This window comes from Pseudonaja textilis, chromosome 2, assembly GCF_049901715.1.
Source record: "Pseudonaja textilis isolate UNSWEBS1 chromosome 2, rPseTex1.2, whole genome shotgun sequence".
Classification (NCBI taxonomy): Eukaryota; Metazoa; Chordata; class Lepidosauria; order Squamata; family Elapidae; genus Pseudonaja; species Pseudonaja textilis.
Genome location: NC_141991.1, coordinates 204,926,280 through 205,147,892, shown reverse-complemented (window position 1 = coordinate 205,147,892; position 221,613 = coordinate 204,926,280). Strand labels below are relative to the sequence as shown.

Below are 221,613 nucleotides of genomic sequence, written 5' to 3'. Positions count from 1 at the left end.
TCATTCAATCTCATTTGCTGACCAATAACTATTACCACCACTTTTGCTTTTCTTTTAGCCTGATATTTAAAATGAAGAATTACTCAGATGATGACATGTTTCTCCACCCTTCTATGTTTTTTCTTTGTACATGGGAACTGTAGTGCTATGATACCATAAATAAAAATATTTCCATTAATTTTCTTGAAAAATATTCAGAAAAGAATAAAGGATATATATATATAAACCTTGTCTTATTGAATTCATCTCTCTGAAAAAGAGTGTTTATTTGGCTTCTAATTCTTTCCAGTTATATTTTTTACAGGAAAAAAAATAGAAAAGAAAAGTTAGAATGGGAGTAGGGAAAATATATTGGTATTATTCTGGATTTAGGTGTACTAAGCCCAATATGTCCCAACTGCGTTATGCAGCTGCAAATAAGACCAATGGCATCCTGAGGAGCACTGAGAGGCATATACAGTCCAGGTCTTAGGAAGTAATTATCCCTTTCTACTCTGCCCTGTTCAGGAAGCACTTGGGATATTGTGTTCAGTTCTGCACACCCCAATTGCCAGTTTAAAAATACATTGATGACCTGGAGCAATCCAGGGAAGGGTTACCAACAGTGGTGGGATTCAAAAAATTTTTATTACTAGTTCTGTGGGCGTGGCTTGGTGGGTGTGGCAGGTGAAGGATACTGTAAAATCTCCAGTCAGGGGTGGTATTTGCCAATTCTCAGAATTACTCAAAATTTCCGCTACTGGTTCTCCAAAACTGGTCAGAATCTGCTGAATACCATCTCTGGTTACCAAGATGTGAAAGGACTGGAAACCTGGTTAAAAGACCTAGGTATATTTAACTTACATTGGATAAGGTTGAGAGGGAAGTTGATAGCTGTCTTCAAACATCTGAAGGGTTGCCACATTGTAGAGGGTTCGGACTTATTCTCAGGTAAGGCTAGAATTAATGGGATTAAAACTTTAAGGATATTGATATGGATTAGACATTAGGAAGAACCTGTTGCTAATAAAAGCTGCCACTTTCTGGAATTGCAGCATAGAGTGGTTTCTTATCCTTCATTGAAGGTTTTCCAATAGATAGTCGTTTATAGTAGATGGAAGATCTGCAATATTTAGGGGGTTTGATGACCTCTTAAGTCCCTTCCAATTCTTCTATGATTCTAGATCAGAACAAATGTTAGCCCCTAAGTGGTTATAAATCACATACAATTAAACTTAGGTTCCCCCCCATCACTCTAATCTCTCCATAGCTATTCATTTTTCTTTAATTTCCCATTTGACTTTCACACATCTCAGTCATGATCTCACTGTTCTACACAGTATCCCTCCTCATTTAGTTACATCAAGTGAATTTTCTAAGAACTCTCTTTTGTTTGCATTGGCACAGGATATCAGTGGAATACATTTTCTTTCCATAATTTAGGCATTCCTGGCTATGACTCATATTATAACACTCAACTAAAACCTGAACTCAGGCCTTTTAAAAAAAATTAGGAGCTCAGTATGATTTGGCCACCTTAGGTTAGCAAAGTGATGGTGCTGTCATGCAGAATCTATTTAAGAGTGTCCTTCTCTTTAGAAATGGAAATTATTTGTAGTGTGGATTTTGGGTCCCCTCCCTTTTTGGTGTGTGGTTTGAAAAAAAAATCAATAGTGAAACTGCTCAAAAGGCAGGAAATTCAAAATTAATGTCCCACTTAGAGTGCATAATGAAAAGCATGGGAACACATAGCTATAGTTATTAAGCAACCTTTGCTGTGGCATTTATCCACCTTCTATATTATATTTCCAACATTCATGTTTTAGATGTGAAATAACATAACTTCGCTAAAATTAATACAAACCATCAGCTTAAATTTGCTGGTCCTTACTCTGTAGTCACCTTTCCTAAACACATATCCTCCAGATATGCAATCCTCAGCCAGCATGGCCAATCTTCAAGGCATAAAGATGAGAAATAGTTCTAAAACACTTGTATTGTCTTAAATAAAACATGAATTAACAACAGTCTCACAGCAGCTGTTGCTTGGAGACAGAAAGATGGATAGACAGACAAACAAACAGACACATGATAATTGTTCACAATTTTTTAATGACCAGAAGAATTTCTTTGGAAGGTCTGCTTCCTCTTAAAGGTTTGCAAAGTTACTTTTTGGTCCAACACCCGTATCCTCTGTCCACATTTCTTACATCTATATTCTTAAGCCCTTGTTCCTCTTTTTTCCCCAGTCAAGCTAAACTCCCTTAGTGGTTGAAGGTTCCCTGGGCTACTGGTAAATACATTAACCAATTAATTTGTTTCAGATTATTAAATCCTTATTTTCAGCCATGTTTATAGGAAAACCTACATTTTCTTTTAAAATAGTATTTAATGGTGTGTGCATGTCTGCATTTATTTTTATATAGTATCTAAGATAGTTAGATTTGTCTTATATTTTTTCCTGATTTAAGTCTTTGCAGACGTGACTGAAATGCTAATAAACTTTCTAATATTTCCAGAAACAAAATTAGGGCTGTGCTAGTAGCCCACTTAACTTTGGATGATTCAGCGGTACAAGTCTGAATGTCAATTCAGAAAATTCAAATTCTTCTATTTCCTGTCACCTTAGTGATAAAAATGGCCATAACTTATTCTTGTGGATGGAGTTGAGTACATTTGCAGATATAATAGCCACATTCCAGATGATAGATGCAACAGTTTTTATATTTGTCAATAATTTAATATTTCTTGAAGAAATTATATGAAATTTATTTGCAAAACATCACAACTGTCCCATTCCATACAAATAGCATGAGCTTGCAGGTTTTAAAAATGTGTTTATTAGTATTATTCAATTATTATATAATTGGTATATTGCAGAGTTACTGTTCTATTACAGAATCCTGCAACATTTCAGAAATTTAAATACAATGATATTGAGGAAAAGGATTTTTTGGGAGAGAAGAATAATAGATGTTGTAAAGTCAAGACAAGAATATGCTTAATGTCAGAAGATTAAGTGCAAGGACAAGTTAATTAAAGAAACAATGAAAAACAGCATGACAAAATATCCTATTTTCTTTCAATATACTGATTCAGCAATCCAAGATTTCTAAAGCTTTGTCAAAGGACAGAGACATCCTATTCTTTCAACTATTATCAGAGCAAGCATGAGTTTGGTACATGATGCTCAATTTGGACTTAGGTCGGGGGCCAACATTTTCCAAACAGGATGTCAGAGTACCACCTTCTTGGTTCCCACAGCTTCCACTAAAATTTTCCCATGCTACTTCAGAAGTAAGTCTTTCTCCAGTTTGGAGGAAGAGTCAATGTATCTCAAAACATTGTGTCATATCCCTGTTAGTCACACCTTTATGGTCTTCAGTGCCTGTAGGCATAAATCTATTGGAAGAGTTCATAAGTCATTTAAAAAAAGAAGTTGTGATGTACACTGATGGGATCCATACCTAATTCAACAAACAGATTACTTAAAATAATAGCCTGTTAGCAATGATTGTAGTTCAGCATTATGGAAACTGTGTTAGGTTTTCCTGAAAATATGTGTGCCCATATTCTTGTGTGAATAGCTCCAAGTCCTGAAGGCCCCCAGCATAAGCTGTTGAATGGGGGGAATTGAAATTCTTCTTTCTAAAACTGAAAAAGAGTTATCCCTAATATATACTGTGCAGCTTCTAAAGTTTAATATTGTACTGTAATTATAAAATATTAGCTAGTTCTATACCTAAACAGACCTTTTTCTTTGATAAAATTGCCAGTGATCACCTTTTTAAAAAAAGATGAATGATTCTGCTAAGTCTTCTCAAACCAATTTCTGAAAGGAACTGATAGCCAAAAACAGTACAAATAAATTATACTTTTGAGAACAAGTCTAACAGTACTGGGCCATACATAAATACTTTGGAATGTAAACTATTGTCTGGGTTTTTTCCCACTTTTATCTTAGGCAGTTAACAAATGCTTGCCAATGGGGGAGTCACAAATGTTATTTGAAGATAGGTTGGTCATGATTTATTTTCTTGAGCATGGTAGTGATGAAAGATTTTTACAGTAATTGTGAACTGCAAATATTTACTTATGCTGTTTAACTACCAAATATTGTTTTAGGCATAGCCAAATTAAGTAAGTCTATTAAATTAAGGTCTATTAAATGGTAAAAACAAGGATAAGAACTTATTTCAATTATTCCTTGGCTCAGAAAAAATTATAAATTATAAATGCATCTTCTCTATTTTTTTCTCATTTGGAATAACATCACTGAAAAGGATAACACCTGACATTTGTATTTTAGATCCTAATTACCCTGAGATATAAATCAGAGTTATTGGCTGTATACAGATCTGAATCTAATTTTTTGTTGGAAAGCTTGGAAATTCTGTATCTAAATTTTGTCAACAAACTATTGAGAAATAGTAATGCAATGGGCACTGGTTTTCATCTCCAGGATTTAGCCTGTTATTTGGCTTAACAAACTCAACTCCTCTTTCCTACAAAACCAAGCCCTAAACATTCAATCTTCTTAGTGATATCACTAAGTCATCATCATTATCTCTTCAGACCTTAACTGCACCCAATGCTATCTGCCACTGAACAGAGGTGGTATTCAGCAGGTTCTGACCAGTTCTGGAGAACCGGTAGCAGAAATTTTGAGTAGTTCTGAGAACTGACAAATCCCTTCTCTGACTGGAGATTTTACAGTATCCTTCCCTGCCACACCCACCAAGCCACGCCCACAGAACCAGTAGTAAAAAAAAGTTGAATCCCACCATTGCCACTGAACTAGAAGAATATAAGGAAAGATAACATTAAAATGTCTGGAGTTTAAGTTGGTGGTATGATGTACAAAACTTAAAATGATTTGGTCCAAGATACTCCTCTCATACCAACATTCTCATAATATTTCATTATCAATACAAAGTGATGGAATTTTGTATTAGGTGCCTAATAACTATTGTGAATGCTGAACATTTTATACCTCTTCAGTTCAATAAAATAGTTCCCTAATTTTTATTCAATTTTTTTTATTTCTGTATCTTTTGGTGCATGTGCGCATTTGTGTGTGTGTATGCATGGTTTGTTTGGTTAATGATGAGATGTAACATTTTATTTTACACTGATTACTTGTATTTATAGTAAATAGTATTTCTCTTGATTTCTCTCTCTCTCTCTTACACACACGCACACTGTATGTGTATGTCCACACACACATACACACACACATATATATAAATGTATATATATGTGTGTGTGTGTGTGTGTGTGTATATATACATATACACACGCACACATACATACAGTGTGTGTGTGTGTATATACACAATATAGTATATTTGTGCATATATATGTATGAATGTGGCGTAGTATCACTAAAAATATGATTCCCTGATTATTTTTTTCTAAACCAAAGTCAGTAGCAAAATCTAAATAGACAATAGTCCGGGACTGTCTGTGTGGCAGCAATTCTTCATTTAGTTTCTTAGTCATAAATTCTACTAAAATCAAAGCTGACAGAAAGGCTATACTATAAGAGTGCTTGACAGGGGAAATTGTTGATAACAAAATGGATTTCCCATCCCATTCTCCAGTGCGACTTTCTTAGAACTGCAATATAATACAGAAAATTCTGAGCATCTTACTAGACAAATATCTCTTCCTCAGAACTTGTTACAGAGCAATTTACTCGTATAAACAAGCAAAGAAACATCCCAAACTTTATTGTTTTATGTGCTATCTAGCTTTATAGTGTTGATTAAAAGACTCACCCAAGAGGTGAAGTTGCAAAACAGCACAGAATTCCTTGACCTACAGAATTTAAAGTCAGCAGGTCAGTTCTGGTGACTGTGATTTATTGATCAATAAACACAGCCTCTCTTTTTCTTGTCACACCAGTCTTATTTCTGCAAGCATCATCCTCTTCTTCAAAGGATATGTGAATTGAACTTTAAAAGAATGTCCAGCTATACTGTTAAAATAACCAATAGTAAGGTCTAATACCTTAAATCCTAATTATAATGAACAGTTACATCTATAGCATTCACAGTAAAGGAACTGATATAAAAGCAGATAAATCAGTTAAATAAGAAGCATCCCAATGTAACCATATATAATGGAATCTACAGGAATCTAGAATATTTCACTTTCATTATATAATGTTTGATTTTGAACATAGCCTCGGGGCATCTGATAGTTACATACTGAAATAAAATACTTATATTTTAAAGTAAACGAATTTAATTATAAAACATTTTAATTTTGAGCCAATGAAGTTCTTAATTTGAAACAATTAATTTACATCTTATCATTTAAACAAATGTACTGTTCCAGTTCCAAAATGATTATCATGTACATATACAGAATTACTATTTATATGTCTCTTGGACTATATGAAATGATTTTGGGAGAATATCTGTGGCTGTCTTCTGATTTTTTTTAAAAAAATAGCCTCAGTTAATGATCTTAAAATATCCAGCTTCTTGCAATTTCATCTTAATTCTTGTGAAAATAAAATGCTTGATACCTGATGTCTTTAAAGTAATGGCCACCATCACTTCATCTGAAACTGTCTTGATGTGATATGAAGTCATTTACGATTAGTTCAAATTGAGATATATGTTATAATCTCACTCATTTTGTTTGAGTTCACAGTGTATTATTAGTTTATCAAAATACAAATAAAAATATTGGGAATTTTATATGACATGTCAGGAATTAGACAAAATAGTACAAGGAGGTGAAAAAAAGATGATTACTAAAATATATAATTACCTATTGGAATTCAAAATGGAAGAGGAGACAGTCAAAGAGTATATGATAACGTGGGCCAAAAATGTTGGCTACAGTATTGCATTGGACCAAGGGGAATGAATATGGCAAATAAACTACAAACTAATGTTGGTCTCTTATAAGGAGAATATTTATAAAATGTTCTATCGGTGGCACCTCCCACCAGCGAGACTAGCCAGAATGTTCCCCAACTTGTCAGCGAAATGTTGGAAGTGCAATCACAGCCAAGGAATGTATTTTCACATGTGGTGGACATGTCCCCAAGTACAAAAGTACTGACTCAAAATTCAAGCATTGGTTAGAGGAGTTAACAAAGCAAAAGATCAAGTTTAAACCAGAGATCTTTCTGCTAGGTGTGTTAGAACCAACATGGGATAAGAAACACCAACACTTAATATTACATATTATAACCGCTGCAATAATTTCTCTTGCTCAAAACTGAAATCTGACCACGACACCCACAGATCTAGCAATAATTAATAAGATATATCAATGCGCAGAAGTGATTAGACTAACAATGTTATTAACAAACAGGGAAGAAGAAGAATATTTTACAATATGGAACATATGATATAAATGGTTAAAAAAAGGAGTAAAGATGACTAAAGTAATCTCAAAGAAGAATAGGATATATACCTTATGTGTATATATGTAAAGTAATGTAGATAAATAAGTATTGTAAATAAGTAAGTATTGTAACAGTAAATAAGTAAGTATTGTAAACAGATAAATAAGTATTGTAACAGTAAAATAGTAAGTAAATTAGCTACAGATATACCTAGGGTAAATGAACCTAATTGTTACTAATGGACATACACACCACTATGATATCGCTGTAAAATGTCATAACTTGTTTATCTTTTTTAAATTTTTGAAACTTTGAATAAATAAATTTATTTTAAAAAATATTGGGAAAGTAGGGAAGGGAAAGGGAAAGAGGAAAAACTGTAAGGGAAAGGGGGGGAAGAAAGAAAAGCATTTTTAAGCACATTGAATACGATAATAACATACATCAACTTTTTACCTTTACATAATACTATATAATAACTATTTCTATAACAAACCCATATAATCAGCCAACATTTCATTTTCTTCTGTTTCGAGCACAAAGTACAGAAGTGGTTTCCAAGCAGAAACAAAGTTAGCTGTATTTTCTTTGATTAAGTTTACAATTTATTCATCTCTGTTAATTCCATCAGTTTTTCAATTTTTTTTACTACCGGTTCTGTGGGCATGGCTCAGTGAGCATGGCAGGGGAAGAATACTGTAAAATCTCCAGTAAGAGATGGTATTTGCCAGTTCTCCGAACTACTCAAAATTTCTGCTACCGGTTCTCCAGAACTGATCAGAACCTGCTGAGTACCACCTCTGCATCCATCCATCCATTGTGGAAAGTAAAGTATCTTTCCATTTTTGTGCATAGAGTATTCTTGCTGCTTTCAGCATATATTTTTAAAAAATGCAGATTTGTTTTCAAATTCTTTGCACATTAAACCTAAAAGAAAACTTTCTGATTTTATCCTTATATTCACTTAAGGATCTTCTGTATTAAGATATGAATCCTACTCCAATATTTTTTGTTTTATTGCAAGTCCACCAGAGATGATAATACATTTGCATTTCCAACATACATTTGAAAGTCCTTAATACTTTTTTGACATTTATCAGGTGTTAAATACCAGTAGTACACCATTTTATTAAAAAAAAATCTTTCAAGTTATAAGTTAATGTAAATTTCAAGCCCTTCATCCATATATTTTCACATTGTTCAAGCAATATATTATACCCAAAGTTGCTTGCCCATTGGATCATATTATATTTCATATAGTCATTCTCTATATTCAATTTGAATAACAGTTTATAAAACTTAGCAGTAATATGTTTATCGTTACCATAGTTTCCAATTCATTTTTTGAAAAGTCAGATCCATAACTTTTAAAATATAATTTGAACCATTCTTTCAATTGTAAATATGTAAATCAATGACAGGCACATTCTTCTGATTCCAACTCTTCTTTGGATTTTTGGATAGGTTCACCTTGATTAAAAAGCACTTTTGTCCATAAGTCCACCAGTAAAGTTTCACTCGTTTTCTTGATTTAGTTGCAACTTGTAACTGCTCAATCAATAACTATTTTGACAGAATTCAGAGCAAACAAATCAAACAAATATACAAAACAGCTTTAAGAGTTCTGCCCACATCTTCTTTCTGACTGTATGAGCCCACACAATGAGAATCACAAGACTATTTGATGACACTACAACATCTGGTTACATTAATTAGTATCAATTTCAAAGAATATATGAGATGAAACATGCAGTCATTTAAATTTAATTATGTCATGATGTCACAAAATCAGTTCAGAGTAAAGGCAGAAAGTAAAATTACTTTCCTCTTTAATCAACCTTTTTTTAGAATAATAACTGAAGTTTTAATTTTTTTTGCTTTAAATTTTGCTGAGCTTTATTTCTGTTCTTGCTTTGCATTGAAGTTTTATTAATTGCTCTTAGGTTTAGTTTTAAATGAACTGATATTGATTATTATAAGTTGTCATGAAAATGTTACTGTGGCAATCTAGAATGCCTATTTATAAAATTAAGCATCCAAGCAATATCTGATCAAAAATCTTCATTCCACATTTGAGATATAACCTTTGAAAATATCAGAATCATTCATTTGAGACTGATAGTTTCAAATCATCAAATCTAGTCTGATAATTTATAAATGTATGTGGCATTATTTATATGAAGAATCTTTTAATTTTATACTTTGTTTGGACCGAAGATGGATGATATATCTATTTTCTGTTTATAATATCCTCTTGCCAAAATAAACCATATAAAAATAGCCATGTATAGTTAAAACAATAATGAAGGGAGTCAGATATGGCTACAAATGTGACTTCTACAACAATAAAAAAGCAAAGGTTCCAACTGGCAACTATGGCTTTCATATCTCAAAACTCTTTTTTTATAATTATATTAAAGTCTGATAGCAAGAGGAGCTGGCATAATGCTACCAACATCACAATAAGAAAGTAGAGAGAAAACACAGCTAACCTTTACTAGCCAAAGTCCATACCAATGACATAAATTACCCCTTCATATTCTAGCTAGGTACTCTCAAGTCTTTAAATGATCCAAGCATCATGAGTAAATTATTTCTTTCCATTATGGCTCATATTGCCAGAAGGCAGGAGAAATTTAAACATAACTAAGATCAACATTCAGAGTTTACTTGGCCTCCACATCTAGCAGTGCTGCCATAAATTCTTGAACTTTTCATTTGGGAATTTAAGAAGGCCTCATAGACTTGGCAATTTTTTATTTTAAAAAAGTATTCTATTATAAAGATATTAAATTCTGGAATGGTGTGATTGTGTCTTGGTATCATATTCTGTCCCCAGCTTGCTATGCCATCTTGCCACTTTGTAGAGAAAACTGCTGCCAAGGAACATAACACTCTAATTCAGCAAATCTCTGTTTTGGTTCCAGATGTGTTTTTTATTTCAGTTCTGAACAGAATCTGGTTACAGCAATCAAAAGAAAATTAGATTAGAACAAGTGTTTAAAGTCAATGATAGCTTAAATGATAGCTTTGGAGTCCTTGTATTCTCAGAGTTTGGTTATTTGCATGTCTAGTGAGGACTGTAAATACAAGATAACCACAACAACTTTCCCAACCTGATGTCCAGTAAATTCATTGAAAGTACAACTCCTCAAACGTTTAACAGCAGGATATTAACCACTGTTGGGTGGGAATTCTGGGAGATGAAGTTTTAACCCAACCCAAAAGAATGAAGTATTGTCTCTCCTGAAGCATTCAATTATCATTTTATATTTTACTTCTGCTTTGTGAATTCAGGATCACTCACCAATTCATCCCAGACATGGGCAGCCTTTTTATAACTAGAGTACTATACTGCATATATACATAAGCCACATAAATATTGACTTAAAGGGACTAATGCTTAAAATAATAATATTAAATCTACTTAACCTCTTGTTTGATATTATTATACATGGACACAAAGATTCTTCACTTCCAAAAAAAAAAAAAAATCTTGAACTGATTGTTTTGCATTTAATGAGCAAGTTGATAATATAATTGATAAAGCTCTGGGTGCACAGTATGATAGGCAAATTTCTAAACTGGTCCTTTATTGCTCCTTTATCCTTTCTTCTTCTCATTCATTCTCTTAATTTCACCCTCCTTTTTTAAAAACTGAATTGCTAACAGTACTCAATGCACTTCAAGCCAGAACCCAATCATCATGCCATCATTGAAGTAGCAACATTGAGTGTTGTGGCCCACCAACAGAGCTGGTGGCAGTCTCGGACAGTGAGGAGGTTGAGGAGGAGCATGGGCCAATTCTTGAGTCTGGGGAAGGCTCTGATGAGTGCTCTGAGTTGGAGGCAGAGATGGGGCCAGTGCCATCTGACAGTTATCAGCTACCTTCAGAGACAGAGATCAGTGGGGCAGAAGAACAGCTGGAGCCTGTTCCCAATGTGCACATGCACAGAGCTGCCAGGAGAAGGGAACAGTTAAGGAACAAGGGTTGACTGGGATTAAAGGCACAGGTGGAGGTTGAATGGCTCCTCCCATAGGGAATAAAGAGAAGCGAAAGGGGAGTGGTGTTTGCAAGAGATAATTCATTCATTTAATTAGGGTGAAGATTTGTTCCTGACTCCTTGCAAGTATTTTCTGCTGCAGCATTGCACTTGGAAGCTATTGGCCTGGCAACTCTCCAAGCCTGATAAGGTCTGTGATTGTAAATCACTCTTGAAAGACTGTTTGCTGGGACTTTGCTGGATGTGAATGAGAGGAATTCACATTAGCCTAAATAAAAGGGATTTTGTCAGGATGAGGAGTCTGCTTTGTGATTTTGTGAAGCCTAGGTCAGACTCAGATCATTGAGAAATATACATATGTAGATGGATATGTCTACCTGCTTAGAGGTTGAATGGATACAATGTTTTTGTGATGGGGGAAAAATTAAAAAGTACAACTGTACTGTATTTGAGGGTACAGCAGTCTATGTTGGTGTTTCTCAACCTTAGCAACTTTAAGATGTGGGGATTTCAGTTTGCTGGCTGGGAAATTCTGAGAGTTGAAGTCCAGACTTCTTAAAGTTGGTGAGGTTGAGAAATAATGATCTATGCATTACTAGTTTGTGAGTTTGTCCTCATTAATTCTAGGATCCCAATACCTTACTCTCTAACTTCACATGTCACAAAAAGGTACACATATAACCCAGAACAGAAAGTAAAAGATTCAGGGAGATCAGATTTACATTCATAAAAGTAAGCTACAATCCTACAGCCACTTAATGCTTCTTCAACAAGTACATTTAAACTTTTAAAAAAAAAACTGCAGTAAAGCTGAGACTTAAAATATAAATAAACAGATCTGACTAAGGATCAGTTAATAGAATTATTTGCTTTCCCTGATTGTCCTTTCCAGCAAATTGGCAATGAAAATAACCAAGTTTTGGACACTTTGCTACAAACATTAAATCACTCAGCCATGAAACCCAGAATGGGCTGCATGGATCCCAACTGTGCACTTTATCTCTGTCAGCGACATTGTTTTCCAATAAGAAAGCTCCCAGTGAAGGTTATTCTAATGTTATTCTTAAAATTCAGGAAAAGAAAGGAAACCGTTAGTAATATTTGGTAAGAACCAACAGCCTAATTTATATTGGACATGAAATTGGTATTAATAATTGTTATTATTCAACCATTCAGAACTTATAAAAACAAGCGCAAGGTTTTCCCTCCCCCAGATTTAAAACAATAAATAAACACAAACTTTTTCTTTAAACTTGAGTTCACACTTCTAAATCACAGAATTCAGTGTTGTATATTTATGTGTACTAATCATAATCAGAAAAAGGTTAAATAGCATAGAAAAATTCGAATAATTGGCTTTCAAAGGACTGAGATGAAACACAAAAGAATTTCCAGAACATCTAAAATAAAAGACAGTTTCAACAGGTGAGCAGAGGTTATTCAATTTCTGTTATTTACCTATTTTTAAAGTATAATAGAAATTCTCCTTTTTCTACATTAGCCTATTTGGTTGTTCCATTTTTAAGGTCCAATTTCTTTTCTTCCCCTGACAGAACTATAATAGATGGGGAAAATGTCACCCCATATCAGGGTCTTTTTTACCTGTGAAACTCAAATTTTGGAATATTGATGGGAAGAAGTTCAGAGCTGACTATTTATCTTATTGTTGTGATTCTTGAGAATTTGTTACACTACTTTAAAATAATCAACAACATTTTTAAATTAAAAACATTTTTTCTTGGTTGTTAGAATCACTAACAAATGTACTTTTAATTAGATATGCTTAATTTGATTCTTTAGAAAAGTAAATGATTCTGCTATATATAAGTTTAACTGGTACCAGATGTGGAACAAAAATTAATTCTAACTACCATTGACATTTTTATATTATTTCCTTTCAAGCTAGCCATAAACAGATAACTGTTAGAATATGCTAGAGAAATCGCTAATCTCAGTTGGGGAAGTCTAAAAATTTAGAATGTATATACAAAGTTTTATTGTTTAATTTTCCTGTTTTTCTTTAGTTAAATAAACTAAAATTTTGCTCTAATAACAAAACAGATAATAGAAAGATATGATGAGTTCATGTGTTCAGAAATTGCACACAAATAGCTATTTGGGGATGACTTTTTAACTGAATGTCAGTATTTGACCATTGGCTGGTCAATTAGAGGTCATTGCATTGAGCAATTCAAACACCGTATTCTGTTTGGTTCTGCAAAAGAAAAAAGAAAAGAAAATCATTTCTATGAATGTTCTTGAGAATCTAGATATAGAATCCAAATTCCTCTTGAACTGACTTGTTAAGTCACTTCCAATTCAATGGCTTAATCCTAAGTAGAATCCTTTTTCTTCTCTATGTAATTTTGGGGCAAAGAAGTATAAATATCAACTTTCCATTCTTTATATTATAGAAACGTGTCCCCAAACTGCAGAATTTAGGGGTCACCCTTTCATCCATCTTGTTGAGTCACCTATCTCTCTTTCCCAGGGTCTTCTTGGCTCCTCTTCCTACATTGCTTCACCTACTGTCACTCCCCTGATTGTTAATGCTCATAACCGATTTTTTTTTTTGCATCAGCTGCTATTTTTCAGGTTTATATCTATTTCAAGACCCTGAAAATTAATAAAGGTTAAGTATGTGTCCTTTGTTATTAACTCCACCTACTGACTTCACAGAGACATTAATTGGCCACAGTTTGAAATATGTTTTTGATTTCTAGTTTAGCCTTCAGTTGAGGTATTTCATAGCAGTCTCCTGCCAAATACTAACCAAGCCAGGGCCTGCTTAGCTTCTAAACCCTGACAAGGTCAGCAGTGCGCTGTCACCTGCTGAAGCTTTAATAGAAGGGGAGCCACTAATTTAGGATGATCTAGACCTGGGATGTGAAACAAACCAAGTATTTTATTTGGCTTCATTTAGATGACAGGTTATTTGTCTAGCCAAAGCAGACCAAAGCTGGACTATTCATTTATGTGATTATACAGCTGCCCGTCTCATGTAAGTGACTCTGGGCAGCTTAGAATAAAATGAAGGTAGTCCTGAAGTTACAACCCTAATGGACACTGCCCATTGAGGTCACACATTGTGATGGTCAGTAAGAGAGATCAACTTACTTAATGACCCCCCCTCCCTTGCTTTTCCTGATGCAGTCATTAAATCCCTCCCCAACACTCAGTCATCCAAGGGAGCCTAAAGCTGGTAGAAGAAACCAGCCAGGGACTTGCTGGTCTGCTCCTCAGTCAGCTCCAGAATACAGCAGCACCCAATTTACCTTTCTGTTTCTGTATTTGTTTTGTTTTGTTTTGTTTTTTGCAGAGAGATGCCCAGCTGATGCAATGTGAGGCCTAGTTTTCCTACAGAGGCTTCCATGTGGCAACCACATGCTATTCCGGAGCCTCCTTAAACAGGGACCTTTTACAGGTTTGCGAAAATAGCACGTGCTTGCAGAATAGCATGCATCACATTGCACTAAGTCACAACGACAGCTTGGGTGGCTTTAAGCTTACTTGGATGGCTGGGTGGGAAGTAGCCCTTGGCCTGCAAACTGTATCACTCCTGCACATGCTGGTAGCTTCTGCTGCTTTAAGCTACCTTCGGTGGCTGAATGGCTGGGTTGGGAGCAGGTCAAAGGCCTGAGGGGACCTAGTGGGATAGGTAGAGAGAGACGTGTAGGGTTAGTGGGGACCTTGGTTTAATATGGTCTTTGGCCTAATCTCAAAAATCCTAATGACTGAAAACTCCCCAAACTCTCTGAAAAAAATCCCCCAATGGTCTTGGATATGCAGAGAAGGAAAAATAAAAAGAAGAGAGATGAGAAAAGTATGTCAGGGAAACCACTTGCTGCTCCCTCTCCACCAGTAGTTTATGATGTAATCCCTGCCTCAGTTACACCTTGGGAATGGAGCATTGAAATAGAAAAAGATATCTGGCAAACTTTCCCTTTTTTGGGCACTCTTACGCATTATTTTATAACTCACAGTATATTTCTATTTATGTTATTGTACTATAAATTGCAATGTGTTTTTTTTTTTGAGAGAGAGAATTAATGTAGATAGAAATAGCCACATTCTTCCTGTGTATAGATCAGTCTGAGAATGAAAGCCAAAACACAACTGCTCTGAGAATTCCATAAAATTGATTTTCATGTTTTTCTTTAGGCAGTCTGCTTCTTCTTATCCCATTCTATTGTGGCTGCCAACACTCCTGCTGAAATTAGTAATCAATTGCACAAAACCAAATGTTTAACATTTGGCAGCTTAAATTCTGCAGTTGTTCTTTGAAAGAGAGAATGGCATGAAACTTCACTACGACTTACTGCAACAGAGAACATATTTTGGAACTATGGGACAGGTGGAGATCTAGAATTCTATGCTATTAGGGTTCAATTATGTGATCAGAATAAATTATGTAAAGCAAGCATATTTTTTTTGCTAAATATATTTAACATGCATAATTCAATGTTTAAAGTTAAGAAGGCTTTAGTTAGAACTATGGACCAGAATTGAAAATAGAAATATCTGGAGCATGAGAAGGATATTAGTTGTGAAAAGAGAGTAGCAATAAATTAAGAAAAAAGAATCCAGGGGAATAGAAAGCTAAGAAAAGTAAGCAGACATGGTTTGTTTGTGTATGTGTGTGCACACACTTAAGTTTTATATAACTCTGAACTCATTTAATAAGAATTCTATTTTGCAAAACACCTGAGGATAAACTAGGAAACACCAGGTTCCATTTCCTTGCTTGTTTTTTTTTATTTTGCTGAATTTTATTATTTTACTTACGTGGAGAGAGGAGCATGTTCCAACTGAAACCTTCCTATGTTTTCTTCCTATGTCAGAGCAAGAAGGGGATGTGGAGGCCAGACTTCCTTCATCACTATCTGCCCACCTCCACCATTAGGATTTCTCTGCAGAAAACCTTGGGCAAATTAGCCTAGAAATTAAAATTTTACTTCTCTGTAAAGTTGCAAATAAAGCAATATAACCTGCCTATTTATTTCTCTGGCCCTAGGGCCTAACTCCACTTTTAGTAGTCATGCTCTTGCATCCCTAGTCTTTGTGAGCTACACCAACCCCTTATTCCTGCAGTCATTTGTCCTCACCCCTTCTCTTTTAGATCCCAACTCTCCAAGCTGTCAACAAAAAAAAGGAAAGAAAAAAAAGAGAAATCTACTATTTTATTTGGGGAAGAAGAAATACAGTATTTACAACATTCAATTTTAAGAGTATTTAAATGTTGTCTGTGAAAATATTTATCTTTACCTTTTTTAAAAAAACCTTTGATATGGTATTTCCACCTATCTTCATTGCAGTGCTTGTAAAATAATAGAGAATGTTGAACTGGACTATTGTTGCACATTTTCCAATCTCCATAGGTTTTGATCACACTCTTTCCCTTTAAGAAACAGGTTTGATGGTCAAGCTTCTAATGAGTTTAAATTATCATTTTTTGCAGGATAGAATTGTCTACACAATTATGTCACAAACTGTTTTCCTCCTCTCTCAGACTATTTTTGTTTCAGCATATTCCCTATTTTTCTTTATTTTATATATAATTATTGCTTGGAAGATGCTCAAATAGACATGAGAGGAAGGGTAGTCAGACCAACTAAGAGAATCCTAGAGTTGGACCCTCCCCATTCATGCTTCAGGGCCTTCACTGGTTGGAAATGTATTAAAATGGTTACCCAAAGGAGAAGACTAGTGTGGTCATGGCAAATCGTTGATGCCAAAATCATAGTTCAAAATCAAACTATGATGTAATTATACAGAGGCTGATATTACATATTTGCATTAGGATGTAATTGCGCTCAGTAGTATTGGAATATCAAATAAAAGTACATGAGTTGTGACATTTTTATGATTCATCATTATTCAGGTGGTATCATTTGTCCCCACACTGGTGATATAGAAAATCAGTGTTCTTTTAATGATGAACCCTCACAATTAGGACACCATTCAGCAGGGTTTTGGAACAGAGAAAGAAGTGCCATAAGGACTGGAAATGGAAAAAGCAAATATAATGCTGGCATTATTTTGTGTCAGCCCAGAATTGGGTGAAAAGTGCTTTGGGAATGTACATATGATTTTTTTTTTAAAGAAATACACTTTATTTTCACACTACTTTTGTGGATCAGGAGCCCAGCCAAATACTGATAACTTCGACTTCAAGTAATGAATTATGGTAATGCACTTACACAGAATTGTCACTGGCATGAATTTGTGTGGTCTTGGTCTGAAATAAATACTCATTTGTTCACACAAACCTATTTCCAGACTGATCAAGTTTACCTACTGCCTTGTCCTAATATATTTCACATGTCATATTTATTTGCTCTGTATTCATGATGTAAAAATCCATTTGGTGTAGAACAAATATAGTTGTGAAGCAATTTTTGTTTTTTGTTTCCTCCAAATTATGATCTGTCAGTGATTGTTTCAGGTGAGATCAAAGATAATTTCATCTGTGAATGTAACTTTTTGTTCAGACTATGTTTTGGCAAAATCTGTCTTGAAGCCTGATGGGCACTTTGCCTGAATAAAGACTGGAAACTCTAGGACATGACCCATGTGGCATAAAACCTAAAGTGAACAAAACCTGCTTAGATGAAATAAAGAAAAACCAATTATAACACCCAAAAACTTAACTAAACAAATAGTATTGAGATGATTCACTCTTGATTTAATATCATTGGCAATCTTCACAAGACAAGTACTAATGATGACATTCGTCCATCATGTGCAAAGAAACACCTTGACATCTAACAGGTTGTGGACTGTCTACGGTATGTCTGCAGGTGGCTGGTAAGGCTTATATGGGAACGGAATGTTCTGCCACATCAGGCAGACATGTGTGGGCACCGCTGTTGCAGCATTTGCAGCTCTGGCTTTGCAGAGTGTCCACTTCTCTTGTGCTATGATTGTTCTTCTGTCTTCAAATATCTGGCAGCCTTGGTGGATCAACATGCACCATGTCAATCGATCTTGTACCAGGGTTTCCCATGAGGTGGTTTCGATGTCCAGGGAATTGAAGGAGGCTTTCAACGTGTCTTTGTATCACTTCCTTTGTCCTCCATGCAATCACTTTCCTTGAGACGACTCACCATAGAGGGGCTGTTTAGGGATGCAATGGTCTGGCATCCTTGCAAAATGGCCAGCTCAGCATGTCTGACCTTTCATCAGCAGAGTGTGAACTGATGGCGGGCCTGCTCTGGAGAGGACTTCTGTGTCTGGTACCTTGTCCTGCCACCAGATCCTCAGACGTCTGCAGAGTGGTTCAATTGCCTAGTGTGCCTCTGGTATATAGTCCAAGTCTCACTGGCATAATCAAGGTAGTTAGCACTACTGCTTGGTAGACTTTGAGCTTTGTAGCAAGGCTTATTCCATGGCAGCCCCACATGTTGGTTAGTAGTCTGCCACATGCAGAGCTTGCCTTGGCGATTCTGGAGTTGACCTCAATGTCAATTGTCACTGCACGGGAGACGATGCTGCCAAGGTATGTAAATTGGTCCACTGCTTGCAGCTTTTGTCCCTTCCCTGTGATGGTGGGCTCTTGGTGTTGGACTCTTGGAGCTGGCTGGTGCATAATTTTGGTCTTCTTTGTGTTAATGGAGAGGCCGAAGTCACATGCTGCTGCAAATTCGTCCACACTGGCTTGCATTTCCTGCTCTGATCCAGCATTCAGGGCACAGTCATCAGCAAAAAGCAGGACTCGTAGCACAGTCTCCTTTATCTTGGTGACAGCTAAAGTCTTTGCAGGTTGAACAGTTTTCCATTGATCCTGAATCTCAGGCTAACTCCCAAGGAACTGTTCTGGAAGGCATCTGATGGCATCACTGAAAACATTATGCTGAACAGGTCAGTGCCAATATGCACCCTTGCTTGATGCTGTTTGTAATGGGAAAGACCTCTGAAGTTTCTCCACCATCCAGAACACGAGCCATCATGCCATCGTGGAACTGACATACCATCAGGATGAATTGTGAAGCACCATAGACCTTCATGATTGACAGTGTCAAAAGCTTTGGTGATATCCATGAAGGTGGTGTACAATTTATGATTCTGCTCTTGACACTCCTCTTAAAGCTTCAGGCTGTGAAGATCATGTCCACATTGCCACTCTCTTTGAGGAAACTGCACTGTGTCTCAGGTAATAGACCCTGTTCTAGGTGCTCAGTCAGGCAATTCAGCAAACTCGTGCAAGGATCTTGTCTGCGATGGAAAGCAGTGATATTCCTCTGTGATTATTACAGATTGTTGATTCCCTTTCCTCTTGTAGAGGTGTAGGATTGGTGCATCGTTCAGTTCCTGAGGAAAGGATCCTTGTTTCCAGAAAGATTGGAACAGCTGAGTGAGTTTGTTGACTAGCACTGCATCATCATTCTTAAAGACTTCTGCTGAAATTGCATCAGATCCTGGGGCCTTGCCACTGGACATCTGGCTGATGGCCTGTAGGGTTTCAGTCTTTGATGGTGGGGCATCCAGGTTATGGTTGATATCCACCTGAGGCATTCTGTTGATCACCTTGTTATTGATGGAAAATGGGTGGTTCAGGATGGATTGGAAGTGCTCAGCACAATGCTGTAGAATCAGAGTCTTCTCAGTAATGAGAGTTGTACCATCTGAGTCCAATAGAGAGGAGCTCTGTGAGGGCTTATGTCCGTACAAGGATCTGAGGGCTTCATAGATGAAATAAGATGCTTAGATGAAATAACTAAGAAAAACCAATTCTAACACCCCAAAGCTTAACTAAACAAATAGTATTGAGATGAGGCAATCATACACTCTTGATTTAATATCATTGGCAAGTCTAGTAGTGGTGAAATGAGCATCAGAAGCATCTCTTAGTATTCATTTACTTAGTTACAGTGTTTATGCAGCTGCCTACTTCAATAATGATTCTAGGCAGCCCGTAACAATCCACTGAAACATAGCTAAAATCAAAAGTATCCTTCCTCCCAGGTGCCAAATAGAACTACAACTCAACTCCTGTCCTAGCTGAACACTTGGGGAAAGACTCTTCATGGGCCTCCAGAAGGCTAAAAGGGTGGGATCTCTCAGATCTCATATGGGAAGCTGTTCCAAAGGGCTGAGGTGACCACCAAAAAGGCACATCTTGGAGGTCTCATCAGGTGGCAGCACCACCCTTTCTAGCCTAGCAGTATGGGCAGATACTCTTGGGGAGAAGCGATCCTGCAAGTGCCTCTAGGTCTTTCAAGGTGACAATCCCTGTGCCTCTAGGTCTTTAAAGGTGATAATCAGCACCTTGAAATGCACCAAGAAAGCAACTGGGAGCCAGTGCAATTCATGCAGCAGTAATGTTGTTTGGGTGAACCACAAGCTACTGAAAACTGTGGGCTGCTGTATATTGAACCAGATGCAGCTTCTGGATGGTGTAGTAAAGCAGACAGCAGAAGTCCAAGTAGGAGGTGAGCAAAGCCAGGACTGTGAACAAAACAATGTATCCCAGAAAAGGGTATAATTGGCATACAGGATGGGTTTATGTAAAGGCTCCCCTTGCCATGGCTGCCACCTACTTTTTCATCTAAAGCTGCAAGTCCAAGAGATCTGTCTGGGAGAGTGTTACTCTGCCCAGGAGCAGAGATTCAATTCCCCTGATCATGGGGGTAGGTGGGGGTGGAGAGGTGGAGTAAAACCCCACAAACACTCTGTCTTGCTACAGTTGAATTGCAGCTCAGTTTCTCCTCATCCCGGCCCTTATTTGTGAAAGTGTAATATTTAATAATGTAGGAGTTACTCACACTAATATCTTGAATATCTGTAGAAATTGAAGAATTAGGCTGAAAGTTGTTTAAGTTCAATCTCTAAATTGCTAATAATATTGCATCTATATATGTTTAAACAACCTGGAGATATAAGAGAATTGGGAATCATCTTTATAAATAGGTTCAACAATAGCAGAGTAATGTACCTGTTTTTAAATAACACAAATTACACCTTTTTCTTACTATTATGATCTGGGAACAGCTTTTCTGCTTGTAGAAAATGCTGTGGACAAAACTGCAGATCTATGACTGTTTGGGTATATTCAGTTTTCTGACATGTTAGATTTATTTTATTGAGTTACCAAAGAAAACATGTGCTTCAGAGAAATGATATAGCTTTATATATGTTTCACATCTTTTCATTCTTTGCAATTTTTACATATTATCCCAAACATAACAAGCTTATATTTTTTACTTCTTGAACACCAGTGTGGTTTGTATGACATAGTTCAGATCCTATTTTTATGAGTTAATTTACTGAAAAAGTTATTATTATTTTAGAGTGTAATGAATTCCTTGATTCCTGATTTTTTTTAAAAATAAAATAAAATAATAGTACAATCTTTCAGATAATTCAGTTTTCAAAGGCAAGTTGTACCTGTTATACATTAAAATTGTCAGCTGCCAAAGCACTACAGTGTATTTTAATGTGTTTCTTCAAAACACTTAAAGGCACTTTTGATAATATATGAACCACTAAATATAAAAAGAGAGAACGTAATCTTCAACACACACTGATTAATGCAAAATTGACTCGAATAAATGCAGTTCATGGCCCTATTCCAATGGGCTCTCTCAGGGCTACAGACTCCCATACAATAGTTTTCCATTTTCAAAATTCCATCAATTTTTACTTACAACATTTTTTGAAAACAGGTACAGCAACTTCCAATCAGCCATCCAGCTATAATTTAAGGTTCCATTTCCATTACGATATAAACATTTGAATTATGGGCAGAGGACAATACTGTTCAGGGTTGATCATTTTCCTGTCATCGTTACTCTCGATGGACATTGAGAGGAACTGTATTGGCTGTATTGCATATTCATTGCAAATAAATTATCAGATTAATTTGGCTCACATATTTTTTACAAACCAATATTAAACTCCACTTAATGTATTTTATTTAAACAAAGCCCACTAATAAATTATGCAGAAGCATTATTTCAACTACAGATATTTCTGAAGATAAATTATTTGTTAAGACATGAACGCCCCTTGATTCAAGACAACTGAAGACTTATAGTAAATACATTTAGATCAGATTTTAAATTAATGATACAATGGACAGATTTTGAATTACATCTATGTTCTAATACTGGATCATGACACTATATTAAGGGAGCATGCTTTGTGTCTCATGATGGATTTCTCCAAAAGAAATAACTTTGTATTTCATATTAATGTTCTCATTTCAAAATATTTTCTTTGAAATTACATCCCTTTGATTCTAAAAAGGCTGCCTTTTAAGTAAATACGCAGCCTTATTTTAAATTCCAATTTATGAATCAGTTACAATTTCCATTGCTAATGAAACCATGTTTTTTCTGATTAACTCATACATAATAAGTGAAAACCTGCTTCGTTCTGGATCATTTATGAAAAGAAGGAATTCGTAATAGGACTCCATAGCTTTTTGACAAAAGTTATTTTTCCCTCCCTTGTCCCACTTGATGATGAGTGTGAGACAGCAACAACAACAACAACAAAATAAGTTACTGAGAGAACATGCTTATATCTAAGCATGGCCACCTGAAAAAAAAATAGGTTGGTCCTTTCACCTCCTGGTATGTCAATCCCACTAGATTATCTATGAGCGTATTTGTATTAACAGAGACTGGATAATCCAAAAGGTGGCAAGAAGCAATTGAAGTAAATAAAATAAATAAAGAACTGCCAGAAAAAGGATTTGCCACTTTTCTGCAAAGTAGGAAAAATAAATGAACGTGCCCCAAACTCTCCTTGTCATGCCTCTTTGGCTGTAGCAATCTACAGCAGGAGTCTCCAACTTTGGCAACTTTAAGACTTGTGGACTTCAATTCCTAGAATTCTGGGAGTTGATGTCTATCTGTCTTAAAGTTGCCAAGGTTGGACACCCCTGATTTACAATACATGTGCTATGAATACTTAGACTCCATGAATATTATGGGTGAGAGTCTCACCCATAATATTCCTCAAGCTCTCAAAACTGGCATGACAAGTTTTTAGGTTGCATGATTGCTATTTTATTTTTCAATGTTTACAATGCATCATTTTATCATAAATTGAAACTCTTGCCATTAGTAACGAGTAGGGTGAAGATAAAAAGAAAAGACAGACAAAGTTTAAGTATCACTTACATAATGACGATGCCTTATTAACCACATAATCTTCATATGTGCCTTGTATGAACATGAAAATGGAACAATAGGTTGAGAGAGACAGAGTAGATCTTCACAAATGCAATTGCAGAGAGATAAAGACGTACTAATGTAACTTCTAGTTGTTCTGGCTCAGGACAATTTGTTCTGCTGGCAGTTACCAGTCCTCACTTCTGGTCTCTTCATCTATAGGTGTACACACTATCTGCAGCTTTTGTACAAGTTCCATTGCAATAGGTATTCACCTGCTGTCCTTAATGGGCTGTTTGCTCCCTCTGCAGTGACAGGGCTGAGAAAGTTCCCTTAATATTTTTTCCTTTGGGCATAACTTCAAAAACATTGTGGGGGGTCATGGCATAACTTGCACAATATAATATTTAAGTTTTGTGTCCTAGATTGTGCAGCACCAACAGTAATATGAAGAGATACAGAATTCTCCAGGAACAGTGGAGCTATTAAGCAAAGATTCTTTAGGGGTTTGCATTTATTATAGTTTTTAAGATTTCTCTTCCTGCTTGGCTTCTCTTAATATGATGTCTTCTTCTTAACATCTCAATTTTCGGTTTTTTGAAACAACAAAAAATTTGACCAAATACAAAAGTATTATTTTTTCTGTTTCTTTTCCTTCCTGCCAAACCTTAAATTCTTTGGCCTTGCTCAAACTTCCTACTGCTTTGTGTGAGAATTCAGGAGTATCAAGCTATGGGAACAATTGTTAGGTCAAATATGTTAACACAGCCAAGACTTTACATACTTTTTCCAACATATACATCAAGTAAAAACATTCCTTCTTCATGATCTCCTGGAGAATTTTTGATTTTCCAAGTTCTAATATTGAGAATGCCTGTGTGGGGTCATGGCATACAATTCTCAAAACCACCAAGCTCTGAATGGTTGGCATTTGCAGGAATTAAAATACCCATAGCAGCAGCAGTTGCACAAATTTAGAACAGCATCTAAAGTAAATGCTATTTAAAAACTGGAATAAAATATATCAACTTAATTGATATTAATAAAACTAGATTATTGTGAACTTTCCATAGGTATCTAGTTAACCAGTTAAATAATCACTGTAGAGCAGTGGTTCCCAAACTTTTTCAGTCCACTGCCCCCTTGGTGCTACAATCTCATCCTCAATGCCCCGCACCCAGGGGTGGGATTCATATTTCTGTAGGCATGGCCTAATTTGAGGGTGTGATTTGCTGGTCACGTGACTGGGTGGGCGTGGCTTGCTGGTCACATGACTGAGTGGGCATGGTTTGGTGACAGCCAAACCAAATACAAGTGGTCATCACTTAATGACCGGTTGCTTAGCAAGTGTTCTAATTTATGACTAGCCTCCCCAGAACTACTTGACCTGTTTTTGGAGTTTTGACACCCATGCACACAAACACACACATATACACACACTCCCTTCTAACCCTGCTGGAGCAGGTCATTGGACTAGAATTGGCAAAGCATCTCTGATTAGATTCCAGAACTGAATAGATTCTAATCAGAGATGCTTTTCCGATTCTTGTTGATTTGTTTTATTTGTATTTCTTTATTTTATGTTGCTGAATTGCATTGACATGTGTGTCCCTTCTTGTGCACAGCAGCCCAGAAGCTTTTGTGATTCTTTGCAGCAAAAATTACTGACCTCTGGCTTTGCTCTACTTTTCAAATGTGCCTACGCTGCCGCATTCTAGGTGCCGGCCCCGCAGGTCCACCCCATTGAGTCTGCTGCACTGGAGGGACCTGCCCAAGCAAGTCCAAGCGGAGTAGTGCACCAAATCAATGGGGTGAACCTGGCAGAGGGAAAGAGAGAGAGAGAAAAGAAAGAGAGAAAGAGAGAAGGAAGAAAAGAAAGAGAAAAGGGAAAGAAAGAAAAAGGGACAAAGAAAGAGGGGGGATGGAGGGGGAGGGGGAGAGAGGGAGAGAGAGAGAAAGAGAGAGAGAGAGATCTGATGCATCAGATTGAAATGAGGCCTACTTTAGAGGCCCCTTTCCACATTGAAACATCTTTGCTAGCATCTTTGCCAGCACATTGAAACATCTTTAGCTTCTATAAATAAAAAGTTTTGTGGACGAAACATGGCCAAGATTATCAGGAAGCTCTCATATTTTGTTGAGGCTTTAAACAGGATCCATTGGACCAGACCTCCACCCTAAAAAATTACTTTTCCCCAATGTGCCAATTCAAAACCAAAATGTACTGGTAAATTACAAGGAGAACACACACAAACGCACACACTCCCCTCTAACCCTGCTGGAGCAGGTGATTGAACTAAAATAGATATCTCATTATATTTCTCTTCCCTCCCTCCCTCCCTCTCTCTTTATTTCTTTTTCTTTCTGTCCCTTCCTTCCATTTCCCCCTTTCTTTGTCTGTCCCATTTTCTTTCTGTCCCTTTTCTCTATATCTTCTTCCTTCTCTCTTTCTTTCTTCCTCTCTTTCCTCTCTCTTTCCCTCTCTCAGACTCACCCCAATGACTTTGTGCACTGCTTTGTTTGGACTTGCTTGGGCAGGTGCCTCCAGTGCAAGGGGCTCAATGGGATGATCCTGTGGGACCTCAACCTGAACGCAGCATTGGGAAACAGCATTCCACCGTGGAATGTTTGAAAAAGAGAACAAAGCCTCTCTGGTTTGCTTTCCTTGCACCGGAGCATGCAAGTAAATGGGGTGATCCTGCAGGGCCTCACCCCAAACGTGAGGGTGGTGGTGGGATGTTTGAAAAGGAGAGCAAAGCCACTCTGGTTTACTCTCCTTTCCCAATGCTGCATTCAGGGCAAGGCCCTGCAGGATCACCCCATTGAGCCCCTTGCACCAGAGCATGCAAGTCAATGGGGTGATCCTGCAGGGCCTTGCTTCGAACACAATGGTGGCAGTGGGGGGATTTTTCTCACCCCTGAATTGTGCCCTGCGAAGGCCCCATCTCCAGCAGCCCCCTGCCACCTCTTAGCGCCCCCCTGCTGGCCACCTTGCCTTTTGCCACCCCCTAAGGCATCCCACTGCCCCCCAGGGGGCGGTAACATCCACTTTGGGAACCACTACTGTAGAGAATGGGATAATGGAGTATCTTTAGCCTAATTCAGCAGGGCTCTTTCTATGAACATATTATACTAAATACAAACCCTATGGAGATGGTCATCTTTTTCTCTGCTCATTGGGATCCATTTTAAATTTAATTTAACAAAATATCATAAAGTATATGCAAAGTGCTTTCATTTAATCTAGTACTATGTGAATCCATGTGAGGATTTCCACTAAAAAAAGCCATTTTCTTAGCAGAATGAACCTAAAACAGCTTCACTGGAAAATATGTGGTCCTCCAAATGTCAAACACTTCTGACAATTGATCATGCCACTTGGAATTCAACAGTACTTGAAGAGGTATTGTTCATCTAAATTGGGAAAAGAAAAAAAAGATTCTATCCATCGGATTATAGAAACCCAATTCAGGTTTTAACAATCCAGGGTGATCACAGCGAGACAATATGTTGGCTTTCTTGTAAGCAGAACTCAGTCCTGACTCATGTAGAAATCAGTGTGGCTTCTGTCCTGCAGACATTAATGTTAAATATGTAAATGCCTGCCCCTGTTGGAAAGCTGACATGAGAGCTACTTGCAACAAGAGGTTATCTGGAGCAGGGCATGATATGTGTTCTAGTTGACTAACACCTTTGCTTCTTTTAGATTAGTGATAGGGAAAGCAATGACCTTGAATGGGTGTGCTTACTGACACACCAAGAATTCATCTCAATAGTTAACTACTAGGAGACAGCTCTTATACATTAAGTATAGGTCAATGACTGGATAATGTGGATGCTTTGCAAATATTTTTCCCTATATTCAATGCTTTGTAGTTTGGTATTTGGGGCTACTTGTTGCAGACCTGGTTAACGAGGCCAGAAAACATGACATTGAAGAAAATATATAACGCTGTGTGATTGCCACAGCATGGATGAGAAGAGAAGGCAAGTATCTAAACTTTATAGAAGAAAGTCTGCAGTGCAATATAAATAAGCATGAGGACATTGTATAGGTTATTATTAACAAATAACAAGCAACCAGGATGCTACTGCAGTATTTGAAACTCCAAAAGTGGGGCTGTGGTACATTCCTCTGTGATAGTTGGAGGTTGCAGCAGCGGTGGCTGAAGTGAGAAAGGGAAGAGAAGAGAGGAATTGGGGGCAGGTATGTCACAGTTGAATATTGGGCAAGGCACCACCTGCATCAGCTGAGGAATATGGAAGGGAAGAGTTGTGCAGATGGGGTAAATCAGAGGGGCCCCTACTTGCCCTAGAAGTCTTTTGAGAGTCTTCTGTTTTTGTTTCACTGAAACCTGGAATAAGGGAAACATTAAAGCTTTAGTTTCCACATATCATTCAAAATACATTGATAAAACTTTTGGACCATGATGTTCCATATTCCATCTTATATCCATTGAACTCATATTTTATTCCATACCATTTAGGCCAGAAAACTAATATTGTTCTTTTAATATAATATTTAAGTATTATGATAGTAGAAAAACTGTACACCAACCATATGATGTTAATATAGGACTCCCTCTGTTTATCACACTTTTAGAAATATTGGTACCTAAAATCAAGAACTGCCTAGTTCAAGAAGTCTTTATTCTTGAGGGAGCTTTGGGAAAGAATGCACTTGCTGAAGTAAGGGGGTTGTGGGAGGGCGTAACAATTTATTAACTTTCTGCAAGACCACAGTAGAAATTTCCCTCTATTACATCTGAAAGAAATCCGATCAATTCTGAGTGTGTATCTAAAGCAACATGTTAACTTGTGTTGAGTAATGCTTTGGAAACAGGGTTTGTTTCTGGTGATGAAATTAAAATCTGCAAAGGGGAAAAGGGAGAGCTACTTATGGTGAATATTTGCTCTTGTTCACCTTTTCTAGTAGCCAATACCAGCTCTATTTCATGTGCTTATATTATACAAACATGATTAATAAAATATCCATGCAGCTGGTAAAGGCCAGATCACAAGGACTATTATACTACTGTACGGCCATAAAAAAGAATGGTAAAACAGTATATTTTAAGCTCCAGGAAAGAAGTGACTGTTCAAAACCACCTCTAATGCTTATAACTGCAGAATACATGGTATTTTTGGCAAACATTTCAACATAGAAATAACAGCATAGGGACTATCTCTCTCTCTCATTCTCTCTCTCTCACACACAAACACACACACACACACATACATAAACAAAGAGAGGGGAGGGAGTGGGGGGGAGATCAAGCGAGCAAGAAACTATTAATTTTCACTTTGCCTGACTTTGTGCAAGTTTGCTTTCTATAATTATAACACTAGAGGTCATTGCAATGGAATTACTAGTCTTCAAATTGTACAAGACAATTCTTCTCAAGGGAGTTGGACAAATTTGTAAAACAAATACAGTTGAAATTTCAGACATTAATCTCTTTTGTACGTGGTCTGGGAAAAAGAGAGCCCTGAAATGAAATTTTACCCTAAGGCTCACAAAATGACATATCAATTTTTTTTAAGAACAAGGTTTTATATTAGACAGTACAACATTAAACTTTCAAAAACATTGCTTTTCATGGCCTTTACTGCTGAAAAAGAGCTGTAAGGTTGGAAAAACTTCAGCAACTCAGCAACAAGCTGTATGTGTAATCTTGCATCAGAACTGATGTTCCTGAATTTAGATCATGACTTGAGCTGGAGAAGCCCTTGACCTGAGCTGGAAATCCAAATTCCAAGGACTTCAGAATAGATGGGACTAAGCCTGATGTGTTAAGCTACCACTTTTCCACCCCACTAATGTCTTAGACTACCACCTCCTATCATGATGGCAATTGCAGTCCCAATAGAGCTACAGAATACCTGATTGGGAAGATCAAGAGCAGGGGTGTCAAACTCAATTTCATTGAGGATCATATCAGGGTTGTGTTTGACCTTGGGTGCAAGGGTGGGCGTGGCCAGGGTGGGCGTGGCCAGATTGACATCACTTGTGTCAGGGCACCGGTGGTGGCCTGAGCGCTCTGCCAGCGAAAAAGGGCTCCCAAGCTCCATTTTCTGCTGTGACGGCCTCCTGCAACCCTCTGCCAGGAAAAACGGCACTCGGGAAGGCCATGTGTGGATCTAAGCATTCTGTAGGTTGGATCCGCCCCCCTAAATCCACCCGTGATCTAGAGCTTTTTTTTATATTCAAAATACTAGTTCATTTAGCTATCATGTACAGGTTTTAACATCATGATTGGAGTCCCAAGGGTGTTAATTAAAACAAACAAATGTGAAGTTGTACCAAAGGGATGTCTTTAAGCCTAGATTAAGTAGCCTAAAGGAATCATCGCTTCCTGACATTGTATTTGTAATCCTTGAGACAGATTAGTGCATGCATACACACATTTACTTATGCTTGGGAAAATACAAAGTGTTTATTTTGATTCTCATTGCCTACATATAAGATTTTTCTCCCCATCACCCTATGATAAATAATGTGTCTGAAAATATACAGATCTCAGTTAACTTACATAACATGCTCTTATGGAAAGTTTCCAGAGTTCCCTATTAGAGAGCCCACAACCATCTATTAAACATTTCAGGATTTAGAAAGAAAATCCAATGTCTCCAGATTTCTGATATGCAGATTGTAATTTTGGCTCAAATCTTTCCCCAATTTTTATTTCCTGATACAGTTTGGATGGGCCTGCCTACTGTTCTTTTCTTTAGACAAAACCCGTGGAATCCTTTTTTCTTCTCCTTGCTACATACTCAATTAAACTCAAAATACTATTTTAATCCAGTTTGTGGATTATAATCTGGTTATATATTTCAGAAATTATAGGTCTCTTCAGATTGACTACCAAGATGCTGCCTTTTTTTCTCTCTCTCTTTTTTCTTCGGTTACAATTATTCACAAAGAGAAAAACATTTTCATTCTTTTGGCCTTGCTCCTAATTGCTGAGTAAAAGATTGAAATTAAGGTGGAAACATTATGGTGGCAATCATACCAGTTGAAAAGAAAAACTGCATCACCCCATGTTGTCCTGGCTGGGTGGGTGAGACCCAACATACAGCACAGTTATATGCTGGCTGACTATACAGGCAATTGTTCTTGTCATTTCCTTATACTCTTTTTTTAGCTGAAAAAAACCCCACTACATGCTTAACTTTCCACTTAGTTAAATGTCTTAAAAGCACAAAACTCCCTTTACCACATTAAATCAATTTATATGCAGTTTTTTTTCTTCCCCCACTTCTGCAGTGGGACAGAAAATTCAGTCCTGTTAGTCCAAAGTCTTTCTATCCCACTGAAATGATGATGTACTTACAATTTTAGATATATATATATACATACATGTGTACATACATACATACATACATACATACATATATATATAAGGTAGTTTGTCATTATTTCCCTGCCATGTATCCATATCTTGTGGCATTATCGTTATTGTAATTGCACCATTTGAGTATGGCAATCTTGAACACTAATAATCATTTCAAAGATAAATAACAGGTACTGCTGGGTATTGGAAGCATCAATCCATTATTTAATCACAAGCTCAAAAAAGAATCATAAAGAAGCCACCTTAATACTGAGTTAGACCACTGGTACAACTGACATAATGTTGCTCATACTGACTGGCAATATGATAATAGAAGTCCACAATAGAAGTCCAGGAAAGAATATTTCTAGCTCCACTTACATAGCCTGGGACCTTCTGAGAACAAAGTAGGTATAGGTCTATAGTTACTGAACTGTAAAAGTGGTTGCATTTTCTGCCTGGAGTTTCACTGAGGATGCAGCTAGAATGGGTTACACAGCATGTGGTAGTATAAATTGGTATAAATCTTCTCTAGCATCTACTTCTATTCCTGTCATTCATGACATTTGCTGTCAACAGCTAACTAAATAGTCTCATTAGATAGAGTCTGCAAAAATATTTTGGTTTACCTTCTGACTTTCACTGATTAAACAAGAATGTCTCTAAAATGGAAGCTGACAAATTAATGAGAAACGCAAACATGCCCTGCGTGTAAAATTGCTGAGCAACAAAGTAATGGTTGCTTGTCTGGTGGGTGAGGATGATCAACTGACAGTGACCACACATTAAACTCCCTGGGCAGTAGTTGTGATAACAGTGGCTGAAATGTCAGTTATCTTTTCTTCTTCCCAGTCTCCCATGTTTTTAAGGTGTGGATTTTTTCCCCAGAGAAACTGTGTGTCCTTAAACTGACATTAATTGGTATTGCATGGGTCAGGAGAAAGGTAAAACAGGATGTGACAGAAAATATAAACAGAGTTTGTTACCAGTTTTTCCCCCTTCTCTTAAAAAACATAAATAAACTGAACAATCCTTTATTATTACATTCTTGGCCTGGGCTGTGTTACAGACCTTTTAATTTTATGTGCTAAGGTTTGATCGTTCACCCATAAAGTATAATAAAGTTACACTTTAAATATTTACTTGAGAATGAATTACAAGAACAAAACACTGAAATAATATACTGTTACATACTTAACACCAAAGATGTATATTGAAATAACTTGGAGACAAATTGAAACATGACTTATGGGATTATTTTGTCACAGCTACCACATCTGGGCTGAAAAAAAATCCCCACTATTACTACTTGATGAAGCTGTACTTTGTAAATGTCTGTATTACTGTGGAGCATCACCATTAATATAGGGGGAAAAACATATAAAAACATGTACTGTACTGTAATGGTTGAAAAAGTTGAGCTCCCTTCTAGTACTGATGTTGTTACCTAGTTTGGTAATGAAGCATTTGCAAGAAAACCACCAAGTTCAGAAAGCATCAACCTTCAAATTCAACCCTGCAAATGTTATTTTCTAACAATGGGCTGAATAGGTTTGTGGGTACACATTTAACATGATTCTTTATTGTTATAGATTTATTTTAATTGGATAAGCATTAATTGTTTAAAAAAGTATTCCTCTGCACTAGTCTTTCTTTACTTCTTCCTTTTAATGGTCACTCTGTTTTCAGGAGGCTGTTTTCAGGATGGCAGGATATCCAAATTAGTTGTGATTAGTGATTAGAAGATGTACCAGGACCCACAAAAATGGCTTTGGGAACAATATGGAGCCCTGATGCCACAGTTAACTTAACTCTTCTTGTTTATCATCCTTTTATCAATTTTCGTGCAAGGCCCTGTAGTTGATAAATAAGAAGAGCCCTTACACAGAAAATGTGTAATCCATCCAATTTCTACACTCCACATGGGAATACTGGAAAGAGGATATTTAAGTGTAACTTTACATTCAGGAAGTGAAAGTCTTGAGCTGGGAGAAATTGGAGGTTAGCAGCCTCAATATTGTAGCTCAAATTTTGTATCAATTCAGAACCCAACAAAAGAGCTTAGAACAAATCAATATGAAGGAAGATACTAAATATATGGGGCTTCCTAATGTGTTTTCTTCATTGCAAAGTAACATCATTATGTAAATGGGCAGCCTACAATGCAAAAAAAGATAAACAATACAAGATGGTATCTGTACCTTAGAGTTGAACTATGGAGTGCTTGGAGCTTTCTGAGCTTAATTGTGTGCTTGCAGTGTTTTGTTACCCAACTAGGTAATATAATCAGTGCAAACAAAGTAGGGAAGGAAGAAACTGGAAATGTTGAATGTTTTAACCTGAAAGTGCCTTTCGGTTTTACTTATTTTCTTATGGAACATAACCATACTGAGCATCCAATGTAAATTCCTTTATATAATATATAAATACAATGGGGGAAAATTGTTCATTTGTTTTCTATCTACATATAAAGGGATTTTGTTTCTGGGTGGTCTCAGCTATTCGGACTCTCCACCTAATTTTTAAGCCATTTCACTGGTTTGCTACTGCTTGAGGATCCTATCTTAGTATCTAATACTACTCAGAAAGCCAATGGTCTCCCAGATGCTACTGAATTATGATTCCCACCATCTCTTCTCATTGATCATGTTAGTTATGATTCTTAGGAATTATAATTCAGTAATGACTGAAGGATCAACAATTCTAAACCTCTGTCTAGTGGATATCAATAACATACATACATACATACATACATACATACATACATGTGTGTGTGTATGAGAGAGAGAGAGAGACAGATACAGAGACAGAGAGACAGAGACAGAGAGATGAGAGACAGAGACAGAAATAAAGAGACAAGAGAGACACAGCAGCAGCAAAAGCAGTTGGATGATTCTTAAGTGAATGTTTTCTAGAGAATAATAGAAAATTTATAATGGATTTGTCCTGTTAGTGAACATTCACCAGTCTGAGCAAGTCAGTCAGCAGCCAAACAGAGACACTTAAAAAAAAATGCAGATGTTTCTAATAAGGTACTCTGTCTGATGGGTGTGCATGGGGTGGCGGGGGATTGGTGGCGGGTTAAAAAAAAAAGTCCAGGTAGCAACCATGGTTGTATGATTGCGGCCACAATCTTGACTTTTTTGACACCCTTTGTCTCTGGGTTCTGAGCTACATATCAACAAAAAAGGAGCTCAGTTAATAGAACTATACATGGGGCAACTTTCTCCTTTGAGACTTAGATTCAAACTCTGAATTCAATTCAAATTATAAAACTCTGTATGGAATTTACAGATCAAAAATGATAAAATAGTATTCATTTTGCCTCTATTTTTGCCCTGATATTTTTATTAAAGATTTGGCTCTTTATCTAGGTTTTTGGAGAGGAAGAGTGAAACCTCCTGCTTCATTCTATCTTGTCTGTTGGGCTTACCATCTTTAGATTTTTTAATCTTTTATTAATTTTATTATAATTTCCCTGTTTGTTATGAGCACCCAGGGTCATTGAGAGCCAGGGGACATACAAATATGAGAAATAGTAAAGCAATAAATAAATTGTTGTTGCTGGTATCTATTTTTACAGGGTCTGCATGACCTTCTTTCTCTATTGCATAAAACAGCTTGGTGATTTTTATAGGACGTAGATTAGAATTTCCTTCCTAAGAAGTTTGTGTGTAGGCAGAGATCTTTTCACATCACTACAGAAGTCACAAAATACAGGCAGGAAAGGATATGGAGATAAATAAATTAAACCAGTGTATTAATTGCTTAGAGTATTTTTTTTTTAAAGTGTCTTCAAGTCAGTGTTGATTCCTATCAACTGCTTTAATAGGTCCCTGCAAAAAAATTTTTGGCAAGTTTTCAGAAATGGTTTGTCATTACTGCTTTCCAAGGGCTGAGAGAAAGGGACTAGCCCAGGGTCACCCAGCTGGCTTTGTACTTAGATGGGACTAGAATTAACTCTCTCCAAGTGTGTAGCCTGGTGCCTTAACCACTTGACCAACCACTTGGCTGTCTGTAGCACAAGAACCTTCTTCATAATCAACTTTTTAAGGAACATAGAATTATCAATAAGTTATAATGACTATCCTATTCCAAAATAAAAAAGAACAACATTCCTTGTCACTGAGTCCCAATCATTTTGTGCCTAGAAGTAAGGCTTTATAGTGTTTCTTTTTTTAAAGGTAAACAGTTGCTTTGGAACATGAAGGAGCATGCATGTAGCATTTTCTCCAAATCCTTAAGCTAAGAATATCTGCAGATGTACTATAGCTATACAACCACAAGAAGAATTACAGCTGCTTTAAAAAGTTGTGGATCAATGCTATTTGAACACCCTCACAAGTTTTAAAGAACATTTTAGTCTCTGTATCGGAAGTGCCGTGCAGCTTCACTTGAAATATATCCATCAGCAGCCATTTAAAGAGAATCCAAGTGCTTCTTTTCACAATTAAAACAGGCAACAGGGCTAAATACATTCTATGTAGGGGGCTTTGAAGACTGTAAACTTAAAACAGCATTGTACAATATCAACAGGAAATATTTAATCAATCCATTAATTGTGTACATCTCCAAGACTAATGCAAGAAACTCTCTCAGCTATAGAGCAGCAAAGTTGGAGAAGACTATGGTGAATAACGAATCTAATAGGACCATTCTCCATTAGCATACACTGCAGGCTTGTAGGTAGAGGGCAACTCTGACAGGAAATTCTCAATAAAACTGGCAGGCCTTTAGATCTGATCCTTCAGGACTTTTTTTTTTAGATATCTAGGATGGATCATTGGTTTGAGGAGCTTTGTACTTTGCTAAATCCAGTCATTTTAATTTTTACATTGATGTTGCACTGTTATGGACCAAATTTCCAATAACTGATGCAACTATTGCAATTATACCTTGTATTGTGCAGTAGTTGAAGTATTGGACAGATACTGGACACACTGAGTTTCAAATCCCCACTTGACTATGAAACTCATTGGGTGATATAGGGTCTTCTTGTTTCATCAAAGCTTGTCACACATCACATGAAGCTATAAACTACACTTGAGAAACAGGATGACTAGGTCCACATAAACAAACCAATTTCTTTTAGCTTAATGAGATGTTGAAACCCTGTCTATCTCTTGTGCTTTCAAAGTTGTAGCAACATTTCGGCAGAATCTCATCTGCCATCATCAGGCTTCTGACAGACGAACACATTACAGAAGCCTGATCATGGCAGATGAGATTCTGCCGAAACGTTGCTACAACTTTAAAAGCACAACTATAATGACGTGGGAAAATACCCGAACAAAGCTGAATACCATATATATATATATATATTTTCCCATGTCATTATAGTTGTGCTTTTAAAGTTGGAAAATACCCGAACAAAGCTGAATACCATACATGTAAGTACCCATGAAAACTTAAGAAAACAAATATATATATATATATATATATATATATATATATATATATATATATATGTGTGTGTGTGTGTGTGTGTGTGTGTGTGTGTGTGTGTGTGTGTGTGTGTGTAGATAGATAGATAGATAGATAGATAGAGAGAGAGAGAGAGAGAGAGAGAGAGAGAGAGAGAGAGAGAGAGAAGAATGGAAGTTGTGTAGAAGATACTGAGAAAATAAAATCATGGGTGAAAGCAATTGTCCCATTAGTTTTAAGCAGAATGCTTAGAGATAGCTTTCAAAAGCTTGTGACTCCTCTGTGAATACTGATCTAGTAAACTGCAAGAATGGAATCTATAAAGGTAATTAGGAAACAGAAATATGTCTGTATTTCTACCTGTCATTCATTTAGGGGTTAAATTGCTTTAAAGGTTAAAGGAGCCATGGACACTTGCTTTTTAAAAGAGCCCCAAGGCACCCTATGAATCTAATTTATTTTAGATGCTGCTTTCCTGCCTGGTGTTGCATATTATGAATATATTAGTCTGATGTCATCTTGATTTAACATGCATGAATTGCTTGCTGTCCCCTTAGATTTTCTGCAGTGTGAACTTCACATTGTGAGGTGAGCAAACGGAAGGAACAAATTGGCAAAAAGAGTTCATTTTCCAGATTATCCATTAATATTTCCTACACATAGAATTATGGATGCCCAAAGGAATGTAGATTTATCCTAATCTGAGATTCTGAAATGCTTTTCTTCAAAGAAGTGTGCTTTGCATATTTGGGGTTGAAAGATGAGGGCCAGAAAAAATACTTTTCCCAGGTAGATAGCCAACATAATTAAAGACTACAGAATTTGACAGAATATATACATAGATTATTTCAGTGTTCTATAATTAATACTAGCTACATTTAATTTAGCACATAGTTTAAAAAAAAACTGTGCTTAAACTCTCAATCTTGGTTATTTTTCTTTAAAGTCAAAGCTTCAGCTTTCATTTGTTCCATTTTAGTTTGCTTAAGTTGTTCAAGGCTTTGGAAAATGTGAGAAGACGCTGGCTCACCAAATGTATCTTTTAACACAGCAGAAACCACAATAACCCTCTAGTTGTGATAAAGCATCTTATATTGTTGGACACTGGAAAAAAAGACTGCACTCTTAACAAGTCCCACATAAAATTATATAACAGGCCACATGGAGGGTCTACATCAAAAGCTTAATGGTTAAACTATTTAAGAAAAGAGAAATAGACAAATAGACCTTTTCACAGTTAGGTCAGTCTGATTAAGACAATCCAGTCTAATGATTTGCAGAACAAGTTATGTTTGTGGCAGTCCAGGTTTATCCCAGCTCCCCATAACTCTGGCCTTGTTTCATTTCCAGACCACGATTTACACACTCTTGCCCATCTCTTTCCCATTTTGCAAAACACTTGGCAGATACAAAACATAGCCCAATGAAAGACGCTGAGACAGGCAGCATATATATTTAATAGATAAAAAAGAAAGCCAGGACAACACATATTTATGTTAGCAGCTCTATGTTGCCCACAACAAAGGCTGGGTTTTTCTAAGACTTATTGGTGAAGAAAAACTATAAGCAGGAATTGGGTGTACCTGTTCTGAAAAGAAGAAAATAGATGTATCAGTGATTATTGGCCCAATATAACCATGCCATTTTAATACACAATACTGTATAATACATCTACTGACTTTTTTGGGGGGGGTGATGGGAAGTTTGAATCTTTACCACACTAGCCTGCTTAAATTTCTTCCACATTGTGGAACCTGTGGAGCTAAGTCCCAGAGTCATTCCTTGCACTCTTGGCCTGAGCCTATGCTTTGTTTTGCCCACTGCTCTGGTAGGCAGAAGCCCTCCACAAGGTGAGGATAGGCAAAGGAGGGGAACCACCTGTTCAATTTTAGTGAGCTAGATGGCCTTTCTACTTGCGGGAATAATACCCTCTGATATTTTGTCTAACTCCTATTGCCGCTATTGCCAGTGGGGGATACATTTGCTCAGAATTCCACTGAGTTTGGAATTCTGCATGGATGGAACTATGACTTGGGAAACAATGACAGTTAACAGTATTTAAAGAGCTGCAGTGATGCAGTAGTTAGAATAAAGTATTTCAGGCTAATTCTATTGCCTGACGACTGCCAGAAGTTTGGCAGTTCAAGTATCACTGACTCAAGGTTGACTCAGCTCAGCCTTCTATCTTTTAAATTGAGGACCCAGATTGTTGGGGGCAATATGCTGACTCTGTAAACTGCTTAAAGCAGGCTGCAAAGTGGTATGTAAGTCTAAGTGGTATTGCAATTGCTTTTAATGCAGTAGGACTTTGAGGATGATATACCTAGCATTGAATTTCATCTCAATCACCTGCCTTGTTTTACAGAACTTTTCATGAATGTGTACAGTCTGACAATTAAACTGTTCCATTAATAACAGGCATGGAAGCCAATACATCTTAGTAGTTTTAAGCAGGAAACCTTAATCTGAAAGTATGTGGTTGATCTCAGGGGACCGGGTAGACGTGGCCGACTGGGTGGTGTGGCCAACTGGGTAGGCATGGCCAACTGGGTGGGCATGACTAGTTTAATGCCACTCCCCAAACTGCTGGCATGTATTTTGTTTGCATTGGGTAGACTGGGCCGAAGCCAGGCTGGCCAGATCTTTCCCCTTTGCATTGGGTAGACCAGAACGGCCCCGCAGATCTGACTATATTGCAGGCTGGATCTGGCCTGTGGGCCTTGAGTTTGACACCCTGCTGTAGACACTTAAAACCATATCAGTTGATATAAAACTAACCCACCTAAGTGAAACAATATTCACAAAATAAAGTTCACAATAAATTTATATTCCAAAGTACTAATAATAGCAATAACAATAACACCAGCACTTCAATACCACTTCATAGTGCTTTACAGGCCTCTCTAAGTGACTTATAGAGTCAGCATATTTTCCCCAACAAGCTGGGCCCTCATTTTACCAACCTTGAGAGGATGGAAGGCTAAGTCAACCTTGAGCTGGTCAGGATTGAACTCATGGCAGTGAGCAATGAGTTAGCCTGCAATTCTGCATTCTAGCCACTGAGCCATCATGACTATTGAGAAAGCATTTTCATTAATCTGGGATATAGTTGGACAATCTTGTAGAGAGCTGAATACCTTCATCTGGGAAATTCTTTTATGTTCTTAATTATTCCTCTTCAGTAGCCTTTGACTTCTTTTTTTTTTTTTAATGTAAGATTTCCTGATATAGGAGTGTAGTGATTTTTAAGTTGGATGATAAGTGTGAATAGCAAAGGAAAATCAAATGATCAAGGTAGGAATTGGTGCGGCTTCATCCCATTGGAATTTGCTCATTTATTATTATTATTTTATTATTAACTGAATTGCTAAATGATGTGAAAAGTTGTTGAGGAGGAATGGGATTTTTTCAGTGATGGAAGGTCTGCTTCGGAGAGGTTCCTGGGTGCTTACTATACAAGCTGATATTGGGGAACTTTTCATATTTCTGTAAGTATATAAAGATCCGAAGATATATGAGAAGACACTAAGATCTGATTCTGTTGTGAAATCCAATTGTATCAGTTTTATTTATATTAACTCTCCTGCCATTTGTTTTTAGAACTATATTTATATGTTTATCAACTTAAAGTTCAATTCTGATTTATTGATTGATTTAACCTGCCTAGATGGTTCTGATGATGAGAATAGCCAGTAGATTAATTTGAGGATAAAGTGTAACACTGTTTCCATTCTGTGCAGTTCAGAGAACCCCCAAATCCCACTCCTGGCTGGCCCCGCCCACCCCACCCTTACCCTTCCAGGAGTCCCCACGCAGCCCGTTTTGGATGCAGGTAAGTGCAGGGCACACACGGAGGCTCGGGGAGGGTGAAAAACAGGCCCCCTGGAAGTTCAGGAAGGCCAGAAATGGGCCAGTTTCTGGCTACCAGAGTGCCTCTGGAGCCTGGGGAGGCTGTTTTTGCTCTCCCAAAGGCTCAAGAAAAACCTCCAGAGCCCAGGGAGGGGAAAAACACACCCTGCCATGGTGCAGGAGGCTGACTAGTCCACACCCACCCAGCAATTTGCTAAAATTTTTGAAGCCCACCCCCGAGTTTAAAGTATACCTTCTTTTGAATTTGCATGGAGATGAAAACTGGTGCAGAAGATCCAGAGAACAGAAAGAAACTACCCAGAGATGAAAAATGGGGAACATTTACATAGGAATGTTTATATCACAAAGTTTTGCAAGTATCCAGTAAATTAAAGACAGTAATAACCAGAGCACAACTGTATTTTAGTGCCACTGCTCAAATAGAAATATTTCCCTGACTCAACAGTATTTTTTAAAAATGGAAATAAAACACTGTTGCAAAATCACATATTCTGCTACCCACACTGAATTAATGCAGTACCTCCAGCGTTAAAACTCTGCTTCATTTTAACCATAAAGCCAATCAGTTGTCTTTTACTTTATGCAGGAAATTCAGTATATTTACCTGTATTCTACAGTTTTTAATTGATTTTTTCCCCTTAAAGGTATTTTTCATCCTCTCACTTTTTTTTCTTTCAGTCTGATTAACAATCATAGCATGATCTCATCAGGTTTGGACAGGTATTGATGGGCTTCAGTATCATGAGGCTAATAAAGAGTGTTACCCAGTATTTCCAAGTGACACATAATAACTCCCTTATGAAAGATACAGAAGACAGAGTATAATATACAGTAAATGCCCTTCTAGTAACTCTGGCATTACTGAACTCACAGCCAAACATGAGTGCTTGCATTAATGCATTTAAAGGGGGCTAAAAGTTTTTGTAAAGGAGGAAGGGCTTAGAAGAAAGGGAGAATTTGTTGTGGCTTAGCTAAGTCTTCATTATAGCATTTGGCTTCTCCCCCACACTCCCCTCCCAAAAATGTTGCTATGGAGGTTCTGGAACATCTAATTGGAAATTAAACTGAAATTTAATACAGTTCTTGCTCTTAGTTATGTTATTTCTCTTCCTTGTATATAGTTCATTTGAACAAAGAGTCTGAGCCAATATGCAAAGACTGTACTTATATCAGTCAAAAGGCTATGAACATCTAACGGGACATCCTTAAAGGACCATGATGGATTTTGTTTAGTGTAAATAATTGTGGCCCCTGTGACAAGTGAAAAGAGGTGGCATTACCAAACATTTCAATTGCTACTATCTACCCCAACTTAGGAGGATGGTTTGTTTTAGAGAAATGTTACTTGTTTCTTGATGGAATATGTGGCAATTGTGTTACAGGGCTACTTGGATGGGGTGTATGTGTACATATAGGAATGTGTTATTATAGTAGAGGCATCTGGGACCACCTCATTATATGTAATCTGGGAGATCAATAGTAGAAACAATGGTAATTGTAGCCCAACAGTCTTTTTAAAAAAAATTAAGTATCTATGTAAGTGGCATTGAGTAGTAGATATTTGATGGCAAAAGTGGAATAAATCATACCCTTTATTCTAAATCTAGTTGCTTATGACAGTGGTTGCCAATCAGTGGGTGAGGGATCACTGGTGGTCTGCAAGAAAATTTTGGTGGTCCACACTGAAATGTCATCCCAAAGCAATTAATCCAGGCTGTGTGGGAACACAAGGATGCGCCGCCCACATGGCCCGCAAGAACACAAGACTTGCATTGCTTGCATTGCAAACAACACGAGGTAGCGAGGGGAGGGGAGAAGGGCGGAGGGGGGAATTTGCCTGGCCACCGGGCTGCTTCTTTACGCTTCTTTCTCCTTCTGCTTTTGGCTGCACACAAGGAAAGCAGCAAAAATCTTTCTTTCTCTCCCCCAAACTCCACCAGAAATGAGTCTTTGGGACCCTGCAATGCATCCTGATCCAAGAGGCTGTGCTGGCGTGACAAGCCTCACAAAGACTCATTTCTGGTGGAGTTTGGGGGAGAGAAAGAAAGACTTCTGCTGCTTTTGCTGCTTTCCTTGCATGAAGCCCAAAGTCTCTCTCTCTCCCCTCCCCCCAGAGAACGGAGCTGGAGACAGTATCCTGCAATCCCAAATAAAGAATGATGAATCGGTAGGAAAACAGAGTGGGGAATTTTCCTGCAGATTTTTTGGGGAATTTTCCCAGGGTCTCTGGTCCATGGAATTTAAAATTATGAGTTTGGTGGTCCCTGAGGTCCAAAAGGTTGGCGACCCTTGGCTTATAACATTGGTATCCGGTGAAAATATGCTGTTGCCCATACAGTAAAAATATTTTTCCTTAGCCTGTTATAGATCCTAATGATTCATAAAGCAACCCATAGAGGAACATACATCTTTACAGATGTGGGATAAACATAAGATCCTGTAAAATGGCTTCCCATGATGTATCAGAAAATTGAAAACTTTTTTCCCATAGGTTTTGACAGCAGTGAAATACTTACATGGGAAATCCATTTGTAGGTTACCAATGCATATTGCAGTTGTCAAAAAATGTTTGGTCACATTGGCCACACTTGTATGATTGGGCCTACTCCATTAATCTAAGACAAACATGAATTCCAGACGTAGACAATCAGAACATGCTGTAATACTTACTATGAAATCTATTCTTCTCATTATTGTTAATGGCAGAAGTGAGAAATTGAAATAAAGGATCTAATGTAAATCTTATGAACTTCCTATCTTCAGTGGGGAAAAAGCATCCAATTCTTGATTCATTCATCTGATCTAATCCATAATAACTCTTTTCCTGGGAATCTTCAGAATATGAAGTTCTTTCTCTCACGCACATACTTTTCAGATCGTAAAAATCAAATTTTTTTCCTAGAGTGTTTTTCTGTGATATATAAAGCATGATGAATTTATCCAAGCTCTGGGGCAAAATAGTACATTTATTTAGGTTGCAACCAATGCATGCTCGCTGGCTTTCATGATGAAACCAAAGGCATTCCAGCATTTGTATACATTAGAAACAAAGCTGCCTGTGATGAGCTGTCCTCTTTCTAGCCAAACATTTCAGTGCCTATCACAAATACTTCTTAAGCGATTAACTTGAGGGAGTGTATGTTGTTTGTCATTTGAATTGTACTGGATGCACTGTGCAAAATTTCAACAGAATATAATTGCTGATCTTGGTCACGTACCAGAAAGCACTGCAAATGCAAGGATAGAAGAAAAATTTGAGTCAACAGGCCCCATTTCCAATTTCCTGCTGGCATTATTCTGTTCTATTGGGATAATTATCCATACCTCTTCCTTCTTTAGATTTCTTGGACCTTCACTTAAATCACTAAAGTCGTTACTTTTAAATAAACATATCTTGTTCTTTGAGATGATATCAAAAGCTTCCACAGTTCATTACAGTCTTTTGTACAGTCAGGGTCGCATTCATCATGGTATTTTTAAACACACTAATTTAATGAAATAATAGGACAGGGTTTTTTTTTTAAATTGAGTGCTTGATCCTGGCTCTTTACCTGATGCAATTTGGCAAACTCAGATATTTGGTCATAGAAAGATGTTTGACGGAGGGAGGGAATGATTGCAGAAATTCATTGAAAATAAGAATGGAAGGAGGAAGGCAAGAAATCTGAACTCTTCCTATGCAAATAGTGCTTTGGATGAAACAAAGCCTTCACTTAAGTGCTGGCATTATCTAAGATATGATATAAATTAAGGTCACTGTAGGAACAGCCTGTGTTAATTTAAGGACTGCTTTAACCCATTTGAACCTTTCTAATCTTCAGGGTTGAAGCTTTTCTTTTGGCTCATCTTTATCTAAGAGTTAGTTACAGCATTAGCAACAAATGGTGTTTTTTTTAGTGCATAGTTAATTGTTGTTAAGCTTAATGGAGGCTTCATCTGCAATTGTTTTGTTAGGCCAGCTAAATAAATATATTAAAGAAATATATTTGGTAGAGCTAGTGGTAGCCCACGATGCTATCAGTTGCAGATTTTACACTTCAGCTTGGCTGAAAGTATTTTACTAAATGCTATACTTGGAAAGCCCATTTTCCCTTGAGAAGAAAACAAAAAACAATCCAACAAGAAACAGACCACCCTAGCATCAGAACTACTAATAAATCCTCTTCTAAACATCTAGCTAAACATGGAGACTGTTGAGGTGTAACAGAATTATTTCTTCACAACAACAAAGTAAGACACCTTGCTCAGAATGTTAGGTTTTTCTTCTCCTCCCGAGTTTCAATGAGATTATATAGTTGGGCATTTAAAGGAAGGAACATTAGGGATGTTCACAAAATGGATGTAAACAGTTCTCCTATCTCACCAACCTCTTTTATTGCTATTCCTTAAAAGAAAAACCTGAATTGAGATTAGCATCCTCTGAAGCTTTCCAGACACCATTCTTAAGTCTACTGATAGCTACGTGTGTGCTATTCCTGCCTTCTCCAGCACACACATTGCTCAGTTATTTTTTACTTCCTCTTTGAAAATGTGGTTTCTCAACCAGGTAGTATTTAAAATCGAGCTGCATTTGGTAAAAAAGAAAAAAAATGTCAAGAATTTACCATACTTGGTAGGAGTGAACCAAGCTAAGATTTAATAAAGGGCAGCTAATGTTTGTGTGAGAAGAGATTTCTGGTCAAAATGGGATTGGAAGGAAAGCTGAACTTCAGGTTCAGGCTTGGTGTGTGACCTTATCTGTGTTCCAGTTGTAACTCTAAAAGCATTAGTACAGAGACAAATGTTATCTACATGGTTTGTGCAAATCAAGCACTGAACAAATGGACAGAGGCTTTCAGCATAGACTTTAAGGACAGCATAACTTTTATCAAATAAATATTGACTAGTCGTACATGTTACTCCCCCCAAAAAAAGCCCACTTCCATGATTTATTCAATGAAACTGCCAACAGAGGTTTTTTGTTTGTTTGTTTCATATTATTTTTCATTTAAACTATTAAAATATAGGTGAAACAGAAATATTTTCATTGGCAACATGGAAACTTCCAGGAGTGGGATGTTATTTTTCAGAAGTCTTTGAGTCATATTCCTAAGAGCAACATTTTTGGTAAGAAAATACATGATGAGATTTTAATCCAAAAGCAACTTCATAAGGGAGAAATGTATTTTAGATCCTCATCTATTTATGACATTATAGAAGACTATTGGCACCTAAATTTGGTTTGCCAATCAGTGCAATTGACATGCCTAATATATAACAAGGCCTGAAAAAATAAGACTACCTTTAATGTAATGGTGAAAAGCAGTGCAAGTCAATGCTGAAATGAGTTTCAGTTGCTAGCCAAACCAAAGTCTGCATATCAAAACAGGACAGTTCTCTTTTTCTTTTTCTTCCCCTCAGGTTGGAAAGTGTCTTGAGCTAATCCTGCAGGGTTCCAGGGACCAATCTGGTGGTTGCATTTTCATCAGTACAATTGAGAGGTATCCAAATTTGATGTTGTGTAATATTGCCTTCCTGCCACAGCAATTCATAAGTAGTAGAAATACTATTCACTTGCTTGCCATCACTTTTGACAAGGCAATACTTGTAAGTCTGATTTCAAATCAAGTCTGTTGTTGAAATGGGAACCACTGCAGGAGAATGGTTAATGTGCTGAAATAGAACCAGTAAGAGTGTGCTTAGCTCTATATATCATGACATCTATTATTTAAAAAGTTATGTAGATAAATGTCTGCTATGTTGCTGAAAGTTGGTGAAATGGTATAATGTATTTTGTCTCATAAATTTGCTTATCTGTTATGACTATTGCAGTATATAATGATATATTATTTGGACAGTAAAGTTATTGCTGTTATGTAGTAAGCTTAATTATTATAATTCTGCCCAAGTCATCTCAGTGGAAGAATGAGAGCTTCTAAAAAAGAAAACAGTGTAAACAAGAAAATATAAATAACAACATTAGATTTAGTATTACCCATTTTAAATTATTTTAGGGTTGCTAATTCAAAAAATAAATTAAAGAAGTCTTTTAAAGTCAACATTTCAGTTTTAGAAAACATCATTATACTCCTTGTGTTTTCAGCATATAGTACAGCTTCTTTAGACTTCAGACCAATGAAATTGTGATATTCAAAAGGAACTTTAAGTTTGCTTAAATCTTTTAAGTTTGTTATTACTGAATTATTGCACTGCTTGATGCTTTGGATCAAGCTATGTTGAATCCATTTAAATGATTTCATTTCTCATAAGCTAATTTTATTACAGTAAAATGATTTGCATTAGGCCCTACTTGCTTCACTGTAGCAGAGTATTTTTTGAAACTCAACAATAGCCAGATAAATGATAGTATGGAGATTTAAATAAACATACATTCATGTTATGTTGCTTGGCCAGAATGATTTATAGTCATTTTCTACTTTGTGTTCTGAGCTCTGGACATAAAAGAACAGGGCCTTCTGCTGTTTATCCAAGCCAAATCCCCTGTTTGTTCTGCCTAAGCGGTTTTTGATTCTGTAATATATTGCAGGCTTTAGTTTCAGAGTTTATTCCCTCCAGGAATGGTGGAATTAGATACATTAACTGACAAAGATAAGGCATGAATGTTGTAGCCTAATAGCCATTACAATAGTTATTATGATAGCAAAAATGGAATGTAAGAAAATCAGTTCAGATCGTTTCCTTAAAATATATTGATGAGAATAAATGATTATGGAATACAGAATCCTTTTTAATCTCACCGTATCAAATACTCTAAGAAGCTGTAAAGGAGGAAAAAAGGTCACAACACTTTTTGACACTACATGATGGGTAGTAGCTCCTTTATTCCAAATCTACGCAGACTGTTCTGTAATGGAACATTTTAATAAATTGTTACACAATCAGTTCAAAGTTTACCTCACTGTTTATCATTAGGATTCGTGACATTGGCAGGAGTTAAAGACAGGAACCTCTTGGTAAAGGACAATTACTTGAATTTTCACCCGCGTTTCTGGTTTTAAAAGAGTAAGTATATATCTTTCATTGACATATCTGTGTAATACTGTGGTTGGTTAAAAGCTTTGTTCTTTTTTCATATGGTAATGTGGTATTATATTGTGCATAGTTTGGAAATCCTTTGCAGTCTTCATTAATGATAGTATCTATTAAAATGGTCCACCCTCCAACATGGAGATGTAACTCATGTAAATACTATAAGTGTAGCAATAGCAATAGCACTTAGACTTATATACCACTTTACAGTGCTTTATAGCCCTCTCTAAGTGGTTTACAGAGTCAGCCTATTGACCCCAACAATCTGGGTCCTCATTTTACCCATCTCAGAAGGATGGAAGGCTGAGTCAACCTTGAGCTTGGTGAGATTTGAACTGCCAAATTGCAGTCAGCCAGCAGGCAGCCGAAATACTCAGTCAGCAGTGCACTCTAACCACTGCACCACCACAGCTCATATGTAAAATAACATCTGTATTTCTTTGCGATGTCCCTGGGATCAGCAGGATGTGCTCTCCTTGTTCACCATTTCTTCGGGACGGTTTAGGTCCAGCTGGACCGTCCAGCTGCGGGGATATTGGCGTTGGTCCCGGAGCCCTGATATCCTTCATCTGTATCAGTTCCTGCAACCACTAAGCATCAGGACCTTAATTGATCCTAAAGCTAATTCACTGTATATAGTCATCCAAAGTGCAAATGTCAATAAATTCAGTTCCTGATAAATGCTTGAAGCCCAGAGTAGTATCTGGTTACCCATGCCTGATAAAGTCCCAAACAGGGCAAAACTGTCTCCTGATGGTCAACTACTACTAATCGTGATGATGGTGATAGTGATCATTATCCTTTTCCTCATGATTTGCATTATCCATTTGTTGGGATTTTTGTTAAGAATGAACAATGGTACATATATTACTGAACTTGTTGCTTCATTGGCTTATTGGTGAGGCAGGAGGTTGCACACATTTGAGACAATTGGAAGGAGAACAACTTGCCTCCAGAAGTTGTAAATACTCCAACACTGAAAGTTTTAAAGAAGATATTGGATAATAATTTATCTGAAATGGTATAGGGTTTCCTGCCTAAGCAGGGGGTTGGACTAGAAGACCTCCAAGGTCCCTTCCAACTCTGTTATTCTAAATAGAGATGGCCCTGTGAATTCATTTCTCTCTCTTGGAACATGGATCGTGCATGGGGTATGAAAGCTATTTGGATGGTTTTAGGGGCATGTTCTAGAATGGCAGAAATTAAAATGGACATGCCATTCAAAATGTTACAACTATTTTACCAACCTGACTTTGGAAATTGTAAAATGTGGCTTCTATTATCTGCTAATAACAAAATGAGAAACAGGTAAGATAAACACCTTCAATATTTATTATTTTTGCCTGTGTAAAAAATATGTAGTAAATATGTAGTTATATGTATACTTTTTAGTGTAGTTGTGGTGATTATTTTGGTTTTTTAACATTAAGTTGTCTCAGGCATTACTACTTAACAGAGCTGCTTTCACTCCACTCACAATAACTGCCTATTCTTCCATAGCAATTGCAAATTTGTATATATTGGTTTGCTTTATCAGGTCAGAAACATCTTTCAGACTAAAACTAAATACCGACCATTGTGTCATTTGTTAAATATCTAGGCCAGGGAAAGGCAACTTTCCCAGGATTGGGGGCAGAAACTCACTTTTCTGATCACACTTGACATCACTGGGTGGAGATGAGCCTGGGATAGGTCAGAGGTCAACTTGCTTCTATTCCCACCTTGAAAAAGTCCCAACAGCCTGGAATTGTTCACCAACATTCAGATCATGGGTTGTATGACTATGAATTAAACTTGGATATTTGCTCCAGAAGCCTCCGGCTTCCCTGTCTTCTTTCACAACACAAGTCAAACCAAAGTTGTATAACCCCAATTCAGTAGTTTTATCACTGTATTTTAGCGACACAATTTTGGGTTGTAAATGAGTTAAATACAGCCAATAGGTTGCCCCACCCCCCATGCGAAAAACAATATTGGTCCTTCAAAACATCCAATGTCCTCAGTATTTTGGAATAATTCCTTCTCAGAATATTTAGAAAAAAAATAAATCTACATTTCAGTACAAAACAAAGCTCTGCAACATCTATGGATAGTGCATTTGTTTAGAAATTGTAACTATCTCCATAAAATAATTTGATTGGAATGAAAAACCTATATACCATTTTCTTCCATTTGGAATTAGTTAGTTATACCAGTGGCCCCCAACCTTTTTTGTGCCACGGCCCGGTACCAGCATCACAAAATGATCTGTGGTCCAGGACCGGCATCAGCACGCATGACAAGGCAAGGCGAGCTGAGCGACCGGCCAGCCAGCTGTCCCCTGCTTCTCCCCGCCACCTTCAACTCCTCCTTTGTACCTTTGTCAATGGGCTTTGCTTTGGGATGGCTTCAGGACGGTCGCTCGGCTCGCCTTGCCTTGGGTGCTAAAAGAATCCTCGCTCCTTAGTTTCATTCGAAGTCCCCCCCCTTCGATGAAACTAAGGCGCGAGGATTCCTTCAGGACCCAAACACCGCTTTCCAACCGGAAAAGCTCACCCGGAAGCACTTTCTCGTCAAACAAGATGGCGGCGCCCAGCAAACCAGCGGCCTGGTAGGAAATGTTCCACGGACTGGTACCGGTCCGTGGCCCGGTGGTTGGGGACCCCTGAGTTATACAATGAAAAACAGAAACATGAAAGAACACTGGGAATCATTTTTCTCTTACATTTATCACAATAATTTCCTGCTAAAATGACCAGTATTACTTCAGTAAGAAAAAGCTGGTGAAGCTTTAAAAATAAATAAAGCTACCCCACACATTTTTGACCATTTTCCCAAATAAATTTCCCTTTATTTGGTTCTGTTCAGAAGATAAAAGCTTCATTTTTCCCACACAGAAATGTCAGGAGTCAGTGAATGTGAAGAGGATGGAAGAGTACTAACTTGTAAATTCAGTGAGATAATCTGTGGCCTAAGTCAGAATTATGAAAAATTTTCATGTAGATGAAGAGGAAAACATGCACTTGTTCCAAATTTATGTGGCATGAAAATGTGATATATATATATATATATATATATATATATAATAATTTCAAAGCCTTTTTTCAAATTTAACTGGACTCAACCATTTACAATTTCTAGAATCAAAATTCTTTTTTTGTTTTAGTTCTTAAGCTTGTAATTAAATTTTTCTTTCATTAAGGTTTGAAGGCAGACTCACCTGGTGCTTGCTGACTGATGACTATTTCCTTGTCCCCCATGTTTAAAATCTACTGCAAACTGTTGTTTTTGCAGTTATTTCATGAGAAGCAACTGCCTGGAGCACTTGTGGGCAATCTCCCATCACCTCTTTGTCTGGAGAAGTTTGAAAAGCCAGCCTACCATTGTCTTTGTTCTCTACAGCAATTGTCAGCTTCGCTTTTCATGGAACTGTTTTCAGTCCACCATTTCTTCCTCCAGAAGCCCAATCACATATTTTCTCAGTGGAAGTAAGGAGTACTGAATTTAGACTGATCTGAATTCAATGTGACCCTGCTTTATAGAGAGGAGTACACCTAACAGACAGATAGTTGCATATTCACTCTTGCCTTCACAGTTCAGTGTGGCTCAGTGTGGTTGTATTCTCAGCAGAAACAAACTGGGATGATCTATTCCTCAACTGTAGATCAATATAATGTGATCTGGATGTTCCTAGCTGAAGATCTGGACACAAACATATTAAACAATCCTTGTACAACCCAAGGTCCAAATTAGCAAAAATAGGGAATAAAACTATAATCATGCTTCTGTTTATTGTACATAGTTAAGACACGAGAATTCCATGGCTGCTGGTAGACTATGTTGAAAATTGTTTTAGCAGAAGTCAATAGCAAGTCACTTCCATAAAAGTACAATGACAATGGCCTGGATATGTTTTTAAGAGTTATATTTAACTCGTTTTTATTATTTTAAGCAATAAATTCAGTTTCTGTTGGCTAGCAGAAGAGACCCTGTTGGTATATAGATTCCATCTTCTCATCTCTGAAACTTGCCCTAATTACAAATTGGCTCCAGAGAGTTGGAAAGCTGATGGTAAGTTAGTATGTTCACACAATATTGGGTATCACTAATAGTTTTGGAATCTGAAATTGTAAACATTATTCTATCCAAAGGAAATGTAGGTTTTCTGCTTCAGTTAGAAATAAGACAAGTGAAATTTGAATAATAGATGTCATCACTTCATAGAATACACAAAAGAAGTCAAAATCCTCCTGCGCAAAGCCTTTCAAAATAAGTTTTTTTTTTTTGCTGGAGCTCAAATTAGTCTGAATGCCATCACTGTTTGAGATGTTTGTCCCAGTTTGATTATTCAGTAAAATTAAACATTGCCACAAAAAGGGTATTTTCCTCGATGTGTATCCTGGGTTTCAAGTATTTGACATACATCAACATTGTCCCACTGGTAACATAGGTCAAAGCACTACACATTATTGTATGTATGTATGTATGTATGTATGTACATATGTATGTAGTTGTGCTTTTAAAGTTGTAGCAATGTTTTGGCAGAATCTCATCTGCCATCATCAGGCTTCTGTATAGTATTTGTCTGTGACGAACACTATACAGAAGCCTGATGATGGCAGATGAGATTCTGCCAAAATGTTGCTACAACTTTAAAAGCACAACTATAATGACGTGGGAAAATACCCGAACAAAGCTAAATACCATACACACACACACACATATAGTCAGATTAATATAATTATTCAATTGAAAAAGAAAATAATATAAATTAGTGGGCACAACTTTTCCAGAAGAGTTATTTATGGCTGCTTTTTTAGTCCTTTATCATGATGAATGATATATTTCGTTCTAAAAGACTAATTGCAAACATTTCTGTATTAGCTCAAATTCAATTACTCAGTTTTAAAGCCTCTGTAGAGCTGTTATACATTTATACATCATAAAGACAGTAAATTATTTCTCTCTATATTAGGCTTTCAGAGCTGATTTCTTTTCTTTTTTGTTCTAGATGCCAAATATCCGACCACCTCTCCACCAGAGAGTTCATATCTGGAGAGCCAACATCTGTAAAAACATTTCTAATGAAAACAGAAATGCAATCCTCCAGAGAAGTAAATGAAATAAGATCTAAGCATATGGAGCCATCATTTTCTAGGTTTTCCTTGAACAATAGCATGTTTGGTACTTCCCATTCTAAAGATAGGTCATGATTATTCTGAAATAGCAGTAGCAAAATAAAATGAAGTATAAATTATTTTGCCTGCAATGTCTTCTGCTAGGGAATGGACATTATTTGATACAATGCGTATAATATAATAATTATACTTTAAGCAGAGATTTGTTATTTGACTACACCAGAATACATTTTTTTCTAAAAATAGATTCTATTGCCTCTATTTATACAGCTTAATTTTAGTTACTCTTTATCTATGTGTGCAGCTGTTAACAATGAAGGTGGGAAAAAATGAATTAGACAATGCGAATGAATTAAGTGCTGTTTTGCTGTTTAGAATGAAAATCAAGTCAATAAAGGACATAAAGTAATTTTATAAATAGTAAGAACATATTCATAAATACTTATTGTTTCGTTACAGATTATTTGCTTCCTTCTGTTTAATTGTGTCCCATTCTCAGGAGACTACCTGGACAGGTCCATGCAGTTTTAGCAAGGCTTTTCAGAAGTGATTTGCCCTTGCCTTCTTACTCGGACTGAAAGAAAGTGACTAGACCAAAGTCAACCAATTGGCTTTGTACCTAAGGTGGAACTAGAACTCATGGTCTCCTGGTTTTGGTCATGATGCCTTAACCACTACACCAAACTGGCTTTTCTACAGACTATTAGGAAGTGTCAAAACCTTCCAACGTAGAACTGGAATGTTGCAAGTGTTAAATAATGTTCCATCCTTCACAGATAGAGATCTCTTCTAGACCAAAGAAAAATTAATAATGGAACCAAATATAACCATATTCATCACTTGATTCGTGGAGAAAAATTGGAAACCAATAGACACTAGTCCACTTTCTCCTCTGTGATAACTGACACTGTTAAACTTGATTTGCTATCCGATTCCTTGTGAAAAGCCATCTTTGGAGCTGCAAAGAATCAAGTGCTTTACAGATATGCTTAAGGAGATACTTAGAAAGTGTTATTTTTGTATTTGTGTATTTTTGTCCTTTTATGTATTTTTATCTTTAAAGGAATGTATGTGAAATTGTGTTTAATGGTATTTTAAAAGGAGTTAAATAACAGGTTTCAAGGTTTGTGTTGAATTCATGCTCAACAAACTTTAAAATACATTTTAGACTGAAAAAAATGGCCTTTATTTAATGTTAAGGCCCCCTCTAGTGTTTGAGAATTAGTTGCAAACTCAATATTTGATTTACATTTTAGACCTATACAATTTAACTGCACGAAACATAAAGGAATATTTCAGGTTTATTGGCATTTTCTTTTATGACATGTTAGCGATGCAATAAATTAAATTATTTACAAATTATAATTGCTCACTGTTGCATTATTTAAATTCTAGGATAATAATTATGAATGTGATTTATTGCAAATATATCACATAATGCAGTAAACTGTCAACATTACAAATCTTTAAATTCAAATGGTAAGTTAATTAAAATTAACTGAATACAAAATATTTTCCCATTTCAGTCCTTTAAAAGAATAATCAGCATAAATGTGGTTACTTACAATGACTTACAATGTGAATAAATTTACAATGTAAATACATCTTTTAAATATTTTTTAAAATCCTGTGATATAAGCAAAGTCACAAACAACATAAAATATATGGTTTTCAGTGTAGAAGTGAGATTTGAAGTATAATGAAAATATTCTAACAGAATGTGTGGAAAATACAAATGTGGGTATTTTGTCTCAAAATGCTGAAAAATTGAGTTCATTTCATCAGCAGCATGTAGTAGATGATTTTTTTTGAACTAAAAATCCATTTTAAGACCTATTTTTTGAAGTAAACTTTCACGTTACTTTCATATATTCAATATTGAATATAAACATATTTTAAGTTTACAGAAAAAAAATAAATTTGTCATCAGAAAAAAAAAACACCACAGGGTTTATATTACGGCATTTAAAGTCACAAATCTTTAAATTATTTTGAGTTCCTCATTAGATAAGAAACTGGAAAAGGAAAGGGGTCTATTATTGAAGACACACTGCCCAGCATTAAGGTCATAGTGGTATTTTCCCATTTTCTTTCTTTCTATCATCACGTTCGGAATTCTATCACTTCTGGCATCATCCTGATTAAGGCTACACTGTAGCCTCGGTTATTTTAAACTATAGATGTAAAATAAAAGATAACTAAGTTCCTTATTCATCCATGAGAGGAAAAATGCCTAGTGAATGTTTTCAGCTGTATGCACAAAGAAATGTTCAGGGCAGGCAACATTCAGACTAGTATCTATGAAAATATTAAGATGCAGATTCCCAACCAAACCACAGAATAAAACAATCCCATATTTCACATGCACACTAGACACTCCATCTATAACAAGCATACACTGAACATATTGCTGAGAATTATGCATCATCAAAGTTGATATGGCTATCTCAGGCAGAAACAAATGGCATGATATGATTTTGAGTCCAAAATCAATTGTGTTGAAATTTTCTTCCATTGTTACTTTTTGCTTGATGGTAAATATAATATTAAATTTGTATGTTGCCCAACTTTCAATCACTCTGGGCGTCGCACAATCAAGCAGGAAAATTAATAAAACAATATAAATAAAAGATGGCAAGCACGATAAAGTGAGAATTAGGATTAGCGTACGTATGTGTGTGTATATTACATATCACATAGGAGATAAATATTATTATTTGAGAATAGCCCAAGTTACCAACATCTTTTAAAATATATTTTAAAGAGATGGATATTTAATCATTAAAGTTAATTAAATAATTAATCCAACAGATGAATAATTACACTGCTGAATTAACCATTTTATTTTCCAATTTTAAGCATGGAGCCATAGCTTGCTGTGTTGGATTATTTATATCACAAAATCTGTCTTGAATAATCCTACACATGTAAAATCACTGGGTAATGAGATGCATGCATAGTAATATCCAACAACTGTCCTTTGGTTTGTGTTGGATTGGACAACTGATATAGGCAGTAACTTCCAGATATACAGATAACCCCACACTAATTCCATATAAATTTTAATATATGGATGAAAATAATATTGGTATAAGGAAAACATTAATCTATCCTGACAACTATTTGATATGCAAAGTGTTTATAAATTGGATATAATATTAAGTAAACCATCTCCTTTTACAGATCAGAGGAATGCACTTAAAAACTTGGCCATCTACTACCAAATTTTCCAAATACTCTTCCACCATTTACTTCACTGGCCCAGATAAATCAGGTGCCATTTCTTGATGAATTTTAACTGAATTGTGATTATTACAGAAAACTGAGATCAACATAAATTGTTTAGGTAGTCAGCTACTTGTCAGTAAGAGTAGTGCTTTTCAACCTAAATAAGAGCCTATTTGTACAACGTATTGTTAAACAGTCATAAGTATGTATAAATAAGTATACTAATTTGTTTAAAGCAAAATCTGTCATATGAGGAAAAGTATTAAAAGTCAAGGTGTGATATATCTCAATTATGCTTAAAAGTTACTACAAATGACTATAGGACATTTTCCTAAATGCAGTTTTATTGAAATGGCATTTTATTATAAATATAAATGTATTTAATAAGCAGGTTTGTAATAAAATAAGCAAGCAAAAAATTCTGACAAGAAATACTTCCACTGTGTAAATAAAAGCTTTTGCAATACTGACCAATTGACATAAATAAATAGGTTAAAAATAATAAAACAATTGAAGTAGTCAATGCTTCATCTCATTTCTCAAAAGTGGTACAGTGATGTTCTGATACAGCAGTAAGTCTTGGGAGACAGAAAATCCACAAATCCATCAAAATTTAATTCAATCTACCATTTGCTAAAATCTGAATCTTGGAAGTAAAAAATGTACACACACACACACACGAACAAATTCTCTGAGTCCTGCTACTTGCTTCTATTTCTTTTTATAAGCACTTCACTGATTTGACGATCAAGCTCACTTACGATATGATCTTCATGATTATATACACCTGTTCTCAACAAGGTATCCCTCTCCTCTATTAGACGTGCAAGGTAGTCATCCAAAGCCTCATCTCCTTTTCCAGTGTGAGCATTTTGCAGTTGGACTCCCAATAACTCTTGGCCATCTTGTGACTTTTTCTTATCTTCTTCTTGTTTCAATCTAAAAGGAAAAATTACACTGAATTGTACTCTACATCCTGCTCTTTTGTTTTTCAAAGCCAGCTTTCTATTGAAATTAGTTGAAATGAAAAGAAACAGACACTATTATTTAATTAGAAGAGTCTCAATACTAATTTTATTGCATAAGCCCTCTGCTGGAAGACAAAAGTGCTATTCTCAAGTGTATAAATTTGAGCGATCTTCATTAAGAATTAAACAGTTTGAAACATTCAAAAATATATACTTTAAAGGTATTGGAAGTTCTATTTAAAATAGAAAGTACGTTCACAAGAGATGTGAGAACTATTAATATGTCTTTTTATGCAGCAAAAAGGTTTGCTTAGCACAGGAGGTTAAAAAAAATCTTGTTGTATTATTTTCTACAGTCAAGATAAAAAACTAGGTCTGGTGGCCTTTGGCATAGATTTCCTATAAAACAAGGTTGCTACATTTTATAAATGGGAAAATATTACCTAAGGGACAGAAAGCTGTGTTCTTTTACAGGACTGACAGCCAATTAAATTTGACTTAGCTGAACCTTCACCTATTCAGCAGCAGAAGTAAAAAATCCAGCAAATGATACAATACCTGTTCAGTTCATTTCTGATATCCTCTAGCTCTTGCCGTTGTGTCTTTCCTAATTCTTTCTCTTCTGCTGCAAGGTACCGAAGTCTCATGTGTTCAAGTTCTTGTTGCTGCTTTTTAAGACGAGCCATAGCATTCTCTTGCTCACGCTAAGGAAAAGCCAACTACATTTAATTTTACAGAAATACTTCCACCGTACATTTGACAGCTTATCTTATTTAATTAGGGACTGTAGATTTTGTTTATGCATATGCAAGTGAGATAGGAAATAAGGGAATTCTTTGCAAGCATCATGAAAGCTACGATCTACATTTGTATTTAAAAGGTGTTGAAACCATTTACATGAGTTACATACAGAAATAGGGATACTATAAAAAGAGACTTAAAATCCATGTAATTGTACATTTCTCCTTTTTAACCATTTATTTAAAAGTTTAAATAAATGACAATTTAATTTCTAGGACCACCCACTAGTAGTTCTAGTTTCACTTAATAACAACCATTATTTAATGACCAAATTGCTATTTCCAATTGCAGTTGCTACCTGAGGACTACTTGCAATGGAATAAAAATTGTATTAAAATTTCTATAATCTACTAAAATTCTCGTGTCTGTAACTTTTAACTCATGCATCATATGACAAAACATTTTCTACCAAGATACCTTGAAATGAGCTATCTTACAAATGTGTCCAAAACCTAGGGCCCATGACTCCTGTGGAATTGAAACATGGCAAATTTTAATTTAAAAAAAATCATGATATAAAATTATTATAAAGCATTCTATGACATAAAATAAAGTGTCATAAAATGTTCCCATAGCTCATCCTGATGTTTGAAGATGCTATAATGTTCAACATATACTAGTTTCAAGGCAGATACATCTCTGAAGATCCCTCTTTTTAAAAAAATTTAAAAGAATTTTTAAATAACTCTTTCAAGTACATTAGAAAACCTATCACTGTTGAAGACACTGTGGAATCTGGTAAGGAAATGTTTCTGAAATAATGATAACAACAAGTCACGGGTTGTCTAATATACCACACACACGTTGGCTAGACTTATGGATACATTAATGGGAGCAAACTCAATTGAACTCAATAGGGTTTAGTGCTGAATAGTTTTGCATTGCTGAAACCATTACAGAGTATCTGGTTTTGGATTAAAAACATGTGTTGCTGGTCTTCTTTCTTTCAATAATCCAAACAAAATTTTGTTTTTTGTATCTGAGATATTATGTCTGCTCAAAGCTTGAATAAGCCAAATACAAACTGTCTGCCCTGTAAGGCCTTATAAGGACTAAAATAATTTTCTTAGAAAGCATGTGATACATGATATTAGGCACATGCTATATTCTTGTTAAAACAGCAAAAGTAATTAGCCAGCTTTCAACTTTAAAGTTCTACATGTCTGATAGGACTGTAGGATCCAAATCATTCTAAACTTCCCAGACTATGTCTGAAGTAGATGATTTATGATGATTAGAGTAGAGGTTTATAAAAAGAATGAACTGTCTGTAAGAAAGATTTTTGGTTGAAAAGATTTTTTATCCATGTTTGGTACTGAAATGAGAACGTTACAGCAGAGATTTTTTTCCGGGTACCTTTGTTTCACACAATGTACTACAGAAAACAAACACCCCATATTTGTTTTAATGACTATTTATATCACTGAAAACTGCCCCTAATCAAACTCAGTGATTCCAGGCTGCCTTTGCATGCTGTACAACTTTCCTTTCTTTCTTTTGCTCTCCTTCCAGGCATTCTTAGAAGTTTGTAGCCACACTAGCCAAGTGTCTTAATTATATGGACAACAAATCAAAGGGACTTGAACTGCACTTCAAATTTGCTGTAAACAGCAACATACATATTTTCATAATAAGATTATACAATAATGAAGGTCTTAACAAACTAACTGTGGATATGGTTTATTTTTTCCACATATTTATGGTAAGGATGTGCAAAGCACTCAAAGTATAGAAAGGCTATTTTATTTCTTGGACAAAACATTATGTCCTTGTCTTCTCTCTTGGGACAAAAGCAGGCTAATTTGTTGCCATTTCAATTGTTTTGATATCTTGCAATTAGCTTTTTAAAAAATTAAGTCAGAGATTTAGAATGTGCACCCAAGCAATATTAGTTGAGGCAGACTCCTCAAGGGAATGTGAGTTAAGCAAAAAGTTCATTAGTAAACATTGAGCAACCACTACAGCACCCCTGGATATATATTTTAAAGCATTCCTACAGCATAACTACAGCATTCCTGCTTTTAAAGTTCTTGTATGGGGAATAGACTTCATTGGTTATTATATAATATTATTGGCATTTCATGTATGCTAAGCTTTTGTTTCCATTGTTAAATGCAATGTTAAATATTCAACTTTCTAACTGCACAGTATAAAAGTAATGTTGCTTTGTCTGTTAATCTGGCAAGGAGGCTTCCCAATATAAAAAATGTCAATTGTGCAGGAATAAACCTCAAATCAACAGTCAATCAAGTATATTTTTCTGCTAAGTTGTTCAAGGTTTTCTTGAAGTGAAGCCATGCCTATCGTTTCTTTGCTGGGTTCAGTTTCTTGGTCCAGGCAAATGGAACAATGCATTTTTAATCTCTTCCCAGTGTTTGCAAATGGGAGTATAAATATTAAAATATTTCATATTTGACGTTTTATTATTTTTTAAGTTGTTCTTTGGGCCAATTTTCTGTAGAGGGAATGACAGATATGGGCCATCACCCCATCTGTTTTGAAAATCTAAGAAAAAAAGGAAGAATCTTGTGGCAAATTGCCACTGTACCCTATGCCAGAATGGTGGAATATTCCAAATGGAGTTATTTTGTTTTGAACATGAACCAAAGAAGCAAAGGATTTCCCTTCTTCATTTTAAATAGGTTTTTATATGTGCAGTATATTATACACACATTAGTGCTCAAACTAATGACTTCTGGAAAGCCATTTCAATGATCTCATGAGAGCCAATTTGCTTTGCTCTAGTGGTTAAGGCACCAGGCTCAAAACCAGGAGATTATGAGTTCTACTTTCACCTTAGTCATGAATACCAGCTGACTGGCTTTGAGCTAATCAGTCTCTCACAGCCAACCTACCTCACAGGGTTGTTGTGAGTAAAATAAAAGGAAGAAGTAGTATTGGGTATGTTTATTGCCTTGAATTATAAAAATAATAAAGGCATGATAAAAATTAATGAATACTGTATGGTATTTTTAAAATTGTATTTTTATCACATATTGATAGAAAATAGTTATTGACTATGCTAATTTTCTAAAACTTGTTCTGTTTCAATAACATTTTAGAGTTGTTTGCAAGCATGAAAAGCTATCAAATCTGATCTAGCATCTTTCCAGAGATATCTTGCCCTTCACTGAGAACCTTGCTGTACTGCCCACCTAATCTTCCACTAATATTTATCACCCACAGAGCTATAAGTATCTATGATTCTTCTGAAATTCTTAAAAGACTAAAAAAAGAAATTATTTCCATTTTCATTACTTGAAGAATGGAAATAATTGTTGATACAAGACTGTTGAGTGACATTATCAACATATGTCTGTAGAAACACCAGATAAATTCTTTGGTTGCAGAATCATGGTGTTGTACATATTAAAACACAGACTTCTCATTCTAGCAACTTGTATCACCTGATAGAAAACATTACAGAAGGCACTCTCAATAATGGCACATGTCAGTTGCAAAAGGACTGAACAAAAAAAGGAAGCTTTGTAATCAGACAAGTTTCCTTTGAATATATAAACAACACAGACTCTCCCTCTCTCCCTTCCCATTATTTCCTATATATTTTAGCCTACATGTTAGAATAAAATAAAATCTGAAGGCAAGTAAACAGTACACTAACAAGATACTGGTTTTTTATTTCTGTAGAAAGAAGCAGAGTAATATTTTTAGTTACACTTCTTTTATATTTCTAATGTTTTCTCTATTTAACTAGCAGTAAATGCACAAAACTACAAATTAAGATATTTTATGTTGTCTGAACTGTGTCTCATTTGGACCTTTAGACCCTATGTCAACAACAACAAATCAAACATATAATAAAATTACTAATATTTAAACAAACAGTCTAGAAAACATCCTTGCATGCTACCAGGTGCCATAGTTAAGAAATGCTTCAATCAATTGAGAATGATCTTTATTTTTTCATAGCAGCTTATAAATCCAGAGAGAAGATGTAAACATGCATACACTAGACTAAACAATGGCTAAATAGCAGCGACTATTCTCTCTCCCACTTGCACATACCAAAAAAAAAAAAATCTCTGGGAAAAAAAACGTACAAATAAGTTGCAGCAACTCAACTCAAGTTTTCTGAAAATAACCTAAAGCTGACAAGTTAGTAGGAGGGTCTGGATGGTTTCAAGACACAGTTTTTAACTCAGAGTTGGACTTCTAACTGTTTTTTTAAGGAAAGATTTACATCCTTTTCTTGGCTAAATTACTTGTAAATTAATCACATTAATTACTTTGAGAGGATAAGCAGGAGGCTGGACAAGATAGAGACAGTGTCAGCCAATAAAGTCTGTGTTTGGTAAAACAAATGTGCTGGTTTTCCTGCAGACAAATCCCCCATATAGTACAAAAATGGTAAGACTTAAACTCTTTAATAACCACTTATCTCAAATGTACATACTTTGAGTTTTTACAGAAACATTCAAAATCCAGACAGATCCTTCTGTAATCACCAAGTTGGATTGCAACATTCTTTCTAGCTATAACTTCAAAAGCAATATGCTGTAAGTTTTCTAATTTAAAGTTTCTTATAGCAATAAAAATAACTTTTTTGACAAAAGCTCAAACTGGAATATTAATATATTTTGGTTATGTCAATTCTGTAATAAATTTAATTTTACATATTGACGTACATGCTTTGATTAAAAAGGATTTCTTTTTATGTTCCAAGTGGAAGTCCCCTTTTTTATGCACGAATTCAAATGCATTATACATACAGGAACATCATGTAATTAAAAACAGTAATTTCTGCAACTGCTGTAAAGAGTACAGATTCAAAATGCAAACCAAATCACCTTGCTTCAATGTTAACATACAAATTTTGAAACGAGAGGTCTGCCATTTTCTCTAGAATATATCTGGCACAGTTGTCTTAAATAGCAACTTTTCTGCAAGATCTTTTTGTATTCTCCAGCCTTACTTTTCTGGCCAACTGCTGTTGATTTATTATCTTATAATTTCCCCCAAAATTGTTCCAGGACAGACTGTAGTTCTTAAATAAGAACCATGTCACTTGCCCACTATATTATATGAATACTCTATTATAACTGCGAGGATCAACCAGGATACACCAGGAGATTGCAAGCCCTAGGTAGATCAGAACCCCAAGGTCCACCATATTCCATATCCTTTAAAACTCTGCATAAGCCTATACAAACTCCAATCCCCATTCCCAGATCATGTAAGCCATGCCAATTTGTGAGAGCAATTTCATGAAACATCTAGGCCTTTTCCAACTTGTGTTGTCTAATGTTGGTTGAGAATTCTAAGAATTGCCACCACAATGCATCTAGAAGGCTTCAATTTGAGAAAACAAATATAGGAACTATATCACTAGCGGTACAGTAGCTGCGGTTCTCTAGCAATCTATCAGAAGTCTAGTGGCTCCCTTTTCAACTTTTTTTTAAAAATTAAAAGACAGAAACTTTCATGAGTTTCAGGTCATTTCATCAAATCCATTATAATAAGCTGTACCTCTCAAAAGATTACAGAGTTTAATAACATTTGTTAGTTGGAAAAGATGCTATAAATTAACTCTACTCGCATAGCAGCGATCTATGAGTCTTCCACCCAGAAAATGTAGACTTACCTGTATACCTGTTACCTCTGACTCATAAATATTTTTTTTTTGGCTTGTTGAATAAATCAGGGTTTAAAATCTTGTCTCAGTATTATAGATGACTATAGTTATTTAATTGACGGCAACTTTTAAAGCCAGTTGCTGTAATTCTGCTTAAATTAATACTAGCATGATGTTACATATTTCTGGAGTAGAAATATGTAATTTTTTATGTTTATATTTTAATAACTCCATTAGAAAGGACTGCTATTGCCCTTAGCAGAGAAAACTGGGAGTAGAAGCTAGTAATTAAATAGAAGGATATTATGCAAAATACTTGCATATTTTACATGATATCCTATAAGTCATATTTTTATTATGCATTTCATTTTTTATTAGAAATATTTCTAAACAGTTCTTTGGCAGTGGCCACAAAGCATTTTATCTCCTTTCAAAAATCTTGTCAGTTAGGTTTTATCATTAACATTTATTAACAACTCAAGATACTGTTTTCTGTGTCTAATTCTCACTATACAAATGTTTTGTGCAGATCTCCAGTGAATTCAGGAGTGATACGATTTTGGCAAAAATTGCTGGCTATTCATGGGAATCAATATAAAATTAATGATATTAACCCAAATTAAACACAAACAGACACAAATAATAAAACTTTAAGCAGGCTTAATATTCCTTAAGATTCACAAAATTTGAATTTCAATAATAGAAGAATCTTTAAGCTTAACTTTAGCATAAGCTCAAAAGAAAAAAAAGGTATGCTCAGAAGTTAAAAAAATATTTTAATTGGATAAGCATACAAATATTTATATATTTCTGCACTTCCCCTTGCATGTTAAAATTACATCAAATAGGTTAACTACAATTGTGCTAGGCAGTGGCCACCAGCCTTTCTGCCACCAAGGATCGGTTATGGAAGAAAAATTGTTTTCCATGGACAGGGAAGGGGAAAGGGATGGTTTCGCACATAACCTACATCCTGCACATGTGCAAGTGGAGCTTTGCTTGTTCTCTCGCTGATTGCACGGCCCAGTTCCTAACAGGCCACGGATCGGTACCGGTTTGCAGCACTGGGGTTGACAGCCTTGGTTAGGCATACTACTAGGTCCAGAAAAATATACTTTAAGTATAACAGCTCATGCAATGCAATTTTCAGGAACTGATGGCTGAAATAAAGCTAACAAGCTTACTTGAACCGGAAAAGTTATCTGTACACATTATTGTAGAGAAAACACTAACAAATACACAGTAACTCACTTGATCTATGTGTATTATAATCCCTTAAGTAACTAAGAGAGCCAGTAACTCAAAACCTCATTTTCTAAACTGCAGTAGTTTAAATATCTAAGTACTATATCCAGTTTGTATTTCACAAATACACCCAATTAAAAATGAGGTAGTGTTGGAATATTTCTAACAAGTGGCCTTCATTATTTGCAGTTCTAGTACCAACTGTTTTGAAATCCATCAAATCTGATACTCAATGCATTTTGACATGAAAATTTTGTCCCAATGGTCATCATTTGTTTGGTACTCAAAGCATAAGCTACGACTTGTTGGTTTCAGCTGTCTTGTGACTCACTACATTATTCTTTATGGGAAATTTTGTTTGGTATTCATTGTTTTTGGTATTCAGTGTGCCTCCCGGAATCAATTAACAATGAGTACTGAAGTACTACTGTGTATGCAAAACTCAGTTCACTATTTTGCCTATCTATAAAATAACATCCAAAATAGTAAATACATTTACTACAGATAATAAAGTCTGTTTTAAGAAGTGCAGATACACAAAATTGCAGGTAACAAAGTTCATTTGCACATCAGAATTATATTATCAAATTACTATTTCAAGTCAGGATAATAACATAGGATTCTTCAATTGGTTCGAACTGCAATTTCCATATATCCTGGCCCTGGGCATAACAATTGAGTTTAATTTGAAGCGTAACCAAAACATCTCAAGAGTGACACAATGTTCCAGATTAGTTTGCCTCATAAAAATACACCATTCTATGTTGAGTTCTGGCACAGACAGGATGTCAGTAGGCACTGCTATTCTCTCCAACCATAAAATATATTGCAATACTTTAAACATTATTTTGCTAGTACCTCCAATAGGTTGTTCAATAAAGTAATTTTGTGGAGTGGTAGCTTTGGTTCCACCAATATGAAGGAAAGCATGTTCTTCCCACTGTTGTGTTATCAAGACTTCTGCCTAAAATTTTTCTTTAAAGTTTAGAATTTTATGTTTTGAAAGGCACAACTATATCTGTTCTTGAATAAATTTGTCACAAATCTAATTAATAAAAATGGCAAGCCATTTTTTTTTAGGCCTCACTTTTTACATCCTACTACTTATAATTTCTTTACAGTAGAAATTAGAAGGAATTGGATACAACAGAGGAGTATAATAAAATGTGCAATTTCAGTGAAGTAGACTTAATAAAACTTTTCATTTCAAACGCTGATGAAAAGAATAATCAAGAATGCTTGACTAGATCAATTATTAGATTTATCCAGCAATTCCTACCTCCCATATGGAGAAATTCCTTGTGCATTCATTTACTTTATTTTTATTACACACCTGTTTTAGCCTTGCTAGTTCCTTCAAAGCTCGGGCCCATTGTTGCTTATAATGTAGCTTTGCTTTAGTAGCCGATTCCAACTTTCTTTCAAGATCCCCCTAGTAAAAAATATCTTATCAATATACAGTACAGTAAAAAACAAACAAACCCTGAAATAATCTTTACACAATCAGATAGACAGAATTTGGATTCCAAAAGCTGCTTAGTACAATATACACCATTGAACTATTATGCAACTTGATATAAATATTGTGACATAAAAATAATATTCTATTTGTTTAAGCAAGGACCTTATTTTTATTGTCAAACAAAGCAAAACTAGATTAATTACATTCCAAGACAGTTTGTATAAACAGTTTTTAAACATTTCAAAAGGGTTAGATAACATTTATTTTTGCAAAATAAACACTAGCTATTCATTTTTTAGCTTAATTGAGTATGAAATGTCTTTGTATGTATTATTAGTGAATCGCAGTTAATGTTTGTTTTCTATTGTAAGGTTAAATCCTCAATGTGAAAGATCACATTTTTGTAATAAATGACTACCTGCCTTCAAAATTAGCAGAAAATGCTAATTTTCTAAAATGCTGTTTGATTTGTTTCTTATAGTAATACTGCCATTTGGACAGTCCATTCTTAGTCCATTCTTAAACATCTGCTTTAGCTATGAAAAACTGAATTATACTATTGATAGCTTCTAGACCCTTATGTTGTTAATATTAGGTTAATAAACTAATGTACTAAGTCATCAAAACAAAGCTTTGGCCTCAAATGAATCATGATTTTGGAGTTATCAGTAATAAAATAATTTGAAAACTACACCAATAAATTAATAAATAAATCACAGCTTACAGAGGGATGCTATCACTGGCTGTTTCTCTGTACAGTATTACTTTGCTTTGTCCACATTTTGGGTGCTGTTAAATTTAAAATTGATTTCCTGCTTTTCTTAAGCGAGTTTTAATGCGATAAATGCATGATGTGCTTTCAGAATGAATACAATTGAAAAGTAGGTGGGATTAGAAGTTGACAGTTGTACCTTCTCTAAAGTTAGAATGCCTATTTCTGATTGCAGTCGGATTTCCGGTCTGTTACTCTGTTGCTCCTTATATTGCTGAAATTCTTTCTCCAGAGCCTTATGCTTATTTTCTGCTTCATGTAGCTGTTTTCAAAAACAAATAACCTGAATGTATTTAACATTTGGATAACACAGAGCTGAGAGGAACATTTTTTTGGCCAACACAACAGATACTACATTTATAATATATGCTTATAGACCCCAAAACTTCTCCAGAGCTTATGAAGTCCTCCAGAAGAACAGATTTAGAGGGAAAACAGAAAGTGAAAACTATAGTTCATCAAACACAGCCCTCTGGTAACTTGGATTTAGCTCTGTGATTTGCTCATCACTGGGGGGAATAAAACCATTCTTGGGAACAATACATACACCTTGCTTAGGAAAGTTACTTAACTGCAGGTTAAACTCAACAGAATCTAGAGATTTTGTCAGTGGTTGATGTGTATACATGTTGTTGTACTTTCAGGCACAAAACAACACGGAGGATAATTAAATACAAAATTATAAATCTTAGTTCTGATTAATTTACAAGGTTATAGTTTCATTTCTGCACTAGTAGTAATGCTTCTTACTTTCATATAAAGCATATATTTTGTCTCAAAATGCACTAAAAGACACTAGTTCATGATATAACTTAGAAAATATATATATATAGTGTTTCCCCAAAATTACAACCTACCTAGAAAGAAGTCTTAGCTGGATTGTTTGCATATGCACCCAATATAAGGCCTACCCCCCCAAATAAGCCCTAATTAAGACTCTGCCCACTCCAGGGTGCACAGGTCAAAATTAAGCTAGGGTGGGGATGGGGGGGCCTGGACAGTTGCAGCCAGGTCTTGTGCACTCTGAAACCTGCCTTGCTGGCCATTTCTTTTGCAGCCGGCTTTTGCTGCCAATAACAGAGCTCCAGATAAATCTGGAGCTGTTATTGGCTACAGAGGCCTTCAGGAAACACTTGCCGACCACAGAAAAAGATCCTGAAGGCCTCTGACAGTGAAAAGGAGGTTGGAGGCGATGCACACAAGTGAGGTGAGTCAATGGATGACATCCCCCTGAAAATAAGACCTGGTGCCTTTTTTTGGGAGGAAAAAAATATATAAAGACAGGGTCTTATTTTGGGGAAAACACAGTGTGTGTGTGTGTGTGTATGTGTGTGTGTGTGTATATATATATATATATATATATATATATATATGTGTGTGTGTGTGTGTGTGTGTGTGTGTGTGTGTGTGTATATGTGTGTATGTGTGGTATTCAGCTTTGTTTGGGTATTTTCCCACATCATTATAGTTGTGCTTTTAAAGTTGTAGCAACGTTTTGGCAGAATCTCATCTGCCATCATCAGGCTTCTGTATAGTGTTCGTAAAGTATGATCTGAGCTGCTGTCTCTCTATAAATACTGGTGGGGAGGTATTTATAGAGAGACGGCAGCTCAGATCATGCTTTGCTCGCATAAGCATGAAGCCGAAAGCACCAACCTGAAGATGGCGAGTGGGACCTCGTTGAAACGTCTTCAAGATACTCTCAATCTTATACGGGAAAAGACCCGATAAAAATGTTATGGTGAGAATGTGGGAGTTAGCTTAATGTTTCTATTATGGACAATACAGTTAGATGTTCGGATTGACCATTAAAACCACTTTTTACTTTGTCTTTGTGTGGAAGTACTTTCTTAGAAAATATGCAGGATTTCTGCTCTTGTTTCAAGTGAGGAAAGAGAACATGTACTGCTTTTTGCTTGGTTTTATTTTTTCGTGTTACCAACAGCTGACATATGTGTTATTCTTACATTTTATATTAAAAATTTAATTACTGAATATGAACAGAATGTATGGTTTTAATTATGAATGGCTGCAATAAAGTTTAAAACAACATATGACTAGGAAGAAATAATTCCTACAAGGCTATCCCCAATATACACGTGCATATGCACACATACAGATGGAAAAGCTATAGGAAATGAAAAATCCACATGACCAAAACAAACAAATATGTAATAGATACAAAAATGCTGTTCTGTGAGGTTTTTAATGTCAAATCCCCACAAAGTTTGATGCTGAACAATTGAGAAGCCACTGATAAATATATAGTTGATCTTCAGAATTAAAGAAAGGGATGCTTCAGTTAGCAATGCCATTCTTAGACAATTTAGATATGTATTAGTCAAACTGATAGCAATAATACACTTACTTTTAAATTTTACATCTATTTCTAGTATTAATAATTTAGCTATGTTGGAAAATATGAACAACTCCTACTTGTTCTTGTGCATGGATCTTGTCTTCTTCAAATTGCCTAATTCTTGTCCTTTCCAGTTCAATCTGGTGTGCACATTCTTGTCTGACTCGCCGTATTGTATCTTGAACTTCCTGCTGATTTCGTTCATGTTCTGCTTGGAGTTCCTTCTTTAACCGCTGGAGCTTAAAATGAGGTTTTATAAAAGCAGTTTAAAAGCATGCATTCACCTCTGAACAACTTAACATTTGGCAATACTTTATAAATGTGTCCATTTGTTGGTTTGTACTCTCAAAATCACTGCATAAAGCTAATTTTAACTTTTTAATAAAGCACAACATCACTTTATCCAGCTATCTTCATCTAGAGAGCTTGAAATAGGTTTTATAATGTTTAATAAAAGTATACAAAGATATACCTTGTCAATAAGCAAAACTTACACATAGAAAATAAAATGTTGTATTTTATGCCAATTTTCAAACGATCTGCAAAGAAAAAAACCCCAAATCCATATTGCTGGCAAAAATTATAGTACAAAAATAACTTAAATGACTGGAAATCGCGGTGATGAAAATATTGTTTTTTTTTTAATGTACTGTACAATGGATAGCATAGTTTGGCATCCATTTACCTCAGTTTCAGCACTGACCAGCTGTTTTTCACGTTTTTCTAAATCAGTTAAAGTTTTCTGAAGTTTTTCTTCCAAAACTGTATACTCTGCAACCTAGCATATGTAAAAGAAAGTAAAATAGACAAAATGGGAAATCTGAAGTATTTTTAAAAATGTAACCAACATATTGCCCTATTAGTAGAATGTCTCAAGTTTTGATACTCTAATTAACGCTGGATTTTGAAGAAGCAGTACAGAAAGAGGATTTATGCTTTTGAACTTTGTTGAGGAAAACTAATAGTATCACAGAGCCAATTATGCAAAGATGCACAATTAGGCTCTTCCATACCTAATGAATTCTGAAGTATCAATATAGATTATCTGTTTTTCTAACAGTGTACTGCCTTAATTTTTGTGTCAAAAAATATCAAAGGATCCTAGACTATAACTCTGTGTATGATTTATTTAAGTCTTTCAGACTTGGTGAACCCTTTGCATTTGTATAAAATGAATGAATAAATCATCCTGTTGTTACAATGAGAATAATGCTTCATTGAAGCGTATATTGCCATAGCATCAATTTGTTATATTCTAGGAAGACATCCTCACATATGAGTTTGATTTTGAGACACGTTTTAATATTCAATATTAAAATATTTTAATATTGAATATTAAATTTATTAAATATTTATTATTTGAATGTTATATCTGATACCTACTACAAAGAAATGGATGACTGGACAACAGAAATGGATTCCCTCCATCTCTATTATGGTTTAGAGAAAATAGACATGTTGGCTGTCCTTTTTATGCACTTAAGAGGAATAAAGAATAATGCAGCTTAACATGTGAACAGTAATACATTCTGTTGTTTCCAAAAAGAGCTACCTATAGTATTTTTATGCAATTTATCAGTTATAGAAAATTCTTGACAGTTCTTCTCTTTAACGTTTATTATGGTAAATGGTCTCAAAAGACAATGACATATGAGAATTCTAAAGTGAAAGTACTTACTTTTTTCTTTACCAAGGCTTCTCTTTCTCTATCCCTTTTTTTCCACTCTTCTGCCAGTGCCTGCATATGAGCCAACTCCTTCTTCTTCAACTACAAGAAGTTTTATTTTTATTTTTATTTTTTTTGGGGGGGGAAGACAACTTACACAATCCTATCATTAATCTATTGATCTTTGTTTCCACTTATGATATCATGTACAGTCAAAGTTATCAGATATAGCACAGAATACTTAAATTTGAAGACCTATTACCAATAGATAGTTCCTCTAGGTGAAAAACTAAATTTAATGAGATCATTACTAACAAGTACATGTGCACATACACTGTATAATTTGTATTTATCTGGATTTCATCCTGGTACTTGGTTTAATATGTATATTATTTCACAATAAGAAAGCCCATGAATAGGAGATTCTGCATAGTTAGATCAAAACATTAATATTCTGGACTTTCAATGTAATATTATTGTTAATGTACATTATATCATAATGAAAATCTATGATCTGTAAGAGAAATTGCCTGTCTAACTCCCACTCCAGTTAAACAATTCATGAGAATAGCTTAAATTAGATAATTTAAAATCTGAAGGTCGAATCCTGAAGCAATAGCAAGTAAAGATTTCTTGGATGTCTATCATGGTCATTTTGTTTTATGTATTTTGCCTGTTTATCTCTTGGAAGAATAGCTTCTGTAATTTTATCCCACATTAATCAAATGACCAGTGAACTCGAAAGCTCTTATTTGTATCCTAGAATTCAATCATGGAGCTCTTTGTTTTAGCACACTTTGGTTATGTCTAAGTTCATTTAACCGTTAGATTTGTATCCTGCTTTACATCTAAAGATATATTCATGGCATGCATGAATATCTTCTATTTTCCCACAACAAATCCTGAAGGTCACTGAAAGTGACAGTGACTGGAAGTGAGATCTGCAGATTCTACTGTTTTTTTCAGTATGAAAACAATCTGCTGCTTTTGTGGGTGGATGTGTGGTATATCACCCAGTGAATTACAATGCTGACGAAGGCCTTAAACCTCTCTCTCCCAGGTCCTAATCCAATACTTTAACCCAAAACCACACTGGCTCTCCTCTGTATTTTTTATCTTTACTTTGTAATTACTCTACATTTAAATATTGTCAGCCTTTGGGAACAATCTGATGTGTCTGATCTTTCTTTATAGGTATACTGCATTAAGAGCCTTTTGCTTCTAGACTTGCCTTCTGCATTGGGGGTTGTCACAACTAATATTTTTTCCTCTCTGTGCTACTTTGCTATCTTTTATGTATCTGGCTGTGGTTTTTTGTTTTTAATATTAAAGCATTTCAAACCACAAGAAGTATTCATTCATTGTGCTTGCCCAATGTTATAGCAAAATCAGTAACTAAAGGACTGAAGGTTCTTATTTCTTTCATTTGTCTAAGTAGGCCCACAGTTTAGCAAAAAATTATGAAATAACCTGATTCTCAAAAAGATCTTCTTGTAGTTCCTTCCACATTTCTAATTCAAGTGCTGCTTTATATTCCAGAGTTTCTCTTGGTTCAGTTTGGACTTCAGGATGTACTTTAGGAACGCCTAGTAACTCATCAGCACCTAAACACTAAACATGGGATAAAATTAATACTTTCAAATGATTTTTGATTAAATGCTTTCTCTCTTAACTTGAAATGATACATATCCATTTACCCGAGGAGAATCAGACACCAGAACTTCATGCATTTTCACAAGTCCAAAATCTTCTAGAGTCACTATATAGGAGAGATCTGCAATCTTATTGCTTGGCCTATAAAGCAATAACACATTTCTTTTTTCATTCAGCTGTAAAAGAAGTTCTTGCACAAACAATAAAGAGAGAGAGAGAGAGAGAGAAACATTTTTCAATGATAAAACTACATAGCTATAATATTTTGACATTAAACAGGATTTCCCTCTTAATATAGAAGTATATTGTTTTTTAATTTCATTCTTCTATATTGTTTTTCTTAAGGATTGCCCAGAGTCTTCTAAAAGCTCAGGTTCTTACATCTTGACCTGGTTTTTCAAAAAATTGAGATAACTTGGTACATGCTGAAAGACCATTTGCAAGATGTGTTACATTTAAACAAAAAGCAGAGAATTATTTTGCATCAGATTTGCTGGTCCATGCTCCAGATGAGATGATGACTATTAATCCTATGTATTAATATTTTAATAATGTATCAAATGTCCTCAAATTCTATTAATATTTCTTTATCTTAGATACATCTACATATATTTCAATTGTATATAGCCACACATGCTAATTTAATCAGTCCGTATAAGAGTGCTAATGTTTTAAGAACAAACGCTTTAGCGTTGTAAGATACTCTTTCTCTTCCTGCACAATTAGGAAAACCAGTTTAAAAATCCAAATATAAATAGGATATCTAAAATAGTCCAACCTAAGCAGAGAACCCTAGCTACTTCATTACATTAGAAAATTGAAGAAAATAATTATTTACCTGCATCAGTGGCTAAAGCTAATTAGATCTGAAGCAGTACCATCTAGTGGCTGTTATATTCAGCTACATTGCAATTCATGATTTATCTTAACTAGCAATATTGGAATATCAAATCTGAATAATCAACTACAATTTGGAATACAAATATGTTCTCCTAAAATGAAAAAGGTGTACAAAGTATTAATGCAGTATATTAAATTATTAAATGAGGATTAAATAATGAAATTATTGAATAAATATTACATCATTAAAAACAGATTTGTAAGCTTGAAAAACAAAAAAGTAAAAGCTTCAGTCTAATCATGCATAAAACTAAACACTGAATTTTAATTACAGCTAGTCCTTGCTTAATAACCACAACTGGCACCAATTCCATTGCTAAGCACTACAGTCATTAAGTGACACATCATGTGACAGTAATGGGATTACACTTCTGTGATGCTTAAGGAAATCACCCGCAGTTGTCAAGGGAGTCATAAATGAGAGTGACTTATTATTTTACTGCTGGCTTCTGCTTGACACTTCTCGTCAGAAGCCAGTTGTGAAAGCACACAAATAGCAATCATTCAAGTGGGGGGATGCTTTGACAGCTATAAATGCCTTGCAATTGCGAACTGCTCAAATCTCGATCACATGGCCTGAGGAAGGTTGTGTGATTAGTCATAAAGTTATTTTTCAGCACCATCAAAACTGAAGCAGCTGCTAAGCAAGAAAGATTGTTAAGCAAGCAGTACCTGTATAATGTAGAATGTGTCGATGGCAATATTTCTCAACCTTAGCAACTTGAAGATGTATGGAGTTCGGTTCCCAAAATTCCTCCAACCAACATGAGAACTGAAGTCTATATGTCGTATTTGTTGAGGTTGAGAAACATTGATTCGTGGTATTAAGAAGAATTGGTTTTACTGCAGGAACCCCAATTTTTCAAAATATTTACCCTTGTGCTGCTGTAAAAGGAATAGTTTCACTGAAGGTCTGACGCCAACACTGCTCGCCATTTCCTCCTAGAAAACGTGTTTTTTCCATGGACAAAACTTTTGAAAGTTGGAGTCTTGCAACTCCTAGAAGCAAGTCTTTAGTTGTTTTATCTTTATGCCACAGTTCCACCAGCAATGGTAACCTGAAGTACAGGAAGAAAATAGGTAATTTGTAAGATACTTTTTCGTCTATCTTCCCCTACTTTTCTCAGTGGTAGTATGCATCTTTTATTTCTCAAGTGCCACTTTGCATGGAATTAAAGTGAAAACTATACTGTAAGTACTATAACCCAGTTACACAAAAAAGGAAACGAAGAATGCAGTAAATTTTTCCACAAATTAAAGTATTTTAATTAGATTGTTTAGCTTTCAATATAAACAAATAAATGCAAAAACGCTTTAAATGTACAACACTTGAAATTTAAAGATACTCATATTTGTGACTTATTCATATTTGATGAATTGCTATGGCAATTCATCCTAAAAGAAATCAAAGTACTGCAATATGTTTTTAGACTTCATCTGCCATCTTTTGTTTTATGATTCTAAAAACAGGAGGCAATTCTAGATTGGAACTTCAATGCAGTTGTTATTTTAATTTTTCCATTCCTAAATGTTTAGCTATTGACATTTGAAAGTTCATTGTAACATATTTGCATTGTCACAACAGCTGTCAGGATTCATACTCTGATATATTTACTTTTTCAATTAACAAGTATTATTTCCTAAAAGTACATTCAGTTTAAAGTAAGCATTGCTAGTTTTATAGGATTCAGTTGTTTAACCTGAATCACTACATGATAAAATACAGAATCCTTTTCATGACAGAAGCAGGCAAAGACTGAAATACTGGACATATAATGAAATCCTTTTTTCCACCATGAATTTCCTTAGCTGGTATTCTTCTCCCAAGAATAATTTCTTTTTTAAATGTGCCTGTTGGCATCTATAAATAAGAATGATCTTTTAACCAATTAAGGGGCTGATAAACAATATTAGTAACAGAAACCAAAGAATAGAACAGTAGCACTGATATATCAATAAACAAAACCTCCTCCTTCCAAGATTAGAAGTACAAATTCAAATGTCCATTAAACTGTTGAAGCAGGAGAAAAAAATTAAATTGACATGGCTACAAGGGTCTCCATGTTGTGTTAACAGAGAAGCATTGTTTAAAATGGCGTGTTCCACCATACAGTACAGATTTTTTTTTATTTACCTGAACTGGATGGTACGCCCAGGAAGCTTCTGTTACAGAGCACAAAAGTCTGTGTAAGAATCTCTTGATGAGTGGACGTGTTTAGGTTAGTCTTAATGTTATTCTTAAATACCTCTGTGCAGATAGGAATAGTAACTTGAATCACCAAGCTTGCTTTTAAAAAGTCATTATTTGAAAAATGGCAATGACAATGGACAAAAAGTACAACAAAAAGTGTGCTTAATGATTTTGAAAATCCAGACAACTGGACTATGTACAAGAGGCTAAAAGAGTTTGAATGGGGGCTGCATTGCAATCTAAGGTCCACAGTGTTTGTAATCGACCTACAGCCTAACTACTAAAACCAAACTTGATCTAGATGGAACAGTATCCCTGATTGAGAAGGTCCAGACTGATGTGGAGAGTCCATGCACAGCTGCTGTAACTAAATATAAAAATCTTCTGAGCCACTTGGAAGTCACCAGGATTATTTCTATCTTCTCCAGATATTGTAGAAAAGAGAGTGATGAGAAGATATTTTGATAATTTGTTTCAAGAGCATCCTAGGCTAATATGTCTTCTACGAAGAATCAGGAAATGAATTGGAACAACTTGCAGCTGACTAGCAATGCAAAGAGGTCTATTTAAAGTTTGACAAATCTCATGGTGATCTCAGTAGCATTGGAGGATCTGCTTTCCAAGATTCATGTTGAATAGACTGAGCCACTGTTCAATCAGTACCGCTTCCAGGGAAAAAGAAGGAATTGCCTTTCAGATCCCTGGGGAAAGAATACTGGGATCAGAGAGAGATTCAGTGAAGATTACTTGTCTGATCTAGCAACAGAAATCCAGATGGAGTGGCCCCACCAATTTCATGGTGAGGGAAATATTTTCCACAATGCTGCTTCCATTCATCTGGTTTCAAAATAGGATCAACCAACATCATAGCCAAAGGTAATAGCTCCTGCCTCCTCCTATCCAACTGACAAAAATACTTCTTGGTATGAGTAGGAGGAATAGATTTCCCAATAAGGCTGTGCTTGAAGAACTTAACTGAAATAGCAACTCTAGCCATTTAAGACTCTTCTGATATGATCAGAAATTCAGGGATTTTCTGGATTGTCAGAGATCCAGAGAAATTGAGATTTAAAATATGGATGTAGAAAAATAAGAAAGTGTAAATTTAATGAAGAGTAAAAACGGGGTGGGACATTGCTCTCTAACTGATACAAAAGAAAACTATTTGATCTTGCTTACTGGAGCAATGGTAAAATATGTGTACAAAGGATACTTTTCAATCAGAAATAACGACGGTTTTATTATAATGGTGACTCTGGACAGAGTCACTTAGGTTAGATGGGTGGTGCATAAATAATAAAACTATTAAATTCAATACTTTCTCTGCATTTTCATTGTTACAAAACTAACAACCTCTATTAGTTCCTGCAATGGCGTACAAATTCTCATCTTTGAAAACAATACCACAAATTTCTGTGAGGCAATTAGGGCCCCAGTCTCTTTATCTGCCACCTGGCTGAATCTATGATGACAATTTGTTCTATTTTTTTCTGTTCATTAATCTATGATTGGCATAGGTCAATTCAAAGTTATAAATTCTGTTCTTCATAAAAAGGTAGGATCACATATTTTTAAAACAATCATAATTTCTTTTTAAAAACACATTGCACAAACATAGGAACAAGATACATATGCTATCTGAACAAACAAGTGATTTAGAACAAATTTTAAATAGTAAACATTTTAGTACAGAAAACTTAGTTTGCTTAAAAGTGAAGATATTAATGTATCTATTATTAAAAGAATATCTCAGTATAAGTTACCTGCAAAAGGTATCTTGAAGCTGATGAGGCATAGTAGCAAAATCAAAAGCACAGTATGATTGTGGAAGAAATACTTCCATGTTTTTTCTTACTTCCACAGGAGGATTTGTCATAATGGGTGCAGCACTGCCAAAAAATGGGTATGAATACCTATGGAGGAAGACAAAATTAATATCAAATCAATCTGACAATTTTAAGCAAATTTCAGGAAATATATTCTAGATCTATATCTTAAGATTTTACATTGTTTTATATATCAAAAATAAATCATGCCTTCCCAAAGAACTACAGTGTAAAACGTTCATACCTTAACATACAATTAACAGGAAATCCAGCATCCAGATTATGGACAGCTCTTAAATCTACCGAAAAACAAAAATGATGGGATGATGCAGGAACAGCAATTTTTTGTCCTGTAGTGGATTCAGAAGTACTGGGATGTTGAGTCTGAGAAGCAGGCATTTTAGTTTTCAAAGCTGCAAATATAAACACAAAATATAAACACCAAAATATAAACACCTTTATTGTTCCAATAAAGACTTCTCAATCTCTGATATTGGCCGCCTGCAGTTTGGCAGTGCAAATCCCACTTGGCTCAAGGTTGACTCAGCCTTCCATCCTTCTGAGGTGGGTAAAATGAGGACCAATATTGTTGGGGCAATATGCTAACTCTGTAAAACCGCTAGAGAGGGCTGTAAAGTATTATAAATCTAAGTGTTATTGCTATTGCTATACTGTTGCAACAGTTTTAAATAGGTGTAAGTTACTATTACTCTAAGGTGTGATGGCTCAGCAGTTACAGAGGCTGAACTTGTCAGCTGGAAAGCTGACAGTCTGGGTTCGAGACCTGATGAGCTCCTGTTACTTGCCCCAGCTCCTGCCAACCTAGAGTAAGAAAGAATGCAAATGCAAGTAGATAAATAGGTATCATTCAGCTGGGAAAGTTAATAGCATTCTGTGCACCTCAGTGTATATGACATGACCATGGAACTGTCTTTGGACAATGCTGGTTCCCTTGGCTAAGAAAGGAGATGAGCACCACCCCCTAGAGTCTGATTTGAGTGGACAATGGAAACCTTTACCCTTATTACTCTAGTTTTATTTGTTAAAAACACAATTCTCAACCAGATATATATCTACTATTATAGGTTCATAAAAAATATTTCATGTGGCATCTTAAAGATAATTCATGTGATTAAGGCTATATTTCTGTAAGACTAGCATTTACAAAATATATTTCCAGATTTCAAGAGGTTTCCATGTAAGGGCAAAATCATATAAAGCACCCATAAGTTACTATATGCTGTTTACACAGAAAAAAACTGATGTTTTTATACTAACAATTTACTTTAAAATGAAACATGAAACCTACAACCATGAGCAGATGATGCTGTCAAACTAAATATAAAGGATTCCATAGGTAGATTGTAATCACCTGCTGACTCTTTCCATCTACTCAGACCTTTTACAATGCTTTAAATTAGATTAAATCATTATGCAGAGTAACATTTTTTTTTCTATGAGGCTGCTACAAAACAAGATACAAGGCAAGAATAACTTTGGGTTAAGATAATAATAAAGTTATGAGAAATAGGATTGTACAATTATTACCTTTTTTCTTTAATTTTGGATTTTTGTCATACTGAATACTTTCTACTTCACTTTCTGTAGCATCCTCTTTAATGGGAGGAGAATGTTGTGTCTGAAGTAGGATATCTTGAGAGCCATTTTCAGGTCTCCCTTCTTTATCATGTGTTGGAGACAAATCTTTTTTCACATTTTCAGTCTCAGCCTTTGCAGCTGGTTGGATTATAGGCTGAACAAACCCAAAGCAAGATTTATGATTAGCATTAATTTCATTTTCATGTAACAGTGATCATCAGTATATTTTTATTGTATTTTACCTACACTTTAAACATTAACAGAAAGTAACAAAAAATGAGCTGCACCTGACAAACTCTGCCATCCTTTTGAAGTGATACCGATACCCCAACAGTGGGTGCCATATCCAAAGGCAGGGGTGGCAGTTTTTGCCGAGCTCTGTTAGGTGGAACAAGAATAAATGCTCCTTCTATAGCTACTGGATGCTGGCAAATTTCGACACTTCCTTTCTTTAATAAGCTAGTTAAAAGAATTTCAGTACTTCCAAGAGATTGGTCTCCACAGCACAGATGAATCTAAAATTCAAGAGTATTATGAAGAAAAAAAGTAAACAGATCATACTGATTAGTCATATTTAAAGAAGTTACACAATCACCTCCAAATGCAAACACTATTCTTTAAAGAGGATGCACAAGTATTTGTAATGAATCTTAGATTAACTTCTTATGAAAGCAAAGATTCCCCAGAATCTGGGTTTTCTCAGATTGTTTTATTTCCCAAAATCCCTAATGCTTCAAGTCACTGTTTAGCAATAATCACGTTATAGGACATGAGTCACAATTCACAACCCCTACAAGGACAGCAAAACTGATCCAGAGAAATGATACTATTAAACCAGGTAGACATTTAATCATTACATGTAGATGTTGGATCATTTCTACTTAAACACCCCACAAGCAGAGGGAAAGTATAACAAGAACGTTAAAGAATGTCTCCAATTCTGCTGAGGCATGAGCCTATTGAATTATGTTGCTTTTCTGCAGGGCCAAAACTATTGCATGTATGCCAGACTGCATTGTGATTCATCCACAGGATTATTGCCAATGTTAGAAGAAACTTAACTTAGAAGAGGCTTAAATTGTCACAAAAAATGTAAAATTGCTTACCTGCAACTTTGAGTGAGCAAAAAAATAAGCTCTCAGAAATTCAATGCTGCTGCGTATTCTAACAGATGCTCTTTCTGGTTCAAAGTTTGGATTCATCAGGTCAGTAAATGGTTCATTGGTAACATCATTACCAAGTAGTGAATAGTAAAAGAAGAATTCAGGCTGTCGCTCTGGAATTTTCACTGTGGTAGGTATTAACTATTGTGAAGGGAAACACAAAATAGACTATGTGTTCTCAGACTGATCATTTGGAACTATGAGCATTCATCTGCACTTCCACTATAAAGATTCTTTACATTCTACTAAATTTATTTAGGCATTTAAATATTTAGCAAATATAAAATCAGAGGACTCAAAAGATAAGAGTAGCTATTATTAGCTCCTGCTCATAATTTTTTTAGCTATTCCCATCAGACAGAATATAGTTGTTTTAGATTTTTAACACAAGAAAGAGAGACAGTCAGATACTAGGACCATGCCTACTGCAAATATGATTTTAATTTGTATAATCCAGTTCCTCGTTAATACTTATTAAAGCAACTTGTCTAATTCCAGGCTGATGTGACCCCATTGAAAGAAGCAATTACAGTTAATGGAACACAAAGCAGTCACAACTTTTCTTCAAAGTTATATGGATAGCTGAAAAAAAAATGGGCAGCGTTAATGAGCAGATGCTCATAAAAGGTCCAAAATATTTCTTTCTAATAATTTTAAAGACTATATGAAATGCTACGTTTGATAATATTACAAGGTCATCATGCACTGTGAAGATCATGCTTTATAAAATCATCTACATGGTAACCAAATAAGAATTTGCATTCACTGCAACAGCCTATTTAAAAAGATGAATCAATATTATTACCTGTTCTAACTGTGTTGCAAATGCAATAGTAACTGAAAAAACAAAATAATCACGACAATATTCTGCTGGTCCAATTTGATGATATCCTTCCTCTTCATTTAGAACAGGTATAAGATTTTTGGGGTCCAATCCAGGAAACTGAAAAGATACTTTAAACAAGAAGAAATTTGACTTGGACATTCTAAAAAAATTGATCTGAAAGTTGTATAGATAACAGAAGCGTTAATAGATTTTTATGCTATGAACACATCCAATGCCAACTTGGTCACTGCATTTTACAAAAGGTCTGCCTCAAGGAATCTAAAACATTTCCTAGTAGTTATAAAAAAACTATAAATTTATCACACGTTTGTGTGCATATATATTATATATTGTTTGATAGGTAGGTAGACAAATAGATAATTTAAAAATATACATATACACATACTTACATACACACTTAACATTTTTAAACCTTGCCTTTTAATAAATTTGTATTCATAATTGGTCAGTTCTTTACCAACTTGGAATAATTTAGCATAATTTGGTGTTAAAAATATTTCCTAAAAATCACAGTTTTTATACTGTAAAGCATTTCTATATATTCATTCCCATGTACTACCAAGTAGAACTGCAATAAAGTATTATACCAGTTTAACTGAAGATCATGAGTGCAGTTATAGCACTGTTCAGAGACAGTGGACACAATGCCTGGATTTTATAAACTGGGTTTACTAGGTTACACAAACAGACTATAAATCAAACAATTTAATACAAAGAGCACAAGAAAATGTTATAAAGCATATGGATGAAAAGAAATTCCACCATATGAAATACAGTACATATTAAAATTATACTTTGCTAAAAGTTACAACGGAATATAAAAAATATTTAGGACAGAGAATAATATAAAAGTATGAAGAGTAAAACTATTGAATAAAGTTTAAATAGGGTAACTGTACACATGCTAAAAATGATTTTAAAAATAGCAGAAAAAATGATTAGAAAAACAAGAAATATTATAAAATGTAATAAAGACAAAAAATTAAAATCCAACACAGAAAAATATAGTAATATGCGATCCAGTTTATAATTCTAACATCTTAATTTTTAAAGTAAATTAGCCCTAATATGGTATTGACATATAGAGTTAGAGTTAAGAGACAATCAGAACTACCATTAAAAGAGATAGAAAGGAATCTGTTCTTTAAGCAAACATTATTAAAAATGAAATGAATTCACAAGATAAATATATCAGTTTAACATATTTTGCAAAGACATATAACTCTATATCAACTTTTAAATAAAAATTATTAACCAGGAATGCTTCATTTTCCAGATATATAATACTGTACACTTATAAACAGTCAGAACTAAGGTCTCAAACTTTTCCAATAGGATTGAGCAGGCTTTTGACTTAACAGGTCTACTTAATCTGGATATCTATCACCTGAATTTAAGTAAAATCAAATAAATAATAAAATTGGACAGACATATATTTAAAATTAGTAAACCAGTATACTAGTTTATTAAGCTGACAAATTCATTTTAGGCACAAAATAACATATGCAATAGAAATAATAACAAATAGAAAGAAGCTGATGAGACATTTGTATGGCAAATTTGCCAACCATTACTGGATCTCGAGTATTCATAGATTTATCACAATTCACAGAATTTCTGCTGTTTTTGATGAAAAAAGGCATTTATTTTACAACTAACCTGCCATTTCTCTGGGAGGTGCTTCTCTTGCTTTAAAACCATCGATGGATGCTTTGGTGTCAGTTTCTAACATCAGATTTAGTTGCAATTCAGGCTTAAATTTTGTGTATTTGTTGCTGAGTAAAGGATACCATTTTGGTGGCTGTAGCAATTTTATTGAAAAAGAGATAAATAATATGCTTACAATAAAGAAGCAATAATGAAGAGCCAACAAAATAATATATTTGCAGTGCAGCAAGATAAATTAAACAGTTAAGCAGGAATATATTATAAGAATTCAAAAATAAAATTAACAAATAATTCTAAGTGGTCATAACCTTTTCATTACAATAATTACGTAACAAAAACATCAGATATGTAGTATACAGGCAGAAATTAATCTATTCTATGTGCTATCAGTTTTTAGTTCAATTTTCCAAAACCAAAAAAATTAAGCAACATGAATATATTATTATGGTCTTAGAGATCTATGAAATTGGAAATAATGTTTTCCCATATTGGTATGATTACCAAGGAATGCTATGAATCAATTGAATTTATCAGTGGAAAGATCTAAAAATGTTTTACTATAGTTTACCCCATTTTTGCATAAGCTTAATAATGTTTCATCAGCTTTTATTTCCATTAACACTGAAAATTTTTCTAAGAAGAGATCGTATCTTCCAAAATAGCACCCAGTGTGATGAGCCAGAGCGTGGCACAAAACTAACGAAGTCACCAAAGTAGATAATTTCCCTTTAATGCCTCCAACCTGGCCCCAATGTCCAATTATCCTCGGCAGGAGATCAAACTCTTCCAAAAACAGTCTAGAAAGGGAAGAAATGCAGTCCAAACCCAAAATACAGATAAAGTAGAAATAAAAAAACCAACACAAACCACGCTGAAGTAATTAACACAACCGACCAGGATAATAACTTGCAGACTTCCAAAAGATAATGAGGCACACAGTTGGGAGAACTGCCAAAACTCAGATAAGCCTCGACAAAAATAATGCAACATAGCAGACTATGGGCTTCAATAAACTCTGGTTAAATCACTATATAGCATCACTGTGTCTCAATGTGCATATTGTGTAATTTAGTTAATCTAAAGCCCAGTTTCACTGAAGAATAAAGCAATATCTTTCCTATACTGCTTTATAACTCCAGGTGGAATCCCAAACTTCTGCACGGAGAAAGTTTCTACCAAAAAAGCTAAATGACAGAAAGTCAAATCACATTTTTTCCTGTGTCTACATGATTTTTTTTTCCTTAATGGAGGATTATCAATTATTTGAAAGCTCACCAGTAATCTGAAATGGTGTAATCCAAACATACATTCAACTCTGTGCAAAGTTAGATCTGGTAATACATTATTATTTAATCTAAATTTTTTAAAAAACTTAATCTGGAATACCAGAAATCATGAGATAGATACAGAATTACAAATACCTGCTTTTTCTCTTGAGCAGTTCTTAAATCTAGCACAATATAACCTATTGTCTCTTTAACTGCAGATAGAGAATCCAAAGCAAAGCACTGCAACTTGACAGGTGTACGCTGTAATCTGTACAAAACATGAATCCCATGTAAGAATTGTTAGCATACATATTAGATTTTGATTTTTTCTTTTGTGAGTTTGACTGCAATTATCTTAATATTTTACATATCTCGGAAATTATAATAATTAAAAGTATTCTCTCACAAAGAGAACAAAGAAAGTTTACTACCATTTTTATTCACAAGAAATACAACCTTTTAAAACTTTTAAAAATAATCATTCCCCAAAGGATGGATAGAAGAAAACTGATCTATTAGTTTGTTCTAGGCAAATAAGATGACAATCTTCCCATTAAAATAAAAATAAAACTGGGAGCATAAAATATTTATCTTTATTTTAGATAAATATAATATTTGACAATCACATATTCCATTACTAGATTTATCTCTTCTATTGAAAAGACATTTGAAAAAATAACAACTGTGGGAAACAACTGATTTTTATCTCCTGTGTCTCTGAATTTTATAGCATTGGCACAGATCAATTTACTATAATTATTATCCATATTATTCCAGGAACCTAAAGAAGGTCAGTGTAATTAAACCATTCACAACTTTTTGAGAAATAACCTGTGTTGGTGAAGTGCTTTCCTGTCAAGTTCCCAAGCTAACTCCGTGGCAAATTCTGGTTGATCAGTATGTTCTACAGGATCTGTAGCTAAATGTTCGCCATCAAACTTTGCTTCTACCACCAGCATACGCTTTGGACGTTTTGGGAAATAACGTCCTAGAACAAAAGAAAAAAGAAAGTAAAATACATTTAAGAAGCTCTGAAATCGAAAAATTGTTATTGTGAAATCTGATTCAAATATGCAAAAACTATTCTTTAACCACTGCATGACTATATGTTCAATGGACTGGTTTCAAATAAATTAGAAACAGCTTATCCCAATTACAGCAAGATTTGATTGTGTCTGCAACTGACAGTAATTCAGATAGATGATTGCTTCAAAAATGTAATGTTGTGTTTACATATTCTGCTAAACCAAATTCTAGTTTAGAGGGATAGCGTATAGCATAAATAATCCATTTTTCTGTTACGTTGAGTTAACATAGAAACTTATGTATTTTTTTAGCATAAAATGTTGACAGGAAATGCTGCCTCATTTGTTTCATCAAATAAAAGGAGTTCCTGGTTTTCATCTTTCCAGTTTGTGTATATTATTACAAACCACAAAGCTTCCATTTCTTTACTTATGCTAGCAGAAGTGGGAGAGATTAAATTTATTCACAGTAAACCAGAATTCTAATTAAGAATGAAGTACAAATACAATTAGGGGCCAGGTTTATAGTAGTCACATATTTAAATGCTCAAGATTATACTCTTCCAAGAGAAATGGCCAATACAATGTTAAGGAAAACATTGACAGAATTTACAGTACGGACTGTTTCACAAAACATACTGAAACTAATGCATGTATGTGGCTGTAATCCCAATCTCTCAGCTAGACTAGCCCACGCTCATATTCTACAGAAGACATGTGCCAAAGGTGATATGCCGTAATGTTTTGGTGATGTGTCAGTGTTCACCAACACGAAACAACTATTCATGAAAACACACCCATTTTCATGCAATTTTTGAAGGATACAGGAACGGGGTGTGTTCTTGCAAAACACACCTGAAAATTGAACAAGAACAATTGTTACAGTTTTAGGAAGCTGCAGAGACCCTAGAACAGCATTCTCCAAAGCTGCTTCAAGAAAGAAGACCTCATGCAACCCAGATCAGTCTGAGGTAGGAGAGTGAAGGCCCGTCAACAGAAAGAGAATACTGCCTGAGGGTATGTGGTACACAGCTCATGAGCCACAGGAAAGGGCATGATGTGGCTTGAGAAGCAGCAGTGGCATTAGGGTTGAAGTCAAAGCCATCTACTTCAGGCCTAGCATCAGGTGCCTCGTTTCAGGGTGATATAAATGGTGGGGGAGAGAGAGAAAATGGTTCCTCTTTTGTTTGGGAATTGGGTGTGACATGTCGCAGAATCAAGTTAGGCCTTTCCAAATGTTTTCATATTCTGAATCCAAAAAGCTCACTATCATTGTCCTATAGTGTCTTAAAGGTTCCTGCAGGACAAAAGCATCAATGTATTTTTGCTTACTCTGGAATATAAGTCTTGCCTGACAACACACTCTAGGACCATGAGGGCGAACCTATGGCATGTGTGCCACAGGTGGCATGCAGACCCATTTGTGCTGACATGTGAGCCGCAGGCAAACTTACCTCACTGCCCATGGGCATGCCTCCGAGCTGATTTTTGGCCTGTTTGAGGACTTTTTTGGCCTCCCAGGCTTGAGGAAAGCCTCTGCAGCCTGAAAAATAGGCCCACTTTGTCACTTCCTGTCCTGAAGTGATGAAACGGGCCTATTTTATAAGCTGCAGAGGCTTTCCTCAAGCCTGGGAGGCCAAAAAAAGTCCTCAACAGGCTGAAAATCAGTTGGGAGGCGCAGTGCAGGTAAGGGGGCGGGAGATTGCGTGAGCATGCGCAGGGGGCATGGGGGGCATGCGTATTGCCTTCTGGGTGCTGGCACGCAAGCACACAAGCACAAGCGCCCACACAATTTTTGGCACAGGAGCCCAAAAAGGTTAGCCACAACAACAGAACTATAAGAACAACCAACATGGTATTCTATCTATTTGGTATGGGGCTTCCAATATGTCAATCAAGAAAATGGTTAACATTTCTTTCCTGTTTTATCAACTGACACCTGAAGCTAGGAAGCAAGACAGCACATCTTCAGGCTCCACAAAAATCAAGCAGATAATCTATGGAGCAGAGGGAAGAGGAACTTTCTTTTGCTACAGCTATTCTATTCATCAGCTCTCATTCTGTGGAGCACAAGTACAAATACATATCAGATGGATTCTTCTAGCATTCCCTCAAGCAAAAATGCAAACCATCTGCCATGACAAGTTTTATAATCTATGAAATTTTGAAATGATATGATCACATAAACATATTGCGGCAGAAATTGTATGTACAGTTAGGACTACTTTAAATACTACTGCAATGTTAAGTCAAATTCAGCTCTACTGTACTGTAAATAAGTGCACTATAGATCAACCCACCAACAAAATTTGAGTAATATATAATCAAAAAATAATTTGTTGTTACAAAAACTACCATGTGAAGCATGAGTTTACCACATTGTGGAAGCCCATAATGCAACAAAAATTCCTGATGCTTAACTTTACCACAGTAACTAAACTAAAAATGACAAATCAATATCTGCCTAAAAATTTAAATAATGTGACTTCAGACCATGCTTATTTACCAATTTATAGTGACAAGAATCAATGTATTGTTTTGAGTAATGTTTGTTCCAAAATACTCCCATAAATTGGAGACATCAATTATATCAGCTCTGAAATAGGAAAGTCTGAATTATAGTGTGAACAATGTAACCAACCACTATTCTTTCTACCATAGACTGAATAATCTGAAAACAACACCTATATGTATTTTTTCTTCCTTATCTATCGTGTTTTCCAAGACAGCCTACCCTGGGTTTATTTTGATAATACAAGTTATTTTGGCCATTAACCAGAAATCTGCCATAATCAGGAAAGATGTGAGTACAATTTTAACCATTGGAAACCATTTAACAATATCCAGATCAAATATGAGACAGGAAAGATTATTGCTTATAAATGTAGGAAATTATTTTATTATATATACAAGACGGTCCAACCCTGTAATGACTCTGGGTAAAATAATTATTTCCTCAGTGTTCCCTCTCATTACCTCACAAAGCACATATTTCAGGAAAATACCAAGCTGAAGAATTCATTCTTTAGAATGTGCTTGGTTTATTCAGAGGAGGTACCCGTAAGGTCTTATCATCTGTGCAAAAAATATGGAATATTTGCAGTTGGTACAGATGCTTCCTCAAAGTATTTCATTGCACTGGAAGACTTCTATACACTTCAGAAAAGAAAAATCTAATTATTTACTGCCACACTGCAGCAAGCAGCACCAAGTGTTTTTTTTTTCCTGCTACTATCCTCAGGGCAGTTTTAATACCTGAACGTTACCCAAACCCAAGATTGTCCATCATTGCTTTCAAAAGTCTTCTCCAACCGCAGGAGCCTCTAAGAACTCAAAATTTGGAAACGACCAGGTTGATTTTGGCGGTATTCGCAGGCAGAAGGGGATCGATCGCTTTTCCCACCGATTCCTCTCCAGACACGCACTCGGTGAGGCGATAATACTCGGGGAGAACTGCTTTAAACATTACCTTCCAAGATCGAGACCACAATGAGGAGCTGGTCAGGCTTAGCGCCCATTTTCATTCGGGGCAGCGGCTACCGAGCCAAAAACGCCAGGTTCAAGGCGTTATCCGCTCCAGAAGAAGCAAGCACAGCTGATAACGTCTGAAGCCGGCTTCCTATTTAGGACGCCAAAGAGCCACACCAGTAGGCAGGTTTTTCTCCTCCCAGTCCCGCCGGCCCGCAGCTCTTTCGCGCCTCTGACTCGTTTTCAATTCAGCCGCCGCTTAGCAACCGGGAGGCGTAAGAAGACATGCCGGAACGCAAGAACCAGCAGTCGAAGGGAAGGAGAGCAGCATTTGCCTCCAGCCTGTGGCTTCACTTCCGTCTCTCGGTCGCCGTTTTCGGAGTGAAGGGGCCACAGCGCCCCTTCCTGGAGTGGCGGGAAAGTTCCTGAAAGGGAGCCCTGCCCTAAAAACATCAGCAGAGAAAGCGCGGTGCGATTCGCTCTCCGCACAGGGAGGGATAAGTTTCAATTTTGAACAGCTGTGGGTGTCCTCGGCTTACATGCGAATTAGCAACCGGACTCCCCGCACAGCTAACGAAAGTGAACAAAGGAGCTGCACGGCCATCCGAAACCAGATGGCCCAAACGGCCACTGGGGTAGGGAGGGGAGGTTTTAAACAAAAAAGATTAATCAGGCAAGTGAGTTTCCCGTCATTGCGTTCTATTAAAGTCTGTCTCACCCTCGCAGACGGAGATGTGCAAATAACGATTTCCATTGCGAGTGGGCGGTGTGAGGGTGTTTCCCCAGGCTTTCTTGAAATGCCTTAAGGGGATCTGCTTACTTTCTGCAGAAGGTCCCTTGGTCATCCGTACTAGCTGTAATCGGATCCATTCTTCCTCCAAATTTTTACTTAATTGACGGAACATCCGCCTTGGTTTGGACTCTCTCAGATAAGTCATCTGTTTTTCACGAACATACCATATGTACAGATGCCACTGTCAGTCTCTGAAAGTTTTTTTCTTCCTTTTTTCAGTTGTGATCTCATCTCAAACAAATCACATTACATCACCCTATACAATTCTTGAGCGGGTTTCTTGGTTTTCGATCTTCGTTTTGCTTTATGAAGATTACCGAGAAGCTAATTTTAGCTTCAGTGATCTTCAGAAGTGGAGCCAAATGCCTCGCTCAGTCTCCGATACGTTTACATTATCTTTCTATCTAGCGTTATAGATCTACCGTGGCGTTATTGCAGAGAAACCCTTGTTGGGATGAGCTATCTGTATTTTTAAACTTATAAATTAAACCAGAATTTGCACTGAAATATATTGGGCAATTTTGAAATGGATAGAAGTGTCTTCTGGGCAATCTGAAATCCATCTATATCTGTATTATTTGCCTCTTCCTATTAATTACAGTATGTGACATGACCTTAGTATGGAAAAACAAACTACTGAATAATTCAGAGCTTCAGTTTCAATTCTAGCCTATTTTCAACAACTTAATGATAGATAGATATGTAACCTTAAGCTTTCCTTATATTTCCTGCTGGGAAAACTTTTCATGTGGACCTCTGGGACAGCTGAAATTTGGAAAGGTCTGCTGGTTGATTACAATAGTTATAACCAATCACAATATGATTCCTACCAACATTTCCATGTTTTTCAGAATAATTTGTCCTACTTTCAGCATACTTATTATTACCATATAACATTTTTCTATAATTATATTTTACTCAAATCTGCTGCCTAGCTTTCCGTGAATATACATCCAAACTTGGGGTGCATTTATACCACATAATGGGTTAATCTTGGTTGAGAAGTTTATGGTTCACTGTTGCCAAAAAGATATTGCTTCATATTGTTTTGTTTTTGGAGTTTTTATGGGGAGGGGGGGGTATACACTTCCAAAAGTAGTACTGGAGTACAGATACTCATCATTTTACCCCCATAGAAGAGTGCTTTAATGATGCAGAAAGCTGGCATTTTGCTTTGAAGCATGCCAGTATTTCACTTTTAAAATGTAACATTATCTATCTGGTTAAACGGTCAGAGAAAGCATAGAGCCAAGAAAGATTTCTGCATGCCAGTTGAATTCTATAACATTGTAATGGTGCAGGTGCACAAGGACACCCTCAATATAACCGGTCCTGAAGAAAAGTTAGCATTGTCTCAGTATGACAAAAGCTGGAAAACAGTGAAAGAATGATACAATGCCAACGAAGGGAACAAAAAAAATATTATTTGCTTAACTTTCCCACCATTTTTGATATAGTATCAGCATTAGCAGCACCAACCTTAAGAAATAAATTCCTTGCAATTTTTTCAATACCTTATGTGTTTGTTATGATAAAATGCCCATTATAGAGGACTATTTTGTCTGTTGTTTCCTATTTCATGATTTAGTATTTTAGATGCCACAGTGAAATTTTAAAAATCGAATTGCAAAATATCTTCATATTGTTTTAATTCATGCAGTCAAGGGAATCAAAGTCAACTCAATGATGTCTACCTTTAAAAAAATTGCCTCAAGAGCTAACTTGGTTGTTTCTATATATTTGTGGCTATTATAGCCACAATTATATTATTCCTAGTTTTCTTTCCATTAGAGTTATTCCCAGAGTAAAGTGTATTGATGTTGAAGAAAAGAAGCCGATTTAAGTTCCAATATTTTATGTACCAGCCACCCCAAACTCCTTTTCATCACATAATTTGAGATGCCTATTCAAAGCCGTATATTTGTGCATTCTTTTATTGAAGTTGTTCTAATTTTTTTTCTTAGTGGAAACAGGACTCAAATACAAGCCCTGCATTATCATTCTGTGGCATGTCATCCAAGACTTTGTAAAATGTCAGCTACATATACTTAAGTAACATTGGGATAATTGCCCATTGGTTTAAATATTTAGATATTATAGATGTTAATGCTTTTAGGGGAAAAAATTATCTAGGTGAGGCCAATTTATTGCCCACAACAAAACTACTTTATTTCATTTTACAAGGAAACAAAACTGCATTTTCATCAGGTTGTTTCAGGGTCCAATTACTGTAATACAGATTGAGTAATAAGGCTCTTAGTTTATTTATAGTAGACATTTTGTCTTCTTTGGTGACAATTCAGCTTTTTCTTGTTCCGTGTACTTTTGTGTGTGAGGAAAAGCAGCCCTTGAGTTCTCCCTCCAGAGGAATTTGCTGTTTTAGTCGAGGAAGCTTCTCTGTAGGGCTTCTGAAAAACAGTAGGCAAGTAGACACAGAATGTGCTATTTGGGGAGTAGGAACACCCGACACTCAACGTTCAATGTGAAAATTGAGGTCATAAAAATGTTGAATCAGCAAGTAGCTTTGGACTCAGTGGAAATTGACCCAGACCAGGAACCACTATCTCCTCTTCCCAGTCCTCGGGACCATCACACTGAAGAGAAGGCATTAAAAGGTGGCACAGGATTGTTTAGACTTTAAGCAAACCTGGCAAGGCTCCATTGCAGTAAGTTGCTGATGGGAGCTAGGTTTGAGCCTGCTATGATCAGGCAGGAGACAAAGCAATTATTTAGAAAACAACCTGGAATCAGCAATGGTGTTCTACAAAAACTTTACTGATTCCTGTCTCAGAATTCCTAGATACTATTTCCCTCATTTATTTTCCCTTGCTCCTCCTTCAAATTTATTCTATCTGGTGACCCTGATAGGTGTGCCTGAAATGTGGACTGAATTTATGATGTTGAGATAGGCCCGATTGATTTACTGCTGCTTTAAACCTGTTAAATCACAACTATTTACTGTATGGGCAGCATCATTTCACCTTCCCATGTTAAAGATGAATCCTACACACTGTACTGTTGCTCTTGAGATGTTCAGCACTGTTTTGTCGGTGTTAATACTTGTGTGAGCAGCATGGTGGCCTAGAAGTGAAGCTCTCACCTCACAATCAGGAGGCTGTGAGTTTGATCCTAGGTAGTGGCAGATATTTCTCTCTGGGTGCAATGAGTAATTGTCTGCTGTAAACTCTGCATAGGTGTCATTCGGTCAGCAAATGCTCAGCTCCACTCAGTCACTCCAATTTTGTCCTGATATAAGGGGTTATAGGATTGTTAAAAAGAAAAAAAAAATGATGCTTGTTATGTGAAACCATAAGAGAAACAAGCAATTCATTTTTAAACATGGTTTAGTGAATAAACCAGAATAGCTAGTTTGGCTGTAAAACCCTGTACGCTTGGTTTATAAATATGAATGTGTGTGTGTGTGTGTGTGTGTGTGTGTGTGTGTATATATATATATACACACACATACATACACACATACATATATACACACATATATATTGTGTATGTATGTCACCTGTGTGTATGTATATTTTATTTAGTTGTTGTATACAGTAGTACAAAAACAATGAAAAAATATATACTGGCATCCTTTGTTTTATTGCATTTCCTTTGATGTACTTTAATTTTTAACTTTAATTTTTCTCAAGATCCTCTATCAGCAAAAAGATTATGACTTGGTTAAGGCTGAGATTATGATTGCCATTTTTAGCCATAAAATATTTTTAATTATGGTGTGTACATTTTTAAAGCACAATGCTATTGCATGCTTCGTAGTCTATAGCAGGGCTGCCAAATTTGTGGCCCACAGGCCGGATGTGTCACATGTTGGCCACGTCCACACCTGGTTTTGCAAAGGGGGAAAAAGTCATGATATGTCACATGACATTGCCATGACAACATGAATTTGACACTCCTCGTCTATAGTATTGTGTAAGAATAACTTTTATATACACTGGAAACCAAAGAAAAATGTATCATCCACTTTATTGCAATCTGCCTTACTGTAGAGGTCTGAAAATGAACACACAGTATGTTTGAGATATGCCCATAATAGCAATACAAATAGAATAAAATAGAATAAAAATAGAAGCCCCAAAAGGGAAAAAATGATAAAAACTATTGTTTACATATCATATTGGCCAAGGTAAGGTAAAAATCAATCAAACTGGATATGAAATGTTTCTAAAGACTTTTATTGATGTACCATGTTTCTCATGTATGATCTCTTATAAACTATTTCAGCTTCAGAAGATCTTGATAAGAAAATAATCATTTGGAAAGAATCTTCTCTGGTGCTGCAACTTTATTGTCTTAGCTGCTATTTCATTTTTCCCAGTACCTCTTTATATAAGAATTTGCTGGTATTTTGATCTCTCATCATCATCAAAAGGTTTGGTTAGACCAGTTCCTTATGCACGATGATTAACTTTAGATTTCATTTGCATAATAAAGCCCAGGAGCATAATTTTATCACAACTGAAATGTTATTATTTCTTTATAAATAAATGTTGGAGTTTTAACTATTTTCACATAAAGGGGAAGATAGCCTTTGGACTGAGTGGCTATCATGATCCATTAACGGGTCATAAAATATATGTAGGATATTTTGCAAATCAGTCACATTACTAGAATAATTAATGTTGTTTGTTTTGTAGCTGCTGTTAGAAAAATGAACAGTGAATCAATTTCTATATGATTCTTTTCCTTCAAAAAATCATTATGCCTACAAGACAACATAAAAATCCTGTTGCTTCTTTTGTGTTTATGCTGCACAAATGAATACTAAGATAGACATTTAGTATTCATTTATTATGTAAAAATCAAATTGGTCAGTCAGCAGCATATAAAATTTACAACTTGTGCTCCAAGCCTCATTTCCCCTTAATTTGTCAAGGAGGCTGAAAAAGGAAAGCAGAGGCTTAGTATTTTCACATGTTACAAATTTATCAGTTGCAGAATAAGAATAAATTTAATAGCAAACATTAAATGAAATATTTAACATTTGTTCTGAGTGAAGCATACAGCATGTGTTTCTTTGGGGAATTAATTATTCCATAAACCCATATAATCACAAAAGATATGTTATTAAAGACTTTAATTCACTGAATACTCTGTTTTTCTCCTGACACAATAACCAGTCATTAGGAATTCTTTATTAACTTAGTTGCTTGACCCATTTTCCTGGTGACGTCTATCATAAATCTTGCATGTATGTCTAAACCATTTCCTGGAGAAGATGCAGAGAATAGAAGAATGTATAGCTCCAATACTTTCACTGGACTGCTGCTGATCCTTTCTTATGATTCTTCATGGTTTAATCATTCCCCCAGAGATCTTATATCATCCTGTCTTACGTCTCACTTGCAAAAGCCTCTACCAGGCTTCTTCAGCTACCTGGGACATCTGTAAAGTTATTATAAGGTTTTGATTACCCACGCAATCCATAACATTGCAGCATCACTAAAAACCTTTACCTGTTGTTTGAAAAGAGGTAACAGGTGATTCACTATGGCATAGGTTAGGAACCAGAGAGACTCAGGCCCAAGTCAAGCCTCAGACCCTGAAGTTCACCAGGTGACTTCAGGCCAGTTTTCTGTCTTGTGAAATAAAATATAATTTCAGCAAGCTGTCCTGATTGTTTAAATAATCAGAACAGGCTTCTTTTCTTTACTTAGTTTATTTCACTCATAATCAATGGTCGGTAACAACTTGTCATTCTTGCCAACAAACAAGTACTGTTTCTAATTGGTATTTCTGCTGGCCAGTAATTAGTACATCATTCTGCCTCCTCAGTTTCACACTATAAAGGAAAAAAAATCTCCCCCTTTCTGGAAATACATGGTAAAAATAAGTATATCATTGGCTTTTTTGCTTGCTGGTTTCAAAACTGGCACAATCTTTCTGCTGTCAAATATTTTGTTCTATTTATCAATTCTGAGCCACATCAATGCTGAAAAAAATCTCCACCAAACACAGCTGCTTTTAAAATTGGACTTTGCTGCCTTCAAGAATTACCTTTGTCTTTCAAATGCAGATGGACTGCTGAAACTTGTTCTGATGGGTTTGATCTCCTATGTTGTGCCATGCGCTTGTGAAGTTGTTTTGTTTCACCGATGTACAGATCTGCACATCTTTCACTCCGTTGTATTGCATATATCACATTGCTCGGTTTGTGTCTGGGTGTTTTATCCTTGGGGAGGACAAACGTCTGCCTTAGTATATTCTTGGGTTTAAAGTATGCACAAGAATACATTAAGGCAGCAGCTTGTTCACTTCAAGGATAAAACCAACACAACACACATCTACACTTTAAATCCAAGAATGCACTAAGGCAGAAAGTCACTCTTTTGAAGACAGTAAAGACCACATTTTGGATAGAGAGGACCATTGATTTAAAAGAGGGGTAAAAGAATCGATCTATGCAGGGGTGGGATCCAACCGGTGTAACCACCAGTTCGGTGATTTTATGTTTTGCGTGGGTGCATGTATATGGTCGTCAACTAGCTGCCTGGACAGCTGAGCAGCGCTGCACGTGGATGCGCAGTGGTTGAAAAAGCACTTTTTCCCTGCTTTTTCAACTGCAGCTGTGTTGCGCAAAGCAGCTGCGGTTGAAAAAGCAGGAAATAAAGGGCGGGTAAGAGCCTGAGCAGGCGGGTGGGCCAAAGCAGCAGCAGAGCAGTTCTATGTATGCTCTCTGTCTGCTGCTCTTCAGAGCTACCGGTTCTACAGAGGTGGACAGAACTGGTAGAATCCCACCCCTGGATCTATGTTAGAATTGAACACTCCTCCCTCAACATGGGGGGGGGGGGGAGGAATAAGACACCACTTATCTGCAGTTTACAACCTATCCCTTGCATTATTTCCAAGAAGATTTTACAACCAATTGTACCCTGATTCTGGTGAACCTGAGAGGACAGATAAACTCCCAAGCAATCTCAACTGCTCTCAGAGAATGGTAATGACCAGATGATAGCAAAGAAATACAATCCTTCCATCCTATCAAAACCCATCCTTCCATCCTCCCTCCATTCAGTCTCAATGATCCATCAGAACTGATGAAACTTCTTGGATGAGAAGCAAAACATTTTCTTCTTCTTCCTCAAGGAAAAGAGTCCAGTTTGAAGGAAAAAAAGCACTTTTTATACGCAACCTCCCTTTTTAATATTAGTTGCTATGGGCAGGATGGGAAAGTGTTCTTACTCTCACGTCTCGCTTGTAGCCTTTAGTCTATAAGCAAGACATAAGAGTGAGACCACTTTAGTCTTTGGTAAATCCTCCTCTTTAGCTGCATTGCTTCAGGAGAATTATCACTGAATAAGGAAAAAAAAAAACTGGTCAGCTGTGGAGATGCGCTTCTGTCATCATAGTCCTGCTAATGCCATGATTATACTGCTCTGTGGCTTTGATCTTTAGTGAAATTCACCTTCTCTAAGTACCATCTAAGAAATAGACTTTGATACAGCATTCCAAAAGGTTACATTTCAGCATTTTAGTAATAACATTACAGTATGTGCTCATTCTGGAACTGATCTAATACTTACTGAAGTTAATAGTTGCTAGAGTATTTTTCAGTCTTCAGGCAATCTCTCTTTGCCATTTTTCCACTGTGCACAGAAATAAGGAGTGAATTATAAAGCTATATCATACCGTACCAGCTGAGGTAGTTACACAACCATAAAACCAATTTCTCCCAGATGGTATACAGTTATCTAATCAAAGCAGAAAGGTAGATACCAGTATGACAAGTTGTTCTACAGCCATATTGCAGACTAATCTAAATTATATATTTGCCATACTCATTACAAAATTTCACAAACAGAATAACGAATAGATTTTAAAAAATACTGTATGTCAGGAAAAAAAAAAAGAAAACTTGGAGTTATGCAAGATAAAATGGCAAATGTTAGAAACAGCTGGAAAAACTCAAGATGGACCGTGCTATTTCTTAATTGGAGAATTTTGCTTTGTCTAACACATTTGTCTAAAACTGCTGGTGGAAAAGTTATGATTCATTCCTGGGTCATATTCAGTATGAGCTGAGTCACACAGCAGAATTCACTTATTGTGGGAAATTTTATAGAAGAAATAGGACAATGAAATGAAACAAAAAGAACAAGCGTCATATAGTTAAAAAAAGAAATGAGCACATTTCATACTGCAGTCTGACATTAAAGATAAATCCCAAAAACTTAAAAGTTATTGGTCTAAACACAAAATATGGTTCAAAAGTCAAAAGAGGTAAGAGAATGAAAAAATTAGTCATGTTCTGCTAAAAGCGAGTAGTGAACAATGCAGGCGAATGAACTGCAGGAATTCAGGTTCAGAAGGGATGAAAATCTCTATGGTAGGATATTTATTTCAGTTTTATTCCAGGATTTGAACTTTGCTGTGTGTGATATCAAACATGAGGCCACTTGGCAGAACCCTATTCCCTTTCACAATGTTCAAATACTTGAACTGGGCTTTTAGAAACTACAAGAACACATTAGGTTTATATATCATATATTTGTTTAAATCATGTTTTGTTGATTAAGGCACAAAGTTAATTCAAATAACATGTTAAATCATAAAGCAAATAACTTTGAGCCATAACGTGGCACGCGAACCTAGACTGCAGGTGTAATAAAAGGAAGAGAATCCAAAGATAAATAATGCAGCCTTTTCGAGAACCCATTTTCATGTATCAGAATACACTCAAAAGGATCTTTTTCTTGGCGACATGGCTGGGCAAAAACGAAACAGAATGTAGTAGAGAAAATTAAATGAAATTGGGTTCTCTTCCAATTTAAAAGTACAAAAAATATTCTTCCACCAATGAACATATATTGTTGCTACTTTCATGTCAGAAGCACCAAGGTGCTTCCAGAGTGAAAGGATTAACTGTTGATACTACCGTTGCACAGGGGATGCCCAGTTAGGGGCTCCTTTTATGTCCCTGTTAATGTGCCCATTGAAGTGGTACCTATCTACTGTGTCTACTCGTGATTATTCACTTTTGAACTGCTAGGTCAGCAAGAGCTGGAGCGAATGACACTTGGGTCTCAAACGCAGGCTTAGTGATTGTCAACCCAGCGTCCTAACCCTGTGAGTCATGCTCCTCATGAGCATATATTTAACTATTATGTGGATTATTGTAAGTGATTATTTTTACCTGAATTATTGTCCTCATACCTGAAATATGGTAAAGAAAGCCCAGCAACTGGCTTTGGTTGTTTATGATAAGAAATAAGAGCTTCTTCAGTTGTTGCTATGAATAAGTCAGGGATTTTAATTTACTTGCCAAGAATTCCTAGGAGGCATATTCTGTCAGTAGATGGAAGTGTATTGCTCTGACTTTCCCATCTTGCAGAACCAGTGTTGCTTTTTCCTGGCTCTTTGCCCAACAGCATTCTCTCTCAAAAGATTTCGAGTTGTATGTGAAGTGGTATCTGACAACAGATGTTTATTCTTAACCAGAATTAGCAAGAGGATTTGCTTGAAAAATATTATAGGTTAAATCTATGATTACGCTACTGTGTATTTGTCACACAGTTTAAGCTTACTGCTTTCAAAAAACAAGAGAATATAAATTGCTTGCAAAAAGTCATTGTGTTAGAGCTCATGTCCTGGGACATAACGATTGATTTTATATTGCATTTTGATTAATCGTGCATGTCACATGAAGCATTTTTAGTTTTACTTGTTTATTCATCTGAAGCTACATATGACAAATTACAGTACTGTATGTCTTAAGTATTATGTGAGCTTCAGCACCATATGGAAATAGTCCCTACAGAAGGCTTTTCCAGTCACTCATGGAATTAGCTCAGCAACTGACCTAATTCTGTGATTACACACCTATCATTGTGGATAAACAGAAGGTTTGAGACCTGGAGAAAACTGGTTTTAAAGGGACAGTTATTCAAAAGACATACAGTTCATTTGTTTTCTATCTTTGTTATTGTTATAAAACCAGATATAGCAGGAAGTTCTAAAATGCTCTTAAAGAGGTTTAATCTGTCCAATGCAGTGAGCCACAAACTATAGTATATTTTACATTAATCTTATATGAACCCATCCCCTGTGACTATTTTGTTCAATGTATTATATGAACCTAAATAATCAGATAAATCATGATTCAATTAACAATGGACAAGCCTGTTATGTGAACACAGACATTGAGAGAAGCAAAGTCATTTAAAAAACATGATAAATACTGAGAGGGTCCTTGGTGCTCTCCAAGCTTGGCTGTTTTCTTGCAAATGTTTCATTACCCAAACTAGGTAACATTATCACTGCTAATAAGAAGTATGTTTACTCTCTATTTATATTCTAGTGCCTTGTCCTGTCACTATTGGTGCAAATATTTACTGTTAGCTTGTTTGGCAGTTCCTTGATTAGGGTATTGTTTACTTCTTGATTGTTGGTGGGAAGGTGTTTTGGTTTTTTTGTTTCCTTTTTGGCTTCTTGATTGTCTCTTTTGTACAATATGTAGATGTTACTGATGTCTATGTGTTTATTGATGGCCAATTTGTCAGATTGCCAGAAATTCTCTAGTGGTTTTGGACTTGGCTTGGTCTAGATTGGTCAGTTTTCCATTTGAAACTATGGCCTCTCATATGCTGTGAAATTAAAGAGTTTTCATCATGTCTTCTAACTACTAGTTGGTATTCATAGATATGTTCTGCTAGTCTTTTGCCTGTTTGTCCTATGTAGTGGCTTTGCACGCTATGTTGTAGATGACCCCTGGTTTTTCTTCTGAGCCGCTGGGTGTTTTGGTTTACTTAGAATGTTATGGAGAAGCTTAGTTGATTTGCGTGCTGTGTTAATTCCACGTGGTTATAATAGTTTGTTGGTGGTTTCAGAGACATTTATGATGCATGGCAGTATATCCTTTTTATAGATGGTGTTAGTTGTGCCATGTTGGGTTTACAAAGAGGAACTTACTTTGTGATGGAATGACTCTTCTTTTGTCATTTGTTGAAAGCCTTGAACTGTCAATCCATTTAGTCATGGCATAAGCTGACAGAACAGATTGTGGAAACAAACAACTGACTACTTTGATCTTGTTGCCAAGATGGATTTTAGTTTCTCAACCATGGAGGGAACTAAGAAAGAGGTCTTTTAAGTATGTGGCTCGGGGGAAAAAGGAGACTATATTAAAGTGAAATGGTTGTACCGGAATGACTAATTATTCCTTTAATAAACTTCATTTAGTACAAAAATCTACTATAAAAATTGAATTTGAAAAAAAAGCAGAGATTTTTTCAGAATAGGGAAGACAATGAAACAAACAAACATGTCCTCATTCCTGTAAAATAATTATTAAAATTATTTAAATAGCAGGAGTGAAAAAAGATAACTGCAATTAAACTTGGGGTGAAATTACTAATAGTTTCAGCTAGGCAGATAACACTTTAACATAAAGACATCTTAATTAAATTCACTATATAGGTAAAATTGTCACCTTGCATACTAATTATTCTTTATAATCAAAGGTAAATTATTTTATTGGGCTTCTAATAGTTAAATGCTGTACTGGGGAGGTGATGTCAGCAATCAAAACTAACATAAACTGATTATTAAGTTTCAACTAAATATCCTGAAAAATGCAAAATCCATTGATTACTCCTGAACAATCCAGTCGTATTAATTAAAAAATTTCATGGGTGGCATCTGTGGATGGTACATTTTTCACTATAATTTGGTTAAACAACTTATTTGGCTTATCTTCAGTTATGTTTTCCTCGGTGACACAGCAAATGATCCATAGGTATTCCAGTGATAAGGAAGTAAAGCAGTAATTTCTGAAGTTTACTGTAGCTTAAAATTCCTGGTAATGTTTCATTCCAATGGTAGAAGTTCCAATATAATCAATATATGGAAATGCCAGCAATTCTGTGAAAAATTCAGCTGGGAAATTATTAAGGACAGCAAACATGAAGTAATTACTTCTCTGATTATAACATTCAGAAATTATTTGGCTGGTATGGAAACACTGGTCAGAGAAAATCATGTTTCTTTTACAATAGACAAAAGAGTGTAGCTCTTCTTTTTAATAAATACAGACCCTGGTTATATGAATATTATTGTACATGTAGGTCATGTGAATCTGATTTAGTTTCTGCTATACCGCAAGATCCATATCCATAAGAAGTGTGAGTAAATTGTTACATTGTTTGGACTTAACATTTGATCAGAGATAGATTTTCAAAAGCATGGCCTGGGGAATCCTTCTAATGCAAGCTCTTTCATATTCTCTGTGACAAGGGAGTCTGTTTTTCTTTTAGACATTGCCATAAAGGAAACAAAAAGATTGTCAACCACCAAAACTAAATAGGAGACGTGTATGCATCTTGTTGATGAGTGTAATTGCTCTTAATTCCAAATTTTTGCACTTGAAATATATGTTAAAGAAGACCGAAGACTACCATGAAAGATTAGTATGATGTAAAACCTCAGTTTTGTGGGGTTCTTTGATGCTTTCTGAGCTTGGATGTTTCCTTGCAGACATCAAAGTTCTAAGGAAACGTTGCTTTACCAAACCTGGTAATGTCATCACAGAAGGCAGTGAGTGGGATTTGCTCTCATTTTATATGCTAGTGAAGTGATGACTAACCTTTCTGTCATTGCATGTAATATCACACTTGCGTGCCTGCATCCATAATGCAATGCATCCATAATGCAATGCATCTATAATGCATGTGTGACTGCCCTGTGCCCCCCCCCCCATGCATGTGTGTGACCCATCCCATCCAGTTTGGGGGCTAGCAGGCCTCCCTGCAGCCTCATGGGAGCAAAAACAGGGCACGTCTCCCGCATGTGCCCCGCAGCCCGCACATGCATGGCAGAGACCTGAAAATCAGCTGGCCAGTGGGAGGTGCACACCCATATGCAGTGGAGCTGAGCTGAGGGCTCTGCGTGCCACCTGTGGTTCCACCATAGGTTCACCATCACAGTACTAGTGGTTTGCCCTGTCAGTGCTGGTGGGAGTGGTCTTGGTAGTCCCATGATTAGGCTGTTTATTACTAGCTTGTTTATCTGAGTTTGCAGTTCCTTGATAGGTGTATAAATTAAACATCTGATGATACTCTTGAATATCTTTTTGATTTCGCATCATTTAGAAACATTAAATCATTTTTTGCCTTGATTCCCGAAATAATCCTTGCAATTGTTTTTAATGAAATGGAGGCCTAAAATGGCTTTGTCAGAGAATATACTTCCTTTTCAGAATGATATAAATCATTCTCAAGAATTGATATGATATGGATTTCTAAAAACCTCACAAATAAAATTTAGAAGTTAATATTTTGCCTAATTTTTTTCATATCATAATCCAGTTCTTTGATAGTCAGAAAAAATATTTTGAATTGCAGATTGAGATTAAGTGAATCTATTTTACAATAGGAATCAATTATAAAATATTAAATGAATATTTTGGCAATATTTTGGACAAAGGAACAAACCTAATAATTGTTTGGGATGCTAATAAAGCGATCACAAAAGATTATACAATATAACCATTTAGAGAACAAGAAATCCCAGAAAATCTGCAAAAAATACTGGATGAAATTAGAAATAAAGAAATCAAACTGCAAAAGATACCAATGGATTCTAAAATCTTACATCAAATTAAATTGTTCTACCAACAACTATCTAAACAGCCTAAGAAAGAGAAACTAAACTGAATTATGTGAAACTGAAGCATTTTTAATTTGCAATTAATCAGGAAGATGGCTGGCATATAAATTGAGAAAAGAAATAGAAAAGAAAGTGATAGAGAAAAACCAAAAAGTGACATGGTAATAGAAATGACTTCATTAAAAAATCTTTATAACTTCCCCCCCAATCTTTATAAGAAACAGGAACTAGACACACAAAAAATAGATGATTATCTATAAAGACAACATTTACCTACTCTCTTATAAGCTTGACAATTTATGAACGAACCAGTAAACCACCTTTGAAATACAACTAGTCCTCAACTTACCTCAACTGAAATTTCTTTTGCTAAGACATCTGCTGTGAGTTTTGCCCCATTTATGACCTTTCTTGACACATTTGTTAAGTGAATCACTGCCGATTTTAAGTTAGTAAATGGCTGTTAAGTGAATCTGACTTCTCCATTGACTTTGCTTGTCACGAGGTCGTAAAAGGAGAGCACATGACCCTGGGGCACCGCAATAGTCATAAATATCAGGTGCCAAGAGTCTGAATTTTGATCACATGACCATGGCGATGCTGCAATCATTGTAGGTCATTTCTTTCAGTGCTGTTAACTTTGAACCATGACTAATCAAATTGTTGTACGTCAAGGATTACCTGTATCAGATACTATTAAAAAAGCAAAACAGTCAAAGCTCAGGGTTCAGATAGTCCCACAAGTCAATACTATAAATGTTTTGAGGACCAACTCCTACAGCCATTAAAAGATATAATGGATGGTGTACTACAGGGAGCAAAGATGTCTCAAACTTGGAAAGGAGCCAACATAGCACTATTATCAAAGGAGAGTCAAGATGCCTTGAGAATAAAAAATAATTGACCAATTTCATTATTAAATAATGAATACAAACTTTTTACTTAACTATTGGCAGAAAGATTGAAGAAGGTTTTAGTCTTGTATTCATGAGGACCAATCTGGCTTTATGCTAAAAGGACAACTAAGAGATACTGCAAAGTGAGAATACTTTTGAATGTCATTGAATATTTACAGTACAACAATGAGAAAAACAGCTCTAATATTTCTGGATGTGTACAAAGCCTCTGAGAATTTAAATTGAGTCTTTATGTTTAAAGTCTTGGAAGATACAAACTTCAGGGAGAAAATTATTCAAGCGGTTACAGTGATTTAAACTTCATAACAAGCAAATATTAATGGAGATTTAAATAAACCATGTGAAATTGAAAAGAGCATGAGACTAGGATGTCCCACATCTCCTTTGTTGTTTATATTAATGTTGGAAATTTTGACTAGAGATATTAGACATGATGAGAAAATAAGCATAAAAAATAAAAAGGAAGTTTATAAATTGAGAGTTTTTGCTGATGATTTAGTTATATTTTTATGAGACTCCCAAAACTGGTGTAGAATACTTGATGAAACAATTAAATGACTTTGTAGTTTTAGCGGGCTTCAAGAGAAATAAAGAGAAAATATTCAATATTATTTAAGGGAACTTTATTCTTTTCAACATTTTTGGTTACAACAGAGTTAACTAACTCACATAATTCTTAAGTCCGTAAGTTGTACATTTTCTTTAAGAGGCCATCTGGTGTTTTCTAATGGGTAGTCTTCAAAGCCTTCTTATCATCAATTTGTAAGTACAGTCACTCTTCACACTCAATGAAAACAAAGCTTCCAAATTCTGAAGATTTTTCTTCAGAAGAGGTTAGATAAGGGATAATTATGGGATGAAGATATATTAATTTTCTTGTTTACATTTGTTTTTAAGATTGGAAGTCATTGGACTTCCAGTTTGAAGGGCTTCAGCAACAGACAGAAATCTGCGATCGTGCATGGTTTCTGTCTGGGCTCACCGCTGGAGCGCCCTGAGCCGGCTGGTTTCAGGGCTAAGCCACCCTGTAGAGGTGGTGAAGAGGGGGGAGACCTCCAGCAGGGTCGAGGAAAGCCGCATCTCTCCTTCTCAGTTGGCCATTACTCCCTTTCTCAAAGGCGGTTGCAGCGGTGGTCAGAAATGGCCACCACAAAGAAGAACTCGACCGGAAAAGAATGTGCAGGGAGGAAGAAGTGAAAGTTTTGGCTGACCGGGTTAAATTGTAAAAGCAACAACCAAGGTATCCTGGAATTTAAACTTACAAAACATAACATCGCTCCCAAAGAAGAGTCGGAAGCAGTGAAGGAAAGTGAAAAGGGAAAGGTTTGGCTTTTATTCCCTTCTTTCTCCTTCCCTATACTGACAACTAAGAGACTTAAATAAGAGAAATCAGAAAAATCTGCTTTGACATCAATAGGCAATTAAGCTGAAAATAAAACAAAATGCCAAAGGGATAATAAAGATTTCTGGACATTAAAAACTTTCTTTTTCATAAGCAGGAAGGGAGAGAATAAGAATAAGGCCAGGATCTGGAAGAGGGAGGAGACTGCCTGGAATTAAAAAGAATTTAAAGTAAAACTTCAACAAGACTTCTAAAAGATACATTTTAACTGAAATTTTGCAACTAAATAGTAACCCCAGGAAGAGAAAGTGGGAAAAAAAGAGCAAAAAAGAAACAGCTTGCGTGTATTTGGATTATTTGGTGATCTTTGGAGTTTTGGTTATTATATTTGAATGACTAAAATCAATCGGGTGGTTGTTTAAAAATTTATACAATGGCACCACTTCTGGATGAATTGAAAATGGAACTTAAAAAGTACAAAGAAGATGCACAAGAAGGGAAAGGTTCTTTTGGCTTCGTTTTTCAATTCTTAGAAATGGAGATTTGGAACCATGAGAAACAAGAAGACTGCAAAACAAGAAGACTGGGACAAAGAAGAAGCCATCTTTAATGAACAAGTAATTCTATGTGGGGAAGAAAAAGGAAAGGGGTGGGGAAGAGAATGGAGAATTTAACACTTAAAAAAACAACCAAAGAAAAGAAAAATAATTTGACTAATAAGTATAATACTGGAAAGCAACAGAAAAGGGGAATACAGAAGAGAGAAATAGAGGTAGAGAGACAAGGGGGTAAAAAGGGGAGAGAGAAGAAGAGAGGGAAGAAGGAAAGGAAAAGAAGTTACAAAGGACCGGGCCAAGATATAGAGAAACAGGACCTATTTAGAGATGATGGGTGAAAATCTAACTGAAAAAGGGATTCTGTAAAGGTACGTAACATTGTATTGTTATATTAGTAATAGAAATAACTTTAGAAAATTGGAAACAATGTATGATTAAAATGAGGGATAAAATAGTGTAATTTAGTGAAATGTTTGTGAATAAAATAAGTGAAATAAAATAAATGAGAAAATTGAATTAGGAAGGAATGGGAACATTTTAATTAGTTAATGTTTTATAAAATATAAGTGAAGAGGGGGGGGGGGAATTAACTATGGAAAGCTTATAATTGTTCCCATAGAAATATGATATTTAATTGAAAAGTAATGTTAAAGATGTTAAGACTTTTATGAATATTAATATTAATATTAATGATAGAATTGACTTGGAATGGAATGTTGATTTAATTATATATATTTATAATTTTTTTTCTTTTTTTAAGAGTACAGTGTCTATTTTAAGAATGTACCAAGCGGAATCCAAATGGAAGTTATATATTATATTGAATGTTACAACTTTAGGGAAAAGATATAAAGGCGTCATACTCCAATGAGTAACTACAGGAGAAATTTTGTTTAATGAGAAAAGATAATAGATAATTGAAACAGGACAGACAAAAAATATAAATACAATGATTTGAATTGAGATAACTAAAATAAAATTGAGAAAATTAAAAGAGGGGAGAAGCTATGTAGAAAATGTAAAATAGTAATAAGATATGGAATAGAATATAAAAATGAGCATGAACCTGAATTTGTGTCTGTATGAAGAAATGTAGCCCGGGATTATGCTGCTTTCAAAAAAGATGTTTTATTTGTATTTTTTTTCTCTTTGTGAAAACTCAAATAAAATTTACAAAAATAATAATAATAGGAAGTCATTGTGTTTTATCTTTTTTCTTGTTTTTTCTTTATCCTACTTTGCACTTTTTACTTCCTCTTTTTACTTTTCCTTATTTTTCTGAATAGTTTGTATTAGTTTTTATTAGAGTAATGAAAAATCTTCAATAGAATATATTGAAAATTTTACCTATACCTGTTTTAATATGATTTCATAAGTCAAGTTACAGATTTTTTAATTAAGTTTACCAGATAAATATTAACAATTTGTAACATTAGAATTATACAGATCTACCTCATATATTATTATGGAAATTTTAGAGGAGTGTAATGGTTCACAAGCTTTATTTATTTTATTTATTTGTCAAGTGATTATAAGATAACAATATAAACATAGTTATGAATACATGAAATGGATACATATGAGAAAAATCCAAAGAAACAATAGGACAGGGACAGTAGGCACGTTTGTGCACTACAGACCTCTTAGGAAAGGGGTGAGGTCAATTGTAGACAGTCTAAGCTTAAAGTTTTTGGGGTTTGGGGAAGAAACCACAGAGTCAGGTAGAGTATTCCAGACATTGACCACTCTGTTGCTGAAGTCGTATTTCCTGCAATCAAGTTTGGTGCGGTTTACCTTGAGTTTGTATCTATTGTGTGCTCTTGTTATGGTTGAAGATGAAGTATTCGTTGACAGGTAAGGACGTTGCAATGTATAATTTTATATACTATACTTAGATCGGACAAAAGGCAGCGTAGTTCTAGGTTTTCTAGGTCTAGAATTTCAAGTCTGGTGGCATAAGGTATTCTGCAATGAGTAGGAGTGGAGAACTCTTCTTGTGAAATATTTCTGGACTTTCTCAACTGTGTTAATTAATATCAGATACGTAATGCGGGTTCCAGACTGATGAGCTGTATTCAGTATTGGTCTAGCAAATGTTTTGTATGCTCTAGTTAGTAGTAGTTAGTAGTGTGGTATTACCAGAGAAAAAGCTACATAGGATTAATAACAACTCTTAATGCCTTTTTTGCTTCTTAATGCCTTTTTTTTTGCTTTTTTTGGTTAGGACACTGGGTTGATAACCTTTGCAAGTCCATGTTTGCAAGCCCATGTTCAAAGCCTGAGTTGCTGCTTTGTGATGTAGTGATCTCCCATCATTTCCTTCAGCTCCAGCCCACTTAGTAGTTCAAAAGCATGCAAACACGAGTAGAGAAATAGGGTACCACTTCAATGGGCTCATTAATGGGAACATAAAAGGATCCCCCAACTGGGTGTCCCCTGAGCCACGGTAATGTCATCAGTTAATCCATTCACCACAGAAGCTGTTTAGTGCTTCCTGACAATGAAAATGTACTACTACTGTATTTCAAACATGAGAGACTCAAACGTTCTGGAAAAATACTTTAATATTGTTATTAAAGTAGAATGAAGGTGGTAAGCTCAAATTAACAAACAAAGGAGACAATTTTGAGAATAGAATAAGGATTGAAAAAATTGCAAATGTGACACATAAAGGCAATATGGGACATAAATATAGAAATGAGACAAGAATGTTAGATAATATTGTAAAATGAGATATGAGAATATCCTAAGAAAAATGAAATAAGACTTAATATAAACTGAGATTGGATAAAATAATCTTAATGAATTTAATATTAATAATGAATAATGTGATATGAAATTGAATAAGTAAGATGAATAGGTAACTATGGTCATGTTTGTATTGAGATGTGAAACCTGGAACCACACTGCTTGCCAAATGTGAACTTTTATTTAAAAAATAAAAAATAATAATATAATCCACGTGCCTCTGCGCATGCACACACGTCTCCTGAGCGTGCCCTGTCCCCCTGCGCATACACGGCAGATACCCAACAATCAGCTGGCTGTTGGGAGATGTGTGCGCATGCACAGTGGATCTATTCCGGGCCACAGCTCGCATGCCGGCAGAAATGGCTCTGTGTGCAACTTCCGGCATGCGTGCAATAGGTTCGCCATCACGGCTCTATACAGTCAGTAAAAACAAGACCAGGAGCTGACTGTGGCTCAGATCATGAGCTTCTTGTTGCAAAATTTAGGCTTAAATTGAAGAAAGTAGGGGAAAGCACTAGGCCACTCAGGTATGAACTAAATCATATACCTGATGAATATACAGTAGAGGTGACAAATACATTTAAGGAATTAGATCTGATAGAAAAAGTGCCTGGAGAACTATGGACAGAGGTTTGCAACACTGTACAAGAAGTACAGTGTACTTCTTGTACAGAAATAAAACTATCCCAAAGAAAAAGAAATGCATGAAAGCAAAATGGCTCTCTGAGGAAGCTTTACAAATAGCTGAGGAAAGAAGGGAAGCAAAAGGCAAGGGAGAAAGATATACCCACTGAATGCAGAATCCCAGAGAATAGATAGAAGAGATAAGAATGCCTTCTTAAATGAACAGTGCAAAGAAATAGAAGAAAACAATAGAATAGGGAGGATCAGAGATCTCTTCAAGAAAACTGGAGATATGAAGGGAACGTTTCATGCAAAGATGGGCATGACAAAGGACCAAAATGGCAGGGACCTAACAGAGGCAGAAGAGATTAAGAAGAGGTGGCAAAATTACACAGAACTATACCACTGATTGGTTCAAAATTGAGAAAGGAGTTCGGCAGGGCTATATGCTGTCGCCCTGCCTAGTTAACTTATATGCAGAGTACATCATGAAAAAGGTGGGCCTAGATGAATCACAAGTTGGAATTAAGACTGCCGGGAGAAATATCAACAACCTCAGATATGCAGATGATACCACTCTAATGGCAGAAAGTGAAGAGGAACTAAAAAGCCTCTTGATGCAGGTGAAGAAGGAGAATGCAAAAGTTGGTTTGAAACTCAACATTAAGAAAACTAAGGTCATGGCATCCAGCCCTCTCAATTCCTGGCAAAAAGATAGGGAAGAAATGGAGATAGTGACAGATTTTATTTTCCTGGGCTCCAAGATCACCGCGGACAACAGCCAAGAAATTAAAAGACACTTACTCCTGAGAAGGAAAGCTATGGCAAAACTAGACAGCATACTAAAAAGCTGAGACATCACCCTGCCAACCAAAGTGCATATAGTCAAGGCTATGGTTTTCCCAATTGCAATGTATGGTTGTGAAAGTTGGACCATAAGGAAGGCTGAGCACCAAAGAATTGAAGCCTTTGAACTATGGTGCTGAAGAAGATTTCTGCGAGTCCCTTGTACTACAAGGTGATCCTAGAGGAAATCAACCCTGACTGCTCTTTATAAGTCCAGATCCTGAAGATGAAACTCAAAATACTTTGACCACCTAATGAGAAGGAAGGACTCACTGGAGAAGAGCCTAATGCTGGGAACAATTGAGGGCAAAAGAAGAAAGGGACGACAGAGAATGAGGTGGCTGGATGGGGTCACTGAAGCAGTCGGCATGAAGCAGTCGACGGTAGAGGACAGGAAAGCCAGGAGGTACATTGTTCGTGGGGTGGTGATGGGTCGGACACGACTTTGCAACTAACAACAACATTGTTTTATTTGTAACAAAAAAAATGAAGAATATCAACACACAAATAAAAACCAAGATAGTGCTTACACATGATATTGCTATAGCAACATTTATGCTATAATTTTGCACCTATTGCCTTAAAAATAAAACTTACTGGGTCTTACTCTCAGTAATAGTGCATGGAAACGTATCAAGAAATTTAAAAAATAATAATTTTACAATCCATTTGTGCTTCAGGTTCTAAGATTTAATCTGACCAGTTTAGTCTGATATGAATTCCAGCGGAATAAGTGTGCTGGGAAGAACTACAGATATCCATTATTTGGCAATTTTCAGTGGATTTAGGGCACTATAGGTTAATTTAGAAAATAAAATTGAATGTTGTTAATAAAAGGAGGAAGAGTAAAAAAAAAGAAGATATATAGCCTACAGCAATGAAGAAAATTCAAAACCAATGGTGTTTTATCATTACTGGATCCTCAGATGAGATTGCTGATGTTCTTCTGTAAGTCCGTCTAATATAATCATCGAAGAGTAAGATTAGAAATAAGGAGGTCAAAGCAGAGGAATATAAATTACAGGCGTTTGCAGACGATATGGTTTTCTTCCTAGAGGATCCCATGGAAAAAGGACATAATCTAACAAAAGAACTAGAACAATACGGCTCAGTAGCAGGATTAAAGATTAACAGAAATAAGACGAAATTACTGACTAAAAATCTAACAGAGAACCAGAGGAAAGAATTAGAAAAACCATGGGGATACAGGCAACAAAAAAGGTCAAATATTTAGGCATATGGTTAACACCACATAGTAAATCACTCAAAGAGAATAATTATGATAAACTGTTACAGAAAATTAAGAAAGATCTAGAATCTTGGAATAAGTTGCAGCTTTCTCTACTGGGCAGGATTGCCACAATCAAAATGAACATCTTACCAAAACTCCTTTACTTATTCCAGACAATCCCAATAAAATTACCAAAAATTTTTTTTGATGATATAAATAAGGTAACTCTTAAATTTATTTGGCAAGGGAAAAAAGCTAGAATCAGTATTAAGGCCTTACAAGATGCAAAAAGTAGAGGTGGGCTAGCGCTTCCAAACTGGGAATTATATTATTGGGCAGCCAACTTATTATGGTTAAAAGACTGGGTCAATTTACGGAACAAAAGAACTCTAGTCTTGGAAGGGCACGACCTTCAGAGAGGATGGCACGCATTTCTATGGGATGTGGGGAAAACTAAACAGGCGACTTTCATAGACATCTTATTAGAGATTCACTATTAACTAATTGGAAAAAAATATGTAAAAAACATTATTTAAAAATCCGATTTGGCTTTCAACAATGGAGGCAATGGTTCATCCCAACAATTTGGATATAACAAAAACGACTAAATATAAAGATTTATTAGACCCTTTAGGGAAATTAAGAACTCGACAGGACTTACAGGAACAGGGATTTAAAATTGATCAGTGGTTATATATACAAATCCATAGTAGATACAAACAAGATATCAAAGAGTTTGGAATCTATAGCAAATTACAACACTTAGATAAAATCTTATTAGGATCAAATAAAAAGAATATCTCTAAATTTTATAAATATTTATTGGAGGTAGAATTAGAGCAAGAGATAGTGAAAGGGAACATGATAATGTGGAGTAGGAATATTGGAAGAAGCATTACATTAACAGAATGGGAAAAGATCTGGAATAGAATCATTAAGATTACGAAATCTCGGCGTACAAAGAAAATATGTATAAAATGTTATATAGATGGCACTTATCCCCTTCGAGGTTAGCGAAAATGAACCCAAACTCTAGTCCAAAATGTTGGAAATGTAAAAACATAGAGGGAACCTACTTTCATATGTGGTGGACCTGTAAAGAAGCCCAGAAATACTGGCAAAAAATTAGAAAATGGCTGGAGGAGATAACCAAAGAACAAATCGAATACAAGCCAGAGTTCTTCCTACTAGGGATCTCTGATAAACATTTTCCTAAAAAGACGAAATATATAATAATTCATATTCTAACTGCGGCCAGATTAGCATTTGCCCAGTGCTGGAAATCATCCTGTTTACCTACAGATCAATTGGTCATTCAGAAAATATGTGACTGCGCAGAAATGGACAATTTAACCATAGCTCTTAAAAATAAACAGTCTTCAGCATTTGATAATAATTGGAATGCGTGGTATAATTGGTTATATCAGAGATAAACTGTTCAAGGAATAATGGGTAATTTAAGCATAAATAGTAATAAGATGTGTATATTTAAAGTAAGGTAGGAGAATTGGATCTTGCAGACTGTCAAAAAGAATATCTGTTTGGTTTTAACGTATTTTCTTTTTTCTTCCGTCTCTTTGTTTTTTTCTCTTTTATACTTCTTTTTTCTCCTTTCTCGGTCGCAAGACCGAGCGTTTTTTCTTTTTCTTTCCTCTCTCTCTTCTCTTCTTTCTTTCTTCTTTTTTTCTCTCTGTTGCATATGTAATGTTGTTATGTTATTTTTAATTGTAAATTCAATAAAATTTATATATAAAAAAAAGAAATAAGGAGGTCCATCTTCAAAACCATGTTCAGCTATGCAAATCATCCTGTTGACTCAGTCTGTAAGTACAACCTATTTCACAGGATTGTTATTCTTAAGATAGCTTTCTGTGTGTTGCATATACATGGAATGAGGGAAGAGATGCTTAATTTTTTAAGTATGATCCCCAATTATTTTAGTTCCAGTTTCAGGAGCAGTCATCTGGATGTTTATGACTGTTTGACTTGGAAATCTTAAGATATTGATAGGCATATTAATCAGTAAAGTCTATCAGTTGTTTGCCTCTGCCTTTCTTGCTCCATAAGACAACCCAAAAGAGGAGTTATACCACTGAAGTGAGAAACACAATTTTATGGAAGGAAGTTGTTCTTGTTTAAAAACATTGATAAAACTTTTTATTAAATCACTTTTCCTTAAACTTTCTAGGATACACCTGGATATTACTAATTATGTAGACCTACTTCAAGCCACATTCAGGTGAGATTTGAGACTGAGATTAATTTGGTCATCTTGGATGATTCTTGATGAAGAACAGAACATGGAAAACTTGGTCTTATCAGCTATTTTGACTTTCCTGTAACTTATAGCAATCTATTCACCCTTTTACATGCTTTGTGATAAGGTTTTCCAGACTTTGTAGCATTAATACTGAGATGCCCATCAGGTTTTCTGCAGATGCTTTACCCCATGTCTCTGCAAGATTTGTTCAGTGCAATAGGTCCAAAGAGACATTATAGAATTTGTAGGTTTGAACTTGGGTGGTGGTGGTGGTGTGTGTTGGATATTGACTGGAGGCCCTGTGAGGTTTTTATAATCTTTTTGCTGCATTCTAAGCTGTTTCATTCTTAACCGAAGATCTGTATTTAACATGTTTAAGTCAGATGTCTTTCAAGGGTTTTTGTGCAAGAAGAAAAATAGTTTTTTCAGGGTTTTGAATCTCTTGGCAGAGACTTTCCATTTTCCAACCAAGCAAACTGTATCAGGCCATGAATTTTTTAGAACAGAGATAGAAATAGAAATAGGACTTAAGACTTATATACCGCTTTGCAGTGCTTTAAATCCTGGTTTACGGTTTACAAAGTCAGCATATATCCTCCCCAACAATCTTGCTTCTTATTTTACCCACCTCAGAAGGATGGAAGGTTAAATCAACCCTGAACTGGTGAGAATTGAACAGCTGAACTGCAGCCGGCAGTAGCAGCCTGCAGTACTGCTGTCTAACCACTGCGCCATGAAGCCCTATATAGTCTGAGATTGCAGTATACGCCTTATAGTTGGGTTTTCTGAATTTCAGAGGTTTAAACCAAATGGAAGAGTTTTTCACCATAGTCATGCAAAGAAGAGTTTTGTAGGGAAGGACAATTATAAAATTTATACCAAGTGTCTAATTTTACTTTTTCATAAAAATTCTGGTATATTTAAAATACTTATTAAATTTATATACTGCCTGGCTCCCAACAATTCTGAGCGATTTATAACTTAAAAAAATAAAAATGTATATTTATGTACACTCCCACACACCCCATTAAGAGATCAAATCAAAGCAGTAAAATAGAACAAGACAAGAACAAAAAGAAACAGACCCGGTCCGCTGTTTGTGCAAGCTGAGCTATGCATATGCATGTGTTGGCCTGCCGCACATATGGTCCAGTTCCCCTCCCTCTTGGGTCTCCAAGCTACAAAACTTGGGCACCGCTGGTCTAAAAAAACATGGTTTTACTATGGAGAATATAAAACAACAGTGAGAAACCAGATGTCTGCTACTGATGCAAAGGAAAATATCATTTCTTTGGGAGTTGCTTGTCAACATCCATGCCTGTTGCCTCTATCATGAAGTCAACTGATATTAAATTGAAATGTGGCACAAAGTCATTCATTTGGAGATAGGAAATGATCCAAGTATTTATTTTAAAAATATCGTATAGAGAAAGAACTGCCTTTACACAGATTTCCGTGATGCAAATAGTATTATTTACTGTAACACTTGCACTGATTCAAGTTGATGATTCAAGCTCAATTCATAGCATCATAATTTTTATTAATGTTGATCTCAGGATTTATCATGAAATATTTATCTAGAGAAATAGGGCTGACTCAAGACTATGCAAACCAAGATCTCTATTTGCTCTTCATTTTATACTCTGCACAGATTGAAAGTAAGCTGTTTATTACATTTTTTGAACAGGATCCAGGAAGAGGCAACAATCCAATGTACAATTAAGGATGCTTAAGTTCCACTGAAATAAAAAGAACACAATGGGAGTTAATGTGCTTAACAGCATACTGGATAGTGGCCATTTCCTAATCATCTTCAACAAATAGATTTTGGTTCCAAAACTTGTGAGTATGTGAAATAATAAACTGAAATTGACATGGAAATGCAGGTTTTAAAAAGTACATTTTGATATGATAGACACCTATCAAGATTCATGATGGGGAGGGCGGAGCTGGCATCGCGATGATACGGCATGCGATCTTAGAGGTCTGAGATTGCTGCCAATATCTTTGCTCCTGGATGGTCCAAACGGATCTAAACCGTCCCGAAGAGATGGTGAATGTAAAGAGTGCATCCTGTCATTCCCAGGGATACCGCAAAATCCCTGGTAGATCCAGGAGAAGCTCTTTTTGCCAGTGGCAAAGAGGCTGCCATTAAAACTGCTGAAGTTGGGACAGCTCCGAAATGGAAGAGGATAGAAAGAGAAAGTGTGCCGGTTTGGTGAGAATTTTTTCTTTAAGATTTAAAAGGACACCCTAAGGAATCTGTAAAATCTCAGACAGAAGTAGTTAAGCGGCGATTTTAAACGGGAAGTCAAATTATTTTTTTCTTTTTTTTGCTGGACTCTTTAAATATGATTTTTTACTTTGAACTGGACTGGTCTTTTTTTTCTATCTTTTTTTTTCTTTATTGTCTCTTCTCTTTTTACAATATTTTTGGCTAGAGATTCCCTTTTGGCCTTTTTTCTTTCTAAACCTTTTTTCCTTTTTAATTAATTTTTATAATGATTTGTTTGGAAAAAGGAGGGGGAAAGTGAAAACAAAGGAAACTTTGTAACACTGCCAACTAGAGGCTTAGAAATATTGTTTCTCTTTTTTTCTCTCTCGACCAGACAAAGCTGAGAAAGAATTCAGACTTCTTTTCAAGGACTTTGAGCCTGTCTGATAAGATAGAGGGAAGAGCATGGGAGAGTGTTATTGCAGGTGCTCTTCTGGGTTTCTATCAGTAGCTGGAATCTGGTGTTGAAGGACACAGAAAAAAAGATGATAAGACTCTAGAGAAGAGAGCTATAAAAATTAACAAAAGCCTTGGATAACTAAATAGGTGCAATGTGTTCTTTTTCTCTTTTTTAAATTGGGCTATTCCTAACACCACCTTCTTATCAGCTTATTATTTGTAATAGTTATTTGGATCTTTGGACTTTCGCAACCTGCTTTTGTCTTTCTTTTTGCTTTTGGAGCCTAATTTTTACTTTTGCATTTTATTTTAAAGGAAAAGGCTTAGTATTAATGTTTTCCTTTTTTTTTTTTTAAGGGAGTAGTCCTTTTTCTTTTTTCCTCTCTCCCTGCATTTTTTATTTACCTTCCATATTGGATTTTTTTTTGTGGCTTCCTTTTTTTGTATACTTTTTCATACCTGAGACTTTTTAATTGGATTAAGGTGTTGAAGAACCTGAAGAAATTCCTTTTTTTCCCTATCTTGCTTCTTTTTTTCCACTATTTTTACTTGGATTTACAATTGGTTATTTCACGAGTGGATTAAAGTCTAGAAGAACCTGAAGATTTTGAATTGTCCAAAATGAGCAGGAAACTAACAGCAGCTGGTTCCTCAATTCCTACTTCTTCCTCTTCACCATCTGGAGAACAACGCTCAATACAGATGATGTTACAACAAGAAAAAGAACAGGAAAAGGTGACATTGCAGATGATAATGCAAAGAATTCAAAGCATACAAGCAACAACAGAGAATACTGAAAAGAGAATAGAATAAACTGATGAAAAGTTGGAGAATATTCAATAAATGATGAAGTATGATAAGAGATTCCAAAAAATTGAAGAAGACAAAGAGATAAGAAGATTGGAGATATTGATGGCAGATTAACAGTGGTTGAACAAGATAAAAGGGGGATGCTGAGATGGGAGATGGATAGATCAGAATTTTATCTCAGATTTCAAAACACAGAGGAAGAAAAGGGACAAACTTTAGCTGAGATAACGATAGAAATCTTGGTAAAGGAACTAAAACACAGGGGTATTTTAGAAGACATTATATATGGGAGGCTCTGTGGTTAAACTGGGAGAAGACTAAAAGGCAATGTTATTTGAAAATTCCAGTCTGGCTATCGACTATTGAAGCTTTTTCCTATCCTATAATATACAAAAAGGAACAAACAGTTAGATATGGTGAAATATTGAATGAAAAGGGTGAACTTAAATCTATGCAAAGATTTGAGGAACAAGGTATAAAGATGAATTGGTTTTCATATGCACATATACATTCAAGGTATGATAAAGATTCTAAAACAGAAGGTTTCTATGATAAATTGACTGATTTAGATAAGATTTTGACAGGTACTGATGAAAAGTTGTATGGATATTTATTAGAAATTAAACTAGAAGAAGAACAAATTAAAGAAACAATGATTGCTTGGGGGAAGAATTTTGGATATGGGATTGATCTAGAGAAATGGCAAAAATTGTGGTCTCAAAATTATAAAATGACATTGTCAACAGCATATAAAGAAAATTTCTATAAGATGTTTTATAGGTGGCATTTTCTCCCTACAAGAATAGCAAGAATGTTCAAGAACAAATCTGAAAAATGTTGGAAATGTCATCAGGTACCTGGCTCATATTACTATATGTGGTGGACTTGTGCGGACGCCAAAAAATATTGGTACTAAAATCCACATGTTTGGAAAAAATAACAAAAAAGCATATAGACTTGAAACCAGAGATATTTTTATTGGGAATTTTACCTGAAATATAAAGAATTGAAATATCTGATTGTAAATGTATTAACAGCGGATAGGATTGTATTTGCCAAAAACTGGAAAAATGAGAAAATACCATCACAGGAGGAAATTATTAAGAAAATATTGGAATGTACTGAAACGAGTAGACTGACATTTGAAATCAGAGAACAAGATGATAAACAATTTTATTAAATTTGGGATCCATTCTATCAATGGTTAGACAATAAAACATGGCAATGAAATATGTAGATTTTTAGAACATAATGAATATATAAAGATGTATTTTTTTATTATATCTACAAAATGATTGTAGGATAGATTTGAAATATGAACTGTCATAAAACAAACTAAATAAAATATGGATTATCTCGTAAAATATGAATAATAGTATAGTCAAATGATTAACAATGATATTAATGTATTTAGGAATATTTGATTGACAATATGAGAATATATACAACGTAATTGTAACAGAAGATTACGAAGTGGAAGCACAAAACAATTTGTAAACCAACGAACACACTGTATGTATATATATGGAAGATGGCTTGACGTTTTTATGTTTTCTTCCTCTATGTTTGTCTTTAAAAACAATAAAACTTTTTTTTAAAAAAAGATTCATAATGGAATTTTGAAATAGCATTTAGTTAGCAACAAACCCAACAGAATAGTTTTAATTATTTTCAGCAAAAGTAAAACCTATCTTTCTTCTTTCTTGAATTAGTCCTGGCTTTTGATGCTTCTGACCACTTTGGTACTGACCTGTTTGCTTATCTTCATGTTTTTTCTTCTCATCTTTGTTTTAAACTGTTCAGGACTGCTCTCTCTTTCAATTCAGTCATTTGTTTGGCTCCTACTACAATATCATGCAATATCAGTGGCAGGCACTGAATAAAGCAAGGAGGAAGCCGTGAGAGGCATTTATCTTAATTAATGAATTTCATTAATTAAACTGTGTTTTAATACTTGCGTACACCTTGAATTATACAAAAAAAAAGATGTCTTGTTCCATTTAAGATAGGTTATCACTACAGACTATTTAACTCCAATTGCATATGAACAGAATCAATCCCTGGTGCACAAGCTGAATGTGAATTAAAATGCTGTGTTAAAGTCTAATTAGTATCAGATTGAACCTGCCATTTTACTATTTAGAAGGATGGCCTCCTTAATGATTTAAGTTGCATTTGTCTAAGTTACATAATTCAATAACAACTCTTGATATTCTGAAAAGCCAAAAATGTAATAAAACAGCAGAATCAGGAACAAACAGAACTGCATGCTAAATACTGACTACTTAAAACATATAGATATTACAAAACAATAATTCAGCAAAAATGCAGGTGCAATATATTTTTAATAAAAGTAATATTTTATAGTGATACAAGCTCTCAAAAATACAATAGCAGAATTTCCATGGAAGATTTTTATTTTTTATAAAAAATAGCATATTTTTATAGCAGTAAAACTCCCCCAAATGCCATAAAATAAATAGAATTTCTATGGGACTTTTTTAAAAAAAATCTTATTTTTTCTAGTCTTGATTATCTTTGCTACTTAGGGGCAAAAACTAAAATGAACTTTAAAAAAAAACTAGAACAAGGCATGGCTTATTTTAAAAATATGCCATAAAAGTTATCTTTTGAATCTTACATTACATTACAGCAAAGGGATTTAAAAGAAATTACCTCAGCTATCTTTTTCATCTATACAATATGCTTAATTACCCATGGTTAGATGCTTACAGGCCTGTTTCATATTACACCAGCAACTGTTGTCCCAGGGTAACGCTAATATAAATTTCTATGTGCTTTAATCTGCAAAACAGAAAACAGAGAAGTAGTACATAATATACCAACACTCAGCACTACAATCAGGAGATCTAAAATAATTCTGATTGAATGTAGCAATCATGGCATTGAGCAACAGTGGTTTTACAATTTATGTGCACAATTTAAGGCATCATTTGATATGTAGGATCTAAGTTCCATGGTTAAACCAAGAACCCAGTCCATACATACAATATTCCAGAGTTCACTATTCTTTTCTTTATCAAGCAGTTAAAAATAAGAGAAACATTAAATGTTAAGCTGAATCAAAGACACGGCAGTTACATGGTTCTTTTCAGACAATGGTCAAATCCAACAGTCAATGGGAAGGTCCAAAATAGAATGGGAATCTCTGGCAGACTAAACCACCAATTCCCTATGTCAAAGGGTTGGAGTTTTACGTTGCGAATTCATAAGGCCAGTTGCAAGACAATGCATATGGTGCAATTAATGGCATTGCAATAAAATATAACTATTACGGTACATAATGTTTTTCAGAAAGTTATTGTCTTCAGCAGGCATGGCTTTGATATGAAAAAAGGAAACTGATACTGATTATATCCAATTTAGATCAGGTCAATTTCACCTGCTGTTTTTCCCCCACTGATGACAGAACTGTTTCTAAACATCAATAGGCTATTATGTTTAAACTTCATGTTAGTAACATTGTTAAGAATAGTTTCAATGATCAGGATAAAAAAACATGTAGTCCAGCACTCTATACGTCAATGGCCAATTTGAGGCACAACTTAGTAAAAAAAGGAACTTCCTAAAACTTCCAGAAATTAGGTCTGTGTGTATTCCCACCTGTTACCAGGGGTGGGATTCTATCAGCTCGGACCGGTTCTATAGAACGGGTTGTTATAATTCTGTGCAGTTTGGAGAACCAGCAATTGCGCCTATGGCTGGCCCCTCCCCTCTCTGCCCTCCCCACCCAGTCAGTCTTTATTGTGCATGCGTGACATCACGCGCATGCCCAACATCGCTGACTAAATTTTATCCTGCCCAGTCACTCAAGGTATTTTTCCCCCTTCCCTATGATCAGCTGTTCCGATGATCAGCTGTTCCGGGATCCCCCTCACTGTCTTACTACTTCACTCAGGAGGCAAAAGGGGCAGGGGAGGTACACCACCCCGCATTCCATTTTTTGCCTTCCTTGGCCCCAAGGAATTTTTTGGGAGCAAAAACACCCTCCAAGGCGGCTTTCCTGAGGCCCAGAAGACCCCCCCAAAAAACCGTGTGTGTGTGTGTGTGTGCTGCAGCAAGAAACAACGAAGCCATGCCCACCCAGTCACATGGCCATGCCCACTGAACCGGTTGTTAAAAAATTTGAATCCTACCCCTGCCTATTAGCTATATAAAAATATGTCACTTATTATCATAAACTGAATTGCTAAAGACCACACTTCTTTAGGGAATTTAGGGAGTGAAACCACAATCAGTGATTTGAAACAATTGAAATATGTTCCCAAAGGTTCATTAGGGCAATTGTTTTGATTCAGGAGGGTTTCTTTTAAAATCCTTTTTCATATACAACTCAAATCAGTGAATATACCACTCCTCTTCCTATTTTCCCCAGTGAGCTGGTTGAGACTAGCCCAAAGTCACCCGACCTGTTTTTCAAGAATACTGGAAATCAATCTCACAAGAGCCATAAATCCATTCTTACTACTTTCCCACTGAGAGGTCCAGACATGATGTAGACTCTTAGCTGGGGTGGTTAGAAATTGTGTTTGGGTGAAGGTGCTGTCTTGTTCCATGGTGTGTTCAGTAATTAGCTATCAGAAGACAATTTTCTGTTTAAATGCGTAATATATATTTTATCCCATGTTTTCTATAAAAGAACTATTATTTATTAGACAAGTTTATGTAGCCTCTTAACTCACTTAATGACTCTGGACTGCTTACAACTAACTATAAAATACTAGGGCACATGACATAGGAATGAGTATAATTAAAAGAGGTGCCATAAAAGCTACAGGAGGGTAAGTCCCACTTTTTTTTCAATAAATCACTAGCTGAATTTTCACAAATGTTGTCAAAAATTTAAAAAGCCCTCCTGGCTTATGGCAGTATATGAATCCAAGTATCCAAGATTGCCATATTTTTACTGTCAATTACAATAAAAATAGAAACGGTTGAAGAAATCATGGCTTTTATTTGACCACTAGTTGGAAAGCAAGTTCCAGGAATGAGTTTGGCCTTTAAAACTTATTTTCATAACAGTAGTAAGAATACAGCAGAAACCAATTGCTCAATCATGCTCTTTTAAGCATTTTCAGCTCAGCATCTCCTAATGCTTCTTAAAGGTTCATTTACAATATTTTGGGGGAGAGAATGTGCTACAGGTCTGATAAATAAGCAAGATAAGATACTGTTTGAGCTCTGAGCTCTCTTCTCTCCCTATTGTTGCAATCCTATGATTGAAGAATCCATCCACTCCAGTATGTATCCACAGGCACATGGGGCACTTTAGCTGCAAATTCTAATCCTGTATCCATCCAGTACGGACCAATCAAGTATATGATTACACTCATTTAATTTCTTATCTTGCTCTTAGAAATATTTTAATTCTGTATTTAAAGCCTCGGATTAACAAATGCATCAAACTCTGGCCTTGATTAATGGAATACGCGAGGTTTAAATTGTCCTTGTTTGAGATACAAAAAATAATAAAACCCCCTAGCACTTACCGCAGGAGAAAAAAAAAACAATCCTTCCAGAAGAGAGCCACCTGGCAAATCCCCTTTCAACTATCCACCGGGAAGACTAAGAGGTTCCAGAAAAAGCCATTGTGCCCCATCAGATACAATCCTCCGTCCGCTCCCTTCGGAGTAAACTCCATTTCATCAGAGGAACTGATTTCTGCAGTCAACGCAACCAGGAATGCCTTACAAAACTGTAATCCTTTGTAGTAATCTCTTTTCGGGCAAACACAGGACAGACCGGCCAACCATGCCTCCAAGCCAATCATTACTCGGCTAAAAAAGAAAGGAAACCACCAACCCAGGTCCGTCTTTCAGCCGGGCAGGTAAAAACCTCTCTTGCAAAAGACGGAAACCTTTCCCCCTTTCGCTCAGCACGCCTCTTGTTGATTGGACAAAATAGTTGTCTTTCAAAGGAAAGAGAAAGGCGGGCTCTCCAAACCTCAAACCAGAGGCTTAGTTCTCCCCAGGCGCGTTTTCTCACCAGCTTCCCTCCGTCCCCGCACGTTCCCGAGGCTCCTCCCTCTTTTCCCTCGGCGTGAGTCATCACCGCTCTTAGCCCCGCCCACTTCCCGATTGACTCCCTTAAAAAAAAAAAAACACTCCTCATGGTCGGCTCGCTCGTGGGCGCGGCTCCACCCCTTTCCAGGAGGCTCCGCCCCTCCACTTAAGGCCTGCGGCCCGGATAACTACGGCTCCTGTGGTTCGTGAGGCGGGGCGAGAGGAGCTAGCGAGGAAGCTCTGTTGCATCAAATCGCCGCAGACAGTCCCGGAAAAGAGTTCCGTAAGCCGGCTCCTTGCTGAATCGGGACCTCCTGGACAAGGAGTCGCGGGGGCTCATTCTCCCCCCACCTCTGGAAAGACGGAAGAGAGGCAGCCAGAAGGACGACAGTCCAGCCTCTCACAGTCCCCGGGACTCGGTCCCGAAAGCCTTCCGTCGCCCTCGCTGCCTCCTCGCGCCGGCCAGGGGCAGCGCAGACTCCTCCCCTTCCCTCTTTTTCCCACCCTCCCCCGTAACCGCAGCAGCGGCGGCAGCGCCACCTTCCCTTCTTCCTTTTCCCGGTTCCTGCTGCCCCCGAGCCTGAGAGGCACCTGCACCTCCCCGCCACGGCGAGAGAAGGGCAAGGCCGGAGTCGGCCGCAGTGGCTCCTCCAAGGTAAGAGTCGCTTGTCGAGCGCGCCGGGGCCAAAAGGTGGTGGTGGGGGGGAGGCGGCGGCCGCGGCGGGGATGGAGAGAGGAAGGGAAAAGGCGGCGGCGGGGAGGGGTGGCTCTCCTTGAACGGTGTACAATGGAGAAGGTGGCAAGTGTGGGGGGTTGGGGGGGGTCTGGGCGGAAGAGGCGAAGGATCGGGGCCCGCCTCTTAGTTGTGAGGCTTGTTGCTCCCTTTTTTTTGTGGGAAAAAGGAGTCGTAACCCTGCGGCGGATTGGAGGTGTTTATGTTCCTTGTGCGTGGGCTTCCCTGGAAAAAAGCTTGGGGTCCGCGCCGCGAAGGGCGAAGCGGAGCTTCTGATGGGAACGGACGCGAGGTTGGCTTGCTCTGAATTCCTCTGTTCCTCTGTGCTGTGGAAGATGGGAGCGTGTTGTGTATGCGTGGTTTTTCTTTCGGGTTCCCCCCACCCCTCCAGCACGCGTACAGTGGAAAGGATTATGTGTGCATAATACATGAGGGTGGAAGGCTCTCACAACGCGCACGCAACTGCCGTTCCTTGCGAAGGAGTGTTAATGCGATGTGAGGATTGGGGAGAGGTGAGACGAAGACTTCGCAGTTTGGCTGTTCCTCCAGCCCGAAAAACAGAAGACAATTAGCAGCCGGATCCTTTTCCAACGAGGCACCTTCCTCCGCAGACGAGTTTTATTATCATGGTAAGAAACCAGTTTGTGTGTGTGTGTGTGTGTGTGTGTGTGTGTGTGTCTTTTTGTTTGGTTGGATCGGATCTTCCTTTCCCAGTTACCCCAGATAGAAAGCAGAGGTGATTACTTTGGATCACTGATGCTTGTTGAAAAACCAGAAAAGCTTTCTGAAAAGATCTGTTATTGTTAGATGTTCTTCAGAGTTTCAAAAAACTGATGGCAACATGGCAAAACACTGTAAAGGTCTCTTTCTGGAGGCTTACTCCTATCTCTCTCCTTCAAAAATGGCTTTATTAAGCTGCAGTTATGACTTGTTCAACTGGGAAAAAAAGTATTTACAATGAGTACTGAATTATCTTAATAGTGAACTCTTATTTACTTTCAAATGATTTGTGAAGATGTTTAAAGGTTGCATGCATTATACTGGTCTTGCATGCAAGTTTTGTACTATATCAAGGTATCAAATTATAAGCCAAAGTGATATAATGGGTAGAAACTCAATTAGCTTTCCAAGTTGGTAGTTACTTTTACTGGTGAATTGTTAGAGTGTTTTGTGTGTATCATATTTTTAGCCTATTCAAATTCATTTTGAACTAATTCAATCTCTTCAAAGAATCCATTAAAAGTATTGCACTCTGAAAAGTTGTCCATTCTTTTGTAAAACTATTAGGAATTGTGTTAGGACCATAAAGTTTGGATTAATGTATAATAGTAGAAAGTCACAGAATAGTATTAATAGCTCTTTATTAGACTTTTCTTATTCCTGTATACCTATATCTATATATAATGTGATACCATTTCTTTCAAGATATATAATACAAGCTAAAACTCTTTTCATGTTTTTAATAGATGGTTCATAATGTGTTCATAAAATACTGTTCTCATGTTTAGATTATGAAAACTCATGGTTTACAAATATACTGTAGGTTAGATCAGGGATCTAAGCAGGGATTAGATTTCAGAAGTAGGGCTGAAATCAGTTGCCACTTCACAAACTTTTGTTATTTTGATTAACTTTTGATTAACTTTTGTTAAAATATTTGCATGAAACAACTTAAGAGGTCTTGCATTATGTCTATTGCTAAATTATGTTACAGTTCTTGGAAAATTAGGGTATAACAGTTTATGTATTAATACTTCGCTCCTTGCTATATGAAAAAGTTTAACAAAGGTTTTGACTGTTTAGCACCATTTATGTCAACCATGTTTTGTAAACAAACTATGGAGTTCTGAATTATGTTTTTAAGGGGTGGAATGTTCTTCAGGGGTGGAAAATAGAATATCCTTAAGTTGTTCAAGAATAGAATGGTTTTAACAAATGTGTATGGAAAATATACAATTCAGACTTGCTAGGGTATTTTATGATTTTAGAATGTGAGTGTCTAGTGTTTCTCAAACTTTATTATTATTATTACCTTTATTGTCAGAGTACAACATGTGTACAATGAGATTATGATGTCTGAACTTCAGCTTCCAGAATTCCCCACTCCACCATGTTTTAACAAGGCTAATCAGAAATTTAATCAAGCTTGAAAATTAGCTAGCTGACTGGGGAATTCTGGGAATTGAAATCTGGGTATCTTAAAGTCACCCAGGTTGAGAAATAGTGGTTGTAGCATAACCAAAAACTTCTGCACAGGAGGATAAACTCTTGAGTTTATGAGCTGGCTAGATCAGTAATGATTTTTGTAAAGGCTGCTAATGCAGAGTAAAGCAAACCTTCCTGCTGTATTCAGAGAAACTTGATACTAGATGGAAAATTGCCTAATATTGGATTTGAAGAACCTATTTCCATGCTTGACTGAATTTCTGTTTAGGCCTGTTATTCTTTTTTAATCTATTTTTAAAAAGTAATGTGCAATTTTATCCTGAAACAAGTAAATCTGTTTTGAGAAGTGGCAACTGATTTTAGCCCCACTTCTGAAATATATAATCATCATTGTCAAAGCTTCTGGTATTTCTTGATACATGTTGCTGTTTTATGAGTATAGATTAGTAAATTATAAGAAGCAAAAATGAAAAAATATACATATTTACAATATGGCAGGATTTACATAGAATTAAACATGACCAGGTTTCACCTGATCCCTTGAATAAGTAATATGAATAAGTCATTAATACATTACTCAAGATTTGTAAACCACAATAACTCAGTTCTTAAAATTAGTTGTACCAAATTAAACTTAATGCATATGGTATTTCAAATTCACTGAAAAAGGCTCATGGATGGACTGGGCGTACTTGTTGATTCTCCACAGTTTGATAGTTCAGGTAACTGGTGATGAAGAATTCCTTTTTTCTGCTGTATTCATATTTCTTGGTTAGGGCTAAACAGACTCATTCATTACCTTATGAATAGTTTGCTGTAAAACATCACATGGATGATGCCTTGGAAAATAATTCAGAAACTGCAATGATTCAGGAATCCTGTGGTAAGATTTCTGGCTTGCATTCTCTGTTGGAAGCATGTAGTAGTTACCTTGGTTCCGATGCACTAGCTTCCCATTGCCTGAGTCAGATTCAGAGTGTCTCTCTTAATATATAAAATCTTTTCATATATAAAACCTTTTACAGATTTGTCTTGTTTACTGTACCTAAAGAACTATAGGTAAACAGTGTCATTAACTGGGAACTCTGTTTATCGCCTGTGGGCTCTTATAGTAAGAGCAGCTGAAAAATGGATGGCTTGCTAGAAATGTTCAGGTCCAGGGCCTTGTCAGTGATGGAATCAATACTGTGACTGGTGAGTGGAGGCTTCATCCCTATTGGATGATGTTTTTAAAAAATTAAAAACTGTATAAATAAACATTCCCTCCCTTATTAATTTCCAGAGTATTTATGACATCTGATATTGGTTTGGGTTTTATATATGTTTTATATTGTTTTATTTGATGCTTTTGGAATTCGTGTTAAAAATGTCTGATTCTATAGTATATTGTAATAGATTGAGTTTTCAGAAATTTGATAATAAGTAAATGAATAAATGTGTGAAGTTAGGCTGAAAAATAGTGATTGACCTCTTTATTGTAAGCAAAACATTAGTAATATAATGCTTTCCATTTAACTAAGTCTGATCACTGTTTTTCTGTTTATCAATCCTAGTTCAAGAAGTTCATCATAATGTAGATGGGGAAGAAGAATGGGGAATATTAAAGGTCAGGTATGCCAACTCCAAATCCCATCATTCTTAGTGGGGATTGTTAACATTATCTAGGAGGTATGTTGATTCCCCATCTCTGATTTAAAAAATGCTAAATGCTCAAATATTTCCTCCCCTGGAAAACCTGTTTATTGAGGCATTCAGTTGTAACAGAATCAGAAACACAAAAATAACCACAGAATATAGTTCAGACCATTTTCTTAGTCAAAGTGGGCTAGGATGTGGGCTAGGATTCTCACAATCCTACTATTGTAGTTGGGATTCATGGGAGTTGAAATCCAAAATATTTGGAAGATGCTGAGTTGTATATCTTTTTTTGAATTAAGATTATAGTAATCTTAAATCAATCTATAAACCATGATTAATTTAGCTTTTGTATTGCTTCATTGTAATATAGTTTATTTTTTAGATTCAGAGTTTTTGAAAATAAAGTGTTACATGGTGATATGTGATCTTTTAAAAAATACATACAAATAATATGTTTGAGAAAATTGAGAAAACAGAGTTAGTTTTTCTGGACTTTTATAATAAAGCCTAAGTTGGTTAAAATTATAAGAGCTTCATTCTTATTTCACTGGCACTAGTTCCATAAAATGTAGGTACTTTTACTTGTGTATTAACCTACGAGCTTAATATAAAATGGCTATTCTGCAAACGTAAGTACATTGATGTACAGTGGTGTTTAAAACTTTGTGAAGCCTTTTGAATTTTCAATATTTCTGCATAAATGTGGAAATTATGTTTTCCACGTCCTAAAATAACCCAGTTAAGTGCATACAAAACATGTCCATTTATTAAGGAAAATGAATCAAAGCTATGTACAGGTAGTCCTTGATGTATGACCATTAGTTCAGTGACTATCTGAAGTTATGACAGCAGTGGATAAAAGGACTTAGAATGAGTATTCCAAGTTGTGGCCGTTACAGCACTCCATGAACAAAATTTGGGCACCTGGGCAACCAGTTCGCACTGCAGTGTCCCACAATCATGTGATCACTATTTGTGACCTTCCTGCCAGCTTCTCACAAGCAATGTCAGTGGGTAAGCCAGCAATGAAGCTTGCAAGTTGCTTTCTCCCTTGCAGCAGTCGCACAATGTCAGCATTCCCAGAAAGGAAACATGTCAAGCCCTAAACCAGATAGACCCAACAATGTCAGTCCTAAACTAGTGAGAAAACCTGACTAGATGAGCTAATTCTACTTTATTGTGAGGCTGCATTAGCAGAATCGTACAACTCTGAAGGTACAAACCTTGAATTTATATCCACCTGATCAATTAGGCCCTGACTTTTGCTCTAATTGTTAATCCATTGGGGACACCTTTCATCTGATTGTTTCCAGGGAGCATTTCTTTCCTTCCCTCCTCCCCACAAATCACCCACACATTTCCTTTCCCTATACTGCTTGCACCCTCTTTTCCTGGCCTCCTGTGATCACACACCCCATGCCCTCTTTCTCAAATCCCCTTGGTTGGATAAGGCTAAAATAAAACTTTTTAATAAACTTAATACATTTAAACACCACTGTATAAGGAATGAATGAATAACATTTTGAGTTGAACTTGCTTTATAATTTAGTGTGGATTTACCTTGTTTGGAAATATTTAATAGGATATTTAAAACTAGAAAATTGGATTAATTCTATATTTAGAACACACTAATATAATCTATTCTATTATTCATTTTACAAGCATAAGATTTTAAGAATAAAATACATAGTTGTATCCTAGAAGATTTTCAAAAAGTTTTTTAACTTTGTTTTTTTGCTTCGAACCCAGCATATTTTGAAAAATCTTACTCCTGTGACATTTTCATTTCTTTTGCTAATTCATTCTTTAGGTTATAAAAGAGCTTTAAATCATGGTTTCATGTATGCGTAATAATTAAAATATGCAATCCTATCCTATAATATGTGGTCAACTCCTATAACTTTGGAGTAAACTTTTGAGCAAACAAATATAGGATTGTACTGTAAATGTTGTATGTTATTTTATAATGTTCAGATTGTTAGAATGAACATTTGAAAGCATTAGCAACTAATGTAACAAAGACAGCAGTGACAAAGTTTAAACAGTCAGATTTAATGTTCTACTCCACCTCCAGCTGAAAAAATGTTGAAGGTCTTTAGGCTTTGTATAATTGTATTGAATATAATTTGTTCATCCTAAACTGGGGAAAGCACCACAGGCCATAGGGTCAAAACTTCAGAAAAGTTGACATAATTCCCTCTCCCCACTCTATATTTCCAAACAATGAAGTGTTTTAGAAAACACGGAGAAGTGTTCAGTATGAGGATTAATTTGAGGACGGAGTATATTTCTGTTTGTTTACTGTGAAATGGATAATCCATGACTGCTTAACCACATATTAACTATAAGCGAGTGGCACTCCAATTGGACTCATTCTGATTGTATACATGTGATTTACTTAGAATCTCAAATCTGCATCCAGTTGCACGAAAGAAGAAAAATATTCTTGATTTTAGTTTCCAGAAATTATATACAATGTAATATAGCATTAGGCATTTCATCTTTGGACTTCCTCAGTATATGTAATATTATAGTTATCCTATCTCCTACTTGCATATCTCTTTGTACTTACTTTGAATTGCATTTGTGTTTGCCCTTTGGTTCCCTATCATGAGCTGAAAGAGCTGTTTGAGTTCTTTGTAGTTATTTTGGTTTCACCACTGTAAACAGTGTAATCTGCAACAACCCATTCTTAACCACACTTCCTTTATATTAAAACGCACTGGTTCCAATATAGCTCTTTGTATAACTGTTTTTTTAAAAAAGAAACACTTTTCATTGTTGTATTTTTTTGTTTTTGCTCAAATTATTGTGTCATAATTTACCAAGTCAATTCAGATTTTATTGTAAGTAGTCCTAGGACATCACAAGGTAAAATGGAATTATAATAATATTTTATAAAACATTAGTTGCATGAAATACCTATGCAATTTGTAGCATAATTATTTATGCTAAACAATAATTATTTGTATTCACTTTTATTATATAACAAACCAAGAAACATAATAGTGCTAATTATATAACAAATACAGGTAGTCCGCAGGCTACAGTGGCAATTGGGACCAAAATTGCTGTCACTAAGTAATCCAGTAATAATGTGAGATGTGACTGCATCACTTAGTAACAGTAATACTGGCAATTGTTGCTGTCACAACCCCAAGACATTCAGGTTGTTAAGTGGGAAGCAACAGGAATCCCAGAAAAGGTGGTTTTTGAGGGGATGGGGGACCACGTTGAGACAGCAGTTCATAATATATGTCTCTAGATCAGGGGTGTTGAACTCATCGTCATGGCGACATCATGTGACCTATCGGGACTTTTCCCCTCTTCACTAAACCAGGCATAGGCATGGCCAGCACGTGGCGCATCCGGCCCACGGCCGCAAGTTTGACAACCCTGCTATAGACAATACCTTTAAAGCTTAGATTACCAGAAAAAAATAGAAAACATTTTAAACCACCCTGTCTTCCAAGAATCCTGTTTTTCCATGAAGTGATTCCTGTGTTCATTGTATAAGAAAGCCACTGGAATTGATAAGTTTTAAGACATGTTCCTTTTGAAAGAATGAAATATGCTGGATCACACAGTTCTAGTGAACACCGAAAGCCTAAAAAGGTATACAGTAGATCTTGTCTTTGCAAGAATTATACTGATTCTTCATCAGGTAAATATGTGACTTGATGATAGCTGTCTTTTAAGAGTATTCAAATGTTACTCTGATATGAACACCAAGTTTTAGTGATAAGAAAGGTGACTAGGAAAGTGGCTAAAACCAGGATGGTTTAAATGTATTATTGTGGAGTAATACAGGAGTAGAAATCCATAAAGGTCAGAAGTACATCTCAAGTATGTTCACAAGAATATTTTCAGTCAAAATATATTGCTGGTGTACTTTCCACCATCAGCCTACATGCATACACATATATTTGATGGGGTAAATTGTAAAATACTAATTGCACCAAGAAGTAAGTATCTATATTACAGTATTTTGTATATTAAAATACTGAATTGTGTTTATTGCTAATGTTAAGTGATTTTTTTTTATTTTCAGATGCCATGCACAAATAAAACAGTCTATAGTTTGTGATGAGAAAATATGAAAAAGGTGGAACATTTTCTTGGGTGAGTGTGATTTATAAATTTTATTTACAGAAGGGTGAAAAAATGACTCTAAGATATTAAGTTCAGAAACGATAATTAAAGTGAACACTTTCAGGAAATAGCCTTCTAACTAATCAAGAACAGCAGGAGTATTAATTAACAAATTGTTAATAGTAACATAAAGCACAGAGAAGAAGCCAGATTTGTTTAGCATTTTTGATTCCTGAAATTCCTTTTTCCTCTGCTGAAATACTTTGACCTGCACTCATATTTTTGATGGGTCGCTGTTTTTGATATTGATGGGCCTGTCATCAAATTGTGCTGCTTAGTTGTTTAGTCCATGAATTTAGCTCTAATGAGAGTAGGGACTTTGTAACACATACAGGTAGTCTTCAGGTTATGACGGCAATTGGAACCGAATTGCTATCGCCAATTGATGGAGTTGTAAAGTACAATATCATATGATTGCATTGTTTAATGATGGCAGTCCAGATTGCTGTCGTAACCCAGGATCATGCAGACTGTTAAACAAGGACCTCATGTGATTACGATGTGGGAAGAGGCAGGAGTCCCAGGCAAGCAGACTGGCAGGTGAGAGCTACATGGGTACTCTGGATAGGTGCCTCAGAGTACAGGTAGTTGGGTGCTACAGAACATGGGTGGGCAGGCATTATGGAGTGCAGGTGGGTAATAAAGAGCCTGTAGAAGATGACTAGCCTGAACCTGAGAGGGGTCAACCTGTCATAAGTCAAGTGTCCCTGCACACCTACAAGAGACCTAAGTCCAGCCCACCTTCATTCAATGCCTTTCTTATCTCCTGCTGATTTCCCTTAACCCTAGTTGGTCAGATTCTTAGTCTTAATCTTGCAATAAATCTTTATACTCATTTGAACTGCCTGAATCTCCTGATTTCCCCAATGCTTGACAGGGACGAGGCAACTTGCAATCTCCTACTAGCTTGCCCACTGACTTTGTTTGTGGGAAGCTGACAGGGAAGGTTGCACATGGCAATTACTTGACTGTGGGTCCTGCAACTGTTGTGAGAGCTGCTTGCCAAATTGCATGCATGAGACTCGGGCTGTTGTGAACTAAATTTCAAGGGCTGATCATAAGTCCCCCTCATTCAGTGACATAACTTTGAATGGTCTCTGAATGAGGGATTGTAACTTGAGGACTACATGTTTATTAATGGAAATACCCGAAGATCTGCTCCAAAAGAAAATGAAGACAAAGGGGTAAAATGGATTGTAAAAAATTTTGGGGTAAGATTTAATTTTAGCATTAAAATTTGATCTGAACTTCGCCTTAAATACCGGGACAATTTCTGTAAGTTTTAAAGAACTTTCAAAGAATTCAATTTATAGAGGAGACAAGAGGTATTGTTGGGTGGTTAAGCAATATTACCTTTACCTTGGTAAAGAACTAGAGCCTTGAAAGTTGAGACACAGTAAATCCTATTTTGCTTGCTTGAGATGGAAGAATAGGATTGCTGAAGACAATCTGAAGGCTGATCAGATATTTAAAAGTACAGGAAGTCCTTGCTTAGATGAACACTCAAAATTACAGTGGCCCTGAAGGAAGGGATTTACAATCAGTCCTCAATATTCTGGCCATTTGCAATTCACGCATAGTCACATGAACAAAATTTTGGTCTATCGGGGTCAGCCAATTTACGATCTCCTTTTAGCCCCACCTGGCCACAGCATCAGTGAAATCCCACAGTACCAACACAAAAGACAGTGCAAAAAAACCCCTGGCTGGTGCAGTAATGGCATGCAGCATGGTAGGTGCAGTGGTGGTGACCACAGGACTAGAGCAGATGGCAGTATTGACTAGATGGGCAGCCCAAAAGGCAGGGATAGGGGGACTGGATAGGCAAGCAGGGGAACTTCCAGAGGAGGTTAGTTCCTTAATTGAGATTTGGAACTGAGAGTGATCAAGTTGGGAATGGATTGGATTGGGGGGGGGGGGTTATTTATCAGATATAGCATATTCGCATCATACAGGGGTAAAATTGAGGGGAATCCTTAGTTAATGACATGGTGTTCATTTAACAACAACAGAGCCTCTGGATTGTTGTCACTAAGCAAATGTGGCCACACGATATCACACTTTATGACTGCATTGCTTAGTGACAGAAATTCCATTGGTAAATCAAGTATTACAACTGTTTTATATTTTATCTTTTCCCAAGCATTCCATTTAGTCAAATTGTATTGGTTTTAGATTAGTGTCATTATTGTATATGGATTACACTGGATTGAAATTAAGTTTAGGATTGAGCAAATATTATAGTGTATAGTTGTTTTGATTTGTATTCCTGGATTTCTGCAACTTCTTAATTGCAGTTTGGTGTGCATTATTCTGAATAATTATTTGAGGTATCTTTATTGCTGTTTTTTATTGCAGGTATTGTAATGTAGTAGCCTGTGTAGAGCTTTTATTAAACGTTTATTGGTTTAACAATTTTAATTTTCTGCTGTATGCAACACAATTATTTAATAAATGGTTATTTTTGTTACAGAAGCACTTTAAACAGTAAATGGTGCTGATAGAAGATCTATTGAGATTTTGCTGTAATAGCTACCAGTGAAAAACACTTTGCGAATGGGATGAATACGCAAAGAGTGACTGCCTGCAGCAGCTTCATAACTCACAGTAACTTAAGTGGAGCACTTAACTAAGGATGTTTTCATTTCTGCTTTACCCCATTTGACTTGGCTTATCTTGATTGGGGGAAGACATTCAAAGTGGAGTACCATAAACTTGATATGGATAAAAAAAAAGACAAAGACAAACTGGATGATAGAATGGCAAGGCCTAGTGGACGCTCAAGTCACAATCCACGAGGTAGCTCATCAAATTCTGGTGTGTTAATGGTTGGACCTAACTTCAGAGTTGGAAAGAAAATTGGTTGTGGCAATTTTGGGGAGCTACGATTAGGTAAGCCTTTCTTTATCTAAACATTCCAATAAAAACTCTTAAAGACATTGTGTGTCTAAAGAATAATTTCATTCATTAGCACATTCAAAAGCAGATCTACTTATATTTCTTTGTGACATCTCTGCCAGTATTATGTTTGAACAGGAAGTAATATATAACAACAGGTTAGATCTTTGGACTTATTCAAACAGAACATGCACATGGGATTTTAAACTACAATCTGTTGAAGCGTTATAGTCAGTTGGGCCACATTTCATAATAAAACATTGGGTATAATGTTAAAAAGGTAATAGGATAATTTTTAGCTGTTCCCACTGGAAAACAGAAGTAATCAGGCAATCTACATTAGAATACTGTTTAATCTTAAATTATAATTCCCAAACAATTTTTGCTGAAAGTGCTATTTAAATGACCTATTTGAAGAAATATATACTAGATCAGGGGTCACCAACCTGTTGGACCTCAGGGACCACCAAACTCATAATTTTAGATCCCAGGGACCACTAACTGGTTCTGTGGGCGTGGCCTAATTTGTGGGTGTGGATTGGTGGTCATGTGACTGGCTGGGCATGGCTTGTATGTAAATATTATAAACATTTATATAAATATTGAATTTTTTTTATAAAAAAAGCAACCTTTACCCAAAATCAGGCAAAGCAGGCAGGCAGATCGAGTTGCTCACAGAATCATAGATTCATTCAGAAATCTATCTGCCATTGGCTAGCTCAGTCTGTCACATAAAATTTGCTTGCAAGCAAACTCATAAAATTTGCTAGCAAGCAAACTCACAAAATTAACTCACAACACACCATGTATGTAAATATTGAATTTTTTATATAAAAAAGCAACTTTTATCCAAACTCAGTCAAAGCAGGCAGACTGAGTTGCTCACAGAATCATTCAGTGATCTATCTGCCTGCCATCGGCTAGCTCAGTCTCTCAAATTTGCTTGCCGTGAGTCTGCACTGAATTTGCAAGCAAACCTTCAGTCCTAAGGGAGGTTCAGCTGTGCTTAGCTAGAAAGCAAGAAATCCAATGATTTCCTGCTTCCTAGTAATCTAAATCTCCCGACACAGCAGAACAGATGATGGTCGGAAAAAGGAAAAATAGCAACTTAGCAGACAAGTTTGCCGGGTAAGGAGTGAGTGGGTGGGGAGGGTTCCCATGGGCCATGTGGGCTCAGCATGTGTTTCTGCACAGCCTGGAATAATTGCTTTGGGGGGGGTGCTCTGGGGGTGAGATTTCTCTGCGGCCCACCAAAATTTTCTCACGGCCCACCAGTTGGCGACCGCTGTACTAGATGATTCAAGCTAGTACTCAAGTTAACATTGTAATGTATTAAGAAATTATGAATTCAGATGGATTGTGATATGGAGTTAGAATCTGATAGTAATTTAATTTGAATTCTAGTTTTCAGAAAAATAAATGTAATTTTGGATCCCATGATTGAGCCCAAGGTAGACACTTCTTAATGAGCAGTTTCAAAGTGATGTTTTTTATGATTTCATATGTTCCTCTAAGCCATGTATTCTTTTCACTATAGTTTATTTAATAAATCATTGGTTTACATATCATGCTCAGCTATGTTTGCAAAACATAAAGAATTGATTTATTCAATAGTATAATCTTACCCTCTCAACAAAAAAAACAATAACCCCAAAATTGTAGCATGAAAAAACAATAGTCAAAAGTGCTGTTTTGGATGTGTAAAAATCAGTTTAGGAAAATGGAATTTTATAGAGAAGTAGTTGAGAGAGTGAGATCAAAAAAGCAGTCATGTAAAACAAAATGGCTAAATGCCCTTTGTTAAAAAATGCCCTTTGTTAAAAAAGTTTTAACAAAATTGGCCAAAGGTAAGTGAGGAGCTCAGACAGAAGATAGAAGGAAGATAGAAAAAGGACAAGAAGTGCTGGGTAGATCTAAGATAATTAAGTCAGATAACAGAAACTGATAGCAAAATGAACATTAAAGGAAATGCACATGCCACTAGGCTTATATCCCAAGACAAGAGCGAAATAAAAGAAAGCTGAGGAATAGCAGGAAACAAGCTGGCAGCTCTTCATATTCTCCATTGTGGTGGAGATAGCATTCAGGATTGGGTGATCAGTCTCTGCCTGTGATTGGACTGAGTCTGTCAAAACTTTGATGACACTCCCCAGAAATTGACTCAGTCATCTTATTGGACGAGGTGTTAATTTGTTCTCCTAGCAAATTTAACAAATCCTTTCAAATTGATTGGAAAACTAGGAATAAAATCACCAATCCTGAATTCTATCTCAAGCCGGAACCGGTCTACCGCTTTGACAGCTGTCAAATGGCAGCATGGCCATGGCTCTGCCCTGGTCATTGGACGTCGGGTCGGCTGAGGGCTGATTTACAAGGTTCTGGTTGTGGGAGGAGTTTGAGCATTGTCCTCACCTCCTTCCTGCACTTTGGCTTGGGAGACTCCCAGCGGTTTCGGCCGTTGGAGATGCTGAGATTAACTGTGGTAGCCCTTAAAGGGGCAGAAGACTGCAGCGAAGAGTACAGGTAGTGAGAGTAGAAAATGATATCATGCATTAATATAGCGCCCTGGGCTAGATTTCATGCCAGGTCACTCCAGTGGTTTCTTCTACCTTATCAGAAGACAGGTAGGAGTTGTTCCCTCTTACAGGTCAGATTAACTCCGTTGGTCCTTAAGTCTTTACGATGGTGGTCATCTGAGGCGCTTTCCATTGGACTCCTATTCAAAGAATCAGACAGGTTAGTGCTGACCACAGATGCCAGTCTTCATGGCTGGGGTGCCCACATTCAATCCAGGGTGCTCCAGGGACAATGGTCCCAGGCAGATTTGGACCATAATATTAATTGGCTAGATTAGAGCTTCGGGCGGTCCACCTGGCTCTGAGACAATTAGAGACACTCTTCTCATTCATGTACTTCCCTCAGATATTTTTGTTTACTAGTTTTGCTCTGGCATTGTCCTTTATAATAACATGACTGCTTGGATTTAAAATATTATGAAAAATTTGAATTTGAATAGTGGAGTGATTAGTTGATGATGAAAGTTGATGATGAAAACAATTGCAAATCAGTTACTTGCCTAACAACAGCTCATGCATAGGAAAGACAAAGTTGGTACCATGACTTGGATTCCAATGATGTGTTTAATCTGTGTGCAGGGTACATGATAATAAAGGGTTGCTGGGAAAAGGGATGTTGCTGGATCTCTTATTAGTTGTCAAGCATATTGATATAAAAACAGGTAAGTTTTGATTAGTGGCGAGTAATCCCATCAAATAGTTACATTATTCAAATTTACACTATTCAAAGCAATAGATAGTAGACAGTAATTGGTTCCGATTCAATGGTAATAGGCAAAGGAAAATTGTAAACATAAATATTTATATATGTGTTTTTATGTGTGTATGTATGTAATGAAATACATTCAGAACCTAGATGTACTAAACTAGTAGATTATATAAGATTAGGTTTAGAAATTAGGTTAGGTTTACTACTATTTATTTGTTGGCAACAGCTAATTAGACAAGGGCCCTTAAAGATATGCGGATTTTTACAGTATTTAAGTCTTTTTCCAGGAAAGTTTTACCTACACACCAAACTCTTGATTTAGCAATTTATTTACCATTTATTTTATTTAGCAAATTTATCTTCCTATTCATTTTCAACCTTTCATTCCTGTTTTCTTTTTTAACTTTTGTTGTCTTATTGCTCTCCTATTTTTCTTGCTTCTATAGTGAAAAAGCAAATTTGTACTAATCAGAGACTTGTTTTAGTGTAATAATTTATTGGACTTTGATTTGATTCAAAGTCCTGTAATTAAACTTGGCAATCACTGCTTGAATTCAAGTGAACTTCACTCTCTAGTCCAATCAAACTCACCGGTTCGTTATAAGTATTAAAAGGAAGAGATAATTTTCAGTGGATGCGGATTAGATAAAAGTCTGTTAAAGTTGCTTACAGAAATCTTCTGGAGAGTATTTTTATATTCCTTTCATACATGAGCATCCTGCAGAGACTCCCAACAGAGACTTGGATGCTCCTAATATTAACCTAACAGGTATGGAAAATAAGGGATATAGTAAGTTACGCTGCAGAAAAGATTCCTTCCCTGTAATGTACATTATGGCTGTTGTTATTATATATATTATATAACAAAATGAAATCACAGCTACCAGTTTTTAGTTGGTATTGGCTCTCATTCATGTTAGGTTCTTTCCAAAAATCTAGGATGTGCTCATCCAAGTAGTGTGGCTTTTTGTAATTGACAAATGTAAATTTTGTTAATGCAGATTTCTAAGTGTCATCCTTTTGTTATAGCTACCAAATGTGCTGTAATATCATACACAGTAAGAAAATAGTTAAATAAATACCTGCTACCCAAACAACACAAAAACCTTAAAATCAATCCCAACAGGAAAAATAAGAAAACAACCCCCTCCCATAATTGTGGTGAATGATAGCTTTCTCAAAACCCTCTAGAATATCAGCCTTTTTCAGCTTCTGAAAAGTCTTTATTGAGGTGGAGAGTGGGGGCGGGCTGCCTAACTGTTGTTTAGCTCCTTGAGCCTGGCAGAAATCCCTGCTGTCCCTGTTGTGGTCATTAAGGGGACCACCAGGTGCCTCGGAGTGGAGGAGGCCCTGAGAGGCCTGGCACAGTTCCAGGTCTGCACTCAAGCACTTCTCCAACTTACACATGGTCTGCCCTGGATCTCCCAGGGCTCCCCACTCCTTCAAGTACCCTCTGAAGTACCCAAGATAGGGTGGAAGATAGGTGGGAGTGCTGCAGCATCCTTGTGGTTGGTCATAAGGATGGGTGGATTACAAAGTGTTTGAATTTTGTTGACATGACTATGGGGTTGCTGCAACGGCTGTAACTTGGGGTACAGGCTATAAGTCCTTTCATTCAATGCTGCTGTAATTTCAAATTATTGACAAGAGCATTATATTTTTAGGCTTTTACAATATTCAGATAATGTAGCTTTACAGTAAAGTAGAACTATTTGTCTTGTGTTTCCTGAACAATCTACCTGATAAGGCTGACTTTATGGCAGCTCCCCTTTTAGAAACAATAATTCCAAACATTCCCTGTGAAAATGAAAGGGGATGTGTTTATTTTTCTCCCCTGCAAGTAGAAGCCTTATGCCTGTAAGGTTGACCTACTTAATAAAGATATCTCCTAAGCTTAAATATATCCAGTGAAGTAAAACTCATCATGTTCCTTGATAATTGTTTCTACTGTCAAATCAACCTTCCAGTAACTTTACAGATCATTAGGCCATTTTATATGTCCTGTACTCTAGGACACGAGGAACTAATCTTTTGTGCAATATCTTTTCAGATGCTAGTCAGTCTGTCTGTCTATCTCGCTATCTCATGATCAGCTTTTCTCCTGTTGGAACATGCCCAGTTGCCTCAGTCTCAACTTTAAGATTTCTAATCCCACGATCATATTTATTTTCTTTCTCTAAATCTGTTACAGTTTTTCTGTATGTTTTTAAGAATATTCCCAGAATTAGAAGTTAATCCATAAAAAATAGTTTGAAAATACTAGTTCTTCACAAATTTGCGCTGATCTTTTGTTAATTACTGCAGCTTCTCCACCCTGAATTCGGTTATCTTTTTGAATACTTTCTCTATAGTTCCAATTTTAAGTAATCTTATTTGTGACCTGACTTGCTTTCCATTTTTAACATGTGTAAATTTGTTTTGGTTTGTTTCTTTTATTTCCAATCTTTATTGGTCTAGTCTTTTAGCCTTTGTCTAATGTTACAAGATGCTACTGCTATCTTTTTGTGGTTGTTGAAATTGTTTGCAATTTTATTTAACTTTCTCCTTTTTTAAAAAACAAATTCTCAACCTTTTCTACATTATCTTTTCCTAGCATGGCATTTAATGTTTTCGACAGCATCACTATCTTTGCTGTCTTAGATTTCTGTGGAGGATTTCCATTCTTTCTATTTCTTATGTTCTTTTGAACTAGCTATATCCTCAAGTTTTCAATATTTCAATCATAAGAGTTATGTCATTTGTTCTCAGGTTATACATATTAAAACATGCTCCTCTAAGGCTAACTATTTATGTATCTCACATGGAAATTATTGCTTCATCGTTATATTTTCTTTCTAAAACAAATTCATTTCTTCTAGCACCCAGGATATATTTTAACTTCCTTTCTTTAAAATCTTACCAACAGAGCCAGAATGATATAAACTGGATATATGCAATAGGACATGCAAGAATTTTTAAAATGTCTTGGTGCATTTTTAATGCATCTAGCTTCTTTGAATCCTTGGTGGAAAGATTTTACTGCCATGATGATTCAACAAATGAAGCTTCACATGGCACAAAACTCAATACATTCTGCATATGAAAATATACATACCAAATCTTTAATAAAATCACAAGAGATGTGCTATGTTCCTTCTTCCTTCAAACGCTCTACTATCATCTCAGTGCTGAAGAAACCTTCCACCAAGGAATGACTTCACACTGGTTGCTCTAACATATGTAGTTATGAAAACCTTTGAAAGGCTAGTGCTAGCCCATCTGAAAACCATCATGGATCCGTTGTTAGACTCCTTATAATTTGCCTACCGAACAAATAGGTCGACAGATGATGCTGTTAATATGACTCTGCACTACATCTTACAACATCTTGAATCTCCAAAGACCTTTGCAAGGGTCCTCCTTGTAGACTTCAGCTCAGCATTCAATACCATTATTCCAGATATTCTTTTAACTAAACTAAATCAGCTAGCTGTACCTGACTACACTTGTAAATGGATCATAAGCTTCCTAACAGACAGGAAGCAGCAGGTGAAGCTAGGCAAAATCACATCAGATACCTGAACAATTAGTAAAGCCCCCCCCCCCTCCCGGCTGTGTGCTCTCTCCACTTCTCTTCTGTCTATATACTAATGACTGCATCTCAAAAGATCCCTTTGTTAAAGTACTGAAGTTTGCAGATGATACAACAGTGATTGGTCTCATTCGAGACAATAACGAATCTGCATACAGACGGGAGGCTGAACAACTAGCCTTGTGGTGCAACCAGAACAATCTTGACTAAATATACTCAATACTGTAGAAATAGTAGTAGATTTTAAGAGAAGCCTTCCTATACTATCACTTCTTTCAATACTAGACAACACACTATCAACAGACACCTTCAAGTTTCTAGGTTCTGTCATCTCTGAAGATTTAAAATGGACACCTAACATCAAAAACGTCATCAAAAAAGCACAACAAAGAATGTTCTTTCTGCGCCAACTCAGAAAGCTCAAACTGCCCAAAGAACTCATTCAGTTCTACAGAAGAATTATTGAGTCTGTCATCTGCACCTCTATAACTGTCTGGTTTGGCTCTGCAACGAAACAAGACAGACACAGACTTCAACGGATACAGTAATTAGACCTGCAGAAAAACAATAGAATAGAATACTTTATTGGCCAAGTATGATTGGACACAAGGAATTGTCTTGGTGTAAATACTCTCAATATACATAAAGAAAAGGTACATTTGTTAAGAATCAAGAATCATAACGTACAACACTTAATGATAGTCATAGGGTACAATCAAATCATACTAGGAAACAGTCAATATAAATCGTAAGGGTACAAGCGACGAAGTTACAGTCCTACAATCACAAGTGGGAGGGGATGGCTGATAAGGAATGATGAGAAGATTAACAGTAATAGTAGTGTACACTTTGTAAATAGTTGAACAATGTTGAGGGAATTATTTGTTTAGCAGAGTGATGGCCGGAAAAAAACTTTTCTTATGTCTAGTTGTTCTGGTGTACAGTGCTCTATAGCATCGTTCTGAGGGAAGGAGTTGAAACAGTTTATGTCCGGTGGGTACCTGCCTTCCATTGAGGACCTATATACTGCACAAGTCAAAAAGAAAGCTGTGAAAATATTTACAGATCCTTCACATCCTGGACATAAATTGTTTCAACTTCTACCCTCAAAACAATACTATGGCACTGCACACCAGAACAACTAGACACAATGATCATTTTTCCCAAATGCCAGCACTCTGCTAAACAACTAATTCCCACAACACTGTCAAACTATTTACTAAAACTATATTAGTATTATTCTTCTCATTCTTCCTATTACCTATCTCCCACTTATGACTATAACCTTGTTGCTTGTATCTCTATGATTTCTATTGTTTTATTTGTTTCCTGGAATGATTTGATTGCTTATTTAGTAACCTATGATTGTCACTAAGTGTTGTATCTTATGATTCTTGATGAATGTATTTTTTTTCTTTTTATGTACACTGAGAGCACATGCACCAAAGACAAATTCCTTGTGTGTCCAATCACACTTGGCCAAGAAATTCTATATCCTATTTGACAAACAGCTCTTGACAGTGGTTCTTTCTACTTGACAAGCAGCCAAGTTTGTTGGACTGCCATATAGTTGTTTCTAACACGTTCATCAGGCACTATAAATTACATAAACTTGCTTTAGAGGCAGAGTTCAGGAAATAAGATGCTTTGGTACATGTTTCGTCTGTTGTATTTAATTGTTTTCGCATATCCATGACCATTGCCCTTATGTCATCTCAGTTGAACAAAAACTGGGATATTGGAATCTTACTGCAAAGATTCTTTTTGACTATTTAATGAAAGGTTTGCAAGCCCCACAATGTTTTGCAGAAGGCTGGTCTGCATAGAACATTAAGGAAACATTATTTATTGCTTTTGTGGATAATTTTTAGAATGGTGTGGTACTTTGGATTTGAAGGCACAAAGATCATGTAGAGCAGGGGTCGCCAACCTTTTGGATCTGAGGGACCACCAAACTCATACTTTTAAATCCCGAGGACCACTAATATGAATTTTTTAAAAAAGCTAATATATTTAATATAATTTTTTATGTTAAATATAAATTATATAAATACACACACACACACACACACACACACACACACATATATATGCATGCACGCACGCATACATACATACATACATACGGACACAATACAGAAGCCTGATGATGGCAGATGAGATTCTGCTGAAACGTTGCTACAACTTTAAAAGCACAACTATAATGATGTGGGAAAATACCCGAACAAAGCTGAATGCCATATATATATATATACATATATACCTATACAAACACACACACACACACACACACATATATATATATATATATATACATACACACACACACACACACACACACACACACACACACATATATATATATATATATATATATGTAGATCTTTGTTGTTCGGGTTTCTCCCGCGAAGATTTGAAGTATCGGCAACGTTTGATGAAGTCTCATTCATCATCTTCAGGCTTCTGTCTCCAGCTCTGTGCTTCTCAGAGTAATGGAGATTGCAGCTGCTTCCTCCTTTTAACTGTCAGTGGGGTGGAACTTGATTGGGTGGGGGCTTGGCTGTGTTCTGATTGGGTGGGGTGTGTTCTCATTGGTAGGGGGTTTGGCTGTGTTCTGATTTCTGATTCAGAAAATGAGAAACGACCATGGACCAGAAGCTGCACTGCAGCTGCATCACTACCCACTTCAAACCCCTCTGAGCCATACATGAAGCAAACCAACACCCACTATGAAGATGCAGCAGGACCACGAACTAGAAGCCAAACAGCAAGATCACAACTCTCAGCTCAAATCCCCCAGCAACTAAAACTAACCTGAGCACAACCAACCCCCTCCTGAACAGAACACACCTCAACCAATCAGAACACGGCTAACCCCAACCAATCAGAACACAGCCAAACCCCTACCAATGAGAACACACCCCACCCAATCAGAACACAGCCAAGCCCCACCCAATCAAGTTCCACCCCACTGACAGTTAAAAGGAGGAAGCAGCTGCAATCTCCATTACTCTGAGAAGCACAGAGCTGGAGACAGAAGCCTGAAGATGATGAATGAGACTTCATCAACGTTGCCTAGATACTTCAAATCTCGGGAGAAAACCGAACAACCAAAGATCTACATATAAATACCGAGAACCTCAGAAACAATATATATATATATATATATATATATATATATATATATTCTTAAGTTTTCGGTACTTACATGTATGGCATTCAGCTTTGTTTGGGTATTTTCCCACGTCGTTGTAGTTGTGCTTTTAAAGTTGTAGCAACGTTTCGGCAGAATCTCATCTGCCATCTATACAGAAGCCTTTCCACACCTGGCACCTTCCAAAGAGACAGAAGAGCGGGCGGTGTGTGTGTGTCTGAGCTGAGGGGCCTCGGGGCAACTGTCACTGGGAGAAGCAGAGGCAGAAAGGGGGCTTTGCTCTCCTTGGAGGGTAGTGGCCCTTGGCTGCCACTCCAGGAGCTTCTCAGTAGTCATCTGTCTGCAGAAGGCTGCCGCTCTTGATGATTAATTGGAGGAGGGGAAGGGGGGAAAGTGGGAGCTCCTTTCAGATCCCAGGTGGAGGATTGAGAGGCTCAGATCTGCAGCCGAGGAAAAGCTGGGGGGAGGCTCTTCCAGCGTCACCTGGAGACAGGCAAGAAAATGTATCCCTGGGGGTACTTTGCTCACTTTAGAACTTCGCTGCCAAACCCAGCCACAGCCAGTGATTATTTGGGGTTAGGGGGGAGAGAGAAAGCATCTCTCACATTACCGGGGAAGTAGACGAAACAAAGCTCACTCTTTCCCTGGGACCTACAAAATGCCAATCTACCGTGTTCCAGGAGTTCTTCGAAATCATCAGACGCTCCCACTTGCAGTTCCTGTGCTTCCCGGTTCAAGTCCCTGAGATGCATGCTCCCACACATGGCAGCAGCAACAACAGTCCCCTCCCCAGCGCCAGCTGTCAGTTCTCCCCATTAGTTTTCTAGCTTTGAATTGCTCCCGGCTCACTCTCCCCCCGCCCATGTGCAGGCAAGAAAGGAAAGGAAGACGGGGTCATGCACAGCTCTACCCTTTTTCCAGCCCTTGCTGCCTCTCCCAACATCGAAGCCTTGGAAATGCAGGCAAAGCCATCACAGCAGTAGCGCCCTGAGTTGCTTGCTTCTCCGCTACTGCCTCCTCCTCCTCCAGCACCACTTCCTTGTCTGGGTAGGGTGATTCTTAACTAACCGAGCATGCTAAGGCAACTCAGGATGCTACCGCTGTGGTGGCTTTGCCTGTGTTTCCGAGACTTTGATGTTGGGAGAGGCAGCAAGGGCTGGAAAAGGGGAGAGCTGTGTACAGTTCCGTCTCCCTTTCCTGCCTGCACGTGGGGCAGGAGGAAAGAGAGAGAGCCGGGAGCAATTCAAAGCTAGAGAACTAATGGGGAAGAGCTGACAGTGGGCCCTGGGGGAGGGGACTGCTGGTGCCGCTGGCTCCAGGTGTAGGAGCTGGTTGGCGTGTGCATGTCAGGGGCCTGACTCCAGGGTCCCTCGGAGAGCTGGGAGGTGCAAGAACTGCGCGGCCCAGATTAATTGCTTTTGGGGGCCATTTCTTCTGCAGCCCACCAAAAATTTTCCACGGCCCACCAGTGGGCCACAGCCCGCCGGTTGGTGACCGCTGCTATAGAGCACATAGCAGACTTGATTGTAGTGCCTTTTTACAACTTCTTGAACCAAATGTGCTACTGTACCTGGTGTTACAGTATCAAGGGGTAGTTACATGATCTCTGGAAAAGATGCAGCTGCTTTAAATCATATGTTAGTAGAATTTAGTATTTTTATTTGGTATTCACTTTTATTTAAGCAAAGCAGAGGCCTATTTTTCCCCCTTAACTTTGTCAGATGAGTTGAGCTGAGAACAAGTGAATGGCCCAAAGTGAACTTTCATGACTAAGGACAGATTTAAACCAGGGTCTTCCCTTTGCCTGTCTAATTCATTGCACCGTACTGAGTCTCCTTCTCCCTTCCATCTTCAATCTGCAGTAGGTCTGCTTTTATTTTGTTTCTACTGTGTTCAATATCTCTTCCCCTCCTTGCTTACCTAGAAGACCATTTATATAAAGAGCAATAGTAACAGCACTTAGATTTATATACTGCTATGTAGTGCTTTACAGCCCTCTCTAAGTGGTTTATAGTGTCAATATATTGCCCCCAACAAGCTGGGTCCTCATTTTACTCACCTCGGAAGGATTGGAAGTCTGAGTCAACCTTGAGCCTGCTGGGATTTGAACTGCCAAATTGCAGGCAGCCAATAGTCAGCAGAAGTGGCCTGCAGTATTTATTTTATTTTATTTATTTTGTCAAACAATTATAATATAACAGGTATAAGTATAAACATAGTTATGGATGCATGAAATGGATACGTATAAGAAAAATAAAAAATAAAAAATAGGATGGGGCGTTGGTGAGCTTATGCATGCCCCCTACAGACCTCTTAGGAAAGAGGTGAGATCAATAGTAGACAGTCTAAGGTTAAAGTTTTGGGGGTTTGGGGAAGAAACCACAGAGTCAGGTAGAGTATTCTAGACATTGACCACTCTGTTGCTGAAGTCGTATTTCCTGCAATCAAGTTTGGTGCGGTTAACCTTGAGTTTGTATCTATTGTATGCTCTTGTATTGTTATGGTTGAAGCTGAAGTATTCATTGACAGGTAGGACGTTGCAATGAATAATTTTATACACTATATTTAGATTTGACCGAAGATGGCATAGTTCTAGCTTTTCTAGTACAGCACACTAACCACTGTGCCAAGTTATGATAACACCAAACAAATGATAGTTACAACCATCCCTAAAGTTACAGTATTGCAGTGGCCCTGCAATCATGCAATCAGAATTTGGGCACTTGCAGCCTACTGGCTTCTGCAATCACAGAGTGCGCTTCAACTGCCCCAATATTTACCCCAATCCCTGTCCTTTTGGCTGCCTACTCCTGCTGACCCACACTGGCTCATTTCAGTCTCTATCCATTATTTCCAGAGGCACCCCAATCTGCCTGCTGGTACGCTACATGCTGGTACGCTCTACCTCCTTCCAGTGGCCATATGTAATCTTGCTACTTGTTCCATGGGGATAGCAGCCCCTAGAAGGCAAGCATTTGTGAGCTTTGGATTATGACTCAAAATAGCCGTAACCTAGCTGGTGCTTCTCTGCTTGGTCCTCTGCTGAGTGCAGTCTTGACACATCTTGGAGCTTGGAGGACCAGGTTATTGCAATGTGCCTTGCATGGACTTGGCAGAAGTGTTGCTTTCTTAGTGCTGAAATGGGTGGGAGAGAGGGCGGGAGGAAGGAAGCTAGCTCTGTCTCTTCATTTCTCCTGATTGTCATGCCAGGCTGGTGACAGGGATGCTATTACTGAGTTTTCCTCAGGCTTTCCTCAGACATATGAGTGAGAAGTTCACAAACAAGGAAATAGACAGCTAACTTGTACTACTATACATTATTTAAAGAAGCTATGGATAATCTCAAATATTGAGGGCTGCTATACCTCCTCAGGACTTTATAACTTAGCTTTATGGCTTACGGAAACAAAAGAGTTAAATGCTGACATTTGTATAAAATTAAAACCAGAAAGAATAAAGGCTTTTGGGGATCATTTTTTCTTCTTCTGTTCATATTCTGTTCATAATTATAATCCATGATCATTTGGTGAAGCTAAGTGGGAGGAGAATTTGGACAATAAAAAAGGCTATTATGAGGTCAGTTATTGTACCATGCAGTAACTATAACCTCTTACCTATGCGAAGGAGGTAACTATTTTGAATTGTTGATTAAAAAAATAGAATCAGAGTTGGAAATTCAGATGTACAAGTTGCCTTGATTCCTGTGTTTAGATAAAGAATCATGGGACTATAACAAAATATACAGTACTGAGCAAAAGTCTTTATGCAATATTCAAAAACAAGAAAAAGCAGGGTGGGGGGGTGGGGGGGGGGACAATTTCCATAGACCGAAGAGGCAAATATGTAGTGTGACATCCCCTAAACTTGAGCAACATCAAACAGTTGGCTCCTGTAAACTTAAATGGAATACAATGCTATATGCTGTCATCGCTAACACCTATAGGTATCCAACTGTTTTGATGCCAGAATAACTTCTGTATAAAAAGGTACATTACACCAGGTTTGTGGAAGACATGCTTGAGCTTTACATTGTACGTACCTATGTTATATGACTTAATTCATTGGAAACTTGCTAATAAAACAATTTTCAACCACATCATTCCAGTCAAAATGTAAAAGATCACAGAATGTGACAGACATGAAATCATATTTTTGCAAGGCCACTCTCAACAGCAAATGGATATTCAAGATTTCCTATTCAAGCTATTATTAAAAAAATGAGGTCAAGAGAGGTCAAAGACAGAAAAAGAATTGGAAATCCAAAGAAACTTTCAAAGTCTTAGGAGAAGTTCCTCATAGTTTTTTCTTTGAGATACTGGAAGAGGTTCAAGGGCCTGGCTCAGCATCTTCATCAGGATGCCAGGTTGACCCCTCTACAGTCTTGAGGAGCTTGATTGGGAATGGTTTTGATTGGGAATGGTAGGATAGCAGACAAAATACCACTTTTGTACAAGGGGAACAAGGTGAAAAGGCTAAGGTATGCTAAAACTCACAGAAACTGGACTAAAGATCAGTGGAAAAGAATATTATGGAGTGATGAATCCAAATTTGAAATGTTTGGCAATGTGTGAGAAGAGTTGGAGAGAAATGGAGGAATAAAGATCCTCCTTTGTGACCTTCATTGAAACATGACAGAGAGTCTGTCTTGGTTTGGAGCTTCATTTCTGCTAGTTGTGTTAGTAATATTGTTCATATTGATGGGATCATGAATGCTGAAAAGTACAGACAAGTTTTAATTCATCATGCCATTCCTTCTGAAAAACACCTGATTGGGAACGGGTTTATTTTTCAGCATGATAATGATCCCAAGTACACTGCTACTATAGTTAAATTATATTTAGCAAGGAAAACAACTGATAAAATATTGACAGTCATGGACTGGCCTCCACAGACCTGAATATTACAGAGGCAGCATGGGATTACCTGAACAGAGAAGCAAATAAAAGACAACCTGAATCTCAAGAAGACCCCTGGGAAATCTTGAAAGAAGTCAGGTATAATATACCAGAAGATTACCTAAGAAAACCTCAGGACAATCTCCCCAAAAGACTTCAAGATGTGCTTAGAGCCAAGGGCGGTCACACTAAATATTAACTTTTTGCCTGAAGAAGCCATTTTGTTCTGAAAACTCCTGCTTGTTTAAATTTTGTGTACATATTTCCTGTATTTTCCATTTGAATCTTAATACAGAGACCGAAAAATAATTATGGATGGTCATTAAAACAAAGTGGTGGTGACCTAGGACTTTTGCATAATACTGTACATATTGATGATATACCTGCTGTAGCTTGTTCTTCCATTGACATAATGGGAGAACTCTTCACCTATGCCGCCCCACCCCTCACTCATTCCGACAAATCCTAATATTCATATTTTCAAGTTTCAAAATAACTCTGGAAAGAAGGGGAAGAAAGAGGGTCTTTTGTGCATAATGGAAAAAAGTGAAAATTAAAAACAATGTTTTAAGGTATGCATTGCTGTTTTTTAACTATAAGGTATCATTTGAATGTATTAAATTGTTAGCTACTATGAGCACAGGTAAAAAAATCAACATAATGTTCAGACATTGAAATAATAAGATAAGCAAAAGGCTGAATTATATTAGTGTTTTTTATCTGTAAACTGATGCATGTCAGTTTTGCTTAAGCTATCAAATATGTTTGCATTTTTGCTATATTTTCATTGGATATAATTTGACCAATAGGATGAATTTACTTATATATAGAGGTATAAATTCTAACATTCCTGTTTTTTTTCATTTTTTTAAGGAAAAAATTTGTATACTAATGAATATGTGGCAATTAAACTGGTAAGTTAACAGTTATTATTTGACATAAAAATGCACAAGATTTTAATCTGTTTTCAAGAACTTAAAAAAATAATTGAGATTGTTAAAATAATTTATAATCCTGGAATACAGGATTCCTTCTTTCGGTCCCCCATCATTCTTTTAGATTTTAAATTACACGAATGTAAGATATAAATAGCACTGAGCTATTGGCAGCTTCCCAGCATTTCTCCAAGCAATTTCTAGCAATTACATGTACCATTAGTATAGTTTATGTTTATGTTGACACTTTACATGAAACTAACTGATAATGTCAACCACAGTATCCTTCTGGACTGGTTGTGAGGGTTAGAGAGTAGGAGGCACTGTGATTTAGTGGTTCACTGTCTTCCTTAGTGGTCAGTTCTAATCGGTGTTGACAGAGAGAGAGAGATCATGTCCGGAGCTCCTCACATGCAGAGTGTCTCAGGACTTGATGCTCTCTCCTCTCGTATTCAATATCTATATGAAGCCACTAGGTTAGGTCACTCAGAAGCTGAGGGTATGATAAAACCACAATGCTGATGATACCCAGTTCTCCATCTCTACCCCAAGTGCCTCTGTATGATGGATTGACCAAGTGTCTGGAATCTGTATGGGTCCGTATGGGGCAGAATAGACTTCAGCTCAACCTTAACAAGACTGAGTGGCTGTGGACTCCCTGGGCTGGGGATGTTACTGTCTGTTCTGACCCACGCCCTTTTCCAACACATCAAACACAATCCAAAAGGAACAAAAACCTTGTAATGCTTTTACAAAATAATTAGCTGTGATAAGCACAAGCCTTGCCAAACTGTGCGAGGCTTGCCAAAAGATAACAGACAAAAAATAATTTGCAAGACAAAAATGTTCAAATACAAACTCAGGATACTGGAACGTCCATGAGGCTGAGTTTCAAAACTTCTTTGCCTTCTGCAAAGAAGGTTAGTTTCACAGCTGGCTTTTATCTTATTGAAGGTAGGGCCATTACCTTGCAGCCTTATTCCCAAGTTGCCCATGCTGTTGTAACAGTTCTTTCCTCTGAGCAATCCTGCGCACACGCGCACTTGGCACAGGCTCGGGAATCTCCTCATCACTGCTGCCAGCCCCCACAATCTCTGAAGGTAGCAGTCCACTCCCTAATGGTCCTGGCCCCTCATCTGAGTCGTTGCTCTCCTTAGCCGTCTGCACCTGCTGCTGGCTAACCACAACACTGTCTTTGATCTTGAAGGGAACTATCCTTCCCCATTCAAGATAGGTGCATAACTTGGGGGTCTTTCTGAGTTGCAGCTACTGTTTAGTTCATCTTTGCACAGATCCATCTTGTATGCCAGCTGTGTTCTTTCCTGACAATCACTCATGTCCTGGATATCTGAGAAATTAGTTGTCTTCAATTGTTTCTGCCCATCCAATACATTTCAGTAAAGTGGCTGTGCTTCAGGTCACATCCATTAAACATTGCCATCTTGTGGAACCTAGGAAATGGTGCCTTCTCTGTTGTGTCTTCTACCATCTGAAACAGCTTCCCCCTCAAATATAAGGGCAGAGCTATCCTAGGGTTCCAGAAAGCTTTGGAAACTTGTCTTAGGTCTCATGACTGAGGTTGATGTTTGTTATTTAATGGACCCTGTTTTGTTGATTTTGTTGTTTATTGTTTTAGTCTGGAATGACAAATTTAACGTTTTAGCTCTTTTATGTTTTTTTCTAGTTATGCATGCTTCCCAGAACCTACTGGAGTTGGATGGTCAATTAGAAATGAATGAATGAATGAATTGAATGAATGAAACAAAACACAACATGGAATAAAGATAAATTCTTCAGATTGATTAATTGGAACTGCTGTACTTAGAGATCTCCATCTTGGAGATAATCTCGGCTATTTTTTTTTCACTTGCCTCAACTTTGCTCTCTCATGAGATAATACTTATAATACCCCTGTTGCTGAGCAGGTTAAAGTAACTCTATGATCTTAGTTTGAGTTTGGTTTATTATTTTAAAGTATTCTATCTTTGTTAGGTGCATTGACATGTTCTTGTGATTCATTTCTTGAGTATAACTTGGATTGTTTTGAAGCCAATTTTGATATATGATTCCTTTTGGTCATTTTAGTAATTTTAAGTTCTAGCTTTGTATGGATTTTACAGATATACATCTTGGGTTGTATACTGTCCAGTTGAAGGTAATCTTTGTATTTTTTCTATATCTGTTTTTATTCTTTATTAATCCTGCTGCAACTTGCATAGCTAGAATATATTCATTTTTCTGTGTTTTCCTTTATAATATATTGGCAGTCAACTATGCTATCTACTTAGTTGGAAAGTGAAATCTTCCAGTGTTGTCTTTGGATTAAAACACTTTGTCAAAAAGAGGAATCTTTTTTCCTGCATATGTTCAAGCTTAAGTATAACTTCCAGAAATTTCTAAAATGTTGGAATGTTAGCCAACCTCTGTATTTGTTATGCGAAAGATTTCAAATAGCCTTAGGTCTCCGTTATTCCTATAAACCTTAGAAGCCCAAATTAGTTTCCAGTCAATAAAGGCATTGTTTGAACTTTTTTATGCCATTTAAGCAGTAATGAGTTTACTTTCTTTTTATTATTGAATAAGGGTGGAATTTATGGTTGATTTGCTAAATAAAGTGCTTCTTTTAATGAAATGGGAAAAGAGAGGAGATGTGAAGGCATAAAATAAAAATGCAATGTTTTTTCTTAACATTTTATTTTTGTTGTAGTTAAATTGAAAGAAAAAGATGGATACATAAAATGCTATGCTTTAAATGATAATTACCCTACAACGTTTCAGACAGTTGCTTTCTAACAGGTTTTGAACCAGAAACTGCTGCCAATAAGGTAGAAAAAAACCTGCCCAGACCCACTTGAATAAATAGGTTTTTAAACTCCCTTTAAAGGGTTATCAAACCATCACAAAAATGAAAGAACAATTCCAATATCATGGGGTCAAGAGCCTGCAATCTGGAAGCTGTATTTGTACAGAATTTCTAATCTATATAAAAAAGGCCTTGCTCAAATGTAGGAAGAGAGTGATTATAGAGAAGCTAGCAGGCAAATTCTGATGGGTTTGTGTCCAGAAGCTCTTAAATAAAAGCATTGGTAATTTAAACTGGATGATTGCTTGAAATGGGAATCAGAGGAGTAATGAGACATAAGTATAGCATGGAAGGTTTAGAAATATCCAGGTATAGTATTCTGAATTCAAAGGAAGGAGAGAGAAGTCAGGAACATCTGCAATAATATGACTGCACCAATAATATATATGTATTAAACTCCCTGATCCTATAAATACTTATGAAGCAAAAATATACAACTTTCTTTGTGAGAGAGCTATAAATTGGAAGGGAACATAAGTCAAAGACCTGAGGCTTCAGTGGAGCACACTGGAATCATTTGGGAATTAGTAGACTGGGGCAAAAAACAATAAAGAATGAAAGGGACCATCAGACTGTAACATACCAATCTCCATATACAGTGATGTGATGAAAGGAAATTGAAGATGAAACGTTAATAAGACATTTCAATACAGCTGACTATGTGTACTCATCAAAGACTCAAAGATTCAAAAGACTAACAGAACTGAATGTCATCAGCATTGGGTGAAAATTAATTTCTTACAATGATAAGCCTAGCAGTAATTACCAAATGAAACTAATCATTGGACAACCATAAGTAAGGCACATAAAAGAAGAATATTAAAGGTAAGCAAAATAGATTTCAGGACTGATTCTCAAGGGTGCCACACAGGATGCATTTCTTAAAAGTACAGTATACTAGCTTGCATTTGCAGTAAAAGATACATTCAATTAATAAAATATTCATCACCATGTATTATTTTACAGATAAATCTAATTATAGTATGCATAGCAAAACATACATTGGTAGTTTAAATTGAATGCTGGCTTGACATGGGAATTGGTGGAGTAATGAGACATAAGTATAGCATGGAAGGTTTAGAAATACCCAGGTGTATTCTGGATTCAAAGGATGGTGAAAAAAAGCCAGGAGCATCTACAAAAAGATGACTGGATGTCTTTCCATTCTCTCTCACACAAACCCCACCCCAAAATTATTGTCTTCTATTTCAATTTTTTTGGAGATTTTGACTGCCTCAGACAGTTTTTTCTCTTTTGCATGCCCTTAAATATTGTTCAAGTCTGCTCTGGGAAATTATAGAATATTACTTTAATAATTTTAGGTATTGAACTGGAATGTTAATATATCTTGAAGTATACAGAGAATAAAAATTCTGATATTTAAATTACTTGATACAGAACAAAATATGATAAGATAGGCCTGGTGTGAAGGGATTACTCTTAACATGCCCCCCCAACTATATAATAGTAGGTACTTTATAAATACCGCAGTACAAAACTTTCTAGAAAGTAGGTACTCTTAGAGAGAAAGTCTATTTGAAGTTGTGGCAGAAATCACATGACTGCATCTGATAATCTTAGCCACTGCCTAGTCTGTGACCGGAAAAGCAATTTAGGCCTTTACTCGATGGTGGGATTCAAATAATTTAACAACCGGTTCACCCAGGGTCAAGTTGGCTGTTGTGGGAGGTGCTGCGCTGCAATGGAGAAACAGGCAATGAAGCACTTTAGTACGAGGAAAGGAGGAGGAGCAGGGAAAAGAAAAAGCGAAAGTAGCCTTCTCCTTCCCTTGAGCCGACCGCTGCATTGCCCATTTCTCCATTGCAGTGCAACACCCAGGATTGACTTTGATAGTGTGTGTGTGTGTGTGTGTGTGTGTGTGTGTGTGTGTGTAATTTAACAACTGGTTCACCTGACTGGTGCAAACTGAATTCCACCACTGCCATTACTGAATATGCAAAGCTTTGAACCTGGCTCAGTAGCTAATAGGTAGGTCACATAGCTGATTCAAAACTGGTGTTGTATGGGCATACCTAGGTATGTCACTGTAACTTCAATATCAGGAACTTGTGCAGACCCATATAAATCGTATTGCAGTAATTTTAACATGGGTGATGGTGGCTAGCCTATTTTTCAGAAAACAGTAAACATATTTATCAATCAGAGCTGGTGATACATGTTTATAGCCATAGAGATCAGTTTATCCTTCAGTAAGATTGATGAATCTTTCAACATTTCAAACAATATCCTTGTTCTATAAGAGGTATATGGTGCCAACTAGAATAACTATATATCACATGCTGACTGGGAAATTCTGGAATCTGAAGTCCACACAGTTGCTGAGATTAGAAACAGTGTATGTACTATATATTTTGTAATAATTTAGGCATGCATCTGATTCAGAGTGCTTAGGCATTCTTTCAGGGAGAAAGTAAGGGGCAATTACTCGTGCAGGAAATGAGTTGCCTATCTGCAAATAAATCTATTTCTGCCTGACACTTTTTATTATCAGTATTATATTAGTGTAGATTTTGGGTTTCAAAATGGAAATTTTTGGTTTTTCCAGGAGCCAATGAAGTCAAGAGCACCACAACTGCACTTGGAATACAGATTCTACAAGCAGCTAGGATCTGGAGGTAAGTATAATTTGTAGTGGAATAAAATTATTATTGAAACAAACATGTATTGGTGTGTGTGTGTGTGTGTGTTTGTGTGTGTGTGTATATGTATGTATGTATGTATATATATATATGGAGAGAGAGAGAGAGAGGGAGAGAGACACTAACACAATACAGAAGCCTGAATATGGCAGATGAGATTCTGCCGAAACGTTGCTACAGCTTTAAAAGCACAACTATAATGACATGGGAAAATACCTGAACAAAGCTGAATGCCATACGTGTAAGTACCCGTGAAAACTTATGGCTGTATGTATGTATGTATGTATGTATATGTGTGTATGTATATGTATGTATATGTATGTATGTATGTATGTGTATAGATAGATAGATAGATAGATAGATAGATAGATAGATAGATAGATAGATAGATAGATAGATAGATACATAGATAGATTTTTCTTAAGTTTTCGCGGGTACTTACATGTATGGCATTCGGCTTTGTTCGGATATTTTCCCACGTCATAGTAGTTGTGCTTTTAAAGTTGTAGCGACGTTTCAGCAGAATCTCTTCTGCCATCATCAGGCTTCTGTAGAACAAAGCCGAATGCCATATATATTATAGTATATATGGGGATCTATCTATCTATCTATCTATCTATCTATCTATCTATCTATCTATCTATCTATCTATCTATCTATCTATCTATCTATCTATCTCCCCACACTAATACTGGTTTATGCCATTGACTGTATCTTTGTCAGAAATATGAGAAAGTTTTCTAGATAAGTCCTCTCAGATAATCTACTGTAAATCTGATAAGGCAGTCAGGCTAGCTTTTGTCCTTTCCTTGACAGGCAAGATTTGATCAGTTCTTACTCAGCCTTTTAAGTCAAATTGCGTCTGAAAGCTAAATAACTTGATTAATTAATTATTTCTAATTGTCTAGCTTTAAATATGTTTTAATTATTAATTATTTAAATAACAAAGCTTTGTTTTTATCAATATTTTACTATGCAATATCTGTTAAATTGGGAACTTCTCATTTAGATTATGAAATCTTATTAGAATATTTTTGCTATACAAGACAATGAAACATTTAAAGATATGTGTTATTGATACATAGTAAATTACACATTTTACTGCGGTGACATTTAGCATTTGCCTGATAAGGTATTCACAGGTAAAACCACCCATCAAAGTACCTTTGTCTTCATAATTCATCCTTTTCTAAGTGCCTAATTGAAAAAGGAGTTAATGTCCTTTAATCATATGTGGCTATAGGTTTGATACTACATACACAAGGTGAATGTTTCATTTTTTAAAAGCTATAGTAAGCTTTGATAAGGCATAATCTATTTAAATAAGATGCTCTATTTCTCATGGACAAAGCTAGTTAAAAATTTAAAACATTTTATATACATATTTCCCATGATTAGCATTATAAAAGTCATCATTGTAGGATAAGGTTTTGTAACAACAAATTTATAATAAATTTAAGATTTTACTGACTTTTTAAATGGACCTATTTGCTATTTTAGATACTAATGAAAAGTGAAAATACTTTTGATTTGGAAATAAACAGATTAACATAGTTTGAGGTCCTCAAAGCTTTTAAATTAAGTATATTTACTGGTGAGGCTTGCCGCAAAATGCATTAGCTATTCCTTCATTTTCTATTAAAGCAGTCTCATTAAAATTTTTATCTATAATGAAATGGGAATTTGTTACAATGAAAATTGAGGAGATACAGTGATTTTTAGGAGAAATAATAACCTTTGTTACAGGTTATGCCTTTGTACATATTTTATCCAGATTCATTGTTTGATTTGCTTACCCAAAATCTAAGGGAACAGAACAGAAATTCTAATATTAAAAGAATTAATAATGTCAAATTAGTAGTTTGTATAGTTAATAAACCCATAAACATCTTGTTGTACTGAATATTATGTTCTTCCATATATTTAAGCTTTTCACTTGATACTGATTCTATGGAAATTGTTAAATAATAGACTGAGACTGAACTGTTTTGAAATTCCATGGAGGGATGTTGTTGCCTGTGATGTTTTTCATTGAATAATTACAACTAAGCAGGATAAGTTTTCATTTGCAAATATTTTAGCTAAGATAAAGAAAAGTCTGTTTAGGAACTGGATGCAGCTAAATTTGATGAATACCATTTGTTTTCACTTTTTAGATGGAATACCTCAGGTTTATTATTTTGGCCCTTGTGGCAAATACAATGCCATGGTGCTGGAACTACTGGGACCTAGTTTGGAAGATTTATTTGATTTGTGTAATAGGACATTTTCCCTGAAAACTGTACTTATGATAGCCATACAACTGGTGAGTATAGCTTCTCTATAAATTGTCGTCTGTATCTTATACTTAAATAATGTAAAAATATCAAGAATGCACAAAAAGTGTATCATTATTGAGTTCCTGTTGTTTTTTGAGCTTGTTTCTCTTCCTGCTGATGTTTCATTACCAGTCTAGATAACATTAGTGAATGGGAGAGTGGAGTTTGCTAACTGTTTATAAGTGATAGGTTATGTTATCTGCTTTGATTTGGACATTATTTTTCCTTGAATGATTTGGGGGCTTTATTATTTTAAACTATGGAGACATGTTTGACTTTGAGGTTGCTTTCATTAAAAAAAAAAATAGAGTGGGATGTTATCTTTTACTTTGTAGTTTCTCTTTAACTGGTATTGGTTCCTTATCTGGGTATTGATTAATAGGTGTGTGATGAAAAAGGATGTGTTCATTTTTTTTTAATGTTTGGTTCTTTGCTTTCTTAAAAGGTTTGTACATGGAGCTTATTTCAGTATATCTTTTAATGGGTGATTAATTAGGGTTCTATTCTTTTAGGAATTCTTTTATCATTTTTTCGTCTGATTTAATCTAAGATGTCTACAGTTTCCCAATTCAAAAAGTGGGTTAAACTTGTCTGTTGTGAAACTTAGGAGTTTTTATCATGTCTTCTAACTGCCAGTTGACATTTGCGGATATTTTCCCTCAATTTTTTGCCCCATATAATGGTTTTTACAGTCCTTGCATGATATATATGTGGTCTTTGGGTTTTGCTTAAGTAGCTTTGGATAAATATTGTTTGTTTATGGCTACCAGAATGCAAAGACATTGTTGTAATTTTTTAGTAGTTTTTGAGATGTTGGATATATGATAAAGGTATTTTTTCATAGATTTAGAAGGTAATATAGTTGTTGGTTCTGTATTGCACTAGTATCTATCCATATATGCAAAATCTGCAGAACCCGTAAAAAAGAATAAGTGTTTAAGTAAAAATAATGAAAAGTTTACTAATGGAATAAATTTGAATTATAGTGTAATTCTCAGGCAGTACCTTTTTTTACGCATGAATGCTACAAGTGTAAGCAGACTATTCTCACCTCTATGGATATCTGGCAGCCACAAGACATTAGAAGTATGCAGATTGAACAAAGCTTTTTTCTTCTGTGTCTATTTTTTCTTCAGTGTTTTAAAGCTTAAAAATGACTCTGTTGTATGTACTATCATTAAGAACACATAATGGCAACCAATGTATAATTTAATGAAGGAATTTTTTAAGGTATTGTTTTTAATGGATAGGTATGTATCACCAGCGGTATTTATATATTATGAACCAAAATAAATTAATATTAGGAAAGTTTTCATTTTTAATTTCATTCATGAAAAATCTTGGATTTCAAGACAGGAAAACACAGTAACTCATTTGTTTTATTACTAAAGATATGACTGTTTTAATTTCTTTAAACTTTCATTCTGTTTGACAGATTTCACGAATGGAATATGTTCATTCAAAGAACTTAATATACAGAGATGTAAAACCTGAAAACTTCTTAATAGGACGACCAGGAAACAAAACTCAACAAATTATTCATATTATAGATTTTGGGTTGGCAAAAGAGTATATAGATCCAGAAACAAAGAAGCACATACCCTATCGAGAACACAAAAGCCTTACAGGAACTGCTAGATACATGAGTATAAATACACATTTAGGAAAAGGTATGTATGTATGTGTGTAAGAACATGAACATAGCAGCTTCATTATGGATTTTTGTAAGCAGCTTTTATATTTATAATTATTTTTAAACTTAGTCTATTTCATTCAAACATGTGTAAGAGTATGAATATAATTCTTTAATGTTATCAGTGCATGGCAAAATACTAATTTTTAATAAAAGTTTTTAATAAATTGTCTACTTTTATTCTTCTTAATGAAAGTTTAGCTCTAAACCGCTTGTACAGTTCCTCAGTTTTTCATAATGCAGCATTATTTATTAGATTTAATTAGCCATTTACCTCACATATAATGCTCTGGGTGGTAAACACAATTGCAAGTAGTCCTTGACTTATGAACACAGGAGAGCATGTCCATTATGGTCATAAATCCTGACAGTCATAAATTAGGTCATCATGTGACCAACCTGATTGCTTATGTTTGCAGCAGGTTGTTACATGACTCATCTTTGTCTTTAACTGAATTCACAGTTGTAAAGTGAACCTGCTTTGCTGTGGGATGTTTTTACCAAAACTGTTTTTGACAAAAATGTAAATCATGGTCATGTAATTGTAGGATGCTGCAAATGACTGTGAATGTGGGCTGGTTTCCGAGCCCCCAAAATGTGGTCACATGGGATGGGCCTGGCCTTTGGAACTGTACTTTTTGGGGAGTTTGTTGTAAATTTGAACAGTTGTTAAATGACCGGTCATAAGTTGATAACTAACTGTAAAACACCAGTAGCAAATTGTAGAAAATAAAACACATTAGAAAATAAGAGAAAATAGCTATCAAGGAGAAACCAATGAACAATAATTTCATTCAACTCAGTAGTCCCAAACCTGAATAATAGGACTTGTGTCCGTTCTTCCATATTTTCATAATGAGGATTTATGTAGTTTTAAAGAAGGTTTACAATTTTCTTTTCTTACTTTAGCTTACAGATTGCTGGGAAAACTTGTTAAAATGTTGGAGAAATATTGGTTTATGGATCTTTGATTCTGGAAATCTGTAATCAAGAGATATAGGAGAAAAAAAGAGAAAGTTTAGAATCAACATTCTAATTACCCTTTCTCTGTAAATAAGACCTGTCCCAAAAATTAGCCCTAGCATGTTGTTTACATGTGCACCTGATATAAATCCTACCTCCCCCCCAAATAAGCCCTACTTAAGAGCCTGTGCAGCCAAATGCCCGTCCATTCTGTCTGGTTGCTTGTGGTGCCACAGCCGCAAGGCGAGGTTGTGGAACTGCCCCATGCACCTTGCCCCAGGAGCCAGGCCATCCATGCCCCAATAGCTTCCTTGCGTTGGAACCACCAGCACCCATGTGCATCAGGAGTCCATTTGACGACTGGCCCACTTCTGCTTGCTTGCGGCTGCAATGGATCAGGAGGTCTAATTGTGTGTTGGTGTCGTGGCCATGAGGCGAGGCAGGTGTTGGAGCACAGGTGGCCTTGTTGTGGGGCTTTAAGGTAAGCCGATGTGGGGTGCTTGGGGCATCTCTATCAACCCACCTTGTGGTATTGGCACTAATGCTCCATGTGGCCTCCTGCCCTGCCACGAGCAAGCAAAAGAAGTGGGTGCCTCATAAATGGAAAAAAAATAAGACCCCCCCCCCTGAAAATAAGCCCTAGTGCTTATTTTGGGACCCAAAGGAAAATAAGACCCAGTTTTATTTTTAGGGAAACATGGGTAGTTCAGTGATGTGTCAATTAGTTAATGCTTTTATATTTCATGGGATTTGTCAGGTTTACTTGATCGAGTTGTTAACTCCAAATTTGCTGTTTGTTTATAATTTTCAGAAAACATTGTATACAGTTGCATATTTGTACATATTTTCCATTGATTTTATAGATCAATTCAGAAATCTAGCCTTCATATTTTCAATTTAATTTTCAGAGCAAAGTAGAAGAGATGATTTGGAAGCTTTAGGTCATATGTTCATGTATTTTTTAAGAGGCAGCCTTCCCTGGCAAGGCTTAAAGGTAGTATGAAATCTTTTGATTTGCCTTGTTTCTTCTGATATTACCAAAGTTTTATAGAATGTTTCTGAAACAGTTAACTTGATGCTTTTTCAACTCAGGCAGATACATTGAAAGAACGTTATCAGAAAATTGGAGATACCAAGAGAGCAACTCCTATTGAAGTACTATGTGAAAACTTCCCAGGTAAAGAGTTCTGCCATTGAGTAGGCTGTGAGTGGCTATATTGCTTGTTATACAATATATTATAGTGCCATATAGTGCAATTAATGCTGCAATAATTAGACTCATAGAGTTGGAAAGGCCATTTAGGCCTCCAAATAGTTTCCTGCACAGTTTTAGAATTGAAATTAAATCTGTCTAGACTTCCCTTGAACACTGCAAATGATGAGGAGCACATCACTTCTCTGATTATTAACTGCAATGTGAAGCTGCTCATAAGGTTAGGAAGCTTTGTGTAACATTCATCCAGAATCTAGCTTCCTTCCTGTAACTTAGATTCACCATTTCCTGTCTTAAGTCTGCAACAAAAGATATTGGGTTTTGACCTAGTTTTTGTGTGACGATTTAATGGGATATTTTGAAGAATGCTGAGTCTTCTAATATTTCTAGTATTCTGTCATCCTTATTGCTGTTCTCTGAACCTTTTTCATTGTCACTGAATTATTCTTAAATTATATGTCTGGAATGAGACATAGTATTTCATATGACACCCTAACAAAGCAGAATAAAATAGAATAAATTCTTGCTATGAATTGTTTTGTTTCTGTTGTTAAATTTAAACTTTAAGTGCACACTGCTGACTACAGTATATAGTTTGCAAACATTCAAAGACCTTTCAGTGCCTTTACTAAGGCAAGTATCCTCCAGTCTATATACATACAGTGCATTCAGAAAATCTTCAGATCTCATTGCAGCCTGATTCTACAGTTTTTATCAATTTTTATCATTAATCTGTACTTAGTACTCCATAATGACAAAGTGAAAACAGAATTTTAGAAATACTGTAAATTTATTAAAAAGAAAAAACTGAAATGTCATATTGCCCCATGTATTCAAAACCTTTACAACAACACATGAACTTTAGCTCTGGTTCTTCCCATTTCTCTTGATCATTGCTGACATGTTTCTACACCTTGATTGGAGTCTACCTGTGGTAAATTAAATTGATGATTTGGAAAGGCACACACTACTCTATAGAAGGCATCATAGCTGACAATGCATACTGTAGCAAAGCAAAAGCCATGAGGTTGAAGGAATTGCCTGCAGAGCACTAAGTATAGATTAATGATAAAAATTATTGCAAGGCGCTGATCTGGGGAAGTTTAATAGAATTTCTTCTGCACTGAAGGCTCCTAAGGGCACAGTAGCTTCCATAATTCTCAAATGGAAGACATTTGTAACAACTGGGATTCTTCGAAGAGCCGGTTGACCAGTCAAACTGAGCAATCGGGAGAAGAGCCTAAGTAAGAGAGGTGGCCAAGAACCTGATTGTCATTCTGACTGAGCTTCAAAGATCCTGTGTGTAATTGGGACAGAGTTTCAGAAGGACAACCATCACTGTAGCCATCCACTGATCTGAGCTTTATGGCAGAAGCCTCTGCTCAGTGCAAAACACATGAAAGGCCACTTGGAGTTTGCAAAAAAGCACCTGAAGGACTCTCAGACTGTGGGGAACAAGATTCTCTGGTCTGATTAAATCAAGATTGAACTGTTTGGCCTTAATTCTAAACGCTATGTCTGGAGGAAATCAGGCACTGGTCATCACCTGTCCAATACCATCCCAACCACTGAGATGCATGGTGCTGGCAGCATCATGCTAAGGGAGTGTTTTTTAACAGCAGGGACTAGGACACTGGTCAAGGTTGAGGGAAAGCTAAATGGAGCAAAATACAGGAATATCCTCAATGAAAACCTGTTCCACAGTGCTCAGGACCTCAGCCTGGGCTGAAGTTCACTTTCCAATATGACAATAATCCTAAGCATACAGCCAAGACATCACAGGAGTGGCTTAGACAACTCTGAATGTCCTAGAATGGCCCAGCCAGAGCCTTGACTTGAACCCTACTGAACATGTGTGGAGGGATCCAAAAATGGCTGTCCATTGACGGTCTCTAATCATCTTCATGAAAACAACATCCAGGCAAAAATGACAAAGACATAGAATACTTCAGAAATCTTCATGGGATATTTATTAAACATTAAACAATACTTGCTACATTAAAAAAATGTTCTAGGAAAGCCAAACAGACTTTACTCATTTTACTGTATTTCAGAATTTATTGCTAACATAGCATTGATAATGCCATGTTTGCAGGAAGTTATTTCTATAGTAATGCATCAAGAACCAACTGAACTGTTGAAACTCTTAGCAAATAATAATACTGTGGTACAACAGAGCATTGAAGAAATGGGTAATGATATTGAAAACAATAAAATTCTATGGTTGGATAAAGCTGTGGACAGCAAAGTTTTATTAATGGATTGTATACTATATTTTGAAGATGACTTTATACCCTATAAGAAGATATGCAGCTACAAAAAGTCTTATAGCAAATCAATTTTGGTGCATTAAAAGCATACTTTGAAAATGCCAGTATTCCATTAAGAAACATTATTGCTGTATGTAATTGATAAGAGTTCTACGGAAGGAAAATATTGCAGATTTATGGCATTTTTGAAGAAGCAGTTCCAAACATTTTTGTATTCATTGTATACTTCACAAGAATTGCTCTGCTGACCATTTTATGTCCAAACATACACAGCTCACTAAATATTGTGGTAAGTGAAATAAATAAGATTAAATCTAAATTTGAAAGAATAAATTATTTCAGCAACTTTTAAGACAACAGCAGTTTGTTCATTTTTTAAACATGGATATTTGATAGATTTTTAAGACAGCTGTTCGATAGAGCTGTGGAATTATTCAAGATTATGTTTGCATTCTATCATAAGGAAAAGAAAATGGATTTCTGCAATAAATACCAAAATATGAAAAATATATTACTTACTTGTCTGGAATATTTCAGAAATTTAATGAGATTGATTTGAAACATCAAGATAAGCTAGTTACACTTAAGGACTGCAAAAACATTTCTATATATTTTATTGCTGTAAAAAATACAACACAATGAATACATGAACCACTGTTCTATTTCTTTTTTGACCAGATTAAAATTGGCCCTCATGAATCATATTGGTCAGTCTTTCCATTACATTTATAAAGAGCCACTTCAAAGATTGAAAATTAACGTTTGCTTCCATTCAGGATTTGACATCTGAGATGTCTATTTTTTCCCAATTGCACAATATATTTGCTACATCCTAATGCTGATATATCCAAAGTTGTTACAACTCAAGAAGTTCTGTGTTTTCAGTACATCATTCAACATTATATATGCAATTTTAAATGTTAATTCTATTTTGAAAACAAATTTCAATTACAGAGTTTCTCCGCTGAAAATTACATATACAAGTCTCAGTGATTTTGAGATTGTTAATTTCTGTACCAATCTGTGCAGACATATATTTCAGTTCTATTCAGAGATGCTAATGCTGTAGAAAATTTTCAGTAACACTGTACTGTAGGAAGAAGTTAATTAGTGACATAAGACTAGATCAAAATGACATAGTCAAAAGATGTACCTATTATAACTTGTATGGGTTTGTTAGATAACAGTGATGGCCTCTGTTTACTGAATGCGTTTAAGTGGATTCTGGACACCCATTTGTCGGACATGCCTTAATTTGGGTTTCTCTAGTAAGCAAGATATTGAAGTACTTTCCATGATTTTATTTTATTAGATCTCTGCAAATAATTTGATGCATTATAATCTGAGTGACATGCAATTGATAAAATGTGCTTGTTTAATCATTCAATTCCTATTGACATTAGGAAAAAAATATGTTACCTTTAGCCAAACAATCATCCAAAATACAATCAATATTATAGCTGTCATGATTAGACATTTGATTTGGTTATCTAAATTTTATCTCTTTTCAGGCTGGAAAATGGAAAGGAAATAATCCATTGATACAGTCATAAGAGACAGATTTATTGTTTGGTTTTCATATTGTCCTGAAGAAATTTGGGAAACTTTCAGACTCTTAAGACAGGATCTTCTACTTAATTTAAAGCAGAGGTCTTTTGGACCTCAGGTACCACCAAATTCATAATTTTAAATCCTGAGGACCACTAATATGAATACAGCATACCGCTCACTGAAGTGCCTGGACACTAACTGATGGGATGGGGTCCTTCAGGCACTTAGCTTGGCTGCCTCTTTCTGCAACCTTAAATATTTGAAGAGTAATTTGGACCCGTTTCCCACAGAAACAAAACACTGGGATCTCTGATCTCTCTCCCCCCACCCTCTCTTTCTCCCTCTTTTTCTTTGTTTCTCTCCACCTCCCCCTGTCCCGGGGGTGGGGGGAAAGGAACATCTGAACTGGTGATGGGTGATGGGAATCTGATGTCTGGAGGCCGACAAGCCACGTGCTAAAGACCAGATGGCTGGCGGGGAGGTGGGGGCAACAGAGGTGATACCAGCAGTGGGCGGATTGATGTGGGCAGGAGATCGTGGCATCGGAGCCCTTCCTGGTTGTTCCCTGGCCTGCGAGGGGGTGGGAGTGGGGGGAAAGGAACCTCTGACCTGGTTTACCTCCTGCCTCCGTGCATTGAGGAGGCCGACCAGCTGCCAGCAATGCCCTCAGTTGAAGATGTTGTGAGGGGGAGGCTTGACCTCTCCCCTCAGGAGCCACTAAGTGCTCACCGCCCCTCTGGCAGCCACCAAGCTTTCTCCTTCCTGCTGGGTATGTGAAAGCTTTTGGCGAGGAGGAAGAGAAGCATGGTGGGAAGAGGCTTGGCGGGTGCTAGAGGGGCGGTGAGTGCTTTGTGGCTCCTGAGGAGAGGGGTTGAGCCTCCCCTCACAACATCTTCACTTGAGGGCATCGCTGGCAGCCTCTTCCTGTGGCTCAGGAGGCCGTGCTTTTCCCGCTGGTGCTCAGCCTCCTCGATGTGTGGAGGCAGGAGGCAGCAGCCACGACATGGGTTTGCTAGGGAGGCTGCAAGATTACCCCACCTCCCTGCCAGCCATCTGGTCTTCAGCATGTGGCTCGCTGACCTCGACATCAGATTCCCACCACCCAGCACCAGTTCAGGGGTTCCTTTCCCTCCCTTCCCCACCCTCACAGGCCAGGGAACACCCGGGAAGGGTTCTGATGCCGCAATCTCCTGCATGCTACCCTCCCTGAGTGCATCAGTCCATCCGTTGCCGGTATCACCCCTGTTGCCGATACGAGTGCTCTGCGGACCACTAAAATTTTCTCATAGACCACCAGTGGTTCGTGGACCACCAGTTGGCAACCTCTGATTTAAAGAATACAATTTAAAGAATAAAATAAAAGGCAGTTACAATTTATTATTTGGGGCATTAAGGTTACCATTATATGCATCATTTGTTGGGACTAAGTCTTGAAATTAAAATGTACAGAAGCAATTACTAATTATTCCCAATAACTATGAGATAACACACTCTTCTAAATTTATCTCCTGATTCTTTTTGATAATATATATATTTTAAAATAGAATATTTATGAAAAAAATCTCTGAAATGCATTTGGATTGAGATATTTTCATAAATCAAAAAGTTTTTCACTTTGTGTATCTTTTTAAACACCACTGATATTTCCTTATTTAATAAAGATGATAAAGAACAAATAAAAATCATGAGAATATAGGTCTTTCAGCATATTGCAACAGCAATATTGCTGGCTATCAATTTTGGAATAGTGATAACATGCTGTGATACGAATGACGTCATCCGAACTCTCAAAGTTTCATCTACTGATATCCCCAAAGCAATATTACTTTCACTAATTTTTATCCATTAATATTGTAATTGAACTGGCTACAACATTGTTGACATTTGTTATATTTATAACAAATCATATTTATTTATATTTATAACAAATCATATTTGTTTATAATGTTTATTTATTTACAGTGATTTTTCACTTCCCCCCAGTGGAAAAATAGCCTGATCGGAAAAGGTTCTCCCTATTTGTGATAATTTCTTATAACAAATTTGTTAGAATCATTACTAAGTAATGATACTAGGTTATACAATTGTTGATTGATAATATGAGTTATTATGTAATATAACTATAATGGCGACTAGGAAATGGATGCACAAAAAAAAGTGGTAAACCAACCGATACACTGTTTGTAAATCTATGAAGGAGGATGATGTTTTTATGTTTTATGTTTTATGTGTTTTTGTTTGTTGTTAAAATCAATAAAACTTTTTTTAAAAAAATTGTTAGAAAGAACATACAATTTGAATAAATATAATAGATAATGCTAATTTATTAATTATTAATTTATAAAGATATTTTCTCTTTTTACACAAAAAAGCTGAGACTTACAGTATTGAGACTAATTTTTCTAGCAGTTAATATTACCTATGCTTCTTTATTCCTGTAGAAGAAATGGCTACCTATCTTCGTTATGTGAGAAGGCTAGATTTCTTTGAAAAACCAGATTATGACTACTTAAGAAAGCTCTTTACAGACTTATTTGATCGGAAGGGTTATATGTTTGATTATGAATATGACTGGATCGGTAAACAACTGGTAAGTATAGTTCAATATTTTTTTTATATTCTTAAAAAAATTGAATGTTCTAACAGACAGTATAAAAATGTAGTAGCCTTTATTTAGCTTATATTGAATGGTCTTATGTTTTATTGCTCCATTCTTTATGATAAGATTATATCTTAGCTTTCTAAGCATTGGCACAAAGTGACTAAAAAGGCATAGCATAGTTAACTTTTTGTAAAAACCATTCAGTTCACTATTAAAACTAATTCAAATTAGAATGGCCCTGTTAAATAGAAGGTGTTGATTCATTTCCTTAAAAAATGAAGTAAGGTTTTAGTGCAGGGCTGTCAAACTTCTGGCCTGTGGGCCAGATGTGCCACATGCTGACCAGGGGTGGGATTCAACCAGAGTAACTACCGGTTCGGTGATTTACAGTTTTGCCCTGACAGCTTAGCAGCGCTAAGCACTTTTTTACTGCTTTTTCAACCACAGCTGTGCCGCACAAAACAGCTGAGGTTGAAAAAGCAGGAAATAAAGGACAGGCAAGAGCCCGGGCAGGCGGGTGGGCCAAAACAGCAGCAGCTGCTGCTCTTCAGAAATGGTAGAAACCTACCCCTGATGCTGGCCATGCCCACCCCCAGTTTAGTGAAGGGGGAAAAAGTTCTGATACAACACATGACACTACCATGATGACGTGAGTTTGATATCCCTGATTTAATGCCTATTCTTGAGAAGAACATACTTCTCTTATGTGCCAAACAGGGAAGAATTGAAAGGTGAGCAACATCATGTCCTGAATATTTTGTTAGTTTTTGGTCATAATCAGTTTGTCAATTAGCACATATTTACAATGGTTGCAGTGTCCTGGGGCCATGTGATCACCATTTGCAATCTTCCCAGTCACTGTCCGACAAGCAAAGTCAATGGGGGAAGCCAGATTCATGTAATAACCATGTGATTCACTTAACAACTGCAGTGATTCGCTTAACAACTGGGGCAAAAAGTTCATAAAATTGGGAACTCACTTAACAACTGCTTTGTTTAACATTCTCGCCCCAGTTCTCATATGTCAAGGACTACTGCTATGCCTCTGGTACTCTGAGCTTAGTTGTTTGCTTGCTGAAAGATTATTACCAAACTAGGTAACATCATCAGTGCTGTTGAGTGTGGGGTTTGCTTCCTGTTTATATAAAGTATTTTGCCTTACTAGTATTGGTAGAGGTGTGGTTTTTACTTTGGTAGTTTTTTGATCAGGGTATTTTTTTCTGCTTCCTAGCTAGTTCATCTGGTATTAATCCCTACTTATTTGAGTGTTGGCTATTGGAAGGTGGGGGAATCTGTTTTGGTCTTTTTTGTTTCCTTCTTAGCTTTTTGTTGTTTCTTTTGAATTGTAACTATATTTTATTATTATATGTCGATTGATCACTGATTCGTTTGCAAGCCAAGCTTCCAGAAATTCCTTAGCATTTTTGGTTTTGGCTTGGTCTAGGGCAGGGGTCGCCAACCTTTTGGACCTCAGGAACCACCAAACTCATACTTTAAATCCCGAGGACCACTAATATGAATTTTTTTAAAAAGATAACATATTTAATATAAAAAGTTTATTTTTTATATTAAATATAAATTTAATATTAAAAAAATAATTTTAATATAAAAATATATAAATGGAAGAAAAGCAGAGCCATCTCATATCTCCTCCAAGTCAGAGGAAACCTCTCCCTCTTTTGCCAGGTGTGGCTCCCTGGAGTTGAGGGAAGGAAGGAAGCACCAACGAAGACGGGCTCCTATTAACCAGGCAACACCCCCTCCCCTTTGGCCTCCATATAAGAAGAGGACTCCCTGAGGCTAAGCTCCAGGTTTCTCCCACCGCTTCCAAGCAGAGAAGGGTCCTCCCTGTGTGGAGGCCAAAGGGCTTCCTCGGCACTCTTTTGATCTGTTCATTTGGTCCCCCCCGCCAACCCCATATCAAAGGAAAGCCAGCCGGGCTTCTCCTTCCCTCCTATCCTTCCCTCTGCTCCCTTCCCCCCACTCAATCTTACTTTGGAACAGAGGAGAGAGAGCAGGAAACATGTGTTGGCTTTTCTAACACGCCTTTCTCCAGCGCTCGCCCACAATTCTTCACATTCCTCCAGGCCTGGCTTGCTGACGGGAGAGAGCAGCCCTGATGTCTCTGCTGCCCCCCCGCCCCCCCCAGGAATAGAAAGCGAGCAGAAACATAGCTCTCGCTGGGGCAAAAGAGCAGAGATTGGAAGGCACAGGCAACAGAAAGCAGCACTTTTCAAAGGTGGCAGCTTTCGTCTTCTCTTGTCTGTGCTTTCCTTGATCTCAGCTCTTTCGCTATGTTTCTGCTTGCTTTTCCTGTGCTTTCCCCGGGCAGCGATGGCTGGGGCCATGGGGGGGGGGCAGCAGAGCAGAGCAGAGCCCCGAGAGGGACAAAGAAACTGACGATGATGACACCCCATTCCGGACCTGTTCACTCCGCCCTCCGCTTGTTCACTCCGCCCCGTCCCACCAACACCAGCCGGTACTTTTCCTGCCTCGGGCCTACAGCCCATGGCCATCGAGGAAGAGCCCAGGCCAGGAGAGGCAAACTGGAAGGTATGGGAGTGCCACACAAATGCAAGTAGCTCCTGCACCTTCCGGCCATCTCCATCGCCGCTTCAACCCGCATGTGCCACCAGCCCCCTCTTGTGCAACAGCACCATTACCTCTTCCTGGCTGGCAAGAGCTACACTACTTTTTGTAGGGTTGCACTTGGCTGAAGGGTGGGAACCAGTGGGTGGGCAGGCCATAATCCAGGGCGCAGCCTGGATTAATTGCTTTGGGAGGGTGCTTTGGGGGGACATTTCTCTGCAGCCCACCAAAATTTTCTCACGGACCACCAGTGGGCTGCAGCCCACCAGTTGGAAACTACTGGTCTAGGGTACTCTCAGTTTCCCAATTGAAACTGTTGTTGAGTTTGTCCGTGTGTTGTGAGATTATGGAATTTGCATTGTGTTTTCTGATTGCTTGTTAGTGTTCATGAATGCAGTGTACTAGTTTGTGTCTGCCTATCCTACATAATAGCTGTTACAGTATTTAAACACTTAAGTTGTAAATGGCTTCTTTAGGCTCCTGTTTTCTTTTTGGGGCTATTGGTTCTTTTGATTTACTTAAGATGTTTTAAAGGGATTTAATTGATTTATGTGTTGTGTTGATGAACTTACTTATTATAAGTTAATCTTGTAATAAATCAATGAAATTATTCCTCTCTGTCTACATGTTCCAATACTAAAGGCTTGCTAATAATCCTAATACTAATAATCTTTCGCTATTTCTAAAAAAATAATAATCAAAAGTTACTGTTGTCCTAGTTTTCTTATCATGTACCTGTAATGCATTTTGTGCAGCCTACTCCAGTGGGTTCCATCCATTCAGATCCTGCGATAACTTCCAATAGAGAAGCACATCTACACAGAGATAAGATGCAGCAGTCCAAAAATCAGGTATGCCATCTAGCAATATTGCATGCCAGTTTCATGTTACATTGTAATAGTAATAGTTTGTGACTAAAATTACATATCATTTGTTTCTTTGAAGAAACATTTAGTAATATCAATGCTTTGATTCTAGACTTTAAATAATCTTGTGTAATACTGTATTGTACAATATAATGTTAAAAAGTTATTATATTAGTATAGGCATAATTAAAAGGAATTTGAAAGTTTAATAATGGATTTGAGATTATCCCATTGCTGTCTTCAAAGGGAATTTCCCCTTGTCTTCACAGTGCTTGAACATATTATCATGGAATTAATTAAAATTCTGTATAATCAGTATCCTCTTTAGGTCAGGATTTGAAGCCAGCTTCAAACTCATATTTTACATATTTTTATTACTGAATTTTATTTCTTTTGGGAGGTAATATTGATGCTCCTAAACTAATTTATTTGGCCTAAGAAAGAAAAAATTCATTCTGTAAAAGTGATCTCATGGCTTTCACTTGGTCTTTTTATAATAATTGAAGTTGTTTATTATGACTATTCTGAATCTTTTTTTTTTAATTTTAAAAAGTAAGCAATGAATTTTGAATGTAAAATTAATATTATAATTCCTGTAACTAATTTGGATTTTCTTAGAATTTTTGGAATGAAATATAACCACATGGAAAATAATTTTTGTGAGCAAGAACTGAGTGATAACTTACTATACTGTACTTTTATCTTAATTGAGTAATAAGAAACTATATTCTTCTTTATGTTACTTTTTATGTTAGCTTATGCTCAGGTTTTTCCAGCTCTGTTGCCTAAAACCTGTGAAAGGAAGTAGGGAAGGAAGTAAGGAAGAGGGGGAGGGAAGAAAGTGAGAATGGAAGGAAGGGGGAGTTATATGAAGTAACAGAGAGGAAGGAAGAAACAGGAAGAAAGGAAATGAAGGGAAGAAAGAAAGATTTCCAACACTCCCTGCCTGCTTGCCACAAGGAAACTCCATAGGAAAGCTGGCAGGAAGTCAGAACGTGTACCTGCTCCAACTGTTCCTCCCCTACCCCACTTGTGGTCATTCTGTTTCTCTGTTCCTCACTAAGGAAATATCTCCAAAACAGTGTCCCAATGGGGCACAAGTTTGCTAGTAATAAAATGTATATTAATGTTGTCATCTCGACATTATCTTTAAATGTAAAATAAGTTATAACTTTAAAATATAGTAAGATAGGTTATGGACATATCATGTTTTTAGTATTTGAGCATTAAATTTGACTATAATTTGATACGTATAAGTTAAGGATGCATGCCATGAAAATACTGAAGTTCTCATTTTATTATTTTGTACTCAGTGAAAATTCTTCTTTATGAAATGAGGAACGAAACAGTATTTTCAACAGAACAGTCTGACTAAAACGTTCTGTTAGAATATTTTAAATGGGCTGTGTCTAGCTATTCTATGTCTTAATGGAACAGAATTAAAAACATTTCGAGTATTGTGGCCCTAGGTAGCAGTAGACACCCAGAAAAGTTCCTTGTTTGCTTTGTTTTTCATACACATGAAGCTGTAAAAATAGATAGAATAGCAATCCATTATTATATCTTTCTCCAAAAGGTATGTGTATGTACATGTGTGCATGCCTTTTTTCAATTAGCAATTAGTATCTGCATCTACAAATATAAATGTTCTCAATTAAACTGACACTTCATCAAGCACAAATTGAAATGTGATGATGAAGCCAAGCATTACATAAGAATAATAGTATAGCTATGCTGACTGCAGAAAAGTGTTACTTAATTATACAACTACTTTGTATTAACGAACACCACTCATTCCCACTATTATTATTTTGACAGACTCTGCCAATAGCAATACTCACCTTTACAGCTCATATACAAAATCAAAAGTTACTGGTGTACAGTATATACTTATGCAAACTTATATTTCTGCAGAATAAAATGCAGCTGGGATTTAATATTCTGTGATATTTTCAATTTCTGAAAGGGATCCTGAAGTTCAATCTCAAGACAGCACAGAAGTTACTAGAAAGCAAAATACCTTCCATCTGGTTCTCCAAATGCATGCTGGGGATTTCTTATCTGTAGGCAAATGTCCAGATTGCATACATAGTCTCAACAGAGTACACTAAGGCAGCATCATTTCATCACTGTAAATGTACTCTGGTAACTCCATATTAACAAGCACAATAGCCAAGATCAGCAAATAACTATGATACTCTAAAATCAAGATTAAAAAGTAAAATCCCAAAGAGGGCTTGCTTTAGAAATGACGCAGATAGAATATATACTCAGCAACACAAGCATCAGTTATAATGACTCTGCGCCAGTTGCGTGTACCTCACAGCACTCCTGTTCTTCCTTTTATGCTTCTATCAAGAAAAATTGAATCTGGAATGGCTACTGACTTAAGCATATGGTGTGTAATTAACTTCCCACTGCTTTGCTCCAGTAGTTCATTTTTCTGTTACCCAAGCATATATTAAACTTGATATTAAATTTAGAAAATAAAACCCTAACCACAGGAAGCAAAAAACAATGAAGTTGCTTAAAGCAATACTTGAAATGATGACAATAAGAAGCTGAGTTTTGTTCCATTCTCAAACACCCTCAGATCATAGGTGTTTTATTTCAGGGAGGTATTGCTTGATCATCTGATTCAAAATCAGAATGGTTCTTTTTGAAATCATTTCGCGCACCCCTAGTTATTCAGAATAATTTATGAATTATTTTTTTAAAAAAGTGTATAATTTCCAAAATTAGTTCTCCAAATATTTTTATTCTGCGTGGGATTCCATGTTTGATGTGTTGTTAAATGAGTGCATTGTATATCTTTTTTTTTTTTTTTTGGGGGGCTTTAAACTATTTTTTTCTGCATTTGTACATGTTTTATTATACATGCATAGGCCTCTGTGCATTTTTGTGCTCTTTATTTAGAATAAAATACAATTGATCAGGTGCGTGATGTATTTAATATATTTTGGGTTCTTTTTCCTCCTCTTGTATGCATGCTTAATGCGTTATATTACTGGCAGTCAACAGACCACAGAGCAGCTTGGGACCCCCATCAGGCCAATCCCCATCACTTGAGAGCTCACCTGGCAGCAGACAGACATGGTGGCTCGGTACAGGTATTTTCTGTTTTTTTGCATGACTATTTCTACATCTTTACCTTCTTGGACAAAAATGCCATGTGTTTAGTTGCCATTGAAAATTTACTTCTATTTTTTTCCGTAACTATACGTATTCTGTTATAAAATCCATAATAAAAATATCAGGCAAAATGTGTTTTTGTTTCTACAAGTGCTTGTAGAAGAATAGCCATCTGCATTTTGAGGAAACCAATTTGGATGACTCCTAGGCAATAAAATCGTCACTGAATGATGTGTAATGAAAATTGCAGTGCCATTAGAGCTTCAAATGATTGAATATTTTGATCATATGTATCACCCTTTATAGTAACAATTTCTAGGCCCTATTTAATGTCCTTTTATGCTTATGATTGAAAACATTACTACATTCTTGTTATTATAATAATCTATTGGAAGTGTAGTCAAAGCTACCCCCTCATATTGTCTGCCTGGTTTATGAATGTTAATTGCTTAATTAGTGAATAATATATCTCAAATATATGATGCCTTTGCAGCTGTTAAATTTCCCTAAAATAGTCTTGAAAAACTAGTTTACTAAATCCAGTAAAAGTTGTTGCAAGTCCAGGTGATGTAAAGAGAGTTCATGTTTCTGATTATATAAATTTGTGCAAAAGAGAGAAGCAGATGGGAAGTTCCCTGTCACCTACTATTCTTTCTCTGTTTAGTAAGGATCTGGATTATTTCCTGCTGCTTTCCCAGTAGTTCTTTTTTTACCTATGATGTCCTTTTCTATTGCTTCTGCCAAAGGGTTATTTCGTTGTTGTTTTTAAAAAAACACCAATATCTTTCCATTGCTAATTATATATCTTTCTTGTGTATTTTTGAATGGCTATATAGCAGTTTCAAATCACCCAGACTCTCAAAAGAGGTATATTTGAAGAATCATTTGTCTAGCTGTAATTGGCTAGTCTGCTGTTGTCTCTCATACTTAATGATAATCTAATTTCCTACATTAAATTACTGTAATTTGCATCTGAGACAGGATTAGTGATTTAGGGATAGGCCATAGAGATAACAATGCTTAACTGCATGATACATTCTACTTTATTGAAAGAAAATTAGACCGCTTCATTTTTTTGAAACCTGCCCATAATTCCTCACTAAAAAAGGTATGTGCACTGTAACTAATACTGAAGTATAAAATTATTTCTAAGAAAATGTATTTTGTTAATTATTGTTTTTTATGTTCTTGTAAAATGTCTTTTAGATTGTAGTCTTCAGCTTATAGATTTTTCAAAATTAAATTGTTTTTAGGGCTGTTTACTGCAGTTTTTGGAAACATGTAGCAAGCTCCTTTAATATATGTTAACAGCATTCCAGAAAGATGATTTGATTTCTCTTTTGGGTATTTCTCACCTTACTCAACCTTCCGTAATCACTTTATCAATCTGTCTAGTAGATATAGGAAATAATTGTCATTTTGTAGTGTGAATGGGAATCTAGTGCAATTACCATGGCTTGTCTTAAATTTTTGGGAAAATAGACACATGTGCTGATAAACATAAATATTTATCAGTTTTTACTAAAGGTTCTCAGTGATGAGAGAAGTAGTAGTTCATCTATGCCAAATGATTTCTTTTTTTGTGCATTTTGTTCCTGGTAATGAATGGACTTTAACATAGTTTCCCAGCATTTGAAATTCTAGTCTATATTAATAAATTTGGTAGTTATAAAGCAATAACAGCATCTTTAAAGAGAAGATTTTTGCACTCAAAATTCTCTGACTTGAATTGAAACAACCTCTCGGTAATGATTATATTTTTAAGTCACTCAGAATTGCAATTTGGTTGTTTGTGTACTCTGCCTTCAGTTTTATTCTGTGTTTTTCATTTCCACTAAAGCAGGGTTGTCAAACTGGTGGCCTGCAGGTCAGGTACGTCATGTACAGGCCATGCCCATCCCAGCTTCGCGAAGGGGAAAAATGTCACGATACGTCATATGACGGCAACATGACGTAGTGAGTTTGATACCCGCGCACTAAAGAAAACATTAAAATAGAGAGAAATTAGCTGAATTCATTCTCCACTTGACTCTGAGTTTAAAACTATAGATTTGTTCCCATATTAAAACCATCCCAAAGAAATTTGAAATTTGATTTGTGCAACAAACAAGCAATTTATTTATAGTTTATGTAGCTGCCGGTACAATTTATATAGCCCTGATTTCCTGGCCACCATTTTAACTACTATATCTTTAAAGTGGCTTGGTTATATACACTGCTCAAAAAAATAAAGGGAACACAAAAATAAGACATCCTAGATCTGAATGAATGAAATATTCTTATTAAGTACTTTGTTCATTACCTAGTTGAATGTGCTGACAACAAAATCACACAAAAATTATCAATGGAAATCAAATTTAGTAACCCATGGAGGTCTGGATTTGGAGTTATTAAAGTGGAAAAAAACACTACAGGCTGACCCAACTTTGATGTAATGTCCTTAAAACAAGTCAAAATGAGGCTCAGTAGTGTGTGTGGCCTCCATGTGCCTGTATGACCTCCCTACAATGCCTGGGCATGCTCCTGATGAGGTGGCGGATGGTCTCCTGAGGGATCTCCTCCCACACCTGGACTAAAGCATCCCCCAACTCCTGGACTGTCTGTGGTGCAATGTGACGTTGGTGGATGGAGCGAGACATGATGTCCCAGATCTGCTCAATTGGATTCAGGTCTGGGGAACGGGCAGGCCAGTCCATAGCATCAGTGCTTTCGTCTTGCAGGAACTGCTGACACACTCCAGCCACATGAGGTCTAGCATTGTCTTGCATTAGGAGGAACCCAGGGCCAACCGCACCAGCATATGGTCTCACAAGTGGTCTGAGGATCTTATCTCGGTACTTAATGGCAGTCAGGCTACCTCTGGCGAGCACATGGAGGGCTGTGCAGCCCCCTAAAGAAATGCCACCCCACACCATTACTGACCCACTGCCAAACCGGTCATGCTGGAGGATGCTGCAGGCAGCAGAACGTTCTCCACAGCGTCTCCAAACCCTGTCATGTCCGTCACATGTGTTCAGTGTGAACCTGCTTTCATCTGTGAAGAGCACAGGGCACCAGTGGCGAATTTGCCAATCTTGTTCTCTGGCAAATGCCAAGCGTCCTGCACAGTGTTGGGCTGTAAACACAACCCCCACCTGTGGACGTCGGGCCCTCAACCCCCACCCTCATGGAGTCTGTTTCTGACCATTTGAGCAGCCACATGAACATTTGTGGACCGCTGGAGGTCATTTTGCAGGGCTCTGGCAGTGCTCCTCCTGTCCTTCCTTGCACAAAGGCGGAAGTAGCGGTCCTGATGCTGGGTTGTTGCCCTCCTATGGCCTCCTTCACATCTCCTGATGTACTGGCCTGTCTCCTGGTAGTGCCTCCATGCTGTGGACACTATGCTGACAGACACAGCAAATCTTCTTGCCAATCTCACATTGATGTGCCATCCTGGATGAGCTGCACTATCTGAGCCACTTGTGTGGGCTGTAGACTCCGTCTCATGCTACCACTAGAGTGAAAGCACCGCCAGCATTCAAAAGTGACCAAACCATCAGCCAGAAAGCATAGGAACTGAGAAGTGGTCTATGGTCACCTCCAGCAGAACCACTCCTTTATTGGGGATGTCTTGCTAACTGCCTATGCTTTCTACCTGTTGTCTATTCCATTTGCACAACAGCATGTCAACTTGATTGTCAGTCAGTGCTGCTACCTAAGTGGACAGTTTGATGTCACAGAAATGTGATTGACTTGGAGTTACATTGTGTTGTTTAAGTGTTCCCTTTATTTTTTTGAGCAGTGTATTTTTAAACAATGTTCATGTTAACTTTAGTATAATGTTAATGAGGATTTTGGTACTGCTAGTAAATTATGAAGAGCCAGTTTGTGTTTGGTTAAGCAATCAGGCTAGAAATTATGAGACCATGGTTCTAATCCTGCCTTAGGCATGAAGCCAGCTAGTGACCTTGGACCAGTCATTGTCTCAGCCCTAGGAAGGAAGAAGTGTTAAACCATTTCTGAAAAACCTTGCCAACAAAATTGCAGCAACTAGTCCAGACAGCTGCCAGAAGTCAAAAAACTGACTTTAAGGCAGTGCATGAATGAATGAATGATCTACCAGATGATGTTCTTAAAAGGAAAAGTCATATTTATTATACGTGCATTATGAACTCTATCTAAGCATGTATAGTTTACAAGGGCATCTAATAAGCAAAATTCAATTGTTGTTGCAATGAAAGACTTATGAAGAATAAAAAAGTAAATAGTAATGAAATGCTTGGTATTATGTTACCTAATTATCTTGCTTCCCTTCTCAGTTTTACTCTTCCTGGATATGTGTTTCAATTCACATTAACTTACCCAGGATATTCGCTTTATATATTAGGATTGCAATATTTTATATTGCTAGCACCATTTTTGCAGATGGCTTTTTCTACAAGCAGTTGGAGAATGATTAGTAATGAATAAAGGAGATATATGTGTCCCAGGATAATGTTGCAAGATCCAATCTGGGTTAGTCACCGGGACCTGTGGTTTATTTTTCTGAGCTTTCAGACTTCTACTGGAGCCCATCCTCAGGGGACCAAACCACATATTCTAGTAGAGAGAAGTTCCTTGATGAGTACAGGAGCTTGGAAGAGTAAACTTCTGGTCTTGGTGACTGACCCAGATTGCATCTTGCAATGACTAGTAATAGAAATACTTGACTGCATAACACCTATTAAATAATACGTTCATACACTAATTCCAACTCTTTGCTGTCATAATAAACCAGTGTAGTAAATATAGGCAATTATTATTGCATAATTTTTGAATCTGTTTGCCATTGCAGGTTGTAAGCTCAACAAATGGAGAACTCAACACTGATGATCCTACTGCTGGTCGTTCAAATGCGCCCATCACAGCCCCTACTGAAGTAGAAGTTATGGATGAAACCAAGTATGTATTTCTTTGAAATAATTTCTTTAGAGACAGCACATTTTTTGAGATTGAATTTTTCAATTGAAACTCCCATGATATTTAATTTTTCAAATGTGACAAGTAATTAAACAGAATTTAAACAGTTCTTTTTTTCTTTAAACTCTTAAGAGACAGGGGAAGTGTGTATCAGAGAAATTCCATTTACTTATCTATAAAATGGTTTCGTGACTCTACAGGCAGTACAATTTACCTACCATATATAGAATACTACTAGAATAAATACTAGTACAATAATGTGATAGAAAGGTTTATGCCATTATGCAGCCTGCTGCTGTTTACAACAGCATTCTGCTCACTTACAAGCAAGGAAGAAAAATAGCATTTCCCCCAAATTTTTAAAATAATACACAAAAATACTCTCACCCACAATACAGCAAAGAGTACAGCTTTTATACATGAAAGCACTTTGGAACAGTTCATTTTCCTTTCCTGCACTAAAACTCTGTAGGAAGCGGGATATATAACTCAGAGTCAAGATTGCCATCTATAAAGGATGGTGTTAGTGACAGGCACAATTGAAATTAACTGAAAATATCTCAAGCTCTGGTGTGAAATTCCCTACCGTATTAAAACACCCAGAAATAATTATGATCTATGCAACAAAGTAAGCAAGATATGTATGTTTGTTGTGCCATAAACTATTTTAAGAAATTTCTAAATTATAAGCTGAAAGTTGAAAAGGAAATACTATAATACTTTAAATGGCATTGGTGGTTTGCTTCATTTGGTCTTCATTAATTTAACTGATGTTAATGTCTTATGTATTACTTGACTATATGAGATTATTTTCAAATGTAAGCTTTCTTTACAATGTGCTGCATTCTGATTTTTTTTTCCTTCCTTGTATTTTCCTCATATTAGCTGCCAGAAAGTGTTGAACATGTGGTGAGTTTTAAAGCACAGGCAGGCAGAAATAGCTCCAGAGTATTTAAAAACAAAAGTACAATTGGAAAAAAACCAAAATAATTGTTTTAATATTGGTCTTCTTTAATACTAGAAATTTGCTAGCTTATTGAGGAGCACTTTTGCCTGCTTCAATTCTTGTTTGTTTTGAAGTGATGTAGATTTGATGTATCTAATACGTCTGAATTTATGTTTTAATTTCAATTTATGCTTTAATACAGTTGTTTTACCCATCAATTTGCCATTTTAAAGGGAAAACAACAATTTCAGGTATTTTACTTCCACAGTAATACCTTAACTTCATAAGTAATTAAATATTTTAATAGCACTAAATTACAGTATATGTTTTTACCCATATTTCCTGAGTTGTTAGTGATTAGTAATTGCTAACTAATAAACTCAGAGAACAATTACTCTTCTCAAATTTGTATTTTAGTGCATTTCCACATTTCAATCATTGTACTCATCTCAAAAAGCAGTCTATAATTTTCACATTTATTATTGCCAAGTTTAGTTTTAGATGGAATGACAAATTTTCTAAAATGATATTTGTTGTTTTTCTAATTTATGAATGCTAATAATTGCACCAGATAGGAAAGCTATATTCATAATATCATTGGAAGTTTTTTATGTTTAAAGTAATCAAAATAATTAATGAAATTGTATTTATTGGTTTGGAAAAAAGCACCATTCTTCAGCCCCTCTCTCATAACTTCTCATCATCGACTTTTCTTTATCAAAACTGGAGGAAATAAACTTATTAAACATTTATTTCCTCCACTTTTCAACATTCCACACATGATATAAACAGAAAAATGCAGATAAAAACAGTGGTTTAAAAAAGTTAATTCCTAGTTACACATCATGACATAAAACTACCATAAGTATATTATAAAAACCATTGCTTAAACTATAATGGTGTATAAAAATGTTACATTAAAACTACAAAAATTGGCAGTGATATTGCATAAAGCTACTAGCCCTTCTAATAAATTAATACATCTTAATTTTGAAAGAGGCCCCTAGACAGACCATGATAATATATCCTAAGATATCTGTAGGATAATATAATTAATAATACAGTACAGTCGATTATGTCAATTTTTCTGTCTATTGTTTTCTTTTAACCTGTTTTACATGCTTGAAAGTGAATTTTAATTGCTGTGACTAGGACAGATTATTCACATAATGATTTTAAAAATAATGCAACTTTATTTAGGTTAATGCAAAAATATCAGTGCAGTCCTTACAAATATACTTAAAACATTTTAATATATATAATAATATATATTATGTAAATATGTTTAGTATTTATTTTGTATACATTTTAAAGATAGCATTATTATTTTGAATTTGTGCTATATTTTTTTATATAGTGAAGTATATTTGATTTTCTGTATTACCATATAATTTAGCCCTTACACTCTCAGTATGGTAACCACCATAATATTGTCTTTTCCACTGTATCTTTTTGCACAACCCATTTTATATTGTGAAATGAGTTTTATTGGTGGGTTACCGGGGAGTTGAAAGTATAGGGAATACGAAGTAATGCAGAATTTTACCACAAAAATAACATTCGTTCAGTTGCAGATTTAGGTGGAAAACTTGCATACTAAAAATATGCATACTAAAATTCATTATAATTTTATCTATCTATTTATTTATTAAACATATTTGTATGCTGCTGCAATCAAAAAAAGACTCATAGCAGCTTATGTAAAAATAAAACAACCCTAAAAAGAAATAAAATTACATCAGCACTAGAAAAATAGGAAGAAAATAAAAGATGGCAACAATAACAACTCTTATCAGGGAAAGACTCTTTAAAAAAATCTTGATCTTGAGGTGCTTATACCAATTCAGTATAGAGGAGCTAGTCTAATCTCCATAGGGAGGGGCCACGCCACACACAGTGTCAGCATTGCAACAGAAAAATAGAACCGCTTTGCCTCAACCCCCCACCCCCCAAAGTGTGGAATTTGCAGCAATCTCTTCTAGCTAGATCTAATTGGTCAGTCAGAATTTGGCTGGACAAGGTGGAGAAGGGACCCAGGTGCCAAGCCATGCAAGGCTTTATGGGTCAAAACCAGCATCATATATTGGACTTGGCAACTAATACAGATGGACATAGCTGAAATGGAACAAGTAAGGATTGTGAGGGAGGTAATGGGGTTGATAGGAACATTTGAATTTTATTTTGCTGCTGCTGAGACAGTCTAGTCTATACATGTACCTAGATATCCAATATAATTTTTCTTGGTGGTCATCACATCAGAAGAGGTAGTTGATCCCAATTCAAGAAAACCAAAATGAGTTTGCATTAGCAGTTTAATGTACTGGTTGCTTTAATTCTCTTCCACTGGGGACCAACTGAGTGATACAGCCTTCTATTAGAATTTGTGCTGAATGATCAAGGACAAAGACACCCAGTTGCCCAGTTCTCTCTGAGCCTTCTCTTCTGTTTGTCAGCCATTATACTTTGTTTTTTCCCATCCACTAAAGAGATAAATAGGAAGTTGAGCATTTGGGTATTTCATTGTCATATGGACAGAAGAAACATAGGAAAAGGAAATTATTTCCCTTAGTTGCAGATTTTGTTTGACTGCCATCTTTATAAAACAAACTATCTATCATCTATCTATCTATCTATCTATCTATCTATCTATCTCTATCTGTCTATCTATCTATTCCACCTTTATTGTTTTATACAAATAACTCAAAGTGGCAGACATATCCAACACACCTTCCTCCTCCTATTTTCCCCACAACAACCACCTTGTGAATGTGTTGGGCTAAGAGAGAGAGAGAATGACTGGCGGAAGGTCATCTAACCTGCTAAGGTGAGACTTGAACTCACAGTGCCTTGCTTTCTAGCTTGGTGCCTTAGCCACTAGACCAAACTGGCTCACAAATAAAATTATAAAGGTTGTTTGTTTCTTTTTAGATACATTCTGCCAAATTCAGTTAGAATTAAAGTGGCTGAAACCTAGCATCTTCAGAAGCACCAATAAAGTGTGCCCTGAGGATAAAAAGGATAAAAATTGGGTAGCTTTGGCTGGAAATTTTATTTCTTTGGAGAATATTTAGATGCAAATTATCAAGGTTGCCTAGCGAAGGAACAAGTCTTACAAGTTAAAGATCCCACTTTTTTACTCTCATTCTTAGAAGACAAAAGTAGCTTATTTTTTTTAACCGTATACTCCCAAGTAATTAATCAAATGCTTAATACATCATCCAAGAAAGGATCAGTTTTCAAAATGGGCATGATATCATATAAAATGACAAGTATGAACTATTTGAAAAGAAATGCTTTGTATTCTTTGTATTGTACTCCAATGTGTTCAGAAGAATCCTTTTAAACACATAATACAATCCCATAAAACAGGTTGAGTTGGAATAAAACTTATGATATTGTTACTTTTCTATATTATGTGTGATTCTAGCCTTCCTCTGAATATAAGGCTAGGGTCAAGAGCTTTACATTTGAAGGTGAGTCTCTTTAGCTTGCAATGATGCTTCAGTTGGAGTATAGAAACTACAAAATATACTTGCTCTATTGGTTAGAGTAACCATGATGTCTATACTGGCAATCAAGAATAAACCAAACCAAACCAAACCAAACTATTCCAGTTCCTCTTTTCTGACACTAATAGGCCAAAGAAATTCTTTGGTACCTCCATAACACATTTTTGACTAGCACTTCCAAGATAATCTTTTCAGAGAAAATACTTCTCCGTTGTTTTTTTCTTTCCCCTGCCCTTGTTTTATTTTCATATTATGGCAGATGGTTGGGTTTTGTCCATAATTAAAAGTATCTTTTTTCCGGAGATCATCACTGCAAAAAGCTGCAGTAGAGACCCTTCCATAAGGCAAACAATGGTCTCTTGAAAAATAATTCAGCATTCTGAGTAGGACTAGCTGATTAATCCCATTTAAGATTTATTAACCACTGTATTCATGCTAATAAATTAACATATGTTTGCATTTTCTAATGTAGTTTCTCTGAAAATGTTTCTCAACAAATTCCTGGTAAACGGTTCATTTCTGTTTCCTGTATAAGGTCTGAAACATTTTAGAATATTTAATGCATGGTAGAATAAATTAGTATAGACTAACTATAACTTTTAATAACAGTTTTAGTATGAATGTTGGCTTCACAAACATTTTTGCCCTTGAGGAGAAGAGAGAGAATAGAAGAGAATTTGGAATGTTTAGTACATATGAGAGTGAGGCCCTCTAGTGACCATTTACTTAAGAGCACACATTTCGCTGCAGTTAGCTATTTTATTGTATTTAAATACTTTTTAATACAGCTGAAACCTTACAGAATGTCTTTGTCCAAAGAAACAGAGCTGATGTTAGAATTTAAGACATGTTACTAGTCTCATTTTCTTCAGTTCTGCAATGAAGCACATTAATATGTCATCTCTTAAGATTAATTTAAAAAATATTTAGAAGAAGAGAAATCTACACAGTCTTCTGGTGGGACAATATGTTTGATTTGTTCTTAATCATAGTTTTAAAGGCTAGGAGATCAGTTCTGCTAAGGGATTATACTTAGCTCACCCCACAGAATTTGTTCTAAAATGAGACTTGGTTCAGTCCCAAGTTGATATGTTTTTTAATTCCCTGATAATATAATAAATCAATTTGGAGGTCTAAGTTTAAGTCCTGATTCATACACTTGAATTTCTGAGTTTCTCATTACTGTTCATTCAAGCAAAAATTTCTTTAACTTCCTTAGAAATTGAATGAACATTGCAGAAATAATAGTTCTTTGTAAAATGGACAAAAATGCCAAAAATTTCTTTTTGAAGAAATTTTGAGATTTCTTATTAAGAATAAGAAATTCATTTAATAAGAATAAGAAACTATTCATTTAATTGCTGATATCTCTTGAAAGATGCATACATTTTGTAGGCAGTACTGACCCCACCAAGAGATCCAAAACGTTAAGTTTCAGATGGATACATCTGGAATATGGCTATAACATTGTTATAATGTAAAGTGTTCCAAAAAAGATTTAAACTATACAATTTTGTTGTTCACAGTTGCTTTAAAAGGATGTCAAAGAAATCCATAGCTACTTAGGACTAAATTTAATAATTTGTTTTTGTTTTGCTTGAAATAAAAATGTGAAAATATGAGAAGGACGGAAATGTCCTTCCCAGAAATTTGTATAAACATAATGTATATTATAGATATACTGCTATATAAAATATTAGTTATCTAGAGGATTTTTAGAAATCCTAGAATTATGGAGCGGTATTGCTACACACTATTCCTAATTTTAGTAACACAATGCTGCTCTCTCAGCTGTCCAGGAAAAAGGAGAATCCATTTTTTAAGACAACCCTCTCAAATACCCCAAAATCTGTCCACTGTATTAAAATAATAGGCTAATTGTAATAATGGGACATAGCAATACATACGTAATATATTGTTTCTAAACACTGATTAACCCAGGTAAGAAAATGCCTGCATTGCGCTTATTTTGATGTTTTGCTATCATACCATCTATTTAGATACATAATGGAGTGGTCTGTATTACGTGTCTTCACTATTATATATTTTTTATTTGCTATAATGCATTTTAATATCTGAATGGCTTCAATTTCAAAACTACATGATAACTTACAGGGTAACCTTTATCAAGCATACCTTTTCTGTTTATATAAGATTGTTTTTATGAACAATTTTAGGTGCTGCTGTTTCTTCAAGCGAAGGAAAAGGAAAACCATTCAACGTCACAAATGACTTTGGAGGAAAGGAGACGGTGTGGAATTACTCACTTACTCATCTGCTATATCATGATCAGTCATCTCTCTAGTTTCCACTCATTTTCCAGCATCATCGTTAAGTGAGAAGGTTCTCATACTTGCTTTGATTTGGTGGTTCAACATTCTTAATTTGGATCATCTTTCCTGGGAGCTTTAATGCTGTGTCAACATAAGTACCTTTTTGATCACCGAGATACAAAAAAGTGGTCTTTTTCCTCATAAAATTTGACTTAGAAAACATTAGCAGTGATTCAGCTGAAGCCAGATATTTTATAAACCTGGTATTTGCTAAGGTTTGGGGGATGCCATACAGAAAACGATTACAAGAAGGAACACTGGAAATTAAGCTATTATTGTCCAAGCATTTAAAATAACTTGCTTTAAGATTTCTTTTCTCAGTAATAGGGTTTTTTTTTTTACTTTTTTTTTCCAGTTGTTGCTCCGGTGGTACTACATTTGCAAATTTGCCACTTAATATTGTTACAAATATGGTATAGTCACTTGCCTGGTGGTACTAAGACAGAAGCTAGATGAATCATTTGAAGACAAGCCTAAATGCTGTGCTTTCTAAGGAAGTGTATCAGTGTTTGTAAAATCTAGGCTTTCAAATCTGCTTTTGTTGTACCTCTAGTTGAGATGCAGTGTAGTTAAAGTGGCAATAGTGCTTGTACTGAAATGCAAATATTTGTATAATGCAAGTCGTGCTTCCAGTTATGTATGACATCAGTGCTGAAACATCAACTAAAAGTTGCTTAAGGGTTATAAAACCACACTCCTAGGAAGTAACTGCAAACGTAGAGTGGGAAATCACAAAATGTTAATCAAAAATATTGTTGAATGACAGTTTTAAAAATGAAGGTCTGGATGTGCCAAGTAATAAACTAAGGTATGTATTTTATTGATTTAAGAAAGGAAAATGGAAGTGGGTTAAACACAATGCTTCCTTCAATGAATGTTACTCTGTGGTTTATGATTGCCACTGGGGGTTTCTAGAACATTCTTACATTTCAACAAAATACTGCATCACTAAAATACAGCTGATTGGATTGATTAGGTACTTTCCTGATAATTCCTCAAAGTGCCTGTGTTATGAAATAACAGTTCATTAGAAAAGGCAGTTCTTTCTCTTCCCCGTTCTCCCGTCAGTTTGCTTTGTTTAAAGCCATAATGACAGAAGTGTATGTTTATCATGTTAAGCTGCCAGTATCATAAGGATTTGAGTAAAGGAAATAAAATGGCTAGACAGATTTGTTGACCAAAACTCAAATTATGTGTCTTCTTATAAAAAAGGGTTTCCTAGAGCTAACTTTTGTCTATCAGTGCATGCCTTTGGGCATAATTATTTATTTTTAATATCTTATGGTAACATTCAAAATGTGTATTAATTGATAAATGCACACCAGTTGAATTCATTATTGCATTTACAGGGATTGTTTTATAATTTATTTTTCTTAACTGCCAAACTGCAGTGTGTTATCTTGAATTAGGCACACATATAAACACATTGTGCAAATTTGGCTATTGTTAATCACTGATGCTATTAATAATTGTAATACATTCTTAATTTACCAACTTGACCTGACCAATAAAAACATAAACTAAATGATTTGGTAAAAATGTTCCATGACCATTTCAGCTGATTATATTTTAAGCTCTAAAAGAGGCTGATTTTTTTTAAAAGGAAAAAGGTAGGTGGTTAACACCTTCTTTGCAGTATTTGACCAAATTTCTTTTCTCTATTATATTTGTAAATACTTGCTATATATTTCTTATCATACACCTAGCCGTTTCAAGGTTTTCTTTGCCCTGTACAGTGTTTATATGATCAGAATTCCTTTCACATAACACTGTGTATATTAATCCAGTTATAATGAAGATTAAATCAATGTAAAGCTTGTTCGTTTACTGCAAAGACTGGAATCTAGACATTGCTGTTCAGCAATATTTTAAGTACACCATTTTAATGCTAAGGAGAATGTTCTCACACATGACTTGGTCAGTAGAAAGTTACACAGTTGTGTTCAGGTTAAATCAACAATGTCTGCATTTATATGCTTTTTCCCGGTCTAAACTAATAAAATCAACATTGCCTGAATGTATGAATAATAAAACACATCCCTGTTTAAAAATATGTAATGGATGAAGAAGAAGAAAAATAAAGGTAGTTTTTTTTAACCCTTGCTTTCATTTTTTTTTTGTTAGCACTGAATTAATGAATCTTAAGTGATAAGAAAGTGGATGCTTGCAGACAGCTTTATGTATTGGTGTTTTCGTTTAATGACTATGCCAGATATAGACATTCAACTTTATTACATGCTTTCTAATGTTGAGTGCCTATGCTTGGAATAATTGGGAAGTAGAAGAGTATGGTGTGATCCTAGTATTAAAAATCCATCTTAAACTAGTTTGAAATTCTGAAAATGAGAAAAATTGTACGTCAGCCAAAGGGAAGTAAACCTGCAGGGATCAAAGACTCCTCATCTTCAAGAATTGTTGGTCCTCCTTTTTTCAAACACTGAGACAGAAAGGGCTTTTGGTTAAAAAAAAAACAAGAATCCAACAAAATCAGAAAGATAGGTGGCAAGGTGGAAAGATAAAATATCACCAGCATACTTTAGATTAATGGTATGTAAAAATATATGAAGCTCAATATATCTTTTTAAGTATGTGAGCTTGAAACAATATTCATGTATTCCAAGAATTTGTTTCAAGGTCAGAACAAAATATGCTGTTCCAAACTTAGAATGAAACCTAGCCATTATGAGCAGCAAATTTCAAATGTTATGGTCACAGAAAACTGAAATGAACCATTCCAACCTTGAAATAGATTGATGCAAGGCTTCCATGCTTGAAACCACACAAAATTGCCAGAAAAATGTACATTTTGATCTTACATTCATGAAGCATATTGGAGTAAATTCATTGGTCTTGTTTCTTTGCTTAGCTCAGTTCCATGCTATTCGTACTGGCAGATTGCAAGACTATTTTTTTAAGAACTGACTCTAGTGAGGCAACTAGCAGTTCTCGGACTAGAGAAGACTATTATGTAATTATGTAGCCTAAGGCCACCAAATAAACTCCCAAGTTAACATTCATTGGTGGAAGGAAAAAGCCTACAGTTTAATTTCTGGAAGTTAGAAAAGACTGCATGAAAGTGTCAAATCATCTGTATATTATTCTTAACTATAATTAAGCTGCTAATCAAATCCATCATTAAGAATCTAAGAATCATTTGCCAAGTTAATCTGTTTCTTACATATTGAATCACTGCTTTCATTGATCAGTATGGGAATAAAATCCCACTGACTCATATTTAAAACTTCTAAATTACTTCCTTAACACAAATTCAAACTTACTGGGGGAATATTCCAATTGGAGATAGAGCTGTTCAAAATAAAACTCTTTAATACCTGTGCTGAACTTGTTCTAAAAAGAAATTATGGGTAAATAGTATTTCCTAGACGCTTCAAAGCATTAGCTCTACATATATTTATGCTAAATGAAACAAAGTGAAATATTTATTTGACTTATCTGTTCTATTTGTACCAGATAATCTTTGATTAACAACAGTAATTGGAACCAGAATTTGCATTGCTAACTTTCCCTCCCCCTTTTTTTCTTTTTAATCCCTTGTTTTGGGCTGGAGTCAGGGCAACTGAGTGGGGCTGAATGTTTACTGGCCTGATGCCCTTCTTGACACCTATGTGGAGTTTGTAACAGATATTTTCTTTTTGTGCCCTGATAGAGAAACATCTGTTGCTGCCTAAAATTGGTCTCTCAACCTTGCGAGTGGGGTGGGTGGGTGGGTGAGCATCTTCATCTGTAGGCCACCACACCACTCAATTTCCATTGCTAATTAATTTGTTATAAAGCAGAATGTCATGTGTCCATGCCACTTAATGACAGAGATCCATGGTTAGTATAATTAAGAGGGGATCTTGTGATCACAACTTCCAACTTCCTGCCAGCTTCCCCATTGACTTGTTTGCAGGAAGCTAGGGAAGATCACAAACCACAAGCATGTAACCACAGCATGCTGACATTTTGAAAACGGCTAGTTGCAGGGCACCCAAATCAAAATTACATGACAGTGGGGTTACTGCACCAGCAGAAGTTTTGAGGTCTGGTTTCAGTAACCGTTCATGAACCAGACAACACTTTCCTTAACGGTATTAAGGAAAAGACTTAGAAGTCTCAACATCAAGGCAGCATAAATTAGCAAAGCAAAAGGCAAAATGAGGAAAGTTCTTGTAGACAAGAACTTAGCTGGGTGAAGGTGAATTCCATATCAAGCAATCCAATGTCAATCTGAAACTGAGGAAGGGATGAAGACTTAGTTAACAAGACAAAATGATAACGATTCTAATTAAGTCATGGTATATGAAGCCACATGCTTAAGTTGCTTTTAGAAACTGAAGACTATTTCTAGGGCCTTAAATCCCTTCCCTGTTTTAAGTGTCTGTGACATTTAATCTTTCCTTAAGCTTTGCTGGTTGGTTCAAGGCAGGTGAATCTCTCAGCTGCCCTTGCTGTTAGCCTGGGTTTCTAGACAGGTGCAAGACATACAGTACTGTTGACAACCAGAAAATCAGTAGGAACAAATCATTTTCAATTGAGACCCAATGAATTAAAAGTAGCAGCAAAACTTTACAGGTTACAGTGTACTTTTGTGCTTGCTCTCAGTTATCCCCACTCACCTGTATCCTTCGCAGCTAGGCTGCCAGGCACTAACTAGAGGATTGGAAGCCACCAAGTCTACATGGTAGAAATGTGCTTACAGATTTTGTTTGCCTAAGCCCTTGTCTTATTGATCTACAGTCTTAATATTTGCTTTTGGATGGGGAGGGAAGAGGGAGTGATCTGTGTGCTCAGTGTCTGGTCTTTCTCTCCTGGTAAAATTGCTCTGATCCTTAAAAATTGGTTCCTTCTAATCTACCTCCCAAAAGGATCATTTCGACAAGCTTTTACCTTCTCTGCATACATGCCTGTTCCATTTTTAGGTTATGGTTATTTCAGCCAAACCTCCCATTCCTAAAATACGGATTATAGGAATACAAATTAAAATAGGTATCGAGCAGCCATTGAATTGAATTCGGGGGTTGCGCAGGCTTAAAGTACATGGTGAGACAGAACCTGGGATTTGGAGAGGGCTACCGGGACCCAGAGCAACCACCCCGTCAAAGCCCCAACCCCAAAGAGGGCGAGGGGTCTTTACCTATTTTCGCTGCAACAACCAGGGCAAGAGCTGCTGAATGTCCGATACCACCTCTGAACGTTTCCAGAGTACCACAGAAGTCACCTAATGGAGCATCTGAACTAGTGCTAGACAAAGCCCGGAATGTTCCAGGGGAGTGGTCCAAACGGAGGCCAACATCGAACCAGAGCGATCCCCTGATGAGGTGCCATCCAATCCCATAAAGCCGTCTCCTTTAGAACTTGAGACGGAGGAGGGAATGGATGACTTGGTGGTAAGTATACCAGTTCACCCTTTTTTTAATTCAGTGGCTATTACTAACATGAGAACAAATCAGAAATTTAAACTTGGTGCACTGATTGATTTGGGGTGTACACAGTGTTTGGTAACATGGGCAGTGGTGAGTAGGTTAGGCCTATGGGTGTTCTGTTTGGCCAAACTGATACGTTTGAACAGGTGGATAGTTCAATATTGGTGGGTGCCCTTTCTACACATAGGATGGAAATGGTGCAGATGGATATGAGACACCATTGGGAGAAAATCTATGTGGTGGTGGAATGTATGACAGGCTGTGAATTTGGGACTGTCCTGGCTTGACAAATGGTGTCCAACTATTCAGTGGGAGGGAGGTTTTTGGAAGATACGATACTTCCATCAGAAGATGATGTAGTGGAGACTGCACCACCAATTGCAGTGAATGCCTTTGCTGCTGGCTCAGGGACTCCCAAGTATTCTAGCGAGTACAATGATCTCACCGAGGTTTTTAACAAGCGTGGGAGTGATCAATTACTACACCATCGTGCTATTGACTGCAATCAAGCTACTTCTGGGATGCTACTTCTGGGACTGTGCGATCGAGCTACTAAACCCCGGATGTATTCTATGACTCCCAAAGAGTTGGAGGAAATGTGCAGATACATCGATAAAAACCTGGAGAGGGGGTTTATTAAACTGGAATGTGCCCATATAGTAGCCTCGGTACTATTCAGAGAGAAAAAGGACAGTGAGTTAAGACTTTGCCTTGATTTTAGGGGTCTCAATGCAGTGTGCACAGAACCATTATATCCCTTGCCTCTTATCAAGGACCTGTTAGCCATGTTGGCAAAGGGATGAATATTCACAAAATTGGATTTGAGGGAAGCGTACTATCGTGTACGGATCCGTGAGGGAGACAAGTGGAAGACATTCAATTGTCTGCTTGGAAGCTATCAATTCCAGGTCATGCCCTTTGGGTTGCAAGGGGTCCAGCAGTCTTCATGCAACTCAATGGAATTTTGCATGAACATTTATACCAGATGTTTTGGTATATTTGAATGATATCCTGATTAATTCCAACAATATGGGCAATCATGTAAGACTTGTGAAACAAGTTCTAGACAAGCTTTTAAAAGCGCAGTTATACGTAAAGCTATCCAAATGTGAGTTCCACTTTTCTCAGATTATCTAGGTTATAGGATTTCTGGAAAGGGCATAGAAATGGACCTCCAGAAGATGAAATCAGTGATTGAATGGCAAGCTCCAACCGCTCGCAAACAGTTGCAGTTTTTTAAGCTTTGCAAACCTTTACCACCAATTTATTCCCTCATTTGCAATGATTGCATTACTGTTAACTGAATTATTAAAGACTAAGCAGTTAACAGACAAAATGCAAACCAGGGAGTCTAATTGAGTGGTCAGACAAATGTCAGCAGGCTTTCAAAAATTTAAAACAGTTGTTCTCCCAGAATCAGTCTTGAAGCACCCTAATCCTGACCTTCCCTTTGTAATTCAGGCAGACACTAGTGATATGGCAGTAAGGGCTGTATTGTTATAAAGAAGCAAATAGGGCATTGCAACCATGTGCCTACACCTCTAGAAAACTCAGTCCAACAGAAAGAAACTGGGCTATCTGGAAGAAGGAGGAATTTACGGTTCATTGGGTATTAACATCCTGGAGGCCTTTGACGTGTGGACTGGCCACTGGAATCTTGAGTCCCTGCAATCATCACAGAAACTTTCCCCTAAACAGGTACATTGGCCATTATATTTCCATCTATTTAACTTTGTATTGAAGTATATGCCTGCCAGAAAGAACTTTATGGCAGATGCACTCTCCCAGCTGCTGCAATATAACAACCAGAGAGATGAGGTAGTACAACCTTTTATCCCGAGATGCGATTCTGTGTATTCATTGAGGTCCCGACTGACGACAGAACTATAAGAAGTGATACAACATGATCAATGGTTGAAAGAGAATCCCACATTATGTGAAATGCAGGACAGAATGTCATGGAAGGGTATGAATCTGTATATACCTCCAAAATTAAGGGTCATAGTCTTAAAATGGTGTCACGATGCTAAACAGGCTGGCCACTATGAGTTTCTAAAGAGGTTATCTCTGGTGAAACATATTAAAGAATGTCCTGTGTGTGCTACAGTGAAACCAAGGCCAGGAAGGCTATTGGGATTATTACAGTCTTGGATCCTCACTGCCCATGGCAAGATATAGGTATGGATTTTATTGTAGACCTGCCATGTAGCCGGGGTGATACGGTCATATGGACCATCATAGATCTATTCTCCAAGCAGGCGCATTTTATCGCCTGTACTGGCCTTCCTTTGGCATGTTGATTAGCTGATATGTTTATTAAGCATATTTACTGCTTACAGGGGGTACCATGACATATTATATCTGACAGGGCCAGGGATGGGAGTCTACCAGTTCTGACCGGCTCTGTAGAACCTGTAGCTCTGAAGAGCAGCAGACATAGAACCGGTTCTATGTCTGCTGCTATTTTGGCCCACCCGCTGGGCTCTTATCTGACCTTTATTTCCTGGTTTTTCACTCACAGCTGCTTTTCGCAGCACAGCTGTGGTTGAAAAAGCAGGGAAAAAGTGCTTTTTCAACCACTGTACACCCACACACAGTGCTCAGCTGTCCAGGCAGCAAGCTTATGACAATTTAGACGATTTGCATGCGTGTGCAAATTGTAAATCGTAAATCACCGAACTGGTAGTTACATTAGTAAGATCCCACCCCTGGACAGGGGAGTGAAGTTCACAGCTAAATTTTGGAGAGAGTTTTTACAACTTATATGTTCATGTCAAGAACTAAATACAGCATACCACCCCAGCCCCAATGGGGCTGCAGAGAAAGCCAACGTAGCGATAGAATGGTATTTGTGCTGCTATGTGTCATACCAACAAACGGACTGGGCTAAGCTAATACCCTTCGCTGAGGTAGAATATAATAATGTGGTGCACAGCAGCACAGGACATACCCCTTTTAACATTGTGTATGGAATGGATTTTGTGGCAATTCCAGAGTGGCCCCAGGAGAAAAACGACCCCACTACGGCCACCATCTGGGCCAAGAAGATTATGGAGACATGGAAAACTTTACACAAAGCGATCCAGAATGCCTTCCAAGTGTCTAAAGACCAGGCTGATAAACAGACTGACCAATAACCATTCCATGTAAAGGATATGGTGTATCTGTCCACCAAATATTTGAGATTGGGAATCCCATGTAAAAACCTGGGCCCCAAATACATAGGAGCATTCCCCATAATCTGTGTGATCAATCCTGTTACCGTACAGTTAAAATTACCTACACGGTTCAAATAATTACACCCAACTTTCGATATCATTCATTAAACCAGGAAAACCTAAGCCCAGTGAACAGTCCCCTGGTTCAGTAAAGGACAATCACTATAAGATAGAGGCCATTCTTGATTCCCGGGTATGGAGAGGGATCCTGCAGTATTTGGTTAAATGGAAGGGGTATCCTCTGGCAGATGCCTCATGGGTTAGCCACACACATGTAAATGTTCCACATCTACAACGACAATTCCATAAACAACACCCTATGAAAGCAGGGGGGAGGGTAAAGGGGATATCCTTGGTAATAATATGTTCCCTGTTTTATAGGCGGATCTATGGTAGGGGGGACTGCCTGTCAGGCTTCGAGTGCATCAATGCTTCAAAGCCCGCCAGCTCACCGGGATTCGGCAAGAATCGTCCTTGAGCTGTGGGTGCCACGGTGTTGTCTCCTGCCTTGCTGCAAGCCGCCTGATGTCAGATTGCGCTAGGAGTCGCGCTGTGATGACGCGGTCAACACGACACCAATCTGAGATCCTGCAGGCCATCAGAGGCTTGACTTGACAGCTGGGCATGTGCTGGCATATTCTTAGTGGCAGGGACTTCGCTTTGTGACAGATCAATGTGGGAGCCAGCTGGGAACACATGGATGGGAGTTGGTGAATGTGAACAGACCGGGTGGATGGTGAAGGTGGCATAAGGTGGGGATCAGTTATGGAGAGGTGGAATAGGATAGGGAGTTAAGGCATTACTATGGTGAACTGTCAGCCAGGAGGAATAATGGGTTACGCAGGGCCAGGAGTGCAGCTGCATGTAGGCGTGGGTGTGGCTGTTGTAATAAAAGGGAATAGGGAGTAGGAATACTCAACACTAACCTAGCCTGGCTTTGAACCATTCTTGCTGGAAGAGAGTGTTTGTTGTTTGCTCATCTTAGATTAAACCATCATTGCCCTACAGAAGAGCTGGTGTCTTTATTTACTTTTAGGGCAAATCTTCAAGACTCAAGGACTGGCTGAAAGTATCTTCCCAATGCTAATCTGACACCTTAATCAGTACCGTGGTGGTACAGTAGTTGGAATGCAGTATTGCAGGCTAGCTGCTTATTGCCAGGAGTTTAATCATGACTGGCTCAAGGTTGACTCAGCCTTCCATCTTTCTGAGGTTGGTAAAATTGTTGGGATTGTTGGGAGACTCAGGTTGTTGGGAGCAATATGTGGACATTGTAAACCACTTGGAGAGTGCTGTAGAGAGTTATGAATCAGTGTATGTCTGTTCTGGCCCGGCCCTAGCAAGTAATGATAAGTTGCTTAGCCGCGAGTAAAAACAAACCCCTTTTCAAACAGGTTAGGAACAAATAACAAAAACCAAATATAATCAGTCGGAACAGACCTGGTTCTGGCCAAGAAATTCAAATTTCTTGCTGTATCCTAAAAATGAATGGTGGTCTGTGAAAACCACCACTTCCAAACCCCTACTATCTATTTCCTAGCAAGAGAGGGGCTGCCTAGCATCCATGTCTCTTTTCCCCGAGAGGCAGCTTATTGTTTTCCTTTGCTCTCCTCTCTTTTCCTCTTTGTGCATGCACACATTTGGGATGAGCTCCATCTGTTCCTCCCCCTTACTCAGCTCAGTTGCAAGGACAGCTGCCTCTCTACCTAAGGGAAGACTGAAGGCGTGGCTCTGCCTCTGATGCTGTTTCCTTATCAGAGCCTTCCAAAGGCTTCAAAGCTGGCCCAGGCTCTCCCTCAATCTCCTCGTCTCATTCTGCTGCTAACTCTGCCAAAACAATGTCTTAAGTGCTATTGCTATTAACCACATATTGTGTTGACTGCCAATTTTATATCTCATTGACCCATCTGATTTAAACATGAATGTGTTAGACTATTCTGTGAATGGTTAAATACTTGTGTTTGAAAGGAAAATTAAATTTAAGACCATCCTTGTGAAAATAAAGTGAGACAGAGGTGATATTCAGCAGGTTCTGACCAGTTCTGGAGAACCGGTAGCAGAAATTTTGAATAGTTCAGAGAACCGGCAAATACCACCTCTGTCTGGAGATTTTACAGTATTCTTCCCCTGCCACGCCCACCAAGCCACACCCACAGAACCAGTAGTAACATTTTTTGGATCTTACCACTGAAGTGAGATATGTAAAGTCATGCACACTTCTTGCAATTCTTACCAAATAAATACTGTCAATCAGTAGAGGGGATTGCAACCTTCCCTGACTGCTTCCCTATTGATTTTCTCAGAATCTTGCAAAAAGATTGCAAATAACAGTAATCAAAGCAACCAGGTTACAATCGTGATTATACAATGTTGTGTGGCTGACATTTTGTGACAGTCCAAAGTGTTTTACAGGCTGTAAAGCACCCTTTCTGAGATGATGGTTAATTCGAACTGCTATTAAGTGAGCAGATGTTAAGTGTGGTCTACTTATAGAATAGAGTGAGTGGAAGGGTTAACTCCCCCTTGGAAGAGAAATTGGAAGCATATTTACTTATGGATAAATATTCCCAGGGCTTAACTAGGGCTCTGCTTCTAGCATGAAGATCCAGAACTAGGAGTGACAGGATAGCATTGTTATAGTATTTCTGGGGTTGCTACAAAGAAAAGGAGTCAATATATTGTCTAAAGCACCTGAAGGCAGGTTAAGAAGCAATGGATGTAAATTAAATCAAGGAAAGAACCAACCTAGAAATAAGGATAAATTCCTGGCAGTTAGAACAATTAATCAGTGAAACAACTTGCGTTCAGAATTTGTGGGTATTCTATCACTGAAGGCTTTAAGAAAGGATCATACAGCCATTTGTACAGAATGGTATAGGATCTCATGCTTGAGCAGGGGTTGGACTAGAAGACCTCCAAGGTCCCTTCCAATTCTGTTATTCTGTAGAACCTTATCTCTTACACCACTGTCTGTCTCTGTTTGAAATCCCTTTCTTTTTAGAGCTTGTTCAATATATCTATCTATCAAGCTGCTCTTTTAATATTCTAATTGCTGCTTTAGCAATTCTCTGCTGTTTTGATGTTTTTATTTCTGAGTTCTTATTGATGTTATTAATTGCCTACACAAGATAGAAATATTTTAAATAAATTGTGCTTTGTAACACAATTTGGCATGTGGAGGGAGGCAGTTTTTCTTTTTTTCTTTAAAAAGCATTTATATTTGTAATTTTTACACTGTTCTATTCCTACAACTTAACAGCTTTTATCTATTTATGTATTGCGTGGCTGTAATAAGCCATTATTTATTTCATATGCTACATTTTCCACATATTTGTATGCCATGTATTGTGCATGCCTCTTTAAAATTGTGTTCTGAAGAAATTCTTCACTTTCATTTTTAATGACATGTACATTTACTCAGAATGATGAAACAAGTCTTTCTAAGTATTCCAGAGGTACAAATGTATAATAAATTTCATATCTAAAACTCTAACAATATTATTCCCATGAGTGAAGAGGAGTCATTTATAAAAAATCACATATCAGACCTGAGGAAGATTCAGCAAAATTAAGTGTAACAAAACTGAACAGGTCATACATCTACTTTTCTATTTTTCTTATATACTCACTGAATTATTACTTAATGTGCAAAAATACAAAGAGCTTAAGGTAGAATAATAAGAGTTGGCAAGGACTATTCACCCAAGTAAAACCTTATTGCTGAAAAAATCCAAATCAAAGTATCTTTGAAAAATGGTAACCTAGCTCTTTCTTGAACATATTGTTGTGGTTAGCCGGCAGCAGGTGCAGATGGTGGAGGAGAGCGAGGACTCAGATGAGGACCATCAGGGAGTGGACTGCTGCCTTCAGAGATTGTGGGGGCTGGCAGCAGTGATGAGGAGGTTCCCAAGGAGCCTGTGCCAAGTGCGTGTGCGTGCAGGATTGATCATAGGAGAGAGCAGTTACAGCAGCACAGGTGACTCGGGAGTAAGGCGGCAAGGTAATGGCCCCTCCCTCAAGAGGATAAAAGCCAGGTTTGAAAAAGCCTTCTTTGCAGAAGGAAAAGACACTCTGAAACTCAGCCTGATGGACATAATAGTATTTGAAAACTCTTGTAACTATTTGCTTATCTGTGGGTTTTTGACAGCCTTGAACAACAACTTGGCAAGGCTCTTTCTTGTCGGAGCTAATTAGTTGGAAGCAGCCTTAGTTGGAATTAGTTGGAAACAGAATTTGTAGATTAAACTTTAAAAGGTGGGGGCTGCTGCTTTTGTCTTGTGTTTGCTCTCTTGGAACCAGGTTGGGTCAGAACACATATCTAAAGGGGGACCCTAACAGTTACTTTACTAGCTTGACCAATTTCACTATTCTAGTTTTGTTTTGTTAGCAAAACCTATTCTCAACTAGAATCTGTTTTCTTGTAACTTAAGACAGCTGCATCTTAACCTGCAGTGAGAAACATTATAAAGTAGACCATGGTCTTCTATGAGATTCTCTTTAGATATTTATTATCTTATACTCTTATCAGTTCATAATTCAAATCAGATAAACTGATGGAAGAAATATCAATGGCTGCTTCTGCAAAGGTTAACTGTAATGAAGTTGGAGGCAGTATACTGTTTAGTGTTCCTCATATCTTTCCATGAAAATGTTGGCTAAGCAAAGTTCTTTGCTCATTGTACCTTTCAACTTTCTCTCCCAGTTCTGCTCTTGATTGGAGGCAATGCTGGCAGATAGGAATGAAAGGCCCCTTTTTATGAATATTCACATGGACATCACTGATGGGACTCATTACATAAAATTGAGAATAGTTATTGCCCAGAGTAGATAAGATTTTTTTTATGATTTAATTAAAACATAGATGTGATTAAATTAAAATTGAATACAATCAATGTGATTATAACCCCATGTTTGTAATGATTTGCCCCATCACTGTAAACATAATTCTGTGGCTATCATTCAAATGAACTTGGAGATTAAATAGCAGACTTTCAAGATGTGCATGTGACTTTAAGATCACAAAATGGTGCATTCTGATTTTAGGATGCTGCCCTTAAATTTAAATGAATTCTCAAAGCAATCATAGACCAATGCTTTTAAACTTTTAAATAATAGTGCAAATTGCAAGAGTGCTATCAAACAAATGAAACAATTGAAATGTTAAATGAGCTGTCTGGCATCCTGAAAACCTGTCCATATGAAAAATGATTCTGACACAGAACAGATATGGAAATCTGGCATTTCATCTACAGATAAAACTCTTATTTTGAGTTATCTGCCTAGTTAGAGTCTTTTGAGATGGAACAACTTCCTGTCTATCTTTGTTCCATTTTTAAGGCTGCTTGATCACATGTGCTATTTTGCAGGAAGAAAAATATGTGGGAGGCCTAGTGTGGGTAAGAATTCAACTGTCCCTCAAGAGTCTTAAATAGGGGTTAATAAAAAGAGGACTCCTGAATAGCAGACTCCTGAATACTTGGTGTCTGAGGCTGTCAAGTCATGAAAGGTTAAATAGGATTATTTTTTATATAGCAATCATGAAGGGGATCAGCCGCTCACATGCTCTGCAAAAGAACTGCCAAAATGAGCAGAGGCAAAAATGACAGTTTTTCAAAGATGGCTTAACAAAACCATGTTCTAGTAACCCAATCTGGAAAGTACCAGCATGAACCACAAACAATGCTATACCGTAAATGCTTCGGTCCATTCCAGTAACAATCTATTTCAAGATCCAGTCTCCTTTCTTCCCTGTCCCTTGCACTGTTAATGCACTCCTGCTTTATTTCATAGTAGTGCCAACTAATACTTTTGCCACTTGATGGCAGTATTGCCTACGTAGTTAAACTTGATGGCCCTTTCTCCTTCTGCCTGCTTAAATATTGGCTGTGTAAAAAGATTGATAGCAATGCAAATGTATTTATAACCACTAGAGATAGTCACCTTCCACCCCAATTAGCCCCTGAATTGATTTAGTGAGGGAAAAACATCTATTACAGAACAGCTCTACGGATTTCTGTGACATTATTTCAGGATGTTTTTGGGAAATTTTGTGTAGGCAGAAACCTTGCATGTGTAAACTTAATATAAGATTACAAAAGGGGGGGCGGGGAAGCCCAAAATAACTTAGAGGAGGTGGGAGAATCACCTGCTGTATTTAAAATGCACTGATTAGAACAAATCATGTATAAGAAATTCTGTTGAATTTTCTAAAACACTTTTACCTTTGTGTTTGAAATATTTATTTATAAGAACGTTGCTTAGAATGAAAGAAGGGATGTACCAAAAACATTTTTAATGCAAACTAGCAGGAATCAATTATAGTTTTGAAGTAAATCCTGTTTCATTAAAAGCAAAACAAAAAACCGGCAGGTACTGAACCATACCTCAGCAGATCAGCATGACATCTCAGGGGCTTTTCTCTGTTGAAAGAAAAAAAAAAATAATTGCATAATATGACTGCAAAACCATTATTTGTATGAGAGTTGAAGCCACAGAGGAAACTCTGCTGAGAGAACCTTTGTAAAAAGATTAGAATCATCAATTTTTGCCAGAACAAGGATTAAGTCACAGCTGTTGAGAAGAAGAAGAAACATCTAAGTACCCCAGCCAATGAAACAAGGATTGGCAGGTATAGGATGGATGCAATTAATTGTTTATTATTGGTATATATATATAAAAGTCTTCTTCTATAATGTTATTCTTAGTTAACACTGGATCAATATCATAAAAAGTATTTTCTAGCTGTAATATGAATAAACCATCTTGCATGAGAGAAGTTCAGTATGAACAAATAAGAATTGCAAACAGTTAAGCTCTACTGTAACATAAAGTCCATAAAATCCCATAAAAGCCAATGTTGAGTTAAAGGTAAATCTGCCTGATTTTTCCAACTTTCTCTGGGTTAATTTGCTTTTAGCATAGCAATTCAATAGGATAAAGTGAGGTACTAATTCAGATTTAATTTTTGAATGTTAATAATAAGGCACAGGGCATTTTATATTTATATTTGTTTTTTCTGGCTCTGTGGAAAAGGAACAAACATTAGATTACTGGTAAGTTAAATGATATATGTTATATATGATTTCATTGTATTTAGGGGAAATGAGGATGCCACAGTCTTGTCTTTATCAGTCAACTGATGACATGCAAGGATTTCTGAGCTTCTCTGGCAGTAGTAAAAAGAGGCAGGTTGCCATTTTACATTCCCAGTGATGACAGGACCTTATGGGAACTGAAACAATAGCCACCCAATTTTAATCAATGATGTGATGACACCATCACTGATGACCACAAATTGTGAATATATATTGGTGCATACCCTGTAGGTACAAGTGTAAAAGGAAAGGCTGGCTAGCAATGTAATATTCCCCAAATATGATCTCATCATATGGAAACATGGAATCCTTGGTGGTCTCTGAGCTTGGTTGTTGCCTTGCAGGCATTTTATTACCTGACTAGATAGCATCCTCAGGGCACCAATAATGAAACATCTGAAAGCCAACAACCAAGCTCAGGAAGCACCAAGACTCCACAACTCTTCTATAGTTTGTTATGCAGTATACAAAGGCAAATTCACATCTTAATATGTAATAGTTGCATAAATATATTTTTTCTTATTGTGGTTATACTGCCTTTTTTCCCTTAATCATCACCATCTGGGGTAGAGAATCAGTGGCGTCTGGGCCAAGGGTCTCATTTTTTTTTGATCCCGGTGATACTAATTAATTTTACAAAAACAACTTCATTTTTGGCACACAAAATAATAGCTGTGTTGCAAATCAGGTTTTACATGGTAAAATAAACTAAGAGGAACCCAATCTTATTTTTTGCCAAGAAAATGGGAAAAATGAGGTTCAGTCCTGCCTATCATTGTGACATGACTACGCCTATTATACCTCGTCCTCTTCCTCCTCTTGGACTTCTTTCCACACACAAAAAAACTTAAATATGCTCAAAGGTGCATTATTTATTTAAATAAATATGCAGTAGGTTCTTCCAATAATGTTAAATCTCTTTGCCCTAATTTATGCATTTAGTATGATTACATAGAGAACAAATGGATATTTTCCAAGTTCTCTAAATGGCCCAATCCATTCTACTTCCCTTCCAGAAACATGTGACTTGATTTGAATATTTGTTCTCTTATTATTTAATCTGGGGAAAACAGATAATCTGGGTACAATGATTTTGTTTCTTTTTATCATAATGGGATGAAATTTGCAAAAAAGTTAGAAGCATCAATTTTTGCCAGAACAAGTATTAAGCTGAATCTCTTTTTAAAGGACTCATATTTTTCCTATTTTAATGGATAATGTTTACAGGAAATCTAGATTATTAGTAAGGCTAAAATATGAGCAGTTTCCTAGAAATCTGTGGAAAGGTTCTCAAACTACACTCTCTTATAAATATTTTACAACTCTTATTTTTTGTTTATTTTGGTAATAATACAGTGAAATGAAGAACAAAAAGAGTTCCTTTAGTGAAGAAAATGTATGGCATATTCCACAAATTAAAACGGTTCATACAAGAAAAAGGGTAATTCTCTATTGTGATTTTTGGGACAGAGAAAGGAGATACTGAGAGCAGAAGAAAAACAATCCTATCCTATTCTACCCTACCCTACCCCAACAATAAGGCATATAGGAGGAGATATCTAAATTAACCAAATCTGGAGTGGGTCGTGGCAGAGATGATAGGTCCCAGGCACTGAGAAATTGTGCAGTTTGAATCTGGGTCCATCTGATCAGGTATGTCAGGACGGGGGGATCCAACAAAATCAGGATTATTCAGAACCATTTTTACATCTTTGACATCTGTAAAAAAAAAAAAAAGATGAGGCTTCAATCACATGGCTGCTGCTGTCCTCTTGACCATTGTGATACTCCCAAATATCCCTGCTCCAATTTTCATTCTTGGGCCATGAATTTTGGCCGCCTCTACAGACTATATACATTATCTTCAATGGTTCCATTTGTCCAAAGTCATTGAAGGTCAGGCAATGCTTAATTGTTCTGATCACATGATTGCTATAATTTTAACCTAGAACTGTGGATCACTAAAACCTCTGTCCCTCCTTACCCTGGCATCTTGTATTACTGAATAATATTTAAGGTATCTGCATTTGCAATGTGTTAAATCAGTGGAACAAGATGATCATTTTGAAATGGATTGTGCCATTTATATCCCTACAATCTATTTTTGAGTAAATAAATTCTGTTATGAATCACCATAACATGCCTTAAGTTTCGGCACTGCCTACTTCTGGAGAGTAATCTCAGCAAAAAAAAATCAAGCTGTAGATCCAACCTTTTAAAGAAGTGAAATGAAAAAGAAACCGATTTGCGGCTTCTTTTAAAATATTTTTCACTTTAAAAAGAAAACAAAACAAGAAGCTTTTTCAGAATACTGGAAAACTGGGGCCTTTATAACTATTGAGTGGAAGAGATTTCCCAGATGGTATAACAAAACTCAATTTCTCAGCACATATTTTGTTCAAATTCATTACATTCACCCAATAACCTATTTCTCTAGCAGTGTATCAAATACACAGTGTGTTATGAAAAATTTCTATGAATCCATTCTACCTATTATAAATACTTTATCTTTAGATAAATACTTTATGATGATGCCCACGGTGAGCAGGCCTAACAACTAACACTTCACTTATTTCCCCTCTGTGTGTGTGTGTGTGTGTGTGTGTGTGTGTAAAACAATAACTATCTTTCAAAGCTTAAATGCTTTGAACAAAAGGAAAGTTTTAGCTCCAAAATACCTAATTGCTCTAAGAAATACATTTGCTGTTTTGATTCTTAATGGCACTTATTTTGAATGAATTGAGCAATTTGCAGCATTTTGAGACATTCCCCAACTACTTTCCCCATTGTGATCCTGTGGGAAAGGTTTCTCCCCACCCCATCCACACACCCCTTTTGAATCCTACTCATTTTAAACTTGTTCATGGATTCTTCTGCCCTACCAGATGTGGGACTATATTTTTCACTTTTCACACTTATGCTGCTGGTCTCCTTTCCAACATCCTAGTGGGTTGTAAGAAATCAAAGACTGCTTCTGGAGAAAGTTTGGTGAGTTTGAATTATGCTTTTTCTGGTCTACACAAACCCAATCATGCAGTTTTCTTGGCATTGTTTGGAAGTGGTTTGCCATTGCTGTCTTCTTCTGCTACTTTCTATGACTTTTCAATCTACCCTCTGTCCTATTCTTTGAAAATCTTCCATCCATGTACTAAATAGGTCAATGCTTGCTTAACTTTCAGACTAATCATGTTCCTGTTTAGATTCTGAAATAGTGTCAGATATATCTTTGCACATAAAAAAAACTTCCAAACTCCCCCAAACCACAACAAAACCAATCAGTTAACCAAGTTTACTATAGATATTAAAGCACCTACTGCCCTTTCTAGCTTCTGAGGTCACATTTCACCTCCAGCATTAACTCAGAAGAAATTTTCTAACGTTTTGGTTCCTATGTTTCTGGGCCACGTCAAAACAACAACTAAACTATAATTATCTACCACTTCTAATTAGTTTCTAATACACCTCTAGAGCTCAAATGCATTACTGGAAACAATGATGGGGAAAATAGCAAAAAAAAAAAAAAAATGTTGCTTTGCAACACAAGTTTTCTCTCTGTGTGTGAATGTTTAACTTTTGGCTTGCCTGGGCCCCATTGAGTGAAGAGGAATTGCCCTTATTGTGTGATGTATATAAAATCACACAAGTTTACAATATTATGAGGCTAGCCGTCCAAGGCAGTATGTAGCTTGCAGGCCATAGGTTGGACATGCCTAGTGTAGAAGGCAGATAGCTGCTAGCTGGTTAGTATATGTTACTATGTAGTCTTCAAAGGTTCAAAGGTTCATGAATGGTAGGAACACTAGCATACCCAAAAGAAGTCATATAGAAGTCCATTACATCCAGCAACATCATATTAGATCACTCCAGTTATTAATATTGAAATGTTCCCAAATGCTTTTGCTAGAAAGCTTGTTAGAGCAATAAAGAATAAATGCAATAAAGCCATTGTAAGAATTACCAACCTATTTAGTTTTGACCAGGAAAAAAACTGGAATCACTCTGTATCAATCTATTTATCATATCTTAGCCTATCCTGGAGAATATAGTTATTTCTTCAGTTAAAATGCAGCATTACTGAAGAAAGAACAGGATATAAAAAGTTGATACTATTAATTTCCTGAAAGAATAGCGGAATGTTCCAGCTGTGTTTTAACACTGATTTCCCCCCCCCCCCCCGAATGTTTCAAATGCTTTTGAACAATGGAGTGTGAACAATGTCTATTGTTTGCCTGAAGCTATGACTCCAAGCAAAGGGGCATGTAATCGTGACCCCCACTGTGTGCTGCTCAGGGTCATTGTCTGGACTGTTTTGCTGAATACCCAGCCAGGCTGTCTTGACAGGCAGGATGTCTTTTCCTTTTTAAAGGCTCATAGTCTTACATTAAGCTTGGCCTTAACTTGTCTGTCACATTGCCAGCTCCTCAAAGAATGACAGTCATTCCAATGCATCAGCGCAAAGCATCTTGAATATTCTACTCAGGGCTCTCTTTTAGGTATAGAAATATCATTATCTTACAAATGGCAAAGCTTAAATAAGGAAATGTGGCGGCTTCTCCAAAACATTTTATCTTTAAAATATGAATCAATAGGTATTATTTGGGAGGCAAGTAGGGAGCTACCAGGCATTTTCAGCCAGTTCAATCTTGGATAAATAGTACAAAAATATGCCTATCACTCATGTTTAACTGCTTCTGTGTGTTTGTGTGTGTGCGCACGCGTGTTTGTGTGTGCCTCAAAATTCTAGGTTTTAAAATTAACATCGTTAATTTTCTTTCCTTTCCTCTGCAAAGTTCTTGTTACATTTTGTTCTTCCTATCTTATTTTCTATCAGTTTTCTCCTCTCTAATTTGGCTGAAGTATAATTGGTGCACTATAATCTTTTGTTTTCCACCGGCTCATTGATTGATGCCTGTGGGAAAAAAAATGTTTCCATGGTAACAAAGGCTTGTCAGAAGAAGACTTGGTGAGCATGTGATTTACGTTCTTTCTCTTGAGCTTAATTTAATGTAAAATGAAGTAAACTTTGACCATTTAGGATGGTAACATTTCAAAGTGCTGGGAAAAACAATATCCACTTTCTTCTGAATGCTGCCTGCAACTCAATAAAATGCTGACTGCTTTCTATCTTCTTTTGCTAGAGTGTTGGATATGTTACATTATCTGGTGACAGAGTACAAAAGCATATGTTATCTCAATCAGATCTATTCCTGTATATTTTGAACAAATAACAGGGTTTGGAGGAGATGTTAAGGAAAAGAATTGCTTAATGTTTTCACAGTGGGTTAATGGAAGACAAAACTATCCCCTGAGACATTGTGTGTGTGTGTTGACTTTTTAATTATATATAATCAAACCTAAGTTATCAGAATAACACAGGAAGTTATGGCCTTTTTGTGGCATGTTTCAGTTTTGTATCCAAAGAAGAAGCTCTTAAGTTCATATTGAACTGAACTGCAAATTATGAAGAAAACCAGATGTTTCCTTGTGATAATGATGAGGAAAAAATAGCACCAAGAACAAAGCAACTGGATGGTGGTCACATTTAGTTACAAAGGGTGATATACAGGGTGGGGTTCTACCGGTTCTGTCCACCTCTAGAACTGGTAGCTCTGAAGAGCAGCAGACATAGAACCGGTTCTATGTCTGCTGATGTTTTTGCCCACTCGCCCACCGGGCTCTTACCTGATCTTTATTTCCTGATTTTTCAACTTCAGCTGCCAAACGAGGCACAGCTGCAGTTAATAAAGCAGGAAAAGAGGGCTGTTTCAAAGGCTGCATCTCTGCACACAGCATACTGATGACAATTTACAGGCACACGGCTCACAGCGTGCAGGGAAGCTCGTCAATCCCGAACCGATAGTTAACCCTGTCATATCCCACCCCTGGTGTTATAGTTCTAGTTGTTGCACTGTCCCTTGGCCATGTGATCACAATTTCCTACATTCCCCTACAAACTCCCACAGCCAAGTTCAATGAGGAAGCTACCAGGAAGTAACTTAATGACCTTTGTGATCCTTGCTTAATGACAAGATAGAAGACGTTTGGAATTGCCATCACTGACAGACATAGTCATGTGATATCACACTTTATGACCACTTCAATTAATGATGGCAATTCAGTTCCAATTGCCATTATAACTTGAGGACCTTATTAATTTTAAAATTCATTTAAAATGAATTTTAATATTCAGTAGTGAATATTAAATATTATTTAGAGCTAGTGTGGTGCAGTGGTTAGAATGCAGTATTGCAGGTTAATTCTGCTGACTGTCACCAGTTTAATTCTCACCAGCTCAAGGTTGACTCAGCCTTTCTTCCAAGGTCAGTAAAATGAGGACCCAGATTGTTGGGGGTAATATGCTGATTCTGTAAACTGCTTAGAGAGGCCTGTAAAGCACTGTGAAGTGATATATAAGTCTCAGTGCTATTGCTAAGTGCTATTAGCTACAGGTTCCATGTAGCTTGAATTATAGTATAGTTCCAGGACAATTATTGACATGAATCTGGCCTTCTCTGTTAATTAATTTTGAGGAGAAATTCATAAAGTTTTTAAAATGATTTTAAATTATTGCTGTTTGTTAAACATGCATCTGTTTTCTTATCTTTAGCATATGAAATCTATTTTTATGTATCAATAATAAGTCAAATGGCAAGAAATTAAAAGAATTATTATAGAGCATTGGAAAAATAATTTCTATCCCAATTTGTAGCAATAGATTTTTGGTATGTATTCTCTCTCATTGTTTGAATTGGCTCTTTCTCAATAGAAAGGCAAAGAATAAGACTGCCAAGCAAACTGATCTAATTTTAGCCATCAGCTTGATTATATATTCCACTATTTTTTATTTCTATTTTGGCATTATGTATAAACACATTAATATATTAGATACTGTGTTTGCTGTTTTTCTACTTTAGACTGCATTTTTATTCAATATATATAATCTATTTTAGCTGATAGTTGAATTTGTATTTTTATTTATTTCTTGCAAAAACAATTGGGTCACACAAACCACAATCTAACTTTTTCAAGTAAGGACCTAAAGTAGCTAACCAGGTGAACTATAAATAGATTACATTAAGGCACAACTGTAACACATCCATTTACAACATGTAATGTAAACTTACAGAGGTAAATCTAGAAAACATTTATTCACTTTTAAACTGAGGCCTAGATAAACTGGTTTAAAATGATCAGTTGCACACCAATGAAAAGAATTCCAAGTGCACATCATGCAGATTTCCAAGAAACTTGAACTATTTTGTCATAAACTGGATTTTTCCATCAGAATTTAGACCTTCTCATAGAATTAGGATGGCTTTGATTGCACTTATCATGACTTTTCTCAGGCTTGGAGTTACATTAGTGCATCTGTCATAGTTGGCTCTGTGTAAGCCCTGCTCACAACCAGATATCAGCAATGGGAGGGGGAAAGGATGCATTAGAATGCAAGCAGGAAAGCGGGAGGATAAAGGAATGCAAGTGTGCCAATTTGAAGCTTAAGACAGATCCAGCTCTCCAAGGTCATCAGCTGGGAAAGTCTGAGGTGGAGAGACTGTTCCCAAAACAACATGAGTATAACCGATTGGCTAGACAAAAAGACAGTGTAAGGACCAGGGGAAAAGGGGAAGTTTTCTTATGCTGTTTGCATGCAAACATGTTAGAATGGGCTTTTCCACTTCTGTACCCACATGGAATTTTCAGTAAAGTTATACTCTTGGTAAAAATGATGTCCTAGGAGTCTCCTTTGCTGTCTCAACCAGTGAGATGGTTGACAGCCTTCAACCTGGCCCCCACTGATTTCTCTGTGGTTTTCAATACTATCAGTCTTGCTTATGTATCTGGGCTGGCTGAGGAGCTGCGAGTGAGAGGCAATATTCTTCAGTAGTCCTCTTCTTTTCACTGATGCTGGTTCCAGTTGATTTTGGAGGAGGAGAGAATCTGAGTCTGAAGCTCCTGTTGTGTTGGGTGTCCTAGTGTTCCACCTTCTCGCCACTGTTATTTAACATTTATATTAAGTCATATGTTCATTTTGTCAGCACAGGGCACAAAATCATCATATTTTTCCTTTGGTCTGATCAGGTAATGCTGCTGAAGTTATCTTCCAGTGCCTGGTGGATGAGTGATCTGAACAGGAGCAAAAAAGAGCAAATTGCCATAAAACACTTTTTGAGCTCTCAAATCCATTTTCTGGATGCAGAAAATGGATGCAAAGTAGGGAGAAGAGGAGATACTTTTTTTAACTACCAGAATAAACTTTCAGATGCCTTGCGTAAAAGTACTGTGCTTTAAAAGTTTAAAAAACATTAGAATTTCCCAAGTACTTAATTTGGGATGCATGAAGAATTTTGGTGTCACAGCAAGTATCAGAACCAGATTTCAGAAAAACTAAGTAAGATCAAACCTTCATAGTATTATTAGGAATTCCCATGGCTATAAACTAGATTAAGAAGTTAAATAAACAAACAACCCAGAAGATGATACAACAAATTGATTGATTCAATTTGTCTTCAGGTCTTGCTGCTGATTTCCCAGCCTTATACAGAGACCTACATCTTCACCATAATGTATGATAATCTGAACTTTTGCTCCTTAAATAAGAATTATGGATTTATTTGTTCAGTGATCCATTATTTGTTTTCTTGGGTATCCATAATCTTCTCCAACACCAACCAAAGCCTAAAAGTGCCAATACTCTTGTATCCGCTTCTTCAAAGGACAACTTTCACTTCCATGACTGTTCCAAGAAAAACAAAGAGCAACAAAGATGATTAGGGGACTGGAGACTAAAACATATGAAGAACAGTTTCAGAAACTGGGTATGTCTAGTCTAATGAAAAGAAGGACTAGGAAAGACACAGTGGTGGTATTCAGCCGGTTTGCTCCAGATCGGACAAAACGGTGGCAAGAATTTGGCATGGGTTGCCGAACCAGTAGTAAGTTCTGGCTGGCCACACCATTGATCCAGTCGCCCTCCTGCCCGATGCTCACTCACCCCGCCCGCCTGACGTTCGCCTAAGGTATGTATTTCTTTTTTTCCCCTCTCGACAATCAGCTGTACATAGATCAGCTGTGCCGGGTTTCCCTTTGCTGAGGCCCAGGAAGGCAAAAAATGGCTCAGTCCCCCCTCCATTTTTTGCCTTTCTGAGCTTCAGAGGAGTCTTGGGGAGCAAAAATGCCCCCCCAAAGCTCTTCTGAGGCCAAGAAGCTGCCAAAATGGAGCATGGAGGGGTGCTGCGTGCCCCTCCCAGGCTCTGTTTTTTTTCTTCCTGAGACTCAGAGGAGCCTTAGGGGAGCAAAAATGTCCCCGCAGAGGTTCCTCTGAGGCCCAGAAGGCCCCAAAAACTGGGTGGGGGCTGCAAAAAAGCAAAAAAAAGCCACGCCCACCCTGTCACATGGCCATGCCCACCAAGCCACACCCACAAAACTGGTAGTAAAACAATTTGAATCCCACCACTGGGGAGACACGATAGCAGTGTTTCAGTATCTCAGGGGCTGCCACAAAGAAAGGGGAGTCAAGTTATTCTCCAAAGCACCTGAGGGCAGGACAAGAAGCAATGGGTGAAAACTAATCGAGGAGAGAAGCAATTTAGAACTAAGAAATTTCCTGACAGAACAATTCATCAGTGGAGCAATTTGTCTACAGAAGTTGTAAATGCTCCAACACTGGAAGTTTTTAAAAAGATGTTGGATAACCATTTGTCTGAAGTGGTGTAGGGTTTCCTGCCTAGGCAGGGGGTTGGACTAGAAAACCTTCAAGGTCCCTTCCAACTGTTCTACTCCTATTCTATTCTATTCTATTCTATTCTATTCTATTCTATTCTAAAACCATTCTGTACACCAGTGGTCGCCAACTGGTGGGCCACGGCCCACTGGTGGTCCGCAAGAAAATTTTGGTGGTCCGCAGAGAAATGCCACCCTAAAGCACCCCCCCCAAAAGCAATTAATCCAGGCTGCGGGGGAACACAAGGCTTGCATGACTTGCATTAGGAACAACACAAGGTAGTAAGGGGAGGGGGGAACTTGCCTGGCCACCGGGTTGCTTCTTTCCGCTTCTTTCATCTTCTGCTTTTGACTGCTTTTTTTCTATCCCCCAAACTCTGCCAGAAATGAGTCTTTGGGATCCTGCAAGGCATCCTGTTTCAAGAAGCTGCAAAGACACATTTCTGGTGGAGTTTGGGGGAGAGAAAGAAAGGCTTCTGCTGCTTTCCTTGCATGCAGCCTGAGAACGGAACTCAAAGCAGGCTAGGAATGGGACTGCCTTGGAGGGGGCGAGGGGGTGTGAGGGAGAGAAAGAAAATCACCAGCCTCCAGGTTAGATCGATCTCCCTCCCCCCCTCTAAGAACGGATCTCAAAGCAGGCTAGGAATGGGGCTGCCTTGGAGGAGGTGGGGTGTGTGAGGGATCTGTGTGTGTGTGTGAGAGATCCAACGCTGCTGGGAAATTCATGGGGGGGGGGGGAATTTGCATGTCTCTGTGTCTTTCCAGCCACAAGGGGTGGGGGTGGAAGGAAGACAGAGAGAGAGAGAAAGAGGAGGGAGTGATCCATCGTTGCTAGGGAATTAAATTCATGAGGGGGGGGGGGATTTGCATGGCTTGACTGCTACAGAGTGACCTATCTCAGGAAAATGTTAGATAGTACTGTTCATTCAAATGTTTGTCCTGTAATGACTGGAATGAAAATGGAGTGGAAATGGGTATTTCGTGCTTGCTGACAAACTTTCATAAGTGTGAAAGTATAGGGAAAAAAATACTAGTTACACATTACTCTTAACAAAGACAAAACACCAGGACTTTGGATCCCCCCAAACCCAAAGGATGAGAAAAGCCCTTCCTTTCCCTTTGCTCTGCCCCAGAATTCCCATTTATGTTTATGTTTAATATAAAAAATAAAAATTTTATATTAAATATATTATCTTTTTTAAAAAAAAAACGTATTAGTGGGCCTCGGGATTTAAAAGTATAAGTTTGGTGGTCCCTGAGGTCCAAAAGGTTGGCAACCCCTGCCGTACACAGTTCTGATCTTTGTAATTATAGACATGTATCAGTATCTGAACATATTTTCCAAAAGTTGGATTTCTATTCTACCAAGTCAATGGCATATTGCTGGTTCCTTTACTTTTCAGATGTAATTAATCCTAAAAGTCAGAAACTATTCACCATTTCAATATCTTCATTTTCAGTTTCAAGGCTGGTTGGTGTACCTGTTGTCATAATTTAGTCTTCTTTCTACTTCAACTTAGTTCCATTTTTTAATTTATGCTCCTTGACTTTAATTATTAGAACTTGTGAAACATCTGGATTTTCAGCTATCAGAATAGTGTCATCAGTATAGCATAAGTGACAAACTATTTACATATTATTGTGAGGAGATAGGATGGATTTGCCCATGTAATTAGCCAATTCAATAATTTATTTTGGCTTTTCAGAATGTTCATGCTTCTACTATTGCTCAAAGATGTGTAAAAACCAAATAGCTGATCTCCTGAAAATTGCCCAAACAATTATAAAACTACTCTAAATCAGGGATGTCAAACTCAAGGCCCGTGGGCTGGATTAAGCCCATGAAGGGCTTAGAATATGGCTTGTGGTCCTGGAAACAGTAAAGGACTGGTCTGTGGTGCCTCTGCCAGTAAAAATAGAGCTTGTAGGGCTTCCAGGCTCTGCTTTCAGTGGTGATGGCTGAAAACGGAGCTTGTGAACCCATTTTTGCTGGCAGAGCGCTTGCGCCACCACAGATGCCCCCAATACCAGTGACATCAAGCAGGCCATGCCCACCCTGGCTCCCCAAGGTCAAACACAACCCTGATGTGGCCCTCAATGAAATCGAGTTTGACACCCTTGCTCTAAATGAACAGCATAAATTTGTGCAAGATGACACAAAAATCTCAGAAGGATATCCAGGTAGTATTTTCTCACCTTATCTAAAGTTGGTGCTCATGAATCCATCTTCAAAAGAAATGTGGATAAAAATGAGATTCCTAGAATAGCATAAAGGGCAGACAGCATAGTTTATGTGGTAGAATTTTCTACAGAGAGATGATTGAAAAGTGGAACTCTTTGGATTGAATGGGTGTAATCTGGTTTGTGGAAAACCAGATGTTGTATTCCACAATAAGAACCGCATATCACCCATCAAGCATGAAGATGGCATTGACAAAATTTAGGGATATGTTGCTACCCAGACATCTTGCCTTCATTGAAAGAAGACTTCATTTTGCTTTATCAGAGAATTGTATAGGCCTCTGAAGCTAAACTGAAAGGAGTCATACAGAAAGACAATAATCTAAATGTTCAAACAAGGCTGAAGAAATAAGAAATTTGTTGTTTGGAATAGCCAGTCTAGATCTAAATTCAAAGAAATATTTTGGCAGGATCTGCAACAAATAGGTTTATGTCAGAAAGCCTTCAGATATTATTGAGTCAAAGCAGATAGTTATGAAGGAATGGGCCAAAATTCCTACCCAATGATAAGATAGGTTGATCACTTATGAGAAGAGTTTAATTGGCACTTATTGCAGCCAAAGATGGTCAACTAATTAGAGAATTTGAGGCATACTCACTTTTTATTGGAAGACTTCATTTTATGAGACAAATGAAGGAAGCAACAGCCAGAATTAATCATTTGTTCAACTAAATTCTCTATAGGCATCAGCTGCGCCTGCATGAAACTCTGATCATATTTAGTAGAAAAAATATGCAAAAATTCAGAAAATCTGAAAGGGGACAAATAGTTACAGAAACCGGCCCTTTGGATATGCTATGAATCACACATCACCTAAATGACTGATGGAGTTATTTGTTGCTGTTGTTGTTTGACCTATCTTTTTTTGTCTGATTGCAGCAATTCACTAAGCAGAAAAATAGCATAATTATTTTTGAAAGTAAAATTGGATAATCAAGTCACAGTGGGAGAAACTTCCCCTTGGCAAATGAACAATATGTTGTAGATAGCCTTAATTCCTTGGCAACTGGGATTTTCTGATGATAGAATTGGAATTGGTTTATTCAGGGCATAGAAATGCTTTTGCTGCAACTTCCTTCACAGTGTTTGAGAAGAGACCTAAAAATATATAGCCATATATCAAGAATCGCCCATATACAGCTAGTGGATTTTCCAGGTCATTCCAGATTCATCTGTGTCTCTCTCCTATTGCCTGCAACAATTTTACCATAATGTACAATGTAGTGAAAATTTGTGTGGTGGCATGTAAGATGAGAAAGATGTTGGTTCCTCCAAAATATTACCAATAAAGGTAGTCCTCTACTTTTGAACACAATTGAGCCCAACATTTCTGTTATTAAGTGAGACTTTTGTTAAGTGAGTTTTTCCTTATTTTATGACTTCTTACCACAGTTTTTAAGTAAATCACTGCAGTTGGTAATATAGTAACCCAGTTGTTAAGTGAATCTAGCTTCCCACTGACTTTGCTTGTCAGAAAAATTGCAAAAGGTGATTACATAACTTTGGGACACAGCAATGGTCATAAATATGAGTCAGTTGCCAAGCCTCTGAATTTTGATCACATGATGGGAATGCTGCAAGGTCATAACTGTGGAAAACGGTCATAAGTCACATTTTTCGGTGCTGTTGTAACTTTGAACCACCTGTTCAAGTGAACTGTTGTAATGAACTGTTGTAAGTAGAGGGCTACCTGTACTTTTTTTCTTCAGACTGGATTTTTTTCTCTCCGAAGCTACTTGTAATAACTTTTTGAAATAATATTAATTGTATTTAACATATATACATATATTCTGTTTTCAGCAAGTTTTTGTAGATTTACTTCTTTCATGCACTGGTATTCTCCTGTTTTACATGTGGTCTAGTATATATTGTATAGGGTAATGTCATTTCCATTTTGTCCATATTATTTCTGTATAGGATGTGTTTGCTTATTATATATTCTTTTATCTTTGTCTTTTTTTATTTTGGTTTTTAGTACTTGCTGTGGATACAGTTTTGACTATATCTTGAATGAATTGATTTTGAATGTTTCCTTCTCTTAATCATGATTTATAAACTTTTTATATTGTATTATGCTATGCTGGTCTTTGCTCATAATAAAACATAAGTAAATATTGTAGAACTATTTCATGTCCTACAGTGCATACTTGCAAATCATTGTTTTCACCCTTCTCTCTTCTCTTCCTTTTTTAATGTGTATTATAAATTCATTAGGTTGATTTAAAGTAGCTTTACTTTTGGCTCTCTGCACTTACATTAGTAGTCCCTTAATTAATTGCTACCTGAATGTTGCTCCCTGAGTGAGTTGTTCTTAATATCCACAGCATAAATTAGCTGTTTAAGATAAAAGTCAACTTGCCTTATATATTATATATTTGCAATCCTATAATTATATATTTGCAATCCTATAAAGTAGAATTCTGCAAAAGCTATCGGTTGCTTGTGTGCATACATGTGTGTGTGTTTATGTGTGTGTGTAGTGAGATGATAGATAAGTAGGGATAGATAGCTTTTGTCCCTTTTGCCTCTGTACAGCATACTAAAAACATCAAGATGCAATGGAAGAAGGGGACAGCATAAAAAACTTCCCACAAACTTGAAAAAAAAAAAGAACAGAAGAAACTATTCTGACCAAAAGGTTGCATTCATTAAAAAACAAAAAACAAAGGAGGAACAAAGAAGATTTGCTCTTTTCTAGAATGTATCTTTAATCAGAGAAGAAAAGAGTCTTGCAATCCTCAGTATGTGGGAAAATCTGCAGAATTCACCTTTGCTGATATTGCAGAGTACTGATTTATTAGGGCCACAGCCCAGGGGTGGGATTCAAATTTCTTAACAACCGGTTCTGTGGGTGTGGCCTAATTTGTGGGTGTGGCTTGGTGGTCATGTGGCTGGGTGGTCATGGCTTGCTGACTGGGCATGGCTTGGTGGTCATGTGACTGGGTGGGTTTGTATGTAAATATTGTAAATATTTATGTAAATATTGAATTTTTTATTAAAAAAGAGCAACTTTTACCCAAAATCAGGCAAAGCAGGCAGGCAGATTGAGTTGCTCACAGAATCACAGATTCACTCAGAGATCTACCTTTCTGCAATTTGCTGCCTGAGTTTGCACTGAAAAATAGAAACTTCAGTCCTAAGGAAGGTTCAGCTCTACTTTTAAATTATCTAGAAAGCAAGAAATCCAATGATTTCCTGCTTTTTAGCTAATCTAAACGTCAGCACAGCTGTTAGTCAGAACAGCTATGGTGGGGAAAAAAAGAGGAAAAATATCGACTTACCAAATTAGGCGAAGACATAATGCAGGCAAATTGGATGGTGTGCATGGGGGGCAGGACCAGACAGTGGTGCGATTTGCCGGTGCTCCATGCTGCACAGAATTGTAACAACCGGTTCTACAGAACTGGTCGGACCAGGTAGAATTCAACCCCTGCTAAAGCCACAGTGCTGATTCTCAAATAGGTAGCATCCTATTTCCCTCACCTCCAGCCATATTGGGATGATCAGGACCTGGCAACCCCTGATGCCTGAATGTAGTGATGGATTGATAAAAGTTAGGAAGGTACTGGAAAAAAGTTTATAGAAAATGTCTAGGAATTAAACTGGTTAGATGGAGTTGACTTAGGTGCCCGTGGAAGCTTCTGACTAACCTTGTCTAGGTTCCTCAAACCATGAATTGATTTTCAAAAAGAATAATTTTGTTTAATACCTTAAAATGAACAAATTTTATTATAACTTATATGCTGTGTGAACTCATTTATAATGCTGAATACTTTCCACCATCATTAATGAGTTAATAATGGTGGAATGCAAGGTAAAAGAAAAGAGAAGCAGTAAGACACTAGTATTTATGGTGATAAATATATAAATATATATTGTAGATCAGAGATGTCACACTCAGATCATCACGATGGCATCACATGACATATCAAGATTTCCCCCCCTTCGCTAAACTGGGTCTGGGCATGGTCATCATGTGACGCATATTGCTATAGATGAAAGCCAAATGATGTGCTTTTATCTTGGGACTAAAGGGAAGAACTATCATTCAAAATCTTATTTGGACCAATTAGGTATCATTATGCCTATAAGCATGCTTAAGATAAGCAAATAAGAGATGCCTGATGAAGCCTGTGGCTGATTGGTTGGACTAGACTGGGGAGCTTAGAATAGAAACTACCAAAGTTCATTGAGGGATTTTAGGCCAGTCAAAACTTATCTTTTTTGGTTTTTTGGCTATTATTAAAATAAAAAGTTGTGCATTGTATGTGCCACCTTGACATTAAGAGTAACATTTTTTAAAACAAGTTGTTTAAAATACTAGCAATTTCTATATATCTCCTGCCTTCCTTTTGCCACTTCGTTAAAAGCTAAAGATGCTACTATAATGTTAAATTAATATAGTACTGTTCTTAAGTCAAATCTAACTGTTCCTGACTTCCTGGACTCCCTATTGTGGCCTGCTACTACCTTGTCCTGAGAGCTTTGGTCAACTTTTCAGTTTATCCTATAGCTATAGTATTTCCTGTTGGGTTCTCATCCAAGTACAGGTAGTCCTTGACTTATGACCACATTTCAGTCCAAAATTTATGTTGCTAAGTAAGTGAATCACTGCAGTTGTTAAATTAGTTACATGGTTGTTAAATGAACCTGGCTTCTCCGTTGACTTTGCTTGTCACAAAAGATGATCACATGACCTCAGTCACTGCAACCATCAAAAATATGAGTCAGTTTGCCTGGTCCAAATTTGCCATGACGGGTTGCCAAATTTTGAGGAAAATGGAATGCTTTTGGCCAAAGGCAGGGGGGGGTTAATGGACTATTACAAGAAGGGTTAGCTGCAACTAGTTGTAAGAGTTTTTGAAATAGATGTGGTAAAACATAAGTAACTTTTTTTTAGTGCCAAATGGTCATTAAATGGATTATTACAAGAAGGATTACCTCAGGATTACTTCAGAGATTGTGGGGGCTGGCAGCAACGATGAGGAGGTTCCTGAGGAGCCTGTGCCAAGTGTGTGTGCGTGCAGGGTTCATCGTAGGAAAGAGCAGCTGCTGCAGCACGGGTGACTTGGGAGTAAGGCTGCAAGGTAATGTCCCTCCTTCAAGAAGATAAAAGCCAGCAGTGAATCAGACATTCTTTGCAGGAAGCAAAAACATTTTGAAACTCCAGCCTCGTGGACATTGCAGTATCTTAAGTTGGTATTTGAAGACTCTTATGTTGTAAAATATTTCTTATCTGTTATTCTTGGCAGCCTCGCACAGCTTTGGCGAGGCTTGTGCTTATCAAAATTGATTAGTTTGCAGCAGCCTTTTAACTGGGGATTCGTAAGAATCATTAAAAGGTTTCTGTTCCCTTTGGGTCATGTTTGTTTTATTGGAAAAGGGTTTGGGTCAGAACACAGCGAGAACAATTAAGCAGTGGAACAGTTTGCCTCCAGAAGTTGTGGGTGCTCCCTCACTGGAGGCTTTTAAGAAGAGGCTGGACAACCACTTGTCTGGAATGGCATAGGGTTATGCTTGGGCAGGGGGTTGGACTAGAAGATGTCCAAGGTCCCTTCCAACTCTGTTATTCTGTTCTGTTTAGCACACTCAGTTTACCACACTGATATTATGCAAGCAAGTACAACCAATCCTAAACTGTTAGTGAACTAAGAAATAATGGTGCATACTGAAGGAGATTTACAAGAATAATTGCATTTTGAGTTTAAAAGATTTCACCTAGACTAAAATTACTATGAAAGTTTTGGCTCGTAAAAACAAGTATCAAATTTCAAGTGATCTTTGTGTGACCAAATTACAAAGAATTCAATACATTTCTTTCTTAATAGTGCTTAAAATGCTATCTTCACCTTCTATGTGTTCGGTCAGCATCACAGTGACAGTAGGGCAACAGCATGAAGAATGCTTCTCAAAATAACTTTCCTGGCATACTTAATGATATGCCTTAGATCCTCAGAGACACACAGGTTTTCTCCTGTATCTTTAAAGGTCAGCCTTGGCATAATTGCAAAAGATGCTTCTCAGATTTATTTGCATAAGGTGAACAGATTTGGGATGCAAACATTCAGAAGAGAGATGTGGCCATGTCTTTGACACCATCTACTGATTGTCTGGATATTTGCTGCCCATATGTGGTAGCATTTTAAAATGAACATTAGAAAAACTATTTATAAATATCTTCATCAGTATAGCTTGATTTAGATGACTTAGATAATCCATAAATGATTTAGAAAACCTTCACAAATGATTTAGATGAGGGGATAGAAGGGGAACTCATCAAATTTGCAGACAAGCAGGCAGGAATAGCCAACTTCCCAAAAGATAGACTCAACACCCAGAAGGATCTTGAGAGATTGAACACTAGACAAGAAAAACCAAATGCAGAGGTACAGAATAGGTGGAACCTTGCTCAATAGCAGTGACTACAAGAGGGATCTAGGATTCTTAGTGGGCAACCACTGAACTATTAGCCAGTGGTGTAAGCAGCTGCCAAAAAAACCTAATGTTGTCCTAGGTTGCGTTAAAAGAGGGATAGAATCAAGATCATGTGAATTGTTAGTACCACTTTATAATGGCTTGGTATGACCACCCTTGGAATATTATATTCAGTTTTGATCACAATATAAAAATATGGTGAGAATCTAGAAAGAGTGTGGAGAAGAGCAACAAAGATGACTAGGAGACTGGAAGCTAAACATTAAAAAATCGTTGCAGGAATTGGGTATGCCTAGTCTAGTGAAAAGAAGGACTAAGGGTGGCATTATAGCAATGTTTTAATATTTGAGGGCAGTCAGGATAATTGGAAATGTAAAGCAGCATGTCTGGAAAATGTCAAAGTGGTTTATTCAAGAGGCACTGCATTCTATTGCCACAGAGAAGAGGGGTTCAGTCTATGTTCCAAAGCATCTGAAGGCTGGACAAGGAGCAATGGATGGAAACTAACCAGCAGCATTAGAAGCAACCTAAAACTGAGAAGAAATTGCCTGACAGTGAGAACAATAAATCAGTGGAATGAGTTGTCTCCAGAAGTTGGGGATGCTTCCACTGGAGGTTTTTAGGAAGAGATTGGACAGCTATTTCTCTGGAATGGTTTATGGTTTCCTCAGGGGTGGGATTCAAATTTTTTAACAACCGGTTCTGTGGGCGTGGCTTAGTTGTTGGGCATGGCCTGGTGGTCATGTTATTGGCTGGGTGTGGCCAACTCAATATCACTCACATCAAGGCACGCATCTCCTCGCCTGGCCTCTCATGACTGTGGGGATGCTGCAACAGTCGTAAGTGTGAAAAATAGTCATAAGTCAATTTTTTCAGTGCCATTGTAACTTTGAATGGTCACCCCACACAAGCAAAGTACTAGCAAAGGAGGGGAAAAAAACTCCAGAGACATTCTTGAGACAGGAAGTCTAGTCCTGCCAAGAATGTAAAAAGGGTTAATGGAGAGGCAGTTTCTGTAAGCAACACCAGAATGTTTCCTTCCTGCCTTCCTTACAGGATTAGGCCAGTAATTGCTTCTAACAACCGGTTCTCCAAACTGCTTAGAATGTTAACAACCGGTTCTAGAAAATAGGTGTGAACTGGTAGAATCCCAAGCCTAGGTTTCCTGCTTGTGTAGGGAGTTGGACCTCCAAGGTTCCTTCCAACT

The 221,613-nt window shown here is 36.6% G+C and overlaps 2 protein-coding genes across 16 annotated transcripts; one reads left to right on the top strand and one right to left on the bottom strand.

Moving 5' to 3' along the window:
• Positions 1-55,799: 55,799 nt before the first annotated feature.
• On the bottom strand, positions 55,800-121,975 carry CEP120 (centrosomal protein 120). Of its 2 annotated transcripts, none has more exons than XM_026720457.2 (20): positions 121,886-121,975; positions 84,286-84,442; positions 83,608-83,722; positions 82,178-82,319; positions 80,477-80,625; positions 79,615-79,812; positions 78,796-79,023; positions 78,458-78,662; positions 77,154-77,322; positions 76,847-76,996; positions 73,768-73,950; positions 72,037-72,133; positions 71,810-71,950; positions 70,352-70,441; positions 69,359-69,451; positions 68,751-68,912; positions 66,454-66,576; positions 65,414-65,512; positions 57,000-57,145; positions 55,800-56,412 (listed from the first exon to the last, which is right to left on the bottom strand). In XM_026720457.2, the coding sequence occupies exons 2-20, from the start codon at positions 84,411-84,413 to the stop codon at positions 56,175-56,177; spliced, it is 2,856 nt and encodes a 951-aa protein (XP_026576242.2). In that variant the 5' UTR covers positions 84,414-84,442; positions 121,886-121,975; the 3' UTR covers positions 55,800-56,174. The 2 variants fall into 2 exon arrangements, with proteins under 2 accessions (XP_026576242.2, XP_026576259.1); XM_026720474.2 differs by lacking the exon at positions 121,886-121,975 and adding an exon at positions 87,949-88,288.
• A 584-nt stretch (positions 121,976-122,559) lies between these two features.
• Positions 122,560-188,368, top strand: CSNK1G3 (casein kinase 1 gamma 3). Of its 14 annotated transcripts, none has more exons than XM_087926902.1 (16): positions 122,598-123,053; positions 130,987-131,057; positions 131,422-131,627; positions 133,561-133,979; positions 149,764-149,804; positions 155,255-155,324; positions 157,505-157,653; positions 159,102-159,336; positions 161,231-161,316; positions 161,415-161,499; positions 167,798-167,946; positions 171,303-171,398; positions 174,428-174,523; positions 179,359-179,465; positions 180,632-180,680; positions 186,116-188,368. In XM_087926902.1, the coding sequence occupies exons 4-16, from the start codon at positions 133,808-133,810 to the stop codon at positions 186,275-186,277; spliced, it is 1,497 nt and encodes a 498-aa protein (XP_087783028.1). In that variant the 5' UTR covers positions 122,598-123,053; positions 130,987-131,057; positions 131,422-131,627; positions 133,561-133,807; the 3' UTR covers positions 186,278-188,368. The 14 variants fall into 14 exon arrangements, with proteins under 14 accessions (XP_026576304.1, XP_087783026.1, XP_026576287.1 ...); XM_087926904.1 differs by lacking the exon at positions 180,632-180,680 and adding an exon at positions 180,369-180,392; XM_087926901.1 differs by lacking the exon at positions 131,422-131,627 and adding an exon at positions 123,523-123,760 and having other exon boundaries at positions 122,617-123,053.
• Positions 188,369-221,613: the final 33,245 nt, after the last annotated feature.

Coding starts and splice junctions, on each gene's coding strand:
- CEP120 (XM_026720474.2), bottom strand. CDS start 88,003: ATGAAAATGGGCGCTAAGCCTGACCAGCTCCTCATTGTGGTCTCGATC. Junction 68,913..69,358: donor TGGTCAGTGCTGAAACTGAG/GTAAATGGATGC, acceptor CCTCATTTTAAG/CTCCAGCGGTTAAAGAAGGA. Junction 56,413..56,999: donor ATCAGAAATGAACTGAACAG/GTATTGTATCAT, acceptor TTTTCCTTTTAG/ATTGAAACAAGAAGAAGATA.
- CSNK1G3 (XM_087926900.1), top strand. CDS start 133,808: ATGGATAAAAAAAAAGACAAAGACAAACTGGATGATAGAATGGCAAGG. Junction 149,805..155,254: donor AATATGTGGCAATTAAACTG/GTAAGTTAACAG, acceptor TGGTTTTTCCAG/GAGCCAATGAAGTCAAGAGC. Junction 171,399..174,427: donor TGCAGCAGTCCAAAAATCAG/GTATGCCATCTA, acceptor TATTACTGGCAG/TCAACAGACCACAGAGCAGC.